Source organism: Saccostrea echinata, unplaced genomic scaffold (genome assembly GCF_033153115.1).
Source record: "Saccostrea echinata isolate AGI-Se365-2 ecotype Australia unplaced genomic scaffold, CSIRO_AGI_Sech_v1 ptg000025l, whole genome shotgun sequence".
Lineage (NCBI taxonomy): Eukaryota > Metazoa > Mollusca > Bivalvia > Ostreida > Ostreidae > Saccostrea > Saccostrea echinata.
The window spans coordinates 3,708,770-3,997,127 of NW_026889774.1; the positions used below are offsets into that span (position 1 = coordinate 3,708,770).

General features: G+C 33.4%; 4 protein-coding genes and 1 long non-coding RNA gene across 8 annotated transcripts; 3 read left to right on the plus strand and 2 right to left on the minus strand.

Annotated features, from left to right (window-relative positions):
- The first annotated feature begins 28,623 nt into the window (after positions 1–28,623).
- Positions 28,624–29,362, plus strand: LOC133192441 (uncharacterized). The gene is made up of 2 exons (XM_061328448.1): positions 28,624–28,919; positions 29,185–29,362. The coding sequence occupies exons 1-2, from the start codon at positions 28,624–28,626 to the stop codon at positions 29,360–29,362; spliced, it is 474 nt and encodes a 157-aa protein (XP_061184432.1).
- Positions 29,363–78,660: 49,298 nt separating this feature from the next.
- On the plus strand, positions 78,661–155,941 carry LOC133192442 (low-density lipoprotein receptor-related protein 4-like). Its single transcript, XM_061328449.1, has 22 exons — positions 78,661–78,697; positions 78,899–79,337; positions 79,856–80,108; positions 80,959–81,106; positions 103,370–103,480; positions 104,637–104,891; positions 105,110–105,260; positions 105,364–105,501; positions 106,182–106,290; positions 107,372–107,510; positions 107,597–107,713; positions 113,426–113,653; positions 113,757–113,937; positions 114,104–114,231; positions 114,372–114,528; positions 116,005–116,117; positions 116,210–116,335; positions 116,791–116,955; positions 117,461–117,541; positions 120,964–121,093; positions 155,585–155,668; positions 155,884–155,941. Exons 1-22 carry the CDS (start codon positions 78,661–78,663, stop codon positions 155,939–155,941), a joined length of 3,348 nt encoding a protein of 1,115 aa, XP_061184433.1.
- A 6,286-nt stretch (positions 155,942–162,227) lies between these two features.
- On the plus strand, positions 162,228–194,088 carry LOC133192443 (low-density lipoprotein receptor-related protein 4-like). The gene is made up of 17 exons (XM_061328450.1): positions 162,228–162,291; positions 169,111–169,549; positions 170,153–170,405; positions 171,226–171,373; positions 181,598–181,708; positions 182,860–183,114; positions 183,331–183,481; positions 183,586–183,723; positions 184,406–184,514; positions 185,601–185,739; positions 185,826–185,942; positions 191,601–191,828; positions 191,938–192,121; positions 192,284–192,411; positions 192,498–192,654; positions 193,711–193,823; positions 193,916–194,088. Exons 1-17 carry the CDS (start codon positions 162,228–162,230, stop codon positions 194,086–194,088), a joined length of 2,907 nt encoding a protein of 968 aa, XP_061184434.1.
- A 59,055-nt stretch (positions 194,089–253,143) lies between these two features.
- Positions 253,144–259,678, minus strand: LOC133192444 (uncharacterized). The gene is made up of 3 exons (XM_061328451.1): positions 259,607–259,678; positions 259,373–259,417; positions 253,144–255,779 (listed from the first exon to the last, which is right to left on the minus strand). The coding sequence occupies exons 1-3, from the start codon at positions 259,676–259,678 to the stop codon at positions 253,926–253,928; spliced, it is 1,971 nt and encodes a 656-aa protein (XP_061184435.1). The 3' UTR covers positions 253,144–253,925.
- A 4,079-nt stretch (positions 259,679–263,757) lies between these two features.
- Positions 263,758–280,343, minus strand: LOC133191885 (uncharacterized). 4 transcript variants are annotated; one of them, XR_009721759.1, is made up of 9 exons: positions 280,223–280,343; positions 276,195–276,296; positions 275,783–275,964; positions 274,064–274,137; positions 272,580–272,727; positions 270,136–271,560; positions 269,364–269,416; positions 268,223–268,390; positions 263,758–265,419 (listed from the first exon to the last, which is right to left on the minus strand). It is a non-coding gene; the product is annotated as an uncharacterized LOC133191885 (long non-coding RNA). The 4 variants fall into 4 exon arrangements; XR_009721756.1 differs by having other exon boundaries at positions 268,223–268,393; XR_009721757.1 differs by having other exon boundaries at positions 268,223–268,393; positions 269,929–271,560.
- Positions 280,344–288,358: the final 8,015 nt, after the last annotated feature.

The window sequence follows — 288,358 nt, forward strand, 5'->3', positions numbered from 1 at the left end:
TGCTTATTTGCAGCAACGTTGCCAGGTGCAAAAAATTACCTTAGGTGGTGTTTGGACTTCATTTGCAGGAAATCTGTTTACCTTTCCGTGCAATTTGAACATAAATGTTACCATTGATGGTCCTGCCTTTGGGTGTATGTACATGTTTGAGTGGACCGCTTGAAAAAAATGAAAACTAAGAAAACATGCATGGAGTCATTGTTTCTCTATACAATAATAAGAACGATAGTCTTTTCTTTGATTCCACATTTTATTATTGATCTTTCTTTTTGACTCTAAAAAGTGCATCCATGTTTCGTCATCCTTCACGAAAATTTAACCGATCTTTTATTTTGTTAAAATATTTGTTTTTTAAAACAGCCACATTTAATGCGTATTTTTCTCTTAGGCAATTTTAAGACACCTATCTGATACAAATATTATTATATTCATTTCCGTTTCAGAATTCTATAAAATGTTATGACGATGAAATGCTTCATGTTCTAGCAATGTTTTTGGATGTACATGTAAATCTGACATTTTCAGATATAATGTTGCACATAGCATCAATAATTTTTGGTGTCCCTACAAATTTCATTCGACCAGTTTGACTTTTAAATTCTAACTCTCCTTCTTGAATTCTTTGGGATTTATGTAAAGAAGCACAGTTTTCACATATGCTCTCATTTTCATCTTTTTGGCAGAGATCATTTTAAACAGTTTTCAGCTCAGTGTAGAGACCATGTATATTTTTAAAGTAAATTTCTTTGGGAGGACAATAGGTAAAATCATGGGGTTTTTCTGTGATTAGAAGCTCTTTAATTGAACGTTTCAACAGTAAAAAAAATAAAATCAACTAGATCTACATTTACTATGATAAACTGTTTGTTGCATTATTTACTGAACGACCCTCGTATACGTCACTGTATGTTCATTGATGGAAGAATCACTGCATGCTCACGAAATCTTTTACAAGTGGCTTGCTTGCGGCGTTCAAGTATTTAAAAAACTATTGTGTTTTCATAATAAATTAAGGACATCTGATTTACTGGATGTAAATATTTATTAATAAATTCAATCTGATAATATCGTACCAGTGCACAATGGTAACGTCATTACAGTGGGAATAATATACTCAATAAAATAACGCATACCAAATTACTTTTCTTTAATAGTAATCAAGGGGAAGCGTTTGATAATCAAGCATTTGAACAAGAAGATACCATCAACGAATCCATGGATCGAAGCAGTAGGGAACATGTATATGATTCGGTTTCGGTATACAGCACAAATACAGAATACGTGGAGGCAGTGCACATGGAGCCAGTGCCCATGGATGGAACATACTTGAATCCTGTGATTTACAACGTAGCTAATGCCATATATATATATATATATATATATATATATATATATATATATATATATATATATATATATATATATATATATATATATATATATATATATATATATATATATATATTCTACGCATTGATATATATATATAGGTGCCGATACGGCAGCTGCTTTTAAGGGATGAACTGATACACAAATAAGGTCTATGGGACGCTGGCAATCCAATGCATTTCAAATGTATATAAGATTAAATCATGTGCCCACAAGTGAGTAAACAAATCCATTAGTTAATAACCTTTCCTTGGTCTTCGCTTTCAGCTTATGTTTATCGAATTCCTGCTTTGGCCGGTATTCAGTTTGTTGGTAGAAACATTTTACCCCAGTTTAACCATGTTTTATAAAAATGTTGTTAAGGTCTTCCTACTGATTCACAGTGTGTTTTTGAATACCTGCTAGGGCCGGTATTCGATATTGAGTCGACAGAAACGTATCAATACCCTTTGCTTGGCCAAATAGTATAAGCTTTATTTCATAGGTACCTGCTGGGCCGGTATCACATACTATATGTATACATGTTTTATTTTGTAATGTTATAGTACTCGTGCTAGTAGCCATGGTATCCAAAGTGTTACCCGCTTGGGCCGGTAACATGTTTCATGTAATTATAGACATTTTCAACAAAGCAAGAGTACTTCCTGGGGCCAGTACTCATCTGTTGTCTTATTTAGAGATGGTGTACTCAAAAAACTGTTTTTGAAGTTTTTGTCCGAAGATTATTGTCTTTGACGGTTTTGATAATTGTATTATGCATATGTGAGTATGTGTCTTAATCATACTAGATGCTAACTGCTCCTCTTAAGAACATTGTTAAAGAAATGATGTAGATGCAGTGGCTAGGTTAGGGTTGTTTCAAAGATCATTTTGAACATGATCTTCTTACATGTAACTGGTGGATGATTGATCCCCCCTATGCCACGTTAGAAGATATAAGACAAAAATTACACTGTAAACTCTCTGTATTTACCTGTTAAATCTTGTTTTGATTTTATTTTGTATGAAGAAAACTGTATATACATGTTTTTACAATAGTGTTTTTGGAAAACAGTAGTTAATATAGATTTGTGTTCTGTTATTATTATACATGTATGTAAGAAATATTTTTATGTGTAAAGAACAATTGTCCATATTTATTGGAAACCTTTGATGCTTAATAGATTAAATACATTTTTGTTTATTGATCAAAACCTTTATTTTGATGAATAAAATACAATTTCAATATACATATGTTTTTTGTCCCTTTTCCATAGCGGTAAGGAAAAGAGGAGACATAAATGCGATTTATGTTATAAATTATTTTATGACGACGAGTTTCCATGATTTTCATTTGTCACCCTTGGTAAGCCTCACATTTTGTTTAGTCAGTAACCCGCATATAGCCTCTCAATTTTCCTTCGATTTCATTGGCTAAGAGATAGTGTCCTTTCTGTATTAGCCTACGCCTGGAGTAGAACAAATATTTTTGTGATTTTTTTTACCAGTTTTTATTTACCCTCCTCCCTCCCCTTAACCACATATGGATATGACGGAGGATTGACCCCCCCCCCCACTCCGTTGCCAGGATTGGAACATTTAAGACAAAAAATACATTGTAAACTCTCTGTATTTACCTGTTAAATTCTTTTGATTTTATTTTGTATGAAGAAAACTGTATACATATACATGTTTTTGCAATATTTTTAGCTCACCTGAGCCAAAGGCTGAAGTGAGCTTTTCTAATCAAAATTTATCCGTTGTCTGTCGTCGTTGTTGTCGATGTCGTTGTTGTTGTAAAATTTTCACATTTTCATCTTCTTCTCAAGAACCACTGGGCCAATTTCAACTAAACTTGCCACAAAGTATCCTTGGGTAAAAGGGATTCAAGTTTGTTCAAATGAAGGGCCACGCCTTCTTCCAAGGGGAGATAATTAAGAATTTGTGAAAAATTAATGGCATCATTAAAAAATCTTCTTCTCAAGAACCACTGTGCTTGAAAACATGAAACTTATGTGGAAGCATCCTCAGGTAGTGTAGATTCAAGTTTGTTCAAATCATGACCCCCGGGGGTAGGGTGGGGCCGCAATGGGCGATCAAAGTTTTACATAGGAAATATACAGGAAAAATCTTTAAAAATCTTCTTCTCAAGAACAACAAAGCCATTATTGGTCATATTTATATGGTAGCATCCTCAGGTAGTGTAGATTCAAGTTTGTTCAAATCATTACCCCGGGGATAGGTTGGGGCCACAATGGTTGATCAAAGTTTACAGAGGAATATATAGGAAAAAGTCTTTTTCTCAAGAACAGAAAAGCCATGATTAGTCAAATTGATATGGAGGCATCTTTGGGTAGTGTAGAATGAAATTTGTTCAAATGAGGGCCCCCGGGGGTAGGTTGGGGCCACAATGGGGGATCAAATTTTTACAAATGAATATATGGGAAAAAAATCTGCTGCTCAAGAACAACAAAGCCATTTGTTATATTGATATGAAAGCATCATCAGGAAGTTTAAAATTCAACACCCCCCTCCCTGTAAACTTTTCAATACTGTACTGATTTTTGCTTTCTTTCCTGGCCAATGTGCTCATGTGAGCGATGTGGCCCATGGGCCTCTTGTTTTTTTCTTGGCAAACTGTAGTTAAAATAGAGTTTAGGTTCTGATATTATTATGCATGTATGTAAGAAATATTTTATATGTGTCAAGAACAATTGTCCATATTTGTTGGAAACCTTTGATAATTATATTAACTACATTTTTGTTTATTGATCAGAACCTTTATCTTGATGAATAAAGTACAATTTTAATATACATATGTGTTTTGTCCCTTTTTCATATCAGTTTGGAAAAGAGAAGACATAAATGCGATTTATGTTATAAATTATTTTATGACAACGAGTTTCCATGATATTTATTTGTCACCCTTGGTATACATGTATATATATATATATATATATATATATATATATATATATATATATATATATATATATATATATATATATATATATATATATATATATCATTTATTTTTTGGGAAGATTTTTAATTTTTTGGTATTTTTTCATTCATGAGTAGTGCACAGTATAATGAATTGACACTGACAGACACAACGCCTAGTATAAAAAGGAGTGATTCTTTCGAGTCTATAAGGGACAGAGACTCGAAGAGTTCAATCGGTGTCCCTCGGATAACCACCTCTGATGTTTTCAAAGGTCCCCTGTCTTCTGCTCGCAATTTGCAGCATCTTCGCCAGCCAAGGGTTTCTGATCCCCTACTGTCCTCATCAGGATTCTCCAACATTTGAAATTTTACTGTATTGCAGACTTTACGCGAAGCATTAATATTTGCGGTATTTTCGCAATCAAATTCGCCCCTATTCATTATAGTTACACAAGAATACGCGCGCGCACACAACTTTTTTGACCCACTTATTCGTTACACAAATTGTATGATCGTACATATTAATGAAAAATAAATTAATTAATATTGATTGAAAAAAGTTAGAATGTCTCCAATTATATATAATAATGTACATACCATAACTCAAACCAACTGACCTCCCCCCCCCCCCCCCCCCCCACGTGCATTAAAAAAAAAAATAAAAACGATTTAAAGAAAAATACTTATATGATAAAATTGTATCGGTATCTACAAGTTGTAAGTATTAAATCTTAATATTTTCATATAGAACTTTAATTTTACACATGCACTGAAGAACAGAGGAAATTCTGGTCGATAAAATCGAACTACTTATCATCTTTAAAAGAAAATTTGCCCTGATATTTGATAGTTGATCGAATGACCGGTATTACAATTTTTTTAATTTATAAAGAAACTTTAGAATAGTCAAATACTTTTAGGGTGTGCCTTTAAATTCTTCAACAACATGTACATCAATTAGATGATGTTTAACTCACAGTGCAAACATAGTACTAAGAGACGTGCTTCTGAAGTAAAGACATATATTTAAATAATTTTTATATATATCAACTAGAAATTATACGGTTACATGGAAGTGTGACATGAAAGTGTGAAAAAAAAAATGATTTGTCTTTGTCCCTTCATGCGCAAAGTCCAACGAGGGTCTAGGAGATAATTGATAATGCAAGGTGAAGCAAGATAATGTGCCTAATTAAGAGATAATTAAATGTTCTGTATTAAAAATTTGAAGATGGAAGATTGTTTGATTAAAATTTCAGTTAGAGAAAATTTGTTTTTGATTTTCTGATTATCACACATCTTACTGTGTCGCAATTTTTTTTACTGTGTCTCACGCATATAACTGTGTCGTTGAAAATTCTACTGTGTCGGGGCCGACACAGTTGAACAGCTTATCGAGAACCCTGGTCCTCATAAACCCTTGTGTCCTCTACAAAAATTTAGAATTTTCAATTAAATTTGAATCAATAAAAACTAAGAGTCGTAAATTCAGTAAAGAAAATAATTTGAAAAGCTCAAGAATTTAGAGAGTTGTTTTAAAAACACAAAACAGTAACTTAATTTTAGAAACTATAAAAATCTCTTATAACAGTAAAATTTTCATCGTGATACAGTGTTAAAGAAGTTGGGATTTTTTTTCTCGAGTTGTGATTTGTGTTGATTGATATCGTTCGACCAGTTAGCAATTGCGTTTTGTAAATGACAATATCTGCGGTCGGGATATATGTTTACTCATTATTCTCGGGAATGAAAAACACAAGTGAACAACGATAATCAGTATGATAATATGCCATTCTATAAATAGCTATGGTGTCATCCAATCTTTGTTGATGTGCAAATAATTTGATCAGAAATCTTTATTGCAGATGTAGATTTGCATCCAAAATAACAAATTAACATCGCTCGATACCTTCTGAATTATTCTCTATTCACTTTAATTTTTTAAAATTCGTTTTTTTATTTCTGTCGATGGCGCAATTTGTGTGTATGTCGTAAGATTCGAGAAACAGTCCCGACTTTTGACAGCACCATAAGACAAGGGCTTGTAAGAAGCGGATCAGAAAGCCTTGGCTAGCTAAGATGAATTCATTTTTTCAATGGACTTTTGAGCTTGATTACTGTCGTTATCTTCATATTTTTTTTCTTTATAGAAAAATACTAATCAATTGAGTATTTACAAATGAATACTATTGAGTAAGGTAAGTGTTATTCATAGATAAACAATGCATCGAATACGTTTTCGATTCCATTACGGCGGAATTAAACTTCCTAGTTAAATTTAATAGTATAGAAGGTCGATGATATTTTCCTTCAAGTAAGCTCTCTGGTTGAGAAAATTCGGGCAGATAAACCAGAGAGCTACAGATCCAAGCGTTGTAAAAACCTTAGATTCCGAATTTTCTCAACCAAAGAGCTGCAGTTCTGCATCTATCAAGTAAGGTCAACACTTTTCTGGTTTTGAAGCGGGAATATTATCTTGCATTCAGGTATTAACAAACACAAATTATACCAGTACCTGTCAAAAATAGTCATAATTATCACAAACAAGAACAATAAAATTTACAGATTTTGCATGGGATATATGATCTATTGAGAGAGCATTAAAAATACAAATTTGTGTTTTGGACTAACTTAAATCAGAGACATTGAATGGGTTATAGTAGACTGTTCTATTAAAAAATCTTTTGGTTAACTTGGTCTTCATATTAAAAAAAGACATTATACTTCAGTTATCCTATTTTCCAAAAGACTCTAACACTGGGCAATGTATACACAAAATACAGGATATCTTAATAGTGTGCCTTGCCTAATGGTGTACGCTGAACTGGTTACATATTTTTTTTTTTTAAATTAAGCTAGTTCGATTTTAATCATCGCATTTTCCACATAATATACATATTAGAAATAAACATATAGATCTGTTAATACATTATTGTTCCAACCTGTCTGCTTACTATTATAGGATTTAAAACTTCGTAACATTAGAATTATAAAAATTAAACGTTCTTTTTGAAATTTTTATTGATGTGTAAATTCTTGACATTTTACTCACAAACTAAATAAAAGTGCGAAGCACTTTTATTTTAAGTTTGTGAGTAAAATGATATTTTACTCACAAACTAAAAGCATTTTTATGTTACGTTTGTGAGTAAAATGTCAAGAGTTTACACATCGATAAAATTTTCAAAAAGAACGTTTAATTTTTATAATTCTAATGTTACGAAGTTTTAAAATTATTTCTCTTTAAAGCCTCCATACAATCCGTTATTTCTGTATACAGCGTAGGTGGGAATACTTTATGTTGCTATGTGGAAATGAAACGTAATCGAGATGAACATGGATCAAGTTTAACTTAAATTGTCAAAACATTCAATAAAACAAACTTATAAACAAGAGGCCCAGGGGTCACATCGCTCACCTGAGCACTATGGCTAGGAAAAAGCCGAAATCAGTTCAGTCTTGAAAGGTTGAAAAGTTTAAATAAAAAAAGTGGTTGGGGGGGGGGGGAGGTCGGCATGAATTGAACAAATTTGAACCTACATTACCAGAGGATGCTTCCATTTAAATATTACCAATCATGGCTTTGCTGTTCTTGAGTAGAAGATTTCTAAAGATTTTTCCTATGTATTCCTATGTAAAACTTTGATCGCCCATAGTGGCCCCACCCTATCCCCAGGGGTCATGATTTGAACAAACTTGAATCTACACTATCTAAGAATGCTTCCATATAAATATGACCAATCATGGCTTTGCTGTTCTTAAAAAATAGTTTTTTTAAAGATTTTTACTATGTATCCTATGTAAAACTTTGATCGCCCATTGTGGTGGCCCCACCCTATCCCCGGGGGTCATGATTTGACCAATCTTGAATCTACACTACCTGAGGATGCTTCCATGTAAATATGACCAATCATGGCTTTGCTGGTCTTGAGTAGAAGATTTTTAAAGATTTTTCCTATATATTCCTATGTAAAACTTTGCTCACCCATTGTGACCCCACCTTACCCCCAGGGGTCATGATTTGAACAAACTTAAACCTACACTATCTAAAAATGCTTCCATATAAATATGACCAATCATGGCTTTGCTGTTCTTCAAAAATAGTTTTTTGTAAAGAATTTTACTATGTATTCCTATGTAAAACTTTGATCGCCCATTGTGGTGGCCCCACCCTATTCCTGGGGGTCATGATTTGAACAAATTTGAATCTACACTACCTGAGGATGCTACCATATAAATATGACCAATCATGGCTTTGCTGTTCTTGAGAAGAAGATTTTAAAAGATTTTTCCTATATATTCCTTTGTAAAACTTTGATCGGCCATTAATATTGTGGTCCCACCCAATCACCGGGGGTCATGATTTGAAGAAAATTGAATCTACACTACCTGAGGATGCTACCATATAAATATGACCAATCATGGCTTTGCTGTTTTTGAGAAGAAGATTTTAAAGTTTTTTTTTTCCTATGTGTTCCTATGTAAAACTTTGATCGCCTATTTTGGCCCCACCCGACCTCCATGGGTCATGATTTGAACAAAAATTGAATCTACACTACCTGAGGATGCTTCCATGTAAATATGACCAATCATGGCTTTGTTGTTCTTGAGAAGAAGATTTTTAAAGATTTTTCTTATATACTCCTATGTAAAACTTTGATCGCCCATTCTGGCCCCACCAGACCCCCGGGTTCATGATTTGAGAAAACTTGAATCTACACTACCTGAGGATGCTTCCACATAAGTTTTATATTTTCAAGCACGGTGGTTCTTGAGAAGAATATTTTTTAATGATACCATTAATTTTTCACAAATTCTTAATTATCTCCCCTTGGAAGAAGGCGTGGCCCTTCATTTGAACATACTTGAATCCCCTTTACCCAAGGATACTTTGTGGCCAGTTTGGTTGAAATTGGCCCTGTGGTTCTGGAGAAGAAGTCCAAAATGTAAAAAGTTTACAGACAGACGGACTACAGACAAAATGTGATCAGAAAAGCTCACTTGAGCCTTTGGCTCAGGTGAGCTCAAAACTCTTCGAATATTGTTTAAGTCAATGAATATCGTAAATACAAGTAGACTTCAGAAGAATTCGTCCGTGTCCATGTTGACATTAACGACGAACGCTCTAAAATGAAAGTAGGATACCGACGACAATCTTGATTTGCTCTGGTTTGTTTAAAGACGGGACAGAATATAGGATTTAGAAATATGAATTTGATGCTAATAAGACAAAAGTCTGAGGTACGTTACTCTTTCCTATCAGCTACCGAGAATTAAGCTTATTTGCTTAGCATTAGGAACGACGATAATGTCCTCGTGATCTGACAGTGAGGTAAACATAACATTCCCGTTTGTCAGTCCTGTACGTCGTCAGTATTGCTTTTATTTAATTTAAAGTTTCTGTAATCGTATAACTAAACAAGAGGCCCATGGGCCACATCGCTCACCTGAGCACATTGGCAAGGCAAAAGCACAAATCAGTTCAGTATTGAAAAGATTACGGGGGGAGGGGGGGGGCTTGAATTTTAAACTACCTGATGATGCTTCCATGTCAATATAACAAATGGCTTTGTTGTACTTGAAAGGATTTTTTAAAAAAATTCCCATATATTCCTTTGTAAAAATTTGATCACCCATTGTGGCTCCTCCCTATCCCAGGGGTCATCATTTGAACAAACTTGAATCTACACTACCTGAGGATGCTTCCATATCAATATGACTAAACATAGCTTTTCTGTTCTTCAGAAGAAATTTTTTTCTATATGTAAAACTTTCGATCCCCCTATTGGGCCCCACCCTACCCTCGGGGGTCATCATTTGAACATAATTGAATTTCCACTACCTGAGGATGCTTCCATATCAAAATGACTAAAACATGATTTTCATTTCTTGAGAAGATATTTTCCTATATGTTCCTATGTAAAATTTTCGATCCCCCATTATGGCCCATCCCTATCCCTTTGGGTCATCATTTTAACAAACTTGAATCTACACTACCTGAGGATGCTTCCATATCAAAATGACTTATCATGGCTTTGCAGTTCTTCATCAGAAGATATCTTCCTATATATTTCTATTTCAGACTTTTATCCTCCATTGTGGCCCCACCCTACTCCAGGGGGTCATGATTTGAACAAACCTGAATCTACACTACCTGAGGATACTTTCACATAAAAATGATCAATCGGGGCTTTGCTGTTCCTGAGAAGATTTTTAAAGTTTTTTTCCTATATATTTCTATTACAGACTTTGATCCTCCATTGTGGCCCCGCCCTACCCCCAGGGGTCATGGTTTGGACAAACTTGAATCTACACTACCTGAGGATGCTTTCATATAAATATGACCAATTAGGGCTTTGCTGTTATTGAGAAGAAGATTTTTAAAGATTTTTCCTATATATTTCTATGTAAAACTTTGATCCTCCATTGTGGCCCGACCCTACCCCAGGGGGTCATGATTTGAACAAACTTGAATGTACACTACCTGAGGATGCTTCCATATAAATATGGCCAATTAGGGCTTTGCTGTTATTGAGAAGAAGATTTTTAAAGATTTTTCCTATATATTTCTATGTAAAACTTTGATCCTCCATTGTGGCCCCACCCTACCCCAGGGGGTCATGATTTGAACAAACTTGAATGTACACTACCTGAGGATGCTTCCATATAAATATGACCAATTAGGGCTTTGCTGTTCTTGAGAAGAAGATTTTTAAAGATTTTTCCTATATTTATCTATGTAAAACTTTGATCCTCCATTGTGGCCCCGCTCTACCCCCGGGGGTCATTATTTGAACAAACTTGAATCTACACTACCTGAGGATGCTTCCATATAAATATGAGTCATCATGGCTTAGCTGTTTTTGAGAAGAAGATTTTTAAAGGTTTTTCCTATATATTTCTATGTAAAACTTTGATCCTCCACTGTGGCCCCGCCCTACCCCCGGGTGTCATGATTTGAACAAACTTGAATCAACACTACCTGAGGATGCTTCCACATGAGTTTCATCTTCCCTGGCTTTGTGGTTCTTGAGAAGAAGATTTTTAAAAGATGTTAATTTTTCACTAATTCTTTATTATCTCCCCTTGAAAGAGGGCGTGGCCCTTTATTTGAACAAACTTGAATCCCCTTCACCCAAGGATACTTTGTGGCAAGTTTGGTTGAAATTAGCCCAGTGGTTCTTGAGAAGAAGTCGAAAATGTGAAAAGTTTACAGACGGACGGACAGACAAACAGACAGACAGACGGACAGACGGACTACAGACAAAATGTTATCAGAAAAGCTCACTTGAGCCTTCGGCTCAGGTGAGATAAAAAGACTAGAAATAACGATTTGTTTTAATATTTTTTTTTTACAATAAAAGCTACGCCATGAAAGTAGTTCTGGTTGAGAGATGTATGCATATACAAGCAAGAAACATTGAAACAATGACACTTCGGGCAAAACCTCCGATCTTAAGTCGCAAAATAAAATTTTATGAAAAAAGAAAACTATGTATAAATCAATGTCTTTAAGAACATGAGACTACTCAGGAACAACATGACTAAGAAATCAGCTCCAATATTATCTATTCCTATTCGGTTCTTAAATTGAAGATCTGTAGTAAAAGATACCATCTCATCAGTCTGCTGTTAGAAGCTTTAGTCATCTGTAAATGCAACAGGGGTCTGTCTCCACAATAAACGATCTACCACATAAATAAGACTGAAATTTCTGAATTGTCCACACGAACGCAAGACACTCCTTCCCCTCCATTGAGTAACGTTGTTCTCTGTCTAGCAGCTTTCGGCTTGCATATGCAACAGAAAATGTATGTCCGCCATGCTTGTGCAAGAATACTGCACCGACTCCATGATTAGATGCTTACATTCTTAGGATAAATGACTTCGACAAATCTGGTAATCTGATAATTGGACTGTAGAACAACCTGGATTTAAGACTCTTAAAGAGATTCGTTCCTGAGCTTTTGAGCAGATTTTTGTCTTTATCTCAATTAAAAAAATCATAATGTTTTAATTCTTACAATAAAGAGCAAGATCCATTTAGGGCCTTTTTTGGCCCTGAACATTTCTGAAAAATCGAAACTGCCCAGTTTTGGTTGAAAATGCAGTATTTATAACTTGGACCCTTGGTGACCGTGCACCTATTGTACATGACGTAATTTTCTCTCTAGTCAATGCATTATGACGTCATAAAATGCGTCATTTTTCCTATATCCTGTAAATTCCCTTAAAAATAGCCAAAAGTTGAGATATTTTTTCAATATTTCATATAGAGCACAACCTCTGATCCAAAATATGCAATTACATAACGAAAGATCTGTTTCCAAAGATCACAAAATGTGTTTTAATTTTTGGATCGTGGGCTGTGCTCATATTTTAATTCTTTGCTGAAGGTAGTCAAATACGCATGTTTTCTGCAAAATTCAAGAACATTGCATTTTCTCAAAGCCTGTTTTTCAATACCTGGATTCTCAAAAAGAAATTAAGTTACAGGAAATGAAAGCACTAAGTCTCTACTTTATTTTGATATATGAAATTGGACAGAGGTTGATAGTCAATTAATTGATACAAGGACAGGGCCATTTTATGCATAAACTGAACCTAGCTCTTTGAATTTTACAATGCTAATTTAACTATATTCAATTGAAACTCCATGATTAAATTCCATACCGAAAGCATTAAGTGAGGAACAATATATAGTGGCGGAAGGTTTTCTCAGACGAAAATGATCACTTTTTCCCTTTTGAAGTCTTTACAGTATTGTTAAGTTTGGATTCCTATTTTTACATGCAGCCTGCACATAGAATATGACAACAAATTACCGATGCCCTTTTGTATTTCATTGCAGGAGATTTACTTTCTCTTTCAATTGTTGACAGCAATTTTTTTTTTCAAAATTTAATTGAGAAACGTAACCCAAAATATCAGTTACCTAGTTGAAAGCATTTATTAACAAAGCTTATTCAGGAGAAGTCGACTAAAATCAGAGACGAACTAAAAGTGAATTTGGCAAAGGCAGTCCCAGTGTGTTTAACAATTGACATCTGGTAAAACCGTCAAATGCGTGGATTCCTTTGAATCACATGTCATTATATACATGAATGGCAGATGAAATCACTCTTGATTTGTTGTAGGAGTTTTCAACAGTTCAGAAAACATCCTACATGAATATGAAGAAACAGTTTCATCTTATGATTTTACTTTAAATTCAACCAGATGGAAATCCCAGCTTCACATGCATTTTAAAAAGTTCCAGAGAGCAAATTGAACAGCCATAACTTGACACAAAGTATAAACTCTCAGCCTATGAGAGAAAACTGTTGTAGGAGTTTTGCCAGATCCTGGACCCATTTGAGTATGCCACTTTGCTTTTACAAGAGGAGGTGCATATGTATATGTTAGTGCAAGCTTGACCATCCCTGTCAAACTTGGCATAAAGCATCAGCTGCGCCAGATTTCTACCATACATAGCAACAAGAAAATCCAGACAGGTATTTACTCTGTGGAATCCAGGCTTTCTCCGATTGAAGACAATGAGACATTCATTTCTGTTTTATTGGATCCCAGATTTAAAATGGGATGGTCGCAAATCAGAGAAAGTGGAAGAGACTATTGGCCTTTGAGAGAGAAAACAACCACTTTGCATATATTGATCTTTCTATCTCCCCACAGAGCCCACTTACAAAGAAAGGAAAAACATTTTTTTTTTTCAGTTTTTAACACCCCCCCCCCCCCGCCCTCAACACCAAAACGGAAAAGAAATGTATCTGAGCATGTCACTGAGAGAGATATTTACCTAGGGGAAGATTGCCCAGAGATGTCTGAAAGTCACCGACATACTGCAGCTGGGGTCAAAATCATTTTAGGTGTCCATGTCTTTCTAGATTAGCACAAAAGTATTTAGCAGTATCAGCGACTTCAGCACCTGTTGAAAGACTGTTCAGTGTGGTTGAAAAAAATTTCAGACCGGAGAGATGTCGTTTGAGTGATGCTTTGTTTAAATGATGATAATTTGTTTAAATGATGATAATTAAATGATGATAATTTGTTTAATAATAATGATAAAAATGAACTCAAAAGTTTAAAAACATTTCAGCATATAATGCTTTGTATCTTGAATCTCAATGCTGCTTCAAATTTTTTTGGAAATAAAAATAATTGATATGTGTTTAATTACATTCTTCAAAGTAATTGAGAGTAATTAATTACATTGTTAAAACAATGTAATTGAAATTGCTTTTTTCTAATTCAATTTCTCTTTCAGTCTTTCTCGCTTCTATATCTTCTACCCTTTCCTTCCTCTAAATTGTTCTCTCTCTTTTCTTTCAACAAAATCTTGTAAACCATTTCCTTGCAGTCTCAATTTTTCTCCATGTATTACAAATCCATTGTTACATGTAGAAAGAGCAACAAAAGAAAATATGACAATGACAATATGTACGAGGGTTGTCCGGTAAAATCGTGCACAAGTTGTATAGATTGAAAAATAATAATCACCGCGTTCTAAAACTTTCACTACTTTTTATTAGCTCACCTGAGCCAAAGGCTCAAGTGAGCTTTTCTGATCAAAATTTGTCCGTTGTCTGTCGTCGTTGTTGTCGTTGTCGTTGTTGTCGTTGTTGTTGTAAACTTTTCACATTTTCATCTTCTTCTCAAGAACCACTGGGCCATTTTCCACCAAACTGGCCACAAAGTATCCTTGGGTAAAGGGGATTCAAGTTTGGTCAAATGAAGGGCCACGCCTTCTTCCAAGGGGAGATAATTAAGAATTTGTGAAAAATTAATGGCATCATTAAAAAATCTTCTTCTCAAGAACCACTGTGCTTGAAAATATGAAACTTAAGTGGAAGCATCCTCAGGTAGTATAGATTCAAATTTGTTCAAATCATGACCCCTGGGGGTCGGGTGGGGCCACAATGGGCGATCAAAGTTTTACATAGGAATATATAGGAAAAATCTTTAAAAATCTTATTCTCAAGAACAGCAAAGCCATGATTAATCATATTTATATGGTAGCATCCTCAGATAGTGTAGATTCAAATTTGTTCAAATCATGACCCCCGGGGATAGGGTGGGGCCACAATGGGCGATCAAAGTTTTACAAAGGAACACGTAGTAAAAATATTTTTTAAAAACTATTTCTTAAGAACAGCAAAGCCATGATATGCATATTCATATTCATATGGAAGCATTCTTAGATAGTGTACATTCAAGTTTGTTCAAACATGACCCCTGGGGGTCGGGTGGGGCCACAATGGGTGATCAAAGTTTTACATAGGAATACATAGGTTAAATCTTTAAAAATCTTCTACTCAAGAACAGCAAAGCCATGATTGGTCATATTTAAATGGAAGCATCCTCAGATAATATAGATTCAAATTTGTTCAATTCATGACCCCCCCCCCCCACTTTTATATTTAAACTTTTCAACCTTTCAAGACTGAACTGATTTCTGCTTTTTTCTAGCCATAGTGCTCAGGTGAGCGATGTGGCCCCTGGGCCTCTTGTTACATTTTTCATCAATATATATAGCAAATTTCAAACAGATATCTGCTCAAATAAAAAAAATATGAGACTTTATGTTATGTATGGTATCGCCTTACGGCGCACGGATGATAAATTCAAAGTGTGTAAAGCAAAGTCAAGTTTCTTCTTTGCTAAATAAATGTTATATACGCCCCACTTAAATTCGGGGATTTCAATGATGCACAAACTTGATTTTCCCTTTATTCCTCCATAAACAGTCGAGGAACCAATCTCGCACACACATGAGAGCTTCTGAAGATTTATTAGTAAGTTATGGACAGTACTCTCACTATCATTCAACTAAACAGGCTGTCTTATATCGGCGATCTACAGTGACAGCATCTTTTGCTATTGCCAGTAGCTGTTTGTCCGTATGTTTTGTTTTACCCGGACACTCGATCAAAAAACTTCCGGTTAGAAAACTCCCATTTCACTTGTATTCTAAAGATCTAGTGATGTTTTTATATTTTTATGCCCCCGTAATCGAAGATTCGGGGGCATATAGTTTTTACCCTGTCCGTCCGTGTGTCCGTCTGTCTCTCTGTCTGTCTGTTTGTCCGCACAATCTTTAACCTTGCCCATAACTTTTGATTGGTTGGACCTATGGCTTTCATATTTCACATGTGTATTCCTTGTGACAAGACCTTTCTTTGGGTACCATCATTTTTTACCTTGACCTTGGAGTTTGACCCACTTTTGCAATTTTTTTTGAGATCTTAACCTTGGCCATAATTTTTGAACACTTAAAGTCTGGGCTTTCAATCCTTAAGAGTATTTCTTGTGAGAAGGCCTTTCTTTGGATACCAACATCTTTGACCTTTTGACCTTGACCTTGGAGTTTGACCTACTGTTGAAAAAACTTGAACCTTGGCTATAACTTTTGAACAGTTTGAGCTAGGTCTTTCATACTATACATGTGTACTTCATATGACAAGACCTTTTTTTGGGTACTATCATATTTGACCTTTTGACCTTGACCTGGAGTTTGACCTACTTCAATTTTGAAAAATGTTTACCTTGGCCATAACTTTTGAACAGTTAGTGCAAGGGTTGTCATATTTAACATATTCATTCCTTGTGACAAGTCCTTTCTTTAAATACCAACAACTCTGACCCTTTGACCTTGAAATTTGACCTACTTTTGAAAAACTTAATCTTGGCCATAACTTTTGATCAGTTTGAGTTAGGACTTTCATACTTCACATGTTTATTCCTTGTGACAAGACCTACCTTTGGATACCAACAATTTTGGCATTGACCTTGACCTTGGAGTTTGATCTTCTTTTAAATATTTTTAACATTGGCCATAACATTTGAACGTTTGATTCTAGGGCTTTCACATTTCACGATCATGTGTATCACTTGTGACAAGACCTTCCCTTGGGCACCATTTGACCGTGACCTTGCCGTTTTACTTACTTTAAAAAAAACTTTAACCTTCGCCATAACTTTTCAACGGGTTGTACAAGGGCTTTCATATTTCACAGGTATATTCCTCGAGACAAAACCTTTCTTTGGGTACCAACATTTTTGATTTCTTCACCTGGAGTTTGACTTGCATTTAAGAAACTTTAACCTTCGCCATAAGCTGTCATACGGGGGCATCAGTGTTTCACAAACACTTCTTGTTTTCTTCTGCAGTCATTTAAAGTTTCTTAGGGCGTCATTACTACATCTAAATCAAACTGAACTGCTCTCCGGTGCGCCGTAACGTCACCAAACGTCACCCTTTTTCGTGTGTTGCGTTTACCACTTTCCCATTTCAAATGCTCGGAAAATGCCAAAAATTAAGCAAATGCCTTGACATTTTACAAAAGACGAAAAAATAGATAGTGGATTAAAAATATGATAATTTTTAACCCAACTTTATCTATTTAATACTTTTATTTCGAAATAATATTAATACTCGTGTATTCGCTAATGAAACCCTGGTTTTTTGATCGTGCGCCGTAGGACCGTACCCTGTGCACATTCAAGCATAACAAAATCTTCTCTTTTTTTTGTCTATATTTTATAAAAAAAAATAAGATGCACTTAAATATGACGAATAAACATTTGCTGAAAATTTCAGCGTAGTGCGCCCATTATTTTCCGAGAAAAACGCTTTGTCCACGATTTTACCGGACAACCCTCGTATATATATAAAATTAAATACCTGTAAGTAAAGAATTTGATAATATAAATCTTTGTCAAATACACACTTTCTGATTCAAAATGTATGAAAATAATGCAGGTTTACTTGGCTAACAGGAATTCATTTCACCGCTGCCACCAAAACTGTCACAACGGACCTCTAGTTGTGAAGGGCTATTTGAATTACATATTTACAACCTAAAACATGTATATTATATTGGATGACTCCGTTCACCAAGAAATATCAGGAATTGTAAAAATTAACAATGAATTTATTTACACATGTGTAAAAATTAACAATGAATTTATTTACACATGTACAAAAATATAAACACGGTCAAGAAAGTGTCTACATGAGGTTATCCCTGGAAGATTTTCCTCTACGCGTATGTCTACGTGTAACGATGTCGTCTATGGCCCATCATATCCTCCAAGGTTCACTATGTCGTCACCGCCCAAGACAATCCACCCTGTTAATTCATCACGCGACACCAAGTCCCTAGAACATGTAATATTTGGTCACTTATATTTTTTACACGGTTTTTGAATTAACTTTCGAAACACTTCTGTTTGTTTAAAATGCTAGATATTACATCAATTACATCAGAATACATACATCTATCGTTATAACTTCTAAAGTGATGAAATGTAATATAAAATACATTCTCATCAAATTTTTAACAGTTTTACAAAGAATACATATGTATTACTCTTTTAAAAAAACTAACAATAAAATACTGTCCGGTGTAAAAGCTAATCTGGTGGCATTTTGTACAAAGAAAACATTTTGTCGTCAGCCTAGGACCTGCACTCAACGCGGCTTTAAAATCTACACAGGTAACTGAATCTCAAGATCACTCAGCAGGAACAAGACACATACAAGTTCATCACGCATGGGCAACATTGCACATACACCCAAGATCAATACGCATGGGTAAAATTCTACATCACGGTGTCCAAACCTCTTCTGACGAATACCAGACAACACCCAAAATAAATAACTGGCCAAACTACAAAATCGATATATACATTTATATTTCTTGATGAATTCGATGTTTGACAAACAATTTTTTTCGTACGAACAGGGAGAATTAATAACTGCCTCAAAATTAATCGACACTTATGACATCTCTTTCTAACAATGTATTTGCATAGAAAGACTTTCATCGGTACAGACGGATATTTGAAGACATGCCATATATAAAAAAATAGATTCATGTAGTTATAAAAAAACATGTGTGCATTTGATATGAATAGAACTCAGGGTGCACTTGAAAAGTAAAAATTTCTTCGATCCTTCAAGTAATATTTATGCATTCTAATAACATACCGGATTCTAATATATAAAATGGTTATGTAATTTTCCTGATATTAAGTTTTTATTTGTTAATGTAGACAATGAAATATGGCTAGAGGCGTCATTTGATATGAACGTTACATCTTAAACACGTTTTTTAAAAAGATAATTTCCTATCTGGTCATCTCTCTTCTAATTTAAGTCATTTGTCCGTATTTTAACTCAGAAAAAGAAGCAAATATTTTGCAAAAGAAGAAATTGGAGAGGAGAAATGGAGATCATAAGATGTGAGCTTTTCGTCAAAATATATTGTTGTAAAAGCACAGCTTAATTTAATTTATTAGTGTTTTTAAAAACTTTCGTACCAAATTAATTGTACTTTTTTAAAGCTAAAATTAAGTCGTTGTTAATTGTTAATATATATCAGAAAGCCTAATTGCACTTACCCTAACAAACAAAAATATTATAGTAAACTATAGTTACTACAGTTTATTATAAGTAACTGTAGTTTCAAAGTTTTTTACTATAATACATCAAAGTTTCAAAGTTTTTACTATAGTAAATCAAAGTTCCAAAGTTTCTACTGTAGTAAATCACATCGCCGTAGGAACCGGGGGGGGGGGGGGGCACGCCCCCAATAATTTTGCCAATATATAGAATACTATAGAAAACTTAGCTACTATATGCTTGTGCCCCCTCAATAAAAACGGCTGATGACTTTTTTTTTATTGCTTGTCAAGGAATTTTGGTAGTTGATAGTGCCCCCCCCCCCAACTGAAAATGTTTGGCTGTGTCTGAAATTGATTCCTACGGGCATGAATCAAAGTTTTAAAGTGTTTACAATAGTAAATCAAGGTTACATTGTTCTTACTATAGTAAATCAAAGTTCCAAAGTACTTACTTTGATACTTAAGTTAACTATAGTAAATTATAGTTAACCATAGTATTTTTTGGTTAGTTACAGCGAAAACAAAACATTTCCATCCACTAAAATTCAACATCAAGGCATTTATCTAAATTCTTTTATCTCATAGATGTTTACCAATCATATAAAATGATACTGATATCTTTAAGGCTATAAAGATATTAAGTAAACTAAAATATAAAAAAAAAAATCCTGGATTTTTTCATTCTCGTGCATCATTTCAATGTGCGTGACTTTTGTAAAGTCTGTTCTCCTGGCCTGTGACCCGCCGACAAAAACGTCAGCTTGACAAGACATTTAAACTGTATATGATTCTTACATAATTACTCCTGCAGATTGATTGCTATATAACCAATATTCTTTCCAACTTTGTGGGATTTGTCAGCGCCTTTATTTGTTTTCTATTAATCTTGAAAGAGTGCACTTCACCTAAAAAGGAAACACAACGGTGTTGACATGTACTTTACATTGTATAGACTTGGGAAATATATACATGAATATAGAATGATTTCAATACCAATTCCAATTTTTAATTATACATTGTAAATTTATAAAGAATAATATAGAGCCAAGGTATATTCATGCCCCATAATAATTAAATTATGAAATTTCTTGATACATGTATGTGCACGATTGATTCCATTATATAGTCTTTTTTAAAGTCCTTATGTAATCTACGCAAACGGTTCATAACACTACATGCAGTATTCGCTGGATTTGAAGCCTCATTCGCTCGCATGCAGCTGCGACTGTGACGTAGCAAACGACACCTCAAACAACGTTGTAATCAATGGTTGCAGCGGCCGGAGCCAGCTGTGCATCTAAGAAGGACAAACGTTAAGAAAGTCAATCCAGGATATTTATCCAAAGATTTTGACGAGAAAAGATGTTTTACACGGTACAAAAGAAATTGACGATAGCTATAACTTGAAAATTTGTCTGTCACACTTTGTTTCTTCATCAAACCCTTAGCAATAACCAAACAATCTTTTGGAACATGAAAGGTGGTGTCCCGAAGATATACAATAGGGTTTTGGAATTTTTAATTTTACCCTGGGGACAAAAAAGGGTCAAAAATGACGTTTTTCATACAAAAAAAACCTTGGTTCCCAGAACTCCTTGGACATAGGAACTCCTAGGACTCCAGTAGCCAAATCATGTTTTGGACGGTGATTGCTCAGGTCCAGTAGAAATCAATAAGGTTTTTGATTTATCATTTTTACCCAAGGTCCCAAAGAGAGGTCAAAAATGACGTTTTTTTCCTACAAAAAAAAAAAACCCTGGTTCATTGAACTGCTCTTACATATTACACAGTAGCCAAATCAATTTTTTGGTAGGTGATTGCTGGTGTCCTGTTGATGTGCAATAAGGTTTCGGAATTTTTATTTTCACCCTTGGGCCGAAACGGAGGGACAAAAATGACATTTTTCTACAAAAAAACCCCGATCCCCATAACTCCCCTTACATTTAACACAGTAGCCAAATCATATTTTGAAATTTTTGCTGGTGTCCTGTTGATGTGCAATAAGGTTTCAGGATTTTCATTTTTACCCTTGGGTCCAAAGGGAGGTCAAAATATGACATTTTTCTGCCAAAAAAAACCTACGTTCCTTGTAATCTTTTTACATTTCGAGGTTATCTCGAATCATCGGTTATTTCAAAGTTTATTATATTGGTCCCGTCTAGTTCGAGATAACAAGATTTGACTGTTTTTATGTATCTTGTATAGTCTACTTGTCAGTCCTATTGAAATCGGATCGAAATTATAGGTGGGGTAATGTTTTGAAAGAATTATTTTAATTCTACACTAAGTAATGAAGCTTTCACATAAGTTTCCACTGTTCTTCCCAAGTGGTTCTTGAGAAGATTGAAAAAAAAAAAATTCCTTTACGTTCCCATATAAAACCCCTGGGGGGTCATGATTTGAACGAACTTGAATTTACACTATGTAATGAAGCCTTCCCCTAAGTTTACACTTTTTTGACCCAGTGGTTCATGAGAAAATTTTTTATTAAATATTTCACTCCTTCTGATCACTCCTTAAAATAGGACTTGACCTTTCATTTAAACAAAGTTAAATCCTCTCCATCCAAGGATGCTTTGAGGCAATTTGTTTCAATTGGCCCAGCAGTTCTTGAGAAGAAGACGATTTTGTAATAAGAGCCCATGGTCTACAATACTCACCTAAGTCAATATTCTCTGTTTTTCTTCAGCAGATTTTTTCCTTTATATTCCTATGAAAAACTTGATCCCTCATTTTGCCCTACCTCCGGAGGTCAGGGCTTCAACAAACTTAAATAAATCTGCACTACCTGATAATAAATTCTGGGGTTTTTTTTCAAAAAAATTCTTTTGGCGTCATAAATAATTTTCAATTTCATCAAAATTCCCACACACTAATAAATATTATTTGCTGTTTTGCAACAACATGAACAGATTCATTAACTTCCAAAGATAAACTTCAGCATCTAGTTTAGTCTTTTTGCAGCTGAAGTTTAGTTAATGAAAATAGTGACATCATGAAGCCTTCATTGTCTTATATATAAATATTCGAATCTGGACTATACAATAAAGCAATTAAGAACTCTATTGTGGGGAACATAGTTTGATATTCACCAGAAAAGTATTAATATTGATCTCGGCTCCGCCTCGGTCAATATTGATGTTTTTCTGGTGAATATCATACCATATTCGCCACATAAATAATTTAAATTGTATAATATTGTATGACAAAAATCTTAATTGATAAATATATCATGGATTGGACCCAAATACTTGGCATTTAGGGGCAGATAGGGACTTTTCTGAATTTAGTCTTTAGTGTGGTTCTGCTGATGTGAAAAAAGGATTTTGGATGATCAGTTACTACACTGGTAAAAAAAAATCCTGTAAAGTCCTTTTTTGAATTAATTTTGGTAATTCTTCCATAAACAATATAATGCAAATAAGAGAAGACAATGTTTCCGACATCACATCATTATTATTACCGTGGATAAATGAGGTGCATTTTGTCAAAGAATAAATAAATAAATAAAATAAAAATTGTTTCATTGTTAAAGTGAAAGTAGAAATAATTATTTATTTAATAAAAAGAACGCATTTAAAATACAGCTCACATTAAAACTATTTCAGATTAATTTCAGATGTCATTTCGAACTCAACTTTCTTTAATAGTTAAATGGATGAAGAAGTGTTATTTCTTGATATGTATGTCAATTGTTTTGTTTGTTTGTTTGTATGTTGTTTAACGTCCCTCTCGAGAATTTTTCACTTATATGGAGACGCCACCACTTGCCGGTGGAGAGCTGCAAATTTTGTCCTATACTCGGCACTTACGGCCATTGAGCAGTGAGGGATCTTTTTCGTGCCAGCACCTACTGCGACACGGGACCTCGGTTTATACGGTCTCATCCGAAGGACCGGTCTCCACGTCCCACAGTGGGATTCAAACCCGCGACGTAAGGATCAACTCCTTACGCCGCGACTCTAGAGCGTATGTCAATTGTATATGAGGCGCCGTTTTGGTATTTACTGCCAAAAAATGATATCACTTTTTCGAAAGGGTGATATCACCTATTCAATTGGTGATATATAACCCATTCGAATAAGTGATATCACCTATTCAGCCTCTGAATAGGTGATATCACCTATTCAATTGGTGATATAACCCATTCGAATAAGTGATATCACCTATTCAGCTTCTGAATAGGTGATATCACCTATTCAAATCAGTAATGTCACCTATTTGATTTGAGTAGGTGATATCACCTATTCGAATAAGTGATATCTCTTATTCGAATAGGTGATATCACTTATTCGAATAGGTGATATCACATTTCTTTTGAATAGGTGATATCACTTATTCGAATAGGTGATATCACTTAATCATTTTGAATAATGATATAACTTATTCGAATAGGAAATATCACCAATTCAAATTACTTATGAAATAACAACTGCTCCCAAGACAATACATAGCATTTAATTCTCATTTCCTTTAACTTTCGTTTTATAACTTAACGTTCTTGCAGACAATGGATTACAGCTTCGCATTTAGTTTTAAGCACCCCAGTAGAATTTGTAGTTTGTTTTGCTCATATATTATATTTATTACACTTATCTAAAATGTATACTATAGGAAAAATAACTGTTACATTCGGAAAATGCCCCACTTTACATAATAATGAGAGAAAGGTATGTCAATCTGTTGTACCCCAGCTTGGTAAAATTTATAAAAATTATATAACTTTACAGGGGTCGATAACATAAGGTATTTAAAATGTCTCGGACTCAATTACAGGGGAAAACGGGGCAGCTCGAATTGGCTTGGTTCCAATGGAAATCTTGATAATCTTGAGGAAGGGAGCATTCATTATTTATTGTTGTAAGAAATGCAAATAGGTGATATCACCTATTCGAATTGGTGATATCACCTATTCAAATTGAATAAGTGATATCACCTATTCTAATAGGTGATATCACTTATTCGAATAGGTGATATCACCTATTCGAATGTGATATCACCTATTCAAATAGGTGATATCACCTATTCAATTTGAATGAGTGATATCACTTATTCGAATAGGTGATATCACATATTCGTATAGGTGATATCACCTATTCGAATAGGTGATAACACTAAATGGCGATAAATACCAAAACGGAGCCTCATAATTGTATGACAAACGAGATGACTTTAGCTTTTCCATCGTCAACTTTACTTTTTCATGTAGTAATATTCCACTATCACCTGCATATAGCTTTTATATCTCCCATCTTATTCGATAATCAAGAGCATGTCCCTGGTATGATCAATTTTTTAAACAGAGATAGGCTTTTTACACTTAAGTTGATGTTACAGGGATTTCAACAGCCTCGTTTAAAATCAGCTATTCGTAAACTCTGTGGTCGTTCTAATGACCTTGTTAGCAATATAAGCTATCATTTGGTCGCATTTTGGTTGACGTGTTTCGTATTAATTGTTAAGACTTATTTTTTACCGGATTTAATACGGAATGTTCCGTGTTTTTGTCCTGTTCAAAGATTGGTTTGTTTATAGATTTTTTTTTAGATCGAGCACTGTTCATTATTTTCACCTTTTTCATCTGAAAAATCTGGGGTGTCAAAAGTTTGGTTTTTATGTGCATTTGTGTTATTTAAAAGTGCAGAACCCTTAAGTATATATTAAGTATAAAAAGGTCAAGTATTTTTGCGTATTATGCATGTTTTATCATGAAATGGGACTTAATGTTGTTTTGTGTCTAAGCACCATATAGTTACAGAGATAAGACTCATAAGAAATACAAAATTTTACTTTTGGTTCCAAACATCAAGGTGTTATTTGCAAGTTTTTCCCACCCACCCCTTCAATTCTCCATACTATCTGAAGTAATTGTATTATACAGTACTGCTATCTGTTTCCGTCCGTCGTCGTGCAACGTGCTTTGTGCGTCGTTCGCTGGTCGTAATGTTTAACAAAATAAATTCAGTTTTTCTCTTTTTTCTCCAATTTTGGCATATAGCATCAATGGATGAAGGGGTACAAAAATTGTGAATTTCATGGTCCCTGCCCTTTGCAACCTGAGAGATGGGGCTAAAACCATAAAAAAAAAATAGTGCTATCTTTAAAAATCTTCTTACTCCTGACCATCAAACGTCAGACTGTTGGCATGCTCGTAATAATAAGCTAAATGCAAATTTAGTGGTTTAGGGATTAGTGGTTCTGGAGTTGAACCAGGGCTCTAATGACATATAGAGAAAATGCATAAGTTCTTTAAAAATCTTTTTTCTACCCCTATAAATTTAGCAATAAATTAGCTGCATAGTTATGATGAGCCAGGGTGTCTCTTCCATAATTGTGAATTTTGTCGGCCCAGGGCCAGGAGGGGAGGTGGCTATATTGATAATAAAGTGAAAACCATTATTACTTAGAAATCGTCTCTTTTATGGGTATAAGCAAACAAAGTGCATAGTTATAAGTTTCTCTTCCATAATTGTGATTTTCGTGGCCCCTTGGTCAGGGGTTCTGATATTATGATGGGGTTCTATTGATTGTATAGTGAAAATACATCAATTCTATGGTAATATTCGACATACAATGTAGGAGCACCTCTATTCATAAATAGACGAGTTTTTCAAGTGTCAGCTACAGAATAAAAAACAATTATGATAAAACCGTGTACTTCCTTCTTAATCCCCATTAGCCCAATTAATAACAAACATTCAAAATGATTAAGCATTAAATTTCTAGCAACGAGACAGGACCTACAAGGCGTCTGATCCTACCTCCGAAATTTCTGGGGGTCCATGTTTTTTCCCTGTTCACAGAATTGAACTTTTGTAAAGTTTGTTTTAGATGGATCACAGTTATCTTCGCCTTTCTTTTTCATTGTATTTACCATTGTATACTACAGAAACCGAACTTGCCAAAAAAACAAAACAAATAAAAAAAAAAACAAACAAAACAAAACAAAAAACAAAAAACAAGACCCCGACCCCTATAAGTTAGTTTATCCAGAAAGGTCCCAACTCACATTCTTCAGTTCTGTGGCCTTCAACATCCAGATATACCGACGACGTTTTATCAATTAACAATAGTAAATTTCTTTCATATATCTACTCAGTATATCACTGTGAACTCAAAATTAAAGACACTACATAGCCACATCTGTTCCATTTTGTATGCTTTACTCACTAAGGACGATAATGGCCAACTTATTATTAAACTGTAGGACTTCAACTCCGTCATCAGCTTCTCCTATTCTCCTGTAGTAATATTCCAATCTCACCTGCATATGCCTTTCTATTTCCCCAACTTAATCTATATGTATGAATATGCTCTGAAAATGATCAATTTTTAAGCCCGAGGCAGGCTACTGACAGATAAGTTTGATGTTACAAGGATTTAAAAAAACGTTTAATGTAAGCTTTTTCCCCGCAAAATCTACGGTTGTTATGGGCTTGTTTGTAAATACAGCTTAGCGTTGGTAGTATTTTGTTTGACATGGTTGATACCATATGTTAGGTCGTTGCTTTTATACTAAATTTTACTATGGATTATTCCATATCAGATCAATACATAGGGCTATAGGTGTATGTGACCGGCAACAGGGGAGTGTACTTCTCCTAGGCACCTGATCCCACCTCTGGAGTTTGGGGTCTCTAACCACTGCGCCACACGGGCGACAAGTAGCATTATGCAAACCCAGTTCATTCAACATAATAGGTGTTTGATTTTTCTAAAAATATGTACACTTTGTGAATAATCAAGACAATCACATAATTAACTAAGTTTAGTATCACCTGCTCACCTTGAAGGCGTAAAGAGACATGCCATATTAAAAGGTAATGAATGGATGTTTAAGTAATCTCTTTTGATCTATGTTTTCACCTTAAATTGTGACCAATATAAGTTCTTATTTATGTAAGTCCAACATCATTTCTTTTTGTATTTTTAAAGAAAATTGTTTTGTTTGAAAAATAAGGCAGTGTGTTTCTTTATATTTGCTGTTAATAAATGCAAAATACAAATGAAACTGCTTAAGAAAAGTAATGAATAAGGTATACGTTTTATTTTATTTATTTATTTTTTTTTTAAATATTTATGAATATGAAAACATTGTCTTTTTAATATTTCTTAGATCCATGGATTAAAACATTTTTCTTAAGAAAAGAAATATAACACAATCATATTCTTAGAAGAAAATGAAATGAAATTGTGAAAATCTTTGTTCAAGTAATTAAAAAAAACTTTCCTATTTCAAAAAATGCATGAAATTCTGATCTGGAATGTACGAAAATTGTTGTTTAAACGAACAATAAAAAGTAATGACCAAATATGTGACCACATCCATTATCTGTCAAACAACCAAATTTCCATACTTAAAAAGAACAAATTTCCATAATCCAAAAGTAACTATAAATCCTTATCAAAATAGTGTTAAATGGTAACTATAATCATTTTCAAACGCAATCATATGTAATGAAAAATGTGAAGATAACAAACAATGATCGATCTCAAAAAATCTGTAAACAATACAAATATGTGAACAGAGCATAAAACACTGACACCCGGAAATTCCAGAGGTGGGATCATTTGCCTAGGAGGACCTGTTGACCGTTAACACCCGAAGTGAGCCCTGTGTATCGATCAGGTAGACGGAGCATTCCGTAGTCAAATTTAGTATAAAAGCACAGGCCTAACAATTCCCTCCTTTCGTAATGTTTGCTTATACGAGTTATCGTTCCTGCGGCACAGTATGTAAACTTCCGAGTAAAGAGTTGCATAGCGCCATATTCCAAACGATGCGATGGAACCACTTCGTAATGAAGGCACAGACTTGCCGTTATCATTCAATACCACGGTGGAAGACATATTTAATTATCAGAAATCTCAAATACAAACATTTCTGCGAGTATATCACATATGTTTCCCAACATTAAAATCCAAGATGTGGAGAATTATTTGATCCACAGTAACCACAGGACTGTCGATGCAAAGAAAATGAAGTGCTATAGACAATATATTAGAGGATTAAATTTTTTCAAAGAGGGCTACATACATAAGATTATGATGAATGAGATAAATCCTGACAGCGAGTATTGCTATATACGATCAAAATGCTATCCTTCAATCAAGCAGGGTGTGTATGAGCAGTGGATCCTAATGACAAAGAAACCCCCTTTTCACGTCCAGAAAGCAAGTTGCACGTGCCCAGCAGGGTATGAATTACCAGTATTAACTAAATGAAAATCACTTTCTTAAATGATATAAATATGCCAAATTAAAAATATGAAATAAATGGATTATTTCTCTCATTATTTATTTAATTATGCATGCATTCATAAAACAATAATTTTAACAAAGAACACTTCAATTTATTTTTTGATATCTCCGTGAATAGCACTATTTAATCAAATTGATAAATGTTATAAACTATCATAGCTGATATGAATCCATGTCTATGATTATATTATATATTTGCAGCCTTGGTGAAGGATGTACCTATGTTGCTGGACTGTTGTTTGCCCTGGAAGGACGCCCTGTGACAGACGATGATGTTCCATGCACTTCAAAGCCTTGTGAGTGGAATCGACCCAGCAAAAGAAAGAAAGATACTAAACCTGTGCAAGACATGAGTTTCAAGAAGATCAAATTATCCTGAGAAAATGTAAAGAATAAAAAAAACTGTGAATTATAAAGTAGATTGCATAAAATTTAGAAACTCATTCTGTGCAAAACTTGGAAATAACTCACGTGCTGCTATTTTTTACATTCTTCCCCCATGTACTAATAACAATATTGATGTACAAAGTGACCTCAATATTGCTCATTTTGAAGAAGTAGAGACTAGTGACCACATTCTTCACCTTTCTGACGAATATATTGCGTTACAAAAAACTGTTCAAGATGAAAATATGTCTCAATCTGACTTTTTGACTTTTATATCCACATGCAGTCAAGAAATAGTTGATGAAATTGAAGTTCGAACTAAAGGGCAACATAACAATCCTTTGTGGGTTTCAGCTCGAGCAGCTCGTATAACAGCTTCAAATTTTCATGAAATTAAAACACAAAAAGACTCCACAAAATCGGAAAATATCATATGTAGACTCTTGGGTCAGGGTAAACCTTTAGAAAATAGTGATGTGCATCGGGGGATTAAGCAAGAACCCATTGCTAAAAGACGGTACATAGCTTACATGAAATTGAAGAAAAAACAGAATGTAATTGTTGAAGATATGGGGCTGGTTTTGTATACACATTGCTCTTACTTAGATGCAAGCCCTGATGGCTTAGTGAAGTTTGAAACACACAAATATCTTTTGGAAGTAAAGTGTCCTTTTAAATGGAGACAGTGTACTATTTTAGAAGCGTGCAAGGATAAAACATTTTGTTGTTATATTGATGATACCAATACAATTCAGTTAAAGAAAAGTCATAAATATTATACCCAGGTGCAGGGTGAAATGGGTGTATGTCAAATGGAGAGATGTGATTTTGTCATTTATACGATCAAAGGCTTTTTAGTCATTCCCATCCAATTTGACAACTCTTTTTGGGAATCATTACTCATAAAGCTAAATAAATTCTATATTAAAGAGCTCTTTCCAAAATTGAAAAACTAAGACGAAGTTTTATGAGCCTTTGAATTGCATCATTTAGTGTAAAATGATAAATCATAGTCTATGCATATATCCAATGTTTTATTTCCTTTAATATCATGTGTCATTTGACAATATTGACATTGGTGAACCATGTTTTAATCCTGAATGACAAAGCATGAGTGTAACTTCAATAACTGGTGATGAGAGAGTTTACAGTTTTAGTACACTAGTCTTGCAATTGTCTTCTTTGTATAAATTGTTTAAAGATCTGTTTGACATCAGATATGCAATGCATATACATTATTCACTGTATTTCTGTAAATATTAGTTACTTAGATACACCATACTTTTAAATGTATAAAATTGTTAAAGCTGAACACTGCTCATAAATAAATACAAGCACACTGTAATAAAACCTGTATATTTGATGTTACTTTTCCCCTGGCTTAAAATAAGTGCATAAAGTTTGATAATTCCATCCTGACAGAATAACATGGCAATGCAAAGTGTGTGTCCACACAGGTGAGACATGGGCAGCGAAGAACTCTAAACTGTTTAAAGAGGTCTGGACTTATGCAAGGGGTTAATTGTAGGGATAGTGATGAGTAAGAGAAAAATATGGCAAACTATGCCTTTTATGAGTAGTGTTCAGCTTTTAGTTGATCAATCCAAACTTGAAAACAATATTTTTATACAAATGTACAACATACTGGTACATGTATGAATAAACATGTATCATACACCAGGTAAATGGGTACATGTATATGTAAAATATACACATGTGATACTGTTCATATTAAAGTAAAATTAAGAAATAAAATCAAAGTAAAACAATTCATTTCAGTTTTTTACAAAATATATCATGTTCAAAGAGTAAGTACCAGTAATTTTTTCAGACAACAGGGGTGGTAGAAGGTTGGTAAGAGCAGTACACACAAAGAATATTTGGTCAGCAAAGTCACTTATTGCTAAAGGCATAATACCCTGTAAAATTCTAAAATTCTTTACCTGTTCCATCTTGCGTTCTACATGAATTCTTGCAGAAGCTATTCTACGAGTAGTTTCTACTTCACTCCTACTAAACTGGAGTTCTGATTTAAAAAGCGGACAATAAAGTTTAACACATTTACATTTCAAATCATTAGCTATATGAATAAAACCTTTATCAACCATGACTGCATCTCCTCTCATAAGAAGATGTATCAAACCACAATTTCTAGTAATTTCAACATCAGAAGCTGATCCTGGCCAGAGTTTTGAAATAAAAACTACAACCCCTGTCATACTTACTCCAACCAATGTTTTGAATGTGTCGTGTGATTTGTAATTAGGAAAAGTCCGGGACTTTTTTTTCTAAAGAAGATGGACTTTGTATGAAAATCTCAGTGCAGTCTAAAACTACATGTGTCTGAAAAATTTGTGAAACATTTAGGAACATGTAGCTTCAAAACTTCAAGCTCCTGCAAAAAAAACAAGAGATTGCATGCACACTCATACATAAAAAGTATCCAGGAATTGAAAATTTTTGACACAGAACTTGAAGACAGTTTAAAACGGAATTCAAGATCTTTCAACAGTAATCCTAATCTAAACATCATCATCACTAACAAAAATTTATCTACTCTTCTCAGTTTTCTTTTACGACCTAACTTATTGTTATTCATTGTGCCCAAAACCTCTGTTGACAGCTTGTCTGCTCCTTGTTCCATTAGCGAATAAAATACTGCGAAAAAAGTGTCACTGTCAGTCATTCCTGTGTAAAACATCATCAACTCATTAGAATGTTGTATAGACTCAATCATAATCTCCGGTAGGTTGGTATCTATTCCAACAGAAACTAAGGACTGTGAAAAGGTTTGGGTCTCTTTGGACATATTTCCTGATCCACTGGGTTCTTCATGTGCCATCAAATCATCCAATTCACTAGCAGAATACCTACAAATTTAATATAAAACAGAAAACAGTTTCAGCAGTTCAGTCCATTAACTGGGTCAGCTAAAAAAAATCACATTATATGTCCAATCATATAAAAAACATCCAGGAGATATTCTGATACAGTAAACATTCTTCTAAACGTAAACCAACTCACTGTAATTAATACATTAAGAAGGGAAGGGGGTGGTGCATGAGCCCCATACTGTTAATTAAAATAGTTGCCTATAAACACTTCATATGAACAATAAATATGTGTTTATGTTTCTCATACTTCAGAATGATTATGGTTGTCAATCTATGAGTCCATTATTTTTTTTTAAAAGTATAAGATAGCAACTGAATGCTACATGTACAGTGTAGTACTCACGAATGGTGATTCAATATCCCTGCTTTGTCTGTGGTATTAACTGAATTGTCTGCACGTTCTGGGCCCCTGCATATTCTCTTGGGTGGATCCCTTCTTACGAGTATCTTTTTCTGTTTCTGAGGCAAGTTTTCGCTCGGTATTTTATTTCTGTCCTGGGAAGTTGGCCCGACACCATCTTTGAAATGATCTGAGCACACACGAGTATAACTATTTGGCTTCCAGGTTTTTCTACTGATCAAGCGAATCCACGCACGTCTTGTGTACACTTCTTTAGGAAGTTTATGTAAAGTTACACGCCTTCCAAATGAACCAACCCTGCCACTAAGATTGTGACATTTTGTGACACAACAATAATATTTTCCCATGTTTTTCTTCGCTTCGTAGCCTAACCGAAAGTTTATATACTGTCCCACAGGAACGATAACTCTTCCAAGCAAACATTACGAAAATCAGGAATTGGTATGAAACACATCAGCCAAAATACGACCGTTTTGATAGGTTATATCTGTCAAATTAAAATCGTATCATATTTTTGTTAATGCATTATAACTTTCATGTAAATATCCCGCAGGGAATCCCTTCGTTTTTTCAACTTAGTAGCATTATAAATAGCCTTCACTGAACCTCAATTCACTGGACCTTAAAACCCGCCAGTTCGTGCAAGTTAGTTTGGACAGGGCGGTCCAGAGAGGAGGACGTTTTATCCGATTTCACATATGTTTTGTATCGAGCATTAATAGCTACATGTATCGAGTATTACTTGCAGGGCTTGCTCTGGTATTCCGTTTTATGTCCCATTCGAGAATTTTTCACTCACATAGAGACGTCACCATATACCGGCGAAGAGGTTCAAATTTTGACCTTTACTCGGAACTCAGGACCATTGAGTAGTGAGGGATCTTTATCGTGCCAACGCCTGCCGTGACACGGGGTCTCGGTGTTTAAGGTCTCATCCGAAGGACCCGCAACTTTCACTTCAAAGTGCCGAGCGCATGGCGAAGGAATACTGTATACAGGGAAATTTTCGCCCAAGTTTTATTTTCGCCCCTTTAGCCCTTCACACAAGTGGGCGAATTTAAAACGGGGCGAATTCAAAAAATCACAGTATAATTTGTTAAACAGATTTATGACATGGGCGAATTTAAAACGGGGCAAAATTGTTTGCAAGAGTGAGAGCGCGAAAATAACACGGGGCGAAAATAACCCTGTATACAGTAGTTGCTGCCTATTTTTTATCGACTTAGGTCAGTCGCGGCCGAGATTCGAACTCACGACCTCCCGATAACGGAGCGAGCGCTCTACCGACTGAGATACCGTGACGGTTGTTTAGGTAATAGATCTTGACAATTGACAAATCAATCTTGTAATGAACCTTGTACTCCTTTCTACAATAGGATTTTCAGATTTAAGGCCAGTTCAGAAACCCAAAGCCGTCGACATTTCAATATCCAAAATGGGACATAAGACATTAACGATGAAGGGGGCAGGGTATAGTTTTTTTTCATGACAAACATGTGGCGAGCAGGTACTTGTACATGCAGTCAATAAAAACATATACATGTACATGGGGACAGTTTTCTAAGGACTAGTTTATTACACTTCAATATGCCAATAGCTCACAAATTATGTCAACATAAACACATGTAAGATACCTATCTGAGTGTAATGTACCGAAAATGCACTTAGGGGCACTCCTAATTTTGGCTTGTTTTTCAAGATTTGGGCCTCAGTCGCACCAATACAGTCCACCCCAGTCCCGAGCAAGGAGGATAAAACGTCCAGTATTCTGTAAATGAATACATGACCTAAGAAAAATTCACCAATTGATCTAGGGCCATTCACCTTCCCTCTGAGATTCACACCTTCTAAGCCCTACTGCTTTCCAGCTTAATTTCCTATGCAACTGACCACGTGTCTTGGTTTCGCGTTTACAACTCTGTATATGCTAAGCATCATAGTGACACCTAGATGTTGCACATCTTTTTTTTTTCGTCAAGCACTCAGCTAAATTTTTAAAAGAAAATTGACAGGGTCTTTAGTACAAAACTATCCCCTGCCACCGAAACTTTAAAACAGTGAGTTGAACCTAATACATTACGACTATAGAGAATAAGATATTTTGATTCGATGTATGATCTGGAAAAAAACGTGAACTTGGCAAGTCGGAAACACGCAATAGGGTATTGCTGATGTCATGCAGTGTGTAATGGCCTTGACTCGAGTTCAAGGTCTTTAAGAATAAGATGTTTTTGGATGAATAGCCTGAAAGGATATGTGTGAACTTGTCAAGTCGGTAAAACACAGATGGGGTTTGCTCATAACCAGCTATCGCCCGCGTAAGACAGTGTTTAGAGCGTCTGTTCTAGAGTCGCGGAGTAAGGGGCTGATCCTTAAGTCGCGGGTACGAATCCCACTGCTGGACCTGGAGACTTGTCCTTCAAATGAGACCGTATAAACCGAGGTCCCGTGTCACAGTAGGTGTTGGCACGAAAGAGATCCCTCACTACTCATTGGCCCTGAGTGCCGAGTATAAGTATGAATTTCCAGTCCTTCACCGGCAAGTGGTGGGGTCTCTATATGAGTGAAAAATTCTCGAGAGGGACGTTAAACAACAACAAACAAACATATCCAGCTACAGAGTATATCATGGCTTGACGCAAGGTCATTTGGACAAGTTCAAAGTCACTGACAGGGGAATTGTACATTTCTGACCTTTCTTTCTACTGGTGAAACATTGCAAGTAGATACCACAAAAAAGATCGCTAATAACCCTTCGCATTACCTTGACTCAAGGTCACTTTTCCCTTTCCGCAGCTCCAACGGAAGACCTACTCGTTGCTTTGCAAAGAGCTCTGCTCTAATTTACATCTACAACTTGTTTGCAAAATTAAAATCTTATTTAAGAATGTTCATTGTGATTTGCCAAAACCCGTTTTGCGTCAGATGTTGAGCGAGAAGTGTCCTGGAAATAGAAAATATCACCCCTCCCAGTTTGTACTACTTTGTAATAAAATTGAAATTCAGAAATCCTTTCTAGCTTTCTGCACACTTTATTAATATCCCCCTAAGGAGAGGGCTATTAACCTGTCTGCTCTCTTTCCTATTGATTTATTTCCACTTTCAACAATTGTAAATTACCAAGACATGCACTTTATACTCCTGAATATAAAAAAATATCAATCAGTCAGCAATATGGCAGATTCCATGTATTTAGCAGAAATTCAGCACATTGTTTGTATTTATACCAATCTTCCACGAGGCTCATAAGGGTTTCAACTCTTTTTTGTAGTATTTTCAATTCCCTATAGTTCTATGGAAATGAACAATAATTACAAAAACAATTATGAAGATGAGGATGACCGAACATGCCCTATCTATGTCACATCCCCGTAAGTGATTTAATTACCGATTAATTTTGCAGTTAATATTTTGAATTTAATGTAGAAATAAAAAGAAAAATACAACCAAGAAAGTGACATAGATCAAAAGGAGTTAGATTTTACTAGTATAATCTTCATCTACATTTGAACAACATTTTGAAGTATATGAAGTTTATCGACGTCTTATTTGGGCAGGTTTACCCAAAAAGTCAGGTCAGAGCTTACTTGCTGTCCAATTTTTAATTGTCTACGTCATGTTGTCGACAATGAACAATTGAGTAAAATATTTGATAAAGTCATGGTCAAACAACCAAGACAAGAAACTGAAATAAAAACTGCCATCGCTCCTTGAATTAATTGGATTCTTACGAAAGTTGTTCCACACTTTGCATGCATTCCTTTCCTTTTGGCAGATTTAAATTGGAAAAGAATTTCTAACCAACATTGTGTGGGGAAAATGCCATGAAATTGCACTTTTGTCTTTGAGGTCTTTGCTAGTTCACTCTCCTAATTGGGGCATTTTTCTCAGACGGATGTTTCTTATGGAGGTTTAGGAGCTTTTCGATTACCAGGAGGAGGTCGCCCGCGTGGCGCAGTGGTTAGAGTGTTCATTCAAGAGTTGCGAAGTAACGAGTTGATCCTTACTTCGCGGGTTCGAATCCCACTGTGGGACGTGGAGACCGGTCCTTCGGATGAGACCGTACATGTATAAACCGTGGTCCCGTCCGAGTATAGGTCAAAATTTGCAGCTCTCTGACGGCAAGTGGTGGCGTCTCCATATGAGTGAGAAATTCTCGAGAGGGACGTTAAATAATACACAAACAAACAAATTACAAGGAGGAGATCAAATGTTAGTGGCATAAGGAAGTGGGAAGAAGTGTGAAAGTGTATACGCAACTGTAGAGAGAGAATGTTTGGCCATCGTTTGGGCTATTCAGAAATTTCTGCTACAACTGTACAAAACTCGTTTGATGTATAGTCTAAGAGAAAAAAAATGCTTTATTATGTTATATCCAAAACAAAAAATACTAAAGTTAACTAAAGTTTACTATAGTTAACTATAGTGATAACTTTGACACTTTGAAAACTATAGTTAGCTATAGTGATAGCTTTGACACTTTGATTTACTATAGTGATAACTTTGACACTTTGATTTACTAATAATGAAAACTTTGACACTTTGATTAACTATAGTAATAAATATGAAAACTTTGAAAAGCTGTAGTGATCACTATGAAAACTTGGTGAAAACTTTGATTTACTATAGTGAAAACTTTGATTTACTACGTGGGGTGATCAAAAAGTTCGCAAACTAATTGAATAACTTCTATAAAAGAAATAAAATTAGATTTCGGTGTTTATTATTTTTTAATGTAGTCCTCTCAGATTTTAATGCACATCTGCCACTGTACATGTTCTGTCCATGCGCCAAACATGTGGTCCATGCGGTCACGTGACATGCTCCGTAGCGTTCTGTTCACATAAGCTAAAAGATTTTTGCGAGTCTTATATTTCTTACAATGCAAGTTATTTTTTAAAACAATAATAGCCCATTTGTCAAAAATGGCCAAATCTCGGCAATAGGATGGGTGGATGAGGATATCTTTTCTCAGAATGAACATGGTGACCATCACAACCCGACATCTCTGTCTTGGATGCGTCGTTTTTCCACTGTGGATAAAGCATGGCGCAATGGGCACCAGAACAAACATCATTTTGAATCATCTCCCTTCCTTCACTAAAACAATCAATCCAATTAATGATTGAATTTCTGGCAAGTCTTTTGTCTTCATAAACCTTGTACAAATTATTATATACTACTGCAAAGGAATTTTTTCAAAGATATACGTTAAACTTTACAGCCTTCCGTTGCTCGAGTACGACTGAGTCAGCCATTTTTTGTCACAGGTCATCTACATATTGACGTCATTTTCACATTGTGAAGTCACAAACATGGATGAATATATGTGTGCCAAAGTTCATTCTGATCTGAATAGTGGTTTTGTTAATATAGAGATAGTTCGCGAACTTTTTGATCACCCTTGTATAGTGATAACTTTGACACTATAGTGATCACTTTGAAAACTTTGATTCACTTTAGTGTTCACTATGACACTATAGTGATGACTTTGAAAACTTTGATTTACTATAGTTTATTATAGTATTTTTTGTTAGGGTTAGGAGAAAAATGTCCTTATTCATGATATAAACTAAAGTTAAAAGTTCTTTTCAGAAAAGAGATATTTAAAACTAAATATTCTTTTTTAATGAATTAAGAAGCAATCCACCGAAAAACCAGGCAATGGGTGGCACATCGCATGTCATGGATTTTAATTATTTTCTGCATACAGACTAAATTAATCAAGTGTTTACATATGACAACATCCAAAAAATTTTAGTGTTTCTCAAGTCCTATTTTTGGTAAGTGCTTTATTTCAAGTGCAGAAAGGTCAACACAATAGTACAAAAATTACTGCGTTTTTGTTTTGTTTTATATGAAGCAGATACTCAAAATCTAGATGTGTCGATCAATATTATTTATAGTATTTATTTTTTTCTAAAGAAATATAAATTGGAGTCTTATTCATTAATAAAATAAAAGATAAGGGTTTATCATGCATTCTCTGTAAGCACCAAAAAATCAAAACGACATCTCTCCGATTTTGATGAAATTTGCACCACAGGTGCGTCTTGGTACAAAACTAGCAAATATGGTGTTAGAAGTTTCACACGTGCACCCGGTTGCCATGGAGACGGATCCCTTGAATTTGGCCAATTTTGGCCCTCTTTGACCAAATAAAAACATGAAAATGGAGGAAATGTAAATGCATTTTTGTCTTTATGTAGTAAACTCAAACATAAATCATTGTATCATGAGAAAATTTCAATCTTTAAGGTATACAGGGCATATAATCGGTTATTCTAGAATTATTCCCACTTTAAGAAAAAGGTCCTGCAAAATGACATAGTTTCTGAAAATGTGAAAAATGGGAAATTTGGTATTTTTTGAGAACTTGAAGGTTAAATAAAAAAATTGTCTACGGAAATTTTTCAAATCTTATGTGTGTTTTCAAACTTCAGTATTAGTAGTGTCATCTCATAAAAAAAATGGAGTGGGATCTCAATACTATTTTTAGTAACATGTATCTATAAATAGACATATTTCAGAAAAATCTAAGAAACCAAATTTCGGCAGAGTTTAAGATGCCATTGCTAGGTATTTAGGAAATATACTGTAAAAGTCACTTTGCTAATGACAGAAAATGGACACCAATAACAACTGTGCATTTTATTTGAAGGGAGTTCCGTTTTCTATTAATAGCTTCAAATGCCTAAAAATAGACATGTCTCGTAATATGTGGAAAAATGACTATCATTTTGAAGCTCCACTAAAACGTTAACATAAGTGATAAACATACTGCTCTCACCAATATTTCTTTAATTAGAACAAGGATAATACAATAATTCACACAATATTGAGAATAAGATCTCATTTCTATAAATAGTACAAATGTCTAAATTTAGACACATAGGAAATTAACGATGAAATGTAGATTTTTGCACTATTTCTCACATTAGAGATGGACAATTTGCAGACTAACTGTTATTAACTGTAACTGATATAATGTGAATGAAAAGTACAAGAGAGCATTAACTGAAATTCAGAATAATAAGCGGAGGTTTCCATTTCTCTTTATAGAAACAATTGGTTACAAATAGACATTCTGCAAATTATCAAGGAAATTTTGAATTTTGCACTATTTCTTACATAAAGGATGGAAAAGCTGTTTTTTACTGTTATAAGCATATGGTGACTGACAAGTACAAGAGAGCATTAACTGAAATGCATAAAGATAAGCGGAGGTTTCCATTTCTATTTATAGTAACAATTGTTTAAAAATAGACATTCTTTAAATTATCAAGAAAATGTAGAATTTTGCACTATTTCTCACATTAGGGATGGACAATTTGGAGACAAGCTGTTATTAACTGTTATTGGCATAAGGTGACTGACAAGTACAAGAGAGCATTAACTGAAATGCAGAATAAAATATGATCAGTGGAGGTTTCCGTTTCTATTTATAGCAACACATGTCTTAAAAATAGACAAATTGCAAATAATCAAGAAAGTATAGACTTTTGCAGAATAGGGATGTACAGTTTGCCAACTAACTGTTATTAACTCTTATTGACATAAGGTGAATGACAAGAACAGGAAAGTATTTTCTGAAATGCAGAATAATCAGCGGATAGGAAATATAGATCTTTGCCCTAATTCTAACATTAGGAATGCCCAGTTTGCAGACTAACTAATTATTAATGTAATATGACTGCCAAGAACAAGAGAACATTAGCTAAAATGCAAAATAATCTGGGGGGGGGGGGGTCCATTTCTATTTATAACACCAAACACTTAAAACACATATGTCTCAGCACATGAGAAAAAATGAAATTTGTCTACCAATTAGAACCTTCACAAAAATATTAAAAACTTGAGGTACTGTGAGCACTGAGCTCACTAAATGGTACCTCCCTCCTCCTGTATGATTATAATGGCAAAGTCCATGTTTTGCTCTTGCAGACCCGAAATAGGTGTCAGATCAAAAAGTAAAATAGCAGGTGCACAATGACATTATGCAATAAAGAATCTGTGAAAGTAGCATTAATTTTTTTCGGTGGTATAGGAGGAGTTGCAGATAAGAGATGGGTACCCTTCAATATTATAGAAAGAATGGCAGTGTCCATGTTTTGCTATGGGAAACCCGAAATATGTGTCCGATCATAAAGTAAAATAGATAGTGCACAATGGCACTATGTAAGAAAGATTCTGTGAGAGTCTCATTAAATTCCATTCAGTGAATATGAGGAGTTGCGGACAAGAGATGGGTACCTCAAAGCGTAACAGACGGACGGACGCACAGCTAGAAGGACGGAAGGACGGACATCCCGCTCATTTTATACCCTCCCACAAGTGGGGAGTATAATAACATTGCTCTCCAAAATATGCCATCTTCAAGTACATTTGGTCATACAACACTTCACACATTAATGAGCATGGGCTCTCCATTTTTTATTACAGTAACAACTAATTAAAAATAGATATAATGTATAATGTAAGACCACCTATTTTTCATGGGGTAACTTTTTCGTGGTTTGAAGAAAAAATTATTTGGTAATGGGGATTTTATTTGTGAATGAAGGAAAGTTTGGTTGTTTGATGTTTGAATTTTACATTTCGTGGGGAACATAAAATCGTAAGTTCTCCATGCCACAAAACAACACAAAATTTAATGATTTTACAGTATTGCAAATTTTTTAGAAAATGTAGGTTTTTGCACTATTTCAAACATAAAAAGTGGAATATTCGCAGATTTTTCTGTCATAACCATATTGTGACAAACAAGAACTAGTCAATATTAATTGAAATGCAGAATTACCAGTACTAGTAGAGGTTTCCATTTCTATTTATAGCAATAAACACTAATAGAAACATACCCCTCAGCATATAAGGAACCAGAAAAGTCTGATGAGACTGTATCTCTACTGGTTTTTATTAACAAAGAGAATATTAGCTGGCACTTGGACTTGACAGTAAATAAAAAAGTTATCCTTATTTAGTCTCTTTTTGTGTCAAAATTGCAGTAGGTCAAAAACTGTAATCTTTGAAAGAATTCACCGAAATTTCTTTTTTTTTTGTTACTATGACAACACTGTTATCTAAAATTAAAATATACAAGTTTATGTGTCTTAGTGCAGTCTTCTTGGAATCAGATCAAAGCTGTAGAAGAAGCTTCCTGAAAGAATTTGACAGGAATTTTTATTTTTAGTCATCATAGCAACGCCATTCATCAAAACCAAAAACTGATAAGCAGAATGATACATTTCAATGTATACAACTTGTATAAAATTTAATTCTGGTTTTACTCGTCATTTGATTGAATAAAAAATTAGTTTATATCGTATAACCTGTGTTGCCTACGTCACAATGACTTACGTAAAAACATATCAATCCGCTTGACGTTATATTTTAATTGATATATCTACAATTTGAAGGAAAAATTGTGTTATATTTTCACACTTAGTGCCCGCCGAAATATGGCTGAAATATTGCCGACTCGGCGTTAAACAGTGATCAATCAATCAATCACACTTAGTGCTGGAAATTAATTATAAGGAATGAATTTGATAGCTACCCAGTAAAGTAAATCTCTGACATGTAAAGCTAAGAATGACAATTTTACACCAATAAGAAAATTTGTAGATTTTTTTTTACACTTCTACCAAACTCCACTATATTTCAAACATTATTGAGAATGGGTTCTTTATTCTCTTTATGGAAACATATGTTTTAAAATAGACATATTGTGATTTTTTGAAAAGATGAACATGCTCAGTATTTTAGACATTATGGATGAAAAATCTGCAGACTGTTATAAACATCATGTGGCTTACAATTATTAGTCACAGTTAATTGGAATTATTTAATAAACAAAAATAACTTACAAACATTTACCAATATCTTTATAAAAATAAGTATGGCATTTTTGAATTTGAATGACAATCGGATCATTGGTATCGCAACATGGCGTCATCGCACCGTTGTCCTAACAGTTGATGCTAGATAGTGCGATAGTGATCTACTTGGCCCCATCTGTATTCCATAAGTATCCAAGCTCTTAGTGTGTTGCTTATTTTTCCGATGTAAAATTCCTTACATCCAGGGTATATTTATGGAATCCGGATAGGGCTTTGAAGTCCTCTATTGCGTCATACATGTAGCACCATAAAGGTTTGGGTCCATAGTGCGATGACCAATAATGCAATGACCATGAATCAATGACAAAAATGAGATGGCGAAACAATACGGTAATGATGATGCAATGGCACAATGAAGCGATAGCGCGATGACGCGACTGTCATAGCGATGATGCAATGGTGCGATAAAGACGAAGAGATACTTACTAACGCTTCATTGTTTTATCACACCATCGTCATGGCACTGTCGTTATTTCATCGTGGCATTATCGTGTCATCAACCTAACAGTGCAATAGTGACTTACTTTTGATTTTATCAGGATTCCAAAATAATATTAACTGAAGATTCCTAAATATAAGTGAGGAATTTAATATCGCCTAGCTTCGTGAGATGCACCACATGAATAATAAAAATATTCGCTTTATTTTTATATGACTGAAATACATGTTAAAGGTGTGGAGCGGGGGTTTAATCACTAATTCGTATTCTTATAATTTGATGTATTGTAGTCCTTTCTTAATATTATGTACTCGCGAAAAATTATCTACAGTATCAACATTTTCTTGATCAAATGAAATATGTTTTCTTTTTAAATTTGTAAGAGTGCTCAGTTTTTATATTGTGTGTTAGTATTGTCAATGAAATAATTATTAAAGCATATGCATTTTTATCAATTTTTTTATGAGCTTCAACATGATAGAAAATAAAGACATTTGTCCTTCATGCATATATTTCCATTGTATCTTTTTAGTGTTTGGCGGCAAAATTAAAAATGGAAACCTCCACTGATTATTCTACTTTTCAGTTTTTCTTGTCGATCAAACCTTTATAACAATAAGTCTGCAGATTTTCCATCCCTCATGTAAGAAATAGTGCAAAATGCTACATTTCCTCTATGATTTGCAGTATGTCGTTTTTCTAAACATTTGTTACTATAAATAGATATGGAAACGTCCAGTGAATGTACTGCATTTCAGCTAATGCTGTCTTGGTCTTGTCAATCGCCTTACATGTACGTCAATAACAGTAAATAACAGTTAGTCTGCAAATTGTCCATCTCTAATGTGAGAAATAGTGCAAAATTATACATTTCTTGATTAATTTGCAGTATGTCTATTTTTAAAATTTGTTACTATAAATAGAAATGGAAACCCCCGCTTATTATTCTGCATTTCAGTTAATGCTCTCTTGTACTTGTCAGTCACCTGATGTCAATAACAGTAAATAGCAGTTAGTCTGCAAACTGCCCATCTCTAATGTGAGAAATAGTGCAAAAATCTACATTTTCCTGATAATTTTCAGTATGTTTATTTTTAAACATTTGTTTCTATAAATAGAAATAGAAACCTCCTCTGATTATTTTGCATTTTCAATCAATGCTTTCTTGTACTTGTCAGTCACCATTTCTCCTCGTGTTATTATAAATGCAGAGTACAAATTATTGAATCAATCAACGGGGAACGGGTATATTGAGAGAAATAAAAGGAGTCACACTTAGCTATTTTTATAATTTTCCCCAAATTAAACCGATCCCGACCGGAATTATATAAAGAAGAAAGCTACTATAATTTCATTGTTAATTTGGCTCTTTTGTTGAAATATGGTTGACAAATTACTTGATTTATTTTTAAGCATGTCTTTTAGGTGGCAATTATCTTTAGTTTGATTAATTCATAAATTTTGCATTAATTTTAATCGGGATCAGTTTTGTTTCAATCTAGATTGGTTTTTACATTAGAATTAGAAATATATTTCCTAACTTCGATTCTTCATCATAATTTATCAGCAAAATATGCATTTCTTTTATTTCTTTTAAGTAAGTCACATGTTTTTAAATGATTTTATCTATAGATTGAAATATACATTTAGATTTCTTATTTTTTTCACGTCCATGAAGATCTTTTTTGTTTACATGTAAAACATCTGTTTGCTTTCTTGATACTCGTTAATTTAAAAAAAGAAGATGTTTATACATATATCATGCAACATTTGAAAGCAGACTTTAAGCTAGCTTAATTAAATATCTTATTTCCAAGCAAAATATTTTTTAAAATTTTCCCAGGAATAAAAAGAGTTATTAAAATTATACATGAACGTACCTTAATCCAGCAAATATTTTTTTTATGTGTACAGCCTCGGCTTTTTACGTTTTTCGTCGTGTCAACATAGTGATATATTTTTCCGCTCTAAAAAAATTATTTGAAATGAAATAAACAAGAAAAAAGTACTTACACATACTGCATATTATCCTTATAATACACCCCAGAAATGATCGCAGGAAAAAAAGCGCTGGGGGGGGGGGGGGTTCTGGGTGGCATAATTTTCTTAAAATTGGTTTGATTAAAATGAAATAAGCATTTTATAGTGAAATTGGCCAACATAGTGGCACATTTTAATCCATTTAAAGTTTAAGGCTATGTGAAACAATTGTCAATTTTTTAAAAAAAGAACATTTTAAAAAATGAAATGTTTCACGGATCCATCTTCCGTTTTAGTGCCAACTTGAAGCAAGACGTTTAGCAATAGAATTAGCAACATTTCTCTCAATAAAAACTAAAATTTAGGTATTTCTATAACTTATTTTTCTATTTCAGTTTTTATATTTTTAATCGTACCGCGGACTGTTTATTTGATTTGACTACTAAGATTATTATATTCAAGATTTAAAAAAAATTCATGAGGTGAACATCTCGACTTCGTAAAACTGTTTTGTAAATCTAAAATAATCATCATTCATGAATAATAAGAAAAAAATCTTGTTTTTAAAACATCTATATAATTATTTGAGGCGCTACATTTGAATAGAATACATTTTGGATCAAAATATTATGTATCATTTAGGATAATGACTCTGAAATATAATTATAATTTGACAGAAAAAGAGATATATTTAACTTAAGTTTTTAAAAATTTTTTTCTTTGTACAACTTTACCAAAAATTTCCGTCCCCGAATATTTGTAACTATTAATTGTGTCGCAATATTAGATATTAGGTTTTTGACGTCACTAATACATCAATTGAAACGTGGATTCAACCTGAATAATAAAGCAAATATTAAAATTAATATTAAGTTTTGGAGGTTAAAATGAATACCATTTTGAAAATAAAGTTATACATTTTTTTTAAATAATATTCTTAAACTCTTTAGTGTATCGGTTCTAAATATTTCACAAGGATCCCGATAGTAAGGTGTTTAGCAGATTTCCCGATGCCACGGGAGATAACTCTTGCATCGCAAAATTTCATAAAAACGTTTATCTATTTTGCAAAAAAAGTACTATCTAAAATATTTTTCCCACTGATTTTACTTTTTAAACTGAAAGATGAAATATTTCTACATTTAGTTCTGAGTGAATTATAGACCTGTTAAAAATGTATTAAAATTTACAGTCCTTTTCTCCAACCTACATTCGATAGTTTATATAAGGGAATTCAAGAACACAAAACAAAACGATATTTTACTACATGGGCAATTTTCAAATAAATCTTCAATTGCATTATTTCATTGGATTACATTAATATTGTTATCAATATATTGATATATTGATATCAAATATCCGTCTCCTTCGATGTGCCGCCTATTAATACAATGCTGCCTGGTTTTTCGGTGTACCGCCTCTTAAAGATATCAATGGAGTATTTTAAATGTGTAACTGGAGAAAAATTAAATAAATAATTTCTTTGTTCACACACTTATGCATCACATAAATTTTATTTGTGTTACATTTGTCCTTTATAATGAAATGTGTGGAGATAACGAACAGTATTCAAGCTCACAAATCCATTAAACAATACAAATTTTGGAGCAGAGCAAACACATAAAGAAAAAGATTCTGAATGAAATATATTAACTGGGAATATAATATAGACATGAAGAAATGCATTGACTGTTGTCAAATTCTGTGTGCAAGGGTTGGAATTCTTCCAGTTCTTTAGTTTTCAATGGCAATACTGAAGTTTGAATTTGTTTCAAATGAATTCCAAAGTACATGCAATGACTGAGACTCATATTACATTTATTTGCCCAATGACCATGATATTTAAGAAATGTCTTTCAATGTTCACTTTGTTTCAGAATTTTAGTAGAAAATATTGGACATTTGTCCTTTATAATGAAATGTGTGGAGATAACGAACAGTATTCAAGCTCAAAAGTCCATTTAACAATACAAATTTTGGAGCAGAGCAGACACATAAAGAAAAAGATTCTGAATGAACTGTTTTTGTTTTAAAAGAATTGGTTAACTGGGTATAGCATATAGAAATTGAGATATGCATTGACTGTTGTCAAATTCTGTGTACAAGGGTTGGAATTCTTCCAGTTCTTTAGATTTCAAAGGCAATACTAAAGATTGAATGTGTTTCAAATGAATTCCAAAGTACATGCAATGACTGAGACTCATATTACATTTATTTGCCCAATGACCATGATATTTAAGAAATGTCTTTCAATGTTCACTTTGTTTCAGAATTTTAGTAGAAAATATAGGACATTTGTCCTTTATAATGAAATGTGTGGAGATAACGAACAGTATTCAAGCTCAAAAGTCCATTTAACAATACAAATTTTGGAGCAGAGCAGACACATAAAGAAAAAGATTCTGAATGAACTGTTTTTGTTTTAAAAGAATTGGTTAACTGGGTATAGCATATAGAAATTGAGATATGCATTGACTGTTGTCAAATTCTGTGTACAAGGGTTGGAATTCTTCCAGTTCTTTAGATTTCAAAGGCAATACTAAAGATTGAATGTGTTTCAAATGAATTCCAAAGTACATGCAATGACTGAGACTCATATTGCATTTTCTTTTTTGCCTAACGACCATGATATTTAAGAATTGTCCCTTAATCTTCACATTGTTTCAGAATTTAAGTAGAAAATATAGGTCATGAGCAACAACATACTATAGACTGGTTTTATTCCAATAAAGGGCTCAAGAGTTCACGATTTGAAAGTAGACAGAGAGACAGACAGCTGCGTCAAAAGTATAACTTCCGCCCTCGAAAAACACACCAAATTAAATATTACAGTGAATCACATGTACGAAATACCGGTAGTTTTTTCAATACCTTGCTGGATAGCTCAATAGGGTATACAGTTTGGTCTATCAAGTATAACTTTAAATCTAGGTCATGAGCTTACTCAGATGTGGCATTAGATTTCACAGGTATTTATGAGTTGATTTCAATGTTGTACGAAACTACATGTAAGCGCCAAGGCTTACTCTGGTATTCCGTTTTCAAACAATGTAATGGTCCAGCTTTTCTGAGGTACGTTTTATATTCATAACTTTATTTTAGTTATTTTCTACATATATATCATTCATTTGTCCTAAAACACACAGGCACCGCATTTCTCATCAATTTTGGCATGTATGTTTGGTTTAATTTGATTTCTATGTATAGTAACACGTATTTGAATATTTCAATATACAATTTCCGTCATAATAGTTTGTCCATAAAGTAGCAATTCGCAATGTTGCATTTGTGTACGAGTTGTATGTATAATTTAAACTCATGTGTATGTAATTGAGTTTTCTATAAGACGTGTCCATTATCTATAAATCCGATAATGAATGTAGTGTGTATTTGTGTAAAGTCACTAGAGCTTGTAGGTAAAACTTTTATGTATATGTTGGAGCCGGTTCCATCCATACGCCAGAGTTTTGGTACAACAGTGAGGCCAACCAGTGCCTAAAGTCCACCCCTCGGTGTGTAGTAGATAGGCCACCCTTGGAACCTAGAGTCCATCCTCCAGCTAATGAGGTGAAAAGCAGGAGGCGAGACTGGACATTAGGACAAACAGCAACAATGTCATTTGTATATTATCATGATTCATTAAATATGTAAATTGTAAAAAAAAAAAAAAAATCATTGTATTTTAATTAGTTAAGTGATAAATCCTCTCTACTATCTGTGACAATATCTGTTAACAAGATGATTATAATGACCATGGAATTTACGAAAAGCTGACTATAAACGAGATTGTGGAAATCCCTGTATCATCAATTTATCTGTCAACAGCTTGCCCTAGTTAAAAAAATTGATCGTACTGAGGGCTTGCATTTGAGTATCAAATATGTTGGGAGACGTAGACACCATATGCAGGCTATAGCGGAATATTACTACATAAATTAGAAAGGCTGACGATGAAAACGCTAAAGTCATCTCGTTTATCACACAATAAAAATTAAATAACAAGAGACACATGAACCATAAAGCTCACCTGAGTAACTATGGCCCATGTTGTTCTTCGTCAGCAGATTCTTTCTCATGCATAACCCCATGTAAAACTTGATCACCCCACACTATTTCAAGGGGTCGTGATTTGAACAAACTTGAATCTACACCATTTGAGGATGCTTTCATATAAATATGACTGAATGTGGCTTTGCTGTTCTTGAAAAGAAGAATTTTAAAGATATTTTCTATTTATTCCCATGTAAAATATTGATCGCTCACAGTGGCCACACTCTACCCCCAGGGGTCATGATTTGAACAAATTTGAATGTACACTTTGTCAGAAGCTTTTACATGATTCATCTTCTCTGACCCAGTGACTCTTGAGAAGAGTTTTAAATGACCCAACCCAAATTTTACTCTTTCCTTAATTATCTTTCTTGGAAGAGGGTGTGGCCCTTCATTTGAACAAACTTGAATCTCCTTTACCCAAGGATGCTCTGTATTAAGTTCGGTTGAAATTGGCCCAGTGGTTCTGGAGAAAAAGATGAAATTGTAAAAAGAACAGACAACGAACAAACTTTGATCAGAAAAGCTCACTTGAGCATTCAGCACAGATGAGTTAAAATGTGCAAATCCTAATAAATTTAATGCATTTAAATATAACACTTAAATTAACATAAATTACTTTTTTTCAAGTTATTTTGGAAATCACGTATTACCTCTGTATTGCTTTATTATACCCGCACTTTCTAAAGAAAGTTCGGGTATATTGTTGTTACTCATGTCTGTCCGTCCGTCCGTCCGTCCGTCCGTCGGTCCGTCTGTCACACTCTTATTTCTCAAACTCCTCTTACATTTTACACAGTAGCCTAATCATCTTTTGGGAGGTGTTTGGTGGTGTCATGTAGATGTGCAGTAAAGTTTCGGAATTTTCATGTTCACCCTGGGGGTCAAATGGGGGTCGAAAAATGACGTTTTTTATGCAAAAAGCCCCTGGTTCCCTGAACTCCTCTTACATTTTACACAGTAGCCTAATCATCTTTTGGGAGATGGTTGGTGGTGTCCTGTAGATGTGCAGTAAGGTTTCGGAATTTTCATTTTCACCCTAGGGGTCAAATGGGGGTCGAAAAATGACGTTTTTTATGCAAAAAACCCCTTGTTCCCTGAACTCCTCTTACATTTTACACAGTAGCCTAATCGTCTTTTGGGAGATGGTTGGTGGTGTCCTGTAGATGTGCAGTAAGGTTTCGGAATTTTCATTTTCACCCTGGGGGTCAAATGGGGGTCGAAAAATGATGTTTTTTAAGCAAAAAGCCCCTGGTTCCCGGAACTCCTCTTACATTTTACACAGTAGCCTAATCGTCTTTTGGGAGATGGTTGGTGGTGTCATATAGATGTGCAGTAAGGTTTCGGAATTTTCATTTTCACCCTGGGGGTCAAATGAGGGTCGAAAAATGACGTTTTTTATGCAAAAAGCCCCTTGTTCCCAGAACTCCTCTTACATTTTACACAGTAGCCTAATCTTCTTTTGGGGGATGGTTAGTGGTGTCCTGCAGATGTGCAGTAAGGTTTTGGAATTTTCATTTTCACCCTGGGGGTCAAATGGGGGTCGAAAAATGATGTTTTTTAAGCAAAAAGCCCCTGGTTCCCAGAACTCCTCTTACATTTTACACAGTAGCCTAATCGTCTTTTGGGAGATGGTTGGTGGTGTCATATAGATGTGCAGTAAGGTTTCGGAATTTTCATTTTCACCCTGGGGGTCAAATGAGGGTCGAAAAATGACGTTTTTTATGCAAAAAGCCCCTTGTTCCCAGAACTCCTCTTACATTTTACACAGTAGCCTAATCTTCTTTTGGGGGATGGTTAGTGGTGTCCTGCAGATGTGCAGTAAGGTTTTGGAATTTTCATTTTCAATTTTTTAAAAAAAAATATTTAACATGATTAAACATCCTGGTTCCCAGAACTTCCCTTATATTTTATGCACTAGCCTTAAATCATGATCATTTGGAAGATGATTGATTTTGTCCTGTGGATGTGTAAAATGGTTTTAAAATTTGCATTTCCATGTGGATAGCAAATAGGGGCAGGAAAAAAATGGCCCCTCCCTAACCCATGGGGTCATGATTTGTACAAACTTGAATCTACACTTCTTGGGAATGTTTCCATATTAATCATGCTTTTGTTGTTCTTAAAAAGAAGAATTTTGAAGATATTTTTTCCTTTTAAATCTCTATAAAACTTTGATCCCTCATTGTGGCCTGACCCTATCCTCGGAGGTCATGATTTGAAAACTAGAAATATGTCCATAGGACATAAATGCCCCGCCGAATGTATATTACTAATGCAACATGAAAATTTGTATGAGTGTATGAAGTTTGATGAGAATATTTTGAACAGTTTCTTTAAAATTGAAACTAAAATCTAAAAAAATGGACATAGATGATAAATTCTCACAAAATTATCTATAAGTGCATCCTTACATAAAAATATCTTAGATTGTTTCTTTAAAACTAAGCAAAATACAAATTAAAGAGAAGGGAGGTCAAGGTCACAGGAAAGTGCAAGGTGAAAAGTTTTTGATGCAGTGGAAGAGCTCTCACTAATACATATCAGCATATTAGGTTTGATAAAAATATCTTGAATGATTTATTTAAAACTGAGCTTAACACTTATTTGAGAAAAGAGAGGTCAAGGTCAAAGGTTGAGGTCAAAATGTTGATGCAGTTGAAAAACTTATATCAGTATGTATTTACTATTAGCATAGAAGTTCAACAAAAATATCAGAAATGGTTTATTTAAAATGTAGATAAACACTAATTTAAAATAGTGAGGTCAAGGTCAAAGGAAAAGTCAAGGTCAAAAAAGTTGATGCAATTGATATTTCTCAGCAGTATATATCAGCATATGAAGTTTGATAAATATATATTGAATTGTTTATTCAAAACTGATCTAGACACTAATTTAAGAAAAATAAGGTCAAGGTCAAAGGAAAATTCAAGGTCAAAAATTTTGATGCAGTTGAAAAGCTTACATCAGTATGTATCAGCATATGACGTTTTATTGAAGTCGGACATGACAAACACTATATGCCTCGGCCATATTCATGGCAGGGCATAAAAAACTTGAATCTACACTATATGAGGATGTTTCCATATCAAAATGACTAACAAGCAAATTCAAAGAATTGTGGTCCCCTGCTTTCCGTGTCCTAGTGGATGGGATGCCATTATTTATGACATATTGTTTCAAATATGCACGCCCTATCATATGTCATTCAAAAGTAATCACCAAAGTTAAAATTTTTGAAAATTAGGTAAAACATCAAGGTCAAGGGGTAAAAAAATCATAGCATGCTTGGAAACATCTTGTTACAGGTAATGTACCTGTCAAATATAAAAGTCCTATCTCTTCTCAGTCAAAAGTTATAAGGAAATATAACATTTTTGAAAAGTAGGTTAAACTTCAAGGTCAATGTCACAGTCAAAAGTCATGATATATTTAGAAAGGTCTTGTCACAGGTAATATACATGCACTATCTTTTCTCTTTCAAAATGATCATTTAAAATAATGTTAATTTTTTTGAAAAGTAGGTCAAACTTCAAGGTCAAGGTCATGGGTTCAAAAATCATGGTATGTTTAGAAAGTTCTTGTAAGTAATGTACATGTGAAATATGAAAGCCCTATCTCTTATTATTCAGAAGTTATGACCAAGGTTAAATTTATTGTGACAGACGGACAGACTGACAGACAAATGAGATTTAATGTCCCATAGGTCCCTTTTGCGAAAACGGACGACAATAATGCCCTTGCTGTTCATGAGAAGAAGATTTATGATGGAAAAAATCCCCTGCATTTTTCTATGTAAATCATTGGATCCCCATATGTGGCCCCACCCTACCCCAGTGGGTCATAATTTTAACAAATTTGAAGCTACACTAAGTCTATGTAAAGAAAGTTTCAACTTTTTGGGCCCAGTCAGTGGTTCTTGATAAGACTTTTTTAAAATGATACCACCAAATTTTCAGTAATTCTTGATTATCCCCCTTGAAAGAGGGTGTGACCCTTCACTTGAACAAACTTGAATCCCCTTTACCCGAAGATGCTTTGTGGCAGGGTTGGTCGAAATTGGCCCAGCGGTTCTAGTGAAGAAGACAAAAATGTGAAAAGTTTACAGGCAGACAGATGGATGACAAACAAAATGTGATCAGAAAACCAGAAAAAACTCAAGTGAGCTAAAAACTGATGATCACAAGTACTTGGAAAGAGTTACAGTATTTGAAAAGCAGTTTTTTTTTCATGCATTGTTTTCAGAATCTGTAGTCATGTTGAAAAAACTTCACATTTCAGAAAACAGTATGATTAAAAATAGTTAATCAAGGTGCTTTGAGTAGCAAAATAAGCTAAACTGGTATAGCTAATTCAACCACAGAGCTTAGTCAATTTTAAAATGCACAACCTTTTCAACTCTTAATCATTCTTAAAATATTTATATCATCATTTCTGATTCAAAGGAGAACTAGAGATATGATCAGAAGTATATCTGTTGACTAATAAACATGTACATGTATATTGTGTTTTTTAAGTCATTAATGTTTGTTTGTTGTTAAATGTCCCTCTTGGGAATTTTTCACTCATACGGAGACACCACCACCTAAAAATAATGAAGACGTACAAGTCGGATTTGAAGTTAACATTCATTTTAGGAGTTTTCAACAATTAAGATCTACATGTAAAGAGATAACTCCTTCCCCTTGCCCCTTCCCCTTCCCAGACCCCTGTTTGTTCATGTATGCAAACTAGTCTAATACTTTGGTTTGACATAAAAAAAAAATGTGAATATATACAAATAGTTTAATGTTCCATCTCTTTGAATGATTTTCATTCCTAATTCTAGGAGGGTACATGGGTTGACCCAAATTCATGAATGAAATGTCAAGTAATCTTATCATTGATGTACTTTTATTTAATTTGATGTAGTCATATTATGAACATTTCCAGTTCATTAAGAGAGTGGGGATGACCTCCAGGGGTTCATAACCTTAAACCATTAGATGTACATAACATAATAACACAAGAAACAAAATTATGTATAAGTCAAATGGAAAAGTTTTCTACTATTTAGGAGTCACATGATCATTTGTCATTTCAGGGACAGGGAGCGGCTAGGGAGATTGGAAACCTCCCCCCCCCCCCTGGAATTTGCAGAGTTACTTAAATAGGACTATATACTGATTTACAGAAGCAAATAAAAAATGACTTTAAATGCCCTCCCCCTTTAAAAACATGGACCCCACCATCATTGTTTTTATTTTGTTTGTTTGTTTGTTTGTTTGTTTTTTTTTTTTTGCTCCTCAGGAAATTCTGGGCTGGAATTTTTTTTGACTGAGGTGTGGACACCCCCCCACCCCCGGAAAAAAATTCCCGGATCTGTGCCTGTAACTGAATGTAATGTCGACAACGGGAGATAACTCTTCAGAATGTGAAATTCGTCTTTTGTGGCATCCGATGATCCACTCTCTACCATCGGCTCATACATTCAGTGTCTGAGAGAGAAACGAACGACAACTCTGCATAGGAGATTGCCGATGATCTTTGATCCTTTTTAAACTTTAACCTAACCATTTGCATTTTGGTTTATTTTACCCCAATCTATACTTAAACTTGTACTTACCGACTGTCATAGGTCCTGTCAACTTCATGAAATATAATCCAATTAAAACACAAAATGAATTAATTTCCACTCATATACATGTAACACTGCACCACACCATGTCACATGGCATGTGCAATCTAAAAATGATAATGGTAAAACTAGTACTAGTACTGGTAGGGTGACGCAAGCCCAATGTGATGTAGAAATTTTCAAAAAGGTGTTCACATACATGTACAGTACAAGAACAAATTTTAAATTATCATAACAAACGATGTTTTAACATAACTTTGCCATCTAGGCCTATTTCCAAAAACAGGCAAATTGTGTGTGTGTGTTGGGGGGGGGGGGGTGAGAAAATTGATTGGGTATGGCTTTTCAAGGAGGTTTTTGCCTAATCAAATACTAAAAAAAGTTTGCACATTTTGATAAATTCATCAAAAACGCTTTGTACTAAAATAATATTATTTGTTGTTGAGAAAATAAATTTGAAAAGTTCCAATTATGGGCCAAAAATTTATACCCCCCCCCCTTTTATCAAAACCTAATTTACATCATTAATTAAATTCTGTTATTTCAGACTGGTAATGAATTAAGTATATGAAATGCGTATAAGAGGTTCATGGGTCACATGGTCACCTGAGCATTTTATGCTCGAATTGACGAATACATGTACTGTGTAAATTATAGAATTGTTTGGACTTTTTCCTTGGTAAGCCCAATATGAAGGAGTGTGCGTTTAGAGGCAAACACCTTAGTGCGGGTATTACTGTCTCATGACAGCATCTAGTTTTATTTATATCTATTAACCTGTTTGCAAAATTAAAATTCTATTTTAGGATGTTCATTGTGATTTGCCAAAATCCGTTTTGCGTCAGATGTTGAGCGCGAATTAATTGCCCTGGAATTGGCAAATATCACCCCTCCCAGTTTGTACTACTTTGTAATGAAAATGAAATTCGGAAATCCTTTCTAGCTTTCTGCACTCTTTATTAATATCCACTTAGGGAGAAGGCTGTTTACCTGTCTGCTCTCTTTCCTATTGATTTATTTCCACTTTCAACAATTGTTAATTACCAAGACATGCACTTTATACTCCTGAATATAAAAAAAAAATATCAATCAGTCAGCAATATGGCAGATTTCATGTACTTAGCAGAAATTCAGCACAGTGTTTGTATTAATTTTATACCTAACTTCCGCATGTCTCATAAGGGTTTCAAGTCTTTTTTTTTAATATCGTTTTCCATTCCCTTTAATTATATGGAAATGAACAATAATTACAAAATCCATTATGAAGATGAGAATGGCCGAATATGCACTATATCACATCCGCGTAAGTGATTAAATTACCGATTAATTTTGCAGTTAATATTTTGAATTTAATGTAGAAATAAAATGAAAAATACAACCAAGAAAGTGACATAGATCAAAAGGAGCTAGATTTTACTAGTATTATCTTCATCGACATATGAACATCATTTTGAAGTATATGAAGTTTATCGACGTCTAATTTGGGCAGATTTAACCACAAAGTCAGGTCAGTGCTTACTTGCTGTCCAGTGTTTAATTGTCTAAGTCATGTTGTCGACAATGAACAATTGAGTCAAATGTTTGATAAAGTCATGGTCAAACAAGGCCCACCTACACCAGAAACTGAATAAAAAACTGCCATCGCTCCTTGAATTAATTGGATTCTACGAAAGTTGTTCCACACTTTGCATGCATTCCTTTTCTTTTGACAGATTTAAATTGGAAAAGAGTTTCTAACCAACACTGTTTTGGGAAAATGTCATGAAATTGCACTTTTCTCTTTGAGGTCTTTGCTAGTTCACTCTCCTAATTGGAGCATTTTCTCAGACAGATGCTTCTTATAGAGGCTTAGGAGCGCAGTGGTTAGAATGTTCGCTCTAGAGTTGCGAAGTAAGGAGTTGATCCTTACTTCGCGGGTACGAATCCCACTGTGGGACGTGGAGACCGGTCTTTCGGATGAGACCGTATAAACCGAGGTCCCGTGTCGCAGTAGGTGCTGACACGAAAAAGATCCCTCACTGTTCAATGGCCCTGAGTGCCGAGTATAGGTCAGAATTTGCAGCTCTCCGACGCAGCAAGTGGTGGCGTCTCCATATGAGTGAAAAATTCTCGTGAGGGACGTTAAATAAAACAAAAACAAATTACAAGGAGGATCAAATGTTAGTGGCATAAGCAAGTGGGAAAAAGTGTGAAAATGTGAACGCAAATGTAGAAAAAGAATGTTTGGCCATTGCTTGGGCTTTTCAGAAATTTCTGTTACAACTGTACAAAACTCGTTTGATGTGAGGTCTAATAGAAAAAAATGCTTTATTATGTTATATAGGAGAAAAATATCCTTATTCATTATATAAACTAAAGTTAAAAGTTCTTTTCAGCAAAGAGCTATTAAAAACTAAATATTCTTTTTTAATGAATCAACGATATCAATGGAGTATGTTAATTGTGTAACTGGAGAAATATGAAATATATAATTTGTTTGTTCACACACTTATACATTACATATATTTTATTCGTGTTACATTTGTCCCTTATAATGTGTGGAGATAACGAACAGTTCTCAAGCTCAAAGGTCCATTAAACAATACAAATTTTGGCGCTGAGCAAACACATAAAGAAAAAGATTCTGAATGAATTGTTTTTGTTTTAAAAGAATTGGTTATCTGTTAACTGGGAATATAATATAGACATGAAGATATGCATTGACTGTTGTCAAATTCTGTGTACAAGGGTTGGAATTCTTCCAGTTCTTTAGTTTTCAATGGCAATACTAAAGTTTGAATTTGTTTAAACGAATTCCAAATTACATGCGATGACTGAGACTCATATTACATTTTTTTTGCCCAATGACCATGATATTTAAGAAATGTCCTTAAATCTTCACTTTGTTTCAGAATTTTAGTAGAAAATATAGGTCATGAGCAACAACATACTATAGACTGGTTTTATTCCAATAAAGGTCTCAAGAGTCCACGATTTGAAAGTAGACAGACAGACAGTTGCATCAAAATTATAACTTCGGCCCTCGAAAAACACGCCAAATTAAATATTACAGTGAATTACATGTACGAAATACCGGTAGTTTTTTCAATACCTTGCTGGATAGCTCAAAAGGGTATACAGTTTGGTTTATCAAGTACCACTTTCGGTTTAAATCTAGGTCACGAGCTTACTCAGATGTGACATTAAATTTCACACGTATATATTATTTGATTTCAATGGTATTCTGCTGTTAATAAACGCAATATTTTGCTCTAAGTGCAAATATTTTTTTTAGTAAAACTGGATGCTCTTTCAGAAACATATGTATCTTCAATATGCAATATGGCAACTATTCTTTCAGATTCCTGCAAAGATTTGTGATTTTTTTTTTTTTTTTTTTTGGGGGGGGGGGGACTTTAATTGATATCATGACCTACAATAAATCTTAAACATGTAATTTTTTTTATCTGGGCAAAAAGTTTCATTCTTTTCTATGAGCAGTAGCACCAACAATAGCTAACGTTCACTGCTTTAAAATAAAATTATTAACATTGCCCATCTGGCATCCAAATGTGTTCAAAACCAGGAAAACATTACTCATTATTGTACTTTTTAAAATCTCTTTACCCAAAGATTATCCATTTAATCTTACAATTTTGTAAAGTTACTCAGGATCTTATTTTTAAAAATATCTAAATTGAAAAAGGAGGGAAATATTGAAGGGGTAGAGGGATCAAATTATGCTTATGCTAGCAGTTGCAAGTTGAACTTTTGGCCCTCAATTTCTTAGGCTGATAACAAAGTAAATAAATTCAGGGTGAGCTTTTAATTCATATATCACATTTTCAAAGTGATACAGAAAAAAATTTTCTGAATGTAAAGATGTCGATCTTAAATTCATACAAGTTATATATGATCAGTTACTCATTTTCTATGATAAAATCCAGAAGCATGAGAGAAAATTTGAATGGGGGAGCTGAACAACGTACCTTATGCAAAAAGGGGGCGGGGGCTAAGTCATTCATTAATGCTGCAAGTTTGTGCAAAATTATGGGGCTAAGCCTCAACCCACCCGATTCTGACGCATATTTAACCAACAAATTAGTTTTTGTGTTAACTGCAATGAAAACCATGTTATTCTTTAAAATTTTATACATTGTTCGTAATGTTATTCAAAATTTAATAACTTTTGATCGTAATATTAATGTACATAAAATATCTAATCTGTTAGATTTTTAACTTCTGTAATTACGCCACACTTTATAAAAAAAATGGCGTTCAAATCTGCCTACTATGCATTAGCAGTCAAAAACTAAGAATAGGTCAGGAAATTACAAACACAACTGCTCACTAGACTGTGTGCTAAGGCACTGTTATACCTGCGTAACCTAATGACCTGTATAGATTCAAACCTAATGTAATACTTTTGAGACCAAATTGTATACCCTATTGGGCTCTCCAGCAAGCTATTGAAAACACTACCGGTATTTGGTAATTCGCTGTAACATCAATTATAAGAAACCTATTCTTTTAATCCTGTCCTAAAATATATTTTTATTCATGTCTATTCAATTCTTTAATGCTGCAAAGCGATAGACTGGAACAGAACTTCCTCGTTCCATAGTTGCCATTGTTTCACTTCCAGTTGGTCATATACGTCTTAATTTTGTGGTTTCGTTCATTTAGTGACCAAGATGTTTTTTCTTCACATTATACAATTTTTGGCAATCATAAATGCATATGGATACCTTTGCCTCGGTAAGATGATGATATAAACAGAAATTTTCTTATCAGAGTTAATGTTTTCCATATCTTTTAATAAGAAGAAAATCCAAAAAAAAAAAATAATAATAAAAATAAAAAACAAAAAATAAAATAAAATAAAATAAATAAAGCTCATAATTATGTTCCCCAAACGAAGTTTGGGAACATATTGTTTTTACTCTGCTTCTTCTTATTATTATTAGGGTCTTCCGTCTTCAGCGGAAGACCCTTCTATTATTCTTCGGTTTCTTTTTTACCTTTATTATTATTATTATTATTATTATTCTTTTTTCTTCTTACAAAATTTGTGCAGACGATTTCTGGGAGATGGCTCGTTCGATTTTATTCAAATTTTCATTAGGGTCTTTCGAGCTTCCTTCGGAAGATCCTACTGTTATTCTACTGTTTCTTCTTCTTATTTTTTTTTTTCCCGCCGATTTTCAGCAGGTGATTTCTCGGAGACCTTTTGTCCGATTGCTATGAAACTTTCAGGGTAGATGCAATGTATTATTGCCTAAAAAACGGGTTTTTTTTTCAAATTTTTGATATATACCTCCGTTCATGAGTTATTGCCCTTTAATCGATATTTGGAGGGTCTCTTGTCCAGTAGAAATCTCAATAACGACACATGATATTTGCATGAAAATTGGAGAACTTGTAACTAATACATTGCAGATGAGCAGAACATTAAAATTGTAGGCTAATTTTTTTAAGTTCGGAAGCTATGTGACTGAAAGTTTTAAGAATTATTTTTCCATGAAATTTTGCTGCTTTTTGTTTAATAACTTTTAAACTGATAAAAATTTGGTAAGACATATAGAATAAAAGTTGTGTGTAATTACGAGAGCTTTCAGATAACATCAAGAAAAAGGGGCTGGCTCCTATATTCAGGGGACAGCAGGTCATAAAAGTATTTTTTGGATAGCTAAAAATATTAAAATATTATGAAAAAGTTTGAATGACATAATTTCTAACATATAAAATCTTGTCATGTGGTATAAAGAGAAACAAGCTCCGTGCTATATTTTATTCTATTTTATATAATAATTATTCGAGAATCGTACAGGAACAAGTTGTCTACAAACCAGCCACGCCTTTTAGGGCATCGTAACACATGCTTGTACGGTTTTAGATAGTTGTTGTGTTTTAAATAAATTGTTTTGATTCGATTTCTCTGTTTTCTATTATTTAAATCGTTTATAAATGCAAGTTATTTAACAAATAAAGGTAAATCAACATTTACTAATGCATCCGTATAGAAAAAGTCGTAATCGGGGCCTTTTGTTTGTAACCTGGATGTAAACAATCACGAGCGGCATTGTGGGAAGAAGACACTAAAGACCCGATATACGAAAAACGTGATTTGATCTGATGCTTTGTTGGCAAATATTTTTAAAAAAAAGTGTAGTTTAGTATAGCATAATGCTTCATAATCAATAATTTTTAAAAATAAATCATGTATAACACTCAATCTGACTATTTTATTTTTTGAAAAATCATCAGGTCGAATATCAGGTCTTTAGTATATCAAGTCTTTAGTACGTCCCCGGAAGTAGCCATGCAAATCGGAATTACAGACAGAAAATGAGAAGAAAGTATGTGAAGTTGTCAGTTGTATATTTTCTTAACGTACGAGCCGTATGTAGACATGCACATTTAATCCACATCTACGAAGCACATAAAATCCTTGGTTGCGTACAGGGAGCATTAGTTTTAAAGGGATATATATATTCTTGCGCAAATTGTTTACGAGGAAATTCTGACGATCACATTAACAGCGATGAACAGTCTTGTGTCGGAGTTTTCTGTAATAAATGTAGCGAGTGATGAAAGAGTTCACGGTGACATTTTAATATATGATTGGCGTGGACGTTGGAAATGAAGGTTAGAATTTTTCTTATCTAAAATTTAACAGCTGCTTACAGCACTGATGTTTACATGTATATGCCAGCAAATGTATAAATGTACGCACAAACACTGATGTATGTTATCTATTTTGTGGTTCAGTCTCTGTCTGTTAGCCCTGACATGACATTGTCAAATCCCCATTGCTTTACCTTATATTTAAATACATGAGAGCATGTAATTTCACCAAGACTTATTTTTTTTATTGAAACAAAAAAAAATGCAAAAATTCAACAATACACTATCTAACATACTACATGTATAAACATGATAATTATTGTTATATATTCTTCAACAAGTATGAATAGCTGTTATAACTAGGACCTTAATTAATATTATAATTTGTTATACCTTTTAAAATTTGTTCCTATATAAATCTATACCAGTGTACACTTAAAATGTCTAACATTTCCAATGTTTTATGAGCAATCATAAAAAAATCTATGTTGAACCGCAAAGAGAGATATTGAACCTGTCGATGAGATCATTGGACTGCTTACATATTACAGTATGCGCGGGATTAGTTAATTAAAATCTCATTTGCATTCGTTGGTGTTTGAAAGTTACAGAATTGACAGAGTTTTACCTCAGTGCTGGAAAGGGAAATTTACATCACGGAAGCCAGTACAAAATACATGTATGTCAAACAAAGAAAGAAAATAAAAGATATAACAAAACATTTACTGACCGTGTTCTCGGGGTAAAATGCAATTTGCTGACCCCTTGAACCAAACTGTTTCCCTTCGGCCTAATGGCCTCAGGCAATTCTTGGGTTCCGACAAAACACATGTTGCCCTCGAACCCAGTTAGTAAATGTGTATTATTATTGGAAAATCTCAAAAATGTCACTCAGTTAAATTGCAAAAGAAATTTGGAAATATATTTATACATAAAACTTTGAATTATTTCTGTGATAAGACTGCACGATTGGTTTGTGTTTTGTTTATTGCCCCTTCAGATTTTTTTTAGTCATATTATATATTATTATGCCACCACTTGCTGGTGGAGGCCTGCAAATATAGACCTGTACTTGACACTTATAGCCTTTGGGAAGTGAGGGATCTTTTTCGTGCCAGCACCTTCTGTGACACAGAACCTCGGTTCATACGGTTTCATCCGAGGAACCTATCTCAATCCACATCCAGCTGTGGGATTCAAACCTGCGACGTAAGGATCAGCTTCTAATACTGACACTTTGATTGATTGCATGTTGTTTTACATCTTACTTGAAAATTTTTCTCTCGTATAGAGACATTACCACATACTGGTGAAGGGCTTCAAACATAGACCTTAATACTTAGCACTAAGGCCCATTGAGCAGTGAGGGTTCTTTATTGTCCCAACATCTACTGTGAGGTTTTTAAGGTCTCATCTGAAAATCCGTTGACTCTCATTCTAATGCTGGGTGCCTGGTGAAGGAACCTTCACTACCTATATGTTTATGTCTTAGGTTTGACACAGCAAATGAGAATCAAGCCCAGGCCTCCTGATTACAAAATGAATGCCCTACAACTAGGCTACCATTACAGATAATGAACTAGATTAATTACCATGTAAAACATTGTTTAGTAAAAAATTAGTTCTTGAAATTAGAAAATAGAATTTTTTATGATTGGGGTATGTAAACTTAGAGTGGTATTTGGGTTATACAGTAAAACACGCTTACTGCGAACAGACTTAAATAAGGAATTGAAGCATATAGTGGAGTGATTTTCATTCCCTGTGGTTTTAAAACATACTGAAAACTAAACTGAAAAATAAATACATTTATAATGAATCAAAATTATTTGTCCCTGGCACTTATAAGCATGTTTTACTGTAATGACAAAATAATGGGGATTTGTTTTCACAGTGGCTGTATATTGTGAATAATTTAATTAGTCGATTGCAACTTTTCAGTTTTAAACTAATCTCGTTCAAGCAGATGCTTGTCTGTCTCCGTAAACTCCAACGAGCAGGAGTTTATGGAGACAGTCGAGCATCTGCTTGAATGAGACTAGTTTTACACATGCTATCTACATGATCTAAGTGGTAATTTTTTAAAAAAATATGTATACTGGTATATTATTTAAAAAGTACATATTTTACAAAAAATACCGACCAACCGGTTATGAAAATCATAACCCGTCATCCCATACTAAACCGGTTACTATATTTCTGACTGATTAGATGGTTACCCAGTTGACCATTGCCATCCCTAAGGAATTTTTTACATGTATAAGTTATGTGCATTTCCTTTGTGAAATCATGAAAAAAAAACTCCTAATTAATCCCTATATATATTATATTTTTTAATTACATCCTCAAAATTGACTGCATGTAAACATCTATTTAATAGAGTACTTTTTACAAATAATACACGGAAAATATGACAGTATCTTTGAACTCTGTTTGATGGTTTCATTAGGGATGTCAATGAATATTCGAGTACTCGATTACCATTCAATCATATTGACTATCGACTAAAATTTGTTAAGTCGGTTATTCGTTTAAAATTTGCTACTCTTAAATTCAATGTAAAAAAATGGATCTGCTCAGTTCATTTATTAACGTATCAGTGTTCAAACTCAGGGAAAGGCTTAACCATGAGTCTTTGTTAATTGTTCAAACATGCATTGGCATACTTTAAAAGATGTTGGATCCAAATTGTAAAGTTTCAACCTGCAATTTCGTAAGATCTCATATAATGCAACTACCAATTAATGAAGAATAATAAAACTTTATAAATACATGTAAATTGGGGAATGGTTATGAGCATAATTCAAAGGTGTTTCTTTCTGATATTAATATCAATCATTTTTAAATTGTATTCATTGTATTCATTGAATGCAAAAATCTCATAATTAAAATTTTGTTTTTATAAGAGTTACACTTTAATTGTTTAACAATCACGGGTCACTGACAAGACACATTCAAATGGCTTCAGGTAAGAAATCAATAACGGGTACATGTACTAGCAGCAGGAAAAGAAAGGATAAATAGGAGCATTTGATGTTCTGTAGATAGATAAAATGTGCAGTCAGTGATTTTTTTAGGGCCGACTTGGGGCCGAAATTCGGTACATTTTCATGTAATTATTGGATTCTACTAAACACCTGAAATTTACTCACAAATGCCAAGTAAGGACAGGATGATCACTTTAAATATTCAGGGGAATCAAATGCATGTATTTGATCACTCAGATACATTGAAATTGAATGGAAATATTCTCAGAAAAAGGACATTCAGTAAAATCAGATTTCCACAGTATATTCTCTATAGAATCAGGTAATGGTTGGAGGGGTAGGGTAGATAACTGCAATTTCCAGGACACTTCTTCTTGAACCTTTGATGCAAGAGGGGTTTTTGTAAATTACAATATATATCCTGAAAAATAGATTGGGTTTTATTTTTGCAAACAAGCTATAGATGTATAAATTCAAGCAATTAAGAGGTAAAATGGGATTTCTCAAAACATCAAAAATAGGAGAGTATGTGTTTCATGTGAGTACATTTCATCAAGGCATGCAATTCTTATTGAACTTTTTATATGTAGCTGCATTTGAAATTGATCAAAGTTACCATTAAACACTGTTTTGATAAGAAATAGATTCTCTTGGATTGTAGGAGTTGGTCATTTTTGAAGTAACACAAAGAATATGGGGTTAAGGTGGTTGACCGACAATTGGTGGGGTCACTTATTTGCCTCTTAACTTTTTTTTATTTTTCATTGAAATAAGACATATTTAGTATATTTTTATTCAGAATTGATTGCACTTTCTAAATATGGAAAGTTATTTTAATTAAAAAGCAAACTTTGAAAGTTAAAGGTGGCAGGGGATTGTTTCGTACTAAAGACCCGGTAAAATTTCAAAATTGAGATATCCCCTGTTTGATGTGATATTTTATGTAGAAAAATGATTAGAATAATTATGGGACACATTTGCAGTGTAGCAGAGTGCTTGCTGAAATAAATGATGTGCAACATGTAGGTGTCACTATGACGCTTATCATATACAGTTGTAAATGCGAACCTAAGACATGTGGTCAGTTGCAGAGGAAATTCAGCTGAAAAGCAGTAGGCCTTAGAAGAAGGTGTGTATCTCTGAGGGAAGATGAATGGCCCCATATCAATTGGTGAATTTTCATTAGGGCATGCATTGATTTACAGACTACTGGGTGTTTTATCCTGCTCGCTCGGGCCTGGGGGTGGGTTGTATGGGTGCGACTGAGGCCCAAATCTTGGGAAAACAAGCCAAAATTTGGGGAGACCCCAGGTGCATTTTTGGTACATGTGCACTCTACTAGGCAGATTACATGTAATTTGTTGACATAATTTGTTAGCCATGGGCATATGAAGTGTAATTAATTAGCCCCTGGAAAACTGTCCCCATGTACATGTTTTTATGGATCGCATGTATATGTGTACCCCCTCGGCACATGTTTGGCATTAAAAAAACTATCCTCTGCCACCTCAGCCAAGTTGGATTTCTTCATAATTAGATAATTCATACCACTATTGTTCTTGATGCAAGTAATTAGATAATCCATACCAAGAATAATCTTGATTAGTTATAACAATTGTTTGTTAAAGTAATACAAAGACAAAAACAAAGCTTTTTGACAATGCTTTTTAAGAGATTGGGTTTTCTGGGAGATTCCCAATTTAGCCTAATTGATGCTGAAATTCCCAATTCTGAGGGCCCCAGCCCCCATTCCCAAAGTACTGAAAAAAAAAAAAAACACTGGCAGTAAATATTATATTTGAAATCAAATAAATTTGATACATATATTTATTACTAGGTAAATGTTAATGATTCAATAATTTGTTGTATAATGGTTACAACGTAGTTTAAATATTGTACAGGCTAGCAGTCTCTTAAAGACAAAAAGGAAAATGACATGAAAAATTAATTTAAATTTCAACGAGTACTCGACTTTCATTTGACTAAAGCCTCTGACTGTTCGCTGTTCGACTTAGCTGTCCAAGTAAAACTAACATCTCTATTTATCATTTATAAGTTGTACTTTTTTTTTTATTTTGAATGAGAAATTTCAATTTCTTTTGGATAGGTGTGAATGCCATCTGATAACTGAAATTTGATACCAAGAATGACCATATTTGCCAGAAGAGCATCTGTTTGGAGATGACGAAGAATAAGCAGCATTATAGTGAAATTTAAACAGTCACACAAGGATAAAAGTCCTTCCATCTAGGATTATGGACACATCAGGCCTTAATACATTAAAAACTTACAATGTAATATATGTATTTTTACAAAATAATTTAGAGAGAACTGCTATTTTGGCATATACAACAACAAATGTTAACATATGTGCATATTTCAAATGACTTCAGTGCTAAGGGCATGTACATGAACGAGGATTGTTAGAAAAGTTTGCGGACACATTGATTTAAGGAAAATTTACTGTGCACTTTGAAAAATGACATTTATCTGATTAAATTCTTATATTTTGTTTATCTGTTTATTAATAAGTAAAAAATCAGATCCATTTACTAAAATGTTGAAAATATACAATTTTTACTGTGCAGTCAAAGAATTCAGGGAGCAAGCATTTGATGTTTTTAGCTCTTCTGAGCCAAAGGCTCAAAGAGCTAATGTTATGGCCATTTGTGCGGTGTGTGTAAACTTTTTTAGAATATGGGCCATAACTCAAGAACCCCTTGGCCAATTATTGTCAAATTTGTCACAGGGTATTCTTTGCCCAAGGGCTCCCTTTTATACTAAAACTATGGTTGTGACCCTTTAACAAGGGGAGATAATTAGGAAAATTGAAACAAAAGTACTGGTTGCTAAAAAATCTTCTTCTCAAGAACCACTTGGCAGATTATCACCAAACTTACACAAAAAGATGAGGATATGTTGTACATTAAAAATTGCACGGGGATTTACCCTGGGGCAAAGGGCATGGTCTCAAGATCACTTCAAAGTTGACCAAAAAATACATTTTATTAAAATGTTGATGTTTTGCTTACTATAAGGACTAGGATCATCAAATCTTGTCAGTTGATGCATCTAAGGACCTCATATCATGTTGACTCAAAAGTAGTTCATGGTTACTTACTTTTTAAATTTTGCAGCCATTCTTTTTCAAAATGATTTAGAGGCATATTTTGAACAGTTTCAGGCCTATTATCATCAAACTTTTTCAGTTGACAAATGACAGAATGAGACCACTATTCTTTAGATTTGCTTGTTGTGTCTTAGGCTCATAATTCACATTATATCTACTGCAATCAACTTCAATGGATTCAATATTTTTAATGAATTCTTATCTTAAAAAAATTACTTGAATATATGTGTAATATACATGTACATGTACATGTAAAAGACTATTTTAACGTGTTACAAAATTTAAATATATGTGTCTTTTTTCCCCCTTGTAAAACATTTAAATAAATGAACTCAAGAAGTACAGTAAAAGCATTTTTTCTTAATTTCAACTGGACCAAGATTAAACATCAAGATATCCAATGACTCCAGATAACCATGCAGGGTAAAAAATTAAAGAATAAGGGGTTGGGAGTACCAACTCACTTCACCATATAAATGGTACATGTATTTAGATATCGGTTTTTGAGATAATGAAGTTTAATTTTTAAGTTAAAGGCTAAAAAAGATGTTATGTTAAAATTTTCCAAAAGTGACACCGTCTTACTGAAATCATCCCTGTGCATTTCTTGTAAGAGTATTTTTCTACTTACTGATTGTCAAACAATGGATACCCTCAATCAGTAACACTTTGATTACTTACTATGTAGTTATGCTGTGTAAATGTTTTGTCAAGCAATTATTATGACAGTGATGTAGCAAAACACTGATGATTCTGTAGTATGGCACGTGTTACTAACATGATTGCATCAAAGATGTTAGATGAACAGAAAAGTCTAGAAATTAAAAATCAAAAGTCATAGTTCAAGAAATGAGGGTCTGGGAGTATTAGTGTGTTGGATACAATTTCAAGAGTACTGTTGGAATGAGTACAGTTGAATTATATATACTCATGCTCACTCCAGATTCAGAGTTCTGGAGATGAGGATTCTTGATATTAGGGTCAAAGAAGACAGAGAATGTTAGCAAAGTTGTCAATCTAAACAGAAACATGTAACCTTTAGGTGGAAATTAAACAAATATTTATCCATTTATTACGACGTCAACTTACAAGCTAATCGCTAAGAAGGAAGACCCACTCGTTGCTTTGCAACGAGCTTTGCTCTAGTTAAGGTCTTCCGTTTCAGACGGAAGACCTTATAGTGATTCTACTGTTTATTATTATTATTTTTTCCCGTTTTTTGTCCAAGCGATTTCTCAGAGATGGCTCGATGGATTTTCTTGAAACTTTCAGGGATTATGAAGAATAAAATAAACTAAAAACATTTTTAAGGATTTTGCAAAATTCACTTCCGGTCGTCAGATATGTCCAATTTCCGTTTTTTCAAAAGAGATCATGTCCGGCCGATATCTCAAAAACGGTAAAAGATTAAGACCTCAAAGTTTCAGGGATTATGGATCATGACAAGTACGTTTGCAGAATATGTTTAAATTTGTCAGTTGTCACTTCCGGTTGTCACAGGAAGTGATCAAAGAAATCAAAAATTTCAACTTTTCTTTTTTGGATTTAATCTTGCATGGCATTATTGTATCTGTTTTGCAGTTTTGAAATTTGTTGGTCCCACCGGAAACAAACGTCAACTTCCGGTTATAAGCGAAAAACTACATAATTTGAGCATTTTACTTTCCCATAAATATCGCTTATAGATTAAGTGTTTGAAATGGTTTTTAATATGTTATTTAGACTGCAAATGTCTAGAGTAACGTCAAATATCTTGGTAAAATTCACTTCCGGTCGCGTGTTTTACTGTCCGCAAAATAAGAATTTGTGCAAGTGAGATCTCAAAAACAGTAAGAGATTAAGACACCAAACTTATAGGAGTAATAGAACTTAAGGAGTAGGCAAAACCATTTGGGTTAATAGCGTCAGCCGTCACTTCCGGTCGTCACAGGAAGTGTTCGAAGAAATAAAAAATTTCAACTTTTCTCTTTTGAAAGAAAACTTGCATCATATAATTGAATCTCTTTCACAGTTTCTATATGTGTTGGTCTCACTGGAAACAAAAAACGACAACTTCCGGTTATAAGAGAAAACTCTGTAATTGGGATTTTTATCTTTCCCAAAAGTATCGCTTATAGATAAAGTTTTTTGATATGATTTTTATATATGTTATTGAGATTGCAATTGTCTAGTGTGACGTTAATCATCTTAGGAAAATGCACTTCCGGTCGCGTGTTTTTCTGTCCTCAAATTGAGATTTTGTTTACCAAATTGCTCAGAAACAGTACATTGCTGAAGTCTAAAACTTTAAGAACTGATAGCCAGTCCTCAGTTTATCTACATCATATAAAAATCGTACGTTGCCGTCACTTCCGGTCGTGACAGGAAGCGATGCAGAAAAGTGAATTGTTACAGTTTTTTTCTTTTTACAGAAATGTTTGGCTAATGCGCATGTTAGATAAACCTTTACCATGCAATTTATTATCACCGGAAATGCAAACCGAAAAACCGGAAGTTGTCTCAAACATGAGTAGTTTTTCATGGAAACTTATAGGGAGGATCAGTTGTGAATAATTAAGGTGTAGAATGAACATTTTATTCGTTTGGAGCACTTTCGTTCTTGACGAAGTACATAAAGAAAACAGGAAAGTAATTCCGTTTGTTTTTATTTGTATTTACATATCTTTGGAAGCCTTTAGATGACTTTTGTTAATTATTTAGAGTAATCTTTTTGGCAAGATTGTGTTTTTTTTTTTTTTTTTTTTGCGAAGAAGTCAAGAAAACGGAAGACCTGTTATTGCCTAGGCAATAAGTATCTAGTTATTATTATTTTTCTTCCTGGGTACTTTTTTGTCCGTGAGTGATCTCCGAAACTACACATCCGATTGAGGTGAAACCTTTTTAGGGTTAATAGGAATGTTATGTAGATTTGTGTAACGAAGGTCATTTTGCGCGCACGTGCATGCACGTGCGTGCGCGTGCAATGAGTAAAAAGACCAAAATACTTGATATAGTCATAACTTTCATATCTTTCGATGAAATACTTTGATACTCAAGATATAAGGATATATTAATAGTGTAGACAAGATGACATGGTCAGAATGCACATGCATGCACGTGCGCGCATGCGCATTGATTGAAATAACCTATACAATTGAAATAAACTTAACTTGTACATTTTTTGATGAATTGCTTTGAAACTTAGAATATAAATATATATTAGAAGTGTAGACAAGATGACTTGATCAGGGCACACATGCATGCACTTACATGCACGTGCGTGCGCGTGCAATGAGCAAAATGACCAATATACTTGATATAGCCAAAACTTTCGTATCTTTTGATGAAATACTTTGATACTCAGAATATAAGGATATATTAATAGTGTAGACAAGAAGACATGGTCAGCGCACATATGCATGCACGTGCGTACGCGTGCAATGAGTAAAATTACCAATATACTTGATTTAGCCATAACTTTTACATTTTTTGATGAAATGCTTTGATATTCAGAATATATAGACATACTATAAATGTAGAGAAAATGACATTGTCAACATGCACAGGCATGCATGTGCGCGCGCATGCAATGCTAAAATGACCAATATACTTGATATGGCTGTAACTTTTATACTTTTTGATGAAATGCTTTGATACTCAAAATATGTAGATATATTGATATTGCTGACAAGATGACATGGTCATCATGGACATGCATGCACGTGCGCGCGAGTGCAATGCGTAAAAATGATAGATATACTTAATATAGCCGAATTTTTTATCTTTTGCGCGCGTGTAATGCGTAAAAAAATCAAAATACCTTATTGATTGCCTTATTTAATGAAGTTTACAGAGAATAAGACACCAAAAGGGAGTTGGGGAGCATTTGGGGAACATCTGTTACGGTCCCCGTTACAATTAATACTAGTTTTAGTTAGTAGAAGTAGTAGTTGTAATAATTGGAACATACGTAACTTTTTACTTTGATTACAAATAGAAATAAGAAAGATATATTTGGAATATTTTTATGTGGTTGAATTTAAAATGTTTTATATATGAAATAGATTTTAGAATTTTACCTTCGCTAAAACCTCAAAACACAAGTCAGTAAAATTAAAGTGCATCAAACAGAATCATTGGGATCAATATTCTATCAACCACTGTTTATTACAATAATTTTAACCACTTTTAAAGAACTCTTGGAGTTAAAGTAGGTCGTAAACTCAGGGACATGAATAAAAGTTGGCTTACAGTATCTTTACACAGTATATTGTCCTGAATTGACAGACTGCTTCATTAAATGTAGTCTGGTCCGATTTATAGGGAAAAAAACTCCTAACGGCAAATAATTATTATTTGTTACAGCATAGTTCTAACCTATTTCGAGTATGCTGAATCCCAAAAAAATATGCTGGCCTCCATGAAAATGGCGTTAGAAAGGTCAAAATGGCGATTCAAAATGGCGGACATCCAATTTTTCTAATTTTCTCTTAATGTCTTTCAAATAGGAGAAAGAATGTGTGAATATCTCATTGAGTGTATTGCAACCATAAAAATAATAAAAGAATGCTAACATTATTGCTTTAATTCAGAAGATTTAGTCATTTCTACACTTAATTGAATTTTCTCTGATTTATATGTCTGTTGTTTCTATATTCTTCTTTGTTCAGAATTTTACATTTGCAAATATCCATACACTACAGATTGGTATTTTTCCTCGCATCTCACTATTCTACAACTGAATGATGGTGCAGGTGTAATTTATAAGTCAAAATGGCGATTCAAACTGGTGGATATCCATTTTTTCCTAATTATTTCTTAATGTCATTCAAATAGGAGAGTGGATGTGTTAATAACTTATTGAGTGTAATGCAATTATGAAAATGATAATAGAACACTAATATTATCACTTTAATTCGGAAAATTTAGTCGCTTAAATTTGAAAGTTGTGTTAATTAGTTCAAAATGGCGATTCAAAATGGCGAACGCTAGAATTACATAAAATACTCAAACTGCTTAATTCTGAGTCATTTGCAGAAAATAAAAGGAAATTAATTACAGTTTGCATTTTTAAATTAATAAAATAATGTTTAAATATTCAATAAAACTCAAAGGATATTGTTGTTAATATCTTATAATTTTCATGACACTGATCTTTGTTTTATTACTTCTGTTATTAAGATAACTTTTGACTACATCTACGAAGAACTTTTACCCATTACCTGCCATGCTTCTTAATATTAAAAGTTAATGATATCACACAATAATTGCTGTTTGGAGGACAATATGACAATTAAGCTACCCCAAGAGCAGTACTCCCTGAGCCAAAAGGCGAGTGAACAGTTCGAGGGTTGCTAAATTATCTAAGTTGTTGAAAATTTTTGATCTACTTTTAGTCCATGCAGTGTAGAAAAACAAATGTTTTTGTTCATGTGGAAGGTCTAGTGCAACATAATTTAGTATATGATTTTTAAAATGATGGACCAAAACCAGAGAGCTAGGAATTATTAAATCATATAAATTTGAATGTAATATACTAATATATGAACATATTTATTAAGAATTACCAAAACCGGTATAATATACGTAAACCATAAATATTCTTGATTGGAAATCGGAAAGAGGAAAATGTTTGTGTTTAATCCCCCCTCGATTCTTGATACAGACATACACTATCCTAACAAAGTAGTGTGGGTCAAGTTGCCTGGTAAAGTTCTTGGAGTGTTCAAGAAAAGTTTGTTGTCAAGAGAAGTGTTGACTAGAACAAAGTCAAGAATGGCTTTGGCCTATTGGTACGAAAGCTTGTACGTGATAGAAATCACAAGGAATCTGCAGATGCTCTTAGATTGCACAATTATACAATTTTTCTCACCAAAAAAATGCAATAACAATGGAGAATTATACAACTGGAAAATCGTACAATAAAAATGGAAAATTATTGAATGCAAATAGAGAATTATACATTGCAAATGAAAATATATAGAATCAAATATAAATTTATATAATAAAATGGAATATATAACAATACAAATGGAAAATTATACAATTCAAATGGGTAATTATAGAATACAAAGGGAAAATTATACAATACCAATAGAAAAATAAAACAATATAAATTGAAAATTATAGAATACAAATTAAAATTATAGAATACAAATGGAAAAGTATACAATAAAAATGGGAAGTACACAATACAAATGGAAAAGTTCGAATATTGCAACTTTTGACATATCATACCTGTAGTGTTTAATATGTGTTTCGGAGGTGACAGGGGCTAGTTTCGTACAAAATGTAAATTTTCTCTAAAAAAAGAGGTATCCTTTGTTTGACGTGATATTTCAGATAGAAAAAATGAATAGAATGATGTGAAGTGTAGCAGAGTGCTTATTGAGAAAAATGATGTGCAACATGTAGGTGTTACTATGATGCTTAGCATATACAGAGCTGTAAATCCGAAACTAAGACATGCTACAAGTTGCCGAGGAAATTCAGCTGGCAAGCAGTAGTGCTTAGAAGACATCGGAAGCTGTCATTTATTGAAATAAAATCAAATTAGGTTGAATCTTGCAGTACTAGTACGTTCGTTGCATTCAAGCGTTTTCTAACATTTCTCTGCAAACCAGGTTTCCTTGGTCGGAACTGAAAGGTCTGTGGGGGTATAGATAATTCGATCGTAGTTCACCTTCAAAGTGCTAACGTTGTTTTTTCACAACGAACGGTGACATAAATATGATTTTACATCAATAGGACATTGCAAGATTTTATATACATTTCAGGCCCATAAAAGCTGTTTCAGTGTGTGTTTGTGTGTCTGTGTTTGTTTTTTTTTTTTGGGGGGGGGGGTCCAACCGAACAACAATTCTTTGACAAGAAAAAACATTCTTGAAGGAGGATCGTAAGTTAGGTTTGTTTTCTATTGCATAGCAATAGTATGTTCTTGTATTGGCAAAATTATAGGGATGAAAGGAGGGGACACGTTTAAGCAGATAAGTCTTCAATAAAGAGGTGGATTTTACCTGGGGGATGTTAAAATGTATAGCAAATAAATATAATAAAATAAAACGGATATTTGCAGAAGTAAGTTCTGTACACAAATTGTGAGATGTATTGGAAGAAAAGGAACTATACACATGGAAATATAAAAGACTTGGCTTTTTTTCCTTTTATTTTTTTAAATTCAATGATGGTACAGAGACACCAAAACAGAATAATATAATTTAGAGGAGGAAAATTTGATTCTAAAGAGGGGGGATCTGACATTATTTTTCATGTCATTGAAGGACAGATTATTTATTTCCAAGGTGATTAGGGACAGGTTTTTTTTATTTCTACCACACCAAATAAAAAAGTGGGTAGGAAAAAATAAAGAAAACATGAGAAAATTAGAGTGTGTGCGGGGCGGGGGGGGGGGGTGTTGGGGGTGTTACCATCACTCAAAGTCAAATAATTTATTTTCTTCTTAGTGGAAAATAGATTTTTTTTCAACATTTTCATGGACATATTTTTTTCTCTCCAAAATCTGCCAGCACCTATTAGAACCAATTAGTTTCCCCTCATGATTACGCATCACGAATTGAATCCTTTACTGTAGTTGTAATGTGCAAATTTACACTTTATATAATCTTGCACATGAAGAAATGAATAGTTTAGCACTTTGTGTATGTGTTTGTGTTTCTATGTGGTTGTCACAGTGAAATCAACTGCGCGGGACAGGGCTCAGGAACTTCATTGTAATGACATATAGTAAACTAGTCTATTAAATGACTCCTAATTTACGTGTAGCTGCCTTTGTATTTCTTAACTGGACTGAAGCTGGTTTTTGATCAAAACTAATGCTATCATTCTCAGTACGTGGAACACTGTAATAAAATTGACAAAGAGTGAGCTGATGAAGTAGTTAGTTTCAGCTTTGTAAATATTAACGGTGATGTTGGGCGAGAAATTCTCGCTATTAGTCAGAAAGTGCCCCTATCGGAATCCAACATAGAGGCTAGTCTCATGCCTTGTTAGCTCACCTGAGCCGAAGGTTCAAGTGAGCATTTCTGATCACTTTTTGTCCGGCGTCCGTCTGTCTGTCTGTAAACTTTTAACATTTTCGACTTCTTCTCAAAAACCACTGGGCAAATTTCAACCAAACTTGCCACAAAGTATCCTTGGGTAAAGGGGATACAAGTTTGTTCAAATGAAGGGCAACGCCCTCTTTTAAGGGGAGATAATAAAGAATTCGTGAAAAATTAAAGGCATCATTTAAAAATCTTCTTCTCAAGAACCACAGGGCCAGGAAATATGAAACTCATGTGGAAGCATCCTCAAGTAGTGAAAATTCAAGTTTGTTCAAATCATGATCCTCGGGGGTAGGGCGGGGCCACAATGGAGGATCAAAATTTTGCAAAGAAATTATATAGGAAAAACCTTTAAAAATTTGCTTGTCAAGAACAGCAAACCCATGATGAGTCATATTTATATGGAAGCATCCTCAGATAGTGTAGATTAAGGTTTCTTCAAATCATGACCCCCGGGGGGTAGGGCGGGGCCACAATGGACGATCAAAGTTTTACATAGAAATATGAAGGAAAAATCTTTAAAATCTTCCTCTCAAGAACAACAAAGCCATGATAAGTCATATTGACATGGAAGCATCTTCAGATGGTGGAAATTCAAGTTTGTTCAAATCATTACCCCCGGAGGTAGGGCGGGTCCACAATGGAGGATCAAAGTTTTACATAGAAATATAAGGGAAAAACTTTAAAAATCTTCTTCTCAAGAAGAGCAAGGCCATGACAGGTCATATGGAAGCATCCTTAGGTAATGTAGATTCAAGTTTCTTCAAATCATGACCCCCGGGGTTTGGGCGGGGCCACAATGGAGGATCAAAGTTTTACATAGAAATATGAAGGAAAAATCTTTAAAAATCTTCTTCCTAAGAACAACAAAGCCATGATAAGTCATATTGATATGGAAGCATCTTCAGATCGTGGAAATTCAAGTTTGTTCAAATCATGACCTCCGGGGGTAGGGCGGGTCCACAATGGAGGATCAAAGTTTTACATAGAAATATATATGAAAAAACTTAAAAAAATCTTCTTCTCAAGAAGAGCAAGGCCATGACAAGTCATATGAAAGCATCCTCAGGTAATGTAGATTCAAGTTTGTTCAAATCATGACCCCTGGGGGTAGGGCGGGGCCACAATGGAGGATCAAAATTTTACAAAGAAATTATATAGGAAAAACCTTTAAAAATCTTCTTCTCAAGAACAGCAAAGTCATGATGAATTATAATCACATTGAAGCATCCTCCGGTAAAGTAGATTAAAGTTTGTTCAAATAATGACCCCTGGGGGTAGGGCGGAGCCACAATGGAGGATCAAAGTTTTAGTTAGAAATATAAAGGAAAAATCTTTAAAGATCTTCTTCTCAAGAAGAGGAAAGCCATAATTAGTCATATAGATATATGGAAGCATCCTCGGGTAATATAGATTCAATTTTGTTCAAATCATGACCCCTGGGGGTAGGGCGGGGCCACAATGGAGGATTAAATTTTTATATAGAAATATATAGGAAAAATCTTTTAAAATCTTCTTCTCAAGGACAGCAAAGCCATGATGCGTCATATTTATACGAAAGCATCCTCAGGTAATGTAGATTTAATTTTGTTCAAATCATGACCCCCAGGGGTAAGGCGGGGCCACAATGGAGGATCAAATTTTTATATTGAAATATATAGGAAAAATCTTTTAAAATCTTCTTCTCAAGAACAACAAAGCCATGATAGTACAGATTTATATGGAAGCATCATCAGGTAGTGTAGATTTAAGTTTCTTCAAATCATAACCCCCGGGGGGTAGGGTGGGCCACAATGGAGGATCAAAGTTTTACACAGAATTATGAAGGAAAAATCTTTAATAATCTTCTTCTCAAGAACAGCAAAGCCATGACGAGTCATATTTATATGGAAGCATCCTCCGATAGTGTAGATTCAAGTTTGTTCAAATAATGATCCCCGGGAGTAGAGCGGGGCCACAATGGTGGATCAAAATTTTATATAGAAATATATAGGAAAAATCTTTAAAAATCTTCTTCTCTAGAGCAGCAAAGCAATGATAAGTTATATTGATATGCAAGCATCCTCAGATAGTGTAGATTCAAGTTTGTTCAAATCATGTCCCCGCGAGTAGGGTGGGGCTACAATGGAGGATAAAAGTTTTCCATAGAAATATATAGGAAAAAACCTTTAAAAATCTTCTTCTCAAGAACAGCATAGCCATGATGAGTCATATTTATATGGAAGCATCCTCCGGTAATGTAGATTCAAATTTGTTCAAATCATGACCACCGGTGGTAGGGCGGGGCCAGAATGGGGGATCAACGTTTTAGTTAGAAATATAAAGGAAAAATTTTTAAAAATCTTCTTCTCAGGAACAGCAAAGCCATGATTGGTCAGATTTATATGGAAACATCATCAGATAGTGTAGATTCAAGTTTCTTCAAATCATGACCCCCGGGGGGTAGAGTGGGGTCACAATGGAGGATCAAAATTTTACATACAAGTGTAGAAATATATAGGACAAATTTTAAAAATCTTCTTTTCAGGAACAGCAAAGCCCTGATTGATCATATTTATGTGGAAGCATCCTCAGGTAGTGTAGATTCGAATTCTATTTTGTTCAAATCATGATCCGCTGGGGTCAAAGTCTTAAATAGAAATATATATAAAATATCTTCTTCTGAAGAACTGCAAAGCCATGATTAGCCATTTTGATATGGAAGCATTCTTAGGTAGTGTAGATTCAAGTTTGTTAAGATGATGACCCCGGGGATAGGGTTGGGCCAAAATGGAGGATCAAATTTCTACAAAGGAATATATGGGATTTTTTTTAAAAAATCTTCTCAAGTACAACAAAAGCATTTGTTATACTGACATGGAAGCATCATCAGGTAGTTTAATACTGAACTGATTTGTACTTTTGCCTAACCAATGTGCTCAAGTGAGCGATGTGACCCATGTGCCTCTTGTTATGATTATAGTATAGTAGATATATATTTTTTAACAATAAAGCTGGGGAGTGCCTATGTGTGGATGAGGCCCAAATCTTGGAAGAGCAAACCACAATAGACCCCAATTCCTTTTTTGGTACACATGCACTGTATGTAGATTACATGCTAAATGTTGACATATATTTTGAGCTATGGTATAAAGTGCAATTAATTACACCCCCCCCCCCCCATAAAAACTGTCTCTACAATCTGTTTTCATTTACCTCATGTTTATGCCTACCCCTTCAGCATATGTTTGACATAAAAAAAAATGTCCTCTACTACCAGATCAGACATTCGTTTATTGGAGAATAATGTCGAGGCATTTGTTTGATCTTAGTAATAACTGTGGTACATGTACATGTAACATTCTCTATAAAAGGATAATAGATTTATTTCTTGTGGCAAAGGTGCTAATTTGTCATTTAGACTGTCAATATCCGTGTCCATTTTTTAAAAAAATTATTAAATTTTACACGTACGTTGTTAATCCAGCAACATATTCAAAAAGTGAAAATAACGCGTAAATTAATAATTTGTATTATATATCAGGTATACCTGGTGACAAAGGTCTGATTATTGGAATGTGGAACCCCGCTTCGGTATTCACAGTCACAGAAATACCTAGAAGTCCTGCGAAATATTACAACAACGCTTCGCGTCCACTAAGTCCTTCCGGAATAAAGATAAGCAGCATTTCCTCTGATTCGAAGAAAAATGTTGTATTTGCTAGCATCGAAGACTCCATTTATGTACTCCAAAATTTTTCCATCTGGCAGAATACATCAACCATGTCACTTGCATTCAAAGGAAGGTCTCCATCACTAAGTCAAATAGCATTTGATCATATTTCAAATAATTTATATTGGTGTGATTCACTGATGAAATGGATCGCAATGAAACCAGCATACATGGACAATACGATGTTTAAAGTCGTCGTATACAAAAATTTGAGGCTACCGCTCGGATTAGCTCTTGATCCCGAGGACGGGTAAAATAAATATTTATTATATTTTAAAATATTATATACTTTGTTAAGTAACTTATCTTATGTATATCATATCAGGTATATCATTACATCACATACAAATAATTCAATGAGACTTAAATCATATTAGGTTCTTGTTATAGCTTCATGAAAATAGATGTATTGTCCAATAGACAAGTAATACCAATCGTGACTTTTCATACGCTTTTAATGTGAGAGAAATTTCAATAACTGATATACTTATTCCATTTTTTAATTTTTTTTTCTTTCTATGCTTTATATCATCTTTATATTATGAAACATATCTTCACATATCTTCATATCTTCACATGCATTGAATATATCGGTACAGAATTATGTGCATGAACATGTGTGGCTACATTGTGTGTATATATATATATATATATATATATATATATATATATATATATATATATATATATATATATATATATATATATATATATATATATATATATGGGGGGGGGTGTATTGCTAGAATTTTCCATGTACTCACATAGGCTGATGTTCTTTTCTGACGATGACTCAAATTCAAGAATCGAAAAGGCCTCCATGGATGGAACAAATAGATCTGTTATAGTGCACACTGGATTGATGTGGCCAATAGCTCTTTCTGTCGACGCTACAAATAATTTACTTTACTGGGCAGATTATTACAGACACACACTTGAAGTAAGCAACTATAATGGGTCAAATAGACGAGTACTGAGACGCAATAACTACGTTCCAGTTACAGGTCTACACTATGATCAGGTATCAAATAACCGTTACGTGTTATTATAATTATAATCAACTACACAGAACTAATCAACATTTGTTTGGGCATATTATTCATTATGAGTGTTTTTGACTCACTATCCAAAACCAACCTATTTTTACATTCTCAAAAATTTGAAATAAGATAAAAATCTTAAATCTCAATTAATGTGACACTTTTTCACGCCGATTTTTTTTCTGGGTTTTGCATTTACCAAACCTACTCCATTTGCTGTTTTGGAATTGAACAGTCCAGAATGGTATATTACATGTACACGAAATGAGCCAATAAACTATCTTTTTTAAATTTCATTCATATAAAAATATCTCATGCTATAATTACTTAAAGACGAATCTTTCTTTTAGTTTTTTAATCGAAGTCATTTACTTCATTATTTAGTTAAATTTTATGCAATTCAGTTTGATTTGTGAAGATATATAAAAATAATACATATGCATTTTTGCGTAACAGTTTTAAGAGCGGCTTGGGATATTAGCTGGAATAGATAGACAAATTATCATGTAACAAGAATGGTATAGAACTTTAAGATACATATGTACATAAAGATTTGAATTCAAACCAGAGACTAAAGAAATGGTTCTGTAGGACATGCAAATAACGTCAGAAGAAAACATTTGATCTGTAAAAGATTTAAAACTTCTTAAATCGAATTTTGTATTTGAACGCTCTTTTTGACATCCAATTCATCATACTGCCTTAAAAGAGAGCATAAGTGTTTTTTTTTTTGTTTTTTTTGTTTTTTTTTTTTTAATCTCACTGTACTGTATACTCTAAAGATTGTATTTTTAAATCTAATATCATCTGATTTTCAGCATTTTTATTTAGAATATTTTGCATGCTGTGAGTGTTGAATCCAAATTATTATTTGGTGTGGACACGAAATCGGGGTCAACACTTTACGCTGTACATATAACTGAAGGCCAGCCGTTTACCGTTCACGTTTACAATGCAGAAGTCTCTAAAACATACACTGGTAAATATATATATTTTTGACAGCTAATACTATATACGAGGGCTAGCTGTTCGGAAATTATTGAGAAATTTATATTTACTTCATCAAGGGAAAATATAAATTCATGAAAATTCGTCAATCCAGAACAAATTTTACAAAAAAAAAAAGAAAAATGTGTAGTTAATAGGACTATTAGTTAAGTCAAGGTGAAATTATAAGCTTGCATACTGTCAGTAAACGTCACATCTACAGAAGATTTTCTCTCTGTTGAAACGATCGAGATGTGTTAACTCTTCTTTTTTCTGTCAACATAAAAAATACAGGTAAACTTCGTTATCTCCACATCGACGGGAACATCGGAAAATTTCGAGATGTCCCGTGTGTCGAGATATCAGAGTTGAGACTTGACGTCCAAGATTTCACTGCATAGCAAAACAGACAAGCTTATTATATGTACATGACTTTAATATAGACTGTAGCTCAACATATTTCATAATTCCCTCTATTTTTATTAAAAGTCTAATTAGTTATTTTATAAATCTTGTTTATAAAATGTGTTCTTTATTGAAATTTTTTTCTAAATTCACAAAGTTTCAGCACAAAGTTACAGCATTCGAGTGTAATTTGCCTTTCTGTCAGAACAGGATACGAAATGCGCTCTATAAACTTCGAACCGCATAAAGTCGACATCCGATATACGGAAAAAAATTGAATGCGGATTATTTTTTTCTTATTTCATTCAGGAAGAATGTACATGTACATTAATTTTTTTTTTTTACTAACGTAGTGATGTTACAGATGCATGAATTACGGCTGATTCGGACAGTCGTGTCGTTGATTGGATTGTTTCCTGTTGAATACATTTTAACTACAAAATATCATTAAAACATCTTTTAATTTCTTAGTTTGAATTATTCAGTGTGTTTGTTATTCATTGTAATTTAGTTAACTTTTTCAAAATTAAAAGTTACGTAAGGTTTCGATATAAATAACCCGGCGTCTGTACATTTAAGCAGAATCGTGCAGATTAGCAATGATATTACCCAAGCTGAACATTAAGAAATTAACTTCTCAAAGACGCCGAGGGGGCTTGGGATTCACCTACAAACACAGTCTATAGAATTAGTTAAGCAGCGTGCAGTCAAAACATGGGTGTGAAATTTTGACGACGTTGAGATACCTGGAGTCGTCCGTGCGTGACGAGCGACCTTATCTGACAAACAGTTAGGTTCAGTAGAGCAGAAAATTGCTGATGTCGACATATACCAGGTAAATTTTGCTCTTGGGACTGTGAATATACGTCGAGATAACCCGGATTGTCGACATTACCGAGGTCGACATATCAGAGTTTTTGCAAATCATTTATATAGTAAATACTGCCGGGACCGCGGAAGGACGTCGACCGTAATAAGTAAGAAATCACGTGGTGAATTATAATATTGTAAGTTATAATGTAAGAAGAAGCAGTTATTTCCAGTGGCGGATCCAGAGGTTCATGTGGGGAAAGGGGTTGAGGCCCATAGGTTCGAAAGGGGAGGGCATGGGAGGGGGTGTCCGCCTCCATAGGTGGGGGTTCGGGGGCCTCCCCCCAGAAATTTTCTTTAAAAATGACTCCAAATGGTGCATTCTCCAGCATTTTGGATTGAATAAGTTAGCTTTTGGTCATTTTTAGGTCACCTGAGTCACTCAGGTGACCTATTGCTATCCGTTTTTGTCTGTCGTCTTGCGTCGTCCGTCGTGCGTTAACTTTTGAACATTTTCAACTTCTTCACTAGAACCGCTCAACCAATTTCAACCAATTTTGGCATATAACATCTTTGGGTGAAGGGGAACAAAAATTGTGAATTTCATGATCCCTGCCCCCCTGGGGCCCCAGGGGTGGGGCTAAAACCACCAAAATTGATGGAATCTTTAAAAATCTTCTTCTTTACTCCTGGACACCAAATAGTCAAACTGTTGGCATGATTGTTATAAGCATTGGGCCCTCTACTGAAATTGTGAAATTCATGGCCCATGGGTTAGGGGTTCTGGTGCTAGGGCGGGGCTATATAGATCATATAGTGAGAGTGCATTATTTCTTTGAAAATTTTCTTCTCTTCTCCTGTGTATTATTTAAACAAACTAAGTGCATGATTATGACAAGCAATGATGCCTTTTCCAAAATTGTGAAATTCATGGCCCCTTAATCAGGGGTTCTGGTGTTAGGACGGGGCTGTATTGATTATATAATAAAAATGCATTAATTCTTTGAAAATCCTCTTCTCTGCCCCTGGGCATTATTTAAACAAACTAAGTGCATGGTTATGATGTACAAGGATGCTTTTTCCAAAATTGGAAAACTTCTTCTCTGCTCCCGGTTATAAATCATGGCCTCTAAGTCAGATGGTGTATTAGGGTGGGACTCCATTGAAAATAAAGTGAAAATGCATTAATTCTGTTAAATAATCCTGTCTGCTCCTCAGTGTTGAGCAAATAAAGAAAGTGCTTAGTTATGTTGAACAATTGTGCTTCTTACAAATTTTTTAAAACTTGCAGTCTCCAGGTTTTGGTGTTTCTCGGGTCACGGGGGGGGGGGGGGGGGGGGGGGGGCTATATTTATCATTAAAATGAAAATGTGTTACTTCTTTGAAAAACTCTAACTAAGTGCTTAGTTATGATGATGAGGGTACCTCTACCAAATTTATGAATTTCATGACCCTGGGACATGGGTTTTAGTGTTAGGGTAGGGGTGTAAATCTGTAGAGGAAATGCATTGTTTCTTTGAAAATCTCTGCTCCTTCGCATATCGACGGCAAACAGAATTAAAGTTTTAATAAGCAGGGATATTTTTACCAGTTTTTTGAACATCAGGACCATTTGGTCAAGTGTTCTGGTCTTAGTCAGGGCTTTATTAATTTGTATTCAAGTGAGAGAAGTTTTCACTTTTGATAATTAATCACTGTAAATAATGTACTTGAAAGTTAATAGAATAAGAGAATTATACAAAAAAAATTATTGAATAATACAAAAAGTACTTTCATAGTTTTAATGATCAGGTAGACTTGTAAATAATAAATAAATAAAAATGAAACAAAAATAACTTATCAAATGTTCTTCAAAGACCAAGAGAGGCCAATGTCAGAGGTTACAATGTGGGGTTAAAAGTAGTACAGAGGAACTAATAGTTTGTTAATAGTCTGCAATGTGATAGTGATAATTGGGGGATAAATTAGAATTTAATGTATGATTTGTTACTGAATACTATACTAATTATTTAATTGATTCTGATCATCCTATTTCTCTTGCTTTTTGGCAACAAAGCTTCATCTGTCAGTTTATTATACCCCCGCTCCGAAGGAGAGGGGGTATACTGTTTTACCCTTGTGTGTCTGTTTGTCTGCGTGTCCGTGTGTCTGTGTGTCCGTGTGTCCGTGCGACAGTGTGTCTGTGTGTCTGTTTGTCCGTGTGTCTGTCCGTAACAAATTTTCGTCGAAGTTTTCTCAGCAACTACTCATCACTGATGCTTGAAATTTTAACACAATCTTTATTTAGGCATGCCATATGGTTGGATTCATTTTTGTTTAAATCCGATGTCAACTTCCTGTTAATCCGTGCGTCTGTCCGTACCATTCATAACAAATTTTGGTCGCATTTTTGTCAGCACCTACTCAGCGCAGATGCTTGAAATTTTAGCACAATCTTTGTTTAGGCATGCCATGTGGACTGCTTCATTTTTGTTTAAATCTGATCTCAACTTCCTGTTTATCCGTGTGGCTGTCCATACCAAATTTCCGTCGCATATTTCTCAGCAACTACTCAGCGTAGATGCTTGACATTTTGGCACAATCTTTGTTTAGGCATGCAAAATACTGGGATTTATTATACCCCCGCTCCGAAGGAGAGGTAGGTATACTGTTTTACCCTTGTATGTCTGTCTGTCTGTGTGTGTCCGTATGTCTGTGTGTCCGTGTGTCTGTCCGTAACAAATTTTCGTCACAGTTTTCTCAGCAACTACTCATCACAGATGCTTAAAATTTTTGCACAATCTTTGTTTAGGCATGCCATATGGTTGGATTCATTTTTGTTCAAATCCGATGTCAACATCTTTTTATGTCCGTACCATACATTACAAATTTTCGTCGCATATTTCTCAGCAACTATTCAGCGTAGATGCTTGAAATTTTAGCATAATCTTTGTTTATGAATGCCAAATATCGGAATTCTTTTAAATGTGAATTAGATATCAACTTCCTGTTTATCGGTGCTTGTATCCATAACACATTTTTCGTCGCAGTTTTCACAGCAACTACTCATCAGAGATGCTTGCAATTTTAGCATACTCTTTGTTTAGGCATGCCATATTGTGGGATTCATTTTTGTTTAAATCTGATGTCAACTTCCTGTTTATCCTTGCGTCAATCCGTACCAAATTTCCGTCACAGTTTTCTTAGCAACTACTCAGTGAAGATGCTTGAAATTTTACCACAATCTTTGTTTAGGCATGCAGATTGGGGGGGGGGGGGGGGTTATTTTTGTGTGAATTCGATGTCTACATGAGAGGGTAATCGTATATTCACATCAGAGCAGGGGTATTACTAGTGAGCATTCGCTCACAGACTTCTTGTTTTATACTCTGTGGATCCTCTTAGTTGTTGTATTATACTCAGGTGACCGTTAAGGCCCTTGGGCCTCTTGTCTTCTAGTTGTTTACAAGACCGACGTACCCAAATTATCAAGAATTCGAACAAAAAATTAAAAAAAAAATTGGGATTATTTTTAACTTCCATGTAAGCATGAAAAATGAGACTTCTCTAAAAACAATTAAATTTAAAATCTGATAAAATCAGAAATATCGCCATTCGATGTATAATAATTATCTAATTCTTAATTTTAAAATGCACGGCACGTCCAATGTGTCGCATGTGGAGTTCTGAATACCATAATACGACTGATGTGCAATTTCCAAACACTTCGAAAATTTGGATTCTGTGTAGAAACCCTAATTACTCATTTTAATTACTTGACTTTACTGTTCATATAATTTTTTTTTTGCAATATAAAGAAATAAAGATATTTCATATTGAAGAATAAATATAAATTATTTGCGAAATTGTTTGAATTATTGCTTATTCATTTGGGGGGATTATAATTTCTAACATAAATGTACTTTTTAATTCTTTAAACCTTTTTCACCCTCTTACCAGCCAAATGTTTGGAAAAAAGTCTTGAAAAACAATCAATAAAAAAGTGGCCAATTCTTGTTTTGACAGGGCCTCTGCTTTATACATATCAGTTTTACCACAATTCATTATATAAAGTTGTAACCGTTATTTGGGTTTTACTAAACATCATTCAACTGTAATTTAAAAAATAAATGCAGATCTTTTGCTTTTTAAAATTGTATTGAAACTCCCATCTAGAAAAGAAACACTTTCAATGTTTTTTTTTTTTTTTTTTTTTTTTTTTTTTTTGTACAGGTGACAACGTAAACAACTATTATACGTCCTTGATGTATTAATTGATTTTTTTTCTAACAATCACAGTTTATTCACGTACAGTTCAATAAAGTAACATTCAATTATCGAAGAAAGAAGAAAACTATCGAAAGAATATTAATTTTAGCAATACCAAAACAATACCGTAATAACTGCGTGCAGTTTTGTTTATTAGTGTATGAATTTGTGTCATCACTAGCTGCACGGACTATCATGATCTCTGTACTGTTGATTACTTGTGTATTGTGTGCGCTCAAGCGGAAAGGGATTTCTCATGCTGGCTGTATATTTCATCTCTTCGTGTAAAACAGTGGGTTTGCATAGAGTCTCGGGGTTTATTTCCCGAACCCTTCCCCCCAAACACCCCTGAATCCGCCACTGATTTCTCTTTTAAATCATGAGCGCATGTTGTCTATTAATCTTTTTACACAACATTAATGCCCTGATCACACGGAGAGTTTAATTCAATTAAACGCAAATTACTGCGAATTAAACTCTCCGTGTGAACAGGACATTAAAATGCAAATATACAATTACTGTTAATCGGAGAACAGTAGACAAATATGCGCTGACTACGTATAAAGTTAGTGAAAAGTGGGCGTCCTCATGATCGCACGGAGATTCAAGAAATTGTATTGACCCCTGCCTTTGAAAACAGCTTCGCTCTTCGTAAATATATACTTTTAATTAATGTAATTTCGTGAAGTTGTAGATAAGATGTTGATCATTCCTGCAATTAAAAGAAAACTGCTTGTTTTGAAAGTTTATTTTGTCGCAATTTTCGCATGTCCTTAAGTGTAGTCATCCTTTCATCATTGTGCAAAATCAAGTCTTTTTGTTTGTGAGTTTTGTACAAGGATGTTAAGTTAACAATACTTTTCAGTATATGCATTTCATTCCAATGAATCCTATCCATCTAGAAAATGTTGTATGACAAAACTATTTTATATTATTCAGGGTATTATTGGTATTATGCGTTTCTTTTTTTAACAGTATATTAGATCTTAAGATCTTAATATGCAATCTTATCAGTCTGGGTTGATAGTGTCATTCTGTTTGTCAGTGTGTTTTTGTTTAACAGGAGACACAATCTCAAACCGTCTGCGATAAAATCCTCCATGCCATTGTGTACCAGGGTACAAAATTGTGATATTCTCATAATTTTTCGCCTTTGTAATCATTTAAAAGCCTGAGGAGGCTTCATTCCTAATTCTACATTCTGTTCTCCAGTGCGCTGTAGAGTGATCAAAGGTATCTATTTTCCTTCTGCTACATTACCACTATTTCATTTCGAATGGTTGGGAAACTACGTAAATTACGCAAGTGCATTGACATTCTCAAAATGATGACATAATAGGAATGACTTCAAAACACACACACACATACACAGACACACACTTGCCGGAATGATGTTGGATGAAAAACATGACACACCCTCGGATCATCAGTAATCTTTGTACCAAGTATGACCTTCCAGTTTCCTCATAACAAAGTTATATCCTGGGCAAACTATCACGTACAGACGTACAGCTAGGCAGACGGACAGTGTGATTCCAAAAGACTCAAAACACCCCCACCCCAAACCCACACACTTCGTTTAGGGGGGATATATAAATTCCTATGTTAAATTATGAACACTCTTTCCGGCCCAAACCCTCTCCCTGGAATCAAGATTTGAAAAAAAATTGAATGTATGCTATGCTGGAAATTTTCTCATTCAAGTCCACGGGTTCTTGAGAATACTATTTCAAATGACCTCATGCGCGGATCTAGAGGGGATTGGAGGCAGTTAAATGTATATACTAAACCGAGTAAAAGTGACCAAGGACCCCTCCCCCCGCCCCTAGAAAACGCGGACCCTTCCTCGAAAACGCGGATCTGTGTTAAAATGGTATGAAAAGTCTTAGGTATGAAGCTTTAAGTCAACGACCCCCCCCCCTCCCCTCCCACGCACACACACACACGAAATAGGTTTTTAGGTTTTTCACGTTTGGGAAAAGAGTTTTTTTTTTTTAATTTTGGCTCGTCAAGAAATTTCTGGGTTGAAATTTTTTTTTTATTGGGATCCCCTCCCCCCCCCCCCTCCCCATGGAAAAAAATTCCTTGATCCGCGCCTTGACCCAATCTATTTTTACTACATGTATCCGTTAAATGAGGATGTGACCCTTCATTTGAACAAAACTTTACCCAAAATATTCTATGTTAATTTTCGTTGTTACGGCCCAGTGGTTCTTGATAAGATAAAAATGAGAAAAAAATACAAGTAGCTTTAGTACGACAACGACGATAACGCTTATATACACCAAGAAAGCAAACAAAGATGAAGAATTTTGAATAGAACAGCTTACTTGGGCCTTTGGCTTGGGAGATGAGATACTTATTAAAAATTGAAATTATTTTGTCATTTTTTTTTACGATCGAAGGGCCTGCATTTCAAAGAGAGAGAGAGAGAGAGAGAGAGAGAGAGAGAGAGAGAACTTCTAGCTAGGTCTTTGAATAACAGTGACATCGTTCAGAAAACCAGGTCCCTAGGAATGTACATGTATATAAAATAGGCAGTGCCTTTCTCTCGGAATTCATCACCTGCTTCTGTAAAGCTCCATCCTCACTTGAAACTTACATAACCGACTGCGAAGGAAAACATTATATTTATTTCGGGGATGGGGTATACGTATAGTGATGAGAGGAAATTTATTCACCTATACGTTTATTAAATATGAAAGATTGCTTCTGAGTATTTGTATACGATAGCACGACGTTCGTGTTAGTTTATAAAAGTTAGATTATGTAAGCAAAGAACTAAAATAACAATTGTTCTATATCAATTAAATGATTATTTAGACGTTTATAAGGTTTTTTTTTAACATCTGTAAGAACCACTTTATTGAAAAAACAAATAATTGTCCTATTATGGGCGCCTATGATATATTAGACAGGATGTTTAATTAAAATATAATTCAGATATCGACACCCAGGAGAACAACACATTCTTTTTCAGTGGCTGATACAGGAATCTTGAAAAGGGGGACCGATCAGTTTTGGGTCAGGGTAGGGGAGCAAAGCTACATAAAAATTGATTTATTAAATTGATTTATTAAATCTTGTGTATATTTTGGATACAAAAAGGGGGCAGGCCCCCTGAACCTCCTCTAAATCTGCCAGTGTTTTTTTCATTCTAAAGACTTGTAGAATAAGCGAAATACTCCAGACATTTAATAAAAATCTCGAACCCGATCTAAATCGTGTTGACAAAGTCGAACCAGACGGTTTTAGTTTTTAGGGCATTTTTACGGTGATATGAGAAAAGTCTTATATAATTGCTGTTAATTTTAAGAAATAAAAAAGTTCGTCATTTTCGTCATTTTTCAACCTCGTTCGGTATAATATGATTTACTGATATATTTTTCTGTTAAGGACTAAGGAGGAACACATGGACGAAGGATAAAAAAGAGGTATTCTGCATGTACATGTACACATCAGTGCTATTGTGTACTCGGATTAAACCCAAAATCTTTCGTTAGATTGTATTTGGGTATAATTTTCACATGTTCTCAGGCGGATATTCATTTATTTTTATCTGTCTAAAGACAATAACTTCAATTAATCGAGAAATGTTTTTATTTCATCGTTTTCGCCCGTCCTTTTGATTTGTGTGTCTGTACAGTTGTACGCGCTATCGATGTGATAGGGAGAACATGATATTCTCCAGCAATTTACTTCTTATGAAAACACTCAATGAAAACATATTAGGTGAAAATATATATACTGTATAGGGGGAAAATAACTCGCGGTGTTAATATTCGCTATATTCACGGTGTTAATAAATCCGTGAATTCAAGAAACAGTGAATAAGTTTTAAATATTAAACCTCGATGTTTTATTTGGAAATTTGAGAATAGACTACGATAGGTATATATACGTACAATACATGGTCATTCAGTAATTACGAATATAGTTCTTGTCATTCAATTATCTTAATTATCACGCTCTACTTTAATTCAAATAAGCAGCTAATTACCTGTATTTATTGTTCAAAAGCTGTTTTAATAGATACATGTTTCATCAGTCAAAACGCATGGGTCATCGGTTTTGATTACCCGTGCGTAACGTTACCACGTGTATTTGTTACCTGCATTAGAAATATGCGTATTAGTTTTTATGGAAATTTTGGCTTAAAAAATATTATTCGAATAACTATCGAACTTGCTGAAGATATGGAAGGATATCATTACGTCTACCTAAATTAATACATTGATTAGCGTCCAGTGTCTTTTTTTTCGCTGCGATGTGTTATACCTTCGGAAAGATGTACGTACACATGCACTTATAGGAAAGTCATTTGACGTTTATGGTAAAAAAAAATTGTTTTGATTAATCATCAATTAACTACTAAATCTAATCATTTTATATAAATCTGCCCTGTTCATGAAGTGAATACATAACGCTGATAAATGTCGTTCCAGCTATACTATGGATTACGCGGATAAAGACAAAGGAGGTAACTTTTATCATATACCGATTCCGCGAATTCAACAAACCGCGATCGTGTCCGAGGAGAGAAAAACGTGAAAATTACAACCCGTGAAATTAATCCCCTATGCAGTACCCGTTAGTATCTTAGTACCTGTTTTAATTGCAATATCACCAACCGTAACGATCGCTGGCCAGGACTTGAATATAATTTATTACCGTTATTAAAACAACTCGTCAGCTGAGCGGACCTATGATTTAAACAGTAAAATAGGGAAATTCCAGAGTTCAAGGTGTATTTATTTTGGGCCCTCTTCCACATAAACAAATAAAACCGGATTTATGCGTACTTACATCTGTACCAGTAATTCCTATCAGGGGTAAATTCAGTTTATAAGATGAAATAAAACAAATGCATAAGATTAATCTTCCTAAACAACACGTTTTTTAAACAATTTATCTAATATAACTGACGGTATAAAATAACAAAGAAAAAACGGGTTTGTGTTTGTATTTAATTTGGAATGAGAACAAATCTTAACCTGTCAAATCATTTATAAAACATACTTCGTTTTTCCAGACACTAATTGCCATGCGTAATCTTCACATGCACTGACCAAGAGGTCACAAGTTTGAAATGTATGGCTTCTCATTGCGTGAGTTTTGTCAACTCATGTCGGATTAGACTATCTAAGCCAATTTATTCCCAAAGAAAACTGCACAGGAAGGTTTTTTGTACACTTTTTAACGGGCAAATTCATTCGACGCTCGATAGAATTTTCAAATACAAGTGGAATATTTAGGTAACGCGTCCGACTTAGTATTTTGTATGCAATAATATTGCAAGTTAGGAAGAAAATAATACAAAAGTTCTCAAAAGTACTAGATTTTATTTTCGATTTTCCTGACAATTAAAAATGTGACCTCTACGTACAATTATCATGATAATTATATACATGCAGTTTAATGTTCATGAAAGAAATAGCAACGCGTTAAATAATAACATTAGAGAGATAAATAAACTGTGTCTTTAATACGAAAATCTAATTTTTGACTCCTCTCTAGCACCATTTTGAATACAGTAATTGAAAAACAAAAACGAATGTGCACAACTTCAGTGCTTCTATTATTTAAATTCGATAGAATTTCTACTCCAGCTTTTGTAGTCTCGGAGCCTTTGTCTGGAAATGAAGCCTCCTAAATTTTCATTTAAAGGGAGATAACCCAAAAGCGGAAGTGGATTTTTGAAATGTTTGACAGCATTCTGATAGAGTGTTGTAACTTTTATAAATCCTGTAAATTTGAGCAAAATCCGTTGAGAAATGAGCAAGATATGAGGTCTTTAAGTTGGCGTCTAGGGGGAAAAAAAAGAAAAATAAGAACTAGAGCCGAGCTCGTTGCAGAGCAACGAATAGGTCTTCCGTTAGAGCAGTGACCTTGAGTCAAGGTCATGCCATATTCTAAGATGATAGATAATCTTGTAAGGGACTATCAAATTGCAATTCTTCGCCAGTAGAAAAAACAATAAAATAATGTACACTTTCTATTTCATGACCTTGAACTTGTCCAGATGACCTTGCGTCAAGCCATGACACACTCTGGTTATGACGCAAACCTATCTGTGTTACCGACTTGACAAGTTCACACATGTTCTTTCAGACCACACATCCAGTAAAAGCATCTTGTTCTTAGTGATCTTGAACTTGAGTCAAGGCCATGACAGTTTGTATGATACCAACAATACCCTTCTGAATGTTTCCGACTTGACAAGTTTACACATTTTTTTTATATCGTTTCCATATAGTTATAATTTATTACGTTTAACTCGCTGACTTCAAATTTTATTGTAAATATGTTTCATGTCCAATTTCGATATTGAAAAACGTCGGTGTCTTTGTGTACGTGTACAAGGTGCATTACGGCATTACGTTACCATTTCACATCATGTTTTACAACGCAGATCATACATGTATATATAGTCAGCGTTATAAAAAGGTAAAAATAACATTTTATTCATTAGAATCTCTGCTTAATCATCTTTGCTGATTTCTTACAGAACTAGTCTTAAGAGTGTTCCAAGGAACGCGTGTGTCGCCTGCTTAAGCTTCATTAAAGATGTAACTAAGTTTAAAAGTGATCAGCTATTTATTTGCTGCGGCATGGCATATAGCTCATACCAAAAAAAAAAAAAAAAAAATCCAGGGATAGTGAACTGTGATAGAATCTTACGATCAAATAGAAATCAAATCCTTAAAACATTAAAGCTAAAATGGATATCAATGAAATTTGAATAAATTTATTATAAATAATTATTTGAATTAATTAAGAACGTGATTTCAACAATTCTTCAAAAGAGGCTTCAATCTATCATATCCGCAATTGTCAGTGTATATCATCCATTTTGGAATACCGATCCCGTGTATTTTCATAGTACTTGAATTTCAGTTTTTGTGGTTTCTTTATTTCATACAGTGTCAAAATACATTGTCATGAGCTCATAAACATGTATAAATGTTAATTATCTAACCCCTGCCTCTCTAATTTCAATAGACATAAGTTAAACTTAGCCCTCCGCAGTATGTTTTGCAAAATAGGTCAAAGGTCAAGGTCAAGTGGACTGTAACGCTGGTGTTTTTTCAAAATTTTTTACGACAAACATTGCACATTCTAAATAGCATACAGTGTATATGTAGACTTACCTCTTAAATATAAAAAAAGAAGTTCTATATCGGCATTATTGGTTATTTTGAAAATGGGTCAAAGATCAAGTTCAAGGATATCTATGTCGGAAGCCATGGTAAAATACAAAAGCCATAGTGTCAAGCTATATGTGCAAATTATCAAATCCATACCTCTTACAGTTCTCGAGATATAAGGTGTGACAGACTGACGGACAGCAAGACAGACAGACAGACGCAAGGTAAATTGATTGCTAAGTGCTGCTCTGCTCTGCAGGCGACACAAAACTATTTCTTTAATCGTCTGTTTGTTATTTAACGTACCTTGGGCTGCCAGCATTTGCCAGTGCCTGCAAATTTAGGCCTGTACTCGGCACTTCCGGCCTTTGAGCAGTGAGGGATCTTTTTTCATGCCAGAACCTACTGCTACACGGGACATCGTTTATACGGTCTAATCCGAAGGACCATACTCCACGTTCTGTAGTGGAATTGTTTGTTTGTGTGTTGTTTAACTTCCCTCTCGAGATTTTTCACTCACATGGAAACGCCACCACTTGCCGGTGGAGGACTACAAATTCAGACATGTACTCGACACTCAAGGCCATTGAGCAGTGGGGGATTTTTTTCATGCCGGCACCTACTGCTACACGGGACCTCGGTTTATACGGCCTCATCCGAAAGACCAGTCTCCACGTTCCGTAGTAGAATTGTTTATTTGCGTGTTGTTTAACAAAACAGCAGTGAAAATATAAATAATGAACTCAAAGTTTAATTCTCTTTTCTCATTTATTTTTTGAAACATAATTACCAACCATTATATAAGTATTTTTTACCAGAGTGTATACAAAGCGACTTTTCAAGCGGTACATGAAAGCGTTTGAGCGTGACCAGGTACATGTAATTGCTTTCAAAGCATGCAAACTCAGACTATAAGGTAGCACAGATTGCTGGCATGTCAATCAAATCAGCAACTATTGTTTTATTTTTGTATGATTGACGGGCGATTTATTATCGATCTTAAGCTAAAAAAAACTATAACACATAATTGAGAAGTAACTCGTTTATTAAATACATGTATGCAGTTTAACGATTAGGATTCATGAAATCGGGGACCTTTATACGTCCTTAATAAAATGTTTTGGATTTAAATTAAATCACATTAAGATAAGATTAAATGATTTAATTGTATGATCCGATATGATTTAAAAAATAATTTTCCGTAAATCATTGTGTTAGCAAAATGAATATAGAACGACAATGTTTAATTTGTGAATGAGCAGTAATAGCTGCTTCCTCGGCCATATGCTATCTAGGGAAAGGTTACATAATTGTAAACAAACACAAAACCCGGGATTTATGTGAAATGTTGTTAAATCCAGTCGAAGACTGATTCATTTTTTGCTAACTTTTTAAAAAATTAATATAGTGTATATTTCAACATTAAACGGCGGAAAGATGTTTTGTTTACGAACTCAAGTCGCTGGTTCGCACGCAATGGATCTCTTGTGATTTCCTCCACAATAATTTAATAAGTATATTACCAAAATGTTCAACATTGATAAGATGAAATAATTTGAAAGATCCGATGTGAAATAAAAAACACAATTATCCGTACATCGTTGAGTTTGCAAAATAGATTTAGAACGGCAATGCCTTTTTAGTGTATGGCCACTGATCAATGGATCTAGGTCACGCGTGATCGATGGATGGCCGGTTACGTAATTATAAACAAAAACAAACCCCCAGACGTATTGAAAATGTGTGACTCAATAATCTGGAATAAAACCACAGAACGCGTAAAAACTTATTTTAAAGTAATATTATTATTTATTTTGGATAGGTTTATCATTTATAGCAAGTTTATTTCAGCTATGCGCATAAAGATTTCACCTTCACTTGTCTAATGAAACTAGTTACCTGTATATGGGTCAAGCTTTTAGCTCATTTATTAAAAAAGACTCGAACAAAATAACAAGTTCATGAGATCAATAATATGTTAAAGAACAACTTTTTAGCGACAGCTACATGCGTATATCGAAATATTTACCGTTTTTAGTTATAAAACGAAAACTTTCAAGGACCCTAGATCCCTAATTTAAGGGACCAGCCCCTTTTTGGTGTTGCCAAATGAAAGACCTTAAAATTGTGCACAACTTTTATTCAACATGTCTTAAGAAAATATTTTTAGTTTAAAAGATACATAGGAAAATATGTGTAAATTTTCGTGCTTTTAGGCGTTCTAATTTTTTACCCCTATCTAGCGCTATTTTGAACAAAGAAATCAAAAAACAAAAAAACGGTGTGCACAACTTCAATGCTTCTTTTATTCAAATTCAGTAGTATTTCTGCTTCAGCTTTTGTAGTCTCGGAGCCTTTGTCTGGAAACGAAACCCACTAAATTTTCATTTAAAGGGAAATAATTCCAAAGCGGAAGGAAACTTTTTAAATGTATGACAATATTCTGATTGAGTTTTGTAACGTCTATAAATTCTGAAAATTTGAGCAAAATCCGATGAGAAATGAGCGAGATATGAGGTCTCAAAGTTCGCGTCTAGAAAGGAGAAGAAAAAAAAAAGAACTAGAGCAAAGCTTGTTGCAAAGCATCGAGTAGATCTTCCGACGGACGACGGACGTCGAAAGTAAAATATAAAGAGTTTCTATCCTTATAATGATAAAATTTAGGCAAATTTCATTAAAATGGGCCAAAAATCATTTGTTTTTTTTCAAAAACTTCGTCTTTCAATTAAGATTTTTTGGCCGTTAAGACGTCACTTCCGGTTGACGTCCAATCTCAAAGTCATTAAAAAACTCTTTAAACTCAATTACAAACCATTTTATATCATTTCTAATGATTTTAAAGGAAAAGCTTTATTTTTCAACTACTTCCGGTTTAAACCGGAAGTACTTTCGATGGATGGTTTTTGTTGTCAATTATACAATTGAACCTAAGTTCTATATGCCTTTATTCAAAACTGTTCAATTTTTAAAAAAAATCGTGAATAAAATATCACTTCCGTTGTCGACCGGAAGTGACGGATGCAAAAACAAAAGCCGTAATACACAACTCAAAGAGATGTTCTATCACCTCTGAAAAAAATCATGATTCTATCTTGACTCAAGAATCCCTGATTCTTGGGTCGTTTTTGAGAAGAATCGTGGACAAAATGACAATTGGAAAAATGAAAAATCAGACAAAAAATGCGGTCGGAAGTGAAAATGAAAAAAAGATCCCGATTAATGATAATGATGCATCATCCCTGAAAAAAATCTTTGAAATTGGTCGACTAATTTCCGAGAAATCGCGTGTAGTATGAAAAGGGAATAATAACTAGAGCAGAGCTCGTTGCAAAGCAACGAGTAGGTCTTCCGTTCGATTTAGGATCTTGACTGTGATAGTTTCACTTTAAAAAAGATTTAAGGACAAGTAAAGATAAATAAAATAGGCGCTTGAATTATTTGAAATATGTTACGAAACACATGAAAGAGTGATATCTTTTAATTTTTAGCAATTTCCGGTTCTTTTTCAATTACTTCCGGTGTGACAGGAAGTGCTCAAAACAACTTAAAATTCCAAAATGAGTTTGTTAAAATCTTTCCTGAAAGTTTTAATGAAAAATACGCATTTTTGGACAACTTCCGATTTAGAAAAACTAATTTCCGGTGGATATGAAATGACTGGAAACACCCTATATGGCTGTGTTGTGAACATTTAAAAATGAAACAAATTAAAAAATGCATATTTTTATACTACTTTCTGTGGACAACAGAAGTGACGCCAGAAAAAACAAAACCCAGAAAGTTTCATGACTGTATCTTTAATCATTTAGGAGGAGAGACCTAGACAAAATTTCAATTTAAAAAAAGAAAATCGGTAATAACTCGCAACGTCATCAAAATAATAAAAAAAAAAGCCTTAAGTTCATATAATTTGCCATCACTACTGAAAGTTTCATTAAAATCCATCGACGCGTTTACGAGAAATCGCGTGCACAAAATCGGTAAGAATAATAATAATAAACTAGATGAGATCTCGTTGCGAGCAACGAGTAGGTCTTCCGTCCGATTTTTCGATGAGATAGGATTTTGACTATGATCTTTGTTAAAAGATAATAATATATAAAGACTTCCCTAATAAGATTTCAATCCTTGGATTTATAAACATTATCAAAATGCTATCGATGAATTGCTTTTGGCCCCTCTGAACCCCTAGTTTGAGGGGTCAGCCCCTTTTTCTTGATATCAATTGAAAGGTCTTGTGATTTTGAAAACGTTTTGTTCAACAACTATTCAGAGATTACTTTTCGTTGTGGAAATATGCTGAATGGAAATATTTAGGGGCCACAACTCGAAGTCCTTAATGGGGCCGTTTGACAGAAATTGAAAGGGTGCATATTGTTTAGAACATTATTCAGACCATCTTTTGTTCAGTATTGCTTATCAAAATATTCCCCCTTTTCGAGATATAAAGCGTCAAAGATTTAGTATTCTGGCCCCTTGTGACCCCTTATTACGTAACATATTATGAGAATCTTATCATATATTGTTGTAAATCGTTAAGATAAGCATCTTTGCTTCAGTAATGTATTACAAATTATTGATCGTTAAAGAGTTATAGGTTGAAGACTTTTGGCCCCTATGAGCCCCTAATTTAAGGGGTCAGCCCCTTTTTCTTGATATCAAATGAAAGATCTTGTGATTTTGAAGACTTTTTGTTCAACAACTATTCAGAGATTTCTTTTCGTTATGGAGATATGCTGAATGGAAATATTTAGGGGCCACCCCTCCAAGTCCTTAATGGGGCCGTTTGACAAAAATTAAAAGGGTGCATATTGTTTAGAACATTATTCAGACCATATTTTGTTCAGTATCGCTTATCAAAATATTCCCCCTTTTCGAGATATAAAGCGTCAAAGATTTAGCATTCTGGCCCCTTGTGACCCCTTATTACATAACATATAATCAGAATCTTATCATATATTGTCGTAAATTGTTAAGATAAGCATCTTTGCTTCAGTAATGTATTACAAATTATTGATCGTTAAAGAGTTATAGGTGAAAGACTATTGGCCCCTCTGAGTCCCTAATTTGAGGGGTCAGCCCCTTTTTCTTGATATCAAATGAAAGGTCTTGCGATTTTGAAGACTTTTTGTTCAACAACTATTCAGAGATTTCTTTTCGTTATGGAAATATGCTGAATGGAAATATTTAGGGGCCACCCCTCCAAGTCCTTAATGGGGCCGTTTGACAAAAATTGAAAGGGTGCATACTGTTTAGAACATTATTCTGACCATATTTTGTTCAGTATCGCTTATCAAAATATTCCCCCTTTTCGAGATATAAAGCGTCAAAGATTTAGCATTCTGGCCCCTTGTGACCCCTTATTACATAAAATATAATCAGAATCTTATCATATATTGTCGTAAATTGTTAAGATAAGCATCTTTGCTTCAGTAATGTATTACAAATTATTGATCGTTAAAGAGTTATAGGTGAAAGACTATTGGCCCCTCTGAGTCCCTAATTTGAGGGGCCAGCCCCTTTTTCTTGATATCAAATGAAAGGTCTTGTGATTTTGAAGACTTTTTATTCAACAACTATTCAGAGATTTCTTTTCGTTGTGGAGATATGCTGAATGGAAATATTTAGGGGCCACCCCTCCAAGTCCTTAATGGGGCCGTTTGACAAAAATTGAAAGGGTGCATATTGTTTAGAACATTATTCTGACCATCTTTTGTTCAGTATTGCTTATCAAAATATTCCCCCTTTTCGAGATATAAAGCGTCAAAGATTTAGTATTCTGGCCCCTTGTGACCCCTTATTATGTAACATATGATCAAAATCTTATAATATATTGATGTAAATCGTTAAGATAAGCATCTTTGTTTCAATAATGTATTACAAATTATTGATCGTTAAAGAGTTATAGGTTGAAGACTTTTGGCCCCTCTGAGACCCTAATTTGAGGGGTCAGCCCCTTTTTCTTGATATCAAATGAAAGGTCGTATCATTCTGCACACCTTTTCTTCTATATGTTTTAACAAATTCTTAACATGTATGAAGATACAAAAGAAAAGGTGTAAAATTTTGTGAGATGTTTCTGAGACATTTTTTGAGCCCTACCGAGCTTCGGCGCCTTTTGAGCTAGAGAGATTTGGACACCTGCCTGCAAATCTACAAACCTTCCCCTACCTTCACTGAAAATCGTGACTCAATATCTTAAGCCGTTTCGGAGGAGTTTCCAGGACAGGCCGACCCTCTGAAAATCAGAAAATCCTAAATATCTCGAGATGGAAAGTGACGTAATCAACGAAAAAAATTTCCAATAAGGTTCAGATCAATACCTATCAGATCTGAAAGTGTCATGAAAATCGGCCAAGACGTTACCGAGAACTTGCGTGCACAAAATCGGTAAGAATAATAATAATAATAATAATAGGGAAAAAGAAACCGAACGAAAACAATAAGGTCTTCCGTTGGAGACGGAAGACCTTAACTAGACGAGCTTGTTGCAAAGCAACAAATAAGTCTTCCGTCTAAATCTTAAGGAGATGAGATTGAGATCGAGAGACTTCTATGGTCATATGTGCAAAATTGAGCCATTTACCATTACTCTCGGCGTGACGGAAGTGACGTCATTTTGACGACTTTTAATGCTCTCTTAGCTGCTACTTGTCATTTTGAACAACTTTGCTTCTATGAAGCTATACAAATTCTCAATACTTTCTGGGATATCAGAAAAACAATTTTGGCCCCTCTAGCTCCCCAGTGTTAGGGGCCAGGCCCTTATTGTTGGTATCCTCTGAAAGATCGTAACATTCTATACAACTTTTTCTATATGTTTTAATTATAAGATATTAAAGAAAAAGTGTTAGAAAATTTAAAATTCCCGATAGGACTTTTTCGGGCCATAGCGAGCGCCGACGTGCGGCAGTTCCGGTAAAAATGAAATAAGTTAGGCATATCTACGGACATAGGTCTACCATACCTGAACTTTTCATGTTTCTAACTAAAGCCGTATATGAGAAAATCTTGGGACAACCCGACCCTTCGAAAACCATTAAATCGGCAATATCTCCAGACCGGAAGTGACGTCATCAAAACAGAAAAAACGCATAAGGTTGTGACCGGAAGTGACGTCATTTTGACGACTCTTAATGGTCTCCTTAGCTGCTACTTGTCATTTTGAACAACTTTGCTTCTATGATGCTATACAAATTCTCAATACGTTTTGAGATATCAGGAAAAGAATTTTGGTCCCTCTAACTCCCTAATTTTAGGGGTCAGGCCCTAATTGTTGATATCCTTTGAAAGATCGTAACATTCTACACAACTTTTGCTCTATATGTTTTAACAAAATATTTACAGGTAAAAAGCTATTATAGAAAAAGCGTTGATTAATTTGAAATTTTCGATATGCCTTTTTTCGGACCATAGCGAGCGCCGACGTGCGGCATTTCCAGTAAAAATGAAATAGGTTACGCATATCTGCAGACATAGGTCTATCATACCTGAAAGTTGAATGATTCTATCTAGAGCCATTCATAAGAAAATTTCCGGACAACCCGACCTTTCAAAAATTATTAAATTGACAATATCTCCGGACCGGAAGTGACATCATCAAAACAGAAAAAAACCGCATAATGTTCAAGTGATGATACATAAGTCCTGAAAATTTCACGGAAATCCAGCCGTTTTCGAGAAATCGCGTGCACAAAATCGATAAGAAAAAAAAAAACAATAATAAAAGTGAAAAAGAAACCTAAGAATAACAAGAAGGTCTTCCGCTGAAGACGAAAGACCTTAATAATCTTAACCATCAGAATCAGTAGAAGGTCTCCCGCTGGAGCGGAAGACCTTAACAATAAAATGTCTTTGTTTGTTAGTACGGGAATTAACGCTTACGCGGGTTATGCATTTTTTCTCCAACAGCTGCAACATTTATTCCCGTACTTACAACCAAAGAAAGCATTTTATTGTTTAAATAAACAGAAACTGATTTTTTAAATGCTTTTACTAAATATTGATCGTGCACGATTTCCTAAACCCTTTCTTTGTCGTGCGCCGTAGAACCCTATCTTGTGGACATTTCAACATAACAAAATCCTTTTTCCTGACTATATTTAATTATTTTTTAAAATAAATTTTCACTCAACACTTGCTAAAATATCAGCTACGCGGGTCCTTTATTTTTCATTAAAAACTTACAATTTTATCTTACGATTTCCCCGAACAACCCTTAAATATAATAAATTTTAAATCCCAGAAATACATGTAGCTGTAAGTTAGAAAAGCAAAAGCTACAAATTGTAGGTATTTATCCCATGTTTCAGAACTTCTTGGAAAACCTATTATTAAATTTTCTCAAATTCTTAAGTAGTGCCTAATTTGGTAAATTTTTATTTAATCAACGTACATATATGTATATTACCTTCTTTTAAATAATGTTAACGTCATGTCGTTACAGTACATATAACATCAAAGTAATGACGTCGTATATTTCATTTGAAAACAATGCCAAATTTGAACGACTGTGAAAAGAAAACTACAAAAGATATCGTTAAAAAAATTAAATTGTTTAATAACCTACTAATCCTAGATTATCACTTGAGAAAGTTTCATCTATTCTGGTAACAGGGCCGATTTTGATTCTTCATGGCTTTAGGTCTTTGGTGAGCGCGTCACCAAGTGAAATATTTTTTTTCAACTATCCGCTCCAGTATGTACATTATTTTATTAGATTAATACGAATTTAGAAAATTAAGATATTCTTTTGCATTAAAATGTACCTTAATTCACATAGTACCAAGAAATTATTACTGTAAGCCAATGCAACATGTATCTTGGTTCCATGTTTACTAAAATGTAGCAAAAACTTACGAATTTATTTATGCCATCTGTGATAAAGATATAATTATTTCTCTACCGTTGTCGATTAAGTTTGGGCATTCCACTCCTATAATAGGGAGTATTGAACTTTATTCAGCATATAAAATGTATGTATAGCAATATGAAATATATGTCAAATGTAGCCATGTTTACTAAATATTTAGAGATATAATCCAAAGAATTTCTTTACATCTTGAGAGGGTAAATTGTATATCAATGTTTTGTGTAGGTGGTCGATTTGGTTTTCTATGTTTTTTAAAGGCTTAATAAAAATTCCAAGCAGCCGAAAATGTTAACTTTGATTTGTGTGTGTGTGTGGGTGTGTGTGTGTGTGTGTGTGTGTCCTTTACTATGGCAACCAAGACAAATTAAATAAACAAAATATGTTTGTTTTATGTTTCTGGTGTCAAGCTTTAATAATGCACAAGTTTTTATTAAAATCGGTGACCATGCGTGCAAAAAACATTAAGTGGTCACGAAAAATAGCTGTGTAAGACATGTTAGATAGGCGCTTTGGATATTCCTGCTTTTTTGGGGTGTTTGTTAGTGATTCAATTACGACAATGTAGTGAGTTCTTTTTATTCTGAATTTCCAAATGAAGATAGATTTTGAACAGTATTTATCATTAAGGATTTAAAGTGTATAATAATCCTTATGCAATATAGCATTTAAATTTGAATACTTCGTATGTAATTGAAAAGCCTTAAATTTACTAAGGATACGAGGTCTTTTATATAGGTAAATAATTTAGATAAATATATATTTTGTTGCTTAGATCCATGTATTACACACAGCTGTCAACATATGTGTGTTAACACACCTTCAGGAGCCACCTGCCTCTGTGCTGAGGGCTATCAACTCTCCTCAGATGCAATGACATGCACAGGTAGGCGGTATATTTACACCTAAATTTCTAATGTTTTCTACATCCCTTTACATGTAGATCTTAAATTTCTTATGTTTTTCTAACATAGCCCATTGTTTTTCATGATATTCCGTGCCACTGCCCGTTAAAACTTGAAAATAACTTTTTGCCAATAATGAAAAAAGTGAAGACAACGAACAGTGATCGATCTCAAAAACCATCTTATGCCGATGAAGGGATTCCAATTTAGACCTTTACTCGACACGTAGGGCCATTGAGGGCTCTTTATCGTGCCAAGGCCTACATGTACCATGTCACGCGGGACCTCTGTTTTTAAGATCTCATCTGAAAAAAAACCCAGTGACATAGACTTCTAGTGCCGGGCGCTTGGGGAAAGAATAGTTACTTCCTATGTTCACGTCTTAGGTTTGACACAGCGCGGCGAACAAGAAGCAAACCAGGGGCTCCCGATCACGCAAATTTGGTATAAAAACAAAGGCCTAACAATTGGTATGAATCATGTCAGTCAAAAAGGTTATGTTTGCTTAAAACGTCATTACAAAGACCATAGAATTTATGAAATGCTGACTTTAAAGGAGGTTGTTGAAATCCCTGTAACATCAACGAACCTGTCATTAGCCTGCCCCGGTATAAAAAAAAATGTACTCAGAGCGTGCTCTTGAATATCGAATTGGTTGGGAGACGCAAACACCATATGCAAGTGAATATTACTACATTTAAAAAAAGGAAAGTTGACGTTGGAAAAACTGAAGTCATCTCGTTTGACTTACAATTTAGTTGTAAGTTTGCCGTTATCTTTTGTACTCATAAATGTGAATATCCTTTCAAATGCACAAGTATTAGAACGGTTAAAGTTGTATAAGCTCAGTTCATAAAAGAACAAACCAAAAAAGTAAAAGCACATAAAGTTAACATTTAAACAATCTTTTACCCTATGTCTACTAAAGATATTTTCTGCAATAATAACACCTTCCAATGACAACAGAGACACTAAAGAAAATGTTGACACCAATCATTGTTGAGTATAAAACCTTTATGAAGGAAACGTTCCAGTGATCAGTTTAAGAAGCTGACAACTTGCTTATACTAAATTGATACTAATATTTTTTTTGTTTTCTTTATTTTTTTTTTTTACCAAAACACAAATAAAAAACAGACCGCTCAAGATTCTACGAGAAAGGCTTCATTTTTAGCAATGCAACAGTGTTTTTCATGATAGACGTCCACTCTGTTAACGGACGACAAAGCGAAATGAAGCATTTAAAAAGTCCCTCCGCAAATATCGAAACTTTTGCTGTGAACTCGAACTCACATATTATCTACTTTGTGGACAGCAGTAATAATACATTAAAGGAGTTCAACATCATCACAGAACAAACAAGGATTTTAGCGTCTGTTTTAAATGCTAGAGGTAAGAATATTCAAAACATTAATTTATAAACTTACATTATGAGAGCAAATTTCACTCATGCCACATTATTTTTTTCATCCATGTCATCAATTATTTGACTTTTGAAAAGGTTTAAGAATATACGATTGTTTTTAACAAATTTCTTTTATAACACTTTAAAACTCATCCAAAACAGTGTTTCGAATTAAAACTTGATAAACAAACTTTATTTTCTCTAGACCTGATTTTTGACTGGAATGCGAATCTTCTCGGATGGATAGACCTTTCCCAATCAAACATACAAGTCTTTTCCTTAAATTCTTGGACAATATCAACCATTTACTCAGGACTTGAGCAACCAGTATCTCTTACTGTCGACGCTGACCATGGGTTCGTCTTAGTATTATCACTTACTTAAAATATGCTTATCAAAGTTTGGAAAAAAATAGCTCGATCTTTAAGTTTGTAGATTAAGAATTTACATACATTTTAGCTACCTATTTTGGATATCGGGGACATCGGCAAAGTCAATTTTGAGAGGAAACTGGAATAGAAATGATTATAGTATTATAGTGTCATCTAGCAGCCTAGACAACCCAGGTTCACTTTATTATGATGTTACAAGCCATAGGTAAAGTTACCAATAGCAAAATTAAGATATAATCAATTTGTACTAGAAAAAAGCAAGGGGAAACAAGCGTTACTACTTTTAATTAAACGGATTAGACAGACTTTTGAAAGTATGATGAAGCCGTCAAAACGCTGAATAATATTTAAGCTCCACAAAATCTTAAATACTGTTCTCCGGAGGTTTCGTGATTTCAAAATATGATAACATCTTAAATCTTTATCTTTTTCTATAAAAATCAAAAATAATGGAAACAAAGGTTTACAGTCCAACACACTTCACGGCTATGATAATCTACCATATTGTAAGCTATTCATCCTAATATGTTTCTGAAATTCAATCATCTAAGACTTTATTTCAACGAAAACTTTGCAAATAATATTATTTCCGAGAATGATATTTTTTTCTCAAAATGCAGAGAACATTTTCCACCATTAAATACTGTAAAATGTCCTTTTTCCGGATTTCTTGGATTGTCAAGTATCTTAAAAAAGTATGCTGTGAAAAATTTCCACTGGAATTTTGAGACTGCTTATATAGCGTAAATTGATCCCTCGTAAAAAAGTACCATTACAGTATATAAACTCACAATTTTAGAAATCAGAAGTTTCTTTGTCCTTTAATTTGATAAAAAAATTTAGATGAGGAATATTTGCTTTTTTACCCCTGTTTTAAACTTTAAGGATCTACTGGCTTGATAACTCATTGATTAAAAGTTCAATGGTCAATGGAACTGACATCAAAACTTACAGCATAATCACATTTGGAGCAACAAGGGCATTTGCTTATAAGGTAAATTTCAACTGTACCTTCTACGTCTTTTTACGTCTGATGGGTTCTTATAAAACCATGGTTTTTAAATGTATGTCGCCAAAATGCATGTTATCATTCAGAATTTTTAAAAAAAAAAAAATCATTAAAAGTAAGAGAAATGGGCTCTAGGGGTTTCACAAGGTACATATAGACACCCTTTCATGCATTCCGTTTTGAAATATACATGTACATGCTGTGTGGATTTTGAGAAAATGTTAAGTATTGTAATTAATAGCATTAAATTTTCTGTTTACTGATGCACCTTGTAGTTTTGAATAGTTAGATGGTTAGATTTAGAATTAATAATGTTGTGAATCATTTTTGCTTATATATATGAAAACGTTGAACATTTGGGTTTGTTGGATATTTTTTACATCGCAGTGGCTTAGGATTTATATGCAATTGATCTAGACTCGTTATCTTCACATTTTTCATCAAGGCATTACACCGAGATAACTTCAATTCAAACCAGATACACCACTTTGAAAGATATTAAACAATACAAAAAAGATTGTTATAGTACGAGTTATTCTTAATACATGTATTATTATGTAGTAGTTGACAGAGTTTTGAAATTACCTTTTTTCATTTAAATGTTTCGAACAACTATTCACGTATAGATTCTCTTAAATCAATTTATCTACAGGCTTTGTGAATTAAGCATGTAACAAAAATACATTTGATACTACTGTTCTAAAAATAAAGGTAATGATTCATGTATAAAATAAGATATTTAAAATTCATAGCCTCAGACTGTCTATGCAAGATAAGACTGTCTAAGATAATACTGTCTAGTACAAGTATGTAAAAAAGATAAACTTTTAATGTGAAATCTATTTATACATAATAATATTTCAATGTTTTAATGTATATCTTTTTTTTATTCTACAGCTTAATATCATGCATATGTATAACAACCTTCGCATCGATAAAAGAAATTTTTATACTTGTAAATAAATTGAAAATGTAGTAATTATTTTTGCATCTTTTCTAATATGAATTCACTTAAAACATTCTTATACCTATTCTAGTAGCATAATGAATTTCATAATTATTAAAGGATTATTTTGGTTGGACGTCGGGGAGTACCATATATTTTGCGAGAAAGTTTGTATCAACTTCAGAAGACTCATTCAATTTAGTACCAAATATGAAGGGAGTCACTGTGTTTGACTCCTCGTTGCAACAAGATAATAGAGGTGAACTATACAAAGCTGTAAATTTAAATTCAAATGTATGTATTAACACACGATTTGGATGTTTATTTCATGTTTTTACGTAACAGGCACCTGTCATTTCTTAAATGGTGGTTGTGAGAATATCTGCATTCCACTACAAAGTGGACGAAAATGTCAATGTGATCTTGGTCTGAAGCTTCAACCTGATTTAACGTGTGACAATGGTGAGCATTTGGTTTCTATTGATTAATACTTATATTTAACACCCATATTTAAAGTGTATATTCAGCTATTATAAAACACATAATAAAGAGATGATTTCTGTACTTAACAGGATGGAGAGAAAAATCGAAATCGGGTATTATCCGTTAAATCGCGTATAGTCCCCGATTTCAGGGTATCGTTGAATCCGCGGAATCGGGTATCCCGTGCAACTTTCTGTGAAAGCAAAAAAAAATTAAGCAACAGCGCATAACGTCAGTTAGTTTTACATGTACATCAGTATCTTGGGTATTTATTTTTATTGAATCCAATTTATATGTTTGTCTAACAAGTTTAAAATCACTCCTGGGGTAGCACAGAAGACACGGTGGCGTCATTATTTTTCAATTCAATTTCTAAAAGCAAATAACTACATGTCGTTTGTGTTTATTTCCCAATAAATTATTCCACAAGCTTAATTTCCTAACTGATGAATTATTTACAAAATGTAAAACTTTGTAGAAATTTAACGACTTACGCTGTGTTTTGTATTTTTTACGTAGAAAAGTATTGCGCCCCTTTCACGTTAAATTTAAATTATTCCTCAGTTGGTAGGTATTTCTCACCGATATAGAATGTAAGGGGAAAATAAAATAAAAGTTTAAAAAAAAGGAACATATGGGAAAACAGCTTTAAAAATGATATGATATGATACAAATTTAATATGTACATGTATTGAAATACATTTTTAAAAATATATACACTGTACAGACTAAATGTCCATGAAGAAGGGTGGGGGGGGTGGGGGGGTGGGGGGGTACATGTCTTATAATGTCTAAGCGATTTTTAAAACGCTATTTGGTATCAATGATAAAATCCTTTAAAAAGAATATTGATGACTACCCTAACTCATCTGGAAAATCTGCAGCAAAATTAAATTGTAATGAATCGATTTCGACTTCTTTATCAACATTTTCCCGAACTTTTTCGTAGATTTATGGCTTTTCCCTTAATTCTGTAACACTCGGAACTCGAGAGTTTCCCGCTAGATGTCGTTTCTGCATCACTTCTGTAATTTCTACTTTGACATTTCCAAATCTTGTAGCATTTTTCACGTTTGACGATGAATACTCGGATTACTGTGGAATGCCTGGGAAATTAACAACACGATTAAAGACAAAAATATCTACCGAAACAAGATATAATGACACATTTTGGTGACATATAGTAGGTATATGATATTTTAGGCCCAGTATCCAAGAGGGGTCCAGTGTCAACAAATGGAAGTGACTTACCCTCTCTATTTTATAATATTGCGAATATGATTTTTTAATAAAACGTTAATTCTACCTTATTTTTTGGATTTTTCATATGGAATACATTGTAATGTGTACTAGAAGATTAATTTATGGAGAAAGACGAATAAAAATATCCTTGGACCCAGGATGTATATTCGGGTGGTGGGGTGGGGGAGGGGGGGGGAGGTGATCCTGTCCACAAGCACGTATGGATCGGACAAGGAATAATTAAAAAAATGATTTTTTTTTCTCTAGTACCGGTAAGCAGTAACAACCGTTACAGCTATTCAATCACCCCCCCCCCCCATACGCTAAGTCGATCGCCGAAGAATGGTAAAATATTGCCGACTCTGCAAAATTAAACAATCAATACATTTTATCTCACAAGCTGAGTTGCTAAGAACATCATTGTCGTTGCTGAAACGTTGGAGCATGTTGAATCCAAAGGAAATTTTATTTTTTTATTTTATTTTTTTTTTTTTGAATAAGAAAAGAAAGAATATGTCGCCTTTTTATAACTTCTGGAAATTACCTTTATTTGTTATTCTCTTCTTGTAAAGCATATGTACTGGTACATGTACAAGATATAGGGTGTCTCAACAAAGATGTCTATGTTTTTGCACAATAATAAAATATTTACAAAATTATAACTGTATTTCATGGCACATTTTCCGGCAATGTAATTGTGATATAAACAATATAAAATAACTTCATTATATTTTTCCATTGAAGATTTGATTACATCTTCAAAAATCAGGTTGTCAGGTTTTTTCTCCAAAATGGATCTACGGATGTGTTCAACAAATCAACACAAACAGAAAAATCTCCAAAATCACCAATACTAGTGCATAAGATTTTAAAAGAGAAGTGCTCATATGAAAACCATCTTTCTAGGAAACAGACTTTTTAAAAGATGTCAAAACCATACAGAACTTCAGAGAAAAAATGAGGATGCTGACTTAAAAACACTGCGGCATTTTCGAGCACATAAAAATTATTAATGACGTTAAATTGAAAACTGCTGCTGAAGTTCAAAATTTAAGAATGCCTGTCTTAAAAAAATAATTGATTCAGCATCAAGTCAAATTTCATATTGATAAAATTGTTTGGATATGTGGTTTTCATTTTGCAAATATTTTCTTATATTAATACTGTGTAACTTAATATTGAAACCGCAAAGTCGGGACATGTTTGTTGAAACACCTTGTATATATGAAAGGAATGCTTTTCTGCAAATATGTATAAAAAATCAAAATAACCCCCCCCCCAAAAAAAAAGATTACGTATGTACGTGTTATATTGGATTTTAACCGTAGTTTGAAACATCTTAACCATTAAATAATTAGTACATTTTGTAATATATTTGATTTTATGCACAAGATATTTAACAGTTCTGTTGATTTGGGTATGACTTTGAAGAAGTTGCGAATACTTTTAACATTATGAATAATGTAAAGCAAACGCTCCACGGGTATTTGTTGTCATATGCGCATTAATTAAGACTTCCTGATCGTTACTTGGCTAGTGAAACCTTTAGATAACATTTGTCTCTAGGTGAAAATTGACTAGGAAAAATGCACCATCCCATTGTTGAAGTTTTATAAGGATGTTGCGCACGATGTTGGTGTCAAAAAGTCAAAATTTCCATTGCGGCAGCATTTGCACTATTTTTATAATTTTGAAACAATTTTAAAACACATATGAAAACTATATATCATTCGATCGGTAATTGTATACTTAATACATTTTAAAATATATTGGTCAAAAATATTCCTTTTATCAAATAATTATATGAAATCGACTATTCCGTCAATTACGTCCAAAACGCATGTAGATATGTAACGGGAGCGTCGCACATGTAATAACAAAATGTTGATAACCTCCATAAAACAAACAATACAATCGTAAAATTTAGCAGAAAAATTCAAAATATGATGTTAATGACGTAAATTCTTAGAACTGTGATGTCATCCAATCCGTATGCTGTGAACGCGTCGCTCAAATTGCAAGACAGAGATGTAGATAAGCGTTAACGAAGACTTATGGATGAACATGAAATGTCCTTGGGTTCTTAGAAAAATATTAAATAAGCTAAATCAATTATGAAATTACATTTCGATAATCCTTTTGGTGTGTAAAGAACTATTTTTTAAGAATAGTATGATATTTTATGTTCATATGTATGTTGGGTACCTGACATTTAGAAGATTCATTGGGAGGATATTGAATAAGATGGTTTGTCACAAGTTTGGAAGTTCAGTGTCACAAAGTATTTAAGATCCGTAGAATGGTTAATTTTGTAATACTGAGTGAAAAAAAAAATCAATGTTAAATATTTTTTTAAATTCTACGAAAAAGTTGTCATGTTATTAAGAAAAACATATCTAAACAGACTTTTAACTTGGGATGTCGTAAATGATAAGAATAATTGCCCCGTCACATATATGTACAACATGTAGCTATGTGTCACAATGAAATTTGACGGCAAAAACGTCACATTTAAATTCGACACTCAATAAATTGCTTTCATTTTTAGAATTAATTTTTCTAATTTGGAACCATACGATATTAAATACAAAATGTGCAAAATCAAAGCTTCAATGGGATATAAAATTGAACTGATTCTTGATAGAAGTGTTTGTTTTAGAGGCTATCTGCGATGTCAACATTGAATGTCACACACATGTCTAAGACTAATAAATCTAATTATCACGATAAAACTGTGGTTGGATAAATCATATATGTAGTCATTAAATATAGACATATTGAAAATTAAACGATTTTTATTGAATGTGCATCTCTTCAAAAAGTTATAAGTATATTCCAAATTAATATCACTAGAATAGCGACAAAATCCTAACAAAAAATAAATGTCAACATGCTATGTCACAGACGTAAAAATAAGGCGTTTTTGACGTTATTACGTGCACTTGCATAAGATATCATCTAAAACATGTAAAGATTTTATCCAAAGACTTACTCTTTTTGCTAATATGGATGAAATAAAAATCACAGGCGCCTGAAGTGTGGATCGATAGCCCCCCCCCCCCTTTTTTAATTAGAAAAAAATGTAAGAGCTTATAATTTCTCAAAAATATAAAAATTTCCCCATCAATCACATCCATACATGAATGTCGTTCTATGCAAGCAGATTGTACTTTTTCTTACGTTTAGAGAATGGTCTTGTACGGTATGATAGAAATACACAAGGTAAGAAACAAAATTTGTAAACAAACGGGGGGTTCCCGGCTTCGAGACATATTTCCAAGGTAATAACAGTGTTACATATAATTTTGCAAGCACTCTGTCAAGGAGATGTTCTTCTACTAATCTCTTTAACCTAAACCCCATCATAAGTGTTTTATATGTCGTAATCGGACGATTTATTAATCGGATACATATTTTTTTTTCCATTGTCAGCTTAGAATGAGGTTTTGGAGTTCGAACATCCGTCTCTGATTGGTCAAAGATTTAAACTATATCACTGTTATCTGCATAAGTATCATAAGGAGTACGAAAATGAAATATTATCCAGATCTGCGAGACACGTTGCAACGCAAATAAAAAGGGGGGTGTAAGGAAAAAAACTTAAATATTTTTTTTAAATAAATGCAAAACCTCGAAACTGTCCCACATCGAAAATCCTTTTCATTGAGAAAATTGGGAAGGGTGGGGGGGGGGGGGGGGGGTTCGATTCTCGGTTTCGTTTCCCTTCATTTTTTTTAAATCAATTATTTGAAGTAGTTAGATATACTGTAACAAAAAGAAGTACTCAGTATGTAAGTGTTTATGCGAGGGCGGGGGTTAAAGGTGAGGTGGGAATAGGGGCTTTGAATGAAAAAATTAAATTCAATGCTAAATCAGCAACATATCTACACTATACTGAAAACAGAGGCTTAGTTCTAGGGCCTGCTAATATGACATGGTATTGATTTGAATGTATCTCAATAAAATAAAAAGCAAGTAAATTTGAATATGATGTCAAAGAAATTTTGTAGTTTCTACATAGCATTTCATTAAATGAGGCAAATTAATGTGCACATATTTCCCTCCCGCAATATGCATGCAAAATTGCAGAGAATTTAATTATTTTCAATGAACTGCATTGTGTATTTGACAACATACTAGGTTTACATTTTTCCTTTCACAGAAAATGTAGGTCAAAAAAGTAATGTCAAATTAGTTTTCTAACGTCACGTAATCTAACGTCATTTTGACGTTACCGAAATTGACGCCAACATCGTGCGCGACGTTCTTGGTAATTACACCGCCTATACCCGATTTCGCGGATACAACAATACCCCGATTTCAGGGACTATATGCGATTTCAAGGATAATACCTAATTTCGAGTATTATCCCCAACCTGTTTAAGAATGTAATGACTGGCGATAATGAAATAAGCTCAATAAATTAAAGTTGTAATTTTAAATTGGTAGATATCTATATGACGAATTTCATTGTTGTGTCGGATTTTACTCACGGAAGGATTCTGCAGATTGATCTCAACACAGGGAATGTGACCAAGCTGCCAATAATTACACAAAAGCCTTCTGCTATTATGCTCGACAAGTCAACAATGGAACTATACTTTTCTGACTACTCTACAAAATCAATCATGTCATCTACGCTTCATGGAAAAAATAAAACCTTAGTTCATTTAACAGGTCCTTCATATTTATACTTTTATTTTAAATGAAAAATGAGTTCATTGTAACATGTATTGAGGTTTTTCCCCCTTAATTTACAATTTGCTATTCATATTAACAGGACTTGCTTTTGTCGAGGTAATGGCTATTGACCATTCAACAGGGAACATTTACTATACAGCAGTGGGGTCAACCACTATTCAAAGTTATATTGGGGTTGTAAAAAGATTCAATTCACTTCATAAGACTTTGCTCTCTAAACTACAAAGTCCAAGAGCAATTGTGCTATATCCATCAAAAGGGTACATATACACTATTTCTTCATAAGTATAAAAAAAAATATAAAATGAATTTTTGAATATATCGATTTAAGAACTGTTAACCACTATGATATTTGAATTTGTGAAATATTACATTGTTTACAAAATAATATTTACGTTCGTTACTTTAATCCTTTTCCTTGTTTAGCATCATGTATTGGACAGAGTATGAAAACGTGCCACAAATAGGTCGATCTTATATGGACGGAACTTCAAAAAATTACATAGTAACAAATGACCTTGGGTTGCCAAATGGCCTTACAATTGACTTTGAAAGTAAGTTCAGAAAAAATTCCTACTAGGAAGTAATTCCATATTGTAAAATAAGGACAATTTTCAATTTTCAAACATCTGATTGATGTTTGTTTGTTTGTTTGTTTTTTGTTTATTTTTTTTGTTTGTTTTTTTTTTTTTAGCTAGCAGGCTTTACTGGACAGACGGGCGTAAGAATCGCATAGAGTACTCAGACTTAAATGGAGGAAATAGACATATTCTAACAACCGATACTGACGCAGTTTTGATGAAGATTGTGATTTCTGGACAACACCTGTTTTACACTGCATGGAATAGACAGTTATCTATATTTTTTTTGAATATATTTTTGACAATTCAATAATCAAATACCAATGCAGAAATATGCAGATCATCTTTGAAGATAAAATGCGGTCCTGATAAATAATCAATCATTTTTTTTTAATTATTTTTACATCAAATGAATATTCATAATAGTTTGTTTTCTAATTTGATTTTTTTTTCATTTTAATAATAAGGATAAATTTTCTAATGTCCCAAATGAAAAATTCTAGAAGAGCGATCAAAATACTCATATTTTTAAATTAAAATATTGACTTTTTTGCCACTCTAAAACTTTAAACTTGAAAAAGGAACTCATTGATTTTTTTTTTTTTTTTTTTTTTTTGTTAAAGCCTATTACTTTTGGCGTTAAAATATAACATGCATTAAGTTATGATATGTATCGTTTTTATTCCAACCAGTCAGAGACTTAAAAGCTTGATTGCTCTATTCTGTTTATCAAGATTATTCAAATACATGTATATATAAAAAAAGAATTGGATGCTAAAAATTTTGATAAAAAATTTGCAATAACAAACAAAATTGTATATATTGATATTTGTTTGGATCCATGTGATATTATTCTACTGTATAAGGGGAAAATAACTCGCGGTGTAAATATTCGCTATATTCACGGTGTTGATAAATCCGTGATTTCAAGAAACAGTGAATAAGTTTTCAATAAACTGTTTTTTGGAAATATGAGTATAGACTACGATTTACATACAATAGTCATTCAGTAATTATGAGTGGTACTTGTCAATTATTTTGATTCTAAAGCCTTACTTAACTTAAATCAGCAGATAATGACCTGTACTTATTGTTGAAAAGCTGTTTTAATAGCCAACGCTTCATGTTTGATCAATCAAAGCACGTGGGTGGTGGGTATTGATTACTGATTACCTGTGCGTATCTTATATTACCATTATTATTATTAGTTTTTTCTCGACGTTTTGGTTAAAAAAATATTAATTCAAATAACTCACTCTGGAACTTACTGTAGATAAGAAAATATTTTATTTCGTCAATGCACATCGACACAATTATTATTGTGTGGTGGTTTTCGATGCTATGTATTATTCCTTTGGAAAGAATATCTTGGGATGTACACGCACTCATCATAATAACATACAGGAAAGTCATTCGCCATTTATAGTCAAAGATGTTTGACGTTAATTGTTTTCATTAATTGTAAATTAAATACCAAATCTGATCACTTTATTTAAACCTCCCAGAGTATTGTTTATGAAGTGAATACATAACGATGATGCATGTCGTTCTACAGCCAAGGGAGGTAACTTTTATGTTACACCAATTCCGCGAATTCATCAAACCGCGATCGTGTCAGAGGAGAGAAAAACGTGAAAATTACAACCCGTGAAATTAATCCCCTATACAGTATATGTTTCATGTCATAAGTAATGACATTTTCATTGTTCTTTCTAATACCATTTTAAATATTTTTGTTACAAATAGACGAATAACAAAAATGGACAAATCAACAGGGTCAAAAATTACTTTTATGTCAAAACATCCAGAGCTTGGGAGACTTGACAGCTTAGCAATATTTGCAGATGAAATAGTAGATGGTAAATCAATTTAATTATTCCTTATAATGGGATGTCGACAGTAGCTAGCAATTATATACTAAAATGAGTTTAAAATGTCTGCTTAATTTTAGTGAATCCTATTTGCTCGAAGAAAAACGGTGGATGTAGTACGTTCTGCTTTCCAACACCAAGCGGAAGAGCATGTGGATGCCAGGATAATGTTAATTTACAATCTGACCAAAAAACATGTGAAGGAGGTTCACATCATTTTGTTGTTAATTTCTACCATTATCGATTAAAATAAACAAATTCATATTTATGTTTTTATTATGACAGGATATTGACTGAATATCGGGAAATTAACCCGCCCAGGGTTTTGGCGCAGTAAAGCAAACCGAGCTTGCAATCAACCCAAAGACGGAAGGAGGGATTTCCCAATATTTAGTCAATAACCTTTACAGCATCTTTAACATTTTAACAACTTAAGTATAATTTATCGATTATTTTACAATTAATCGGATATTGGTGACGTCAAATGACATTTATGTTATTCCATTAAGGATGTGGGTATCAATAATTATTCTTTTTCAAACATCTAGATATTCCCGATTTTTTTCAATAGAATTTCTAACCTTTTTGTTAAATATACCATCAGTAAATTTATTAAATATGATTTTATGAATCACAATTCATTTACATTTGTTCTTGTTAGTGATTCTCTGTCCATCATCCATTGAGAATGCTGTGATGTCATCCAGTTGTAGTAGAAGAGCTGGTGAATCGTGTGAAATCACATGCCTTGAAGGAAACACTTCTCACAGCATAGTTTGCACCAGTGAAGGAACCTGGAACCAAGACACAAGAAGACTATGTTTAAGTGAGACAATAGCTAATATTGATAAATTTGTAAATGGAATATGTAATAATTGAAATAATATTTTGGATAATTATAGATAGACGATAAAAATGCTCAGTATTTTCCAATTATTTTTTTTCCAATGTCAGAACTCTGCATGATTGCAATTTGTTGCAATCGTATTAGCTGTCAAAAGTCACCAGTTCTTTGTATCATATAGTTAATTACGTTGCACAATTAGGAGATTTTGCCAAAGTGAAGGTAAATGTCATAAGTAAAATCGTCATTTAAGCAGGTTGTGGCTGTTACAAAAACAATATTAAATGACAATGTAATCAACTGTCAGTCAAATGTAGGAGACATATTAAGATATGAATGTATAAGCCCTTTCAGAAATAATCTTTCCCTTCCAAATATTACATACAACTCAAATTGAGAATATTTATGACACATTGAAAAAAAAAGTATGAAAGATGAATGAGAACATGTATATATAGTTGTTTACCAAAATGGAAATTTTTTTCAGTAAGATTATGTCCATCAACAATCAAAAATGGAAAGCTTCAATCTGTATTTATATCAGGCTTGGGGCGAATTACATTGGAAAGTAATGCATTACATTACCATTACTTCAAGAATTTGGGCATTAAATTACCATTACCATTACTCTAATTTCTTAAAGTAATGCATTACATTACCATTACTTTAGTAAAGTAATGCATTACCATTACCATTACTTTTGGGGTTTTTAAAAATATAAATACAAAACTTTGCAACTATTTTCATAAGCATGAATCAAACCCCTTCAAAACTAAACATAACGAATGATAATTCAAATTTGATTTCAAGTACTTGTATTTATTACACTGTAAATAACCTACATATCTTTTTATTATTCATAGTCAGCGAGTGATAGGAAGTTCAAACTTTTCAATTGTCAGTAAGATAAAACAATTGTACAATATGCACTTTTTTTGTAACTACATGTATTGATGTCATAAAGAATTTAACTTCTGGGGCACTTTAACCCCTGCCCAAAACTATCTAATAATTAAGCGTAGATCATTTGGACCTAGTACCTTATGAAGAAAAAAATAAATGCATTGACAAACTTGTAAAAAAGGGTTGGACAGTATGTACATTTTGCTCTGCTAAACATAGAATGCCTGCATGTCTTCTGTTCCTTTTGGTACAATGGATTTGTCATGGTCAACTCAAGCTAGACCAGCTCAATTAATGTTTTGTAAACACATTTAGGAGAAAGGGACTGGTAATTTGGAGCACTTCTCAAAACAATGCATTGTTTTAATTATTACCGTACATAACCCCAGAGGTATAGTTTGTTTCGAAAACACTCTAGCTATTCAGAAGATGGCAATTATCAGTTTACAGTGTATATTAATTTGTGTACCTCATATCGGAATTATTTTTAAAAAGATTTTATAAAAACTATTTTAAATAATTCTTTGAAGTCAAATCTGATCTAAAAAAAGTGTGATAATTTAAATGTAAAGTACCTAATCATGGTAATTGTACTTTCAACAGAATAAAAAGTGTATTTAAATAGATACAGAGAGTTTATTTAAGTAGGTTAACTTTTTCCATTCATCTCTATCATTTATAAAAAAGAAATTCCAGGTCCATTTTTATTTTTTAAAATAGGTACATACAAAATAATGCTTTGAAATGCTATGTAATGCCAGCATTACTCTGGATTTGATAAAGTAATGCACAACATTACCATTACATGTAATGCAAATTTTTTGGCATTACACATTACTAGCATTACTTCTAGTTCAAGTAATGCATTGCAATGCATTACCATTACAATTAGCATTACCCCAAGCCTTATATATATATATATATATATATATATATATATATATATATATATATATATATATATATATATATATATATATATATATATATATATATATATATATATTGTGAACTGCAAAAATGGCGTCTTGTGATTTGACGGAGAAGTTCACTTTAATCATATTATAGGCAAGAATATGCTTGTTGAAACAAGTAGTAAGCCGGCATTTATCCCGTCCTCTGTCAACATTTACCAAAGAGAGAAATTTCGACGATTAGACCTCAGAAAAAGGCAATAAGGGAGTCGACGGAAAAAGATTATTGACGAAAACTTGATTTGGACTGTTAAGAAAGTGATTAAGAACAACCGACGCCACACAAAATTTTAGAAATAATGACAGTTTTTAGGGTTAAAAAAGTAGAACATATTTTACTAGTTTTGTAGTTTTTAAGCTGGACCACAAATGGTGTATGGATGTACAAATGCTAAATGGATAAAGTAACCCAAACCGTACGGTATAAAAACACTAACTAAAGGGAAAATTATGTAAGTTCACATTTTTATAATACCCGTGACGTCATAGATTTTACTGCACCATGACTTAATGATATGTCCTTTTTAATCAACTGAATTAATTACCTCAATCAACAATATTTTGATATCAAAATTTGATGACCACGTAAGTTTTTAGATTCTTTTTATCATGTGTGACTTTTTTTTTTATTATGTCCGCAGCAATGTTACTTCGCGGAAATCAACCGAAATAAACGTGCATAAATACATACCTTTTTAAACTGAATTTATTTTTGTAAAGCTACTAGATCGTCACATGAATTGAATATTAATTGAAATAGCATTGCATACCCCGCTCTGTATTGAATTTGGTTTGGTCACGTTATTTGACAGTCATGTGAAAATGGCATGTGATGTGTACTGTATGTAGGTCATGAACAAATTTCAATATCGCAAGGGCATAGCATAGTTCAAATTAAAAATTTAAGCAATAAATTGTTTCTACATATCTTGTAGTTTATGGAAAGTGCTGCTGCTTTAAATAGAATTCGCATTTCATTAGTTTTAATTTCAAGTTAATTAGCTCTATAGCCGAAATATTTGTGACCTTCACCAAGTATTTTTTGTACATGTACATGTGTATTTCTTAAGTTATGCTTTCGTTTTCAGGAAAGAAGCAGTACTTTTCAAGTTAAGGAATGTTTCCGTTATGCATATTTAAAAAATGGCCAAGATCTATAAACTCTATGCCCTTGCAAAAACGCGATTTATTGAGGCAACTCGTCGTTGAAACATGCAAACCCTGTACAAAAAACACGGTATAATTATTGTATTCTCTCGATGATGGCAGTAAACAAAGATTTCAGATTTGCATTAATGGTATACCTAACATTTGTAAATAATGTTCTTTTTAATAATAAAATGCATTTTTCACTGTGAAAAAATTACTTGATCCGCCTCTCACTGCACATTTTACCTGATGATGTCATTTGACAAGTGCACCGCGATCAGTGACTTGTTTATATCTTGCTGTGTGGGATTTAACTAGAGATAAAAATGAATGCAGTGGTAAGTTTGGATGTAGTCCATTACTCGTATGAATGTTTAAAATCGCAAATAACTTCATTTTCTGTTATTGTGATGAATTGCTATTTTTGTGTGATGTCACAGTAAGTATTTCCCGTATAATATAGGTCCCGCTCCCTTCTAAGCAGCCTTAACAGAGCTGCCTCGTCAAATGTTTTTCTGTGCAACAAGTCCGCGTAATTTTTGAACGTCCCCTGTACTTTTTAAAAAAGTTTTATTTTATAACTTTTAAGTATATACAGCTTTTTTTCGTTTGTATAATTACTGCATCCCCCCCCCCCCCAAAAAAAAAAAAATCATAACAAGCTAATATAGGTTGTATGAAAAAGAATAATCCTTTTCATTTTTTTAGCAAATATAAAGGAAGCGTAAAAATCAGATGTGTTTTTACACCTTTTCAACATTTCTGCGAAGGGACATTTTAACAAAAGTTAGTTTGCATACTTCTTTAACAATTAAACGAAAGAGCATGGCAATGGATTTCACTAGTAAAAAAAAAACAAAAACAAAAACAAAACAAACAAAGCATCATGATTCATTGACCTAAGATATTAAATTTTTAGATTAGTAATTCTCATTAACATATTTCCATTTTTTCTGTTTTTAAGAGGATATACCTAATGTTGAGAAAGCATCGTTAACTGGTGTTTACATTGGATCCTCGGTTGGAGGCTTCATCATTATTGTCACATTTATTACCGCCATATTTTGCTTCATCAAACGGAGAAAACCACCCATGTAAGTTTTTTATGCATAAAACAAGACTAGATTTTGATTATTGTTGAAGAATCGTTAAAGAATGTGATAGTGGATTCATTTTTAAAAAAGAAACAAATTTTTACAATTATTAAGTTGTATTAAGTGTAATTTATGAGTGTTATCCTTTCTTTAATGAATATATTCCGTCTCAGCTATGTTAAGGCTTCCTGTAGCTTTGAAATGCATTCAAAACACAATATTGCATTGCAAAGTCGGTTTTGATTTGATTTGAAAGTGATGTACTTAAGTACAGTCAATATATATATTGTAATCTGTATATATTTAAGCATTGAATTCTTACTTTTAGATTCCGTCGGTCCTATAACAGCACCTGGTCGTGCCGACAAAAACGAACAGGTGCTGCTGGAGGACCGACGACATCCAAATATAAGAATTTAATGCATATATTTACATTCTCTTCGTAATTGTTAATTTCGTTTTTCTTTTTTATGAATTTACCGCCTTTCAGAAAAGGTGTGCTCAGTAGACGTAAGAGCAGTTGTGACGTGGAAAATTAAATAACGCAAATGAATATTGCGAAGGGAGAAAATGCCAAATTAAATTTAAATGTATAATTGTTGTATTCGGATTTATGTAGTGAATGCGTTATAAATCCATTTATCACACCGCCCCACGTGGAAGGATGCGCGCGCAATATATGCGCAAGCATCTGTACATTCCATTCTCACACCATTTCCAAATGTTGCACGTTTAGGGTTTGCTGTGAATTTTTAAGAAAATTTAGAATATTGCACAATGACATTGTCAAAAGACTGTGGTGTACAAAGACGAGGTTTTACTGATTGTTTGCACTAATTGTACAGTTAGTGTACTTCAACATGCTAGAGTTTTTGACTTCGCGCCGAAGGGCTGTAAGGAGCGTATGGACGTTAGCCGAGGCTCTTACTTGTAGGAGTATTGTTGCTGTAAATATTGACCAAGATGTCCACAACATCTATAGTCGCCAAAGCCAAACAAGGCATTACAAAATTGAGAGAGAGAATAACGTCAATACCAGCAATGAGGAGGACATGCATAATACTACTACACACAGCACAAACGGTATGTCATCTTGTATGCCTACATCAATTATCAGTATAATGTTTCACTGTTGTATCAATTACATTTTTAAAAAATGCACAAGAAAATACTAAATGTTCAGTTAATCGATCATTCTGTTAAAATCAGTGGGAAAAGGCAAAGAATAAGCTAATCATTACAATTGTTTTTATTGTATTTAGTAGAATCTAAATTTAAGCACACCCCCTTCAACCACAGAGTTTAGAGCAATATAAATATAATTATGCACACGTTAAGATTGGGTTCCATAAACTTGAATTAATTTAACCTCATACTCTTAAGATCACGCACTCGGCATCGTCGGTCATTGTTCCGAGTATATACTTCATGGAGCCTTAATGTTATCGATATATGAGGCTATAATAATAAGACTAATTTATTTATTCGCCAATCAATGAGCTTTGAAAGGAGGGCATATATATATATAATTTATAAAAACAATACAATTAAGTTTATAGCAAGTAATGGCTGCATTACGTGCAATATTAACCTGATCCTCACTTGTAATATTTAACTGTCCTCGCTAGCACCCCTCATACAATTGAAAGACTAGTGTTTTGATGACAAATATCGTTACTTATTGTGTATATATGTGCACATTGTTATAAGATATGTATTTTAAGCTTGTTCTCCCTTCGATTAACATCTTCGTGTCCGTCCTCAACAAATCAGCAACTCCGGCCTGGGGAAACACTTTTTGAAACAGAAAACCTTAAATTTTGCCACTCCTTGGCATTCAATTAATAAACATCGGTCATTCTTAAGTAAATATTAAACTACTTCCAATATTTATGCATGTCATGTTCCACCAAAGCAAGAATTAGGCGATGAGTTGAGAAATGGTTTTAATTTAATTTAGGGCGCATGGAGTGAAGAGCAAATTAATTAATTAATTAATTGAAATTAATTTCAGTAGATCTGTATCAAGACAAATTCAGTATATGTTGCTGAGTGAAATAGCCATGGGCGAATGGCTGTTCCTTTTTCCTTAACACCTCTATCAAAACTAGGCCCATAAATCATGGAGGGGGATCAATATCCACATAACAATAAATCCAAAAATTTTATAGATTGAGGGCCATAATCGGTATGATAGCACCATTGATAAGAGCTTTACATGGCAAAATGGATACAAAAAAAAATCGTTTTTAGACTATTGTCTAGAAAACCAGATGATTTTTTGCGTACTTGGCTTCGTATAACTACTATGTCAAACGCCTTCCATTTGTTGTTACACATCATCACAAAAAAAATAAATAAATAAAGTGATTAGTACATTAATTAAACACAAATGAAATATTATCTTTTTTCAATGGGTCTTCAGGTCACAACCTGGTTCGAAATATGAAACGCATTTATTTATCTTGATGTCTTTCTGTTCAGCTCACGCCAACATTTGCTCAAAATTGATGACACGTTTGGCGATTTTGGTCAGCATTGGGAATTCTTCAATGCGTTGAACATTTGTTCCCGTCACAAAAATTAATTCATCTGGGTTTGGAAATTGATACATGTCAAGTTTGTATTCTGACGAAAAGCTAATTAAACCTAAGATTTTGCTGATAGGAAGGGCCAATAAATCTTAAAAGTCACTTCAAATGAAATGCAATTCTTTCAGTGCCGTCTTACCGCGCTGTTACCAGCGTTCCCACGATGCAATGATTGGCATAAAAAATGCAGCAACTTTTCATTTGTATAAAGACCATTTGTTTTTATGTCATTTAAATTTTGAATCACTTTATATTTATTTCTTTACGATATGGCTGATTAAGCAGTAATATTCTTTAGTTGAGCACGGTAAGCGCAGACGGAAGGCATACTGGCTGCGGGAAAGCCAGCATATGATTATACACCTATAATTGTAGTAAAGTTATTTTGGTTACGATTAGATCACACAACTTTATAAACAGACGTCAAAATATGTAAGATCTATACAGTTTGATTTGATGTTTAGTATATTTATAAATGACTTATACACGTTGTTAGATTTTACCTTATTAAATTGAGATCTCCATCTTAGAATTACTTGATCACACTTCACATGTTATCATCACGCAAGTACTATTTTATTTATCAACATTACTTACATATACAGTGTCAAATTTTATAATATACAAATACATGTATAGATTATTTAGTATGTATACACATAAATTGTTTGTACTGTTTGTAATTGTAGAAATCATGCTTGTTGTTTGTGATGCCTGAAAGGGCCCTGATTTGGAAACAAAGAATCTTATCTACCATACTATCATCATCAATAAATAAATAAATAAATAAATAAATAAATAAATAGTGTATTCCATCTCATGTCCTCATTAATGTTAATATGTATCCAACAGTAGACAATTAACTATCTTTAGTAAGAAAACCTTTTTATACTAAGCACTTTAAGTTTAAACTCGGCATTGCATAAGTAGAACCTCGTTATAAACGAGTACTTTCATCACGTAGACGTTAAACTGCGGGGGGGGGGGGGGGGGGCAGTAGGGTAAAGAGACACAGTTACTCTCTGTATTCTTAATTATTAGTCATGCACCATTGTTTACGAATCAGAGCAAACATTCCTGGTAATTTATTATTTATATTAACCTTAAACTAGATGTGTTGCGTCTCAATATAAATATATGCACTATACATGTAAATTATATTCTTTTAGAACTTGAAAAGCTACTTACTTTCATGCGAATCAATTCAATTATTTGGAAGAGAACAATTTAAATATTATCATTCATAGATTATAAACCCTGCAGTTCAATAGAATAAGAAAGACATTTGAACTTTTTCTCTAGATATTTGGTTCATCTGTTCATTTTAATCAGCAGTAAATTTTAGTATGTTGTAACAAAGCAAGAGAGGAATGTGCTAGAATGGGGTTCCTAATCCGATATTCTATTGCGGGGCAAATGACCTTGGCTGTGTAAAGATATGCATTGATAAAACTGCCGAATCCTTAAATAGTTCAGTAAAGTTAACTATAGGGTCGTTTCCAGATGTGATGGGAAGTTCGATCAGGAAAAAGATCGCAAAAGTAATTAACTCAGTTACCAAGCATAATTAATCTAGTTACAACAGAGGATATTTTATATATGCAATTCGTCGGGCAGTAAGCTAAAATTTTTAAAAGCGGGCTTAAAAACATAGTGAACTGCCAACTTGATTTAATATTATCATTTATAGTAGTAGTAATATCATTGATATATATTGTGGGGGTCACGGCTGGTTTTGTGAGTAGAGTGTTAAGCTACCCCCACGTTTGTGGCGGCGTGCATATTACATGAGTAACTATGCACGTTTGGCGGATTTAGCTTAACACAATTCATCTCGACTGGCGCCGCTGTGAACAGGGCGCGGCTGCAACATAATTATTTTGACAACTTGTCAATGGAAAACAATTTGACAGAACATTGATTAATTTATTGAAATATTGTTTGGCTTAAACATAAACTTACTACAATTCATTGAATTAAGTGAGCATTGATTGATTGAACATTGATTGATTGAACATTGATTGATTGAACATTGATTGATTGAATATTGATTGATTGATTGAATATTGATTGATATTATTGAAAATGGATTGATTCATTGGACTGAAACTTTTTGATTGATTCAACTGAATATTCATTAATTGATTGGATATTCATTAATTGAATTGATAAATTTATTGATTGATTGATTGAACTTGATATTGATTGATTCAATTGAATATTGATTGATTGATTGAATATTGTTTTATAAGGCTGGCGCACCGCAAAATTTGGAAAGCAAACGCCAGTCTTATAGTGTAAAAAATGACATGTGTACAGTTAATATTGATTGATTGATTGTTTGCTTTGATTGGAGGTGTGCCAAAAACCAATTGGGTCGGCACCCACTGAACACATGTATCTTAAATAATTGATCTGCAACCAGCCGTGGCCATATGATGCCAAACTTAATAAATAAATAATTAAGAAATGGTGTCACTTGTTTTTTAGTGGTAGTCTGTGATAATCGGATTTATGTAGTGAATGCGTTATAAATCCATTTATCACAGCGCCCCACGTGGAAGGATGCGCGCGCAATATATGCGCAAGCATCTGTACATTCCATTCTCACACCATTTCCAAATGTTGCACGTTTAGGGTTTGCTGTGAATTTTTAAGAAAATTTACCCGCCCTTCCACACCCCATATTAATTTGAGTTGTTTTCTGCGCCGAGTTCTTTTCATTTCAGAGAAAGAGGCCTAAGGAGCCAAGCTGTCAATCATTATAAGACCTTGCATTGCCTTAGTCACGACCGGCCAAAGCTGCCATTCCTTGCCATACAGTGATGAATGCTATCGTGATGGACACTTCCAAGTACCAGAAGGAAGGACTTCGCTCACCCAATCGTATTGGCTTATTGACTCTAAACAGGGTGAAGCTGCAACACGATAACTATCGATCAAGGACTAGACAACACCCATCGTCACGGCTGGTCATCTTATTATGCGGACAGTATTGTCTCTGTAATTGACAGAGCGAAGAGCCAGTTGGAGAGATACATCGTATAGCGCTTAACACAAATCATCTTGACACGCGTCGCTGTTAACAGGGCGCAGCTGCAACTTGATTATGTGGATGACTTATCGATGGAAAACAATTAATTGACTTGATAATTAACACAGAACATTGATTAATTTATTGAAATATTGTTTGGCTTAAACATAAACTTACTACAATTCATTGAATTGAGTGAGCATTGATTGATTGAACATTGATTGATTGAACATTGATTGATTGAATTTTGAAACATTGATTGATTGAACATTGATTGATTGAATATTGATTGATTGATTGAATATTGATTGATATTATTGAAAATGGATTGATTCATTGGACTGAAACTTTTTGATTGATTCAACTGAATATTCATTAATTGATTGGATATTCATTAATTGAATTGATAAATTTATTGATTGATTGATTGAACTTGATATTGATTGATTCAATTGAATATTGATTGATTGATTGAATATTGTTTTATAAGGCTGGCGCACCGCAAAATTTGGAAAGCAAACGCCAGTCTTATAGTGTAAAAAATGACATGTGTACAGTTAATATTGATTGATTGATTGTTTGCTTTGATTGGAGGTGTGCCAAAAACCAATTGGGTCGGCACCCACTGAACACATGTATCTTAAATAATTGATCTGCAACCAGCCGTGGCCATATGATGCCAAACTTAATAAATAAATAATTAAGAAATGGTGTCACTTGTTTTTTAGTGGTAGTCTGTGATAATTTTATGATAATTTAATGGGGCATAGTTGTTTTTAAAGTCCGTCCCACGACCGGAAGGTCATCACTTTTTGCAAGATAAATATATGGAGATAACGAACAGTATTCAAGCTCAAAAATCCATTAAACAATACAAAATAGGAGCAGAGCAGACCTCCAAAACATCAGAGGTGGGATCGGGTGCCATGGAGGAAAATAAATACCTTGGTCTTCAACCTAAGTTCGATCGGTAGATTGATTTTTTTCCCCAAACTTTCTGCATTCATACGAACTCTCGAGATCAACAAGTGTATTGGAACGGCGGCAAATTCAAAGTCTACGGGGATTTAACATGGTAAACTCGTCCATTAGTGTCTACTAGATTATGGGGCGGGGAACCAGTTTATGAAGGGAGTAATCGTTCTTTCCAAAGTAATATTCCGAAAAATCTGAAAAAATCAAAGTAAGTAATTTAAAGTGTTTTTATTAATAATGTAAGTATTTCTTTGAATTAAAATATGTTTTAACGGTGTGTAACTAGTTTTGTCATAAACGCCGAGAAAATAGTCCGAATCTAATGCAGTACACGTTGTGGATAACGGATGTTGACATGGTCATGGTGATGTAAAAATGTGATTTTACATCTTCTTTGTTAAAGTAAGTTGTTTTATTTAATTTTTTTGCTGTTGCTGTTTCACTATCTAATGTACACACAAGAAAGAAGTGTTTCCAAATTGTAAGAATATGCCAAAACGCGTAATATTGTATATTTGGCAATGTAACAGTGCCCCATATACAGAATGTACACCTATGTGTATAAAACGGTAAAAAGGTACTTTTATAATTATAATGAAATAAACAGCTGATTAAACAATTGGGAAAAAGGCATTAAACAAACACCAAGATTACATAAATAAATAACAGCTGGTAAGTTTTTAAAATTTCTTTTTACTATATGATAGTCTGTTACTCTTTCTTTCAATAGTTCATACATTTGGCAGTGAATCACAATCTAAATGATCTAAAATTCATTTTTTTTTACATTTATGTGTCGTGTCAACACCCTGGAGAATCAATATAGAGTTTTCTATATTATGTATGTATTACACATATTTTTGGCATCATTTTTTTTCTTTTTATGGACAATTGTGTATTTTTACAAGTCCTTCTTCTAAAATATTCCTTTAGCCCAAAGCTTTGTCAATTTTACAGGATCGATTTCTAAGGGGTTTTTTTTATGCATAGCATAACCAGCTTTGTACATGAATGTACAGTGTTTCAGCAAACATGTCCTGACTTTGCTGTTTAAATAAAAATGTAAGCAGTGCAGGAAAAAGCAAAAATAAAGAACACGTCATGTCTATTCAATTTTATCAATATAAAAGTTAAGATAAAAATGAATGATTTATTCTTAAGACAGACATTTTTAAAAAGAAAAATTCACATCAGAGGTAATATTCCATTTACTGTCTTGCACATTCAGTGTTCCAAATTCTGAAGTGTTTCTCAGGCAGCAGCTTCATTTTGTCTCTAAGGTCCCATACTGCTCAAATGTGGACTTAATTTGAAAAATCTGTTTCCCAGAAGGTTCTCCTCTGAGTACTTCTTTTTCAAAACCCTAGTAACCGGTATTTGCAATTTTCTGGTCGCATAGTTTAGTGCAACAATATTCATACAGAGATCTCTTAACACCTGTATGAAAGAAAACTAGTCTACCTTAAGTTTTTCTATTGTAATAAACACTTTTAAAAATATGGTAATTGTATCTATAGCATAATATATTTTCTACCGGGAAACCTACTATGAAAGATAGTTCTGTAAATATATTTTTACTGAACAAAAATTTAAACATCTAAATTCAGAACATTTTTGATGAAATAGATGCCCCGTATACATACAGGATTGGCACATTCTCTTCATTTAGCTAGATTTGGAGCTTGATCTAGCTATAAGGAAAGTAGCTGATCAGATATCCATGGCTAACGCAAAAGACTTACATAATAAACCAGTCAGACTATTATAATGTCTAATATCTTCAAATTATCCTGTCCCTTAAAGTCTTTTAATTAAATATTGAACAATCAGAATGAAACTTTTAAGCTTAGCACACTTCATGTCAACAATCTATATTTTTTTCCTAACATCTCAAGTGTATTTTTTGTCCCTCAGCATCATCAGTGTTATGTAGTTTTTGTGTGTAGGATTGAGTATATAATCTCTGGTTTTGGCATTGTTTTATATTCGTGGAAACACTAAAAATATATTCAAGGGCCTGAATTTACCTAATGCCGATATCACATGAACTTTTGGAAGGGCAAGGTGAAAATCCATTTGTGAAGTAATTTGATGTAGACAACAGTTGTTGTTTTGCACCAAGATTCAAAATATTATATTGATTGTGGGTTTATGTGTTTAAAGTGTTGAAAGTGTAATAAAAACAGGATATACTCTGGAGTTACGGACATGAAGTGATACGTACGATGCTTATTTTGACAGTGTTAACAACAAACTATAGGAAGTTAGATTGATTTATATGGAAGGCTAAGGAGTAAGGTAAAGCTGCTTAAGCAGTAATTAATTTTGATAATTTTATGACTATGCTTATAAGAAGTTCTTTACATTTTGGCAATAAAAACAGTCATGTCACTTGAGCTGAATTTGCAGTTGCCTCGATTGTTTTTATAACAAGATGATTACAATTAACGCAAGACTTCTTAGGACACGAATTGAGTCTTACATGGTCATACCTCTTTTTTATACAGTGTATAGGTTAGCTCTTTTTAAAAATCTTTGATCCCTTCTGTCTGGATATGAAAGTTCTGTGGAAGACGTAATTTCTTCTATAAAAATATATTTAATACTTGGCAAGTCTCGGGCGTTACAACTTTTCTGACATCGATAAGCACATAGCATTCCCGAACGTGTGTGACGTCGTTACCTCACTGACGGCAATGTACGAAAAATCACGAATAATGATGGATCCCCTTCCGAAGTGGTGGCCATTTTGGCAATGTTAAATCCCCGAAGACTTTGAATTTGCTGCCGTCTCAATACAATGGTTGACCTCGAGGGTTCGTATAGATGCCGAAAGTTTGGAAAAAAATTCAATCTGCCGATCGAACCTACATAATATAGGTTGAAGGCCAAGGCATTTATATATTTTATGATATCTTGTAAAAAGTGGTGACGTTCCGGTCAAGGGACAGACTATAATTAAAGACGTACAACACACCCACCACCAAAAATTTCATGTCGTTTAATTTTCGCTATTTTTGTATATATTATACAGGACTATATATACAATGTGTATGCACATTTTGGACAAAATTGTTCGAGTCGTATTTGGACAGGAAGTTCAAAAAGTTACCTCCCTTTGGTTGTTCAAGCGGAGAAGACATTTTCAATCGGCTAGCTATAAAATCCTTGATTATCAAAAAAGTTCAGCTTGTCTGGCTGTCAAATTTCATCGACTCATTCATATAACCATTAACCACACAAATAAAGTATTTTTGTAGTGGTACACATCGGCAAAATATTTTTTGAAGAACTTAAACTGTAAAACTATGGTTCATTTAAGCCTTAAAAAATGGGTATTTTTTAATTTAAATGTTTTTTAGTGAAAAAACTTATCGTTTAATTTTGGAAAGAATACTTTTTTCATGTAACTGGTTACAAAAGTAATCTTGATAATTTTTTGTATTTTTTTAAACGAGCCGTTTTGAATTTATAGCGAAAAATCACCCGCCCTTTCTCCTTAAGTCACGTTTCTCAAGCGTCTTTCAGACGTGGGACGAAAACATTGTTAGATCTACAAATACACATGAAATATTCCAAGCTAGAAAATATTTTTTGCTTTGAAAAATTATTTACATTATATATCAGAGTTCTTTAAACTTTTCAGTTCATTGAAATGCAGATGTATAGGCAATATTTGACGAAGCCCCCCCCCCCCCCACCTTTTTTTGGATGCAGTCATTAGAACTTGATGAAACATAGGTTACCCTCGAGATATATATATATTTAATCTTTTAAATCCCTGAAATACCAATTCATTCATTCATTCATGCAGATTAAAATTCTGATAACTAGAATAAGAGTTAAACTATCAACTACTAAAATAAAAGTAAAACTTATTCTCTAAGGATTTTAATTCCACGTGTCCAATATGTAGTCCATACCAGACCTGTTTACGCTTTCGATTTCGCCGTATTTTGTACGGATTTTGAGTCCAAAATACGACTCACGTTTTGCTATTATAAAAATACGGAAATTGGAAATCCGTTCGTTTGGATTTTAGCTGATAATTTTCGTTATTATATGTCTCAGTTTGACACTTTTTAATCGCTAAAAATGAGATAGATTTCAAACACTTAGGTGATGTCAGGTTGCCAAAACGCGGTGGTTTTTAAAAAATGACAGAAACCTCTCGAAAGAAAGCAAGTTATGATGTTTTTTTGTTATTAAACCATGTTTAGGTAATCAGAATTCACATGTACTTGTTCTCTAGTAATATATGTAAAATCGATGGAAAGTGAAATCTTACGGGCAAATGCCAAATCCCACTGACAAATCTAATAAAAAATACTGAGAGACAACAATGTGGGTAAACAGGTCTGCCATACACATGACTGAAATGCATTTAATTTTATACCTGCGTATGAATTCAACTTACATTGAATTTTAATCTTATTTTTCATTAAAAGTGAACGCACAATGTTGAAAATTCAACTCTTCTATGATGTAAACAGACTGGTAAATGGAATATATTGTTTTTTATTTATTTCAGACAAGAGAGGGGTCTAAAAGTAAACCCCCCCCCCCCACACACACACACACTTGTATGCATCCTTCTTTTGCTTCTATAGATAAAATGAAATATCGTATTCGTTTACATTAACTTCAATTTATCAAACTGTAAATTCTCCATCTATGTATAAATTATTCATGTGTCAAAATATTCATGTACAGTGATACATGTACCAAACGTTTTGATTCGAGGAAATGAAATTGTTTACAGTGGTAGATCGTAGATCTAGATGGTCGGATTTGGCCAGTTTGCCGCATATAAGATATTCATGAATTCGGACCATTTCAGTAAACAATTCTATTACATTTTCGGTACTTACTTGGTATATATTATAGTTTTCAGTCCCTGAGTTCATCAGAATTCATTGTAAATGTGTCTCCATAACTGTTAGGCAAACAGGAGGAAATAACTCAAGAAGGAAAGGGGAAGATCTCCCATAGTTTTAGAGTTGTTCCTCTTTGACCAGTGAACTTTTGGATACGGGTTGAAAATGTTGCCCTTGGCCTGCGGCCTCGTACCAAGTCAATAATTGTATAATATATCGTAATCTGTGTTAAATTTGTTAATTTGTTTTAAAGCCATCACACATTTCCCCAAGCACGATTCAGCAAAAGAACAAGCCCCTCTTACGTATTTCCACAAAACATTTAAAATTAATCCTTATTATCGCCTGCGCCAAACATTTTTAAACACACATAATAACTTTAACATCTAACCACGGGTATAAAACGGAATTCATTTCAAAAGTATATTTTTTAAGCATTTTGAAAAAGCTTAATTTCAATCAAGGGTATTTAAACGACGTATATTAAATATTCAGATATGTAATGTAAAATTAAAAATACAATTAAGACTCGCGAATTTTCTAATAGCGTTAATTCTTACATATTTTTCATTCAGTGTGAAATGAGGGGAAAAATTTAGAACACTCTCCCATTCATAACAGTTCAAGTTTGCAGCGACATTTTCCATTATGACGTCATATATTGGTAGTTCACAGAAATTAAGGCACAACGTGCACTCCTATGGGAAGCCATAACCTAGACTTGCGTTTCAAGATTCATTTCAAAATTTGAAACTTGCCTTACTTATTGTTATTTTTCATAATTGATCATTGCAGTATGTCTTTTATTTTTAAGAATTTTTAAATTTATTTAAACAAAATTGTTTTATAGAAATGTTTACCATCTTCGACCTGTAGGCCTAGAGGGCGATAACTCTTACCTGACATTTCAAAATGATGGATTTTCGACTGATGAGTTGGAGGATAAACCAAAATCGCACATGGGCATTTACAGTACCATAGAAGACATGAGCAATATTTAAAAAGTGACACTGTGACGGACAAACGGGAAAATTGAGAAGTGACTTTATTCAAAAATCTTCGGCAGGATTACGCCTCGCCGATTATGCATTTTTTCAAGGATCCCATATATATTTCCGTATTACCCCTCTATGTGTCTACAAAACTAATAATGTCGGTCGGGAATTTTGTCATTTTACTTAAAAATACTGGTCTAGTGTAGTCCAAATGTAGCCTTGTCACATATGGGTGCCGAAGAGGTTGACAAGTTGTGAAATTTTCAGGAAAACCGGTTCTGGTGTATAAAACGGCCATGTACTCCCTGAGAAACTCAGTTGCGGTTTTTTTTCTTAATAAATTGCTTAACTTTATATACAGGTTGTCTTCCTTTACCGTACGTACATTTTATTATATAAATATATGTCTATGTATATTCGTTATCTTATAATTAATGTAATGCTAATAATTGTTTATTTAATACTGCTTGAACAAATGAATATGAAACAAAATTCTGTAAAAAAGAAAACAAAGTTTAAATGTTTATAATTTCTACTAATTCCTTTTTTAATTTTCAGAATGTTATGTTAAATATCCATTTTGATTTTTATTTGAGTTGCGGTTTCTTCTTAATAAAATTGCTAACCTTTATATAGTCTTAAAACGTGTCTTCCTTAAAGCCAGGAAGTCTTCTTACGGCACAGAGACTGTATTCAAGTTAACATTACCGGTAGTTCTTGTCCTAACTGTGCAATTCAACAAAAACTTACTACAACATAAATCTTATTATTAACATAATCAAAGTATTCCTCCACTGAATGATATTGCTTTTTTAACTAAATTTTTATATTAATTTGTATTTAAAGGATAAATTTGTTTATTTTTCATACCTTTAAGAACCCTCTCCAGACCAAGTACAGATATTTTTACAGCAATTAAAATCATTTATATATCAAATTTCAATATTTGAGCTGATTCAAATTATATTTAACCTTGGTTGCCTGTTTTTTTCTTTTGGTTAAATAATATTCATATTAGGTAATAACTCATAAAAAAAATCTCCTTTCAAGAACCTAATGGAAAACTATTTGATGAAATGGAAATCATTTTTCATTGTATATTTCATTATTTATTTTGAATATCAAATGCAAACTTCTTTAAAGTGGGATAACAATTGTTTATCAATAACAAAATATAGAAAATATCAATTTGCATCATCTTATACCTCAATTTATCGGTCTATTTGCTGAAAAATATACTTTATCTACTTCAAATAATTTGCATGATTTCATAGTAAAGACTTGTAAATAAGAAAGAAAAAATATTCAAACATGGTAAAAAAAAATTCTCAAGGGACAGAACTCATTTCGAAATATAGTGAATTTACACTTATCTTTTTAACAATGAGCGCATGTTTGTCTATTAATATCCTTTTGAGAAATTATTATTTATGCAAATTTACAACTACTGTTAAACGTAGAACAATAGACAAATATGCGCGGACTATGTATAAAGTCAGTAAAAAAAAGTGGGCGTCCTCATTTCAGAGATTCAAGAAATGATGACCCTGCCATTGAAAACAGATTCGAACTTCGTAAATACACACTTTTATTAAACGTAATGATATAAAGTTTTAGATTGGATGTTGACCATTCTTGCAATGAAAAGAAAAATGCTTGTTTTGAAAGTTTATTTTCGCATGTCCTTAAGTGGAGTCATCCTTCACAGTCATCAAGTGCACAATGAGCTTAACCGGTAAATTGTAAATTCATGCAGATTCTTTCATTATACTTTCCCGCGAAAAAAAAACACCAGTGTGTTTATTTAAAAGGTCTTTAAACATATCTAATGCGTCCATAAAGCCAACAACATTTGTAGTTACATTCTTATATAAAAGATTTTTCACGAGTAATTGCAAATCAAAATTGTGTCCATTGTGACCTAAAATTACCTTTTTTTTACTTGATGACAACCAAGTAAGTCCTACAATGCACATTGAATTCATTATACTTTCCCGCGAAAAAAAAACACCAGTGTGTTTATTTAAAAGGTCTTTAAACATATCTAATGCGTCCATAAAGCCAACAACATTTGTAGTTACATTCTTATATAAAAGATTTTTCACGAGTAATTGCAAATCAAAATTGTGTCCATTGTGACCTAAAATTACCTTTTTTTTACTTGATGACAACCAAGTAAGTCCTACAATGCACATTGAAGATCAGTTGTCCGTAGTACTTTTCTTCATCAAAGTATTGTCCATGAACCATGTAGTTTTTGTTGAAATACAGCCAAAATGTTTTATGAATTTCTGAAAAGTGTTCTTCCTTCTGGTAACTCCGATTTCTAGGATTTCACGTTAGACCTATGAAACCAACAATTTGTTTTAAAAATATGAAATAGTAAAACTTATATTTTGGTTCATAATTTCTTTAAATTTTTTTGTACAAAATATATATTTGTATAAAGTTATTGTTTCAAAATAATAATAATAAATATTTAAAGAGCTAAATCCACGAAGGAGCTAAATCGGCCTATTTTTTCAGGAAAATTAAACTGAGGGGAAGAATAAAATTAAGAATAGAAATATTATCCTTGGGTATCAACCTTAAATAGTTTATGCCACTTTTTTTTTATTTGATGACGTCATTTTTGTAGGGAAAACGTCTAAACACGTGCACTTTGCTAGTTTTTATCAAAATAAAGCATTTTTTCGTCTTTGATTCAAATTTTTGCTGTTGCGACACCCTTCAAATAAAATAAAATTTATACCATTGAAAAGAGGATTAAAAGATGAATTAATAAAGTATATTTTTATTTTGTTCGAGGGGTGTGGCCACATCGAAATTAATACTTTTCGTTCGATTCAAATATCTTAGCACCGACTGAAAATAGCGGGGATTATCCTACATTAATAGACAAGAAAAAAATTCTGTATTGTTTTCGAAATGCGAATGTTATATTTATTATAAGTTATTTTGTATTGTGGTGCAAAAAAGTACGAAAAACTCTCGCTAAGCATGACTGCATGTAGATGCAATAATGTCGACATTTTGTGTATACACGTCCGTCAGTCCTGCGATCCTGACCCAAGACTTTTCCTTCAAGTAGCTGATCTATATTTAACTAATCATTATTTTGAAATGTTTAAAAAAAATAATGTGTTCTCTTTTCCTCTCACAACCTACACTTGTATTTATTTATGCTTTGAATTTGTTTTCCAACTCCCGGCTCCTCGTCACCATATGGTCACTATGTAATCAAAGGGAGATCACCCGAGAAACATGTAGGCTACATCTTTATTTCCTCCTAAGTGGCCGTGTCGGAATATCCTAGAATATCAAACAAATTACATCGGATGCAACTACCAAGACGTATTTATAATGATTGTTTTGCCACCTTACAAAACATAAATGTCGTGAAGTCTGCATCAGCACACCGTCACGGTAGCTCAGTCGGTAGAGCGCTCGCTCCATGATCGGAAGGTCGTGTGTTCGAATCATGGCCACGACTGACCTAAGTCGATAAAAAATAGGTAGCAACTGTTCCTTCGCCATGCGCTCGGCACTTTGAAGTGAAAGTTGCGGGTCCTTCGGATGAGACCTTAAAAACCGAGGCCCCGTGTCACGGTAGGCGTTGGCACGATAAAGAACCCTCACTGCTCAATGGCCCTAAGTGCCGAGTAAAGGTCTAAATTTGAAGCCCTTCACCGGTTTATGGTGACGTCTCTATATGAGTGAAAAATTCTCGAACGGGACGTAAAACAACATACAATCAATCAATCAATCTGCATCAACAGCATACAAATGGTTAATGTTACGCAATGCAGTCTATTATAACTTCATGTATTATAATTATAACTGCGTTTCAGAAATCGCCAGTGGCATTTTAAGACAAAAGATTAATTAATATTTATTAGTGAAAACCTCTACCGATCTAGACCTCTTAACATGAATTATGTTATGAACAGTGACATATAACAAGGGGACTGCCGACTCCTTCGGAATGTTTCGGATTTTTTGACACTGTTTTTTCATTCGGCAAACCTCGGCTGATTCCGTCACCTTCAGCAAACCTCGGCTGTACGAGGAAGGGAAAATCTATAAGCCCGTTATCTGAAACAACCGGAAGCCCGTGAAGTCAAGTACACAAAACATGCCTACGTCAATTTTACTTTCGCTTTTAACTTGCAGGCGCGCTATCGACAATCATTCATTTGAAAGTGATCAGGCTATGTGTAAATATCTTCAATGGCAGAATCGGTAATAGGGTTTAGATTAGAAAGTAGAGACGAAAAGTGTATACGAGGTTGGGTTTTGTCAGAGAAAATCCTTCAACAATTCATTGAAGTACATTCAATCAGCACGGGATGTCGATCATTTTGTGTCTTGGTAAGTAAAGAGTGTTTTAAAATATTTTTTCGGACGGAAATGCCCATATCTCCGAAACATGTAATATATTTAATATACTAACTTATAGTTACATGTTATCAATAAATGACAATTTTCATTAGATCTTCCATTTACACTTTCTAAGCCCGTTGCAAATTTACTAGTTATTTTCTTTTAAGAAAATAAATTACGGAGAGGAAATATAGACATAAAAAAGTCCTATGGAAAGTTTTTAACTTTAAAAACTTATTTATAATTCATTTTTTTTAAAAAGAGACCTTTATTTAAAAAATTAAATAGACATAAAAAAAATGCACATATTATTTTTTTTTTCAGAAATTCATATCCAAATAAGGGGGATGTATCATATTCTATCAGAAAGATAGATTCCTTATTTCAAAATCAGGTCCCGTTTAATATTTAATAACATTTAATAACATTTAATATTTTTCTCTTAGGCAATTTTAAGACACCTATCTGATAGAAATATTATTGCGTGGACCCTGAGGTCCACGCAGAAAATATATTAGCGGAGTTAAACCGGATGCCATGGTCTTACGTCAGGCTACGCATGCGCGAGGATGCTAGAGCGTTCGCCTCTAAGACAACTTGCCCGTAGTACAATTTGCCCTTTTCGAATTAGAATATGCCAATCATTGGCAAACCTCGCTCTAAAATCTGCACATCGTATTTATGTATTCTTTGGCGTAACCAAGATCTGAATTTCTCTTTAATACAGATATCCTTATATACAAACTAAATTCTATGGTACAAGCATTTTAAATAAGTAGGAAGAACTTATAGAGATAGCTTAACAGCTTGAACATGTTGAATTAAAACCACTAGATTTTAAAAGATAGTAGTTTGCCTTGTTTACCGGCATTAGTTTTGTGCATCAAGGTTTGCATAATAATTTGATAGGCAGCAATCCAAATATAGCTTGATAAGGGTCTGTAGCAATGTTTTTCCATGTGGGGGAGAGGGAGAAACATCCAAAAAAAAATTTTGAGTACTATAGATCTGTGCTACACGTGTACAATCTATCTTTCCATTGATAGGATACTTCCGTATAAATCTAGTACAGATGTCAAGTCCCAGCCGTTAAGCATTACATGTATCGAAATAGCCCGATTTTTTTTCAGTTAAATGACAAAACTATAGGTCAATCGAGAATAAAATTTAACAATTTTGCTATGAAGGTACAATCACTCAAAGTAGGCAGATCATTGTAGAAAATGTTAACAAAAGGTAAACATGTGCCACCTTTCAGAGTAACCAATGAACTCGCCAATGGATGCATTGACGGACGTTGTAACAAGAATAGATATGGGTTACCCCATATCCAAAATATTCGACTTTTAATTTACTCCAATTTTCACTAGAAAAGAAAATTGTACATGTTCTGAAACTGGTGTATAGTTCTTCATGTCTGTAGCAAATACCGTCACCAGTCTAAGCGTCACTAGCAAACAGTACACACACCTGTGCTTGCAAGACCAAATAGCCTAGGTCTACACACGTGCGATAATCGCATCTTCTCAGAATTTCTGCCGAGAAGTTACGATTGCAGGTGTTGTATATTAACCATTCCGTTATTTAAAATGGACAGAGAAAAAGAACACACACAAAATTAATCTTTTTTGTGTTTTTAAATTGATCGAATTAATCGATAACTTAGCATTGTTTAAGATAACTCGAGACCTTTAGGAAAGGGGGGGTCTAAGTCACACCACAGGCACTTACATTCAAGCCCGTAGCAACGGTTTTCAAAGGGGGCAACCTCCTAAAAGAGTTGACAAGCAGAAATAAATAAATAAATTAACAACCTGTGCACCACCCTGTAAAATCCTATTGGGGGGAGGGGGGGGGGGGACTTCGTCTACCTTTTCGGTACATTTTGAATTCTTTTGAATGTTTGTTTTTCTGTATTTTGAACCTTTCCGCAACAAAAAGTGCTGGGGAGCTTCCAATGCAAATCAAAACTGATATATTCAAATTTTAACAAAAGTTTTTTTTAAAAAAAGTGAGCCCCCCTCCCCCATATACTACGGGACATTTTGAACCTTTCTCTTCATTGATTAAAATATCCTCATATTATAAGGAGATGCATGTAAATATTGTCCTTTACAAAAAATTTGATATTTCTTAGGCAAAATTTGTACATGACAATTAATTGTCATGTACAAATTGTGCATAAGAAATATCAAAATTTTTGTAAAAGGATAATATTCTCTTATGGATACTCCCTTTCATGACTTTTTATGCATACTTCTTAAAGTTAGTTACTTTAGAGGATGGTCCAAAAATGGCATAGCCGTACGTTCGTTCGCTGGAATCTTCCGATGATATCAAAGTGAAATATTTCATGTTACATGTGGACGGTCGAGGCCCGGGACCAGTATTGTGAAGGTACACGGAGGAAGCAATAAACAAAACTCTATCTAGAGAGCAGAAAGGGCAGTGATTGAAGTATTTAATATTTTATTGAAAATACTAGATTTAAAATATATATATATATATATATATATATATATATATATATATATATATATATATATATATATATATATATATATATATATATATATATATATATATATTACAGAATAAACATTCTCTCTCACTTCCTCTTTCTGCAAAAATAAAGGGAGTTCCAACACCCGAAAACCCCCTCCTGGATACACCAATGGAGATTACGATACCTGCACGCTTAAGCCTCTTCTAATTCTGTTGTTAATTTTAAAGGCTAAATTACAATTGGGATAGATACCTAGATCAACATTTCATATTCATATCATTTCAAGGTCATTATTTTTTCTTATCATTACAGCCTAATTAAGCAGACTTAAATAACGATGAAAATTAGAAAAAAAAAAGATAAAACTTAATTACACCTTTAAAACGCACTAAATCTAGAAATTTTCTTTGAATTTCGTTTCGATACACATGTATGGTCCACGTATTGCAGTCCTTTTTTAAAGGACAGCAACTTGATATATTCATTTCCATTGTCAGAATTCTATAAAATGTTATGACGATGAAATGCTTCATGTTCTAGCAATTTTTTTGGATGTATATGTAAATTTGACATTTTCAGTTATAATGTTGCACATAGCACCAATAACTTTTGGTGTCCCTACAAATTTCATTCGACCAGCTTGACTTTTAAATTCTAACTCTCCTTGAGTTCTTTGGGATTTATGTAAAGAAGCAAAGTTTTCAGATACGCTCTCATTTTCATCTTCTTGGCATACATCATTTTAAACAGTTTTTAGCTCGGTGTAGTGACCATGTATATTTTAAAAGTAAATTTCTTTGGAAGGACAATAGGTAAAATCATGGGGTTCTTCTGTGATTAGAAGCTCTTTAATTGAGCGTTTCAACAGTGAAAAGAAATAAAATCAACTAGATCTACATTTACTATGATATACTGTTTATTGCATTATTTAGTGAACGACCCTCGTATACGTCATTGTGTGCTCATTTATGGAAGAATCACTGCATGCTCACGAAATCTTTTACAGGTGGCTTGCTTGCGGCGTTCAAATATTGAAAAAAAAACTATTGTGTTTTCATAATAAATAAAGGACATTTGATTTACTGGATGTAAATATTTATTAATAAATTCAACCTGACAATATTGTACCAGTGCACAATGGTAACGTCATTACAGTGGGCATAATATACTCAATAAAATAACGCATACCAAATTACTTTTCTTTGACAGTAATCAAGGGGAAGCGTTTGATAATCAAACATTCGAACAAGAAGATACTATCAATGAATCCATGGATCGAAGCAGTAGGGAACATGTAAATGATTCGGTTTCGGTATATAGCAAAAATACAGAATACGTGGGGGCAGTGCACATGGAGCCAGTGCCCATGGATGGAACATACTTGAATCCTGTGATAATACAACGTAGCTAATGCCATATATATATATATATATATATATATATATATATATATATATATATATATATATATATATATATATATATATATATATATATATATATATATATATATATATATATATATAATATACATATTCTGTGCATTGATATATATAGGTGTCGATACGGCAGCTGCTTTTAAGGGATAAACCGATAAAAAAATAAGGTCTATGGGACGCTGGCAATCCAATGCATTTCAAAAGTATATAAGATTAAATCATGTGCCCAAAAGTGATAAACAAATCCATTAGTTAATAACCTTTCCTTGGTCTTCGCTTTCAGCTTTTGTTTATCGAATTCCTGCTTTGGCCGGTATTCAATTTGTTGGTATGAACATTTTACTCCAGCTTAACCATGTTTTATAAAAATGTTGTTAAGGTCTTCCTACTGATTCAAAGTGTGTTTTTGAATATCTGCTAGGGCCGGTATTCGATATTGACTCGACAGAAACGTATCAATACCCTTTGCTTGGCCAGATAGTATAAGCTTTATTTCATAGGTACAAGCTGGGCCGGTATCACATACTATATGTATACATGTTTTGTTTTGTAATGTTATAGTACTTGTGCCAGTATCCATGGTATATCCGAAGTGTTACCTGCTTGGGCCGGTAATATGTTTCATGTAAGTATAGACATTTTCAACAAAGCAAGAGTACTTGCCGGGGCCAGTACTCATCAGTTGTCTTATGTAGAGAAGTTTTTGAAGTTTTTGTACGAAGATTATTTTCTTTGACGGTATCTGCTAGGGCCGGTATTCGATATTGACTCGACAGAAACGTATCAATACCCTTTGCTTGGCCAGATAGTATAAGCTTTATTTCATAGGTACAAGCTGGGCCGGTATCACATACTATATGTATACATGTTTTGTTTTGTAATGTTATAGTACTTGTGCCAGTATCCATGGTATATCCGAAGTGTCATCTGCTTGGGCCGGTAATATGTTTCATGTAAGTATAGACATTTTCAACAAAGCAAGAGTACTTGCCGGGGCCAGTACTCATCAGTTGTCTTATGTTGAGAAGTTTTTGAAGTTTTTGTACGAAGATTATTTTCTTTGACGGTTTCGTTAATTGTATTATGCATATGTACTTATGTGTCTTAATCATAGATGCTAACTGCTCCTCTTGAGAACATTGTTAAAAAAATGATGTATATGCAGTGGCTAGGTTAGGCTCGTTTCAAAGATCATCTTGAACATGATGTTGTTAGCTGGTGGATGATTGATCCTCCCTATGCCAAGTTAGTAGATGTAAGACAAAAATTACACTATGAACTCTCTGTATTTACCTGTTAAATTCTTGTTTTGATTTTATTTTGTATGAAGAAAACTGTATATAGATGTTTTTACAATAGTTTTTTGGCAAACAGTAGTTAATATATATATTTGTGTTGTTATTATTATATATGTATGTAAGAAATATTGTTATGTGTGAAGAACAATTGTCCCTATTTGTTGGAAACTTTTGATGCTTAATAGATTAACTACATTTTTGTTTATTGATCAAAACCTTTATTTTGATCAATAAAATACAATTTTAATATACATATATGTTTTGTCCCTTTTTCATAGCATATAAGGAAAAGAGGAGACATAAATGCGATTTATGTAATAAATTATTTTATGACGACGAGTTTCCATGATTTTCATTTGTCACCCTTGGTGAGCCTCACATTTTGTATAGTCAGTAACCCGCATATAGCCTCTCAGTTTTCCTTCGATTTCATTGGCTAAGAGATAGTGTCCTTTCCATATTATCCTACGCCTGGAGTAGGACAAATATTTTTGTGAATTTTTTAACCAGTTTTTATTTACCCTCCTTCCTCCCCTTAACCACTTATGGATGTGGTGGATGATTGACCCCCTCCCCCCTGCCAGGGTTGGAACATGTAAGACAAAAATTACATTGTAAACTCTCTGTAATTACCTGTTAAATTCTTTTGGTTTTATTTTGTATAAAGAAAACTGTTTACATATACATGTTTTTAAAATAGATTTATTTTTGGGGGGGGGGGTAGGGGGCAACAGTAGTTAATATTAATAGAGTTTGTGTTCTGTTAATATTATACATGTATGTAAGAAATATTTTATATGTGTAAAGAACAATTGTCCATATTTGTTGGAAACCTTTGATGGTTATATTAACTACATTTTTGTTAATTGATCAAAACCTTTATTTTGATGAATAAAATATAATTCTAATATACATATGTGTTTTGTCCCTTTTTCATAGCAGTTTGGAAAAGAGGAGGCATATATATATATATATATATATATATATATATATATATATATATATATATATATATATATATATATATATATATATATATATGGGTACAATTCAACTCATTTATCTTTTGGGAAGATTTTTTATTTTCTTGTTCTTTATTCATTCATGAGTAGTACACAGTATAATGAAATAACACTGACAGACACATCGCCTAGTATAAAAAGGAGTGGCTCTTTCGAGTCTATAAAGGACACAGACTCGAAGACTTCAACCGGTGTCCCTCGGATATCCACCTCTGATGTTTTCAAAGGTCCCCTTTCTTCTGCTCACAATTGCGTCATCTTCGCCAGCCAAGGGTTTCTGATCCGCTACTGTCCTCATCAGGGTTCTCCAACATTTGAAATTTTACTGCATTGCAGACTTTACGCGAAGCATTAATATTTGCGGTATTTTCGCAATCAAATTCGCCCCTATTCATTATAATTACACAAGAATACGCGCGAGCGCACAACTTTTTTGACCCACTTATCCGTTACACAAATGGTATGATCGTACATATTAATGAAAAATAAATAAATTGATATTGATTGAAGAAAAAGTTAGAATGTCTATAAATATACATAATAATGTACATCCTTTAACTCAAACCAACTGAACCCCCCCCCCCTACATTAAAAAAAATGATAAGTATTAAACCTTGATATTTTTATATAGAACTTTATATAGTACACATGCACTGAAGAACAGAGGAAATTCTGGTCGATGGAATCGAACTACTTATCATCTTTAAAAGAAAGTTTGCCCTGATATTTGATAGTTGATCGAATTACCGGTATTAAAGTTTTTGAATTTATAAAGAAACTGTAGAATAGTCAAATACTTTTAGGGTGTGCCTTTAAATTCTTCAACAACATGTACATCAATTAGATGATTACGATATGATGTTTAAGTCACAGTGCAAACATAGTACTAATAGACGTGCTTCTGAAGTAAAGACATATATTTAAATAATTTTTATATATCTAAATATTTAAAAATGCAACTAGCAAAATATACGGTTATACGGCGACATGAAAGTGTGAAAAAAAAATGATTTGTCTTTGTCCCTTCATGCGCAAAGTCCAGCGAGGGTCTAGGAGATAATTGATAATGTAAGGTGAAGCAAGATAATATGCCTAATTAAGAGATAATTAAATGTTCTGTATCTAAAATTTAAAGATGGAAGATTGTTTGATTAAAGTTTCAGTTAGAGAAAATTTGTTTTTGATTTTCTGATTATCACGGATCTTACTGTGTCGCAAATTTTTTTACTGTGTCTCACACATATAACTGTGTCGTTGAAAATTTTACTGTGTCGGGGCCGACACAGTTAAACAACTTATGGAGAACCCTGGTCTTCATAAACCCTTGTGTCCTCTACAAAAATTTAGAATTTTCAACTAAATTTGTATCAATAAAGACTAAGAGTCGTAAATTCAGTAAAGAAAATAATTTGAAAAGCTCAAGAATATAGAAAGAGTTGTTCTAAAAACACAAAATAGTAACTTAATTTTAGAAACTAGAAAAATCTCTTATAACAGTAAAATTGTCATCGTGATACTTAGCCTACGGTGTTAAAAAAAGTTGGGATTTTTTTTTTCTCGAGTTGTGATTGGAGTTGATTGATATCGTTCGACCAGTTAGCAGTTGCGTTTTGTAAATGACGATGCCTGCGTTCGGGATATATGTTTACTCTTTATTCTCGGGAATGAAAAACACACAAGTGAACAGCAATCATCAGTAAGATAATATGCCATTCTATAAATAGCTATGGTGTCATCCAATCTTTGTTGATGTGCAAATAATTTGATCAGAAATCTTTATTGCAGATGTAGATTTGCATCCAAAATAACAAATAAACATCGCTCGATACCTTCTTAATTATTCTCATTTCACTTTAATTTTTAAAATTCGGTTTTTTATTTCTGTCGATGGCGCAATTTGTGCGTATGTCGTAAGATTCGAGAAACAGTCCCGACTTTTGACAGCACCATAAGCCAAGGGCTTGTGGGGAGAGGGTGTTGCTAAAACGCGGAACGGAAAACGGAACGGAAAGCGGTACGGAACGGAAAACGGAAAATATGATTCAAGGTTAAATCACTTAAGATATAAAATTCATACCAGAAACAGTATACATCATATAAATTTTTCATGTTTAAAGGCCGAGATTTTAAGCACCGCCTTCAAAAATACCTGGTCTCTGTACCCCTGTCAATCAAGTGCATTAAGGTACATCATTGGGTGGTAGAACTTGATTGACATTTACTTAAAAGTCCCGGTGTATACCCTGTACACATTGTTTGGCATTTGTGGTGACCTTCAAATTAACTTTTGATCCTTTGATATTTACCATATATGGTATAAACAATAGAGAAGCTGTATTACTATGGAATTTTTAGCTTGATTATATATATATATATATATACATACCTTTAGTATTTGAAATAATTATGATAATATACAAGGTGTATATCAAAATTTGGTATAACTTTTTTTCGAAGCTCAACAAATACTTTAAATAATATTTTTTAATGGATGGGGACGCTTTGACACACATTCAATAATAAATTATTAAAAATTATTGAGATTAATCTTTATTTACAACTTTTAGTTCTAATTTAAAATCATCTGAAAATCCCAACACAGGTAAAGTTTGACTTCTTTGGTACTCTACTGTGTATTATATCACTTCCTGTGTATAGGGATTAGGAGACAAATGGCCACAGGTAGACTGCTAGCCCTCAAGGCATTCACATCTGTACAAAATAAGCCCCTCCCTCACCTGGAATTTACCACCCGGTAAAAAATCTCTGCCTTTAATTGTTAATTATTAAAATACGAACTGATTTAGTCATTTTCATTCTCTTATTCATGAAGTCAGAGTACAGGGTACGGAAAACGAAACAGAAAATATCTAATGCTGTACATCTATACATGTAGCATATTGTAGTAAAATATGGATGAGTTTGAGAACTTTATTGAAGATCACTCTGATTAATATGGACGGCAGGTATTCGATATCCTTATGAGCCATATGAGCGAAAAATTCCATAATTTCTAATGCATATGCACCCATGCACCTTAAGTGTGGATAACGTACATCTCTGTAAACCCCCCCCCCCCATACTTAAATATAAAAAATAACTGTATATTTTCGCGCAAAAAATGTAATTTCCCTATCAATTTCATCTTGACGTTATTCCGTGCAATCAGTTTATGCTGTTTTGCACAAATTGTTTTCTTAATGCCAGTGATCGTACGCGTTGTCTCTAACATAAATGTATATATACTCTGTCTTTCATAATCAATAATGATGGTTTTTGTCTTTGACGAATAAGCCATTTTATAAAACTCAGATTTGGGTGAGTTAAAAACAGGCGCGGATCCAGAATTTTTTTTCTGGGAGGGGGGGGGGGTGTCCACTCCAGCCAAAAATAAAAATTCAAACCCAGAAATTTCTTGACAAGCAAAAAAATAAGTAGACTCCTTTCCCAAACGTGAAAAACCTATTTCGTGGGGCTGGGGCTGGGGTTAGGTAGTGACTTCTAAAGCTTCATACCTATGACTTTTCAGACCTAGATCCGCGTTTTCGAGGAGGGGGTCTGCGTTTTCTGGGCGGGGGGGGGGTACATGGTAACTTTTAATTGGTTTAGTAAATACATTTTATCTCTTCAAATTCCAGCCCCCCCCCCCCGACCTCCCTCTAGATCCGAGCATAAGTGAGACATTCTGATAGATAATTGGGATGTGAGTCTAATTAGTGTGTATTTTATTGACCATTGCATGTATATGTTACATGTTCTTATGGAAAAAATCATAAAGTATAATGAATTATACCTGTGCTTATTGAAAAACTTGACATCAAATTTTCCGTTTTTCGTTCCGATCCGTTTTCCGTTCTGCGTTTTAGCAACACCCGTAAGGAGAGAAGAGGATCAGAAAAGCCTTGGCTAGCGAAGATGAATTTGCATTTTTTAATGGACTGTTGAGCTTGATTACTGTTGTTATCTTCATATTTTTTTTTCTTTATAGAAAAATACTAATCAATTACAAATGAATATTATTGAGTAAGGCAAGTGTTATTCATAGATAAACAATGCATCGAATACGTTCTGGTTTCCATCAAGGCGGAATTAAACTTCCTAGTTAAATTTAATAGTATAGAAGGTCGATGATATTTTCCTTCAAGTAAGCTCTCTGGTTAAGAAAGTTCGGACAGATTAACCAGAGAGCTACAGATCCAAGCGTTGTAAAACCTTTGATTCCGAATTTTCTCAACAAAGAGTTGCAGTTCTGCAGCTATCAAGTAAGGTCAACACTTTTCTGGTTTTGAAGCGGGAATATTAACTTGCATTCAGGTATTAACAAACACAAATTATACCAGTACCTGTCAAAAATAGTCTTAATTATCTCAAACAAGAGCAATGAAATTTACAGATTTTGCATGGGATATATGGAGATATATTGAGAGAGCATTAAAAATACAAATTTGTGTATTTAAACTAACTTAAACCAGAGACATTAAATGTGTTATAGTATAATGTTATATCAAAATCATTTGGTTAACTTGGTCTTCATATTACAAAAAGACATTATACTTCAGTTATCCTATTTTCCAAAAGACTTTAACACTGGGCAATGTATACACAAAATACAGGATATCTTAATAGTGTGCCTTGCCTAATGGTGTACGCTGAACTGGTTTCATGTTTTGTGTCTCCGGTTCAAGCCCCCCCCCCCCTCCCCCGTTTCATTTTTTTTTTTTTGTATTAATCATACTTATAAGTGTATGTTTAATTTTTTTTTTTAAATTACCGGCAAGCTAGTTCGATTTTAATCATCGCATTTTCCACATAATATACATATTAGAAATAAACATATAGATCTGTTAATACATTATTGTTCCAACCTGTCTCCTGACTATTATATTATTAAACGTTCTTTTTGAAAATTTTATCGATGTGTAAACTCTTGACATTTCACTCACAAACTAAACAAAAGTGCGAAGCACTTTTATGTTAAGTTTGTGAGTAAAATGACATTTTACTCACAAACTAAAAGCATTTTTATGTTACGTTTGTGAGTAAAATGTCAAGAGTTTACACATCTATAAAATTTTCAAAAAGAACGTTTAATTTTTATAATTCCAATGTTACGAAGTTTTAAAATTATTTCTCTTTAAAGCCTCCATACAATCCGTTATTTCTCTATACAGCGTAGGTGGGAATACTTTATGTTGCTATGTGGAAATGAAACGTAATGGAGATGAACATGGATAAAGTTTAACTTAAATTGTCAAAACATTCAATAAAACAAAGTTAACTTATAAACAAGAGGCCCTGGGGCCACATCGCTCACCTGAGTACTATGCCTAGGAAAAAGCAGAAATCAGTTCAGTCTTGAAAGGTTGAAAAGTTTAAATATAAAAGTGGTTCGGGGGGTGGGGGGGTGGAGGGGGGCATGAATTGAACAAACTTGAATCTACATTACCTGAGGATGCTTCGACTTAAATATGACCAATCATGGATTTCCTGTACTTGAGTAGAAGATTTTTAAAGATTTTTCCTCTATATTCCTATGTAAAACTTTGATCACCCATTGTGGCCCAACCCTACCCCAGGGGTCATGATTTGAACAAACTTCTACACTATCTAAGAATGCTTCCATATAAATATGACCAATCATGGCTTTGCTCTTCTTAAAAAATAGTTTTTTAAAAAGATTTTTACTATGTATTCCTATGTAAAAATTTGGTCGCCCATTGTGGCCCGACCCTATCCCCAGGGGTCATGATTTTAACAAACTTGAATCTACACTACCTGCTGATGCTACCATGTAAATATGACCAATCATGGCTTTGCTGTTCTTGAGAAGAAGATTTTTAAAGTTTTTTCCTATATATTCCTATGTAAAACTTTGATCGCCCATTGTTGTCCCACCCTACCCCCGGGGGTCATGATTTGAACAAATTGAATCTACACTACCTGAGGATGCTTCCATGTAAATATGACCAATCATGGCTTTGCTGTTCTTGAGAAGAAGATTTTTGAAGATTTTTCCTATATATTCCTATGTAAAACTTTGATCACCCATTGTGGCCCGACCCTACCCCCAGTTGTCATGATTTGAACAAACTTGAATCTACACTACCTGAAAATGCTTCCATGTAAGTATGACCAATCATGGCTTTGCTGTTCTTGAGAAGAAGATTTTTAAAGATTTTTCCTATATATACTCCTATGTAAAACTTTGATCACCCATTGTGGCCCCACCCTACCCCCAGTTTTCATGATTTGAACAAACTTGAATCTACACTACCTGAAAATGCTTCCATGTAAATATGACCAATCATGGCTTTGCTGTTCTTGAGAAGAAGATTTTTGAAGATTTTTCCTATATATACTCCTATGTAAAACTTTGATCACCCATTGTGGCCCCACCCGACCCCCGGGGGTCATGATTTGAGCAGACTTGAATCTACACTACCTGAGGATGTTTCCACACAAGTTTCATATTTTCAAGCACAGTGGTTCTGGAGAATATTTTTTAATGATGCCAATATTTTTTTACGAATTCATAATTATAGAAGGCGTGGCCCTTCATTTGAACAAACTTGAATTCCCTTTACCCAAGGATACTTTGTGGCAAGTTTGGTTGAAATTGGCCCTGTGGTTCTGGAGAAGAAGTTGAAGAAAAGTTTACAGACAGACGGACGGACAGACGGACTACAGACAAAATGTGATCAAAAAAGTTCACTTGAGCCTTCGGCTCAGTTGAGCTAAAATACTCTTCGAATATTGTTTAAGTCAACGAATATCGTAAATACAAGTAGACTTCCGAAGAATTCGTCCGTGACCATGTTGACATTAACGACGAACGCTCTAAAATGAAAGTAGCATACCGACGACAATCTTGATTTGCTCTGGTTTGTTTAAAGACGGGACAGAATATAGGATTTAGAAATATGAATTTGATGCTAATAAGACAAGAGTCTGAGGTGCGTTACTCTTTCCTATCAGCTACCGAGAATTAAGCTGATTTGCTTAGCATTAGGAACGACGATAATGTTCTCGTGATCTGACAGTGACATAAACATAACATTCCCGTTTGTCAGTCCTGTACGTCGCCAGTATTGCTTTTATTTAATTTAAAGTTTCTGTAATCGTATAACTAAAAACGACTAGAAGCATCGATTTGTTTTATTTTATTTTTTTTTTTTTACAATAAAAGCTAGGCCAAGAAAGTAGTTCTGGTTGAGAAGATTTATACATATACAAGCAAGAAACATTGAAATAATGACACTTGGGGCAAAACCTCCAATCTTAAGTCGCAAAGTAAAATTTTTTGAAAAAATAAAAAAGAAAACTATGTATAAATCAAAGTCTTTAAGAACATGAGACTACTCAGGAACAACATGACTAAGAAATCAGCTCCAATATTATCTATTCCTATTCGGTTCTTAAATTGAAGATCTGTAGTAAAAGTTACCATCTCGTCAGTCTGCTGTTAGAAGCTTTAGTCATCTGTAAATGCAACAGGGGTCTGTCTCCACAATAAACGATCTCTACCACATAAATAAGACTGAAATTTCTGAATTGTCCACACGAACGCAAGACACTCTTTTCTCTCCACTGAGTAACGTTGTTCTCTGTCTAGCAGCTTTCGGCTTGCATATGCAACAGAAAATGTATGTCCGCCATGCTTATGCATGAATACTGCACCGACTCCATGATTAAATGCTTCTATTCTTAGGATAAATGCCTTCGACAGTTCTGGCAATCTGAGAATTGGACTGTAGAACAACCTGGATTTAAGACTCTTAAGGAGATTCGTTCCTGAGCTTTTGAGCAGATTTTTGTCTTTATCTCAATTAAAAAAATCATAATGTTTTAATTCTTACAATAAATTTGAATTTTACAATGCTAATTTAACTATATTCAATTGAAACCCCATGATTAAATTCCATACCGAAAGCATTAAGTGAGGAACAATATATAGTAGCGAAAAGTTTTCTCAGAAGAAAATGATCAATTTTTCCCTTTTGAAGTCTTTACAGTATTGTTAAGTTTGGATTCCTATTTTTACGTGCAGCCTGCACATAGAATGTGATAACAAATTACTGATGCCCTTTTGTATATCATTGCGGGGGATTTACTTTCTCTTTCCATTGTTGACAGTAATTTTTTTTAAATGTAATTGAGAAACGTAACCCAAAATATCAGTTACTTAGTTGAAAGCATTTATTAACAAAGCTTATTCAGGAGAAGTCGACTGAAATCAGAGACGAACTAAAAGTGAATTTGGCAAAGGCAGTCCCAGTGTGTTTAACAATTGACATCTGGTAAAACCATCAAATGCGTGGATTCCTTTGAATCACAGGTCATTATGTACATGAATGGCAGATCTAGATGAAATCACTCATGATTTGTTGTAGGAGTTTTCAACAGTTCAGAAAACATCCTACGTGAATATGAAGAAACTGTTTCATCTTATGATTTTACTTTAAATTCAACCAGATGGAATTCCCAGCTTCACATGCTCAAGTCCATTTTAAAAGTTCCAGAGAGCAAATTGAACAGCCATAACTTGATACAAAGTATAAACTCTCAGCCTATGAGAGAAAACTGTTGCAGGAGTTTTGCCAGATCCTGGACCCATTTGAGGATGCCACTTTGCTTGTACAAGAGGAGGTGCATATGTAAATGTTAGTGGAAGCTTGACCATTCCTGTCACACTTGGCATAAAGCATCAGCTGCGCCAGATTTCTGCCATACATAGCAACAAGAAATCCAGACAGGTATTCACTCTGTGGAATCCAGGCTTTATCCGATTGAAGACAATGAGACATTCATTTTTGTTTTATTGGAACCCAGATATAAAACCAGATGGTCTCAAATCAGAGAAAGTGGAAGAGACTATTGGCCTTTTGAGAGAGAAAACAACCACTTTATATATATTGATCTTTCTATCTCCCCACAGAGCCCACCTACAAAGAAGGTTTTTAACCCCCCCCCCCCTCAACACCAAAACGGAAAAGAAATGTATCTGGGCATGTCACTGAGATAGATATTTACCTAGGGGAAGATTGCACAGATATGTCTGAAAATCCACCGACATACTGCAGCTGGGGTCAAAATCATTTCAGGTGTCCATGTCTTTCTAGATTAGCACAAAAGTATTTAGCAGTATCAGCGACTTCAGCACCTGTTGGAAGACTGTTCAGTGTGGCTGGAAAAAAATTCAGACCGGAAAGATGTCGTTTGAGTGATGCTTTGTTTAAATGATGATAATTAAATGATGATAATTTGTTTAATAATGATAAAAATGAACTCAAAAGTTTCAAAATATTTCAGCATATAATGCTTTGTATCTTGAATCTCAATGCTGCTTCAAAATATTTATGTATTTGTTCATCAAATTTTTTTTGGAAATAAAAATAATTGATATGTGTTTAATTACATTCTTCAAAGTAATTGAGAGTAATTTATTACAATTGTTAAAACAATGTAATTGAAATTTCTTTTTTTCAAATTCAAGTTCTCTTTCAGTCTTTCTCCCTTCTATATCTTCTACCCTTTCCGTCCTTTAAATTGTTCTCTCTCTTTTCTTTCAACAAAATCTTGTAAATCATTTCCTTGAAGTCTAAATTTTTCTCCACGTGTTACAAATCCATTGTTATAAAGAGCAACAAAAGAAAATATGACAATGACAATATCATATGTAAAAAATTAAATACCTGTAAGTAAAGAATTTGATGATATAAATCTTTGTAAAATAAACACTTTCTGATACAAAATGTATGAAAATAATGCAGGTATACTTGGCTAACAGGAATTCATTTCACCGCTGCCACCAAAACAGTCACAACGGACCTCTAGTTGTGAAGGGCTATTTAGATTACATATTTACAACCCAAAACATATATATTATATTGGATGACTCCGTTCACCAAGAAATATCAAGAATTGCAAAAATTAAAAATGAATTTATTTACACATGTACAAAAATAAGTGTCTACATGAGGTTATCCCTGGAAGGTTTTCCTCTACTTGTACCTCTACGTGTAACGATGTCGTCTATGGCCCATCATATCCTCCAAGGTTCGCCATGTCGTCACCGCCCAAGACAATCCACCCTGTTAATTCATCACGCGACACCAAGTCCCCAGAACATGTAAAATTTGGGCACTTACATTTTTTACACGGTTTTTTATTAACTCTTCGGAACACTAGTTTGTTTAAATTGCTAGATATTACAAACCAATTACATCAGAATACATATATCTATCGTAATAACTTCTTAAGAGGTGAAATGTAGCATAAAATACATTCTCAACAAATTTTTAACAGTTTTACAAAGAATACATATGTATTTCACTTTATAAAACTTACAATAAAATACTGTCCGGTGTTAAAGCTAACCTGGTGGTATTTTGTACAAAGAAAACATTTTGTCGTCAGCCTAGGACCTGCACTCAACGCCGCTTTAAAATCTACACAAGTAACTGAATCTCAAGATCACTCAGCAGGAACAAGACACATACAAGTTCATCGAGCATGGGCAACATTGCACATACACCCAAGATCACTAAGCATGGGTAGAATTCTACATCACGGTGTCCAAATCTCTTCTGACGAATACCAGACAACACTTAAAATAAATAACTGGCCAAACTACAAAATCGATATATACATTCATATTTCTTGATGAATTCGATGTTTGACAACAATTTTTTTTGTACGAACAGGGAGAATTAATAACTGTCTCAAAAATAATTGACACTTATGACATCTCTTTCTAACAACCATATATAAAAAATAGAATCATGTAGTTATAATAAAAAAAAAACATGTGTGCATTTGATATGAATAGAACTCAGGGTGCACTTGAAAAGTAAAAATTTCTCCGATCCTTCAAGTGATATTTATGCATTCTAATAACATACCGAATTCTTATATATAAAATGGTATGTAATTTTCCTGATATTAAGTTTTTATTTGTTAATGTAGACAATGAAATATGGCTAGAGGCGTCATTTGATATGAATGTTACATTTTAAACACGTTTTTTAAAAAGATAATTTCCTATCTAGTCATCTCTCTTCTAATTTGAGTCATTTGTCCGTATTTTAACTCAAAAAAGAAGCAAATATTTTGCAAAAGAAGAAATTGGAGAGGAGAAATGGAGATCATAAGAGGTGAGCTTTTCATCAAAATATATTGTTGTAAAAGCACAGCTTAATTTAATTTATTAGTGTTTAAACACTTTCGTTAATTGTACTAAATTAATTGTACTTTTTAAAGCTAAAATTTACCGACTGAGATGCCGTGACGTTTGTTTAGGTAATAGATCTTGACAATTGACAATTCAATCTTGTAATGAACTTTGTACTCCTTTCTACAATATGATTTTCAGATTTAAGGCCAGTTCAGAAACCCAAAGCCGTCGACATTTCAATATCCAAATGGGACATAAGACATTTACGATGAAGGTGGCAGGGTATAGTTTTTTTCATGGCGAGCAGGTATAATACATGCAGTCAATAAAAACATATACATGTACATGGGGACAGTTTTCCAAGGACTAGTTTATTACACTTCATATGCCCATAGCTCACAAATTATGTCAACATAAACACATGTAAGATACCTATCTGAGTGTACATGTACCGAAAATGCACTTAGGGACACCCCTAATTTTGGCTTGTTTTTCAGGATTTGTGCCTCAGTCGCACCAATACAGTCCACCCCCAGTCCCAAGCAAGGAGGATAAAACGTCCAGTATTCTTAAGTTGAGTACATGCCCTAATGAAAATTCACCAGTTGATCTGAGGCCATTCACCTTCCCTCTGAGATTCACACCTTCTAAGCCCTACTGCTTTCCTGCTGAATTTCCTATGCAACTGACCACGTGTCTTGGTTTCGCATTTACAACTCTGTGTATGCTAAGCATCATAGTGACACCTAGATGTTGCACATCTTTTTTTCGTCAAGCACTCAGCTACATTTTTTTAAAAGAAAAATGACAGTAGTCATTAGCCCCCTGCCACCGAAACTTTAAAACAGTGAGTTGAACCTAATACATTACGACTATAGAGAATAAGATATTTTGATTCGATGTTTGATCTGGAAAAAAACGTGAACTTGGCAAGTCGGAAACACGCAATAGGGTATTGCTGATGTCATGCAGAGTGTGTAATGGCCTTGACTCGAGTTCAAAGTCTTTAAGAATAAGATGTTTTTGGATGAATAGTCTGAAAGGATATGTGTGAACTTGTCAAGTCGGTAACACACAGATGGGGTTTGCTCATAACCAGCTATTGCCCGCGTGAGACAGTGTTTAGAGCATCTGTTCTAGAGTCGCGGAGTAAGGAGCTGATCCTTAAGTCGCGGGTTCGAATCCCACTGCGGGACCTGGAGACCGCTCCTTCAAATGAGACCGTTTAAACCGAGGTCCCGTGTCTCAGTAGGTGTTGGCACGAAAAAGATCCCTCACTACTCATTGGCCCTGAGTGCCGAGTATAAGTATGAATTTCCAGCTCTCCAACGGCAAGTGGTGGCGTCTCTATATGAGTGAAAAATTCTCGAGAGGGACGTTAAACAACAACAAACAAACATAACCAGCAACAGAATATATCATGGCTTGACGCAAGGTCATTTGGACAAGTTCAAGGTCACTGACAGGGGAATTGTACATTTCTAACCTGTCTTTCTACTGGTTAAACATTGCAAGTAGATACCACAAAAAAGATCGCTAATAAACTTTTGGCATGACCTTGACTTAAGGTCACTTTGCCCTTTCCGCAGCTCCAACGGAAGACCTACTCGTTGCTTTGCAACGAGCTCTGCTCTAATTTACATCTACAACTTGTTTGCAAAATTAAAATCTTATTTAAGAATGTTCATTGTGATTTGCCAAAACCCGTTTGCGTCAGATGTTGAGCGAGAAGTGTCCTGGAAATGGAAAATATGACCCCTCCCAGTTTGTACTACTTTGTAATGAAAATGAAATTCGGAAATCCTTTCTAGGTTTCTGCGCTCTTTATTAATATCCACCTAAGGAGAGGGCTATTTACCTTCTGCTCTCTTTCCTATTGATTTATTTCCACTTTCAACAATAGTAAATTACCAAGACCTGCACTTTATACTCCTGAATATAAAAAAATATCTATCAGCTGCAGTCAGCAATATGGCAGATTCCATGTATTTAGCAGAAATTCAGCACATTGTTTGTATTTATACCAAATTTCCACGAGGCTCATAAGGGTTTCAACTCTTTTTTATATTATTTTCAATTCCCTATAGTTCTATGGAAATGAACAATTATTACAAAACCCATTATGAAGATGAGAATGACCGAATATGCCCTATGTCACATGCCCGTAAGTGATTAAATTACCGATTAATTTTGCAGTTAATATTTTGAATTTAATATAGAAATAAAAAGAAAAATACAACCAAGAAAGTGACATAGATCAAAAGGAGTTAGATTTTACTAGTATTATCTTCATCTACATTTGAACAACATTTTGTAGTATATGAAGTTTATCGACGTCTTATTTGGGCAGATTTAACCACAAAATCAGGTCAGAGCTTACTTGCTGCCAATTTTTAATTGTCTAAGTCATGTTGTCGACAATGAACAATTGAGTCAAATATTTGATAAAGTCATGGTCAAACAAGGCGCACCAAGGCAAGAAACTGAAATAAAAACTGCCCTCGCTCCTTGAATTAATTGGATTCTTATGGAAGTTGTTCCACACTTTGCATGCATTCCTTTCCTTTTGGCAGATTTAAATTGGAAAAGAATTTCTGACCAACATTGTGTGGGGAAAATGCCATGAAATTGCAATTTGTCTTTGAGGTCTTTGCTTTGCTTTGTTCACTCTACTAATTGGGGCATTTTTCTCAGACGGATGTTTCTTATGGAGGTTTAGTAGCTTTTTGATTACAAGGAGGAGGTCGCCCAATTGGCGCAGTGGTTAAAGTGTTCGTTCTAGAGTCGCGAAGTAAGGAGTTGATCCTTACTTCGCAGGTTCGAATCCCACTGTGGGACGTGGAGACCTGTCCTTCGAATGAGACCGTATAAACCGAGGTCCCGTCCGAGTATAGGTCAAAATTTGCAGCTCTCCGACGGCAATTGGTGGCGTCTTCATATGAGTGAGAAATTCTCGAGAGGGACGTTAAATAATACACAAACAAACAAATTACAAGGAGGAGATTAAATTTAGTGGCATAAGCAAGTGGGAGAAAGTGTGAAAGTGTGTACGCAACTGTAGAGAGAGAATGTTTGGCCATTGTTTGAGCTATTCAGAAATTTCTTCTACAACTGTACAAAACTCGTTTGATGTGTAGTCTAAGAGAAATAAATGCTTTATTATGTTTTATAGGAGAAAAATGTTCTTATTCATTATATAATTAAACTAAAGTTAAAAGTTCTTTTCAGAATAGAGATATTTAAAACTAAATATTCTCTTTTAATGAATTAAAGATAACAATGGAGTATTTTAATTGTGTAACTGGAGAAAAATTAAATAAATAATTTGTTTGTTCACACACGCGATACTCGGGGACATGAATAAAAGTTGGCTTACAGTATCTTTACACAAGTATATTGTCCTGAATGGACAGATTGCTTCATTAAATGTAGTCTGGTCCGATTTATAGAAAAAAAATACTCCCAACGGCAAATAATCATTATTTGGTCCAGCATAGTTTTTTAACCTATTTCGAGTATGCTGAATCCGAAAAAAATATGCTGGCCTCCATGAAAATGGCGTAAGAAGTTCAAAATGGCGGTTCAAAATGGCAGACATCCAAGTTTTCTAATTTTCTCTTAATGTCTTTCAAATAGGAGAAAGAATGTGTGAATATCTCATTGAGTGTATTGCAACCGTAAATGTTTGGCCATTGTTTGAGCTATTCAGAAATTTCTGCTACAACTGTACAAAACTCAGTTGATGTGTAGTCTAAGAGAAAAAATGCTTTATTATGTTTTATAGGAGAAAAATGTCCTTATTCATTATATAAACTAAAGTTAAAAGTTCTTTTCAGAATAGAGATATTTAAAACTAAATATTCTCTTTTAATGAATTAAAGATAACAATGGAGTATTTTAATTGTGTTACTAGAGAAAATTTAAATAAATAATTTGTTTGTTCACACACTTATACATTACATACATTTTATTTGTGTTACATTTGTCCTTCATAATGAAATGCGTGGAGATAACGAACAGTATTCAAGCTCAAAGTCCATTAAACAATACAAATTTTGGAGCAGAACAAACACATAAAGAGAAAGATTCTGAATTAACTATTTTTGTTATAAAAGAATTGGTTATCTATTAACTGGGAATAACATATAGACATTGAGATATACATTGACTGTTGTCAAATTCTGTGTACATGGGTTGGAATTCTTCCAGTTCTTTAGATTTCAAAGGCAATACTGAAGTTTGAATGTGTTTCAAATGAATTCCAAAGTACATGTAATGACTGAGACTCATATTGCATTTTTTTTTGCCTAATGACCATGATATTTAAGAAATGTCCTTAAATCTTCACGTTTCAGAATTTTAGTAGAAAATATAGGTCATGAGCAACAACATACTAAGGACTGGTTTTATTCCAATAAAGGGCAACAAGAGTTCACGATTTGAAAGTAGACAGACAGACAGCTGTGTCAAAATTATAACTTCGGCCCTCGAAAAACACACCAAATTAAATATTACATTGAATTCCATGTACTTAATACCGGTAGTGTTTTCAATACCTTGCTGGATAGCTCAATAGGGTACACAGTTTGGTCGAACAAGTACCACTTTAGGTTAAAATCTAGGTCAATAGCTTACTCAGATGTGACATTAGATTTCACAGGTATATATGATTTGATTTCAATGGTATTCTGCTATTAACAAACGCAATATTTTGCTCTAACTGCAAATATTTTTTTTTTTGGTAAAATTGGATGCTCTTTCAGAAACACATGTATCTTCAATATGCAGTATGGCAACTATTCTTTCTGATTCCTGCAAAGATTTGTGATTTATTTGGGGGGGGGGGCTATAATTGATTTCATGACCTACAATAAATTTTAAACATGTCATTTTTTTATCTGGACAAAAAGTTTCATTCTTTTCTATGAGCAGTAGCACCAACAATAGCTAACGTTCACTGCTTTAGAATAACATTATTAACATTGCCCATCTGGCATCCAAATGTGTTCAAAACCAGGAAAACATTACTCATTATTGCACTTTTCAAAATCTCTTTACCCAAAGATTATCCATTTAAGGGAGCCAACTGGGGTTTTATTGTGTGAAAACTACTATAGAGAAACTCTTTAATTTTATACTATATGTACCTTACATTGACTTCAGTATATATGCCAAGTTTAGTGAAAATCTACCGTCTGGTTATTTTTTAGGGACCATCTCAAAATACAGGTACATTTACTATAGGATTATATATGAAAATACCATTTTTTCGCACTTAGGAGAAAATTATACAAATACTACTATAGACTTTTTGCTCAAATTACATTATTTGATGGATAATACTATATTGTACATTTTGGGCAAGAAACACAAAATTCTACTGTCTGGTTTCCAGAGGGGGCATCTCAAAATATCAAAATTCATGATATTTTCCTGTTTTTATGGAGTACAACAAAACATGACATATACCACAGATTTACATAAAAAGTTATAAAAATGATTGCTAGATTCTCAATTTCCTATATTTAAAATTTCAAGAGCATATGTTTTATACTTTTTATTTTATGTCATAATTAATGACCCCGCTTAAAGAACTTCGGTTATTCATAACGTCAAAAACACACTACTACGACGTCTGTGTACCCATCATTTGAAAAATCTTTTAAAAATCAGTTATTTAAAAACGTAATTAAATGTTTTTAACCTGAGAATTCCTAAATTTGTTAATTTTTATAAATTATGTAAAAATAGTTGCTTTCAAAGAGTAAATACGCTTTATTTTACTATGCTGCGCGAAGTATTGCGCAATGAAAACCCCAGTCGGCCCCCTTAATCTTACAAATTTGTAAAGTTACTCAGGATTTTATTTTTAAAAATATCTAAATTGAAAAAGGAGGGAAATATTGAAGGGGGTGGAGGGATCAAATTATGCTTGTGTTAGCAGTTGCAAATTGAACTTTTGGCCCTCAATTTCTTAGACTGATAACAAAGTAAATAAATTCAGGGTGAGCTTTTAATTCATATTTCACATTTTCAAAGTGATACAGAAAAAGAGTTGCTGGATGTAAAGATGTCGATCTTAAATTCATACAAGTTATATATGATCAATTACTCATTTTCTATGATAAAATCCAGAAACATGAGAAAAAAATTGAATGGGGGAGCTGAACAACGTACCTTATGCAAAAAGGGGGCGGGGGCTAAGTCGATCATTAATGCTGCAAGTTTGTGCAAAATTATGGGACTAAGCCCCCACCCACCCGATTTTGACGCATATTTAACCAACAAATTTGTTTAAAATTTAATACATTGATCGTAATGTTATTCAAAATTTAATAACCTTTGGTCGTAATGTACAGAAAATATCTAAACTGTTAGATTTTTAACTTCTGTAATTAGGCCATACTCTATAAAAAAAAATGGCGTACAGATTTGCTTACTATGCATTAGCAGTCAAAAACTAAGAATAAGTTAGGAAACTACAAACACAACTGCTCACTAGACTGTGTGCTAAGGCACTGCCACACCTGCGTAACCTCCTGACCTGTATAGATTCAAACCTAATGTAATACTTTTGAGACCAAATTGTATACCCTATTGGGCTCTCCAGCAAGCTATTGAAAACACTACCGGTATTTGGTAATTCGCTGTAACATCAATTATAAGAAACCTATTCTTTTAATCCTGTCCTAAATATATTTTTATTCATGTCTATTCAACTCTTTAATGCTGCAAAGCGATAGACTGGAACAGAACTTCCTTGTTCCATAGTTGCCATTGTTTCACTTCCAGTTGGTCATATACGTCTTAATTTTGTGGTTTCGTTCATTTAGTGACCAAGATGTATTTTCTTCAGATTATACAATTTTTGGCAATCATAAATGCATATGGATACCTTTGCCTCGGTAAGATGATATAAACAGAATTTTTTTTTTATCAGAGTTAATGTTTTCCATATCTTTTAATATGAAGAATATCCAAAAAAAATAAAGCTCATATTTTTTTTAACATTTAGTAGAAGTAGTAGTTGTAATAATTGGAACATACGTAACTTTTTTCTTTGATTCCAAATAGATAATAAGAAAAATATATTTGGAATATTTTTATGTGGTTGAATTTTAAATGTTTTATTTATGGAATAGATTTTAGAATTTACCTTTACAAAAACCTCAAACAACAATTCAGTAAAATTAAAGTGCATCAAACAGAATCATTGTCAGATCAATATTTTATCAATCAGTGTTTATTACAATAATTTTAACCATTTTAAAAGAACTCTTGGAGTTAAAGTAGGTCGCGATACTCGGGGACATGAATAAAAGTTGGCTTACAGTATCTTTACACAAGTATATTGTCCTGAATGGACAGATTGCTTCATTAAATGAAGTCTGGTCCGATTTATAGGAAAAAAAATACTCCCAACGGCAAATAATCATTATTTGGTCCAACATAGTTTTTTAACCTATTTCGAGTATGCTGAATCCGAAAAAAATATGCTGGCCTCCATGAAAATGGCGTAAGAAGTTCAAAATGGCGATTCAAAATGGCAGACATCCAATTTTTCTAATTTTCTCTTAATGTCTTTCAAATAGGAGAAAGAATGTGTGAATATCTCATTGAGTGTATTGTAACCGTAAAAATTATTAAAAGAATACTGACATTATTACTTTAATTCAGAAGATTTAGTCATTTCTACACTTAATTGAATTTTCTTTGATTTATTTGTCTGTTGTTTCTATATTCTTCTTTGTTCGGAATTTTACATTTGCAAATATCCATACACTACAGATTGGTATTTTTCCTCCGCATCTCACTATTCTACAACTGAATGATGGTGCAGGTGTAATTTATAAGTCAAAATGGCGATTCAAAATGGTGGATATCCATTTTTTCCTAATTATTTCTTAATGTCGTTCAAATAGAAGAGTGGATGTGTTAATATCTTATTGAGCGTAATGCAATTATGAAAATGATAATAGAACACTAATATTATCACTTTAATTCGGAAAATTTAGTCGCTTAAATTTGAAAGTTGTGTTCATTAGCTCAAAATGGCGATTAAAAATGGCGAACGCTAGAATTACATAAAATACTCAAACTGCTTAATTCTGAGTCGTTTTGCAGAAAATAAAAGGAAATTAATTACAGTTTGCATTTTTAAATTAAAAAAATAATGTTTAAATATTCAATTAAACTCTAAGGATATTGTTGTTAATAACTTATAATTTTTATGACACTGATCGAGGGTTGCTAAATTATCTCAGTTGTTGGAAATTTTTGATCTACTTTTAGTCCATGCAGTGTAGAAAAACAAATGTTTATGTTCATGTGCAAGGTCTAATGCAACATAACTTAGTATATGATTTTAAAAATGATGGACCAAAACCAGAGAGCTAGGAATTATTAAATCATATAAATTTGAATGTAATATACTAATATATGAACATATTTATCAAGAATTACCAAAACCAGTATAATATACGTAAACCATAAATATTCTTGATTGTCTCTCTGATTCTGCGTCCCTGCATCTGCATTTTGTTATTCATAGCCAACAAAAATCAACTGTATTCACAAATATTTAATGTTGTGAACGGATAATCTTCTATTGTTATATTTAATTTTAAGCGACTGCAAAATTCCTTTTTTAGGAATATTGTATATGTTCAAAATCGATAATCCAAACATATTTTTTTGTCAAACTCGGATGGAAGTCGGTGCCTATTGTTTTAAAATTAACAAAATCGGAAAGAGGAAAATATTTGTGTCTAATCCCCCCTCGATCCTTGATACAAACATACACTATCCTAACAAAGTAGTGTGGGTCAAGTTTCCTTGTAAAGTTCTTGGAGTGTTCAAGAAAATTTTGTTGTTAAGAGAAGTGTTGACTAGAACAAAGTCAAAAATGGCTTCGGCCTATTGGTACGAAAGCTTGTACGTGATAGAAATCACAAGGAATCTGCAGATGCTCTTAGATCGCACAATTGTACAACTTTTCTGACCAAAAAATGCACACAGTGTGATTCCATGATGATAAAGTTTGAGAATTTTCTTGCTAATGGAATGACCTTTCTACCCAAAAAAGACAACAAATCGATATGGTCACAAAAGAGAAAGCTACATGTCTTATCAGAGATTTTTTTTCCATTTTGCATAAGGTTTTGGAAAACAAAATAGTCTTTGAACATAAATGTGTTGCTCCTTGAGCTGTTGAGAAGACCAAAATTCCCAAGACTGACTAAACATATAGACATATAGCAGTTAAAGCTGGAATATTCATTTCATCTGTATATGACATGTCAAACGTTGCAATATTCAAATTTTTTCAAGATAGAAAAAATACACACAAATGAAAATTTATAGAATACAATTGAAAACTATACAATAAAAATGGAGAATTATACAATACACCTGGAAAATCATACAATAAAAATGGAAAATTATTGAATACAAATAGAGAATTATATATTTCAAATGGAAATATATAGAATCAAATCTAAATTTATATAATAAAATGCAATATTTTACAATACAAATGGAAAATTATACAATTCAAATGGGTAATTATAGAATACAAAGGGAAAATTATACAATACCAATGGAAAAATAAAACAATATAAATGGAAAATTATAGAATACAAATTAAAATTATAGAATACAAATGGAAAAGTATACAATAAAAATGGGAAGTACACAATACAAATGGAAAAGTTCGAATATTGCAACTTTTGACATATCATACCTGTAGTGTTTAATATGTGTTTCGGAGGTGACAGGGGCTAGTTTCGTACAAAATGTAAATTTTCTCTAAAAAGTGAGGTATCCTTTGTTTGACGTGATATTTCAGATAGAAAAATGAATAGAATAATTATGGAAAAGATGTGAAGTGTAGCAGAGTGCTTTTTGAGAAAAATGATGTGCAACAGGTAGGTGTTACTATGATGCTTAGCATAAACAGAGCTGTAAATCCGGAACAAAGACATGCTACCAGTTGGAAATTCAGCTGGCAAGCAATAGGGTTTAGAAGACATCGGAAGCTGTCATTAATTGAAATAAAATCAAATTAGGTTCAATCTTGCAGTATGTTCGTTGCATTCGCGCGTTTTCTAACATTTCTCTACAAACTAGGTTTCCTTGGTCGGAACTGAAAGGTTTGTGGGGGTATAGATAATTCGATCGTCGTTCACCTTCAAAGTGCTAACGTTGGTTTTTCACAACGAACGGTGAAATAAATATAACTTTACATCAATAGGACATTGCAAGATTTTACATACATTTCAGGCCCATAAAAAGCTGTTTCAGTGTGTTTTTGTGTGTCTGTGTTTGTTGGGAAGGGGGGGGGGTCAAACGAACAACAATTCTTTGACAAGAAAAAATATTATTGAAAGAGGACAATCGTAAGTTAGGTTTGATTTCTATTGCATAGTATTAGTATATTCTTGTATTGGCAAAATTATAGGGATGAAAGGAGGGGACACGTTTAAGCAGATAAGTCTTCAATACAGAGGTGGATTTGACGGGTGGGGGGGGGATAAAATGTATAGTAAATAAATATAATAAAATAAAGCGGATATTTGCAGAAGTAAGTTCTGTACAAATATTGTGAGATGTATTGGAAGAAAAGGAACTATACAATGGGAATATAACTATACAAAGGGAAATTAAAAGACTTGGCTTTTTTCCTTTTTCTTTTTTTTTTCTTTTTTCTTTTTTCTTTTTTTTTTTTTTTTTTTTTTTTTTTTTTGAAAATTCAATGATGGTACAGAGGCACCAAAACAAAATAATATAATTTAGAGGAGGACAATTTGATTCTAAAGAGGGGGGATCTGGCATTTCTTTCGAGTCAAAATGTTTATTTTTCATGTCATTGAAGGACAAATTATTTATTTCCATTGTGATAAGGGACAGTTATTTTTAATTTCTAAATTAAATAATACAACAAATAAAAACATGGGTAGAAAAAATAAAGAAAAAATGAAAAAATTAGAGTGTGTGCAGGGGGGGGGGGGTGTTACCATCACTCAAAGTCAAATAATTTATTTTCTTCCTAGTGGAAAATAGATTTTTTTTTTTCAACATTTTCAAGGACAGATTTTTTTCTCTCCAAAATCTGCCAGCACCTATCAGAACCAAATAGTTTTCCCCTCAGGATTATGCATCACGAATTTAATCCTTTACTGTAGTTGTAATGTGCAAATTTACACTTTATAATCTTGCACATGAAGAAATGAATAGTTTAGCACTTTGTGTATGTGTTTGTGTTTCTATGTGGTTGTCAGTGAAATCAGCGCGGGACAGGGCTCAGGAACTTCATTGTAATGACATATAGTAAACTAGTCTTTTAAATGACTCCTAATCTACATGAAGCTGCCTTTGCATTTGTTAACTGGACTGAAGCTGGTTTTTGGTCAAAACTAATGCTATCATTCTCAGTACGTGGAACACTGTAATAAAATTGACAAAGAGTGAGCTGATGAAGTAGTTAGTTTCAGCTTTGTAAATATTAACGGTGATGTTGGGCGAGAAATTCTCGCTATTAGTCAAAAAGTGCCCCTAAGCGGAATCCGACATGGAGGCTAGATTATGCCTTCGGCTCAGGTGAGCTTTTCTGATCACTTTTTGTCCGGCGTCCGTCTGTCTGTAAACTTTTAACATTTTCGACTTCTCAAGAACCACTGCGCCAATTTCAACCAAACTTACCACAAAGTATCCTTGGGTGAAGGGAATCCAAGTTTGTTCAATTGAAGGGCCACGCCCTCTTTCAAGGGGAGATAATAAAGAATTCGTGAAAAATTAATAGCATCTTTTAAAAATCTTCTTCTCAAGAACCACAGGGTCAGGAAAGATGAAACTCATGTGGAAGAATCCTCAGGTAGTGTAGATTCAAGTTTGATCAAATCATGATCCCCGGGGGTAGGGCGGGACCATAATGGAGGATCAAAGTTTTCCATAGAAATATATAGGAAAAATCTTCAAAAATCTTCTTCTCAAGAACAGCAAAGCCATGATGCGTCATATTTATATGGAAGCATCCTCAGGTAATGTAGATTCAATTTTGATAAAATCCTGTCCCTGGGGGTAGGGCGGGGCCACAATGGTAGATTAAATTTTTATATAGAAATATATTGGAAAAATCTTTTAAAATCTTCTTCTCAGGAACAGCAAAGCCATGATTGGTCAGATTTATATGGAAGCATCCTCAGGTAGTGTAGATTCAAATTTATTCAAATCATGACCCCGGGGGGTAGGGTGCGGTCACAATTGAGAATTAAAGTTTTACATAGAAATATATAGGAAAAATTTAAAAATCTTCTTTTCAGGAACAGCAAAGCCCTGATTGATCATATCTATGTGGAAGCATCCTCAGGTAGTGTAGATTCGAATTCTATTTTGTTCAAATCATGATCCCATGGGGTAGGGCGGGGCCACAATTGAGGATCAAAGTCTTAAATAGAAATATATAGGAAAATATCTTCTTCTAAATCCCCTGGGGTAGGGCGGGACCAAAATTGAGGATCAAAGTCTTAAATAGAAATATATAGGAAAATTTTTTCTTCTTCTGAAGTAAAAATTTTCCTATGTATTTCTATTTAAGACTTTGATCCTCAATTGTGGCCCCGCCCTACCCCAGGGGATCATGATTTGAACAAAATAGAATTCGAATATACACTACCTGAGGAAAGCCATGATTAGTCATTTTGTTATTGAAGCATCCTTAGGTAGTTTAGATTCAAGTTTGTTCAAATGATGACCCCGGAGATAGGGTCGGGCCACAATGGGGGATCGAAAATTTTACATAGAAACATATAGGAAAATTTCTTCTTCTCAAGAACTGAAAATCATATTTAGCGATATTGATATGGACGCATCCTCAGGTAGTGTAGATTCAAGCTTGTTCAAATGATGACCCCTGGGATAGGGTGGAGCCACAATGGGGGATCAAATTTCTACAATGGAATAGATGGGATAATTTAAAAAAAAAACTTCTCAAGTACAACAGAGCCATTTGTTATATTGACATGGAAGCATCATCAGGTAGTTTAAAATTCAAGCCCCCCCCCCCCCGTAATCTTTTCAATACTGAACTGATTTGTACTTTTGCCTAGCCAATGTGCTCAGGTGAGCGATGTGGCCCATGTGCCTTTTGTTATGTTTATAGTATAGTAGATATATATTTTTTAACAATTAAGCTGGGGAGTGCCTATGTGTGGATGATGCCCAAATCTTTGAAAAGCAAACCACAATAGACCCCAATTCCTTTTTTGGCACACATGCATTGCAATATGTAGATTACATGCTATATGTTGACATATGTTTTAAGCTATGGTATAAAGTGCAATAAATTAGCCCCCCCCCCCCCCCCCCATAAAAACTGTCTCGACAATCTGTTTTCACTGACCTCATGTTTATGCCTACCCCCTTCAGCATATGTTTGACATTAAAATAAAATGTCCTCTACTACCTGATCAGACAGTCGTTTATTGGAGAATAATGTCCGAGGCATTTGTTTGATCTCAGTAATAACTGTGGTACATGTACACGTAACATTCTCTACAACAGGATAATAGATTTATTTCCTGTGGCAAAGGTGCTAATTTGTCATTTAGACTGTCAATATCTGTGTCCAGTTTTTTAAATTAAATTTTACACGTACGTTGTTAATCCAGCAACATATTCCAAAAGTGAAAATAACGCGTAAATTAATAATTTATATTATATATCAGGTATTCCTGGTGACAAAGGTCTGATTATTGGAATGTGGAACCCCGCTTCGGTATTCACAGTCACAGAAATACCTAAAAGTCCTGCGAAATATTACAACAACGCTTCGTTTCCACTAAGTTCTTCCGGAATAAAGATAAGCAGCATTTCCTCTGATTCGAAGAAAAATGTTGTATTTGCTAGCATCGAAGACTCCATTTATGTATTCCAAAATTTTTCCATCTGGCAGAATACATCAGTCATTTCACTGGCATTCAAAGGAAGGTCTCGATCACAAAGTCAAATAGCATTTGATTATATTTCAAATAATTTATATTGGTGTGATTCACTGATGAAATGGATCGCAATGAAACCAGCATACATGGACAATACAATGTTTAAAATCGTCGTATACAAAAATTTGAGGCTACCGCTCGGATTAGCTCTTGATCCTGAGGACGGGTAAAATAAATATTTATTATATTTTTAAAAACTTATATACTTTGTTAAGTAACTTATTTTATGTATATAATATCAGGTATATCATTAAGTTATATACAAATAATTCAATAAGACTTAAATAATATTAGGTTCTTGTTATAGCTTCATGAAAATAGATGTATTGTCCAATAGACAAGTAATACCAAGCGTGACTTTTCATACGCTTTAAAAGTGAGAGAAATTTCAATAACTGATATAATTATTCCATTTTATTTTCTTTCTATGCTTTATATGATCTTTATATTATGACACATATCTTCACATGCATTGAATATATCGGTACAGAATTATGTGCATAAACCACAGGCACTTGGGGTATGCCCCCCCCTTTCCATTTTTTGGGGGGTCTAGTCACCTTTTTCCTATTTTCATATTCTAATATGCACTATATATTATCAATAATGTAACTCTTTTTCTTTTGGCATAAACATGTGTAGCTACATTTTATATATATATATATATATATATATATATATATATATATATATATATATATATATATATATATATATATATATATATATATATATATATATATATATATATATATATGTACTCACATAGGCTGATGTTCTTTTCTGACGATGACTCAAATTCAAGAATTGAAAAGGCCTCTATGGATGGAACAAATAGATCTGTTATAGTGCACACTGGATTGACATGGGTATTAGCACTTTCTGTCGACCCTGCAAATAATGTACTTTACTGGGCAGATATAGGCAGAGACACATTTGAAGTAAGCAACTATGATGGATCAAATAGACGAGTTCTGAGACGCACTAATAACGTTGATGTTACAGGTCTACACTATGATCAGGTATCAAATAACCGTTAAGTGTTATTATAATAGTATAATCAATTACACAGAACTAATCAACATTTGTTTGGGCATATTATTCATTATGAGCGTTTTTGACTCTCTATCCAAAACCAACCTATTTTTACATCCTCAAAAATTTGAGATAAGATAAAAATCTTTACTCTTAATTAATGTGACACTTTTTAACGCTAATTTTTTTCTGGGTTTTGCATTACCAAACCTACTCCATTTGCTGTTTTGGAATTGAACAGTCCAGAATGGTATATTACATGTACACGAAATGAGCCAATAAACTATCTTTTTTTTATATTTTAATTATATAAAAATATCTTATGCTAAAATTACTTAAAGACGAATCTTTCTTTTTGTTTTTTAGTCGAAGTCATTTACTTCATTTTTTAGTTAAATTTTATGCAATTTAGTTTGATTTGTGAAGATATATAAAAATAATACATATGCATTTTTGCGTATCAGCTTTAAGAGCGGATTGGGATATTAGCTGGAATAGATAGGCAAATTATCATGTAACAAGAATGGTATAGAACTTTAAGATACATAAAGATTTGAATTCAAACCAGAGACTAAAGAAATGATTCTGTAGGACATGCAAATAACGTCAGAAAAATCATTTGATCTGTAAAAGATTTAAAACTTTTTAAATCGCTTTTTGTATTTGAACGCTCTTTTTGACATCCAATTCATCATACTGCCTTAAAAGAGAGCATTAGTTGTATTTTTTTTAATCTCACTGTACTGTATACTCTTAAGATTGTATTTTTAAATCTAATATCATCTGATTTTCAGCATTTCTATTTAGAATATTTTGCATGCTGTGAGTTTTGGATTCAAATCATTATTTGGTGTGGACACGATATCGGGGTCAGAACTTTACTATATACCTATAACTGAAGGCCAGCCGTTTACCGTTCACGTTTACAATGCAGAAGTCTCTAAAACATACAATGGTAAATCTATACTTATAAATTAATAAATTTTGCAAATAAACTCCTAAACGGGTGCATCAGAGTTCTTACTTACTCCTCTAACAATACACTATATACAAGATGATGTCCGTAAACTATATTTAGATTTCACTCGCATAGTAAGTGTCGTACATTAAATTAAAAGTCTACTTTTATTTTCTATAAACAGCCATGAAATAGCAAAAACGTGCGTACGGTGGCGTTTCCGGTTGGCGGATCTAAGTTACTGACATTTTGTAATGAAACTGACAACAGGCAATCGTTTATTTATTTCATAAAACGTCATCACTTTATTATTCAATCAAAACTTGATTTAAATGATACAAAAGAAATAAGTTGTGATAACCGATGAAAAAGGGAAATGTGCAAATTATTTTCGTTATTCGCCGATCTTAATATTGACGGAAGCTTCTAGAACATCAGATAGTATCGAGCCCGAAGTTAAAAAGAAAAACAAGGCGATTATAGCTGCATGAAAATAAGAAAAAGATTTTGTGTGAATGGTCATTGAAATAATGGTATATCATTGATAACACTATAAGTGGTGAATATATTTATATATCGAAAGACTATTACATATATGTAGTAGGTTTTTCTAATAAATTTATCGGTAAAATTTGTAACTTTATCGGTAAAATTTGTATTTTCCTTACTGAGAGCATCGTGGCAACGAACCCGAAATACAATTTGTACTTCGTAATAAACTTGCTTACATGAAAAGAGAAAATTAATGAATAAGGTATTGTTCAAATATAATTAAAGCTGTAAAATTTTGCGCTTTAATCAGTACATTTCAGTTTTTTTTTCTGAATACAGTCTTTTGTATCAAATACTCGGCCTATTCATAGGGTGTTAAGCAGCGATTTTTACACAGGTACTTGTGTCTTGGTATAAAAATATGTATGTACCGGGTACCTTATTGATATGTAAAAAAAGTAGAGTACATTTTTTACATATCAATAAGGTACATATATATTTATAAACCAAGACCCAAGTACCTGTGAATTTTTACCCCCCCCCCCCCCCACACACACACCAATCAATTTATCAGTAAAATGTGCATACATGTGTATTCGATCGTCATATCCTTGGCGGAAATGAAATAAGAGCATCTGAAGTACAATATCCATAACATTACATGTATATAACAGGTTTCACAATAAACGTCATTATAAGCTTATTATATGTACATGACTTCAATATAGACTGTAGCTCAACATATTTCATAATTCCCTCTATTTTTATTAAAAATCTAATTAGTTATTTTAAAAATCTTGTTTATAAAACGTGTTCTTTATCGAAATTTTTCTAAATTCACAAAGTTTCATAATCGTGTCGTTGAATACATTTTAACTATAAACTATTTTAACTATAAAAATATCATTAAAACAAATTTCTTAGTTTGAATTATTCAGTGTGTTTGTTATTCATTGTTATTTAGTTACCTTTTTTCAAATTTAAAAGTTACGTTAGGTTTCGATATAAATAACCCGGCGTCAGCACATTTAAGCAGAATCGTGTAGATTAGCAATGATATTACCCAAGCTGAACATTAAGCAATTAACTTCTCAAAGACGCCGAGAGGGCTTGGGATTCACCTACAAACACAGTCTATAGAATTAGTTAAGCAGCGTGCAGTCAAAACGTGGGTGTGAAATTTTGACGACCTCGAGATACCCGGAGTCGTCCGTGCGTGACGAGCGACCCTATCTGACAAACAATTAGGTTCAGTAGAGCAGAAAATTACCGATGTCGACATATGCCAGGTAAATTTTGCTCTTGGGACTGTGAATATACGTCGAGATAACCCGGGTTGTCGACATTACCGAGGTCGACATATCAGAGTTTTTGCAAATCATTTATATAGTAAATATTGCCGGGACCGCGGAAGGACGTCGACAAATCCCAGGTTGTCGACATATCCGATGTCGAGATACCGAAGGTAATTACCTGTATTCTAGAAAACAGACTTCCTCTTTTCTTCAAAAATTCTTTAAAAGGAATAAAATCTGTGCTGTTGATACCGAATTGTAAATTGAAATGTCGTATACAGTTTGACTAGCATCGTGCATTATCGATTTCTGCATAGCAGGTCAACGTTATTTAGACCGTAATAATTGATGGTCATCTGATGTAAGAAATCACGTGGTAAATTATAATATTGTAAGTTATAATGTGCGAAGAAGCAGTTATTTCCAGTGGCGGATCCAGAAGTTCATGTGGGGGAGGGGGTTGAGGCCCATAGGACCGAATGGGGAGGGCATGGGAGGGGGTGTCCGCCTCCCATAGGTAAGGGTTCGGGGGCCTCCCCCAGAAATTTTCTTTAAAAATGTCTCCAAATGGTGCATTTTCCAGCATTTTGGATTGTATAAGTTTTTGGTCATTTTTAGGTCACCTGAGTCACTCAGGTGACCTATTGCTATCCGTTTTTGTCTGTCGTCATGCGTCGTCCGTCGTGCGTTAACTTTTGAACATTTTCAACTTCTTCACTAGAACCGCTCATTGACAACCAATTTCAACTAATTTTGGCATATAGCATCTTTGGGTGAAGGGGAACAAAATTGTGAATTTCGTGGTCCCTGCCCCCCTGGGGCCCCAGGGATGGGGCTAAAACCACCAAAATTGATGGAATCTTTAAATATCTTCTTTACTCCTGGACATCAAACAGTCAAACTGTTGGCATGATTGTAATAACTATTGGACCCTCTACTGAAATTGTGAAATTCATGGCCCCAGGGTCAGGGATTCTGGTGCTAGGGCGGGGCTATATAGATCATATAGTGAAAGTACATTATTTCTTTGAAAATCTTCTTCTCTTCTCCTGGGTATTATTTAAACAAACTAAGTGCATGGTTATGACAAGCAATGATGCCTTTTCCAAAATTGTGAAATTAATGGCCCCTTGGTCAGGGGTTCTGGTGTTAGGACGGGGCTCTATTGATTATATAGTAAAAATGCATAATTCTTTGAAAATCTCTTCTCTGCTCCTGGGTATTATTTAAACAAACTAAGTGCATGGTTATGATGCTTTTTCCAAAATTGTGAAATTCATGGCCCCAGGGATGGGGATGGGGAGGCTCTATTGATTATTTAGTGAAAAAGCATTAATTCTTTGAAAAATTTCTTCTCTGCTCCTGGTTATAAATCATGGCCTCTAAGTCAGATGGTGTATTAGGGTGGGACTCCATTGATAATAAAGCGAGAATGCATTAATTCTGTTAAATAACCATGTCTGCTCATTAGTGTTGAGCAAATAAACAAAGTGCTTAGTTATGATGAACAATTGTACTTCTTACAAAAATTTCTAAAACTTGTAGTCTCCAAGGTTTGGTTTTTCTCGGGTCTCGGGGGGGGGGGGGCTATATTTATTAATAAAGTGAAAATGTGTTACTTCTTTGAAAATCTTTAACTAAGTGCTTAGTTACATGTATGATGATGAGGGTACCTCTACCAAATTTATGAATTTCATGACCCTGGGACATTGGTTTTAGTGTTAGGATAGGGGTGTAAATCTGTAGTGGAAATGCATTATTTCTTTGAAAATCTTCTCTGCTCCTTGGCATATCGACGGCAAACAGAATTAAAGTTTTAATAAGCAAGGATATTTTTACCAGATTTTTGAACATCAGGATCATTTGGTCAAGTGTTCTGGTCTTAGTCAGGGCTCTATTAATTTGTATTCAACTGAGAGAAGTTATTCCCCTTTGCCATTCACTTTTGATAATTAATCACTGTAAATAATGTATTTGAAAGTTAATAGAATGAGAGAATTATGCAAAAAAAATTATTGAATAATACAAAAAGTACTTTCATAGTTTTAATGACCAGGTAGACTTGTAAATAATAAATAAATAAAAATGAGACAAAAATAACTTATTAAATGTTCTTCAAAGACCAAGAGAGGCCAATGTCAGGGGTCACAATGTGGGGTTAAAAGTAGTACAGAGGAACTAATAGTTTGTTAATAATCTGCATGGTTATAGTGATAAATGGGGTATAAATTAGAAATTAATGTATGAGTTGTTACTGAATACTATTAATACTAATTATTTCATTGATTCTGATCATCCTATTTCTCTTGCTTTTTGGCAACAAAGCTTCATCTGTCAGTTTATTATACCCCCGCTCCGAAGGAGAGGGGGGTATACTGTTTTACCCTTGTGTGTCTGTCTGCCTACCTGTCCGTGTGTCTGTGTGTCCGTATGTCTGTGTGACAGTGTTTCCGCGTTTCTGTGTGTCTGTTTGTCCGTGTGTCTATCCGTAACAAATTTTCGCCGCAGTTTTCTCAGCAACTACTCATCACAGATGCTTAAAATTTTAGCGCAATCTTTGTTTAGGCATGCCATATGGTTGGATTCATTTTTGTTTAAATCCAATGTCAACTTCCTGTTAATCCATGCATCTGTCCGTACCATTCATAACAAATTTTGGTCGCATTTTGTTCAGCAACTAATCAGCGCAGATGTTTGAAATTTTAGCACAATCTTTGTTTATGCATGCCATGTTTATTGATTCATTTTTGTTCGAATCTGATGTCAACTTCCTGTTTATCCGTGCGACTGTCCGTACCAAATTTCCGTCGCATATTTCTCAGCAACTACTCAGCGAAGATGCTTGAAATTTTAGCATAATCTTTGTTTAGGAATGCCAAAGTTGGGATTTTTTTTTAATATGAATTAGATATCAACTTCCTGTTTATCGGTGCGGGTATCCATAACACATTTTTCGTCGCAGTTTTCTCAGCAACTACTCATCAGAGATGCTTGAAATTTTAGCATACTCTTTGTTTAGGCATGCCATGTGGTGGGATTCATTTTTGTTTAAATCTGATGTCAACTTCCTGTTTATCCTTGCGTCAGTCCGTACCAAATTCCGTCACAGTTTTCTTAGCAACTACTCAGTGAAGATGCTTGAGATTTTAGCACAATCTTTGTTTAGGCATGCAAAATGGTGGAATTCATTTTTGTATGAATTCGATGTCAACATGAGAGGGTAATCGTATATTCACATCAAAGCAGGGGTATTATTAGTGAGCATTCGCTCACAGACTTCTTGTTTTATACTCTGTGGATCCTCTAAGTTGTTGTATTATACTCAGGTGACCGTTAAGGCCCTTGGGCCTCTTGTTTTCTAGTTGTTTACAAGACCGACCTACCCAATTATCAAGAATTTGAACAAAAATTTAAAACTTTGGGATTATTTTTAACTTCCATGTATGCATGAAAAATGAGACTTCTCTATAAAAAATTAAATTCAAAATCTGATAAAATTAGAAATATCGCCATTCGATGTATAATAATTATCTAATTCTTTATTTTAAAATGCACGTCCAATGGAGTTCTGACTACCAAAATACGACTGATGTGCAATTTCCCAACATTTCGAAAATTTGGATTCTGTGTAGAAACCTAATTACTCATTTTAACTACTTGACTATACTGTTCATATAATTTTATTTGCGATATAAAGAAATAAAGATATTTCTTATTGAAGAATAAATATAAATTATTTGGGAAATTGTTTGAATTATTGCCTATTCATTTGGGGGGGGGGGGGAGGGATTATAATTTCTAACATAAATGCACTCTTTAATTCTTTCTTTTTTACCCACTTACCAGCCAAATGTTTGAAAAAAAAGTCTTGGAAAACAATCAATAAAAAAGTGGCCAATTCTTGTATTGACAGGGCCTCTACTTTATACATATCAGTTTTACCACAATTCATTATACAAAGTTGTAACCGTTATTTGGGTTTTACTAAACATCATTCAACTGTAATTTAAAATAATAATAATAAATGCAGATCTTTTGCTTTTTGAAATTGCTTTGAAACTCCCATCTAGAAAAGAAACACTTTCAATGTTTTTTTTTTTTTTGTTTTTTTTTTTTTGTTTTTTTTGTTTTTTTTTTTTTGTTTTTTTTTTTGTTTGTTTGTTTGTTTGTTTGTTTGTTTTTTTTTTTGTTTTTTTTTTTGTACAGGTGACAACCTAAACAACTAGTATACGTCCCTGATGTATTGATTTTTTTTTTCTAACAATCACAGTTTATTCACGTACATTTCAATAAAGTAACATTCAATTATCGAAGAAAGAAGAAAATTATCGAAGCGCGAAGCGGATTATGAAACAGAGTATACTGACCCAAACCAGGTTATACTCGAATAATTTGGCCAAGAATTAGAGTCATTCCTTATAATTTAATTTTAAAATCATTAAATAACTATGGGTTTAAAATTTCGTTACTTTTTATCAGTTCAAATTTGCAGCTCAATAATACAACCGTAGTTACGGAAGTAACGGAAGTGATGGGAATCGAGGGGAGGTAAAAACTGATACATAAGCCTAGCAGCCATGTTGGTTGTTTACATGTGGTAAGATCGAATTATTGTTTGAAATTAAAGGTACATTTATTAAATCTGGAATTTTCCATGAATCCCGAGGACTGGAAATGAGAGGATTGTATGGATACAGGTGATTCAGCTGGTTGTCGGGGGGGTTGGGGGGGCTGGGGGGGGGGAGTGTCCCCATACCAAACCAGGTTATACAGAAATAATTTGTGTTCCTTTTTGGATATTAACCAATCAGAGGCTAGAATACAAACAAAATTAAATTATTAGTGTATGACCTAGGGTCATCACTAGCTGCACGGACTATCATGATCTCTGTACTGTTGATTACCTGTGAAGTGTGTGCGCTCAAGCGGAAAGGGATTTCTGGCTGTATATTTCATCTCTTCGTGTAAAACTTGGGGTCTGGATAGAGTATCAGTGTTTATTTCCCGAACCCTTCCCCCCAAACACCCCGGAATCCGCCACTGATTCTCTTTTAAATCATGAGCGCATGATTGTCAATTAATGCCCTGATCACACGGAGAGTTTATTCGAATTAAACGTACGTTACTGCGAATTAAACTCTCCGTGTGAACAGGGCATTATAATGCAAATATACAATTACTGTTAAACGGAGAACAGTAGACAAATTCAGCTAAACTTCGAAATCTCGAACACGGATATCTCGAATACCCTGGATATGTCGAAGTAAGGCCGCGGTCCCGACGAAATTTGCTTCTCTATGTCGAACACGGTTATGTCGAATACCCCGGTTATCTCGAAGTAAAATTGTGTACCCATTTATTAAAATCACATGCGTTATCTCGAAGTCAGGATAATTTTCCGCTCTGATGATCAAGTCCGTTAGGTTAACTGACCGCTCTATTGACAACAGCCACCTGTCTGTCACGCACGGGTTACCTGAGTTCCTGTGATCAACAGATAATACCGCGATAATTATACGAGGTGAATGTGTATGGCTTACCTTGATTTTAATTATGCAAGCCAAAGATTGTTTGTATTAGTCTTATGCATAAGCGTGGATGACACGTTAATTGTTTCGTGGCTGGGGTACTTTTATCTTGATAATCGCTATTTAATGCTATGTGTAATATGTGCGCTTGCATAGTTTATGCATATGAAAGCGAAAATTATAAACATAAAAGTGAAACAAAATTCTATAATTTAATGCAATTAAAATTTATTTTTCCTACATGTGTATATGAGCGCGCTGAATTTACAACCGTCAGTACACACCATCATGTGAGCGTGTGTCGCAGTGAAAACTTCTGCTATATAGTGCCTTGTGATTCAGTGTTCTTCTGTAGTTAAACAAAAGTGCGTGTTTCTTCTTTTGCATTAGATTTTATAATCGTAAAACATTTTATTTAAATGATTATACATGTATGAACATGTTTTTCCAATAAAATAAATTGAACATTTCGTTTGCGTTAATCTGCCAGCGACCGGTTTTAAATTTACAATGCATGGACGATATCCGGTTATGTATACATGGGAAACGATGCTAGCGGTTGACTTGCCGGGTACGTGGAAGGATTATACGTCTGTGCATATTATACAACATTTTTATTTTGTTAATTATAAAGAGGATGTAAAAATCTTTTTAATGCTAATTACATGTATATTAAAGAAAACGTATACAGAATTTCAAACAAGAAGGAATTTGACATGTTTCCACTATTAAGTGCATGTTCGCTGCACTAAGTTTATTTGAAGTTCATTAGAATTATAACCCTCGATATGTCGAACCCCCGGATATCTCGAAGTTCATCAACGGTCCCGTCAACTTCGAGATAACGAAGTTTAACTGTATGCGCTGACTACGTATAAAGTCAGTGAAAAAGTGGGCGTCCTCATGATCGCACGGAGATTCAAAAAATTGTGATGACCCCCGCCTTTGAAAACAGCTTCGCTCTAAATATATACTTTTATTTAATGTAATTTCGTTGTAGATAAGATGTTGACCATTCCCGCAATTAAAAGAAAAATGCTTGTTTTGAAAGTTTATTTTGTCGCAATTTTCGCATGTCCTTAAGTGTAGTCATCCTTTCATCATTGTGCAAAATCAAGTCTTTTTGTCTGTGAGTTTTGTACAAGGATGTCAAGTTAACAATACGTTTCAGTATTATGCATTTCACTCCAATGAATCCTATCCATCTAAAAAATATTGTATGACAAAACTATTTTATATTATTCAGGGTATTATTGGTATTATGCGTTTCTTTTTTTAACAGTATATTAGATCTTAAGATCTTGATATGCAATCTTATCAGTCTGTGTTGATAGTGTCATTCTGTTTGTCAGTGTGTTTTTGTTTAACAGGAGACAGAATCTCAAAACGTCTGCGATAAAATCTTCCATGCCATTGTGTACCACGGTACAAAATTGTTGTGATATTCTCATAATTTTTCGCCTTTGTAATCATTTAAAAGTCTGAGGAGGCTTCATTCCTAATTCTACATTCTGTTCTCCAGCGCGCTGTAGGGTCATCAGAGGTATCTATTTCCTTCCGCTGCATTACCACTATTTAATTTTGAATGGTTGGGAAACTACTGTAAATTACGCAAGTGCATTGACATTCTCAAAATGATGACATAATAGACTATGACTTCAAATCACATACACACATACACCCCCCCCCCCAATATATATATATATATATATATATATATATATATATATATATATATATATATATATATATATATATATATATATATATATATATATATATATATATATATATATATATATAAAGCACTAAAAACCAACAACACTGTATATCCTAAGTGTCGGATCTACTAAGTAGATACAAGGATGGAAAGAGTAAGGGCCACTTAGGGCCTTTTTTGGCCCTGTAAATTTCTGAAAATTAAAACTGCGTAGTTTTAGTCGACAAGGCAATAAATATCACTTGAACACTTGGTGACTGAATTCCTACTAAACATGACGTAATTTTCTTGATAGTCAATGCATTATGATGTCATGAATTGCGTCATTATTCACATATCCCGAATATCATCTGTTATCTGCAAAATTCAAGAACATTGCAATTTCACACAACCTGTTTTCGAGTACCTGGACTCTTTAGAGGAAATTTTTATATACAAACATTAAGCGCCAAGTCCCTACTTAATATTGATGTTGAGAAAGGGACATAGTGTGTTAATGGATAAATTGGTTTATCTACAGGGCCATTTTATGCTTAAAGTGAACCTAGCTCTTTATATAAAGCACTAAAAATGACCAACGACACGAACAATAATAATTGTCAAATTTTCGGGTTCACCAGAGTACACCCGATAGACCAGACGCAATTCATAGCGCTCCGGATTTCTTTTTTCACAACTGTTTATAAACTCCAAATTAAACATGTAACATTGTAAATATTTAGTGTTTGGTAGTTTAGTACTAGTGCTAGTTGTTTTTGCTTCTCTATTTCCTTTGTTGTTATGACTTCTTAACTTTTTTTTCTTTGTCCTGAGGAAGGGACAGGTCGTCCTGCATTTGGTTCCTCAGTTAGATCTACTATAAATTTATTAAATTATTAAATTTGTTAAAATCATATTTTTCGACATTTAAATCAATCATTTATTTCAATCATTGACAAATATCAAATGGAATTCCTAATTTTACACTTACAAAAGCCTTCACACAATTTTACTTCCAATATAAGAATACCAACGCTAAACCTTTCGTGGGAGTAGGATGATGCATATTTAAAATACACCAGATTTATTTATGTTATCGAATATTCGAATATATTCGAATACTTTCATTGAATATTCGAATATGAATTTTTGACAAAATTGACATCCCTAGTAAATAATTTAGATTAATATATATTTTGTTGCTTAGATCCATGTACTACACACAGCTGTCAACATATGTGTGTTAACACACCTTCAGGAGCCACCTGCCTCTGTGCTGAGGGTTATCAACTCTCCTCAGATGCAATGACATGCACAGGTAGGCGGTATATTCACACCTAAATTTCTTATGTTTTCTACATCCCTTTACATATAGATGTTAAATTTCTTATGTTTTTCTAACATTGCCCATTGTTTTTCATGATATTCCGTGCCACTGCCCGTTAAAACTTGAAAATAACTTTTTGCCCATAATGAAAAAAGTGAAGACAACGAACAGTGATCGATCTCAAAAACCACCGTATGCCGATGAAGTGATTCCAATTTAGACCTTTACTCGACACGTAGGGCCATTGAGGGTTCCTTATCGTGCCAAGGCCTACATGTACCATGTCACGCGGGACCTCTGATTTTAAGGTCTCATCTGAAAAAAACCCCAGTGACTTAGACTTCTAGTGCCGGGCGCTTGGGGAAAGAATAGTCACTTCCTATGTTCACGTCTTAGGTTTGACACAGCGCGGCGAACAAGAAGCAAACCAGGGGCTCCCGATCACCCAAAATTGGGATAAAAACAAAGGCCTAACAATTGGTATGAATCATGTCAGCCAAAAAGGTAATGTTTAATTTGCTAAAAACGTCATTACAAAGACCATAGAATTTATGAAATGCTGACTTTAAAGGAGGTTGTTGAAATCCCTGTAACATCAACGAATCTGTCATTAGCCTGCCCCGGTATAAAAAAAAAAGATTGTACTCAGAGCGTGCTCTTGAATATCGAATTGGTTGGGAGATGCAAACACCATATGCAAGTGAATATTACTACATTAAAAAAAAAGGAAAGTTGACGATGGAAAAACTGAAGTCATCTCGTTTGACTTACAATTTAGTTGTAAGTTTGCCCTTATCGTTTGTACTCATAAATGTGAATATCCTTTCAAATGCACAAGTATTAGAACGGTTAAAGTTGTATAAGCTCAGTTCATAAACGAACGAACCAAAAAAGTAAAAGCACATAAAGTTTACGTTTAAACAACCTTTAACCCTATGTCTACTGTCTTTCTGCAATAATAACACCTTCCAATGACAACAGAGACACAAAAGAAAATGTTGACACCAATCATTGTTGAGTATAAAAAAATTTATGAAGGAAACGTTCCAGTGATCAGTTTAAGAAGCTGACAACTTGCTTATAAATTAATACAAATATTTTTTTTCTTTATTTTTTTTTACCAAAACACAAATAAAAAACAGACCGTTCAAGATTCTACGAGAAGGGCTTCATTTTTAGCAATGCAACAGTGTTTTTCATGATTGACGTCCACTCTGTTAACGGACGACAAAGCGAAATGAAGCATTTAAAAAGTCCTTCCGCAAATATCGAAACTTTTGCTGTGGACACGAACTCACATATTATCTACTTTGTGGACAGCAGTAATAATACATTAAAGGAGTTCAACATCATTACAGAAAAAACAAGGATTTTAGCGTCTGTTTTAAATGCTAGAGGTAAGAATATTCAAAACATTAATTTATAAACTTACATTATGAGAGCAAATTTCACTAATGCAACATTAGTTTTTCATTCATGTCATCAATTATTTGACTTTTGAAAAGGTTTAAGAATATACGATTGTTTTAACAAATTTCTTTTACAACACCCAAAAACTCATCCAAAACAGTGTTTCGAATTAAAACTTGATAATCAAATTTTATTTTCTCTAGACCTGATTTTTGACTGGAATGCGAATCTTCTCGGATGGATAGACCTTTCCCAATCAAACATACAAGTCTTTTCTTTAAATTCTTGGACAATATCAACCATTTACTCAGAACTTGAGCAACCAGTATCTCTTACTGTCGACGCTCACAATGGGTTCGTCTTAGTATTATCACGTACTTAAGATATGCTTATCAAAGTTTGGGAAAAAAATAGTTCGATCTTTAAGTTTGTAGTTTAAGAATTTACATACATTTTAGCTACCTATTTTGGATATCGGGGACATCGGCAAAGTCAATTTTGAGAGGAAACTGGAATAGAAATGATTATAGTATTATAGTGTCATCTGCCAGCCTAGACAACCCAGGTTCACTTTATTATGATGTTACAAGCCATAGGTAAAGTTACTAATAGCAAAATTAAGATATAATCAATTTGTAATGGAAAAAAGCGAGGGGAAACAAGCGTTACTACTTTTAATTAAACGGATTAGACAGGCTTTTGAAAGTATGATGAAGCCGTCAAAACGCTAAATAATATTTAACCTCCACAAAATCTTATATACTGTTCTCCTGAGGTTTCGTGATTTCAAAATATGATAACATCTAAAATCTTTATCTTTTTCTATAAAAATCAAAAATAATGGAAACAAAGGTTTATAGTCCAACACACTTCACGGCTATGATAATCTACCATATTGTAAGCTATTCATCCTAATATGTTTCTGAAATTCAATCATCTAAGACTTTATTTTAACGAAAACTTTGCAAATAATATTATTTCCGAGAATGATATTTTTTCTCAAAATGCAGAGAACATTTTCCACCATTAAATACTGTAAAATGTCCTTTTTCCGGATTTCTTGGATTGTCAAGTATCTTAAAAAAGTATGCTGTGAAAAATTTCCACTGGAATTTTGAGACTGCTTATATAGCGTAAATTAATCCCTCGTAAAAAAAGTACCATTACAGTATATCAACTCACAATTTTAGAAATCAGGTGTTTCTTTGTCCTTTATTTTAGATAAAAACAATTTAGATGAGGAATATTTGCTTTTTTACCCCTGTTTTAAACTTTAAGGATCTACTGGCTTGATAACTCATTGATTAAAAGTTCAATGGTCAATGGAACTGACATCAAAACTTACAACATAATCACATTTGGAGCAACATGGGCATTTGCTTATAAGGTAAATTTCAACTGTACCTTCTACGTCTTTTTACGTCTGATGGGTTCTTATAAAGCCATGGTTTTTAAATGTATGTCGCCAAAATGCATGGTATCATTCAGAAGATTTTTTTTAAAAATCATTAAGATTAAGAGAAATGGGCTCTTAGGGTTTCATAAGGTACATATACACCCTTTCATGCATTCCGTTTTGAAATATACATGTACATGCTGTGTGGATTTTGAGAAAATGTTTAGTATTGTAATTAATAGCATTAGATTTTCTGTTTACTGATGCACCTTGTAGTTTTGAATAGTTAGATGGCTAGATTTAGAATTGATAATGTTGTGAATTATTTTTGCTTCAATATATGAAAACGTTGAACATTTGGGTTTGTTGGATATTTTTTACATCGCAGTGGCTTAGGATTAATATGCAATTGATCTCTACTCGTTATCTCCACATTCTTCATCAAGGCATTACAACGAGATAACTTCAATTCAAACCAGATACACCACTTTGAAAGATATTAAACAATACAAAAACGATTGTTATTGTACGAGTTATTCTTCATACATGTATTATTTATGTAGTAGTTGACAGAGTTTTGAAATTACCTTTTTTCATTTAAATGTTTACTGTTTCGAACAACTATTCACGTATAAATTCTCTTAAATCAATTTATCTACAGGCTTTGTGAATTAAGCATGTAACAAAAATACATTTCATACTACTGTTTTAAAAATAAAGGTAATGATTCATGTATAAAAAATGATATTTAAAATTCATAGCCTCAGACTGTCTATGCAAGATAAGACTGTCTAAGATAATACTGTCTAGTACAAGTATGTAAAAAAGATAAACTTTTAATGTGAAATCTATTTATACATAATAATATTTCAATGTTTTAATATATATATATTGTTTTTATTCTACAGCTTAATATCATGTATAACAACCTACGCATCGATAAAAGAAATTTTTATACTTGTAAATAAATTGAAAATGTAGTAATTTTTTTTGCATCTTTTCTTATATGAATTGGACTCCCACTTAAAAACTTCTTATACTATTCTAGTAGCATAATGAATTTCATAATTATTAAAGGATTATTTTGGTTGGACGTCGGGGAGTACGATATATTTTGCGAGAAAGACTGTATCAACTTCAGAAGACTCATTCAATTTAGTACCAAATATGAAAGGAGTCACTGTGTTTGACTCCTCGTTGCAACAAGATAAAAGAGGTAGACTATACAAAGCTGTAAATTTAAATTCAAATGTATATATTAACACATGATTTGAATGTTTATTTCATGTTTTTATGTAACAGGCACCTGTCATTTCTTAAATGGTGGTTGTGAGGATATCTGTGTTCCACTACAAAATGGGCGTAAATGTCAATGTGATCTTGGTTTGAAGCTTCAACCTGATTTAACGTGTGACAATGGTGAGCATTTTGTTTCTATTGATTAATACTTATATTTAACACCCATTTTTAAAGTGTATATTCAGCTATTATAAAACACATATAAAAGAGATGATTTCTGTATTTAACAGGTTGGAGAGAAAACTCGAAATCGGGTATTATCCGTTAAATCGCGTATAGTCCCCGATATCAGGGTATCGTTGAATCCGCGAAATCGGGTATCCTGTGCGACTTTCTGTAAAAGCAAAAAAAATTAAGCAACGGTGCATAACGTTAGTTAGTGTTACATGTACATCAGTATCTTGGGTATTTATTTTTATTGAATCCAATTTATATGTTTGTCTAACAAGTTTAAAATCACTCCTGGGGTAGCACAGAAGACACGGTGGCGTCATTATTTTTCAATTCAATTTCTAAAAGCAAATAACTACATGTCGTTTGTGTTTATTTCCCAATAAATTATTCCACAAGCTTAATTTCCTAACTGATGAATTATTTACAAAATGTAAAACTTTGTAGAAATTTAACGACTTACGCTGTGTTTTGTATTTTTTACGTAGAAAAGTATGGCGCCCCTTTCACGTTAAATTTAAATTATTCCTCAATTGGTAAGTATTTCTCACCGATATAGAGAGTAAGGGGAAAATAAAATAAAAGTTTTTAAGAAAAACATATGGGAAAACAGGTTTAAAAATGATATAATATGAAACAAATTTAATATGTACATGTATTGAAATACATTTTTAAAAATATATACACTGTACAGTCTAAAATTTCTAAACAAAAAACAAAACAAATAACTGTATGTCGTTTGTGTTTATTTCCCAATAAATTATTCCCCAAGCTTAATTTCCTGACTCGCGCATTATTCACAAAATGTAAAACTTTGAAGAAATTTAACGACTAACGCTGTCTTATGTATTGATATATAGGTACAGTAAAGATTATATAGTAAATCCTATGATGTATATATGCACCACAGTCCTGCAATGCCTGCGGTAAAAGAGGAGGCGCGATTTTTTTTAAGAAAAATTTTTTATGTCAATTTGGCATGGGAATTTTCATTCGAAGACACCGCCAATGTATTGCTTGCATTTTGATCGATGCAAGCGACGTTATTTTACCTGTATGTGTTTGTGTGGAAATTGAGAGCAAGAAGCCATGTTTAAAGGATTTTCGTTTGGCTTGGGGGGGGGGGGTCATATAAATAAAAATCCAATTCGGACGTCTTTTCATGTGCTAATTATACATTCCCAATATAGAGCTAATATTCAAATATGAATTATATATTAATTTTGTACATATCTTATTTTGTAAATAATTATTATATAGAGTTTTCAATCGTGTCTTGGCAGAATTCCTGGACTGCCTGCATAACTCGTACATCTTGAATGTAATTACTCTTCGGATATTAAAATTTCATACAGATTGGAGCCACTTCCTTTTTTTATTATAAAATTGGATAGACAGGGTAGATTTCCCCTTCTGTGGTCCATTTTATGGTATATCGCTTTATTATACCTTATTATGATATTTACAAATTGCGTTGTTTGGTTCTATACAGTACGTCACTTGACATGGAAATAAAACTTTATAACCCTCTGGGTTTTTTCTTTTATTTAGCTATTTTCAATACTTGTCGTTTGTGGTAGAAAATAACAGGTTGCTATTTTAACCTCGTATTGTTTCGGTATATATGCAATTATTGAATAAATGTATTGGAGATATGAAGAATTCTATTCACTCAAAAGGACAATATAGGGAATATGATTTTTATTAGGTGAGCAGATCTTCCCATTAATTTATCATGCAATGAGTATATAATATTCAATGACATTTAGGTCCAAACTCTGCTATGGCATTTTACATTTATTTTAATTATTTTGAAAAGGGGATGTCTCTTGGACACATGCATAACACATTCGAAGTATTATTTTTCCTTGTCCGAGATGGGCCGATCGGACCACAGGTGCTTGTGGACAGGACCCCCCCCCCCCCCCGAATATACACCCTGGGTCCAAGGATATTTTTATTCGTCTTTTTCCATAAATTAATCTTCTAGTACACATTACAATGTATTTCATATTAAAAATTCAAAAAATAATGCCTTTACGTTTGACGATGAATACTCGGATTACTGTGGAATGCCTGGGCAATTAAATAGCACGATTAAAGACAAAAAGATCTACCAAAACAAGATATAATGACACAATTTGGGGACATCTGGTAGGTATATCATATTTTAGGCCCGGTATCCAAGAGGGGTCCAGTGTCAACAAATGGAAGTGACTTACCCTCTCTATTTTATAATATCGCGGGTATGATTTTTTAATAAAACGTTAATTCTACGTTTTTAATATGATTTTTTTAATTGGATTTTTCATATGGAATACATTGTAATGTGTACTAGAAGATTAATTTATGGAAAATGATGAATAAAAATATCCTTGGACCCAGGATGTATATTCGGGTGCGGGGGGTGGGGGGTGATCCTGTCCACAAGTACCTGTGGATCGGACAAGGAATAATTGAAAAATGAATTTTTTCTCTAGTACCGGTAAGCAGTAACAACCGTCACAGCTATTCACCCCCCCCCCCCCATACCCTGAAGTCGATCGCCGAAGAATGGTAAAATATTGCCGACTCTGCAAAATTAAACGATCAATACATTTTATCTCACAAGCAGCGTTGCTAAGAACATCATTGTCGTTGCTGAAACGTTGGAGCATGTTGAATCCAAAGGATTTTTTTTTTTTTGAATAAGAAAAGAAAGAATATGTCGCCTTTTTATAACTTCTGGAAATTACCTTTATTTGTTATTCTCTTTTTGTAAAGCATATGTACTGGTACATGTACAAGATACAGGGTGTTTCAACAAACATGTCCCGACTTTTGATGTCTATGTTTTTGCACAATAATAAAATATTTACAAAATTATAACTTTATTTTATTGCACATTTTCCGGCAATGTAATTGTGATATAATCAATATAAAATAACTTCATTAATCACCAATACTAGTGCATAAGATTTTAAAAGAGTGTTCATATGAAAACCATCTTTCTAGGAAACAGACTTCTTAAAAGATGTCAAAACCATACAGAACTTCAGAGAAAAAATGAGGATGCTGACTTAAAAACACTGCGGCATTTTCGAGCACATAAAAATTATTAATGACGTTAAATGACGTTAAATTGAAAACTGCTGCTGAAGTTCAAAATTTAAAAATGCCTGTCTTAAAAAATAATTGATTCAGCATCACTTCAACTTTCATATTGATAAAATTGTTTTGATATGTGGTTTTCATTTTGCAAATATTTTCTTATATTAATACTGTGTAACTTAATATTGAAACCGCAAAGTCGGGACATGTTTGCTGAAAACACCTTGTATATATGAAAGGAATGCTTTTCTGCAAATATGTATAAAAAATCAAAATACCCCCCCCCCCCTAAAAAAAGATTACGTATGTATGTGTTATATTGGATTTTTAGCCGTAGTTTGAAACATCTTTACCATAAATAATTCATACATTTTGTAATATATTTCATTTTGTGCACAAGCTTAAGATATTTAACAGTTCTGTTGATTTGGGTATGACTTTGAAGAAGTTGCAAATACTTTTAACATTATGAAAAATATAAAGCAGAACGAACGCTTGTATTTAAGATCCGTAGAATGGCTAATTTTGTAATACTGAGTGAAAAAAAATCAATGTTAATTTTTTTTAAATTCTACGAAAAAGTTGTCATGTTATAAGAAAAACATATCTAAACAGAATTTTAACTTGGGATGTCGTATATGTTATGATATATGTCACATATATGTACAACATGTAGCTATATGTGTCACAATGAAATTTGACGGAAAAAACGTCACATTTAAATTCGACACTCAATAAATTGCTTTCATTTTTAGAATTATTTTTTTCTAATTTGGAACCATACAATATTAAATACAAAATGTGCAAAATCAAAGCTTCAATGAGATATAAAATTGAATTGATTCTTGATAGAAGTGTTTGTTTTAGAGGCTATCTGAACGTCACACACATGTCTAAAACTAATAAATCTAATTATCACGATAGAACTGTTGAATGTGCATCTCTTCAAAAAGTTATTAGTATATTCCAAATTAATATCACGAGAATGGCGACAAAATCCCAACAAAAAATAAATGTCAACATGCTATGTCACAGACGTAAAAATAAGGCGTTTTTGACGTTATTACGTGCACTTGCATAAGATATCATCTAAAACATGTAAAGATTTTATCCAAAGACTTACTCTTTTTGCTGATATGGATGAAATAAAAATCACAGGCGCCTGAAGTGTGGATCGATAGCCCCCCCCCTTTTAATTAAAAAAAATGTAAGAGCTTATAATTTCTCAAAAATATAAAATTTCCCCAGCAATCACGTCTATATGTCGTTCTATGCAAGCAGATTGTACTTTTTCTTACGTTTAGAGAATGGTCTTGTACGGTATAATAAAAATACACAAGGTCAGAAACAAAATTTGTAAACAAACGGGGGGTTCCTGGCTTCGAGACATATTTCCAAGGTAATAACAGTGTTACCTATCATAATTTTGCAAGCACTCTGTCAAGGAGATGTTCTTCTACTAATCTCTTTAACCTAAACCCCATCATAAGTTTTTTATATGTCGTAATCGGACGATTTATTAATCGGATACATAATTTTTTTTCCATTGTCAGCTTAGAAGGAGGTTTTGGAGTTCGCACATCCGTCTCGCTTTATCTGATTGGTCAAAGATTTAAACTATATCACTGTTAACTGCATAAGTATCATAAGGAGTACGAAAATAAAATATTATCCAGATCTGCGAGACACGTTGCAACGCAAATAAAAAGGGGGGGGTAAGGAAAAAAATTTAAATATTTTTTTAAATAAATGCAAAACCTCGAAACTGTCCCACATCGAAAATCCTTTTCATTGAGAAAATTGGGGGGGGGGGGGTTCGATTCTCGGTTTCGTTTCCCCTCATTTTTTAAAATCAATTATTTGAAGTAGTTAGATATACTGTAACAAAAAGAATACTCAGTATGTAAGTGTCTATGCGAGGGCGGGGGTTAAAGGTGAGGAGGGGATAGGGGCTTTGAATGAAAAAATTAAATTCAATGCTAAATCAGCAACATATCTAAACTATACTAAAAACAGAGGGCTAGTACTAGGGCCTGCTAATATGACATGGAATTGTTTTGAATGTATCTCAATAAAATAAAAAGCAAGTGCTTTTCATTAAATGAGGCAAATTAATGTGCACATATTTCCCTCCCGCATTATGCATGCAAAATAGCAGAGAATTTAATTATTTTCAATGAACTGCATTGTGTATTTGACAACATACTAGGTATATATTTTTTCTTTCATAGAAAATGTAGGTCAAAAAGTAATGTCAAATTAATTTTCTAACGTCACGTAATCTAACGTCATTTTGACGTTACCGAAATTAACACCAACATCGTGCGCGACATTCTTGGTAATTACACCGCCTATACGCGATTTCGCGGATACAACGATACCCCGATTTCAGGGACTATATGCGATTTCACGGATAATACCCGATTTCGAGTATTATCCCCAACCTGTTTAAGAATGTAATGACTGGCGATAATGAAATAGGCTCAATAAATTAAAGTTGTAATTTTAAATTGGTAGATATCTATATGACGAATTTCATTGTTGTGACGGATTATTCTCACGGAAGGATTCTGCAGATTGACCTTAACACAGGGAATGTGACCAAGCTGCCAATAATTACACAAAAGCCTTATGAAATTAAGCTTGACAAGTCAACAATGGAACTTTACTTTTCTGACTCCTCTACAAAATCAATCATGTCAACTACGCTTCATGGAAAAAATAAAACCTTAGTTTATTCAATAGGTCCTTCATACATGTATTTATACTTTTATTTTAAATGAAAAATGAGTTCATTGTAACATGTATTGAGGTTTTTTCCTCTTTATTTACAATTTGCTATTGATATTAACAGGACATGCTTTTGTCGAGGGAATGGCTATTGACCATTCAACAGGGAACATTTACTATACAGCAGTGGGGTCAACCACTATTCAAAGTTATATTGGGGTTGTAAAAAAAAGATTCAATTCACTTCATAAGACTTTACTCTCTAAACTACATAGTCCAAGAGCGATTGTGCTATATCCATCAAAAGGGTATATATACACTATTTCTTTATAAGTATAAAAAAAATATAAAATGAATTTTTGAATACATCGATTTAAGAACTGTTAACCACTATGCATATTTCTATGAAATATAACATTGTTTACAAAATTATATTTACGTTCGTTACTTTAATCCTTTTCCTTGTTTAGCGTCATGTATTGGACAGAGTATGGAAACGTGACACAAATAAGTCGATCGTATATGGACGGAACTTCAAAAATTTACATAGCAACAAATAACATTGGGTGGTCAAATGGCCTTGCAATTGACTTTGAAAGTAAGTGCAGAAAAAATTCTTACTAGTAAGTAATTCCATATTGTAAAATAAGGACAATTTTCAAACTTCTGATAGATTTTTTTTAGCTAGCAGGCTTTACTGGACAGACGGGCGTAACAATCGCATAGAGTACTCAGACTTAAATGGAGGAAATAGACATATTCTAACAACCGATACTGACGCATTTTTGATGAAGATTGTGATTTCTGGACAACACCTGTTTTACACTGCATGGAATAGACAGTTATCTATATTTTTTGAATACATTTTTGACAGTTCAATAATTAAATAGCAATGCAGAAATATGCAGATCATCTTTGAAGATAAAATGCGGTCCTGATATATAATCAATAATTTTTTTTTATTTTTACATCAAATGAATATTCATAAAAGTTTGTTTTCTAATTTGAATTTTTTTTTTCATTTTAAAAATAAGGATAAATTTTCTAATGTCCCAAATAAAAAAAACTCTGGAAGAGCGACCAAAATACTCATATTTATAAATTAAAATATTGACTTAATCACATACATGTATATCATAGTCCTTAAACATTAAATTCTATGTAAAATGAGGAATAATTTTTTTTAATCAAATTTTAAATGGAGTAACTTCGTGCTTCTGGATAATAATTAGAGAACCTTTTCGGGAGGATTTTAAATAGTAAAAAAAAAATAAAATAAATAAACAAAATAAAACAAAAACAAAAGACATAGAATTGTTTTATGCCAGAAATTATGAAGATACAGCGGAAATGGTATATCCCATCAGTTCCAAAATGGCGAATGAACTATGATGATCATCTTATTTCTGAACTCTAGTAGACAAATTTTGATTCTGATTAAACTGAAATAAAACGTAAGCAAACTATTTTTATACCATAGGAAGTATTTCCACATGCTTAATAATTTTTTGCCACTCTAAAACTTTTAACTTGAAAAAAGAACTCATTGATTGATTGATTTATTTTTTTTTTGGTTAAAGCCTATTACTTTTGGCGTAAATATGTAACATGCATTAATTTATGATATGTATCGTTTTTATTCCAACCAGTCAGAGACTAAAAAGCTTGATTGCTCTATTCTGTTTATCAAGATTATTCAAATACATGTATAAAAAAAAGAATTGGATGCTAATTGGATGCTAAAAATTTTGATAAAAATTTTTCAATATCAAACAAAATTGTATATATTGATATTTGTTTGAATCCATGTGATATTATTCTATATGTTTCATGTCATAATTAATGACATTTTCATTGTTCTTTCTAATACCATTTTAAATATTTTTGTTACACATAGACGAATAACAAAAATGGACAAATCAACAGGGTCAAAAATTACTTTTATGTCAAAACATCCAGAGCTTGGGAGACTTGACAGCTTAGCAATAATTGCAGATGACATAGTAGATGGTAAATCAATTTAATTATTCTTTGTAATGGGATGTCGACAGTAGCTAGCAATTATTTACTAAAATGGGTTTAAAATCTCTACTTAATTTTAGTGAATCCTATTTGCTCGAAGAAAAACGGTGGATGTAGTACGTTCTGCTTTCCAACACCAAGCGGAAGAGCATGTGGATGCCAGGATAATGTTAATTTACTATCTGACCAAAAAACATGTGAAGGAGGTTCACATCATTTTGTTGTTAATTTCTACCATTATCGATTAAAATAAACAAATTCATATTTATGTTTTTATTATGACAGGATATTGACTGAATATCGGGAAATTAACCCGCCCAGGGTTTTGGCGCAGTAAAGCGAACCGAGCTTGCGATCAACCCAAAGACGGAAGGAGGGATTTCCCAATATTCAGTCAATAATAACCTTTACAGCATCTTTAACATCTTAACAACTTAAGTATGATTTATCGATTATTTTACAATTTATCGGATATTTGTGACGTCAAATGACATTTATGTTATTCCATTAAGGATGTGAGAATCAATAATTATTCTTTTTCAAACATCTAGATATTCCTGATTTTTTCAATAGAATTTCTAACCTTTTTGTTAAATATACCATCAGTAAATTTATTAATTAAGATCTTATGAACCACATTTCATTTACATTTGTTCTTGTTAGTGATTCTCTGTCCATCATCCATTGAGAATGCTGTGATGTCATCCAGTTGTAGTAGAAGAGTCGATGAATCGTGTGAAATCACATGCCTTGAAGGAAACACTTCTCACAGCATAGTTTGCACCAGTGAAGGAACCTGGAACCAAGACACAAGAAGACTATGTTTAGGTGAGACAATAGCTAATATTAATAAATTTGTAAATTGAATATGTAATAATTGAAATAATATTTTGATAATTATAAATAGACGATAAAAATACTCAGTATTTTCCAATTATTTTTTTTCCAGTCTCAGAACTCTGCATGATTGCAATTTGTTGCAATCGTATTAGCTGTCAAATGTTACCAGTTCTTTGTATCATATAGTTAATACGTTGTACAGTTATGAGATTTTGCCAAAGTGAAAGTAAATGTCATAAGTAAAATCGTTATTTAAGCAGGTTGTGGCTGTTACAAAAAACAATATTAAATGGCAATGTAATCAATGTCAGTCAAATATAGGAGACATATTCAGATATGAATGTATAAACCCTTTCAGAAATAATTTTTCCCTTCCAAATATTACATACAACTCAAACTGAGAAGAGTTATGAAACATTGAAAATAAAACATATGAAAGATGAATGAGAACATATATATATATATATATATATATATATATATATATATATATATATATATATATATATATATATATATATATATATATATATATATATATATTGTTTACCAAAATGGTTATTTTTTTTCAGTAAGATTATGTCCATCAACAATCAAAAATGGAAAGCTTCAATCCGATTGTCAAAGAAAAATTGGAAACAGTTGCACATTTACATGTGAAGGTAGCAAAAAATCCACCATTAATTCTTCAAGTATTGTGTGCACTTCGCAGGGCACCTGGAACGTAAACACTGAGGAATTATGCAAAGGTATGACTATATAATCTTTGAAATATAAAGTTCATGATTTGTGACCTTTTATATTAATTTCTTTTACGTTTTTGTGCAAGTGTTGTAAAGTTCATGATTTGTGACCTTTTATATTAATTTCTTTTACGTTTTTGTGCAAGTTGTGTGTGTGTGGGGGGGGGGGGGTCATGCACTTCAAATTTCCAACAACAAAACGTCTGATTTTTTAATTTTATATCTGTAGCAGATTTGTCAACAATTAGATAATCATCTAATACATGAGTAATAAATTTAATACCTTATTTTTCTTGAGCTATCCACTGAAGTGCCGTACTAAACCTTTCAAATATACGACAAGAAGAACTGCAACCCATCTGAAGACATGTATCAAAATACCATTGACCTTGCCATGTGAAACCAAAGTATTTGAACTGCGATGCATGTAAATTGATAATTCAAAATGCATTAGAAATATCTGTTTTGCAACAATATGATCCTTTCAAACACTGTTTAATGTTTTGAATAGCATCCTTTACAGAAGAGTATTGAACAAATGACTCCTCTTTAGGTATGCCAACATTGACAGACTTACCTTCTGGAAATGACAAATGATGTATCATACGGTACTCACCCTCTGTTTTCTTGCTAACTAGACCTACAGGGGAACAATGTAAAACTGGCATTGACTTTTCTTTGAAAGGACCCATAATTCTACCCAAATGTATCTCCTTCTCTAACTTCCTGCTGATAACCTCTGGTACATGTAAGTCCTGTGCTGATTTTAATGCAATATATTGTCGCATACCTATTCCATGCAGTTACCCAGTCATGCAGGGATAAGGAGCCATCCTTAAATTCATCATCATCTGTGGACTGCATATTGTGTATTACCACCTTACCTGTCTGATCTTGTTCTTCTACTTTGATTATATACTTACTTTTTCCTTTTTTTTAACAACAAAGCCATATCAACATATTGTTTTGACCAAATTTTAGATTTGATTTTATCGGAAACCCTTGCCTCTATTGGCACTGAGGAGCTGAGTCACTGAGGAGCTCACAAATCCCGATTTCTTACCTGCATTTTCTACAGGTGGGAATTCAGTACCCACAATCTGTGAACTGTGTTCAGCTACAACACTTGATACAAAACCTGAAATACCTGCATCCCCTGACTTATTCATTGTGTGACCATCCAACCCAGGAGGGATAGCTGTTAACCTGTTGCTTGCAGAGGTGGTAGCATTATTACCCCTTTCACCCCCCATATTATGAACAGAGATACTCCCCTGATGTTGTAGCAATGGTTTTATCTCTGCTAGCACGTTCTCCGTGACTGACTTTGTTATGGTTTGGGTTAATGCAGCCAAGGTTTCAGGAGGTACACTGAGGGGTGGAGTGCTGGTATCGCTTGCCACAGCATCAGTGGTGGTGGGCCCTCTTGTTTCCTTTTGTCCATGGCGTGGTCTTTTCGCCTGACTTTTTTTTGGGCTGCTGGCATAATGTTGGTAAACCTATAGAATTGTAAAATTGAGGCAGAAGTACATTTCCAATATTTAACATAATATAGGCCTAAATGTCAATTGACCGGAACTGCATGAGTCAGAAAAGATATACCGGTACTATGACCACGCATGTGAGCATGTTAATACTTAAAAATACATTATATCACCACTTGAATGCATAAAATACAAAGTACGTAATATAGGCCTAAATGTCAATTGAACAAAATTGCACGAGTCAGATCGTATAAGTACCTTGACCACGCATCTGATCATGTTATACTTTAAAATTCATTGTAATTATTGTATAAGCACTTGAATGCATGGAATACAAAGTGTACATCTGATAAAACAAACTAGAAAGTTGTCTAACCTGAGACTTTTCCCAACAGTCACTTTCCGTACATTCCGTTAAATTACACCCTGTACCTATTACAGTTGATGACAAAATTTATCCCGGAAATATCACAATAAAGAATAGAACGAATATTGTTCTGAAAAAGACCGACATTTCCCGTATTAAGCCATGAATCAACTTCTCTGAAACCGCTGCTGGTCAGTAAGGACTAGCAGCCACATAAAACAGAACGCTGACGTCGGTAATAAATCACCACTTTTGAAGTCGATTCTCCTCGTGCCATGTCAAATCCCAAAGTAGGCTGTAGTGCCTTTACCAAAGACAACTACGCAATGTTGTTTTTCAAACAAGCAATAAAACTAATCATGGCGGTCCTAAAATAATCGAAGCAGATTTAATTCACAAAGAAACGCCGTCCAAACACTCAAAATAATACTTTTATATAAAGCATCTATAAGCAATAAACCTAAAGTGTAGTTTGTCTGTTGTTGTTGTTGTTGTTGTTGTTTTTTTTTTTTTTTTTTTTAATTATTATTATTTATTTATTTATTTTTAATTATTAAGCCACAATTCGAATCGAGTAACTTAATAGGCATATTTAACGATAAATCTAAGTGCTGATGCACACAAATAAAACCGTGAATCATTGATGAAACAAAAACATGTGTGCATGATACATGAATGTCGAAAAGGGACATCGAGTACAGAACGGAATTTAAAAAATCAACAAATATACCGCAACAAACAAATTGGCAAACATTCATTTTCAGAACGATTTCTTCACAGAAAAAATAAAAATTAAGGAACTAAAACGAAAACCCAAGCGGGTACAAAATGGCAATTACAATGACTGCACAAGACTTGTACTTAGGCCTTGCCTAGAGTACCGTAAAATTAAACAATTTTAGTAATCAACTAATACCGTAACAAACAAATTTGCAGACATTTCTCCAACGATTTTCCTTCTCAGAAAAAATTATAAATCCGGAACGCATTAATTAAAATACATTCTTAGATAAATCAAATAAAATCGATGGAAAAATCACCAGGGTAAAAGCTGAAACTAAAACGAAAAAACCCAAGCGGGTACAAAATGGCAAGTACAAAAGACTGCCTGAAACTTGTACTTAGGCCTTGCCTAGAGTACCGTAAAATTAAACAATTTTAGTAATCAACTAATACCGTAACAAACAAATTGGCAGACATTTCTCCAACGATTTTCCTTCTGAGAAAAAAGGATAAATCCGGAACGCATTAATTAAAATACATTCCTAGATAAATTCCTAGATAAATCAAATAAAATCGATCGAAAAATCGCCAATGTAAAAGTTGAAACTAAAATGAAATAACCCAAACGGGTTTAAACTGGCAAGCACATGGAATGCCTGAAACACATACCTAGGTCATGCCTATAGTACTGTAAAAGGCACAAAATTTTTAATAATGAATTTCAAACGTAAAGGTTGAAATTAAAATGAAAAAGGCAATGATTGGCAAGCTAATATCTGATAAGCAAAGTTAATTTTTTTTTCTTTCTTTTCTTTTTTTTTTTATAATAATTAAATAAAACTGAAATTAACGCTCCCCTTATATTCCTACATACATGTACATTTCCTTGTTTGTTCAGATGAACTCCGTCGCATACAAATTTCTGACTACAATCTCCGTCCCAGGGAGAAACAAAATAATTCCCGTGTTCCCAAAATACACAATAACTTAGTGATATGGCAATGCATCTCTCAGTATTGCATTCATCATTGTACTCAAAATTAACCTTAAATCTTGGCAATAATTTGCAAACAATTATTTTCGCAACATTATAGCGGCGATGCATCACCGATACCACAGTTTCAATTTCTGCGGCCAACAATGTAGGATCTGTACTGGGAACGATGTCGTTCTCCTCGATCATTAGAACAACTTCCTCGGGACCTAAAGCAAATACACTCTCCATATCCTTAGATATTATATCACAAACCTTCCTTCCACCCACATCCCTGTACAAAACGGAATGCGTTTTTCCCAGACCAAGATCTGCAGAATATCTATGTCATCACCATGTTTCAAGAATTCGTGAAAACGACGCACAATTGAATGACCAAGAATGACAACCGAAGTTTTGCCCATTGAAGACATGATGAAATAATTTTACTCACCAAGTACTTGATAAAAGAAATAACAAACCTGAAAAAACGTCCCTCCCCCAAGGCTGTAGGTGGGAGAAGAGGCACCACGTGGCCGGAATTTTAATTGTTTGATTTTGATTGGTCAATCTCTGCCTCTCCTAAGACATGAAACAAAATGACCATTATAATACATAACTATACAATATTTCAGACTTGAACGTTCAAGGAGGACACTTATTGATTACAATAAAAAAATTTAAGTAAACTTAAATTTATTTATTTATAGATTCATATACAAAATATTACGTTGTATTACATGTAAGTCATAGTATAACTTGGGTACAAAATATTAATGAGAAGTTCAACTTACACACACATTTGAGGGTGTTTTCCACACAATCGTAATTTGTGTTAAAACTAAGCCATCACACATTTTTCCCAAGCAAGATTCAGTTAAAGAACATACTTTTCTTACAGATTTCCACTCAAATTAATCCTCATTTGTCGCCTGCGCCAGACTCTTTATATATATATATATATATATATATATATATATATATATATATATATATATATATATATATATATATATATATATATATATATATATATATATATATATATATATATATATATACTACGGGTATAAAACAGAGAACATTAATATATATACATGTACTACGGGTACAAAAAACAGAGAACATTACAAGTATATTTTTCGTTAGCAATTTGAACAAGCTGAATTTCAATCAAGGGTAATTTAAAGATTCTGGCATCAGTTCACTAAGACTTTAATCATATTATAGACCAGAATATGCTTATTGAAATTACCAAAAAGAGAATTCGACGATTAGACCTCATGATCAGAAAAAGGCAATCAGGGAGTTGACGGAAGAAGATTATTGACGAAAACTTGATTTTGACTGTTAAGAAAGTAATTAAGAACAACCGACGCCACACAATATTTAAGAAATAATGACAGTTTTAGGGTTAAAAAAGTAGAACATATTTTACTAGTTATATAGCTTTTAAGCTGGACCAGAAATGGCGTATGAATGTACAAATGCTAAATGGATAAAGTAACCCAAACCGTACGGTATAAAAACACTAACTAAAGGGAAAATGTAAACTCATATTTTTATAATCCCCGTGACGTCGAAGATTTTACTGCACCGTGACTTAATGATATGTCCTTTTTAATCAACCAAATTAATCACCTCAATTAACAATATTTTGATATCAAAATTTGAGGGTGCATGTTGCAGAAACTCGCGATTATTCCCTATATCGAGAAGGACATTTAAATACCCACGACGCCTGAAGAGTTATGTCTAAATATAGAAAAAGCTACGTAGATGTCTGTGTTTACGGCGGGCATTTCCAGCTTGATATAGCAAATCACTTCACATTTTACCTTTATTTCATGCATAGTTTTTCATAACGTATATGTAGGAACCGATTGGCGACCTTTAGTGAACGTTAACCTTTTTACTTTTTTATTTTATTCATTTTTACATGCATGTGTCACTATCGCCGTTTTGTACGAGAAATGTTTGAACAATAAAAAGCACATGTAATGGCCAGTGCACCTTGCACAGCATTTTGAAACATATACGACAGACAACGTCCGTGAATATTTTTTAAATAAAGAAAACCATGTCCATAATCACACTGCTTATGCTACATCCAAGACATTCCATTTGTTCCAAATCATATCTTTACTAAATAACAGACCAAAAATGAAGCAAAATGAGTAAATTATGTAAAAAATAAATTATTTACAGCAATACTTTATTTTCCAAGACATCGCCTTTCAAGTAAATAATAGCATTATGTTGTTAGTTTTAGGTCACAGTATCAAGGAAGACAATTTAAATCTGCATGCGTTTAAAATATTACCCATTAACTTCTTGACATTCTATCTCTCACTCTCTCTTTCCCTCGCTCCCATAAAATATATATTTCATTGGACTTCCATATATGAAAAAAAGTGAAGAAAAAAAATGCAAAAAATGACCCATTCCAGGATTCGAACCCATTCTCAGGTTAAAAAAAATCGTTTGGAGTCCACCAGCATAACCACTAGACCATTTCAGACACTATATTCATCATTGCGTTATTTTATGTACACATTTTGCATTTCGTATGGATAGTAATTTTTGTTCAATTTTTGTGTTTTTAAAAAATATACCTCTTTGAAACAAAAAAATCGGAAGTGGCAGTTTTGAAGAAAATTCCCGCCTCTTTGTGCATATATCAAAATTATTCTGTTTCAAGGAGACAATTTTTTAGAACAACGGGGATTCCCTTTTAAAATACAGAAAATCTGATATATTTTGCTGTGTGACTAATTTACACTTCATTTGATGGCAAATTGGAAGTCAATATGCGGCTTCCAAATATTTTTTATTATGTGTGATTTTTTAGTTTGATTATGTCTGCAGCAATGTTACTTCGAGGAAATCAATGAAAATGAACGTGCATAAATACATACCTTTTTAAACTGAATTTATTTTTGTAAAGCTACTAGTTCGTCACATGAATTTAATATTAATTGAAATAACATTGCATACCCCGCTCTGTATTGAATTTGGTTTGGTCACGTTATTTGACAGTCATGTGATAAATGTATGTAATAGTGCTGTACATGTATGTAAGTCATGAACAAATTTCAATATCGCAAGGGCATACCATAGTTCACATTAAAAATTTAAGAAATAAATTGTTTCTACATATCTTGTACTTTATGGAAAGTGCTGCTGCTTTAAAGGTGCTTAGATACAGATTTGAACTCAATATTTTCTCAAATTTTCTGTATAATATCACGACTTATTTATTGCAATAGCATTTCACATGAAAATATAACTAAAAACTTATTTTATCTAGAAATTATTGGGACTACGAATTCCGGGACGCGTTTGATTAACACATCTTTGCACTTACACAAATTTCAACTTTATCCTTAATATTTAAGAAAAGAAGCGTTATGTATTAATGAAAAATATTACATCTATAATCCAGTAATATCAGAGTAGAAATGTTCGAAAGCAAAACTAACTCACCAGTATTGTCAGTCCGTGCTCTGTGATATGTACAGAGTTTAAGAAATGGAACACACCTGTGAAACGTAAACTGTTTTTGTAAACAGGGCACGAGCTCTGTTATTGTTAATGTTTACGATTCACCTGGTGTGTTCAATTGTTAAACTCTGCACACACCACTGAGCACGGGCTTACAATACTGTGAGTGGGTTTTGCTTTCAAACATTTCTACTCTGAATTTTCTGGGTTATAGTTTTAATATTTTCATTAATACACAACAAAATTGTCACTTTTCTTAAGTATCAAGAATAAAATTAAAATATGTGAAAGCACAAGGATGTGTCAATACAACGCGTCCAGAAATTCGAAGTTTTAATAACTTCGAGATGAAATAAGATTTTTATTATATTTTAGTATGAAATGCTATTGCAACATATAAGTCATGAAATTATACAGAAAATTTGAGAAAATATTAACTTAAAATCTGTGTCCAAGCACCTTTAAATAGAATTCGCATTTTATTAGTTTAAATTTCAAGTTAATTAGTTCTATAGCCGAAATATGTGTGACCTTTACCAAGTATTTTATGTACATGTGTATTTCTTAAGTTATGCTTTCGATTTCAGGAAAGCAGCAGCACTTTTCAAGTTAAGGAATGTTTCCGTTATGCATATTTAAAAAATGGTCAAGATCTATAAACTGTATGCCCTCGCAAAAACGCGATTTAATGAGGCAACTCGTCGTGAAACATGCAAACCCTGTACAAAAACACGGTAGAATTATTTCAATGCATTCTCTCGATAGTTTTTAAATGATGGCAGTAAACAAAGGTTTCAGATTTGCATTAATGGTATACCTAACATTGCAAATAATGTTCTTTTTAATAATAAAATGCACTTTTCACTGTGAAAAAATAACTTGATCCGCCTCTCACTGCACATTTTACCCGATGACGTCATGTCGACAAGTGCACTCTGATCAGTGACTTGTTTAAAAATATCTTGGCTGTGTGGGATTTAACTAGAGATAAAAATGAATGCAGTGGTAAGTTTTGGTGTAGTTCATTACTCATATGCAGTTTAAAATCGCAAATTACTTCATTATCTGTTATTGTGATGAATTGCTATTTCTGTGTGATGTCACAGTAAGTATTTCCCGTATAATTTAGGTCCCGCCCCCTTTTATGCAGCCTTAACAGAGCTGCCTCGTCAAATGTTTTTCTGTGCAACAAGTCCGCGTATTTTTGAACGTCCCTTGTACTTTTTAAAAAAAAATTATTTTATAACTTTTAAGTATATACAGCTTCTTTTTTCGCTTGTATAATTACTGCATAACCCCCCCCCCCAAAAAAAAAAATCATAACAAGCTAATATAGGTTGTATGAAAAAAAGAATCCTTTTCATTTTTTAGCAAATATAAAGGAAGCGTAAAAATCAGATGTGTTTTTACACCTTTTCATCCTTTCTACGAAGAGACATTTTAACAAAATTAAAGTTAGTTTGCATAGTTCTTTAACAATTAAACGAAAGAACATGGTAAGGAATTTCACTAATTAAAAAAACAAAACAAACAAAGCATCATGATTCATTGACCAAAGATATTACATTTTTAGATTAGTAATTCTCATTAACATATTTCCAATTTTTGTGTTTTTTAAAGAGGATATACCTAATGTTGAGAAAGCATCGTTAACTGGTGTTTACATTGGATCCTCGGTTGGAGGCTTCATCATTATCGTCACATTTATTACCGCCATATTTTGCCTCATCAAACGGAGAAAACCACCCATGTAAGTTTTTTTATGCATAAAACAAGATTAGATTTTGATTATTGTTGAAGAATTATTAAAGAATGTAATAGTGGATTCATTTTTTGAAAAAGAAACAATTTTTTACAATTATTAAGTTGTATTGAATGTAATTTATGAGTGTAATCCTTTTTTTAAATGAATCTATTTCTTCTCAGCTATGTTAAGGCTTCCTGGAGCTTTAAAATGCGTTCAAAACACACTATTGCATTGCGAAGTCGGTTTTGATTTGATTTGAAAGTGATGTACTTAAGTACAGTCAATATATATATTGTATCTGTATATATTTAAGCATTGAATTCCGAGTTTTGGATGCCGTCGGTCCTATAACAGCACCTGGCCGTGCCGACAAAAACGGGCAGGTGCTGCTGGAGGACCGACGACTTCCAAAAATAAGAATTCAATGCATATATTTACATTCTCTTCATAATTGTTAATTTCGTTATTCTTTTTCATTAATTTACCGCCTTTCAGAAAAGGTGTGCTCAGTAGACGTAAGAGCAGTTGTGACGTGGAAAGTTAAATAACGCAAATGAATATCGCAGCTATGTTAAGGCTTCCCGAAGCTTTAAAATAGCTCAAAACATAGTGTGTCATTGCGAGGTCGGTTTTAGTTTTAATTTATAAGTAATGAACTTGAGTACTCCCAATTTATATAGAGGGTTTCCTCGGCTCTATATTATCATATTTGTTATGATATCACATGACTTTGTTGATCACGTGACGATCATTTATAATTTTTTGAAGTGTTCCATATAAATCGCTTCGGCGCAGCTGATTAATACAATAATTATTAACATTTTGTTATATAAATAAACTCATCGTATCCTTGTGTATCCGAAATGTGCTTGGGAAAAGTCATAGTATTACTTAGGTACAAAATATTTCCTAAGAAATTCAACTTACCTACAAATTTGAGGGTATTTTCCACACAATATCGTAATCTGTATTACAACAAAGCCAACACACATTTTTCCCAAGCAAGATTCAGTTAGAGAACAACCTCTTCTTACAGATTTCCACAAAAATTCTCAGATTAATCCTCATTAATCACCTGCGCCAGACTCTTTTATACACACAAAATAAATTCTACCTCCATCCACGGATAAAAAACAGAGTGCATTCCAAAAGTATATTTTTAATAAGCATTTTGAAAATGCTGAATTTCAATCAAGGGTAGGTAAGCGGTGTATTTTCAAAATATTCGGACATATATAAAACTTAAAAAAAAACCTTTAACGACCCGTGAATTTTGCAATAGCTATCTAGCATTTTACATGCAGTTTGAAATAAAGTTTTAAGTTTAAAACACTCTCCCCGCCCTAACACCTCAAGTTTGCAGTGACTTGAGGTCATTTTCCATTATGAAGTCATATTTTGGTAGTTCAGAGATGTGAAGGCACAGAGTGCACTCTGATATTCTACGGGAAGCCTTAACCTACCTGCGATTGCGAGGGGAGAAAATGCCAAATTAAATTTAAATGTACAATTGTAGTATTTTTATGATAATTTAATAGGGTATAGTTGTTTTTATAGTCTTTCCAACGACCGGAACGTCATCACTTTTTGCAAGATGAAATATATGGAGATAACGAACAGTATTCAAGCTCAAAAATCCATTAAACAATACAAAATAGGAGCAAAGCAAACACGGACCTCCAAAACATCAGAGGTGGGATTAGGTGCCATGGAGGAAAATAAATACCTTGGCCTTCCACCTAGGTTCGATCGGTAGACTGATTTTTTCCCCAAACTTTCTGCATTGATGCGAACTCTCGAGGTCAACCAGTGTATTGGCACGGCGGCAAATTCAAAGTATACGGGGATTTAACATGGTAAACTCGTCCATTAGCGTCTAGATTACGGGGCGGGGAACCAGTTTATGAAGGGAGTAATCGTTCTTTCCAAAGTAATATTCCGAAAAATCTTTGAAAATCAAAGGAAGTAATTTAAAGTGTTTTTATTAATAATGTAAGTATTTCTTTGAATTAAAATATGTTTTAACGGTGTATAACGAGTTTTGTCATAAACGCCGAGAAAATAATCCGAATCTAATGCAGTACACGTTGTGGATAACGGATGTTGACATGGTCATGGTGATGTAAAAATTTGATTTTACACCTTCTTTGTTTAAGTGAGTTGTTTTATTTAATTTTTTTGCTGTTGTTGTTTCACTACCTAATATACACACAAGAAAGAAGTGTTTCCAAATGGTAAGAATATGCCAAAACGCGTAATATTGTATATTTGGCAATGTAACAGTCCCCATATACAGAATGTACACCTATGTGTATAAAAACGTAAAAAGGTACTTTTATAATTATAATGATTAAACAATTGGGAAAAAGGCATTAAACAAACACCAAGATTACATAAATAAATAACAGCTGGTAAGTTTTTAAAATTTCTTTTTACTATATGATAGTCTGTTACTCTTTCTTTCAATGTTTCATACATTTGGCAGTGAATCACAATCTATATGATCTAAAATGCATTTTTTTTACATTTATGTGAATATACAGTGTTTCAGCAAACATGTCCTGACTTTGCTGTTTAAATAAAAATGAAAGCAGTGCAGGAAAAAGCAAAAATAAAGAACACGTCATGTCTATTCAATTTTATCAATATAAAAGTTAAGATAAAAATGAATGATTTATTCTTAAGACAGACATTTTTAAAAAAAAAATTCTCATCAGAGGTAATATTCCATTTACTGTCTTGCACATTCAGTGTTCCAAATTGCTGTTGTGTTTCTCAGGCAGCAGCTTCATTTTGTCTCTAAGGTCCCATACTGCTCAAATGTGGACTTAATTTGAAAAATCTGTTTCCTAGAAGGTTCTCCTCTGAGTACTTCTTTTTCAAAACCCTATTAACTGATATTTGCAATTTTTTGGTCGCATAGTTTAGTGCAACAATATTCATATAGAGATCTCTTTTAAAATACCTGTATGAAAGAAAACCAGTCTACCTTAAGTTTTTCTATTGTAATAAACACTTTTTTAAAAAATGGTAATTGTATCTATAGCATAATATATTTTCTTCCGGGAAACATACTATGAAAGATAGTTATCTGTTATGTAAATATTTTTTATTGAACAAAAATTGAAACATCTAAATTCAGAACACTTTTGATGAAATAGATGCCCCGTATACATGTATATACAGGATTGGCACATTCTCTTGATTTAGCTAGATATGGAGCTTGATGTAGCTATAAGGAAAGTAGCTGATCAAATATCCATCATGGCTAACGCAAAAGACTTACATAATAACCACTAAGACTACAGTACTGTATTATAATGTCTAATATCTTCAAATTATCCTGTCCCTTAAAGTCTTTTAATTAAAAATTGAACAATCAGAATGAAAGTTTTAAGCTAAGCACACTTCATGTCAACAATCTACATTTTTTTCCGAATATCTCAAGTGTATTTTTTTGTCCCTCAGCATCATAAGTGTTATGTAGTTTTTGTGTGTAGGACTGAGTATATAATCTCTGGTTTTGGCATTGTTTTATATTTGTGAAAACACTAAAAAAATATTCAAGGGCCTGAATTTACCTAATGCCGATATTACAGGAACTTTTTGAAGGGCAAGGTCAAAATCCACGTGTGACGTAATTTGATGTAGACAACAGTTGTTGTTTTGCACCGAGATTCAAAGTATAATATTGTTTGTGGATTTATGTGTTTAAAGTGTTGAAAGTGTAACAAAGACAGGATATACTCTGCAGTTACGGACATGAAGTGATACGTACGATGCTTATTTTGACCGTGTTTACAACAAACTATAATAGGAAGTTAGATTGATTTATATGGAAGGCTAAGGAGTAAGGTAAAGCTGTTCAAGCAGTAATTAATTTTGATAATTTTATGACTACGCTTATAAGAAGTTCTTTACATTTTGGCAATAAAAACAGTCATGTCACTTGAGCTAAATTTGCAGTTGCCTCGATTGTTTTTATAACAAGATGATTACAATTGACACAAGACTTCTTAGGATACGAATTGAGTCTTACATGGTCATACCTCTTTTTTATGCAGTGTATAGGTTAGCTCTTTTTAAAAATCTTTGATCCCTTCTGTCTAGATCTGGATATGAAAGTTTTGTGGAAGACGTAAGTTCTTATATAAAAATATATTTAATACTTGGCAAGTCTCGGGCGTTACAACTTTTCTGACATCGATAAGAACATAGCATTCCCGAACGTGTGTGACGTCGTCACCTCACTGACGGCAATGTACGGAAAATCACGAATAATAATGGATCCCCTTCCGAAGTGATGGCCATTTTTGCAATGTTAAATCCCCGTAGACTTTGAATTTTCCGCTGTGTCAATACAATGGTTGACCTCGAGGGTTCGTATAGATGCAGAAAGTTTGCATTTTCATACTCAGGTGACCTATTGCTATCCATTTTTGTCCGTCGGTGTGCGTCGTGCGATGTGCGTTAACATTTGAACATTTTTAGCTTCTTCTCTGAAACCGCTCAACCAATTTCAACCAAATTTGGCATATAGCATCTATGGGTGAAGGAAAACAAAAATTGTGAATTTCATGGTCCCTGCGCCCCTGGGGCCTGAGGGGTGGGGCTAAAACCACCAAAATTACTGCAATCTTTAAAAATCTTCTTCTCTACTCCTGGACATCAAGCAGTCAAACTGTTGGCATCATTGTAATAAGCATTGAGTCCTCTACCTAAATTGTGAAATTCATGGCCCCAGGGACAGGGGTTCTGGTGCTAGGGCGGGGCTATATAGATCATGTAGTGAAAGTGCATTATTTCTTTGAAAATCTTCTTCTGTGCTCCTGGGTAAGAAATGAACTAACTAAGTATATAGTTATGATGAGTAAGAGTGCCTCTTCCAAAATTGTGAAATTCATGGCCCCAGGGTCTGGGATTCTGGTGTTAGGGTGGGGCTCTATTGATTATATAGTGAAAATGCATTAATTCATAGAAAAACTTCTTCTCTGCTCCTGGGTATTAAATTCAGTAACTAAGTACATAGTTAGAATGAACAAGAGTTCCTCTTCCAAAATTGTGAATTTCATGGCCCCAGGGGCAGGGGTTCTGGTGTTAGGGCGGGGCTCTATTGATTATATAGTGAAAATGCATTAATTCATAGAAAAACTTCTTCTCTGCTCCTGGGTATTAAATTCAGTAACTAAGTACATAGTTAGGATGAACAAGAGTGCCTCTTCCAAAATTGTGAATTTCATGGCCCCTGGGTCGCGTGTTCTGGTGTTAGGGCGGGGCTCTATTGATTATATAGTGAAAATGCATTAATTCTTCGAAAATCTTCTTCCTCTACTCCTGGGTATTATTGAAACACATTAAATACATAGTTATGATAATCAAGGATGCCTCTTCCAAAATTGTGAAATTCGTGGCCCCTGGATCAGGGGTTCCGGTGTTAGGGCGGGGCTCTATCGATTATGAAGTGAAAATGTTTTAATTCTTTAAAAATCTTTTTCTCTGCACCTGGGTATTCTTTAAACAAACTAAGTACATTGTTATGATAAGCAAGGATGCCTCTTCCAAAATTGTGAAAATCATGGCCCCGGGGACAGGAGTTCTGGTGCTAGGGCGGGGCTATATAGATCCTATAGTGAAGGTGAATTATTTCTTTGAAAATCTTCTTCTCTGCCCCTGGGTATTGTTTAAACAGACTAAGTACATATACATTGTTATGATACGCAAGGATGCCTCTTCCAAAATTGTGAATTTCATGACCCCAGGTTTAAGGTTCTAGTGAGGGGGGGGGGGGGCTTCAATTGATTATAAAGTGAAAAAGCAAAATTTCTTTGAAAATATTCTTTTCTGCTTCTGGTTAAAAAACAAGTGTATAGTTATGATGAGCAAGAGTTCTTCTTTCAGAGTAGTGAATTTCATGACCCCTGGTTCAGATGTGCTGGTGTGAGGGTGGGGCTCTTGATAATATAGTGAAAATGCATTAATTCTATTAAATAATCCTGTTTGCTCCTTAGTGTTAAGCAGATAAACAAAGTGATTAGTTAGGATGAGCAAACGTATGGTCCCAGGGTCAGAAGCTCTGTTGTTTTTTTTTCTTTTTTTTGGGGGGGGGGGGGGGGGCTCTATTGATAATATAGTGAATCTGTAGTAAAAATGCATTATTTCTTTAAAAATCTTCTCCGCACCTGGGCATATCTGAGGCAAATAGAGTAAACATTTTTTATAAGGAAGGGAATTTTTACCAGATTTTTGAACATCTGGACCATTTGGTCAAGTGTTCTGGTTTTGGCCAGGGCTCTATTAGTTTGTATTCTACTGTTAGGAGTTATTCCCCTTTGCCATTTACTTTTGATAATTTATCACTGTAAATAATGTACTTGAAAGGTAAATAGAATAAGAGAATTATGCAAAAACGTTTATTGTATAATACAAAAAGTACTTTCATTGTTTTAATGATCAGATCGACTTGTAAGTAGTAGATAAATAAAAATGAGACAAAAATAACTTGTCTTATTAAATGTTCATCAAAGACCAAGAGAGGCCAATGTACGATATTTCAACAAGGGATTAAGATAGTATAGAAGCATTGATAATTTGTCAATATACTGTATGGTGGTAGTGATAAATGGGGAACAGATTAGAACCTAATTTATGAACTGTTAATGAATATTAAGACCAATTATTTTGGTGATCATGATCACCCTATTTTTTTTTTCTTTTGGGTAACGAAGTTTCACCTTTCAGTTCATTTTGTACTCTATGCATCCTTTAAATTATTGTATCATACTCAGGTGACCGTTAAGGCCCTTGGGCCTCTTGTATATTTTGAGATATCTTGCAAAAAGTGGTGACGTTCCGGTCAAGAGACAGACTATAATTAAGGACGTACAACACACCACCACCAAAAATTTCCTGTCGTTTAATTTTCGCTATTTTTGTATATATTATACATGACTATATATATAATGTGTATGCACATTTTGGACAAAATAGTTCGAGTCGTATTTGGACAGGAAGTTCAAAAAGTTACCTCCGTTTGGTTGTTCACGCGGAGAAGAAATTTTCAATCGGCTAGCTATAAAATCCTTGATTATCAAAAAAGTTCAGCTAGTCTGGCTGTCAAATTTCATCGACTCATTCATATAACCATTAACCACACAAATAAAGTATTTTTGTAGAGGTACACATCGGCAAAATATTTTTTGAAGAACTGAAACTGAAAAACTATGGTTCATTTAAGCTTAAAAAATGCGTATTTTTAATTTAAATATTTTTTTATGAAAAAAACTTATCGTTTAATTTGGAAAAAAATACTTTTTTCATGTAACTGGTTACAAAAGTAATCTTGATAGTTTTTTGTAATTTTTTCAAACGAGCCGTTTTGAATTTATAGCGAATAATCACCACCAACCACACCCCCCCCCCTTTCTCCTTAAGTCACGTTTCTCAAGCGTCTTTCAGAAGTGGGATGAAAACATTGTTAGATCTACAAATACACATGAAAAATTCCAAGCTAGAAAATATTTTTTGCTTTAAAAGATTATTTACATTATATATCAGAGTTCTTAAAACTTTTCAGTTCATTGAAATGCAGATGTATAGGCAATATTTGACGAAGTCCCCCCCCCCCATCCCCCCTTTTTTTGGACGCAGTCATTAGAACTTGATGAAACATAGGTTACCCTCGAGATATATATTTAATCCTTTAAATCCCTGAAATACCATTTCATTCATTCATTCATGCAGATTAAAATTCTGATAACTAGAATAAGAGTTAAACTATCAACTACTAGAATAAAAGTAAAACTTATTCTCTAAGGATTTTAATTCCACATGTCCAATATGTAGCCCATACACATGACTGAAATGCATTTAATTTTATACCTGCGTGTGAATTCAACTTACATTGAATTTTAATCTCATTTTTCATTAAAAGTGAACGCACAATGTTGAAAATTCAACTCCTCTATGATGTAAACAGACTGGTAAATGGAATATATTGTTTTTATTTATTTCACACAAGAGAGGGGTTTAAAAGTAACCCCCCCCCCCGCCCCCAACACACACACACACTTGTATGCGTCCTTCTTTAGCTTTTATAGATAAAATGAAATATCGTATTCGTCTACGTTAACTTCAATTTATCAAACTGTAAATTCTCCATCTTTGTTTAAATTATTCATGTGTCAAAATATTCATGTACAGTGATAAATGTATCAAACGTTTTGATTCGAGGAAATGCGCACTGAAATTGTTTACAGTGGTAGATCGTAGATCTAGATGGTCGGATATGGCCAGTTTGCCGCATATAAGATATTCATGAATTCGGACCATTTCAGTAAACAATTCTATTACATTTACGGTACTTACTCAGTATATATTATAGTTTTAGTTCCTGAGTTCATCAGAATTCATTGTAAATGTGTCTTCATAACTGTTCGGCAAACAGGAGGAAATAACTCAAGAAGGGAAGGGGAAAATCTCCCACAGCTTTAGAGTTGTTCCTCTTTGACCAGTGAACTTTTGGAAACGGGTTGTAAAACATTTTTTTTCTTAAAAGGAGAACAAACAGTATTTATATGGCTAATTCTTAATTTTAAGATAGGCCCGTGATCTGGTAATGCGAATGTTACATAGCCAACTGTATCAAAAGAAAGCAATGTATCATAAAAAGATAAAGAATATTGTTCTGCTAATATTGATCACGAATACAAGTTTCATATAAAATTAAAGAAATTTCAAGACATAATCTTTCTTTTCTTCTCTTTTTATGGAGGTAGGGGCGGGTTTTGAATCAAAAGCGCAAATAAACAAGGATACGATTTGGTATTTCTAAAGAAACCACATCAAGTCCCTAATCCCATTTTCTCTTAAGGAGGGATTCTTCTCATAAGAACACTTATTTCTTATATTTAAAAATCAATGAAATTTTCACAGAATCAAGAAGACAGCATCACTACCGTTTCCCTGGACATTAAGAATAAAAAAAATTACTGTTGCCAATCATGCGATGCCTACTTCTATTTCAATAAATTAAATGTTTTTCTTTTTGCATAAAGAGATATTACCATATTGGGGCTATAAGATGATATTACCAAATTGACATAAATAATTTAATTAAAATGGATATTGGCTAATCCGAATTTTCTCTACTTTTCTGAAAATTTTAAGATATTTAGTTATTTTTATATGCTTCCTATATTTAAATTTTTATAATTTTCACATATGGTAAAGTTGTCACATAAAGATACAAAATGATATAAAAACAAAAAGTTTTGACCGTTTCCTAAGAGAGAAAAAGCAATTTTTACGAATTTTTGGCTCAAATCTGAACTTAGATCGGAAGCTTTTAAAAGCTAACATAATTGTAGTTTTTTGGAAAATCATATTCATTTGATATATTTTAAAACTTTAGTGTTCCCTATCATTAATTTAACTTACATTTATAAATTTTCTCAAAGTCTTTGATTGTGTAAAAATTATAACTAAATTCATTGTTCTATAATTATTTTGAGAGGCAGAAAAGAAGGTATTTTCATACGCCGCCATTCCGCCAAAAATATAGTCCCTGCTAGATTTCAAACTCAGTTAACCATTTCTATTTAAAGTTGTACAATTGTGATGAGGAAAGAAAAATATGATCTTTTAAATCTCTTACATCTAAATATATAAAACGTATAAACAAATATACTTTGAATATTTCATCTAGTCAGAAACCAGACAAGAATCCCTCCTTAATTACGTCGGGATCGATTCGGTCGTCATTTTGATGCTTTATTATAAACGTCAAATTTGACGTCAAGTTAAACGTTTAATTGAAATTGCAAGAGTTATCTCCCCCAGTGTGTTGTACGTCTTTAAATTGAGCCAAAACAATATACAATTTGGTATTTTAGAGTATAGAAAATGCATATAGCTCCTGATGTTTATTCTACTGCACAGTAAATGTATTGAATGTTGCAGATTTCCAATGGATTTTATTAATAAAGAAAATTACACTGAATGTAAATATATATCTTTGTTATGCTCTTATAAATATCTTTCTATATATTTATTACAAATAAAAAGTTTAACAAAGTAAATGTTTTTTCATTGTTGACCGGACTGTCAGTCCAACGTAAGAATTGACAGACCGCAACGTCACTGCTACGTCACAAGTAATCAGTCGTCGTTCAATATTGGCGACACGGAAATAGCCGAAGTTTCAAGAGTTACTGCTCATGCTATTTGAAAAATGGCGTCAAGAGAAAAGTAATGTTTTGCGATAAATAATATCTGTGTAATAATAATTTAATGATTATTTTTTTCATTCTTCGTTATTGTCATTTTTATTTAAAAAGCCAAAATATTACTTTTAAAGAAATTGTTTAACTATATGAGTAAATCTGTTTAAAGGTTTTAATTTTGTGTTCTATCTTAAGTAAAGGGTATAACAAAACAGTTATAGACTGGGATTCGGGCAACATATGATTTGTTGGACCTGAAAGTGAAAATGTTGCCCTTGGTCTGCGGCCTCGTGCAACATTTTCACCTTCAGGTCCAACAAATCATATGTTGCCCTCATACCAAGTCAATAACGGTATAATATATCGTAATCTGTGTTAAATTTGTTAATTTGTTTTAAAGCCATCACACATTTTCCCAAGGACGATTCAGCAAAAGAACAAGCCCCTCTTACATATTTCCACAAAATATTTAAAATTAATCCTCATTATCGCCTGCGCCAAACATACCATGGGTATAAAACGGAGTTCATTTCAAAAGTATATTTATCGTAAGCATTTTGAAAAGGCTTAATTTCAATCAAGGGTAATTAAACGACGTATTTTAAATACGTCGTAATTTAAAATTAAAATTAGTGTAAAATTAAAAATACAATGAAGACTCGCGAATTTTCTAATAGCGTTAATTCTTACATATTATTCATTCAGTTTGAAATGAGGGGAAAAATTTAGGACACTCTCCCATTCATAACAGTTCAAGTTTGCAGCGACATTTTCCATTATGACGTCATATATTGGTAGTTCACAGAAGTTAAGGCACAACGTGCACTCCTATGGGAAGCCTTAACCTAGACTTGCGTTTCAAGATTCATTTCAAAATTTGAAACTTGCCTTACTTATTGTTATTTTTCATAATTCATCATTGCAGTATGTCTTTTATTTTTAAGAATTTTTAAATTTATTTAAACAAAATTGTTTTATAGAAATAATTACCATCTTCGACCTGTAGGCCTAGAGGGCAATAACTCTTACCTGACATTTCCAAATGATGGATTTTCGACTGATGAGTTGGAGGATAAACCAAAATCGCACATGAGCATTTACAGTACCATAGAAGACATGAGCAATATTTGAAAGGAAATATACCTACAACCTAGCTATGCAATAGTTTTATTTGGTGAAACGCTAAGAATCTCTCTGTTGTTATATTTTCTGTTACACAACTTTAGGTGCAATGTACATTGGGAAACTAAGTAAATAATACAGAAGTTTTGTATTATTTTCATTCCTTTACTTGATTAGTAATTTTTGTTGTCATTATTATGTAATACACGTACACGTTTTTGGTTAAAGTGCGAGGTTTTAGGTTGAAGTTTAATTAGTTCAATTATTTAGAAGGTCAACATGATTTGTATACCTTTTGTTATACAGACCAAGCACAGTAACCATAAACACATTCAATCATTCGAAAATATAAGGGAAAAATAGCCGCTTGAGGATAAAGAATTAGATTTATCCTGCCTCTGATAAAAATCTTGAAATTCTATTGGTCAAGAAGAATACTGTATTAATCACATTATTCTACCGACATTATATTCTTAATATGCCCATCCACGTGACCTACTCACCACATATCAAAGCAATATACATGTATCTGTTGTTATCATTTTAACCCGCAAGGAGCCTAGTAAATTACGTTACATAAGCATCGAACGCCTTCACAATGTAAACCATTGTTACGGAACGGTTTGCGTAACTCAGAGAAAATGAACTTTATTCAAAAATCTTCGGCAGGATTACGCCTCTCCGAATATGCATTTTTTCAAGGATCCCATATATAATTCCGTATTACCCCTCTATGTGTCTACATAACTTATAATGTCGGTCAGGAATTTTGTCATTTTACTTAAAAATACTGGTCTAGTGTGGTCCAAATGTAGCCTTGTCACATATGGGTGCCGGAGAGGTTAACAAGTTGTGAAATTTTCAGGAAAACCGGTTCTGGGGCCCGTTTTACAAAAGAACTTACGATTAAAACCAAAAACTTCAGTTGATTGCAAAATTTTGCAAAATTAACTATTCTGTTTAATATTGCTAGGGTAAAAGTATCTTTCGACATACCTTTCAAAAATATTTAAACCATTTTCTATTTAATGTAAATAAAAAAATTAGCAGCAGATTAAAATTTTGGTCTTAGTCGTACGTTCTGTTGTAAAACGGGAACCTGGTGTATAAAACGGCCATGTACTCCCTGAGAAATTCAGTTGCGGGTTTTTCTTAATAAATTGCTAAACTTTATATACAGGTTGTCTTCCTTAATGGTACGTACGTTTATTATATAAACATATGTCTATGTATATTCGTTATCTTATAATTAATGTAATGCTAATAATTGTTTATTTAATACTGCTTGAACAAATGAATATGAAACAAAATTCTGTAAGAAAGAAAACAAAGTTTAAATGTTCATAATTTCTACTAATTCCTTTTTTTAATTTTCAGAATGTTTTGTTAAATATCCATTTTGATTTTTATTTGAGTTGCGGTTTCTTCTTAATAAAATTGCTAACCTTTATATAGTCTTAAAACGTGTCTTCCTTAAAGCCAGGAAGTCTTCTCACGGCACAGAGGCTGTATTCAAGTTAACATTACCGGTAGTTCTTGTCCTGACTGTGCAATTCAACAAAAACTTACTACAACATAAATCTCATCATTAGCATAATCAAAGTATTCCTCCACTGAATGATATTGCTTTTTTAACTAAATTTTTATATTAATTTGCATTTAAAGGATTAATTTGTTTATTGTTCATACCTTTAAGGACCCTCTCCAGACCAAGTACAGATATTTTTACAGCAATTGAAATTATTTTTATATTAAATTTCAATATTTGAGCTGATTCAAATTATATTTAGCCTTGGTTGCCTGTGTGTGTGTGTGTGTTTTTTTTTTTCTTTTGGTCAAATAATATTCAAATTAGATAGTAACTCATAAAAAAATATCTCCTTTCAAGAACATAATGGAAAACTGTTTGATGAAATGGAAATCATTTTCTGTTGTATATTTCATTATTTATTGTGAATATCAATAGCAAACTTCTTTAAAGTGGGATAACAATTGTTCATCAATTACATAATATAGAAAATATCAATTTGCATCATTTTATACATCAATTTATTGGTTTATTTGCTGAAAAATATACTTTATCTACTTCAAATAATTTGCATGATTTCATAGGGAAGACTTGTAAATAAGAAAGAAAAAATATTCAAACATGGTAAAAAAAAGATTCTCAAGGGACAGAACTCATTTCGAAATATAGTGAATTTACACTTATCTGCCCTTGATTGAACATTAGATATACATCAGAGGTGGAGCTAACATTGTTAGAATTCATGTGTCTAAAATTAAACTCGATAAATATCAATGACATGTTTGAAAAAAGAACGTAATTACTCTCTCCAATCTCCCTCTCCATTCTGTATGGCACAAATACACTTCTGACAAAGGTTTCAAAACGAAATTAACAATCTGAGCACGTCAATGTAATTACAACATACAATCAATCAATCAATCAATGCCAGATGACTTAACGTGTTCGAACACAATGTACTAGTTAGCAAAAACATGCTATCTTATATGTCACATGACGGAATTTAGTATTCACTAAGTTACCGGAGGTAAGAAATCACGTGCTGAATTATAATATTCAACATGTCACAATCCATGGCTACAACACAGAGAGCAATGTGCGAAGAAGCAGTTTTTTTCTCTCTTTTTAACCATGTGCGCATGTTTGTCTATTAATATCCTTTTGAGAAATTATTATTTATGCAAATTTACAACTACTGTTAAACGTAGAACAATCGACAAATATGCGCGGACTATTTATAAAGTCAGAAAAAAAGTGGGCGTCCTCATTATCGAACGGAGATTCAAGAAATGATGACCCTGCCTATGAAAACAGATTCGAACTTCGTAAATACACACTTTTATTAAACGTTATGATATAAAGTTGTGGATTGGATGTTGACCATTCTTGCAATGAAAAGAAAAATGCTTGTTTTGAAAGTTTATTTTCGCATGTCCTTAAGTGGAGTCATCCTTCACAGTCATCAAGTGCACAATGAGTTTAACCAGTAAATTGTAAATTCATGCAGATTCTTTCATTATACTTTCCCGCGAAAAAAACACCAGTGTGTTTATTTAAAAGGTCTCTAAACATATCTAATGCTTCCACAAAGCCAACAACATTTGTAGTTACATTTGTATATAAAAGATTTTTCACGAGTAATTACAAATCAAAATTGTGTCCATTGTTACCTAAAATTACCTTTTTTTACTTGATGACAACCAAGTAAGTCCTACAATGCACATTGAAGATCAGTTGTCCGTAGTACTTCTCTTCATCAAAGTATTGTCCATGAACCATCTAGTTTTTGTTGAAATACAGCCAAAATGTTTTATGAATTTCTGAAAAGTGTTCTTCCTTCTGGTAACTCCGACTTCCAGGATTTCACGTTAGACCTATGAAACCAACAATTTATTTTAAAAATATGAAATATTAAAACTAATATTTTGGTTCATAATTTCTTTAATTTTTTTTTGTACAAAATATATATTTCTATAAAGTTATTGTTTCAAAATAATAATAATAAATATTTAAAGAGCCACGAAGGAGCTAAATCGGCCTATTTTCTCAGGAAAATTAAACTGAGGGGAAGAATAAAATTAAGAATAGAAATATTATCCTTGGGTATCAACCTTAAATAGTTTATGTCAATTTTTTATTTGATGACGTCATATTTGTAGGAAAAACGTCTAAACACGTGCACTTTGCTAGTTTTTATCAAAATAAAGCATTTTTTCGTCTTTGATTCAAATTTTTGCTGTTGCCACACCCTTCAAACAAAATAAAATTTATACCATTGAAAAGAGGATTAAAATATGAATTAATAAAGTATATTTTTATTTTGTTCGAGGGGTGTGGCCACATCGAAATTAATACTTTTCGTTCGATTCAAATATCTTAGCACCGACTCACACAGTGAAAATAGAGCGGATTATACTACATTAATAGACAAGAAAAAGATTCTGTATTGTTTTTGTAAATATTAAAACGTTTCGAAATGCGAATGTTATATTTATTATAAGTTATTTTGTGTTGTGGTGCAAAAAAGTACGAAAAACTTTCGTTAAGCATGACTGCATGTAGATGCATTAATGTCGACATTTTGTGTATACACGTCCCTCAGTCCTGCGATCCTGACCCAAGACTTTTCCTTCAAGTAGCTGATCTATATTTAACTAATCATTATTTTGAAATGTTTAAAAAAAATAATGTGTTCTCTTTTCCTCTCACAGCCTACACTTATATTTATTTATGCTTTGAATTTGTTTTCCACCTCCCGGCTCCTCGTCACCATATGGTCACTATGTAATCAAAGGGAGATCACCCGAGAAACATGTAGGCTACATCTTTATTTCCTCTTAAGTGGCCGTGTCGGAATATCCTAGAATATCAAACAAATTACATCGGATGCAACTACCAAGATGTATTTATAATGATTGTTTTGCCACCTTACAAAACATAAATGTCGTGAAGTCTGCATCAACAGCATACAGATGGTTAATGTTACGCAATACAGTCTATTATAACTACATGTATTATAATTATAACTGCGTTTCAGAAATCGCCAGTGGCATTTTAAGACAAAAGATTAATTAATATTTATTAGTGAAAACCTCTACTGATCCGAGACCTCTTAACATGAATTATGCTATGAACAGTGACATATAACAAGGGGACTGCCGACTCCTTCGGAATGTTTCGGATTTTTTGACACTGTTTTTTTTCATTCGGCAAATCTCGGCTGATTCCGTCACCTTCATCAAACCTCGGCTGTACGTGGAAGGAAAAATCTATAAGCCCGTTATCTGAAACAACCGGAAGCCCGTGAAGTCAAGTACGCAAAAAATGCATACGTCATTTTTACTTTCGCTTTTAACTTGCAGCCGCGCTATCGACAATCATTCATTTGAAAGTGATCAGGCTATGTGTAAATATCTTCAATGGCAGAATCGGTAACAGGGTTTAGATTAGAAAGTAGAGACGAAAAGTGTATACGAGGTTGGGTTTTGTCAGAGGAAATCCTTCAGCAATTCATTGAAGTACATTCAATCAGCACGGGATGTCGATCATTTTGTGTCGTGGTAAGTAAGATTTTTTTAAAAAATATTTTTGCGGACGGAAATGCCCATATCTCCGAAACATGTAATATATTTAATAGAATAACTTATAGTTACATGTTGTCAATAAATGACATTTTTCATTAGGTCTTCTATTTAAACTTTCTAAGCCCGTTACAAATTTACTAGTGATTTTCTTTTAAGAAAATAAATTACGGAGAGGAAATATAGACATAAAAAAGTCCTATGGAAAGTTTTTAACTTTAAAAACTAATTTATAATTCATTTTTAAAAAAGAGACCTTTATTTGAAAAATCAAACAGACATTAAAAAAATGCACATATTATTTTTTTCAGAAATTCATATCCAAATAAGGGGGATGTATCATATTCTATCAGAAAGATAGATTCCTTATTTCCAAATCATGGACCGTTTAATATTTAATAACATTTAATAACATTTAATATTTTTCTCTTAGGCAATTTTAAGACACCTTTCTGATAGAAATATTATTGCGTGGACCCTGAGGTCCACGCAGAAAATATATTAGCGGAGTTAAACCGGATGTCATGGGCTTACATCAGGCTATGCATGCGCGAGGATGTTAGAGAGTTCGCCTCTAAGACAACTTGCCCGTAGTACAATTCGCCTTTTTCGAATTAGAATATGCCGATCATTGGCAAACCTCGCTCTAAAATCTGCACATCGTATTTATGTATTCTTTGGCGTAACCAAGATCTGAATTTCTCTTTAATACAGATATCCTTATATATAAACTATATTCTATGGTACAAGCATTTTAAATAAGTAGGAAGAACGTAAAGAGATAGCTTAACAGCTTGAACATGTTGAATTAAAACCACTAGATTTTAAAAGATAGTCTTTGCCATGTTTACTGCCATTAGTTTTGTGCATCAAGGTTTGCATAATAATTTGATAGGCAGCAATCCAAATATGGCTTGTTTTTCCATGTGGGGGAGAGGGAGAAACATCCAAAAAAAAAATTCTGCGTACTAGAGATCTGTGCTACACGTGTACAATCTATCTTTCCAATGATAGGATACTTCCGTATAAATCTAGTACAGATGTCAAGTTCCAGCCGTTAAGCATTACATGTATGGAAATAGCCCGATTTTTTTTCAGTTAAATGACAAAACTATAGGCCAATCGAGAATAAAATTTAACAACTTTGCTATGAAGGTACAATCACTCAAAGTAGGCAGATCATTGTAGAAAATGTTAACGAAAGGTAAACATGTGCCACCTTTCAGAGTAACCAATGAACTCGTCAATGGATGCATTGACGGTCGTTGTAACAAGAATAGATATGGGTTACCCCATATCCAAATAATCTTTTAATTTACTCCAATTTTCACTAGAAAAGAAAACTGTAGGCCTACATGTTATGAAACTGGTGTATAGTTCTACATGTCTGTAGCAAACACCGTCACCAGTCTAACGTCACTAGCAAACAGTACACACACCTGTGCTTCCAAGACCAAATAGCCTAGGTCTACACACTTGCGATAAGCTCAATCGCATCTTCTCAGACTTTCTGCCGAGAAGTTACGATTGCAGATGTTGTATATTAACCATTCCGTTATTTAAAAGAGACAGAGAAAAAAACACACACACACACACAAAATTTATCTTTTTCGTGTTTTTAAATTTATCGAGTTAATCGATATCTTAGCATTGTTGAAGATAACTCGAGACCCTGAGGAAAGGGGGGGGGGTTCTAAGTCACACCACAGGCACTTACATTCAAGCCAGTAGCAAAGGGGGCAACCTCCAAAAAGAGTTGACAGGCAGAAATAAATAAATGAATTAACAACCTGTGCACCACCCTGTAAAATCCTATTGGGGGGGGGGGGACTTCGTCTAACTTTTCGGTACATTTTGATTTCTTTTAAATGTTTGTTTTTCTGTATTTTGAACCTTTCCGCAACAACAAGTGCGGGGGAGCTTCCAATGCAAATCAAAACTTATATATTCAAATTCTAACAAAAGATTTTTTTAAAGAAAAAGTGAGCCCCTCTAACCCATATACTACGGGACATTTTGAACCTTTCTCTTCATTGATTAAAATATACCCATAATATAAGGAGATATTTATTGTCCTTTACAAAAAATTTGATATTTCTTAGGCAAAATTTGTACATGACAATTAATTGTCATGTACAAATTTTGCATAAGAAATATCAAAATTTTTGTAAAAGGATAATATTCTCTTATGGATACTCCCTTTCATGACTTTTTATGCATACTTCTTAAAGTTAGTTACTTTAGAGGATGGTCCAAAAATGGCATAGCCGTACATTCGTTCGCTGGAATCTTCCGATGATATCAAAGTGAAATATTTCATGTTACATGTGGGTGGTCGAGGCCCGGGATCGGTATTGTGAAGGTACACGGAGGAAGCAATAAGCAAAACTCTATCTAGAGAGCAGAAAGGGCAGAGATTGAAGTATTTAATATTTTATTGAAAATACTAGATTTAAAAAATATATATATATTACAGAATAAACATTCTATCTCACTTCCTCATTCTGCAAAAATAAAGGTGGTTCCAACACCCGAAAAACCCCTCCTGGATACACCAATGGAGATTACGATATCTGCACTCTTAAGCCTCTTTTAATTCTGTTGTTAATTTTAAAGGCTAAATTACAATTGTGATAGATACCTAGATCAACATATCATATTCATATCATTTCAAGGTCATGATTTTTTTCTTATCATTACAGCCTAATTAAGCAGACTTAAATAACGATGAAAATTAGAAAAAAAAAAAGATTAAACTTAATTACACCTTTAAAACGCACTAAATCTAGAAATTTTCTTTGAATTTCGTTTCGAAACACCTGTATGGTCCACGTATTGCAGTCCTTTTTTAAAGGACAGCAACTTGTTATATTCAATTCCATTGTCAGAATTCTATAAAATGTTATGACGATGAAATGCTTCATGTTCTAGCAATGTTTTTGGATGTACATGTAAATCTGACATTTTCAGATATAATGATGCACATAGCATCAATAATTTTTGGTGTCCCTACAAATTTCATTCGACCAGCTTGACTTTTAAATTCTAACTCTCCTTGAGTTCTTTGGGATTTATGTAAAGAAGCACAGTTTTTACGTACGCTCTCATTTTCATCTTCTTAAACAGTTTTCAGCTCAGTGTAGTGACCATGTATATTTTAAAAGTAAATTTCTTTGGGAGGACAAAAGGTAAAATCATGGGGTTTTTCTGTGATTAGAAGCTCTTTAATTGAACGTTTCAACAGTGAAAAAATAAAATCAACTAGATCTACGTTTACTATGATCTACTGTTTGTTGCATTATTTACTGAACGACCCTCGTATACGTCATTGTATGTTCATTGATGGAAGAATCACTGCATGCTCACGAAATCTTTTACAGGTGGTTTGCTTGCGGCGTTAAAGTATTGAAAAAATTTACTGTTTTCCTAATAAATTAAGGACATCTGATTTACTGGATGTAAGTATTTATTAATAAATTCAATAAATTAAGAAAACAATATCGTACCACGCAGGTACGTTAAGGCAGTACACAGATCATATTTCGGCGAATTTAGACTTTTTTTGTTAAATGTAACATTAATAAATCGGAAAAGCCATAGATAAAACATTTACTATTATTATCCATTGTATAGACGTCATTGAGTCTGAGGCTAAAAGAAGCACTCCACTACGACGTCATCACGTGACGTCTATAAATAGAAAAATTACCTTAATGAAAAAGTGAAAAGTTCAACACTACCCCGGGGATAATTCATTTCTTTTTGTGAAAATAATTATGTAAAAACATCACTGGACCATGAAAAGTGCTGCTAGAATCCTACTCTCTAAACACAGAAAAAATTATTCCAAAATTTTGCATGAAACCTTACCAAAATTTTTACATTTTACACATACGATCAAGGAATTGGCATCAATTTATGTTAACAACACGATTCTAGCAGTACTTTCCAGGTACTTTAGAATACAAGCTTTCGATACAAACAAAAATTATGTTTCACAGTACGCGGCGTAGTGTTGAACTTTTGCATCTTTGTTGTTATAGAGCGACAGAGGAAAGGCTGATCGGGATTTCAAAGCACTGCGTCTGTTCATTATAAGAAAACATGATTAGAATATATCAGCGACCTGATTCTTAATCTTTAATTCCTTATAAATCACACATAACATTCAATGAATATGCTTTCAAACTCCCATTTCATATATTTGTTTACATGAATTCTCGTCAGATTTCATTTTTTGATCAATAGTTATGACGTCATGGGTTTGGTATTTAACCCCCGTGATAAATACTTAGCTATTTATACCCCCAAGAACGACAAGATTTAGTTCATATTATGTTTTTGAATGATTCCATTTATTTCTTGGATCTAAAATTAAACTTTAAATATAGATATTAAGAAATCATTATTTCTAAAGATCACGTCATACAGCTTACTATGACGTCACATTGTAAAGGCAAGTAGGATATCTCTGGGTGTAGCCTTAACATACCCGCGCAGTGCACAATGGTAACGTCATTACAGTGGGCATAATATACTCAATAAAATAACGCATACGAAATTACTTTTCTTTGACAGTAATCAAGGGGAAGCGTTTGATAATCAAACATTCGAACAAGAAGATACTATCAACGAATCCATGGATCGAAGCAGTAGGGAACATGTATATGATACGGTTTCGGTATATAGCACAAATACAGAATACGTGGAGGCAGTGCACATGGAGCCAGTGCCAGTGGATGGAATATACTTGAATCCTGTGATGTTACAACGTAGCTAATGCCATATATATATATATATATATATATATATATATATATATATATATATATATATATATATATATATATATATATATATATATATATATATATATATATATATATCTTCGCCAGCCAAGTGTTTCTGATCCCCTACTGTCCTCATCAGGGTTCTCCAACATTTGAAATTTTACTGTATTGCAGACTTTACGCGAAGCATTAATATTTGCGGTATTTTCGCAATCAAATTCGTCCCTATTCATTATAATCACACAAGAATACGCGCGCGCGCACAACTTTTTTGACCCACTTATACGTTGCACAAATTGTATGATCGTACATATTAACGAAAAATAAATTAATTGATATTGATTGAAAAAAATTAGAATGTCTCCAATTATACATAATAATGTTCATACCATAACTCAAACCAACTGACACCCCTCCCCCCCTCCGTACATTAAAAAAAAATAAATATACGATTTAAAGAAAAAAATCTTATATAATATAATTGCATCGATATCTACAAGTTGTAAGTATTAAACCTTGATATTTTTATATAGAACTTTATATTTTACACATGCACTGAAGAACAGAGGAAATTATAGTCGATACAATCGAACTACTTATCATCTTTAAAAAAATTTGCCCTGATATTTGATCGAATTACCGGTATTAAAGTTTTTGAATTTATAAAAAAAAATTTAAAATAGTCAAATACTTTTAGGGAGTGCCTTTAAATTCTTCAAAATGTACATCAATAAGGTGATTACGATATGATGTTTAACTCACAGTGCCAACATAGTACTAAGAGACGTGGTTCTGAAGTAAAGGTATATATTTAAATATTTTTTATATATCTAAATATTTAAAAATGCAACTAGCAATTATACGGTTACATGGAAGTGTGACATGAAAGTGTGAAAAAAAAATTATTTGTCTTTGTCCCTTCATGCGCAAAGTCCAGCGAGGGTCTAGATTGATAATGGAAGGTGAAGCAAGATAATGTGCCTAATTAAGAGATAATTAAATGTTCTGCATTAAAAATTTAAAAAGATTGTTTGATTAAAGTTTCAGTTAGAGAAAATTTGTTTTTGATTTTCTGATTATCACGGATATTACTGTGTCCTAAATTTTTTTTACTGTGTCTCACGCATATTACTGTATCGGGGGGAAATTTTACTGTGTCAGGGCCGACACAGTTAAACAGCTTATGGAGAACCCTGGTCCTCATAAACCCTTGTGTCTTCTACAAAAATTTAGATTTTTTCAATTTAAATTTGTATCAATAAAGACTAAGAGTAGTAAATTCAGCAAAGAAATAATTTGAAAAGCTCAAGAATTTAGAAAGAGTTGTTCTGAAAACGCAAAACAGTAACTTAATTTTAGAAACTAGAAAAAATCTCATAACAGTAAAATTTGAATGTGTCACAGGGCCAGATGAACAGACCCCTGTGGTCTCGCGAGATTTCGTGATATTGACGGAATCCAAACGGATGAAGTTAAAATTTTCCGGATTATTTCTTGTAGCAATTAATTTTAAATTAAAAACAAAATTAATTCATACAATTAAATTTAAGCCACCAAAGCTATTATTTTGTGTGTATTTTTAAACTTAATTTATATAGGGCCAATAAAACATTCATGTAGTCACATTAATACCCTAAGACATCATCAAAAATAAATAAGTAAAACCGTAAATATTATTGGTCCCAATATACAGATTTTATTAAAAAAATATATATATATAGGTATTAAATAACAATTTTTTACCCTCAGCATTTAATTAAAATGTCTTACTCATTGAAAGAAATGTATATTTTCACATGTCTGCGTTTATATACAGTCATAAATATCCGGAGAACATACATGTATACACACGTGACTTTGTAAAGATTCAAATGTCTGTTCCACTTCCTTTCTCAATCCTAATTTTTTATTTCTTACATAAGGAATTATAAAAGATTTCTAGTTTTAAATCTGGCTTCTACTTATTGTGATTTTATGCAGCTCTATTAATCTATACATGCACTACAAGTCTATATAGGCGTATAGTTTTTATCTAGTGCATTCGGACGGCGTGTTTTTTCGCTTGTACATTCAACCGATAAGCTTGGCTTTGAAAGCATATGAGGTATCTATAATAATTAACCTTTAATTAATAAGTTTAAATTAGCTTTTATAAAAGCTCTTTCCTCACCAAAACTAAAAAATAGCCTCCAAAAACGGCAAAAACCAGTGCACAGAAAGCCTCTCCTATCTTTCTTATCACTAAAACACGTTATATTTTAATCAGAAAACCTTAAATAAGGAAATTTTGAGTGCAAAAATAGTTGAAAATTAATTATTTTCCAGATTTATACTGATGGGAAAATTACCTTTTCAGAATTAAAGGTATAAAGTGTATTACAATCACAAGTGCTTGTAACTTTCAATAACTTCCGTGAATACTTGCTGACGTCAATATGCTCTCTTTTACGTCCGCCCTAAATTGGGTATAAATAGAGCCAACGCACATTCTTCTTTGTATTCCAAAGCTGGCACCATGAGAACACAGATACTTATTTGTGGGCACAGCTTTGTACGCCGACTGAAAGACTGGATGAGGGTCAACGGCAAAGACATGCCACTAAGGAATACTGATGTGCATCTTCATGGAGTTGGGGGGAGAACTGTTCCACAGGTCTATCACCTGGACATGGAGTTGGTAAGGAGGACACGTCCTGACGTTATTTTCCTTCAGCTGGGGGGAAATGACATCAATGACCAGACCCGAGCCACTGATGTCTTGGTGAAGCTGAAGAGGTTGATTACTGTGCTGAGAGAGAAGCATCCTGATTCCACCATCATTGTTGGCTCCATTTTCTCTCGGCAGCGGCCAAGGGGCCTTTCTCAGCGATCTTATGACCGCAAGAAGAAAGGTGTCAACAAGTTTCTTTTTAAAGAATTTGGTGCTTTTGAGCAGGGAAAGAAGATTTTCTTCTTTACCCACAAATTCTTTAAAAAGAACTTGTTTGACAAGGATGGAGTGCATCTGAATGATCGTGGGAACAGTTGCTTCTGTCACAGCATTCTCGCAGCCTTTCGGCGAGTCCTGTGATGAGCAGACTGTCCTCTCTCCATGATTTTGTACACAGATTCCACGTGGTGGTCGCTGTCCTCTTCCAGTCAAAAAGGCCTTTTTCAAGGCCACAAATTGCTTCGAAAAGATGCCTCTAAGCAGCATGTTAGAGAATCGAAAAGGGTTAATTTTTAAAAAAATTCTTTAATTTAATAAAAAAATTTTTTTTGCAAGAAATCCCTTTTTATTACTATGCTCATCTATTTTTTAGAATAAATTTATAGCTCTATATATAGCCATCATCTAAACTTTAGGTGCTTTAACATGCTTTAGTTCCCACCTTTATTTTACTAGTAGATAAAATCTAAATAAATTAAGTTATGTATATTTGCCCCCTTCCTTAAGCCTTGGGTTGAGAAAAAATCTAAATTCACCTCCCTTAATCTCACTATTATTTTTATTTTAAAAAATGTACTGTCAAGTCAAAGGGCTTTCAATTTCTTTCTCTCTCTCATTCTCCTACATCAATCTATTATAATAATTATTAATTTAAGGAGCTATGACACAATAATTAAGATTTAAAACAATTTACATAACTTTGGACTATGTAACTACAAAAAAAAATTTAATAAACACATATGCAGTGTAATTCCCCTTATACATTGGGAAGATATCTCGAGGCGCATCAGCCACAATGCTTATCACTACTTACCTCACAATGTGGCTGAGACTTCTCTAGGCCCAGATGTGAACAGAAAACTTGGGAGATATGAAGATCAATATCTAAGTGGAACATTTTCCCTTTGTAAATCATTCAATGTAGCACCGCCTCAACCTAGGAAGTCTTTACAGAAAAGATTATGTCATTTGAAGATAGGTACAAATGTCATGAATTAAAGATAGTTATTAGATATTTGTTATATAATAAAGGATTTTTGCATCCCTGATATGAACACAGGCACGTCCCCTGTAATACACACCCTGTATCAGCACCCTTTATTTCATCCTTTATCACACTTTTTATTTCATCTTTCCAGAACATCTCTGTATTTTCATTCGGAGTACCTCGGATCTTTTTCTATTGTGTATGAAGTTTATTTAAATTGTATTTTTTATCAGATGTTTCATGCTATTCCAGAGAATTATTTGTTTAATTTATAATTATTTCATTTCTTATCCCTGAATGCATTGCCTTTGGGGGAAAAAATAATGAGAAACGGAAATTTAGCAAAAAAAAAAACAACCCCACATTAGATAAAAACACATTCAATTATTAAAAATTCAGTAATTAATTTACAATTTTATATATGATATTTGACACTATTTTCAAATATATAATAAAAACAACAATACATGACAAAATCTGTACCACACCCATAACAGCCCTCGACCAGTTAATCAGCCCTCTGGCCTTCGACCCTCGGCTGATATTGGAGTCTCGGGTTGATATGGGGGTGATACAGATTTTGCCATGTATAATTGATTTAAAGATACCAGGTGCAGTTGAATTGAAACTATCTTTAATTATAAAGATACTGACAAAAACAACTACTTCCAATAAAAATACTTTGTGCAGTTCCCTCCATGTTCAAGTCGTTGTTATAGGGAACTTTCATTATTTTCAATAACAGAAAAAGAATTGAAGCTACATGTAGGTATTACTGAATTGTATCTGTCTTCAAATCCTTTGAGGATAAGTTTCAATTGTACATGTATCTATCTTCAAATCAATTGTACCTATCTTCAAATCAGTTGTACCTATCTTCAAATCAGTTGTACCTAATATCTTTAAAACAATTGTACCTATCTTTAAATCAATTGTACCTATCTTCAACTGAATTAAAGATAGGTATAGTTCATCTGAACCTATTTTTAATCGAATTGAAGATAGGCATAATTCCATTAAAGATGAATGTTATTTATTTGAACCTAGGTTTAATTATTTACAGATACTAGGTATAATTATTTACACCTATCTCGAATTCATTTAGACTAGGGATGTCAATTTTGTCAGTAATTCATATTCGAATATTCAATGAAAGTATTCGAATATATTCGAATATTCGATAGGATTTACTTCATTTTATATATGCATCATCTTACCATCATGACAGATTTGGAAGAAAAATTGGGTGTAGAATTTTGTAGGTGTACAGTAAGGGATTTAACATTTGCTATTTGTCGATGTTTGAAATAAATATATTGATTTGAGTGTACATGTAAACATCCCAAATATAATCCTACAAATTATATCTTGAAGCTCTAAACGATGAACTGATTGTCTTATCAAGGGCAAGATTGTCGTATACTGTTCAGATTTAAATGTATGTATGTAATTAATTACAATTATCTACACAATAAGAGTTGTAAATACTTGATTCAATGTTTTCAAAATGCAAACGAACACTTCCAAGGATTTCATAGGTAATTAACTATTTTCCCGAAAATGATTTTTAGAATATGGAATATGTACACCCGAGATAATCAAGTAATTAACGCAATTTATTCTGAAATTGATCCCTTTATGGTATAACAGACTAATTAATTTAATGATCAATGAATTTATTTTGTCAAGTAAACTCTTCACATCTTTTAGATTTACAAAGAAGGGTTCCATTTTGTTGCCCTCGAAATTAATCATAGTTATCTCTTTCTTGTGAAATCTGGAAAAAAACGAATATTCGAATCGTAAATTCTTATTCGAATATCAACTCATCGAATGAATATTCCAATAATCGAATATTCGTTGACATCCCTAATTTAGACCTATCTTCATTTCATTTGGAGATAGGTTCAATTATTTGAAGATAGGTACAATTATTTGAAAATAGGTCCAAATACTTGAATATATGTTAATTTGGCATTCCGTGGATGTCTGTCGGCCTTTTATGTTGGTTGCTTTTTTAACTATGAATTTAATTTGAAGAAAAAATGTAATTGTGTACCCTATATACTCCCCTATAAGTCAGTCTAGAAAAATAGCATTCTTTCTATGACTCACCTATAAGTCTGATACAGATTTTTGGACAAAAATTTAATTCCGACTTATAGGCGAGGATATACGGTGCATCAAATATCTTCTTTCCTACAATCGTATTACCATTCTTTCTGTGTTCCTGCAAATAGAAAGCCTTTTAACAGCTAAAACATACATATCTATGTATTTAAAGTGTAATCTAAAAATATTTTTCAAATTCCCCAAGACCCTCATGGCACGGCCGACAGTTTTTTCTCTATAGAAAAGTTTTCCTTGAAGTATATGTTTACATTTAAATTAACTACAATGTACATTTAATTAACTGTCTTTTGAATTAAATTACAGAACAATAACTCTATCTATTCTGCCATGAGAGTTTCTGCCCTTGAATTATTTGCACGAAACAATAAATATGTACTGTAAAATAAAGGTTTCTTAACTACCAATTCATCCAATTCCTTGGGGACATACACTTATATTTTTTTTCAAAAATTCTCCAGCCAAATATGACTTGGTTTTTGACCCTGTGTAGAAAGACTTATATGGTCAAAACCCATCCTCCAGTACTGAACAAAATTTATCCAAATATAAGTACGTGTAATCCCAAAATTTAACATTTGTAGATGGAGTAAAATCTAACCTTAACCATGTGGGCCAATTAAACCAAATAACCTTGGATTAATATTAATTACCATCTTTTACAATTTACATAGAACCTTGACTTTAACGAAATACAACGTAAGTTTACAGTTATAATATCATGAATAATTATGTTGAGGTAATATTTAGCCGTCTTTGTGCCAGTGCAAACAGACAGACAAAGAGATACCCATGTGTAATAAATGTAAGCTAAAGTAAACAACAGATACGTGTAGATGCATTACTTTTCACTATAACTGTCCGGGCGTCATCAGTTGGGAAACAGTTACAGTGAGTTAGGAAACAATTTTTTTTTTAAATTCTTTTTACATTTCTCCAATGCTTAATACCAAAGCATGTTACAGTTGAACCTTGCTATCTCAAACACTGATATTTCAAATACCATGGAAATATGTCAAAGTCAATCAGAATTTAAGTCCCAATTACTTTCCCTTTGGTCATACTGAGTTTGAGATAATGAGATTCAACTGTTTATCTAACATAATTATGTACAAATGTAAAGAAAAAAAAATTACCGGTACTTATCATGTATATGTCGAATAGTAGGCACAATGTCCTTTATTTTCTTAACAAATATACCTCGTAATTGAAAGGAATAAAACAATACTTACTGAATGAACTATGTTTTTTAAATACCTGTCCTTTCACACAGTTTAAATTGTTAGCATTTATGCATCCTCTGGAGTGGTCAGATATCTCCCATCTTCAGGATAAAGAGCATGAAGCTATGGACACTGACCTAAGGCATAAGATGTTAAGCTTAGCCTATCTACCACTGCCAGCCTACTACTGGACTAACATAATGTCCAAAGCAACATAAAAACTCTACCCTTTGTGGACTTCATGAGCTGTAAGGATTCATCTGGTGGTTGTATGAGTTTTCTTCAAATCCTGAATCTTGATATCCAAGTAGAAATGATGAAGCTATTGACACTGTCCTAAGGCATAAGATGTTAAGCTTAGCCTATCTACCATTGCCAGCCTACTACTGGACTGACATAATGTCAAAGCAACATTATTCTTATTCATGGCCAGGATCTCCATGGTTACCTGTTGGTTAATTTTTTTAATTCATTTATCATTTTGTTGTATATAACATGTATAATGTGTTGCATCACTAATTGAATGTCAGTTTTGGATTTTTTAAAACTCAGATTGAAAAGTTAGCATACCGCTTGCAGTAAAGATTATTTGCTGAGGCTTTCCATTTTGGATGACAGTAATCCTTCTGCCAAGCATTGACGGTGGAATCCTCATCCAAGATGGCTGTCCAAGTCCTCCCTGACCAACACTTAAATGAAGACATATAATCATTATTACTAATTTACAAAAAATCCTTTGAAATGTATAAAAGTGTCCGTAGGTAGAAACCAAGATTTAACAACTGACGTTAGTAATACCTGCTGCAGTTTGCTGCTCATTTGCTGCTGCTCATTTTGACTTTCAGCCAAAATGAGCAATAAAAGGTCTTTTCAAACATGAAGATTTCAATTACCAAAAATGATCTTTTCAATAAATGGCTGCATAACATTATAGGTATCAAGTCAGTCACTAAAAGTATTTAATGGATCTAGAGGTGTTCAAAATTTAACACTGACAGTAAAACTTTAATTCATTTCAATTTAATTTACTTTGTTGGTGTGTGGTGGGGGAGGGGGGGGGGGTAGTATAGAAATGTCAGAAAAGTCTGGAAATAAAATAAAATACTGCACCACAATTACTTATCTCTAAATATTAATGCAATATATTATGTACCTATATAACCCACTTTATTTGATTAATTTTTTGCAGATATAAATGTAAACAATAACATATCTTTTCTTCTAAAATTACCTATCAACCCATCTTGAAGAACTCTGGAAGCTCATGCAAGCTTTATTTCCTGAAATTAAACTTTCTAAGGATTTAATTATTGTAGAAAATCTATATTTTTTAACTTGCGGATGTTTAACCTGATCACCTTATTCACTGAGAAGACCCTCCATATGCTGGAGTTGGATATTTGATGACTTTTTTTTTGGTTCAGTAGTTGAATTTGCAGGCTCTCGATGTGATACATGTAGCTGCAGGTCATTAAGGTCTTCCGTCTTCACGGAAGACCTTATAGTGATTCTACTGTTTCTTATTATTAGGTCTTCCGTTTTCAACGGAAGACCTATAGTGATTCTACTGTTTCTTATTATTAAGGTCTTCCGTCTCCAACGGAAGACCTTATTGTTTTCGTTCGGTTTCTTTTTCCCTATTATTAAGGTCTTCCGTCTCCAACGGAAGACCTTATTGTTTTCGTTCGGTTTCTTTTTCCCTATTATTATTATTATTTTTCTTACCGATTTTGTGCACGCGAGTTCTCGGAAATGGCTCGGTCGATTTTTACCAAACTTTCACATCTGATAGATATTCATCTGAACCTTGTCGGAAATTTTCGTCGTCGATGACGTCACTGCCGGTCGTGAGATATGGACGATTTTCTGATTTTCAGAGGGTCAGCTTGTCCTGGCAATCACTCCTAAACGACTCAAGATATTGAGTTGAGATTTTCAGTGAAGGTAGAAAAAGGATTGTAGATGTGCTTTTTTGCGTCTATATCTTCCCGGCGCAAAAGGCGTCAAAGCTCGCCTGGGCTCGAAAAATAGGCTCACAAGCATCTCGCAAAATTTGACAAGTTTTCTATCATATCTTTATACCTGTAAATATTTTGTTAAAACATATATAACAAAAGTTGTGCAGAATGATAAGTGCTTTCATTTGATATCAAGAAAAAGGGGCTGATCCCTCAAGTTAGGGGCTCAGAGGGGCCAAAATTCTTTCATCTATAACTCTTTAACGATCAATAATCTGTAATACATTACTGAAGCAAAGATGTTTATCTTAACGATTTACAACAATATATGATAAGATTCTGATCATATGTTACGTAATAAGGGGTCACAAGGGGCCAGAATGCTAAATCTTTGACGCTTTATATCTCGAAAAGGGGGAATATTTTGATAAGCAATACTGAACAAAAGATGGTCAGAATAATGTTCTAAACAATATGCACCCTTTCAATTTTTTGTCAAACGGCCCCATTAAGGACTTGGAGGGGTGGCCCCTAAATATTTCCATTCAGCATATCTCCACAACGAAAAGAAATCTCTGAATAGTTGTTGAACAAAAAGTCTTCAAAATCACAAGACCTTTCATTTGATATCAAGAAGAGGAGGCTGACCTTTCAAATTAGGGGCTTAGAGGGGCCAAAAGTCTTTCATCTATAACTCTTTAACGATCAATAATCTGTAATACATTACTGAAGCAAAGATGTTTATCTTAACGATTTACAACAATATATGATAAGATTCTGATCATACGTTACGTAATAATGGGTCACAAGGGGCCAGAATGCTAAATCTTTGACGCTTTATATCTCGAAAAGGGGGAATATTTTGATATACAATGCTGAACAAAAGATGGTCAGAATAATGTTCTAAACAATATGCACCCTTTCAATTTTTGTCAAACGGCCCCATTAAGGACTTGGAGGGGTGGCCCCTAAATATTTCCATTCAGCATATCTCCAAAACGAAAGGAAATCTCCGAATATTTCTTGAACAAAACGTTTTCAAAATCACAAGACCTTTCAACTGATATTAAGAAAAAGGGGCTGACCCCTGAAACTAGGGGCTCAGAGGGGCCAAAAGCATGTCATCTATAGCTCTTTGATAATGTTATATAAATCAAAAGAATGAAATCTAATTAGGGAAGTCTATATATTATTATCTTTTAACAAAGATCATAGTCAAAATAATATCTCATCTTATCGAAAAATCGGACGGAAGACCTACTCGTTGCTCGCAACGAGATCTCATCTAGTTAAGGTCTTCCGTCTCCAACGGAAGACCTTATTGTTTTCGTTCGGTTTCTTTTTCCCTATTATTATTATTATTATTATTTTTCTTCCAACCGATTTTGTGCACGCGATTTCTCAGAAACGGCTGGGCCGATTTACACCAAACTTTCAGACGTAAAAGATATTTAACTGATCTTGATAGGTTTTTTTGTTTTTTGATGACGTCACTTCCGGTCGTGAGATATTGACGATTTTCTTATTTTTAGAGGGTCGGCTTGTCCTGGAAACTCCTCCTAAACGACTAAAGATATTGAGTTAAGATTTTCAGTGAAGATAGAGGAAAGATTGTAGATGTGCAATTGGGCATCTATATCTTTCCAGCTCAAATGGCTCCGAAGCTCGCCTGGGCTCGAAAAATAGGCTCACAAGCATCTCGCAAAATTTGACACGTTTTCTTTTATATCTTTTTACCTGTAAATATTTTGTTAAAATATATATTACAAAAGATGTGTAAAATGATAATACCTTTCATTTGATATCAAGAAAAAAGGGCTGATCCCTCAAATTAGGGTCTCAGAGGGGCCAAAAGTCTTTTATGTATAACTCTTAAACGATCAATATTTTGTAATAAATTACTGAACCAAAAATGTTTATCTTAACGATTTGCAACTATTTGTTTTAAAATTTTGATCATATGTTACATAATAAGGGGCCAAAAGGGGCCAGAATGCTAAATCTTTGATGCTTTATATCTCAAAAAGGGGGAATATTTTGAAAAGCAATATTGAACAAAAGATGTTCGGAATAATGTTCTTAACAATATGCAACCTTTCAATTTTTGCAAAACGGCCCAATTAAGGAGTTCAAGGGCTGGCCCCTAAATATTTCAATTCAGCATATCTCGAAAACAAAAATAAATTTCTGAATAGTTGATGAACAAAAAATCTTCAAAATCACAAGACCTTTCAATTGATATCAAGAAAAAAGGGCTGATCCCTTAAATTAGGGGCTCAAGGGGGCCAAAAGTCTTTCATGTATAACATTTGAACGATCAATATTTTGTTATAAATTAATGAAGCAAAAATGTTCATCTCAACGATTTGTAACTATATATTTTAAAATTTTGATCATATGTTACGTAATAAGGGGCCAAAAGGGGCCAGAATGCTAAATCTTTGACGCTTTATATCTCAAAAAGGGGGAATATTTTGAAAAGCATTATTGAACAAAAGATGCTCAGAATAATGTTCTAAACAATATGCAACCTTTCAATTTTTGCAAAACGGCCCCATTAAGGACTTAGAGGGCTGGCCCCTAAATATTTCAATTCACCATATCTCGAAAACGAAAATAGATTTCTGAATAGTTGTTGAACAAAAAGTCTTCAAAATCACAAGACCTTTCATTTGGTATCAAGAAAAAGGGGCTGACCCCTCAAATTAGGGGCTCAGAGGGGCCAAAATGCTTTCATCTTTAACTCTTTAACGATCAATAATCTGTAATACATTACTGAAGCAAAGATGTTTATCTTAACGATTTACAACAATATATGATAAGATTCTGATCATATGTTACGTAATAAGGGGTCACAAGGGGCCAGAATGCTAAATCTTTGACGCTTTATATCTCGAAAAGGGGGAATATTTTGATAAGCAATACTGAACAAAAGATGGTCAGAATAATGTTCTAAACAATATGCACCCTTTCAATTTTTTGTCAAACGGCCCCATTAAGGACTTGGAGGGGTGGCCCCTAAATATTTCCATTCAGCATATCTCCACAACGAAAAGAAATCTCTGAATAGTTGTTGAACAAAAAGTCTTCAAAATCACAAGACCTTTCATTCGATATCAAGAAGAGGAGGCTGACCCCTCAAATTAGGGGCTTAGAGGGGCCAAAATGCTTTCATCTTTAACTCTTTAACGATCAATAATTTGTAATACATTCCTGAAGCAAAGATGTTTATCTTAACGATTTACAACAATATATGATAAGATACTGATCATACGTTACGTAATAATGGGTCACAAGGGGCCAGAATGCTAAATCTTTGACACTTTATATCTCGTAAAGGGGGAATATTTTGATAAGCAATACTGAACAAAAGATAGTCAGAATAATGTTCTAAACAATATGTACCCTTTCAATTTTTGTCAAACGTCCCCATTAAGGACTTTGAGGGATGCCTCCTAAATATTTCCATTCAGCATATCTCCACAACGAAAGGAAATCTCTGAATAATTGTCGAACAAAACGTTTTCAAAATCACAAGACCTTTCAATTGATATCAAGAAAAAGGGGCTGACCCCTCAAACTAGGGGCTCAGAGGGACCAAAAGCATGTCATCTATAGCTCTTTGATAATGTTATATAAATCATAAGAATGAAATCTAATTAGGGAAGTCTATATATTATTATCTTTTGACAAAGATCATAGTCAAAATAATATCTCATCTTATCGAAAAATTGGACGGAAGACCTACTCGTTGCTCGCAACGAGATCTCATCTAGTTATTATTATTATTCTTTTTTTTTCTTACCGATTTTGTGCAAGCGAGTTCTCGGAAACGACTTGGTCGATTTTCATGAAACTTTCAGATCTGATAGATATTGATCTGAACCTTATTGGAAATTTTTTATATTGATGACGTCACTTCCGGTCGTGAGATATAGACAATTATCTGATTTTCAGAGGGTCGGCTTGTCCTGGTAATCACTCCAAAACGAATAAAGATATTGAGTTGAGATTCTCAGTGAAGGTAGAGGAGGGATTGTAGATGTGCTTTTTTGCTTCCATATCTTTCCAGCGCAAAAGTCGCCAAAGCTCGCTTGGGCTCGAAAAATAGGCTCACAAGCATCTCGCAAAATTTGACAAGTTTTCTATCATATCTTTATACCTGTAAATATTTTGTTAAAACATATATAACAAAAGTTGTGCAGAATGATAAGTGCTTTCATTTGATATGAAGAAAAAGGGGCTGACCCCTCAAATTAGGGACTCGGAGGGGCCAAAATGCTTTCATCTTTAACTCTTTAACGATCAGTAATTTGTAATACATTACTGAAGCAAAGATGTTTATCTTAACGATTTACAACAATATATGATAAGATTCTGATCATATGTTATGTAATAAGGGGTCAAAAGGGGCCAGAATGCTAAATCTATGACGCTTTATATCTCGAAAAGGGGGAAAATTTTGATAAGCAATACTGAACAAAAGATGGTCAGAATAACGTTCTAAACAATATGCACACTTCCAATTTTTGTCATAGGGCCCCATTAAGGATTTTGGAGGGGTGGCCCCTAAATATTTCCATTCAGCATATCTTCACAACGGAAGGGAATCTCTGAATAGGTCTTGAACAAAAAGTCTTGAAAATCAGCATATCTTCACAAAGAAAGGAAATCTCTGAATAGTTGTTGAACACAAAAAGTCTTCAAAATCACAAAACCTTTCATTTGATATCAAGAAAAAGGGGCTGACCCCTCAAATTAGGGACTCAGAGAGGCCAAAAGTCTTTCATCTTTAACTCTTTAACGATCAGTAATTTGTAATACATTACTGAAGTAAAGATGTTTATCGTAACGATTTACAACAATATATGATAAGATTCTGATCATATGTTACGTAATAAGGGGTATCAAGGGGCCATAATGCTAAATCTATGACGCTTTATATCTCGAAAAGGGGGAAAATTTTGATAAGCAGTACTGAACAAAAGATGGTCAGAATAACGTTCTAAACAATATGCACACTTCCAATTTTTGTCAAAGGGCCCCATTAAGGATTTTGGAGGGGTGGCCCCTAAATATTTCCATTCAGCATATCTTCACAACGGAAGGAAATCTCTGAATAGGTCTTGAACAAAAAGTCTTGAAAATCACAAGACCTTTCAATTGATATCAATAAAAAGGAGCTGACCCCTCAAACTAGGGGCTCAGAGGGGCCAGAAGCCTGACATCTATGGGTCTTTGATAATGTTATATAAATCAAAAGAATGAAATCTAATTAGGGAAGTCTATATATTATTATCTTTTAACAAAGTTCATAGTCAAAATCATATCTCATCTTATCGAAAAATCGGACGGAAGACCTACTCCTTGCTCGCAAAGAGATCTCATCTAGTTATTATTATTATAATTATTTTTATTATTTTTTGACTTTCTAATTTTGTGCACGCGATTTCTCGAAGACTATTGGATGGATTTACATGAAATTTTCAGGAAAGATGTGTCGTAACATGAACTTGATCTATCTGAGAGTAAATTTGGAAATTCGCTTCCTGTGCCAAGTTACGGACCATTTTCTGAATTCAAAATGACATTTTTTCCGCGGATAATCTCAGGAACGGTAAAAGATATCAATGTGAAACTTTCAGGGGTTATAGATCGTGATAGGTACAAGCCAAGTCGCTACTTTTCTTTCGTCGTCGGCACTTCCGGTCGTCACAGGAAGTGATTAAAGAAATCGTAAAATTTCAACTTTGCTTTTCTAAGTCAATACTTACATCACATTATTGCATTACTTTTGTAGTTTCGAAATATGTTGGTCCTACCGGAAACAAAAACGTCAACTTCCGGTTATAAGAGAAAACCTACATAATTTGAGTATTTTTCTTTCCCATTAATATCCTTTGTAGATAAAGTATTTAAAATGAATTTTAAATATGTTATTTAGACTGCAAATATCTAGAGTAACGTCAAATATCTTTGTAAAATTCACTTCCGGTCGCGTGTTCTCCTGTCCTCAAAATGACAAGTTGTCTGAGCAAGATGTCGAAAACGGTGAGAGATTAAGACACCAAACTTATATGAGCAACAGACCTTAAGATGAAGGAAAAACCATTTGGGTTCAGAGCGTCAGCCGTCACTTCCGGTCGTCACAGGAAGTGATCAAAGAAATCGAAAATTTCAACTTTTCTTTCTTTAATTAAAAATTGCATCACTTTATTGCACCTTTTTTCCCAGATTCGAAAGATGTTGTTCCCACCGGAAACAAAAACGACAACTTCCGGTTATAAGAGAAAAACTACATAATTTGAGTATTTTACTTTCCCATCAATATTTTTTTCTAGATAAAGTATTTGAAATGGATTTTAAATATGTTATTCAGACTGCAAATGTCTAGAGTAATCTTCAATATCTTTCAAAAATTCACTTCCGGTCGCATGTTTTCCTGTCTTCAAAATGTGAAGTTGTCTGAGCGAGATCTCAAAACCAGGTAAAAGATTAAAACACCAAACTTTTATGAGTAATAGACCTTGAGGAGTAGGCGAAACCATTTGGGTTAAACGCGTCAGTCGTCACTTCCGCTTGTCACAGGAAGTGATCAAAAAAATCTAAAAAGAATTAAGTTTTCTTTTTTAAATTAATGCTTCCATCACTTTATTGCATCTCTTTCGCTGTTTTGAAATATGTTAGATTCCACCGGAAACAAAAACATCAACTTCCGGTTTTAGGAGATAAACTACTTTATTTTGATATTTAACTTTCTCATAAATATTGCTTATCAATAAAGTACTTTAAATGACTTTATGTATATTGAATATACTGCAAATGTCTAGAGAAAAGTCTGAGATTTTTATAAAATTCACTTCCGGTCTCATGTTTACCTGTCCTCAAAATTAGAATTTGATCTCACAGTATTGCTCGGCAACAGTAAACGACTGATGTCTAAAACTTTCAGGACTGATGGTTAGTCATCAGTTTATTTGAATCCTGAGAAAATCTTGTATCGCCGTTACTTCCGGTACTTCCCGGCGTGACCGGAAGTGATGTAAAAAAGTGAATGGTTCATGATTAGCACGTTGGATTTTCACGCTGACGACCAGGGTTTAATCTCCAGAGTGTCTGAATTTCTTTTATCTCTTTTTCAGCTTGAATTTTCGTTTTTATTTTCAGAATCGGACTGAAGACCTCTCATTGCTCCCAATGAGTTTCTAGTTAAGGTCTTCCGACTTCCTTCGGAAGACCTTATTGTTTTCCGTCTGTTTTCTATTATTATTAAGGTCTTCCGACTTCCTTCGGAAGACCTTATTGTTTTCCGTCTGTTTTCTATTATTAAGGTCTTCCGACTTCATTCGGAAGACCTTATTGTTTTCCGTCTGTTTTCTATTATTATTATTATTCTTTTTTTCATAGTACAGGCCATATCTCAGCTATGCGTAATTTAATTTGAAAGATTTTTTCAGGGACGATGCATCATGAATATATCTCCAGGGGTGTCCCTCACATTTTTGAAATTCACTTCCGTTCGCGATTTTTGAGGAAAATTGCATTTTTTAAATGGAATTTTGTCCGTTAATTTTCTCGAGAACTGCTAAAGATATGAAATTAAAACTCACTGACCTGATAGAACATCAAATGGAGGTACGGTGATCGACCTTTATTTTTCGTCGTTCGTACTTCCGGTCGCGAACGGAAGTGAATTCAAAAATGTTAAATTTGCAACTTTTTTGTTTTCCAATATTTTTCTTCAGGATTTACAGGGTTTATAGAGTGTCTAACAAGAATTCTAAATATGTATTCAATATTTTGATCCGTGCATTTATTGCAAAGATATGACCGGTCCAAATTTTATCCCACTGTCTGGGGTTCGAATCCTGCTGGAGGCAGTTAATTTTTTTTCCTTTGTTTTTCTCTTTTTTTCAGTTGCTAATGACTTCTCTCTCTTTGAAAACATGTATGGTAGTTTTTGCTGATTTTTAAAAGCTTTTTTGTCAGAGATTCTGTAGAAAACCTTTCGACATATACTGAATATCTTTGCATCTATAATATGTCCTTCTAAAACTATTTTAAGGATTTCATTCTTGTCCCCAAAGCTTGACCCATTCAAAAGTTGTCACCCCTTTTGCAATAAAACCTTGTTATCGCTACTCCTCCGAAACCGTAAACCGTAGAGATTCCAAGCCTTCATCAGTGTCTTCGACTCATTTAGTGCTCTCTTCATTCTATCATTGCAAAAGCATTCTTTGGTCCCTTGTATGAGTTACTGCCCCTGAAAGTTTACGCTGCTTACATTTTTTTTAAAAACGGTGTATCCTGGAGACATGAGACCAACTGCATCGGCATATTTGACTTTGATCTTGAAATATAGGTCAAGGTCAAAGGTCAAGGTCATTTAAAACATAAGAAATTCCTTATATATGTGTAAAATATAGCAATTCACCAAATGACCTTGAACTTTGACCTTGACCTTTGACCTTGACATTGGGTCAAATGAGAAGTAATGACATGCATCCTGCTCAAGTATCAGGTAAAAACATAGAAAGTAAGGATTTCCTTGGGTTTTTTTTTTTTTTTGGTTATGACCTTGAACTTTGACCTTGACCCAAAGGTCACAATCAAGCTTAAGGATGTGAAAGTAGTTACAATTCTTAGTTTAAAAGAGGCATCAAATAAATAATTCTCCCCCCCCCCTTTCTTAAAAAAGAATCACATCAACAACAACGTAGAATATTTCTGTAAAATTCAAACCGGACCTCGGATCGACACCAAATTTGGTACAAATGTAGTATAGACCTCAGAGAAACTTTCTTGAGAGTTTTACGGTGAGTCTAATAAGTTTATAGAAGTCATGAAGTTTCACGGCAAAATCTACACTTTCTGTTGTGTTTGAAATTAAAGTGCAGGTGAACGAAGAAATGACCTAAACCTTTTATCGGCTATTTCTTCAGATGTCGTTAGTAGCATTTAATTTTCCTGATATGATACGACATTTTAATACCAAGCATTCTCTCTTTCTTTTACATCTGGAATTTATTTGATTTTTATTTAGAATTAATCAGTTTCCAGAAATAGCGATTTTCGGTATATTAAAAACAATTCTCATTTCATTGTCGTGTTTCCCTTCTAAAAATGCCTGTTGGGAGTTTAATTTGTGCTACACATATTTAATTTAACCCAAAGAAATGCTTATTTAAATGTTTCATATTTATTTCAGGATATTCAGTCAGAAATGTTAAAATCCGAACCCGATCTTTTAAGCTTACAACAAAGTTATTTTCAAAAAATTAAGCATGCTCACAATATCGATGAATCGGGCTACAAGCCATTAATACATTTTCATTAGGGAACAGTGTTAACGTTTTCTCATGCAGCCCGTCCCTTGTTATTTTATATGCTGCTTGCAGGTTCAGGAACTATTTCCCTTTACGGAACTTCTTTCTTCCCCTACCGATTCTAAAAATACGCTTGTATTTATTCTTTAGTCTTAAACATTAACTTACCAATTTTATCGGAATGTGTAGCGCAGTGGAAAGCGCACCTGCCTTTCCAACCAAGGGTTTTGAGTTCGATCCCAGCTGGAAGAGCAATTTTTTTTTGGCATTTTTTTTGGGGCATTTTTTTGTATTTCTCTTTTTTTTCAGCCCAAATGACACGAAAACACTTAAAAAGGTGGAAAGGCCTCTAATAAGTTCTTCCGATATATATGATAAGATATGAATATGAAACTTGCTGAGGTGATAGAGCATCAAATGTAGATATGTTGATCGACCATTATTTTTCGTCGTTCGTACTTTCGGTCGCAAACGAAGTGAATTCAAAAATGTTAAATTTGTAACTTTTTTGTTTTTCAATATTTTTCTCTGGGATTTACAGGGTTAATAGAGAGTCTTCTAAGAGTTCTAAGTATGTTTTCATCATTTTGATTGATGCATTTATTGCAAAGATATGACCGATCCAAACTTTCTCGTAATGTTGCGGGTTCGAATCCTGCTGGGGCGGGAGATTGTTTCTCTCTTTTTTCAGTTGTAAATGATATTTTTCTCTTTGAGACATGTATGATAGTTTTTGCTTATTTTTTGAAGCTTTTTTTAACAGAGATTCTACAGAAATCCTTTAATAATCATGATCTATGTTGAAAGACTGTGTTACATAAACGCAAACAAAAAATACCTTCAATAAAGTATTAAATGAAGTGAGGTAGCATAGCAATCTGGAGAAAAGTTCGGTCGGAAGACTACTTGTTGCCCTAGCAACAAGAAACGCATCTAGTTAAGGTCTTCCGTCTCCACGGAAGACCTTATAGTGATTCTATTGTTTCTTATTATTATTCTTTTTTTTTTAGACAAAATTTTGTGCACGCGATTTCTCGAAAACTATTCAATGAATTTCTTTGAAATTTTCAGGGATAAAAGGTCTTTATATGAAGTTTATATAAAATTCCGTTTTTTGGTAAATTCGGTTCCAGTGCCAAGTTATGGACAATTTCCTGATTTTAAAATGAAATTTTGTCCTCGAAGGATCTAAGAAACGGCTAAAGATATGAACTGGAGACTTATTAGAGATGATAGACCATGACTTCCAGATGTTCGAAATTACCTTGATTTTCGTCGTCAGTACTTCCGGTCGTCACCGGAAGTGTTCAAAGAAATCGAAAATTTCAACTTTTCTTTTTTTAATCAAATCTTGCATCACATTATTGCATCTCTTTCGCGGTTTCGAAATATGTTGGTCCCACCGGAAACAAAAACGACAACTTCCGGTTATAAGAGAAAAACTACATAATTTGAGTATTTTTCTTTCCCATAAATATCTTTTATACGTAAAGTATTTGAAATGATTTTTAGATATGTTATTCAGATTGCAAATGTCTAGAGTAACGTCAAATATCTTTGCAAAATTCACTTCCGGTCGCGTGTTTTTTTCTGTCCTCAAAGTGAGAAAATATCTGAGCGAGATCTCAGAAACGGTATGAGATTAAGACAACAAACTTATATGAGTAATAGACCTTGAAGAGTAGGCAAAATTATTTGGTTTAAACTGTCAGCCGTCACTTCTGGTCGTCACAGGAAGTGATCAAAGAAATCAAAAAATTCAACTTTTCTTGTTTAAATTAAAACTTGCATCACCTTATTGCATCTCTTTTGCTGTTTTGAAATATGTTAGACTTCTCCGGAAACAAAAACGTCAACTTCCGGTTTTAGGAGATAAAATACATAATTTCGATATTTAACTTTCTCATAAATATCGCTTAAAGAAAAAGAATTGAAATGTTTTAATACATGTTGTAGATACTGCAAATGTCTAGAGACACGTTAGAGATTTTTTATAAAATTCACTTCCGGTTGCGTGTTTTCCTGTCCTCAAAATTAGAATTTGTTCTCACAATTGCTCGGCAACAATGAACGACTGAAGTCTGAAACTTTCAGGACTGACAGTCCGTCATCAGTTTATTTGCATCGTATGAAAATCGTGTGTCGCCGTTACTTCCGGTTGTGACAGGAAGTGATGCAAAAAAGTGAATGATTAATGGTTAGCACGTTGGATTTTCACGCTGAAGACCAGGGTTAAATGTCCAGAGTGTCTGAATTTCTTTTATCACTTTTTCAGCTTGAATTTTCGTTTTTATATTCAGAATCGGACGGAAGACCTCTCATTGCTCGCAATGAGTTTCTAGTTATTATTATTTTTCTTCCTGGGTACTTTTTTGTCCGTGAGTGATCTCCAAAACTATACATCCGATTGAGTTGAAACCTTTTTAGGGTTAATAGGAATGTTATGTAGATTTGCGGAACGAAGGTCATTTTGTGCGCACGTGCATGCACGTGCGTGCGCGTGCAATGAGTAAAATGACAAATATACTTGATATAGCCATAACTTTCATATCTTTTGATGAAATACTTTGATACTCAGAATAAAAGGATATATTAATAATGTAGACAAGATGACATGGTCAGAATGCACATTCATGCACGTGTGCGCATGCGCAATGATTGAAATAAGCTATACAAATGATATAGACTTAACTTGTATATTTTTTGATGAATTGCCTTGAAACTCAGAATATAAATATATATTAGAAGTGTAGACAAGATGACATGATCAGCGCGCACATGCATGCATTTGCATGCACGTGCGTGCGAGTGCAATGAGTAAAATGACCAATATACTTGATATAGCCATCACTTTTACATTTTTTATGAAATGCTTTGATACTCAGAATATATAGACATATTATAAATGTAGACAAGACGACATTGTCAACATGCATATGCATGCACGTTCGCGCGCATGCAATGATAAAATGACCAATATACTTGATATAGCTGTTACTTTTATACTTTTCGATGAAATGATTTAATACCCAAAATATGTAGATATATTAATAGTGTTGACAAGAAGACACGGTCATCATGGACATGCATGCACGTGCGCGCGCGTGCAATGCGTAAAATGACAGATATACTGAATATAGCCGAATTTTTTTTTATCTTTGAATGAAATTTGAATCTAAAGATGTATTAAAAGTGTAGACAAGTTGACATGGTCATTTTGTACATGCATGCCCGTGCGCGCACGTGTAATGCGTAAAAAAAAACCCCAATATACTTTATTGCCTTATTTAATGAAGATTACAGGGAATAGGACACCAAAAGGAAGTTGGGGAGCGTTTGGGGAACATCTGTAACGGTCCCCGTTACAATTAATACTAGTTAAGGTCTTCCTTCTTCACGGAAGACCTTATAGTGATTCTACTGTTTCTTATTATTATTATTATTAAGGTCTTCCGTCTTCACGGAAGACCTTATAGTAATTCTACTGTTTCTTATTATTATTATTATTATTATTATTATTTTTTTTTTTTTTTTTTTTTTAGACAAATTTTGTGCACGCAATATCTCGAGAACTATTCAATGGTTTTCCATCAAACTTTCAGGGATAATGCGCTATAAAATGCCATTGTTACATTTGAAAGAATTTTGGAAAAATTCGTTTCCGGTTCCAAGTTATGGACATTTTCTGATTTTGAAAAGAAATTTTATCCGCACGAGATCTAAAGAACGGCTAAAGATATGAATTGGAGAATTGTTGGAGAGCATAGAACATGACTTCTAGATGTGCGGGTTTGCCTTTTCGTGCGTCGTGAGTACTTCCGGTCGCTACCGGAAGCGAATTAAAAAAGTCAATTTTTTTAACTTTTTTTTTTATAATATTTTTCTTTGATTTTAGTAGGGTTATATTCCTTTATAGATGCAAGTTACCGAACATAATAGGTATCAGATTCCTTGAGCGTCATATGGCGAGACGTGTTTTGTTGCAAAACATTCAAGTCTTTTTATTAATGTGTTACTAATTGGAATAGTCCACTTTGGGGGTAAAGAGGAATATAAAATGTGTAAGAAAACTTAGCGCTGCCTTTATGTTACTTGCCCGTATACGATATGTTATATGTACAGTGTGATAAATAAACATTCTTAGGCTCGAAAATCAGGCTATAGCAACATATTTTTTTTCTTTTAATTTCATTGAAGCTATCACGTACACTTATTCAATTGAAGACACATTTCAAAGAAAAGGTGCGAAGATTTACTCGTGACGTTTGGCGCGAAATAATGTATCTTGACCCGCCTTTCACAAATGGTCTGATACAGTACTGTAGAAGTACAGAAAAAATTACACGGACATGTCTGTATTTGGAATTGCATAGAATAGAAAGTTGAATGCATAAAGAATAAAGGAAGTAAACACAATAGTTTTTTTTTATTTTCTATCAGTAACAGATTATTTTCTCTGCTATCAGTTATTGTTAAAATTCAAGTAACAAATCTACTAGCACTTGCACAAAATTTAGCTGGCTAGTTTTCATCCTATAATTCCGCACTATAAGAAAAAAAATTAACCTGCCTGACACTCTTTACTTCAGGGAATGAGTGCAAGGTAAACATCGATGATGGCTAGTACATTGCGCTAGTGTAGTGGTTTCAATATTAAAGAACAAGGTTCACTTAGGGCCTTTTTTGGCCCTGTGAATTTCAGAAAAACTGAAACTGCTTGGTTTTAGTTGACAATGCATTAAATATCATTTAGACCTTTGATGACTACGTATCTATCAAAAATGACGTAATTTTCTGGCTAGCCTATGCATTAAGACGTCATGAAATGCGTCATTTTCCTCGTACCCTGAAAATTTCTACAAAACAGCCAATTTTTAAAGCCATTTTTCGATATTTAATATAGGACGTAACCTATGATCTTAAATATGCAACTATTAAATGATAGAACTATTTCTGAGGATTACAAAACCTGTTTTATTTTTTAGATCAGAGGATGCGCTCATATTATTTCTCTTCTTTCTTTTTTAAACTAAAACTTGCATCACTTTATTGCATCTCTTTCGCTGTTTTGAAATATGTTAGATTCCACCGGAAATAAAACGTCAACTTCCGGTCTATTTCTCGGCAACAGTAAACGACTGAAGTCTAAAACTTTCAGGACTGATAGTCAGTCATCAGTTTATTGAATCGTGACAAAATCTTGTATCGCCGTTACTTCTGGTCGTGACAGGAAGTGATGCAAAAAAAGGGAATGGTTAATGGTTAGCACGTTGGATTTTCAGGCTGACGACCAGGGTTAAATCTCCAGAGTGTCTGAATATCTTTTATCACTTTTTCAGCTTGAGTTTTCCTTTTTTCAGAATCGGACGGAAGACCTCTCATTGCTCGCAATGAGTTTCTAGTTATTATTATTATTATTATTATTTTTCCGCCCATCTAATTTTGTGCACGCGATTTCTCGAAGACTACTTGATAGATTTACATGAAATTTGCAGGAACAATGTGTTGTAAACTGAAGTTATTTCATCCGAGAGAAAATTTGGAAATTTACTTCTGGTGCCAAGTTAAGGACCATTTTCTGAATTTAAAAATGACATTTTGTCCGCGGATAATCTCAAGAACGGTAAAAGATGTCAATGTGAAACTTTTAGGGATTATAGATCGTGATAAATACTAGCCAGGACGTGACTTTTCGTTCGTCGTCATTACTTCCGGTCGTTACCAGATGCGAATTTAAAAAGTTGACTTTTTAAAACTTTTTTGATTTTCAATATTTTTCTTTGATAGTAGTAGTGTTAATAGAGGAACTTCTGAAAATGCTTAATATATAATTTGTTTTCAAATTGATCAATCTAAACTCTAGGTATTCGCATTTTAAAATTTGAAGCGGGTCCAAAATGGCGGCTGTCTTCGCAAACTCCGACGAGCAGGTCGGCACTCGGAGCTCCTCGGTTGGCTCGTTCCTTGCACACTAACCTCGGACGTCAATGGTGTTCTACCATGTTGCTGATACAGTCATGTGATCTTTTTTGAAATTCCTCCAAATGTTATACCTTTGAAGTCTGAGTTACTTTCAAGCACGCCCAACTCTATGGTTTGCTTTCATATCCAAGGAAGAATTAGACAAGAGAAAAAAATGTTTGAAGAACTTTATGCAGAGTAAAATATGAAATGAGTTACAAGGCAGTTTCCGGCGGAGAAATGTAATCGATTTGATGCATATTTCTCCACCAATCACTTCTGAGGTTTGTATAGAGCGTAGCGGAGTCAGTCGAGGATTGCCGATTGGCAGGTTGGAGTTTACGGAGACATCCGAGCGTCTTGTTGAACGAAACTACCATAAGGATCAATGAAATATGAAGGAATTGTTGGGTCTTTCAGATTATGAATTGGATAATCTGTCTTTGAAAACATAAATGCTCTGAGCTCGAAATGCAATAAAATGAGTAATTTGTACGGTACATACAATAATATATATGAGAATGGAGACCATTCAATAGAACATACATTTCAAAGGAAAGGCGCGAAGATTTACTCCTGACGTAATGTATCGTGACTCTTCTTTCATATTAGAAAACTGGTCTGATGCAGAAGTACAGAAAAAGATTACACAGACACGTTTGTATGAAATACAGGTATATGGAATTGCATGGAATAAAAAGTTGAATACACAAAGAATAAAGGAAGTAAACAGTATCATCAGTTCATCAGTAATAGATTATTTGTTAATGTTTCAACTCAAGTAACGAATTCCGATGTGAATCTGCTTGCACAAAATTTGGCTGGCTAGCTCTCATTCTATAATTCCGCACTATATAACTTTTAACCTCCCTGACGCTAGTTACTTCAGGCAACGATACAAAGTATACCTCGATGATGGCTGGTAAAATTGCGCTGGTGTAGTGGCTTCCATATTGAGTTTTCACGAAGGCGATCTGGGTTTAATCCCGAATTTGTTTGCTTAAATTTTTGTTTTCAACTTTATAAATGATGTTGAGTGTTTTTTTTTTTTTTTTGTTAGAGATGATAGAACATGATTTCTAGATTGGCGAAGGGACCTTTTAATGCGCCGTCGTTAGTTCCGGTCGCTTCCGAAAGGGAATTTAAAAATCGGGAGTTGAAATGGCGTAATGATTAGCACGTTGGATTTTCACGCTGACGACCAGGGTTAAATCTACAATGTCAGAATTTTTTTCACTTTTAGCTTGAATTTATATTTTTATTTTGAAAATCGGACGGAAGACCTCTCATTGCTTGCAATGAGTTTCTACTTAAGGTCTTCCGTCTTCGCGGAAGACCTTATAGTGATTCTACTGTTTCTTCTTCTTCTTCTTCTTATTTTTTTGACATTCTAATTTTGTGCACGCGATTTCTCGAAGACTATTTAATGGATTTGCATGAAATTTTCAGGAATTATGTGTTGTAACATGAATTTATAATATCTGAGAGAAAATTTGGAAATTAACTTCCGGTGCCAAGTCACAGACCATTTTCTGATTTCAAAAGGACATTTTGTCCGCGGATAATCTCAAGAACGACAAGAGATATCAATGTCAGACTTTCAGGGATTATAGATCGTGATAGATACTAGCTGGGTCGCAACTTTTCGTTCGTCGTCGGCACTTGCTAACGGAAGTGATCAAAGAAATCGTAAAATTTCAACTTTCCTTTTTCAAATCAATACTTAAATCCCTTTATTGCATCTCTTTTGTAGTTTCGAAATATGTTGGTCCCACCGGAAACAAAAACGTCAACTTCCGGTTATAAGAGAAAACTACATAATTTGAGTATTTTTCTTTCCCATTAATATCTTTTGTAGATAAAGTATTTGAAATGAATTTTGAATATGTTATTTAGACTGCAAATGTCTAGAGTAAAGTCAAATATCTTTGTAAAACTCACTTCCGGTCGCGTGTTTTTCTGTCCTCAAAATGAGAAGTTGTGTGAGCAAGATCTCGGAAACGGTAAGAGATTATGACACCAAACTTATATGAGCAACAGACCTTAAGATGTAGGCAAAACCATTTGGGTTAAGAGCGTCAGCCGTCACTTCCGGTCGTCACAGGAAGTGATCAATGAAATCGAAAATTTGCACTTTTCTTTTTTAATTAAAAATTATATCACTTTATTGCATCTTTTTTGCAGATTTGAAAGATGTTGGTCCCACCGGAAACAAAAACGTCAACTTCCGGTTATAAGAGAAAAACTACATAATTCCTATAAATATTCTTTAAAGATAAAGTATTTAAAATGAATTTTAAATATGTTATTCAGAGTGCAAATGTCTAGAGTAATCTGAAATATCTTTCGAAAATTCACTTCCGGTCGCGTGTTTTCCTGTCCTCAAAATGAGAAGTTGCCTGAGCGTGATCTCAAAAACAGGTATAAGATTGAAACACCAAACTTTTATGAATAATAGATCTTGAGGAGTAGGCGAAACCATTTGGGTTAAACGCGTCAGTCGTCACTTCCGCTTGTCACAGGAAGTGTTCAAAGAAATCAAAAATTTTAACTTTTCTTTTTTGAATTAAAACTTTCATCACTTTATTGCATCTCTTTCGCTGCTTTGAAATATGTTAGATTCCACCGGAAACAAAAACGTCAACTTCCGGTTTTAGGAGATAAACTACGTTATTTTTATATTTATTTTTCTCATAAATATTGCTTATCGATAAAGTAATTGAAATAATTTATGTATGTTGTAGATACTGCAAATGTCTCGAGAAAAGTCAGAGATTTTTATAAAATTCACTTCCGGTCGCATGTTTACCTGTCCTCAAAATTAGAATTTGTTCTCACAATATTGCTCGGCAACAATAAACGACTGAAGTCTAAAATTTTCAGGACTGATAGTCAATCATTAGTTTATTTGATTCGTGAGAAAATCTTGTATCGCCGTTATTCCCGGTCGTGACAGGAAGTGATGCAAAAAAATGAATGCTTAATAGTTAGCACGTTGGATTTTCACTCTGAAAACCAGGGTTAAATCTCCAGTGTCTGAATTTCTTTTATCACTTTTTCAGCTTTAATTTTCGTTTTTATATTTTCAGAATCGGACGGAAGACCTCTCATTGCTCGCAATGAGTTTCTAGTTTTCTATACAATCGTCCTCTTGAGTTTCTATGTTCCTGGAGAGAGAGTGAATCTTGTGAATATGTTTACAGATATGACCATTGTGGTAATCATTGCAGCTACATTTATACATATGATAACATAAATTTATGCAAGGCAAGATTTTACACTTATTGTTATTGTAGCAGTGTTCTTGAGAACAATCACTCAGTATGGCCTCTATTACATAGTTTTCAGGTCCAGACTCTAATTAAAAGACAGAGCTGGTAATTTGTTTGACCTTAGTATTATCTATTTCTAAACCTTTTCAATGCCTATCTATAATACGTAAATCTTCATCTGAAGGATTATTATAAGAGAAACGTTGTAAATGTCTAATAAAATGATCATTTTCTATCTTCAACAAGGTGAGGTGTCCAATAGCACATCTATTCTTCTATTGCGCTTTCCTGAGAAGTAAATAGTTTTCAACCGGTTATGAAAACTTTCTACAAACATATTGGTATTAACATTGCCATACTCAGTTCCTTTCCTATAGCACAATGACCATTTTTCGGGGCGATTAAAGTAATGATCATTAAGATACTTTAAGAAATTGGGATTTAAGCTGTGAAGTTTAGAAACCAATGCATCTTTGTATTTAATAAAGTCATTTTCTGATTTTGCCTGCAACAAAGCACAAAGGTAACAATACATCTCTGTCTTCTGCATATCATTTCTAAAATGATTATGGATATTTTTAATCCATTACCTTTGAATATGCCACATACAGAGGAAATGTTTTAAATCAGATCCGTAGACTGACTGTGCAGCATTCCATCCTGCATTATCATCATCAGTCATTATAACCTTGACTTTGGTTTCAGGGGACAGGTTTTTAACTGAAGACAGAAAGAGAGACATTGTTGTTTCATCCTCTCTGATATGCAGAATGCAACCGGATAACCTTTGAGAAATTCATCAGGTACCATCAGAGTTAAGAGCTTAAAAGAGTAACTATTTGTCTTGAGGATTGAATCCATACATAAAATTCTACTTGCAAATAATTTGTACATATTCAATTGTTCTTTTGTCATCGTAGCTAAAATAAAGTCCTCTTTGTCCAGCTTCTTGGAAGGATCTTCAATTCCCTGTTGTTTAAATATCAGGACTGGATTAAAGAACTCTTTTCGCAGGGCTTCCACCTTTAAAGAAGTTGATATAGCATCATTACTATCTTGAATAATGGCTGGATCTGCAAGTTTTGTTTTTAAACTATGAATTTTCTTTCTGTCAATAAGATGGTAGTATTTTAGTTCCTCTAAATTATCCCTGTTACCTCTATCACTAAAATGTTCACGTACTTTGTCTCTTATACAGTTGATAGGAATTTTGAGGGCAAGCATGTTGAGAATTTCTGACTTTAAGCTATCTGGAATTGGTAAATATTTTGTTTGTTCAAATGACAGTGAGTGAGTGTGAGACTTTACATACTTTACCATAACTTTACCATCTCCCATCTCACTAACAGACATACGTGCAGGGCATAAACTGTTGATCTGACAATGCCCTTTATTGTTCTTTCTGGGTGTCTTGGGCTGGACTCCTTTTGCTCTGTGGGGTAAAACAGGCCCATTACGATGGCAAACTAAGGAGTAGGTTTTTCCTCCTTTCTTATTTACTTGTGACCTTGACCTCCTTACAAATCTTGAATTAGATGACATCTCTTCTTTATTGCGAAAATCTGAAAAGATAGCGAAACTTTCAAAGGTAAGATGTTCGACTTTTATATTTGCATCATGTGCATTTATAGCATGCTCCAAAAGTTGATCTATGGTTCGAAACTTCATTGAACATGAGGATATCATGCAGGGCTGAAGTTTACATTTGGTGTTTTCTGAAAGAGATGAAATAGGAGATGAGTGGAATTTTTTAATATGACTTTTTAAGTTCACTGACTTTTTAAATGTAACTTTACATTTTGGGCATATTTTTGCACCAGTTTTCTTCTGTGCCTGAAGATTTACACTTGCCTCCTCAGATTTTACATGAGAATGTAGTGTAGATATTAGAGACTGAGGGGGCACGATCTTGAAATTCTCCATATTGATAGGCTTTGAGAATTCAGTGAGCCATGGCCTTGTATTGCTATGATCCTGACCTATGACAATGGGATCTGACCTATCTACTTCTGGATTCTCATTATCTATTTCTGTCACAGCTTCATAATGACCGCCCCCTGCTCTTCGCCATGCAATATGAATGGTTTGTTGTGGTTGACCTTGCGAAAAAGTATTTTCATAAGTGGAGACCTGGTTATTCGGCACATCACCACCAAGAGTTACAAGAATATTTATATTTAACGCCATAGATAGTGCTAATATGCACTCCTGTCCTGCATAACTGTTAGGTTGACCTAAATTACTGATTTGCTCTTCTGGTGTACCTGTGTCCTGAAGAAAATAGTTTTGAAAAAAAACCATATTACCTCTAAGTGTGTCCACTGCGAGATTTCTGAGATGGAGGTGGTTGTCTTGATGACCATACAAAGAAAAACTGATGGAGCGGAAAAGGCAATTACCATCTCCTACAATTGCATTCCATTGCAATCCAAAAGATGCTAAATATCTATTTTGTTCCTCAAACTCTACATCAGAATCACTGTATGATTTCAAGATTTTATTAAAGTTCTCAGCCTGAAAGAAACCAATGTCAATGTAAATTACATGAGCATTTCAGTTGCATGTTAGGCAAAATTTAAGGAACTGTATTCTGCTCAGATTGTACTGGTTTCAATGAAATACCTTTAGATAATGGATAAACTGAAGGTCAGATGAAACATTGCTCAAATATTTGATTTTGGATTTCTTTGTTACATACCAAAAATATTCATGTATAGTTATCATAATCTCTTGGTGGGAAAAATCAATAAAGAAAAAGAAATCATACATGTATATTAAGAAGGTCAATAAATCTTTGTGAAAAAGATGTATGTATTTAAGGATTATAGGAATAGAAATACTATATTAAAAAGAATTTTTTTAGCTGACAGTTTCTTATCCCCTCTCTATCAGGATCAATCTGTTTTTTGTGAGGGGATGCTCTGCTTTGCAGTGCTCTTGTTCAATTTATTTTTATTGATTCCAAAAAAGAGTGAGACTACTCAAAGAGCATTCAAGTTAAAGAATAAGGACATAAATCACAGATCCACTAATATATCTCAATTGCCTGCAATGTGAAGTGATCAAAACTTTTGCTCTAGAGTCACAGAGTTGCAGGCTCAAATCCCACTGCGGGGTGTATAGACCGGTCTTTTGGATAAACTGAGCTCCCTTGTCACAATAGATATTGGCACGAGAAAGATCCATTACTGCTCAACAGACCTGAGTGACAAGTACAAGTCTAAATTTGAATCCATTCACTGGCAAATAGTGGCATCTCCATATGAGTGAAAAATTCTAAACTTTGAATGCCTTAATATTTTCCCCTTAATATTTCCAAATTAAACTTTGACCCCTCCTAAACTCAATGATTTGAACAAAGTTAAATACAGTACAGTACTGGTCAGAAGATGATTGCCTAATTTGGCCCTACCCCAACCTACCCTGATGGGTTTTGATTTAGAAAAACTTGAATCTATATTTTATAATAATAATTTATTTGGCAACTAGACAGTTGAAAGTACATAATCACAGTTTAAAGATAAAATTTTTATGTGGATCAATATATTGTAAAATAATTAATAAATTATATAAGAAACACATAAAATTATTCACACTAAAATTTTTGTAGATATACTGAAATTTTAAAAGATAAGATATTTTGAAATATTAAAAAATAATTTACATCTAAAAAGTTATTGCACACTGACTATTAATGCTTGTTTAGTTTTTGTTTTTGTTTTTTTTTTTTTGGCACATCATGGAATAAAATTGTTTTCGTGTTGATTGGTCTTGTAATTAGGTATTCTGTAAGCGGGCTGTTTTCGAAGGACATATTTCCACTAGATGCTGGTAAAAGGCAATGTAATTGGTCTGAGCAATTTCCTAAATACTTGAAGAAGGACAGGGAAAGAATTTCAGGTCTTGAAGAGTTCTACATGAAGATCTTTAAAGGCAGCTTCAAAGCCACTTAGTTTGATTATTTCTTAGCCCTTTTCTGAATAGATTTAATATTGTCGATAAGGTGTTTCGGCAAGTGAGTTGACCACGCAGGGCACACATACCCACAGACTGGTACTCAGGTCTCAGTTATGAGTGCTTTAACAATACACTTGAATTAATTCAATTTCACTTAAGCCTGCAAGTTTTAATTGGCAAAGGTTAGAAAAGTCATTTAGAGGCTTTTCTACAATGTATTTTACATGTGCATCCCGCTTCAGGTGTCGCTATTCATTATGCCAAATAATTTGGTTTCATTTACTCATTCTATTTCTTAACCCTAAATGAACAAATGAGAAATCTCCTGCTTCTTACTAAATGAGTTCATTAGTTCTTTTGTTTTTGTTTTTATTTTTAGAGTTGATTATTCTTGGACCACTCTATGATCTTATCTGCTGTTGTAACTCTGACGGTGCTCCTTTTAAACGTATTTCAGCAAAGGTTGTATCATCAACATACTTAACATATGGAACAGTACTTGTTTAAAGGTTGGACACCATGTGGTTGAATAATTCTGGGCTGCACAATGTTCATTGATGCTCTCCTCCATTAATTTCAAACCATTCATATTTTTTTATTAGGTCACCTGGGGCTCTTTTGATTATATAGTGAAAAAGCAAAATTTCTTTGAAAACATTCTTTTCTGCTTCTGGTTAAAAAGCAAAGAAGCTAAGTGTATAGTTATAATGAGCAAGAGTGCTTCTTCCAGAGTAGTGAATTTTATGACCCCTGCATCAGATGTGCTGGTTTAAGGGTGGGGCTCTTGATAATATACTGAAAATGCATTAATTCTATTAAATAATCCTGTCTGCTCCTTAGTGTTAAGCAGATAAACAAAGTGATGACTTATGATGAGCAAACTTCTGGTCCCAGGGTCAGAGGCTCTGGTGTTCTGGTCCTGGCCAGGGCTCTATTAATTTGTATCCTACTGAGAGGAGTTATTCCCCTTTGCCATATACCTTTAATAATTAATCACTGTAAATAATGTACTTGAAAGGTTAATAGAATAAGAGAATTATGCAAGAATTTCTATTGTATAATACAAAAAGTACCTTCATAGTTTTAATGATCAGGTAGACTTGTGAGTAATAGATAAATAAAATGAGGCAAAAATAACTTGTCTTAGTAAATGTTCATCTGACAAAGACCAAGTGTGGCCAATGTAAGAAATTTCAACACGAGATTAAAATAGTACAAAAGCACTTATAGTTTGTTAATATACTGTATGGTGATAGTGATAAATGGGGAACAGATAAGAACATAATTTATGAGGTGTTAATGAATACTAGACTAATTATTTTGTTGATCCTGATCACCCTTATGGATCCTCTAAATTGTTGTATTACACTCAGGTGACTGTTAAGGCCCTTGGGCCTCTTGTCTTTAATTTTTACTCATTGTTGATGGTCGGATAGAAAGCTTCTATATAAAAGAATCTCATAACTGGGTGTACGCTGTTATTTTCTTTGGAAAATTTTATGCTAGAAAGCTGTTCTTCCACTTCATCTGGTGTAATGCTGAATTTGTTTGGGATTGGGTGATTCCATATATGAATATGATTAATTATGGCCCTGCTGCTAAATCTATAGATAAAACTAATTTTAAACATTTTTTTCCTCTATATATTCCCATGTATAATTTTGATCTCCTTCTATGGCCCCACACAACCTCTGAAGCCATAAACTTACACATTTTTGAAAGTTTTCAAATAAGTCTCATCTTTTCTGAGTTAAGTGATTCTTGAGATATTTAAATACCCTACCAAATATTTTGTTTATCTCCCCTTGTAAAAGAGCTTGTCTGATCATTTTGACCACTTAAATTGGGGAAAAAATAATTCAGCTTAAAAATAAAAAATCAAAATTAAATTGTTCTAAAGTCCACAAAGATTCAAGCATAAATCTTATCCCAAAGCCTATCTCTAACCAAAATTACTTTGAAATAAAGGGAATTAATTAAATTCACTTTTCACTGAACCCAAGGATACTCTGTGGCATGTTAGTTGATTTGGTTTAAATCTGCAAAGTGTTTCTGACTAACAAGATAAAAGTGAAAAGTTTAATTTATGACAACAATATTACAGACAACAGACAAATTTTAATCAGGAAAGCTCAGTTGAGCCTTTGGCTGAGGTAAATTTAAAGACATACCTCATGCATATCCAGTTCAACTTCCTCTAGGACAACATTGTTAAGCTGAAAATTGAAATTGTAATATATATATTTACAATTGTCAATGTAGTACACATATCTAAAATTGTCATTGTAATACATATATTTATTTAATGAAACAGAAACATATATCCTACCCAGGGTATTTGAATTAATTTTTACGGTTTCTGTAAACATTTTCAAGTTTCATGACTCTGATAGTTTAATGATTACCTCCATTGGTTCCATCACATCATCACTGGCACTGGTCATGTTTGTTGTAAGATCTGCAAGTTGTTCAGTCATACTCCTTTGAATTGGCACATGGTGTGGTCTAACATCCTTTAAAAAATCAGACTTATTATTAATAATTACCTGGTTACATTCAAATACATTGTATATATAAATACTACAGTGGTAACAAATATCACTCATTTCAGATACTTTATAGAGTGTAATCTTTTTAGAGTACAATTTCAGAAAAAAATATGTCATAATTCTCATTTTCAAGGAACTACTAATTTTCTGCTGTAAATTTACCATTCAAAACACATAAGTGGGGTGGAAGAAAAGTCCCTGGTCAATTGAAGAAGCAAAAGATATATATTTTCTCAAAATACTGTAATGCTTAGTGCCCTTGGCAATCTTCAATCTTCACATGAGGATCATACAGTTTTGAAAAGCTGTAGATCCAATAAATATTATACATGGGTTATAACCCATAAAGAACCTGATGCACTTGTGATACAGGTACCCTCATAGATCCTATTAAATCCGTTAATTACTATATGCTTATAAATTTGATTTTTTTTAATTCTTTATTTAATACACAATCTGTTATATCATAATATAATACACAGTTTAACATTTTTACAGACTGTGGTTTTTAAGAGAGAGAGGAGGAGGAAGGGGAGAGAGAGATATGATATAATACAAAGTTTAACATTTTTCAGACTGTGGTTTTTAAGAGAGAGAGAGAGGGAGAGAGAGAGAGAGAGAGTTGGCATATTATCATGTATTTCAATTTTCATTTAATACATGAATAAGACTGATTCTTATCTTTAACAAAACAGATTTATAAAAGCAATTGATTCCATTGATTCCAGTTGGTGTTGAGGGAGCCGACTGGGGTTTTATTGTGTGAAAACTACTATAGAGAAACTCTTTAGTTTTATACCATATTTTCCCTTTATTGACTTCAGTATGCATGCCAAGTTTAGTGAAAATCTACCGTCTGATTATTTTTAAGGTACCATCTCAAAATACAGGTACATTTACTATAGAATTATATAGGAAAATATTATTTTTTCGCACTTCGGAGCAAATTATGCAAATGCTACTATAGACTTCTTGCTCAAATTATATTATTTGATGAGTAATACTATATTGTACATTTTATGCAAGAAACACAAAATTCTACCGTCTGGTTTCCAGAGGGGGCATCTCAAAATGTCAAAATTCATGATATTTCACCGTTTTTATGGAGTACTACAAAACATGACAGATACCACAGATTTATATAAAAAATAAAAAAATGATTGTGAAATTCTCAATTGAAATTCTCGATTTCAAGAACATCTATTTTATTTTATACATTTTATTTTATGACATAAGAAATGACCCCTCATAGAAATGACCCCTCATAGAGAACTTTGGTTATTCATAACGTCAAAAACACACTATTACGACATCTATTTACCCATCATTTGAAAAATCCTTTAAAAAATCAGTTATTTAAAAACGTATAAATCAGATTTTTTAACCTGAGATTTCCTAATCTTGTTAATTTTTATAAATTATGTAAAAATAGTTGCTTTAAAAGAGTAAATACGCTTTATTTTACTGTGCTGCGCGAAGTATTGCGCAATAAGAACCCCAGTCGGCCCCCTTAAATACCTCTTTGTCTCCATTTTTGTATGATAAATATTTCTGAGTTTTATAAAAAAGTTTAATATGTGAAGTTGCAGGTCTGACATCTAATTTTTTTCCTAAACATCTCATTGTATAAATGTAGTATTTTATCCACAAGGCCAACCAGTTATGAATATCTTTGTTTTTTTCCTAGAAACCCCAAAATAAAACCTTGCTTTGTGATTGAAAGTTGCAGCCGTATCTTTTGCTCACAATATACTTCAAGACTGTTAAGAAAAGTTTGTACATTATCACATTCCCATAGAACATGTATTATTGTTTCTTCTTCCACATTGCAAAAAGAACATAATTTATCATCTCTTTTCCTAATTCTATATAGATAGGAGTTTGTACCAAGTATTTTGTTTAAAATTCTATATTGAAACCATTGAAGTTTACTATTTTTTTTGTAATTTTAAAAGGAAGTTTAAAAATCATCTTCCATTCATTTTTCCCCAAATCAAAAATATCATTCCATCTTGTTTTCCCAGTGGGTTCAATATCATTAACATTGATTATTTCATAAAACTGTTTTGCTTTCTTACACTTTGAAAGAATATGAGTCCTAGACAAAATTAATGGGTTTGGTAATTTTGCAATAATATCATTAATGCTCATTGCTTTCATCCATGCTTTTACAGCATGTATTATACCTGCAAATTCTAAGAAGTTGAGCTTAACATTTTTGGATATATATCACAAAAACCCTCATAACTGTAAAAGAAACCATTATCATCTATAAGATCATTTATAAATCTAATATCCAGGTCATACATATTCTTATTATAAATAGCTTTCTCACCAATGACAATTTTAGGATTATAAAAAATCGGTACGTCTCCTAAAACCTTACAGTCAATAGAATATTTAACATTTAAAACAGTCCAAGCCTCAAAGACATCTTTCCAAAACTTGTTTTTCAAATTCTTCATGATAGTTTAAATATATTTAATGCCACATGTTAATATTTTTATCAAATCAATATTAGGTAAAAAGTTTTGTAAACCTTTATCTGACAGAGTGAGCTGTCTCATCCAAAATAATTTAAGTGATGCAGTGAAAGCTTTAAGATTTATCATTTTTAGTCCACCTTCTCTAATATTTTTTCACTAAGACATCTTTCCTCACTCTGTGATGTAAACCATTCCATACAAATGAAAAAAATAATTTTTCAAGTTCCTTCCAAAAGTTTTCTGATGGGTTGGGAATAGCCATTAGTATATGATTTAAAAGAGGTAGAACAAGAGTTTTAAGAACAGTTATCTTCCCAATAGGTGTCAAATATCTCTTACTCCACTGGCTAATAGTGGCTTTCATTTGTCTTAATTTGGGTTCATAATTGAATCTTTCAATTTCACTTAAATCAACATCATAATGAATTCCAAGTAAGGTAAATCTTGTACATCCCCACTTAAGATTATACTCATGACTTAATATTTCTTGACTATATTTTTTGGAACTACACATGTGAGTTAAGGCCAGTTCTATGAATTAATGTGAAGAAATAAAGGATTTTTCATCATGATACTATTGTCTTTTTTTAAATTCAATTAACAAGAAATAAAAGAAATTGTTTATCTACTATGAAGTACTAGAGGTCTACTTTTCCTACACATGTTTACTTATGACGTCACTAGTCACCTGACGTCACCTTGCCCAGATGAATGAAACCAACTTCTCAGGCAAAAAACAGACTGGCGCAAGGGCATACTGGACATAAAAAAACTAAATCTTTGCACCGATATATTCAAATAGCTTTGCTTTAACACACCTTTGCTGCGCAAATCATTTTCTTTGTTTCAAAATATATGAAATTCGGACATAAACACGTACAACAACACAAAAATCATAGACTTTTCTCGTTTACCTACCTCCAGTTAGTTAATCCCGTTACTCTCAACATTTGCGCAGCATTTTCCATTTACAGCATTAAATTGACTATCAATAAATGTCAAATTTTAAAAAAATTAGATAGGGTATGCCCTTGCGCCATTCCGTTTTATTTCTGCTGTCCGAGATTTTTGACTTTCTACAAACAATACAAACGCACTAATGATCTGGATTAAATCTATTATTAGACGAAACAGGGGAAGTAATATATGCGGGAAATTTAAACACGATTTCGTATATCTAAGACAAAAAGCGATAAGATACACTTTACTGGAATACATATAAACTTTTTTTCTTAAATCATAGTTTTAACTTCATTGGCTCTTTACATTATAGGTAAATGAACTCTTCACCATTCCCGCTAAGTTAGCCATTCATTACTCGTTTCATCTCCAGAGTTTACTCTCTATGCAAAAATCATTTTCTTTCACAAGCTATCAGTATTATAATAAACCTTTTAAATTGTCAATATTTTTTCATTATAAATTGAGGTATACAAATGTTCATATTCAGCTGACTTAATTGAGCAGCAGCAAGATTCACCTTTTATTAAATAATGTTACACACATAATTTAACGCACAAATACATTTTTAAAAATAATTTATTCATCTTTATAAAATTCATCAGTATTTATAAATCAATTACAAAAAACCAAAAATATGAAAATACATTTAAATAATAATAAGAACTTTTTTTGAGACTATAAATTCCAAGGCATGCTTCTACCAATGACCTTTAGACGGAATCAATGAGAAGAATGGTTATTCTTCAACCTAAAATTCTTTGGCAACCATAAACATTCCTGGCAGTATGCAATATCATCTGTAAGTCATTTATCAACTTTTCATCATGAACCTCTGTCACTTCGCAAAAGTAATTATTGGTAGATCCTCAAAAGATTCTTCAGCTATTAACTACTGGAACAACTATGTCAATGGCAGCCCCCAACTGCAGAATAATGTACCAAAGTATGACACCACCATTAGTGAAAATCAGAGATATCTATTCTATACTCAAGTCATGCATAAATATCCAAAAATGTACATCAGTAAAAGTCAGTTTCATCGCAAAGTCTCACGAGTTCAAACCTATCTCACCAGTTCAAAATTTTTCAAAAATTCAAATAAATCTGGGGAAAAAAGATCTTTCATTGAAACATACAGTTTAGTCTCCTGGCTTCAGCTCTCTGAATCAGAACGAAAATCTCATGAACTATGCAATTGTCAAAAATGCCAGCAAACAGAATCTGGGTTACACGCATCTGCTACAAATGAGACCATACAGTTTGAAAAATTGTCCTCAAATGTTACCAATTCCATGATGTCAGATAAAATTACCTCCCCTGAAATAACAAACAAGAAAGTTCAAAAGTTCCTAAACACTTTAAATCCCTTATTAAAACAGAAGTTGGATGTAGATTTGAAAGAATGTGTTGAAAAAACATTCCACCTAGAACCAAAAGAAAATTCAACAGAAAAACAAAAACAAAATGTTAAAAAGCTTAAAGAAAACAACTACAAAATGCAAGACACATTGTTCAATCCAAACAATGATGTAGACAATTTTTTGTGTACGGGTAGTTCATACAGTCAATACGAAAGAGAAAGAATGAACAAGTATTTTGAAACTCCAGAATCTGCAAAAAAATCTGCTGAAAAAAATTCTAACAAAATAAAACTGGGTTTGAAAAAACAGAAAAAACACCATGGGAAGTTTGAAAAGTACTCATTTAACAAAAAAGCTTTTCTACTTGAATTAAAAGAAAACAAAGGTGAAAATGTGAACTGGACAGCATTAGGGAAAAAATACAATATAACTAACAAGGCAGGAATTTTTCCTTCAAATGCTGGTCAAATTCTCAAGCAGTTTGCTTCTGAAAATGGTATTAAAACACAGATATTCAATCCACAAAAAATTGTAAGTGGTAGGGACATTATACAAAGAGTCAGGAGAAAGTACCTCAGAGTACGTGGACTAGCTGTGCCTCATCAAAGACCAGCCAAAAAAATCAGAAAAACCCTAGAGCAAAAAATTAACGATGGTATCTACGATATTGGTATTTGTATTGCCCCAAAAGTTTTTGATACCAACAAAATAAACAACACGGGTGAGCTTGTTGTGAATCAGGAAGAGATATATGGTCGGAAGTTTACTCTCCTTAAGATCAGGGAGCAATCACTCAACGAACAGGAAACGCTGGGAGTCTTGAGGAGTACATCAGATGAGGAATACAGCTCTCTTCCACCTGCAGATGTAATAAAGAAACTGCATGAATATGGTAGGTAAAATATTAAATGTATTAAAATAGTTCAAGTTGATATCTTGAACAAGAGATCTAAGGCCCTTCATTGTAAAGACAAGAGACCCTTGGGCTACCTTACTCACACAAGCTCTTTGGCTAGTAGTTCAGTATTGAAAAGTTTTAACTTTAAAAGTGTTCCGAAACCTACTCCTAAGGGAACAGGGAAAGGGGGGGGTATGATTTGAACATCACCAAGTGACTAACTGAGGATGCTTCCATATTTCTTTGACATTTGATGATTTTATAAGATTTATTTCCTACAAATTTTATCTTTTATTGTGGCCTGCAAGCCTGTCTCCAGAGGACACGACTTTAACAATCTTTATCTACACTACTCAAAGACGCTTCTATATTAATGATTTTATCATGATTTTGTTGTTTTTCAGAAGATTGTTAATGATCTTTCTTACATATTCCTAATAAAACTTTGGTTGCCTGTTGTGTCCCTTCTCTACCCAGGGAGTCATGATTTGAACAAACTTGAAAGTACACAAATTTGATGCTTCCATATAAATATGCCCAATCACAACTTTGCTGTGTTTGAGGAAATGTTTAAAGATTTCCACTACATATTCCTCTGTAACACTTCCTATGTAAAACTTTGATCTCTTACTATGGACCCACCTTACACCCCCCTAGGATCATAACATAAATCTATACTATCTTAGGATGGTTTACCCCTTAATATGACTAATTATGCTTGTGCTATTCTTAAGAAGTGTATTTTTAAAAGACATTTTCCTGTATATTACAACTATGTAAAAATCTGATCACTTATTGCGACCCACCTCTAGCCCTGTTGGAAGGAGAAGGGTGTCATGATTTGAACAGTACAACAGGAAAGAAACTGTCAACTGACAACATCTCTATATGGTAGAAAGTAATATGGTAAACTATCAAAACTTAAGTATTGTGACATATTTACAAGCTTTTGCATAGGGACTACAGTCCCTTCCTTTCGAGTTTACCAATTTGTTCTGCATCTGACTAACATTAAGATAAAGCCTAGATAAATAAATAGTGTGACGACCCTAAAATATACGAGCTCCCTGAAAAATGTATCCACCTATATCTTTCCAGAATTAAACAATTCTGTTTCACTATTAAAAATCCTAATCTTGATCACTTTTGTGTTTGACAAAATGCATATTCTATACACATTAATCAGAAATGTTTTAACAGTGATTTCCCCAGGAAAAAACATCAGCTTTTTTGCTAATAAAATGTAAAAATAAAATAATTATACCTCTACAGTAAACAGCCATCAATGGTCTGAAGTGTAAAGCTGTGTAATACATATGTATGTGCAAGAAGACCCTCTCAAACACAGGTATATTATCATAGGCAGATCTAGAGGGGAAATGGGGATCTGGACCCCCCACCCCCTGGAATTTGCAGAGTTAGAGTATGTATATGCTGAAGCAAATAAAAAATGACTTTGGATCCCCCTAGAAAATGTGGACCCACCATGAAATAGGGTTTTTCACGTTTAGGAATGGACTTTACCTTTTCTATTTTAAGAAATTTACTGGGCTGGAAATTTTTTGACTGGGGTGGATCCCCCCCCCCCCCCCCGGAAAAAATTCCTGGATCCACGCCTGGTTTTTGAGAAAAGGGGAAGGGGGGTCATCAACTTTAAAGTCAGTCAACGGCTTCCTACATGTACGTGTCTGTAAAAAGTTAAATGATACTAGTGCTTACATTATCATGAATGAAATTTTTCTCCATTTAAGTGCATCTTAAACAACCAAAATGGTTCTACAAGATTTAGAAATTGTAGACTGTCCAAACTGAAAAATCAAAATGTTGAATTTGCATCCAAACCAGAACATTCTCATTATCCAAACCGTAATATATTTGCTACGGGTACATAAAATGAAACACATTTTTATTCATTTTTTTGTAAGGAAAACAAATTAAAATTTCAATGCCTTATTCATAAAATGTTTTTCCTTTCTTTTGTTCACTTCAGATTTTAAATATACATGTATATATATTAAGTATGATTTTAACAATCACAAATGAAAATTTACTAAATGGGTAGGAATGTCATGTGCTTCAATAAAAAATCGCATTGATGAGTAATTTAAATACACTCTAAAAACAAAATTAAAACACATCATTTTGATAACCAAAATGTCTATTAAATTTTGATAAAAAACGAATAAATAATTTAATATTTACCGAAATATCAACCGGGAAATGATACACAGAATTCACCGTTCGTACATTTTACACCATTTTCACTTCATCCAAATATGTCACAACCGGCACGGATACACAATAGTGCTACCTACTTTCCCTATTTTTTTCTCAGGTCTGAATAAGAAACACACTATTTATTTACCTTGGCCTAAATGTCAAACTTCATAACTCAAATAAAAGTCTGGGGAATTAAATTGTTCAGATATACAGAAAGACTATAAGACAGACTTTTAGCACCATACCATAATATGACCAAGCAGAGACACATTACATATTAATTAACTAATTTAGGCATTTGTCTAAGTAATGAATAACATTCCATAAATGTTTTTTTTCTTTACTTTAAACACTTGCTCAGTTTTAGTAACATGTAATGCTATCTGCAGGGCATACAGCATGTTCACAAGCCAAGACTTCTTTTGGTTAGCTAGGTACCCAATACAGGAGAACCCAGCAAACAGAAAAACACCCTGATCTGCAAAAATGATCATGACATTCAAATTTCAACCAACTGATCTGAAAATATAATTGAATATATTACCTGGGTTCAATCCATTATTTGATTTCCTACAGACAATGTCTATATTCCACCACATCACAATTTCCTTATTTTTCGATGAGCAAATGACCCCTGCAGATGAGCACAAGAAGTTAAAATATCCAGGTGGCACAATGGATTTGCTTCCCATAAAATAGGTCCATCTCCATACTTCTTAAATATAAAGTGAAATTAACATCATGAATATAATTTCTACTCATATGAATTGAAGGAATATCATAATGAACAAAATTCTTTTGCTGATATTCACCATATGAAAAATAAACCTCACTAACAGGCTGTTAGATTCATTTAAGCAACTTATCAGATTTCTTTTTAATCAATATGATAAAGTCATTTAATAATATTAATTGTTCCATGTCAGTCTACCCTACTTAAACAACACAAGGCCAATTGACCACAATGCTTGTCCAAGTCACCTTTGGCAACATATAACCAATGCTGAAACAGCAAAACATGGAGATGCTTCAATATGAATATTGCCCGGTTGTTCTGAAAGACGAGATTCTGGAACTTTAGTCTGTTCAAATAACCCACCCTTATCCTATATTTTGAGAAGAAACTGCACACACACAACTTTGGAATGTTTCATTATTAATATGAATTAGTGTGGCTCTCTTATCACTGAAAGGATTTGTTCCTACAAATCTCCTTGTAAAACTCTTCGAACTAAACTGAATTTTCACTACCTGAGGATGCATATATTAACAATGTAGTCCTGTTGTTCTTCAGGAGATTTTTCCTATATACTCAAAGTACACATTACTTGAATTTCCCATTGTGGCCCCACCCAACCCTACAATGCCCTGATTTGAATAAACCTGAGATATATTTCTGGATCAGTCATTCTTCATTGTCGATATTTTTGAAAGATCCCACTAAATTTTCACCAATTCCTAATTATCTCCCTTCGACATAGTGTCTCATCCTTTCACCAAGGATGGTTTGAGGCAAGTTTAGTAGAAAATGCTACTAGTGATTCTGGTGAATGTCAAAAATGTAAAAAGTTTACATTCAGACAGATAGACAAAAGACAAATTGTAACAAGGAAAACTTGCACAAGCTTTTCAGCTTATGTTCACAAGTAATAAAATGTATATAAATTGACAGAACTTTTCAATACCCTTCAGTACATTCCCCTCTTCAAAATCCTTCCAATTCCTTCAATGACATGTCCTAAAAAGATAATGAATACAATAAATATTAAATTTCTTTGCATACAAATCAAGAACAAGATGTCTGTGAGCCAATGCTCACTTGTAATACCCCCTCTCTGATGTAAATATATATGCTCACACGAATCTCACTACATGGCATGCCTAAACAAGAGTGTGCTAAAATTTTCCGCATCTGTGATAAGTAGTTGCTGAGAAAACTGCAATGAAAATTTGTCAGACAAATATACACACAAGGGTAAAACAGTATACCCCCCTCTTGTCTGAGCAGGGGTATAATAACTCTTTGTAAATAATTTTGTCTTTTATTAAGATTCATTGCATGCTAACATGCTAATATAATCTTGTCTTGACATTTTAACTTCATTCACATGAGAATATAAATTGATGAAGCCGTTAATAACTCTAGGGTACCCACATCTTGCTGCAGTATGGTATTACTATATAATTCTTTCCAAGACAACTACTCAATGCAGAATTTCTGTTTCAGGGAAAGATGAAACTGGTTCTCACATTGAAAACTTGACCCTTCTTAAGTCTACAGAGAGAACAAGACATTGGAAGTGCTGGCACGACCATTCAGACATACTAAATCATACGTATGTTAATTTCATGGTTTCTTGCATTTATGATCCTGCCGTTTTTCTTTCCAACGAGGAGTTCAGAAAAAAGTTTCCCTACAAAAAACATGATGTTCAGTCTATAGTAGAAAAGCCTCACCTTTACATACTTGGCCAATCCGGTAGCTCGGATAAGGATCAGCTCACATATGTAAAAACCAGGACAGATGACCTAAAGGAGATCAACACTCCAGTAATCTGCAAAACTACAAATGCTCCATATCAAGATGTGTTCCGTGTGTTCAGTGGAGATAATCCTGCACGACAGTTCGAATCGGGACATCAAAGGGGAGGACATTACAGTTGTTTATGTGGGGTTCATGTGGACAGTCATCAAAATTTAGAGTGCTGCTTTAGACAACCTGCAAAATCACTGCAAGCAAGACTTGACCTGTTCAAAAATGGCATTCAGTGGCAAAATTTTAACATCTCAACCAATCCGAACCCATTTGTACACCTCAAAGTCCAACAAATTATTGATGAGCTAGATGAGCGCAGGCTGGATATTTTGGACACAAGGAAAGAGAGCGTTTCTAAACAACTTGCAGAACACTTGGAGGGAATACAAAGGCCACCTGCCCTCTTCTGTACAAGTATAGAAAGTCAAAATCCTCTAAAAGATCTAAATCTAGAGAAGTATGAAGTTTTAATGTGTGAGCCTCTTCATGATCTTTCAAACATGGTCACCAATTTAATTACGGAGCTTCCATACCATCTATCAAACAAATCAATACAGAAAGAATATGAGATATTTAGCAATATCACAATTGGGGATAGAAATCAAATCAGGGGGTCTGATGCCAGATTATATGCATTAAAGTTAACAAAGTTTACACAAACAAAGCATGATGAGGGCAAAGTCAGTGAGCAGGTTGTTGACTTATGCAATTCCTTGACAGATATCATTTCAATTGCATACAGCAAAGAAGATGCCAGAAATCCACGACAAATTCTGCGACTCTACAACCAAACATTCATTTTTGGTCACCTTTGTAAAGCAGTCATAGGAAACCCAATCAAAATGTCAAACAGAAAGTTCTATGGATCACATTTTCATAGTCTTGTTACACATGCTCCTGAAATATACCGTCTCTTTTGCTTACGCTCCATTCTTGCAGAAAATGAAGAAAGAAGCTTTGGAACCTTGCGCAATATTTCCCTAAATACCAGCGACAGAAAACCAGCACATGTTCTAAAAAATGCAATAATCAGATATAATGCCCAGCAAAATACTCCAGTCAAACCAGACTCCTTTCAGCATCAAGATTCCGTCATTAGTAAGCAGGCCAAATTCCTTCCAACCAGAGGTCCAACAATTTTCAAAAAAAGCTTCATCAATGCCAGGATGTCACTATTTCAAAGCCATCTTGAAAGGATTGCTGATTACTTGGAACTTGGAGAAAATGTTTGGTGGAGCCAAGATGACACTAGTATTATCTTCCATGACTGTCCAACGAATGAAGTGCACTCTCTGCCTCAGATCTTACATTTTCGTACATTTATGGCATCAGATGTCCAAAATTACCTAAAGGAAAAATGGGAGATATGTGTACAACAATTTACAGAGGGTGAACTTCAGCTACCAATCCAGAGGATAAAAAGATTACAGAATGGAAAACTGAAAAAAATCTACAACACTGGGAAAGGTACAATATTATTTTTCACTCAGACAAATTGTTTAGAAGTGAAAGAAACACTTTTATGCAATGAATATAGTAATACTTCAACAAATAAGAATCAGGAGTGTCTGACTAGACTGTAGCTCTACTGGTTTATGTTTCAGACACTGAAAGGAAAGAGTCACATAGTGCTGCTCATTCCAGTACAAATGAACATGAAAGATTGACCAATGCTGACTTGCACAATGATGAAAATGCTGGGATGCCAGACCAGCATCCAGAGATAGCTGTTACTGGTAATTTTTGTCGTAAGATAATACCTAAAAGTTAAATTAAAATAATTTCCATTATCAACAACTTTTAAATATCTTTCAGCTGAAGTGCATTTGGAAGATAACACTTCATTGAATTTGGATGCTTACACTGAAGAAAATGTTAAGATATCAGACCCACACCCAGAGATAGATGTTCTCGGTATATTATATCTTAGAACATTATACTCATATTAATTTACTAAATTTATTTAGTTCAATTAAAATAATTTCCATACTTAACAACTTTTACATTTTTCAGCTAAAGTGCATTTGGAAAATGCAACTCCACTGTATCCTCTATATACAGAAGAACATACGAAACTTTCACACCCAGAAGAGGACACTGACTTATGCATTGATGAAAATGTTGGGATGCCTGACCCACTCCCAGAGGAGATACCTAACCCACTCCCAGAGGAGATACCTGACCCACTCCCAGAGGAGATACCTAATCCATCCCCAGAGGAGATACCTAACCCACTCCCAGAGGAGATACCTGACCCACTCCCAGAGGAGATACCTAATCCACTCCCACAGATAGCTTTTACTAGTAAGATTTATCTAGATTCCTAACCCATATTCTTATGGGTTTCAACTTTCTATACACTTACTGTCTTTAAAGGATCCAATTTATTAATGGTAGGTAACTTTTTTGTTTCAGATGAGGCAGATTTGGGAGGTATGCTGGCGACTGTTAGGCCACACCACATCACAGATGCAATTGTTCCCTTGTCATCAGGAGATGAACACCATCCAAACCTAAAGAAGTTTATTAAAAGTATAATATTACATGGTACAATTGTAAGACATTAAAGTTTCTAAAAGCCAATATATAAAAAATTCTAAATGTACTCAAGAACTCTTAAATCTTTTAGCTGATGTGCATTATGGAAATGCCCATTCACTAGATGCTGCACATCCAGATGAACATGCCAGAATTTCTTATCCAATCCCAGCAGAGGATGCTGCCTTTCACACTTGTGAAAAGGTTAAGATGTCAGAACAACACCCAAAAATAGCTGTTACTGGTACATTACTTTTGAGATAATACTAACTACCCATATTAACATGATTAATGTTTCTAAAATCTTGATTCAAATTATTTCCACAAACTTTTGTATCTTTCAGCTGAAGTGCAGTTTGGAAATGCAACAATTTCTTGTCCACATCCAGTAAAGGATGCTGACTTACGCAACGCTAGGGTGCCAAACCCACAGCAAGAGATAGCTTTTAGTGGTATATTATTTCAAAGATAATTTTTAATACCCATTTTAGTAAAAGTTTAAAATAGTTTTCAGGTTTAATTTCTGTTTTACATTTACATCAGTTTCACCTTTCTGGTTCTTTAAATGTTAGTATTTTCTTAATTATCTCCCCTTGAAATAAGGTGTGGTCCTTCTATTAAACAAACTTGAATCCCCCTTAATATCCAAGGATATTTTGTGGCAAGTTTGGTTGATTTCAGTTCAGTGGTTCTAAAGAAGAAATTGAAAATGTGAAATGTTAACAGACAAAATAAGCCACACAACAGATGATTTATTAAATGGACAATCCTTGAATAAAAAAGCTCACTTGACCTTTTGTTCAGGTGAGATAAAAACTGTTTAATTTAACATTTCCTAGTACATGTGCGCTCTTTAATTTTTACATTTTAGAAGAAAATGACCACGAACCTTCAAAGAAGGATTTTTTAATGAAGAAACCCCACCAACAGAAATTTGCATTTGTTCAACATCACAAGTCTCAATCAAAATTGGCTGACACAGCAGAAGACAAGATTTGTCACTCTAGTAGAGATGTTGATAATACAGGTAATGAAAAGGAGTATTTATTTAACCATTTTATCAGTTGATTCAAGACCTTGTCTTTTAGAAACTGATCTTAAAAGGTACTCCCTTTTATATCTGAATGCTGAACATATTTTCAAAGTATCATGGTGTGAAAATAAAGACACTGTCCGACAACCAGCATGCTGATACAGAAATCAAATATTAATAATACTATTAAGCTATTTTCTCAGTGCAGTGTGGTTTAAGACTAATTGGCTAAAATAGTCACCAAGGATTATGATTATTTGTATGTTGATTATACTCACTCTGAGATATACATACACTAGGATGGGTACTGCACCAGGATAAATGGATTAATATACTCTTGGGTATACCACATCTACAAAATGATAATTTATTGTTTATATGGTATGTAAATTAATTTAAGCTGTAAATAATTTTTATTTATATATTTTCAGGAATGCAACAGCTGTTACAACAAAATAAGAGAAAGGGGTTGAAAACAATTGTTACTCATAAAAAAATTGAATCAGGTATTCAATACTAGTAGTCATTCTACAAATCTTAATCTCATGTGAACAATTTTCTTCAAGCAGTATTACTTATTAGGTTTGTTACTCAGGTAGTACCTGTCTACTAGTGATTTTTGGGGGGCCAAAATGCAACCGATATTCGGCTGTTTCCCATAACAAAAATTATTGAGTATTTTTACCCAATTATAAATTTGTTTTCCCCAATTTCAAATGTAATGCAATAACAGTAAAATATTAAACATGGCTGACAAACTTTAAATACATTTCTTCGATTTTATTCTCCAAACCCATGCATATACATAAGATTTTACAAATGTGTAAAACAGTATCCATTTCAAGCTGATATGTATATAATATACAACAGTGCTATACCGTTTCAAGATACAAACCTTGATGACAAATTTAGTTTGCCATTATTAATACAGGGTCAGGCTAATTACAGGAAATAGCCAAAACTAAAGGATTTTACTAAAATCAGAAAACCACAAACAGTAGAGGTGTTCTGTGCACTAGCAGTTTACTACATAGGGAGTCCTAAAGCTGGCAGATTATTTTTTTTAAATTAATTTAAACAATAAGTAATTCCAAGAAAATAAATAATACTATGTATACAAGGTGTGACTAATATAAACAATGTTCCCATTCTAATATATATTTAATGTTTTAATTTTTTTAATTAAAAAAAAGGTTTGTTTTATCAGATTTGAACTAAACCTCAAACACAAATCTTTTATGCAATTTTTATCTTTCTAATTTACTGTAAATGATTTTTCTCCAAGTTGAGGAAAAATATCAGTGATTTTTTCCAATTCAAAAGGAGGGGTGGTAGTTTTAGAAAAAAAAACACTGCCTACAGATGTATATAAGATTGAACAGTCTCAAAGAAAGCAAGGCAAAGCCAAACCATTCACATTGTATGAGATTGATCAAAAGCATGTGATCTCCATTATCCAATGAAAGAGCATATAAATTCTAGTTTGAGGCCCCAAAAAATATACATGGAGACTTCTTCCAAATTTAACATTATGAACTCATCAAACATTTTCATTTTCAATTAATAAGTCTGTGATATGTTCACAGGGGGAAAAAGAAGAAATGAAAATTCAACATTAAATGAAGGTAAGTTATTATAACCTCCCAACCTTTCTTTTTTGATTTTACAAGAACACATAGATTTACCTGTCGTGACCATTGGGGGGGTGGGGGGATAACAAAATAATACATTACTCTAATCTTTCATTGTAGATCATTTGAAACTTGGATCAGTGAAATGCAAAAAAAGATTGTTCCATGAAGACAGAGGTATTACACAATTATTTCTCTTTAATAAATTCCCTAAATAATAGAATGCCTTGGGCTTAAACCTTACGCAGTATTTATTTGATTTGATAAAATATACTTTTTTTTTAAATAAATACCATGTGTATTGTCAAACTTCATTTCCATGATTAAAGAGTTGCCCACATGGCACAGTGCTTTAGAGTTGCGAACCTTATGTTGTGGGTTCGAATCCACCTGTGAGATGTGGATACCGGTTCTTCCAATGAGACTGTATAAACAGAGGTCCCATGTCGCAGTAGGTGCTGGCATGAAAAAAATCCCTCACTGTTCAATGGCCCTGGGTGCTGAGTATATGTCAAAATTTGCAGCTCTCCACCAAAGCCTGTGGTATTCTGAAAATATTAACATTATTCAAATAAAATAAAAGGTTGATTTACCCTCTATAGTATTATGGTACTAAAGATGATAAAAAGAAATTTTACCTCTCAAAAATTATATAAGTGTATATCTCTGTTGAATGTTGAATTTCATTAATTAAACATTTTTTTTTAATTTGCATGATTTATTTTAGGCCAAATTCTTAACACAGAAACTCTGGTGGAGAGGATCTTGGGAGCATCACCTGAAGTTGAAGACTTCAAGAAGTATAGGCGCTTGTCTAAATGTCATCCCAAAGACAAGTTTATCTCTGCCTCCTTGGATCAATCACTGGCCAAAATTCAAACTAAAATAAGTAAAAGACAAAGAGAATTGAAAAATATGTTGCACAACATGTCAAATGACCGAACTGAAAAGAACGAAATTCAGTTACTTAAGAAACATGCTGAAACCCTCTTGTGCCATTGGGGGATTTACTTTTTCTAAAGATAAGAGTGAAAGAATTTGTCTTTATCTCATAAATGTGTTTATTATCAATACTGGACACCAGTTTTTCCCAGTAATTTTATGGTTTCACATATAACCCATATACTATCATCTACTTTTCTCACATAAAAATATTTTTTGATAAAGTAAAGATTATTTAAATAGTTCAATGAAATTAAAATTCCATGCTCACAAGAGGAAAATGTATTCCTTTTAGCATAAAACCTAATTTTTTTTAATTAGGACTTATAATAATATAAAATAATATACATGCATGGTATTAAAAAAAAACATAAGTATCTAATCAAAATGTATTGACTGAACAATGTTCACCTAAAAAGCATTGAAGAGATTTTGCTAGATCTTGTTCATTAGCAGAGTTAACACAGATCTGATTTTGATTCTCAGCAAAGGCTTTAATAATCATTTTTCAAGAATGCTTCATACTTATTACTTTTATATTTTCTGATTATCAAATTATGCATTCAATATATTGACAGCACTTAATATTGAATAGTGCTACAATTCATGGACAATAATGTAAAACATAAGAGTGTATTATTAAATCATCATACTTTCCTTACTTCTGACATTGTAATATATGCACATGCATTCATTCAATTTCTTCATGCATATAGGATGATAATTCTTTTGACACCTGGCAGTGGCCTAACAAGATGGTAGACCTTGAATATCAATTTCAACAAGTACACAAAAAGTGAAACTTCTTTCATTAATAAGATTTGAGTTTTTGAAAATAGATATGAGACAGTAAAGAATTTAATTTTTTTCTGAAAAGTACAATTGAGTGTGCATAGGCAGAGATGTGTTCTAAACAGGCTAATAAAAAAACATCTAAGATGTGTTGGATAAACACAGTGGCTGTTTTCGCTGAAAGACAATGCGTGTGAAGAAGTTACATGTACTAAATATTACAAAGTATCTGTCAATGTTGAAAGGCATACTCAGGTGGAAAATTTCCACATATCGTACTGAAGTAGTTATGATTGATGTACAAAAATTCAAGTACTTAACAAGATGTATGATTTCTTTGCTAATGTACAAGACAATACTTTATTAAAATGTTCATTGTATAATAGTCCAACCCCCCCCCCTCCCCAAATGAAATCTCCCACTTGACACGAGCTATTTTTCATACCCCGAATCTGAAGATGTGTGGAGGTGTTACTGTTTTTGTCCTCTCTGACAATCTTATTCTCATTTCAGTAATAAACTTTCAACTTCTTATAACTTTTGAACCCAAGAATGTAAAGATTGAATTTACATTTGGCAAAGTTTTAAATATTCATAATTCATGATTTAGCAACTCTAGGCCTGAGTATCGCAAGCTACCTAACGATACAATACATATCACGATATGGTCATGCGATACAACATGTATCATGATACAGCTGTCAACAATTAAATTAACTGATATCTTTACATATTCTTGCTTGCTAACCTCCACAGTTATAGAAAATATATAAGATTATCTTGAGAATAACCAAAGTTAATTATAGGTGTACTTACAGTTTTAGCATTGCATTTTTTCGATGCTACCTTGTTTTCAATCATTTTGTAACATTAAAATTTCTTAGTTTGCATGTAGAATTTTCAAATAAGACAATGAATTTTAACTTGTACTGTATCACGATACATGCATGGCCTTACGATATGCGTATATATAGTGAGACCTTGTGATCAATATGATCGATGTACGGCTGTATTGTTACACCTCTAATAAATAGAGTACACTTTGTTTGAAAACCCTATATCGTGTTTAAAAGTTCATTAATGTTGCACACAAATTAAGGCAGTTATATTTACATGAGGCTTGTAAAACATCAACTCACTGAGCTGCCTCTTGCATAAATTCCACTACATGGTAATGCTGCATTTACGTTGAAAATCGATCTCTCTCAAAGCGGGGACCCCTGATTGTTTATAAAAAATTGTTTCTTACCTTTTAAATTAGCATTTTTATATACCATAGACAGACAGTAATCTTTAAAACTTAACTAACATGGAAAAAATCAAATACAGAATATAAGTGTGTTTACCTAGAAATTCATTTATTTAATTATTTTGGAGTATCGCAGTTTCTGTGCCTAATAATTTTCAGACAGGTGCGGTGGGAGTATATACACTGTACAGTTTGCCATTCATTCATCCAGGTTGGGCACAGTTCCTTTTTCGAGAAAGTATTACTATAAAACGGGATTATTCCTCTTTTCAGTAATAAAAAACATTACTGTATACTGGAATTTTCGTCTTATTTTTAAAATAATGCCCCAAATCTGTTTATTAAATAAAAAGTGCATGAAAAATATGATATGATGTGTTTAAACTTCATTAAACCAACCTCGCTGACAAAAAAATTCAGCTCTTTAGTGCTGCAGACAGGAGTAAGATGATATTAAATCGTACAACATCATGAGTATTCTTCATACGGATATGAATATTTCCCTTATAAGTATATAATTATTTGTTCCAAAACGGAAAATTTCATAGCTTGGTTTCGTGGAAGTGACATCTTTTGAACATGCATAGGAATTTAACCTCACGTGCAGCAGTAATCCACGACTTTTACTTTAATTTTCCCTGTACAGTTGATAAATGATACAAAAAGTATGGAATCTTACAGGGGCATTCATTCTAAAACCATCTTTGAAAGACTATCTTTAAAAATCTTTTAAAATTTAGTATTTCAAATAAGTATATTCATCTGTAAAAGAAGCAGTGGTATTAAAAATTATTTTAACGATGTCTTTGAAAGAAATGATATAAATGAAATTAGAACGAATAATTTCATGAACGAGTTAGCGAGTGCTGAACGTATTCAATCTCACAATTTTAACACAGATAAGCTTCCGTAAGAAAATTATATTGTAGAAATATTTCATCACTCTTTTTCAGCTTTTTGCAGTGATAAATATTGTAGGTTTGAGCATACATACATTTAATAGACTATAAATATTTAGAGAATGAGAAAATATTCTTGCACTTAATCATTATTCAAAGCAAACACAAGAATAGAGGGTAAACGAGTGAAAATTCCCATATACAGTAATGTTTTTTTTTATTACTGAAAAGATGAATAATCCCATTTTATAGTAATACTTCCCCGAAAAAGGAACTGTGCCCAACCTGTTCATTAGGGTGCCTGTGTTGTCATTCAAATTGTGTTGAATTTATTACACCTGTACAGTATTCTGAAATTTATCAGTTTATTTAAATTTTGATGATAATTGACTCTCTTAGGAAGAAGTATTTTGTTTATTACATTTGCTCTTTATTTTCTTTCAGCATTGTCAAAGTCTAAAGAAAAACAACTGTTTACTCTCTGCCTCGTTTTCAATTTCAACACGTGCCTTCAAAAATGCTTTACCAAATCATGTCAACATTAGATATTTGAGTATTTTAAAGATGTTTTATATCACTAGAATAGTCAGATATCAATGGACTAATCTAATCATGCTTCATCTCAAACATGAAAATGAAATGGTGTATTTTGTGACACATACAAGTGTAATACAACGTAATACTCGACATCCCGTTTTCAGTTGGTTTTAATTAGGCTTAGACATATTAGATACTTATATAATTACAGAAATTACACATTTATAAAATGTGCAACATTATTCTATGTAAATAAAACAATATTTTTTTGCTGTTAACCTCATATAGAGCAAACAGAGTTGTAAATACGTAACTGCCTCGTTATCAAGATTCACCATGTGCTCTTCCCATTCACAACAAATAAACCAAAAATATTTATATATATACCTTTACTATGGAATTTCTTTAATATACTGCATCTCCTGCATTCTTACAGCTGTCACAATTTTCTTGACAAGGCATACATCATGTCCATTAAGGCTTGTGAAAACACACTTATTTCCGTCATTCTTCTTCATCTCGCAGGGCTCCACGAGGCTTTGTCAAGCGTTACAGGGACGTTGACTTCCAGTCAGACGACAAAGAAACTTTCCACCGTTTTATTCACAAGCGATTTTTTTTATATCATAATGATAGAAATTTATTTAAAAAAAAAATAATAAAAATATTTAAATACGTATTTGGACAATAATACGACAGAGAATTTCTTATTCAAGAATCTGTTATACTCGTAAGTCATGGGCGTGGCTTCACGTCAAAATCCTTTGTGACGTCATAATTCATTTACATTGACACGCCTACACAGTGCCTTAACTTACTTGCGTAATCCAAACTGCATGGGATTTTGAACAATTGATATATAAACCAGACATTTCTGAAAATTTCTTTAATATTTTCATTACTTCTGTCAGTGATTCTTTACTACCATCTAACAGAATTGAAGTATCATCTGCTAATTGTGATATTTTCTTTTCCATGTTCTTTACAGTTATTCCCTTGATTTTTTTATTTTTTCTTATCAGAATTTCTATAATTTCTGCACAAAAGATAAAGATATAGGGTGATAGAGGATCCCCTTGTCTACATCCTCTCTGAAGTTAAAACTTTGTGAAAAGTTACCACTCTGATTAATCGTGGAACTTATATTAGTATAAAACAATTTCAACCATTTCTGTATTGAGGGAACAAAGTTAAAAAACTGCAGGGAGTTCTGAATGAATTTCCATGAAATGGTATCAAAAGCTTTCTCAAAGTCAATCAATAGCAACAAGCCTGGTATATTTTCCTCTTCTGTATACTGCATAATATCATAAATCAAACGTGTATTTTCTCCTATGTACCTATTGGAAATAAAACCAGTTTGATCGCTATTTATTAATTTGTCAAGATTAATTTTTATCCTATTAGCTATAGTACCTGATGCAATTTTGGATACAGTACTGAGGAGTGTTATTGGCTGCCAGTTTTTGAGAAACTGTCTTGGCTTATCCCCCTTTAGTAAAAGTGTTATTATACCATGTCTCTGTGTGGTAGACAGTAGGTTATTGTCATATGCATAGTTAATTGATCTGACAACAAAGTGTCCAAGGTATTTCCAAAAACTTTAAAAAATTCTGTTGAAAAACCATCAAAACCTGGTGATTTGTCTAATTTCATTTTACTTAGAGTGCTAGAAGCCTCTTGTAAAGTAATAATTCCTTCTAATTCTTCAGCTTCTGCATTAGATAACATTGGAGTATCCTCAATTTTTAGATCAGACTCAAACTCTTTCAAATTTTGACTTAAAACAGATTCAGAATATAATTTCTCATAAAATGAATTTGTTTCTTCTAAAATTTGTGCTTGATCATGGATTATCTCTCCTGTGTCTAATTCTAGCATAGGTATTATTTTACTAGTATAGTTCCTAGATTCTAGGGAACAGAAATATCTTGTAGGTTTTTCTCCTTCGTCTACCCATCGTGCCCTACTTTTTACACATATACCTTGTAATTTATGTCTTCTTAAGCTTTCAAATTGTTGTTTTTTGTTTTCTAAATCTAGAACATTTTCATCTGTAAGATTTTCCTACAGGTGTTTTATTTCTTCTCTCAATTTCTTTTTTTCTGCATTATCATTTTTCTTTTTTAAGTATGAAGAGTATGAAATACTTTTGCCCCTGATTTCCATTAAGAGAGTTTCAAGAAACAATATTATTGATCATTTATAGTAAAACATATATCTTTATCTTGAAGAGAATCTATATATTTTCTTTCATAAACTGGTACAGCATACTGCATTTTAACATTATTGATAACCTCTTTAATGCAATCAAAGTACTCTTTGTCCCTTAATAGAGAGTTATTAAACTTCCAAAAACCTTGTCCTTTTTTAAAGTCATAAAATTTCAACACCAAAGAATTCATGGAGTAATCTGATCTATAGCTAGTTTCAATGTCACATTTATTTACGCAGGGCAGGAGTGTTTCTGACATGACAAAAAAATCAAGTCGACTCTGTTTGAAAGGTTTTTTCTTACGCCAAGAATACCTTCGATCTTTTTTTCATGAAGATGTCTAAAATGGTCTATATATCCATTGCCCTCCATGATGTCTAACAATTTAGTTCTAGCCTTTGGATTGTTTACTTGTTTGTAATTAAAATAGTCTAATTCTGGATTCAACACTAAGTTAAAATCTCCGCACCATATAACCCCATGGAAAAATGAACTGCCTATATAGGCAGTTATTAGGCAGTTCTAAAGCAGTTTTGCAAATTTTAAGCAGTTTTCAAATAGTTTCGGGCAGTTTGGCTTTTTCTGTTCTTTTATGACTGCTAGTGCCTTTGGATTAAACAGTTTTCCTTAGCAGTTTTTAAGCAGTAATCAGTTTCCCTGGCAGTTATATCTTGGTCGCCTATGCTTGAGAAGACAGTTTTCATAAGCAGTTTTGTAAGCAGTTTGTAAGCAGTTTCCTTGTACAATTTGATTGGGTTCAAGAGAAATTTTAATGTTGGGCTCAATGATCAATAAATATAAACAACAGGAACCCAACAACAGACTGCCAAAATTCAATTTTTGGCTGCCATGTTGTATTGTTGGACAAAGGCTATAAAGCATCATGAAGAGGGAGTCTGCTGGCCACAAAGCTTTAGATTTATTGAAATAATGATGTAGACATTTAACAATTGGTAAGTACAATATATTTATTAATTTGTGGCCTTGTGGTTTTTGGATGAAGTGAATATTTGCTGTACTTTTGACTTTTAATTCCTTCAGCTGTGTTGAATCTTGTTGAACATTATTTATATGCCCTGGGATATATAAGATTTCTCACTAGTCAGCGAGTATAATTGCATGGTTGTACATCACAGTGTATGTAAATAAGGTACATGTATTAATTATTAGTTACACTGATTATAATAACAGGTGCATAAAACACTGTGTTTGATACTTTTTAAACATTCATCTTAGCAATCTCTAATTGTTTAACTGTTTTATACAAGATACAATAAATTAAAATGTAACAAGCATTTCTGATATAGGTAGATCTATTATAGTTGCATATTATTTCAGGCAGGATAATACATGTGTAGGAAATGTCCTCCTGACAAATTAATATTTATGTTGAAAAAGGGAAATAGATAAGCATTATATAATAGTTTAATGGAAGTCCACTAGCAGTTAGCAAAAACTGCCTAAATAACTGCCTATGAACTGCTAAGAAACTGCCTATGAACTGCTAAGAAACTGCCTGTGAACTGCCTGCGAACTGGTTACGAACTGGTAAGGCTAAGAAAACTGCTTATAGATTACAAAAGGTTTGAAAGCAATTTGTTTCTCCATTAGCAGTATAGGGAAGGTTAAGTAACTGCTCCAGAACTGCTAAAAAGTTCAAACTGTTAAGGATAAGAAACTGCTAAATAACTGCCTTCCACTTTGCCATGGGACATTACTACAATTCATGTCCTCTATATATGTTTCGATATTTTCAAAAAAAATCAGGAGAATCATTATTTCGACCGTACACCGCACATTAATTACTAGTTTATGACCCTGGATACAAGCTTTTATAATATGAAAAATTTCAAAATATGACCTTGAAATCAAAGTTGTTATTTACAAGAAATGCAACACCTCTGGAATTACTTGTAAAAGAACTAAAAACGCATTCATAACCCCACAAGTTTCTCACTTCGTTCTCAATTTCAGATGTGAAGTGAGTGTCTTGTAAACAGTATAAGTTATATTTTAGTGTTTTTAAATAATGGAAAACACCTCTACGCTTCGCAACATCATCCAGACCTTGACAATTAACTGATAATATTTTAACTTCCATCAAAACAGAGTACCGGCACAGAGTATTGACACCAAATGGAGTTCATTCTGTGTAAATGTTTGGTTTTATGATACTTATTCTGAAAACATGCCATAAGAAATCAAAGTACTCAGAAGTACAGAGAGCCGGGCTCAGTTACAGAGTAGTGAACAAAGACAGTTTTCAAATATTGTAATAACAGATGAATAACAACAAGTTCAGACACTGGAAGAAAATGTAACACAAAAAATATATCTCTGTAACAGATTGTATATATATATAAAAATGTAAAAAAAAAAAAAAAAAAAAAAAAATATTAATAAAATGTAGCTAGAATTTAACAGCGTAAACAATTTATCACATGTATCGTTTTGGGGTCGTATATACCACTTACGGAAGTAAATAAACTGATTGAAACAAGATTAAGGTCAAACGTTTCTGCACAGATGGGTCCTCAGCGGGGAGTTTTGCATCAAAGTGTACATCAGGTCACATGCTCCCGACATTAGTGTTTGCCTAGTAACACAACCTTCAATTATTTATAGAATGTGACGCAGACAGGGGGACCTGATAAAAACCCTTCGCATATTTTAAATAGATAATTAATCGGAGAAGAGGGGAGAAAGTATGCTTACCATAATTTTTTTTTTTTTTTTTTTTTTTTTTTTTTGAGAATGTCATATTACTTTGTTTAATTTAGTGATTGTATTGCCTCAAAGGTGATTGGGCATACATACCAAACTCCATACAGTGTCAATTCTCCGGGACTACTTTCCCTACGAATGATATGGAGTTGTAGCGTAACGTAATACTGAGCTGTCTGGAGCTTGCATACGTACTATATTCTTACTCGTAAATTTGGCGGTGAGGAAGCAGCATTTCCGGTTGAACACCGTAACAAAAACCGGCTATTGCTCTACGAGCAATGAGCCCGGCTAAAAAGAGAGGAAAAGAGTGTAAGAGAAAGAAAACATGAAAAGAAAAATAAAAAAATATTTCGCGTCACAGTAATGTCTGTAGAAGACTTCACTGGCAATTTTCATACCATTGACCACATGGAATGTCGTAATTAGCTCACAATCGGTTGTTTATATGATCATTATAACATACAGAACCCGTGTGTAATAGAGTAATTTCCGGATTAGAGGTTTCACTCCTGGTCGTCTTTGAGATTTAATTTTTCCTCAATATCATCAAAAATATCAAACACAACCTTTTCACTCCCCACTTGACCATAGATGTGTCCATTAAAATACCATGCAGCCTTGATCCTGGGGTTTTCGAGAAGGTCGTTTATAAGTTTGCTGTTATATATTTTCTCAAAATACTGTAATACTTAGTGCCCTTGGCATTAATTCAATTATTAACAATAAATTCTTCACATGAGGATCATACAGTTTTGAAAAGCTGTAGATCCAATAAATATTATACATGGGTTATAACCTATAAAGAACCTGATGCACTTGTGATACAGGCACCCTCATAGATCCTATTAAATCAGTTAATTACCATATGCTTATAGATTTGAATTGCTTACAGGTGAAGAGAGATGCATGAAAAGACACATACTCGCAGATGATCTGTCAACAAACATATTGCAATCAGAAAAGCTCACTTAAGTTGAGCTAAAAAAAAAAAAGGTTCATAAAATGAAGCACAAATCATACTACAGTAATAATGCATAATATATTAAATATAATATATTAAATCTCTAAATGGTTAATTAATGTTACTGTAATTAATTGATTTTTTTTCCTGGAAATTCAGTGAATAATCACTCTGTCACTTTTACTATATCATAAATAATGCAGCACTTTCATTTTTTTTTACTAAAGAATGCAGTTCAATACATGTTTTTCATAATATTGATGTGCTTTATACATGTGTTGCATGCAATACTCTAGCTCAATATGTGTAGAATTCTTCTCAGATGTATAACTAGAGATGAAGCTTCTTTATATACAGATTTATGAAACGTGCACCCTTTTCTATCTATACAGACTTTGAATAATATTCAAAGTCTGTATATAAATTATATAAAACATTATGCACTTAATATTCATGAATTAATATGATACCTAATTGTTACAATAATGGCGTGCATATACCTACTTCAAATGCAATAAACATAAATGTCATATAATGAATGCATCCATTGCTATCTTCATTGAATTGAAGAATCAATAAATATTTTAAAACCATACTTACTGAAAAAGATAAATAGCTGTGATCTATCCCTGAATACATACATGAGCTTGAAATAATCAAGCTCAGGATGTATGCCTGAAAATTATAATTGGTAAAAGATTTTTTAGATTTATATGATACATTCGGAATTGTAGAATAGACTTCTTTTTTTAGCTAACCTGAGCTGAAAGCTCAAGTGAGCTTTTCTGATCACCAATTGTCCGTCGTCCGTCTGTCTGTCCGTCCGTCCGTCTGTAAACTTGTCACATTTTCAACTTCTTCTCAAGAACCACTGGGCCAATTTTAACCAAACTTGGTACAAAGCATCCTTGGGTTAAGGGGAGTTTAAATTGTTAAAATGAAGGGCCAAGCCCCCTTCCAGGGGGAGATAATCAAGAGAAGACAAAAATAGGGTGGGGTCATTAAAAAATCTTCTTCTCAAGAACCACTGGGTCAGAAAAGCTGAAACTTATGTTGAAGCATCCTGGGGTAGTGTAGATTCTAAATTGTTCAAATCATGACCCCCGGGGGTAGGGCGGGGCCACAATAAGGAATCCAATTTTTACATTGAAATATGTAGAAAAAAATCTTTAAAAATCTTCTTCCTAAGAACCACTGGGCCAGAAAAGCTGAAACTTATGTGGAAGCATCCTGGGGTAGTGTAGATTCTAAATTGTTCAAATCATGGCCCCCCGGGATAGGGTGGGGCCACAATAGGGGGTCAAATTTTTACATGGGAATATATAGAAAAAAACTATTTTCTTGAAAACCACTGGTCCAAAATTGATGAAACATCTCTGAACATTTTCTGACATAGTGCAGATTCAAAATTTTCTGAATCATTTGCCCCACCCTCTCAGATAAGGTCTGGCAACATTAGTTGGTATCAAGATCAATGTAAATGTTACGTATGAAAATAACAGTATTAAAATCTTCCTCTGATGGGTAAGAAAGTACTTGATGTCATAGTAAATTGGAGTGTTGTATTTAAGTTATATGTGTGTTGTTTTTTTTGTTTTTTTTTTTTTTGGGCTTAATGCCAAAACAACACGGGGCTCAAAACGGAGTTTGTGCAATCAGCCCCCCCCCCCTTTTTTGGAGGGTGGGGGGTGACGATGGTGTTGTGATTGTTTATACCTTTAATTGACATTATTTAAATATTGATTAATATATTGTTTTTGAAAGACCGATGTATATTTTTAGTCACACTGAACATCTGTTTTTCGTAGACTTTATACTTTTGTCGGAACGGGTTCGGTATTCCGAATATCACAATAAGATATCCGATATCAGAACGAGGCTCTTTGTTCTATATGGTGCAGCCACGCTACGTTGGAAAGACAGAAGAGAACACATCCAGTTTTGATTTTGATAAAATACCCGATTTTTTTGTCCGTTCATTTGAGGAGGTAATATTTTAAACTTGCATAAAACATCGAAGAGATTCAATGATGGAGATGCGATGTTTTCATTCGCCTTTTCGGCTGACTTTTAAACTTTGAAGTCTTTCAAATTTGTTGTGAATATTCAGTAGTCATTCTGCAATCAGTAATGAGTATCGCCGAGTAAGTCAGACGATGTTATGAATGTAGCTTTTACATCTTAACGTCATGCGTGTGCAGATGCCTAGATATTCACAAAGCTGAAAAGTGATGCACAATGGAAATTCGCATTGTGAATTGGGTCTACCGAACAATGTTTACATCGGATACAATTTGGAATACAGTACTTTTTTTCCCCTCTGAAACTAGAAATATCTATATTGGTGAATAATAATCGTAATGTACACAGGTTGAGGAGAAAAAAAATTATAATGAGGTAAACAAGAAAAGCATGATATGATTAATGTTATTTTGGAAACCAGTATACTTAAATAGTTTGCCACAGGCTTCTGTTGAACAATAAATAAAAAAGGCTCATTAAGTGTTGTTGTGTTGTATTGTTGCTTGATTATGATGTTAAATTGTAACAATATCTTTGATTGGAAAGTGTATACAAAAATTCAGTGTTTTATCCAGTGCAGAAATAAAAAAAAAAAACA

Excerpts from the sequence above, each read along its gene's own strand:
- LOC133192444 (XM_061328451.1), bottom strand. The coding sequence starts at position 259,678 with ATGACTGAACAACTTGCAGATCTTACAACAAACATGACCAGTGCCAGT. Across the intron at positions 259,418-259,606 it reads ATGTGATGGAACCAATGGAG|CTTAACAATGTTGTCCTAGA; the intron begins GTAATCATTAAA and ends TTCAATTTTCAG. Across the intron at positions 255,780-259,372 it reads TTGAACTGGATATGCATGAG|ATTGACATTGGTTTCTTTCA; the intron begins GTATGTCTTTAA and ends CATGTAATTTAC.
- LOC133192443 (XM_061328450.1), top strand. The coding sequence starts at position 162,228 with ATGTATTTTCTTCAGATTATACAATTTTTGGCAATCATAAATGCATAT. Across the intron at positions 162,292-169,110 it reads ATATGGATACCTTTGCCTCG|GTATTCCTGGTGACAAAGGT; the intron begins GTAAGATGATAT and ends ATTATATATCAG. Across the intron at positions 184,515-185,600 it reads CATGGGCATTTGCTTATAAG|GATTATTTTGGTTGGACGTC; the intron begins GTAAATTTCAAC and ends TAATTATTAAAG.
- LOC133192442 (XM_061328449.1), top strand. The coding sequence starts at position 78,661 with ATGTCGAGGCATTTGTTTGATCTTAGTAATAACTGTG. Across the intron at positions 104,892-105,109 it reads GTCTGTTTTAAATGCTAGAG|ACCTGATTTTTGACTGGAAT; the intron begins GTAAGAATATTC and ends TATTTTCTCTAG. Across the intron at positions 105,261-105,363 it reads ACTGTCGACGCTGACCATGG|CTACCTATTTTGGATATCGG; the intron begins GTTCGTCTTAGT and ends CATACATTTTAG.
- LOC133192441 (XM_061328448.1), top strand. The coding sequence starts at position 28,624 with ATGTTTCCCAACATTAAAATCCAAGATGTGGAGAATTATTTGATCCAC. Across the intron at positions 28,920-29,184 it reads AGTTGCACGTGCCCAGCAGG|CCTTGGTGAAGGATGTACCT; the intron begins GTATGAATTACC and ends ATATATTTGCAG.